Source organism: Pleurodeles waltl, chromosome 3_2 (assembly GCF_031143425.1).
Source record: "Pleurodeles waltl isolate 20211129_DDA chromosome 3_2, aPleWal1.hap1.20221129, whole genome shotgun sequence".
NCBI lineage: Eukaryota > Metazoa > Chordata > Amphibia > Caudata > Salamandridae > Pleurodeles > Pleurodeles waltl.
Window position 1 is genome coordinate 92696401 of NC_090441.1, and position 232571 is coordinate 92928971.

General features: G+C 44.9%; 1 protein-coding gene across 1 annotated transcript; it reads left to right on the plus strand.

Moving 5' to 3' along the window:
- Positions 1 to 11699: 11699 nt before the first annotated feature.
- GUSB (glucuronidase beta) lies at positions 11700 to 170824 on the plus strand. Its single transcript, XM_069226881.1, has 12 exons — positions 11700 to 12128; positions 41872 to 42057; positions 65719 to 65900; positions 79511 to 79653; positions 82997 to 83184; positions 104164 to 104316; positions 116077 to 116255; positions 118754 to 118900; positions 151703 to 151787; positions 155460 to 155636; positions 163064 to 163199; positions 170168 to 170824. Exons 1-12 carry the CDS (start codon positions 11916 to 11918, stop codon positions 170314 to 170316), a joined length of 1938 nt encoding a protein of 645 aa, XP_069082982.1. The 5' UTR covers positions 11700 to 11915; the 3' UTR covers positions 170317 to 170824.
- The last annotated feature ends 61747 nt before the right edge of the window (positions 170825 to 232571 follow it).

The following is a 232571-nucleotide window of genomic DNA, read 5'->3' on the forward strand; positions in this document are numbered from 1 at the left end:
TTGGCTTAGGAGCTGTACTCACTCAACCTTATCATGGAATAGAAAGCACAATAGCTTCCAGTTCGAGGTCTTTAAGCACATCAGAATCTTATTATAGAACCATCGAGAGAGAGAGGCCTTAGCCTGTACATGGGCTGTAGAAAAATGTAAATCTTATGTCTGGGGTCATGCATTTGATTTACTTACTGATCATAAGCCATTGATTTAGCTCATGAATGAAAATGCAGGCTTGTAAGGTTTTTATCCAAACTCCAAGAATATAATTTGTCAAATGGATTCCAGGTGGAAAGAATTACAGGGCAGATTGACTGTCTTGAATACCACTCATGAACACAGAAGATAGTGAATTACACTAAGATCAGGAATGTGTGGTGTCTGCTATAGATGTATCAGTTCACTCTGATGGTAGTATCACTGAGGATGAAAGGGTACGTCTTTCAGACAGACACATTATTCTATCTGAAGTAAATGAAAATATGTGCTTGATGGATGTCCACCGGATAGGAAATTAAATAAGAGTTTAGTTACTTATGAACAAGTGTATGCTGAATTATCAGTAGAAAATGGTTTGGTAACTAGACAAGGTCTATTCATACCACCAGAAAGTTTATGGCAAAAGTTACTGAACCTTGCACATGAAGGGCATCCTGGCATGTCTGGAACAAAGACATTGCTAAGGAAATATTATCGGTGGCCTGGGATGGACAAGTGTGTGGAGCAATTTGTGAATAAAGGTCCAGAGCGTCTGTTATCAGAGAAACATTGGACACTTCAGAAATACAAAGCATGTACCTATCCTTTACCTGAAGGACCATGGCTTTGGTTTTTGAGGACTTTTTCATAAACGTCCTAATAATATGGAGTTTTTAATTGTCTTCTCAGATTATTACTCTAATTGGGAGGTACATGATTTTGTATCAATGCCTACTACCGATAATGTAATTGAATTTCTGGTAAAGGTTGTGCTAATGAGGGAAGTCCTAAAATTCTGGTTTCTAACAATGGCTCATTTTGTTTCACAAAAAATGACTGAGTTTTTACGTAAGCATAATATCAAACATGAAAAACACCACTATACCTTCCTGCAGCTAATGGTATGGTTGAAAGGTACAATATATTCTTCAAAGAATACAAACAAATGTGGTTGCTAGTCTGGATGAGTGCACATTTTTGTGTGAAAAAGTTTTGAGCTACCTAAATACACCTCATTCTGTCACAGGGTTTTCATCTTTCTTTTTACTCAAATGTAGAGATGCTAGGACCACTCTTGCTCCATGTTGGAATGATTATAAACATAATTCATTCCAAAATAAGTTAAAAAAAACATTCCAGTGTAGATGAATTTATAAGGGAGAATTTTGCAAATAGATACAAAAATGAGTCATTGACAAACAAATTTTAGGATTTTGCCTCTGAAACATTTGAAGTAGGGGAATGGGTGTTACTTATGAAAATTAAAAGAGCAGCTAAAGGTGATTTGAATTTCTCTCATCATGCGCAAATTGTGAGTCACATGTGTGTGAAATTGTGAGTCACATGTGTTGCTCCAAAAATTGTGGGTGATGAAAAAAAGGAGCAGTTGTGAGCATTACACCTTTTCAAAAAGAGATTATGGAGAAGAAGAAGCAAGATACTGGAAGTGAAAGAAATAATAGTGTGTATTTGGATTTTAGGCACTGAAGGCAATATTCGTAGTTCTGAATTTACTGACCCTGCCACTCACATAGAATCCTTGAAGACTGTGTCTACTGATATTACTTCTCAGATAGAGCCTTTAAGAGACTTGTGTGATGGACAAGGAATGTCCGGGACTTCTATGTCAAATAAGGATATGAATTAGTCTAGCAACACATCTAGTATGTCCAGTTGAAAATCTATGATTACCCATGTAAAAAGAAAAGCATTTTTACCTACCAAGTATAGAGATTATATAGTGTATTAAATTATAATATGATTTTAATTTTTCTTTTGTTTGTTGAATAAAGGGGAATGTTACATTCATGGTTTTAGTCCAAATTTACTTTATTCATTGTACTGTTTTGTATGTTCATTGGTATGTTTCTTTAACCACTTTTGTATTATTTTGACTGTAATGTGTCATGATTCTGTTTCCCTGATTTCTGATGTTGCCCTGTCGGGATTCCAGAATGGATCTCTGACTTGGACGGTAGCAAGCCAAGCCAAGGGCCCCTGCCTACTTTTTGTGGACTTTTGTATACGCTTATTTCTTTTCTCGAATAAACCTTCTTTTGGAGCATCTCTTTGGATCTGTGCCCTTTATTGCCTGGCATACCATAGAGGAATTGTAAGGGTGTTACCAGCTGAGCTGTGGAGTGTGTACTTTTAATGGACAGGAATACAAAATATTTGCACGCAGTTCAGCCTGTGTATTACTAAAATCTATATTTTGGAAGCACTTTTTATCCTAAACCTTTTGCACATTTGGGTGTCAGCCTACCTTATACTATGTTTAATGCAACTTTAAAATAATGACTGTCAAAACTCCGCTCAGAGGACCACAGGCAGAGCCGGTCTGGCAATCCAAAGCAGCCCTGGCACATTTTGTCAGAACCACCCCCATAGGGGTATATAGCGAGCCAGCCTGACCAATACAATGGGGCTTGGAGGTTCTTCTGTCACCCCCCCCACCCCCAAAAATGGAAAATGTTTGCAAAAATGGCCAAAAAAATGGCATTCTAAAACACATTTTTAATTATATATTCAATTAAATTCGTTTTTTAAAGCACAGTAATCGATGACCTTGCGGTGCACCAGCTTACTCAAGTTCTTCAATAATTCCCTCACTATCACCCTCTAACAGTCCCTCTCTTACCAGAGTAGGGTGTTGGAGCACTTTACATCACACACACATGCAATACATCATACATGTGTAAATCAGTGTATAGAAGCTGTTGACATAGTGTAGGATTCACATGTCGTCCATATTGGTAGGCATTTGTTTTGCTAGAATTCATTTTTATTGAAAACAATTCTATCACAAAGCAAGGAGAGCACGGAGTACAGTGTGTTGATAGCATACAAAAACATCCAACACATCATAGCACAGTGTAATTGTACAACAGATTAAACGAGCAAGGACTGTGCAAGTTCGATATCTAATACAGTAATGCAAGAAGAGGCCCAACAAGGGGGCCCAGCCAGGTTGGAGTTTACATATATAGTTGCTCGGAATAACCAACAAAGTACACAGAAAGATTTGTAAAAAGATGGTCAGATAAATGCCTCTGAAGTCTGATAGAGCACCAGGGAGAAAAGGAGTCCGGTGGAAGGGGGACGAGGGAGGGAGTGAAGGGAGCTAGAAGAGGGAAGGGATATAGGATAGTCGCGGGTTACCACCCCATTGAGGATGGATATTACGGCTATTTGGTGGCCCACTGAAATAGTTGGAGCACTCAGAGCCTAGGTGGTGTAAAGCAAGAGTATTTCAAACAAGCAAAAAAGTCTAGCAGAGGTTGCCAGATACGAGTAAGCCTGACATCAGTGTGTGTTATTTTGTGGGATAGATGCTCCATAACCATGACATGCCAAAGACGTGTGAACCATTGGGCCATGGGCGGGGTGGTGGGTTTCTTCCACTGTAAGGTGATAAGCTGTTTGGCTGCTGTGAGCTTGTGACTTATTATTCAGCAGTCTGTGTGAGTCGTTGCCTCTTCTATGGGGCGAATGCCTAGAACTGCTGTTATAAGAGTCTGGAAGAGGATAGCCCATTACACCTTTGATGTGACTAAGGATCTTCTTCCAGTAAGTAGATAGGAAAGGACAGGGCCACTATATATGATGAAAGTCCCCAGGCGTTGTATTGCAGCACCAGCAAAGCACTAAGGTAGTGGGATTGATAGTGCGAAGACGCGTCGGGTGTAGTACCAACATTTCGTTAGATTGTAAGTTGTCTCTTGTTGTGATATGCTTCTATAAATCGTGGGTATATCGCACCATAGCATGTCCCACTGTTTCTTGGAAATGCCCTCGGTGGTATCGGACTGCAATTGTGATTGATATAGGTGTAGTCGCACAGGCGTGGAATGTTGGAGCACCTGGTAGGTAACCAATATCAAGCCTCGCGTTCCATTAAAAGCCCTAACTGAAGTCTTGAAAGTGGCATATTGTCGTATTGCCACTTGTATATTAGCAGGCTGGAGCGCCCAGTGGTGCAGCTGATAATATTGTATGTAATATTGGAATCCTCCCACCCTCCCTCCCCATATGAAGGTACATTTATCTTGTTGAAGGTGAGCTACATCATCTTGAGGAATGGGGTAGGCAGGGATTGAAATAAATAAAGGAGTTTCAGGAGGATAGATATTTTAACTATGTTAAGTCGGCCCAGCCAGGACACATGGAGTGGGTCCACCGACATATGTCCTCCAGGACAGATCTAAGATATTCCGGCCATTTGGCCTGTGTCCAAGTGGATAGAGGGGGTTAAGTTGAGTCCCAGGTATCTAATAAATTATGCGGCCTACTGGAAGAGGGCGAGAGACTGTAGAATATGAAGATCCGAGGTGGGATGGGTGAGGTTCAAGGCTTGGGATTTGGCCATATTGATCTTGAAACCCGAGACCCGCTCGAAAGCCTGCATTGGTGTACAACAGCAGGGAGCGAGGTGGCAGTTTGAGTGAGGGTAAGTAGAAGATAATCAGTGAATAAGGCAGGTTTATAGGAGTGGCCGTCGAATGAGATACCCACAATAGCGTCAGTCTGCTGAATGGTGATTGGCAACGGTTCAACCACTAAGGCTAAGACTAAAGGCGAAAACGGACATCCCTGTTTAGTGTCTCTCATTAAATGGATTGGCTGAGTAGGTCGGCCAGTGACGTAAATTGTAGCCATAAGGAAAACACAGGAGGCCATAATTCTAGATAATCATGTTCGGGTCCAAACCAATCTTTAAGAGGACAGATCTCAGGAATGGCCAACAAACCCTATCTAAGTTCTTCTGTGCACCGAGCGAGACGAGTCAGGAAGGGGCGTTATGTTGGTGGGATTTCTCTACCAGATGGGCAACTCGGCAAAAGTCTGCCCCTTGCAATGGCGGATAAACCCTACTTGGTCTGGATCGATCAGACCAGGGAGGTGTGGTTCCAGTCAATTCGCCAAAATCTTAGTGTAGATCTAGGCATCTGTATTTAGTGAAGCACTGGAGTGGTATGAAGCGCAGAGGAAATGGTCCTTACTAGATTTGGGGAAAAGAGCAATCTCTGCTGCAGCCATTGTGGGTGTAAGGCCTGTGTCCATAGTGAATGAATTAAATAGTGTCAGGAGATGGGCTTTGAAAAAAGGGAGGAACGCTCAGTAGAAAGCTACTAGGAGCCCATCTGGTCTGGGTGTTTTGCCCAGAGGTAAATCTTGCAGTGCCCGGTGTAGCTCAACAAGTGTAATAGGTGTCTCTAAAAGCTCCAGGTGTTGCGAGTCAAGAGGGTACCAGGTGCAGATGCTAAGATAAGACGGCCTATGAATCACCCAGGGAGATAAGTGAGGAGATCGAGGTGGCAAGGGTCATATAGAATAGCGAGGAGGGTCAATGTACCCTGGCTATATATTAGCGTCCTGGATGGAGGCGGAGCCGGGATGAGGCAGGATGGATTGGTTGGGAAGTAGACCTGGGCAGTAAGTGTGAAAGCAAGGTAGAGTAATGGTGCATTGCATATAACATCAGGGTGAGAAAAGTGACTTCCTGGGGCATGTGTTGCTCTAGAAGAAGAGAATAGGTTAAAAACAAAAACAAGAATAGGCCAACAGGGTCTAACTGCTCCATTCCAACCCAATGGTGGACCAACACAAGGGTGTGCAGGTCCTACTGGGGATGTCACTCCCCTAGTCTGAAGTCCTTGCAGCGGTGCAAAGTAACAGGTGTTAGATCTTGAAAGAGCTGGATAGTATGGCCTCGGAAGATAAGATCGGCTTTGTTCCAAGCCGCCTTCAGGATAGCCTCCTTTTCAGTAAAAAGTGTACGCATGTTAGGATATCCGGTAGAGAGTCTGTACGCCCTGGTGCAGATGCCACTCTATGTACTCTGCCCAGCACAGGGGGCGATGCATCATCGTCTCCGCGGATCATGTTCAGTAGTTCAGCAGTGAAAAACATTATGTTGGTGCCGTCTGTTCCCTTGGGTACCCCACAGATGTGGCTGTTGTTTCTCAGACTTCTATCTTCAAGATCTTCTTGCTTAAGCTGGTAGTCAATTTGATGTTCTTCCAGTGTTATAACCTTGCACGATAATGCTACCTGTTCCTCTGATCGAGCATTAACAGTGTGTTCGAGACCGTATACTCTGCCCCCACTGGGTGACATCCTGTTTAATGTCCTGAATGCAGGATTTGAAGTCAGTTTTAAGCAAGCTGATCTCTGACTGGAGTTCTTGCAGAAAATGGTCCATATAGGCCTGAGATACAGGCACAAGACCTCATTGGCAGGCTGGGTATCAGAGGAGACCATAGGTGCTGGGGATGCTTGTGCCACAATGAGGTAACTGGGTTCTCCTCGGGTGGCCCACTTACTGTGCCTTTGGCGGATTTGCCATGTGGCATGGCAGGTGGTTGTGGAAATCCTTGGGGGGGTGGGGAGGATCAAGGGCGCTCAACCAGTATAACTGTGTGGTGTGACAGTTGGTGGCCGTGTCCAGCATGCAGGAGGCTAACGTAAGGTGATGTCTGATGCTATGGGAACCTGAGGTTGAAAAATGTCTGGGATTTTGACAGGGTGAAGTAGGCCTTGTCGTTTGTAGCTGGTCTGGGCCAAGACTAAGGGCAAAGCGTTACGACAAGTTCATGTGCACAGGCTGAGGTCTCCGGGCCCCCTCAACAATCACGATTTTGTCCGATTCAGTCCAGGGGGACCAGCATCCTTCCAGGGATGAAGTGGCGTCCAATGTACAACTAGCTAGGGAGCCAGAGATAATGCTAATGGCTTGTTCTACCACAAGATAGCCCACTGGAAAGTTCACTAATAGTCAATGAGGGCTGAAGGGGCACCATAAAGGCAAAGCTAGATGTCGTGAGATGTGCAACTGATCAACACGTTTGCAGTAAATCGCCAGTAGCACGCACGGGCTCACCACTCTGATAGATTGATGTGCAGGGTGGCGCTTGAAGGCACAAAGCTCACACAGGAAAGGGTAAGCATAGTAGGAGGCCGTGCAAGAAGAGGACAGACCACAGCACCTTTTGTTGTGTTTCTGAGTTCAAGATCTGTGCTTGCAGGCAGGGCCAGTGTGAGCAAATGTGATCACTGGTATTGGCAGCAAGCAGGTACAACAGGATCCCAAACAACGCCAGGCCCCTCCTTATGCCGGGGGAGGGTGGGGAGAGGGGAGAGGGGAGGAAGAGATAGCTGCAGTGCTTATGCTTTGCTCATACAGATGGTTTTGGAGGGCCCTTTCAATGTGCAATGGGATGAGTGGGAGTGCCAAATGGGTACAGCGTGCCCCACCGTCCAGAGATATCCAGTAGAGGAGAAATTAGGGCATTGCAGCCAAAGTGTCTAAAAATGGCCGTTCCCTACGCAGAAGGTGCTGCTGAAATGTTCAAGTGGGAGGAGGTGCGTGCCACAGGTCACAGTCTGCAGAAGGGGGAGCAGGAGGCAACACCCAGGAGAGCTGAGGGGGAGAGCTAAAGTGGCCAAAGTTCCACTTTATGCGTTGTCTGCAGTTCAGGGGCCAGTAGAGGTGTCGGCCAACAGGGCCTGCTCCAGCACAGCCAAGCTGCTGCGCCCTCCACCAGGCTCTGGCTCGCCAGGGAAGACCGTGCCCATAGCAGTCATCTGTAATCCATGGCCCCAATAACAGAGAGCAATTGTGTGATCTGCTGTAGTCTACTGAAGCCTCAGCAGTCAGTACTGGTGTCCCAGGTGGGCTACAGGGCCGTCAGTCAATGAGGTGAGTCCGGGTCGCCCGTGCCACCACTGTGTACAGCCCCCGTGCAGTGCGTCCCATCCCAGCAGGCTGCTGCAGTGCCCCCGGGAGGTAGGCTGCTGAAGTTTCCTCAGGTGGCAAGGGGTTTAGGGGTTAAAGGCTGGAGGGGCCCCTGCTGTTAAGTGCAGCCCTGAAGAGAGTCCGATCTGAGGGCCTCAAGGTCGCGCTCTGAAGTGCTGTTAGTCTAAGGAACTGCACGGGGCATCTGCCCGATGCAGGAGCGTTGAGTGCAGTGCTTAGGCTCCTCAGCAGGTAGCTCCCCCGGAGCAGGAGTAGATTGGGGGCTCCAAACAGGATCACCACCACTCTGGCATGGTCAGAGAGCCAAGCAGACCACGCCCGGGTACTTCCGCCTCTCGGCCAGGTGATGAAGACCGCGAGTAGGATGGGTGTCCAGGTCGCAGGTGAGACATTCATTTGGGGCTACCAGTGCTCCTCCACGGTGCAGTGGGAGCGTCTCACGGTGATTCGGTTGTGCGGTGAATTCCCGGTGCCATGGATGGTGCTAAAAGGCCAGCGAGGGTCCAGAGCAGAGACGAAACACGTCTCACTCCATGCTCCGCGAGGCCACGTCCCCTGTAGGCATGTTTTTAAGAGTGATTGGTCAGGAAGCATAAACTCAGGATTCAGAACATAATACAGTGGTTAAGGTTGATTTTACTAATAATTTATTTCTATCCAAACTGTTTTTCATCAAAATTAGAATAATCAAAGACTGGGAAAAAAACATAATTTTCTAACCTGTACCATTGAGTTTGCATGCAGCTTTTCGATGACCGTTCATAATTCTCTGTGCTAGATTATGATTGTAATTTATGAACTGCACAGTAACAGAAGGATCTTTGTGACAAAAGCAGTATCCCACTGAGCTGTGCACATAAAATATGTACTTTGCAGCTGGCATATTACCCCTCTGCGCTATCTTAGATGAGTCAAAACTGCCACTAGACAAAACCCCATCTCTCTCCAGCAGGTACATCAATCAGCAGAGTTATCTTGGCACTTTTATTGTTGTCTGAAAATTGTTGGATACACAAGGAAATCTGCAGTGCTTCCAAAATTGCTGCACTGCTACAAAACTGGCCCTCCAATAACAAAAGCGGCCCTCACCCTTCCACCCTCCTGGGGAAACACCTGATGCCTGGTACGGCCTTGGTCACGGGGCAAGCAGGAGTTACTGAGCCCAGGGCTGAGGCCTGAAGCCTTTTACTCCTGATTTCCCAGGTCCCGGCCTACTACGGGTCCTGTGCACCTCGGCCAAATACCTCTTCAGCACTTGGCTATCAGTAGTAGTGTGGGTCAAACAGTCCAAGCCTTCTCGGGCGAGGTAGATACAGGGGCTGAACACAAGCTGACATCTCAAAATATGTGCAGCAATAAATGATTGTCCAGTAAAATATTTGCTTTATGAAAAAAGAAGTATTAGTCAAAAGTGTTCCTGTGCTGCAGCACTATCTGGCAAGCAAGTTCCCCTGGCCCGAATCAGTCTTACTCACACCTACAGGATTGGAGTGACTGGCGTTCCTTAGAGCGCCCCTTCCCTGGGTGCTGAAGCTGCGGGAAGTGTGAAAATCCTAATGCTGATCCTCTGTTATGGTGCAGGCCCATAGGTGTCACCATGGGAGCCTCTCTCCTCCGGTGACAATCCACACCAGGTCATACTTCTTGCTTGATCCTGGTGGCCCAGTCTGGCAAGCGGAGTCACCATCTCTCCACTGCACACAGGCCCCAACCCGATTGGCTCAGCAGATTTCTTCACGGCGGCCCCTCCTGGTATACGGGGTCGCTGGTTCACCACCGGGCACAGATTGTGGTCACTCAACACAGCAATTTCTTCATAGTGGACCCTCCTGGTATACGGGGGCTGCTGGCTTTCCACTGTGCATGGGCCACGGACCACTCAGTGTGGCCATTTCCTCACATCAGCCGCTCTTGGCTTTCAGGGTCGGCGGTTTGTCAATGCACACGGGCAATGACCTGTTTGGCACAGTAAAGGCTATCCTCCTCGGGTATACGAGGGCACTGACATTTCCTGCACATGGGCAACAAATTGATTGGTGCTACAGCTTTCTCCTCGCACCCCACTATGGGAATCCACTTGATAGGATTCCCCAGTGGACCTTGCTCCCTCCAGCGCTCTCCGAACAGGACACACTGGTCTTGGGAAGCAAGCAGGCGCTGGTGGTCCAGGCTCTAGGGCAGGTGTTCTTGGGTTTGCTGGGTGATGTCCCCTCGCCCAGATGGAAGTCTAGCAGGCCTTGGCCCCCAGTCCTGGTCACAGGCAGAAGTCTTGCAGAGCTTCTCCTCCTTGCACAGCCTGGCAGTTGACAATTTTGGGGTCTCAACCTCCCCTTCTTAAAGTCCCTTTCCAGACACCAGTTGTGATTTAGTGTCTGAGTACTAGAAGTTTATATTGGAGGTCGGCTTACTTTTTAAGTGCCCACTCCTCTGTCCTGTCTTCCTCCAGAAAGCAATCTGTCACAGCAGAAGCGCCTCCAAAGCTGATAGCCCCACAGCACAGGCCATTGGAGTGACTTGGAGCTCACACCTGGATGTCAGCCACAGTGATATGTATAGCAAAGCATTAGCCATGGCTTCAGCCCTACACAGTATGATTGTCTAATCAGCTCGATCTCCTTCCCAAGATGCATCCAGCCCACTCCTTATGACCTGTCTCTGAATCAAAGAGCACCGTTTGAAGTGTATCTCTCTCTCCAGTGTGTCCCTTCGAGCCTAAAGGAATGAGGCAATACCTAAATCTATCTGGGGGAGATTCCTCTACTTTCTCTTTTTATGTTCCACCATGCAGCCCTGGGTTTCCAAAAATTGAACCCAGGATCAGCTGTGTATGGTACCACTCGCAGGCACACACACACACCCAAACACATGCATATATAGCATACATGTACTGCACAGCACTACATCCGTTAGGTATTGTACCACTCACAAACGTGCATACACGCAGCACATTCGTACAACTTTCAAGCACTGCACAGTACTGTCTTTTCCCTTCATTGTACCATTCACACGCACACATACACCCAGCACATGTACATCATGCATGCACTGCTCCGCACTACACAACAAACCAATGTAGGACAAAAGTGAGTTAAACACACAATAGCAGAACTTTAAATGATTGAGCCTGTAGGCCTCACTACAGGGACACAAGTTCAAAGGACCAATTCTCTCCTGCTGATCACTACGCACACAGCAGCAGAATTATACATGAATGATCCTTTAGGCCTCACTACAGTGAGAGGTTGCAAAGGACCAGTTCACTCCTGCTGATCAGTGCATGTTATGTTGGCACAACTGTGTTTGTGCTTCTTAATGTCTGGCGAAGGCAGTATCCTTCCACCACAATGAGGGTTGCACTTTGGCATTACTCCCAGATCAGCAGCACAGCTATCCAGGAGACAGGCCTATGTCATGACACACAAGCATGATCTGTATTTTCCTATGACAATAAAAATCAGCATTATGGATCCAGATGTCTGTACAGTTGGGACACTCAGGGCAGGTGTGCACATCCATTAACCAACAGAAGTTCCATAAGGTATAATAATGGATTTCCCACTTATTATTTTAATTTGCATTTAAAGTGTGCCTTGCTTTATATGCAGTCACTTATAAGTAAAAGACCAACAAAACAGGTACAGAATATTTTGGTTTTTTATAGCCACGCCTTTGACCCCGCCCCCAGGACCCGCCCCTATTCCTCACAGATCTGATACTTGTTGGAATGCGCTTCCTCAGGTACTGTCCGTACCTCGTGCATGTTCTCATCTGTGGCGGGTCATGTGCCGCCCTCGTCCGTCAGCTGACTCCTCCCGGGCTGCGAGAGGAAGCAGAAGTCACACAGTGGGTCCTCTGCCCGGGGCAGGACGTTGTGCTGCTTCTCCCCACATCCTTTCTGTGCTTCCACCAACCCTTCCCTCCGCCCACCTCACCCCAGCCTGCCCTTGCCATCCTCCCGCGCACCATGCCGGGCGCCGCCGGGCTGTGGCTCGCCGTGCTGGGCTGCTTCCTCCTCGGAGCCCCGAGCCGGGCCCTCCAGGGCGGGCTCCTGAGCCCCCGGGAGAGCCCGAGCCGGGAGGTGAAGGAGCTCGGAGGGGTCTGGAGCTTCCGGGCTGACGCCTCCGCGAGCCGCAACCGGGGCTTCGAGGAGCGCTGGTACCGGAGCCCGCTGCGAGAGGTACGTGGGGGCTGCGGGCACGAGGGAGGCTTACACAAGCCGGAGGTGACGGGCGGTGCGAGGGGGTGCACTGTGGGTGGACACTGGACAGTGTGTGATGAAGGAGGCACAGACGGGAACTACCCGCGGGGCTTTCTGAAACTTACCAGCAGGGGCACTTACTTAAAGTCTGGACCAGTGACTAAAGCGCCCTGGACAAAATAGTAATTTTGCACATAGGCGTTCAAAAGAATGTGCTACGAGATCATGAGAATTGTAGTTGGCGCTACAATAATGTGAACGTCGAAAGTGCCAAAGTGACAGATACCTGTCAACTCACCCGTATTTGGTGGATCATGCACATTTAAAGCAAAAGATTTCCGTCATCGTTAGACCATCCTCTCTGCTAGCTTAACTTTGAAGCGAGTGCCGCGTAAACAAAAATAACACGGGTGATCAGGTCAGCAGTCTTGAAGCCAAGCAGTGCAATTTCAAGCACGTTTTTTTCCAATTAACTAATGTTAAAAGCCGTACGCTTCGCAGGGGCCTGCCACAGTGCCCTAAGCCTTAGACGTAATAAGGTCTATAAGCGCACTTCAGAAAACTAGCCCTATTCTACCTAACTCCTACGGGCCAGCGTGCACTTACCCCTAGCTACCAACACTTTTTACCCCTGTAGCCCCACCTCTATTAATCCTTCGGCTAACCCCTGCCCAGCAGACGTCTGGCCTGCACCACTCGCCTGAAACTCAGGGGGAGGGGTGGGGCTTGCAGCACCCCAAGAAGCCCCAGTATTATCGCAGTATTCAAAGTAGACCAATATTTCTCCAGCATCACTAAAGCAGTGTCGAGACCTGGTGCGATTACTGCATCTGTACTAATGGCATTCTTTCCCAGGTGCTTGACGACAAATTAAGCTGGTCTTAAATTCCGTACCAGGTGATGTAATGTGCATTGTTGTGTCTGTTCCATTGTGTATACAATCTAAATCAATGTGCCAAGAAATACAGTACCATCTGAATTGGTATTTAATGTCCGAGTGTGCCATGTCTCTGTAAGGTACTCCAATTCCAAAGGATATCGAAGTTTTGCATTAAATTTCCAGTGTGTGCCTGTCATTTCTGAGTGGGGCTCAGCATACTGCTGCCAATGCTGTTATGAGTTCCACCTGCCTGTGGAGGTTTTCACATAGGGAGGGGTATTCTTAATGGACAGCATGCAATTACCACATTGGCAAAGATAAGTTCACCTTGTCATGCCAAGTTGATAATGACACAAGTAAGAACACATTGCACTGCCAGTACCACGATGTCCAATTTAATTACACATTGCTGTACTAGGTGCATAGTGTCTCACTTGTATGCACACTGCCATACCAGTATCTTGATTTGGTTTCTTTAGAGTGCTCGGGCTTCTGAAGGTTTCGTGGTGCTACGGGACAAAACCAGGCAGAGAAGAACACAAAATGACAAAATCTAGGAGAATCCGCCCACAAGGGAGCAAGAAAATATGTCTGTGTTGACATAAAAAAGTAGGTCCCTAAATGTAAGCTAAGCGGCATAAGAATCAATCCAATCAAACAGCCTAAGCATTCGTCCAATCAAAAGGACGTTAAAGAAGGTATGCTCCGGGGGAAGGACAAACGCAGGGAAAAGAAGTCAAGTCATTAAACAAGAAGCAAGGAAATGAGATCGCTAAGAACGCCAAATAATAGTAAGCAAAGATAAGACCCAGAACTGAATGTAAGCACTGGTACTGTCCACAATAGGTCTTTCACAACAGACAGCGCTGTTAGTAGCAAGACCTAATGAATCTCCATTTATTTCACTGCTGCTGCTTCAATCCTTCCCAAAGTTTGTGACTACCTGTCTGAGTGGGTCTGACACCCAAACAAGCTATTTTCTCTGTGGACTAGTAACAAAAGTTTGCTATTCGAATAGAGAAGATAACCAGGAACAATGGAGCACAGCCAAGAAGTCAGACCAGATGATTCCAGATAGTTCTGTGAATATGTTGATGTGCCACAAGCTAGAGAAGAACTTGACGTGCCTGTTGAACAATTTTTCCTTCCTGCTAAATGAATAGTGTGACAATTTTAAAATATCTGTAGTTTTTCAAAGTCACAGGCTGTTCATCCCACATACACACTGTCAGACCCGGTTTGGGAGCCATGGGGCAAGCGTAGTTTACTGGATCTCAGCTGTGATGGTTTGGGCCTTTTACCACAGCTGTGATGGGGCTTGACATATTGTGGTACAACAAACTAAACATCAAGTACACCCTCCAGCACCTGGCCCTCCGGGTAGAGGGGCAAGCAGTCGCAGCCCTCTCAGGAAGATAGAGTGGGGGAAACTGTCGTCTTAATGGTTTTGAGGGCCCTCGGGAAGACCTATTTAAGTGGCCCTTGTTTGGTGCAACTTTAAATAGTATTGCGCGTTTTCAGCTATATTAAAGACTTATGTTACGTAAAAATACTAAATTATATATTGAAAGTTGAGATACATAAAGACACAGACATGAGCTGGGGAAAAAGTTAACTTTCCCAGGAGGGCGCTTGAATACTAGAGGCCCTCGCCCATTGCACACTTTGGCTATGCCTTTACATGTCTCTGGTGGGAGGGAGAGGGTAAAGGCTTACCAGTTCCCAACTAGCATGCAGTATTGATTGTGCAATCAAGTGCTTATCCTTTATAAAAGAGAAGTACTTTATTATTACACAACAAAATGCTACCCAAACGAATATGTCCCTGGGAAAAGGGTTGCATAAAAGGTACCTCAGGGAAAATATTCAAAAAAGTATCAGACCTGGTGCAGTCTTAGTGGTGCAGGTTCACTGTGAATAGCATTAGCACACTTCAGTAATGGCCCATAATTCAGTCCTTCAATGCCCCAGTCACTGGTGACCCCACCATAACTTGCCATCACTCAGGTCGGCTCCTGGTCGCTTCTTCTCCTGGGTGCAGCGGCTGCATAATGCAAGTAAGGGGAATGGAGGGGCAGGGGAGGGGTTTCGGAGATGAGGTAAATTATAATTTTTTTTTTAAAAGAGCTTACCTTGCCTCTGTCCCTGCAGCCTCGCATTCCTCTTCTTCTGGTCTCCCAGCATTCACTGGGACACCAGCACAGGCTTCCCAGCAATCCTGGCGCTGCTTTCATGCAATACCTTGCATGAAGGCAGCACCAGGATTGGTCTGAGCAGCAGTTACCTCAGCTCAGACAAAGCTCTGGGGCCTGTGCAGTTTCTCCAGCCCGGCTGGTGAAACCTAAGTGCGCATGTGTGTTTGGTCGGCCTCAGACGGCTGGCCAAACACACATGCACTCTCTCCTCCTCCTCCCCCCACCCGCCTCCTGTGGCCAACCCTCCCCACCCCCCCTCCCTGCACTGCTGGCTGTGCCAGAATCAGAGAAATATAACTATACATCATTTTATTTGTCTGCTTCTGGCACAGCCGGTGGGGCGATGCTCCTTCGCATAGCCACCCCTGCCTAGGTGCAGTGGGACAATGGTGTTTTATCAGTAGTCAAGGAGGCAGGGAGACCCACTCCAGCATTCAGATCGGCTCCAGCATCGCTCCGTGTTCTTTGTTGCAACATGCTGATGGTGATTTAACAGCGATCAGCAGCAGAAGGCAGATTACTAGATATCCAGTCTGAGAGCATTTTAAAGCTCTCAGCCGTTCCATTGTCTATTTATTGAGCATCTCTTGTGAACAGTTCCAATACTTGGAGTGAACTTTGGTTCAGCCCATTTCTTATTATTGGATACCCTATCTGGTCAATATAATTTTTTTTGTTTCTTATTTAATGGCTTTCCTTTTTCTTCTTGTATTTGTCCCATCCCCTTAAGCATAGACTCTTTACCTTCTCTTTGATTGGATGGCTTGTATCTTTCCATGGCTCACAACTGGGAATTACTTATTTCTTTTTCTTTGAGCGCTAGCTGGGGAGTGCATGTGTTTTCTCACTCTTTCTCCCATGTGCTGCCTCCTCCGCTGGATGTCCCTTCCGCTTCTCCGTGAAAGCACAGTTCCACGCATATTTTGCTAGGGTTTGACTAAAGAGCAGAAGTTATCAAGCTGGTTTTGTTTCTTCTCCTGAATTCCACATGTTGCAAGAAAGTCCCTACCTTGGCACATAAAGACTCAGGGCCTGATTACAACTTTGGAGGAGGTGTTAATCCGTCCCAAATGTGACGGATATACCACCAGCCGTATTACGAGTTCCATAGGATATAATGGACTCGTAATACGGCTGGTGGTATATCCGTCACTTTTGGGACGGACTAACACCTCCTCCAAAGTTGTAATCAGGCCTCAGTCTTTAGTGCAGGGGGTGGGCTGCTGTACTTGCTCAGCTGGCATTTGAGACATGTGGTGTAACTTGCACGACTGAAGGGAGATGTCTCTTCTTACAATCTGCTCCAGGTGCTGGTGCAGAACATCAGATAACCAGAGCATTTCTTTCAGTTCCAAGTCTTGTGGAAAATAAATTAAGCCTTTGCAACTGTTTTTATTTAAATTCTGGCATATCCCTGTATATGGACTCAGACGACTGTTATCTCCTTTAAGTATCTGCAACTAGCCCTCTGTGTTATTTTTAAGCTGGATCACTTTTTAAATTGTGTTCAGAGTGAAAAATATTTTTAAAATAAGCCATACAGTTTACAGTTGAACATAGTGTACAGTTCAAGATATCTTAAGATATGTTTGTGCTATTCCTTTTAGTATTTTGAATTTATTTTTTATTTTATTTAACACTGCTAAAAAAAAATTGCAAAACTGAAAACTTGTCTCTCACGTTATAAAGATGAGTCACGCTGGGTATCCCAATGCTCTTTAATTTTAAATCTGTTTATTGATCATCGTCACTTCAAGCATTCTTAACATTGCATAAAAAGGAAAGCAACCATCCACTTGTTACCATGCACTCCCCAGGACAAAGCACGAAGGGTATAAGCTAAAGGCATCTAAAACCTGTATATTATTTGGGCCTGGTTAATACAGCACAGTGGCATTTTTAAAGGTAGATGAAATGAGTAGGGGCAAAGGAATGGATCATGTCAAGTAATCGCCAAGAGGAACTTCTCAATTTCTCTGAGCCCCAGGTAGAGAATTTCTCCCCTTGCCACGCAGACTTGCACATAACACCCACTTTAAGTACTCGGCCTACGCTGCCCTCAAAGACAGACCACATATTACACAGGAATCATCTCTCGGATTTCAGTCCATCCAGAAAAGATCTGGCAGCCTTATGTTGAGAGAAGATGTATAGTCTACCACGGCAGTCAACCCAGAGCACCACTGTCAATCCCACCGAGGCCACAATTCCTCCTGCAATCTTTTATTTTGTAGGCTGTGGCAGCATCCTTTTTTTGAATGCGTATGTCAGGACTTCGGTCTTGGCAATGAGGAGGTTGTCGTTCCCGAACTCCAGTTTCTTACATTTTGTTACCCGTTGAGTTACTGCTGATGCCGAAATCACCGTCACCATGCCACTTGACGTTGTGTCCCTACTCTGGCTTTTCAAGGGTATTGGAAAGGCCCTCCTCATTCACCGTGCGCACCAAGTCTGCTGCTGCCGCCTTCTACCAGGCCCTGGTTTGTAATTTGTAGGTTCTCCATTTGGGTCCCCCAGTACCATCTTGTGGTCACACTTTCCCAGACTGTCCACAGCGGGCCACAGCACCTGTGAGAGGTTGTTTTGTCTTTCTTTGGAGGTGTGGGCGCGCGCAGGGAGGCGCGGCAGTGGCGAGGGTCTGGAGAGCCGTCACCAGGGCGCCTGACGGGCTACTGGTCAGACAGCAACCAGAGGGAAGTGGGCCGCGCTCCCGGGACCAAGGGACGGGTCCAGGCCCTAGCCCAGACCGGCACTCGGCTGGCAGGGCCAGGCGGGGCAGGACAGAGCCCCGTCTAAGCTAGGAGGCCCAGTTAGCCGCGTCAGATGGAGTGCGGCTACTCTTGGACAGTGAGTGCTTTGTGTTTTGTTCTCCTTGCACTCTAAGCGCTGGAGCAATCTCTGAAATAGCGGGCTGGCGGACCGGTGCTGACCTGCCGGTGAGGGACACTGGGTCTCCTGTTTGCAGCCGAAGCCGAGTTTTGGAATCGGTCCTTTCTGGCAGTGGCGCGGAAGCTACTAGGCCGGTGCAGTTTGCTCCACACCCAGAGGCCGGTGCATTTGTACATCTGCATCCCTTCGGGCTAATATTTGCTCCACCCTCGCACTCCCCTTCACCATTAGATCAGCGGTGGCAGCAAAGGCGCGCTCTCCAGCTGTGCTTGTACCTGAGATTTGACATTTAACATCTGGTATGCTCGTGCCCCTGCAGCTTGACCCGGAAGCCTGAAGGCTTATGCAAGCAGGTGGCACCAGTCTAACAAAGTACACATCTTGGGAAACCCTACTGGCACGAGTTCCGGTGTGGTGCGAGACCAAGGACCAGGGGGATCAGGAGGTGCAAAAGCTTCACCGAAGGGAGCACGATCAGCGCCAGTGTGCTTGTTCCCTCCTCTGTGTCTAGTGTACTTGGGCTTTGCAAGAGTGTGAGGCGGCGGCACCGGGGCTTAAACATCTGTTGACTCGCTATCCATATTACCGTACTATTGGGCTTACTTGGACAGCCTCTCCTACATAGGAATACATGTTAACTAAAATGTACGTGAAATAATGGAAGAACAAAGAAAAAAGCTCCGAGACACAGACGATTGCGAACCAGGGAAAAGCACCATCCTCTAGTCGAAACTGGGTGGTCCGAGAGGAACAAAGGAGAAATATTGAGCTCTGGGAAAGCTAGGAGGCTGGTAGCAACACAAAACCGGCGGAAAAGAGGTTTTAAACAAATCCGAAGTATCACCAATGTCGCCAAAAACTCAGAGGAGAAACCAGGTAAATTCTGCCGAACCCCTGCTACCTAACATTGACCCTAGCCCAGCACAGCCAAAAGTATACCTGAGTGACGCCGGGGCTTCCCTATACTCCAGCAGCAGTAACATCACGGGACTTCCCCAGCCTCCCAGTCCTACTGCACTAATCAGACAGCCCAAAAAAAACAATGGAAATACCAACCTGCTCCTCTGGGTTAGGGAGGGAGGAGCCCCAGTAAGAGTTTGTTATAATTGAAGAGGCAGGAATGAGAGAATCAAAGGAGGTTCAAAGTATCCCGAAGGAGTCGAGAATAACCAAACCAACAATAATCCCATATATTTCTCCCAGAAGCATAGCGCAAAATCGCCAAGAAGGAGTCCTTCAATGAAGAATAGAAAATGAATGTGACCAATCTATGAAGCAGCATGAAAATACCAGCCACAGAGTATAGCAAAGTCTGAAAAGGATACCATGGGGGCTCTTTGAGCTCCTCTCTGGGGGTGGAGAAACAAACCCCTAATAAACCTCTTGGAAGAGGAAGAAATCGAGCGCCAGATACAGAAACGGATGGAAGGACCACTGCAGGGTAATGAATTGATTCAGGATAGAAACCGGAATGGGGACAAAAAATGCTCAAGATACACATGAGAAATCACTGCAAACTACCTCCCCAAGTAGAGGAAACAACCAGTGGACACCAGACTTGGACAAAGACCTCTCTTATCTTGCTATCAGAGAATGGGGCAACATGTTCAAATCGTATGCAAGAGATGCGCCTCCAAACACCAGTACAGGCCAAACGGTAATTGGAGGATATTGGGCAATACGTCTTAGAACATTACAAAGGTCCATAGAGGCCCTGAACTAAGAGGCCAAAAAAATGGATATTTAGATATTGTCTTCTGAACACTTAGGCAATGTACACCGCAGGGATGGATGAGAAAATTCCCAACTTGAACAGTTTGATCAAAAGAGCGCAAGCCAACTAAAAAAAGAGAAAAGGACGAAACAAAAAACTACTATTCTTTTTGCATTTGTCGCCCGAGTGGTAATGGTATTCCCAGATGTGGGTCTCGTGCTCACCATGCCACCAGATTCAAGCTAGCCTGGCTGAAGAGGGGTGGTACCCTGAAACCGGTCCCAGGATGCTTGTTTCATGTCCAGGGAGGACCTGGCCTGGCAGTTCGGGCTGGACTGTTCCCATAGGGAACAGGGTCAAGACTGATTTGCATATGGCTGGGCCCAAACTGGAATGGCATGGTGAGCAAAAAAACTGTTGGATTAAACCCAGATCTGTGACCGGGGGTGAATGTTTTATTTGGTCTACATTCCATCCATCAACGGTTCTTTTTGCACTTTCTAAAAGTGGCATTTCTAAAATAGTAATATAACATCCAATCTCACCAATAAGCAGGATTTTCTATTATCATTCTGGCCGCACTAATTATCACCGGGTTACCCCTTTTGGATCAGAATCTACCACTCAAACAGTATGAGTGCAGTCCTAATGCTAGTCTGTGAAAGGAGCAGCCCTTACAGTAGTGTAAAACAAATTTAGGAGTTTTCCACTACCAGGACATATAAAACACATATGTACATGTCCTGCCTTTTATCTCCATAGCATCCTGCCCTATGAGTTACCTAGGGCCTACCTTAGGGGTGAGTTTAAGGCTTTGCAAGTACTTTTAAATGCCAAGTCAAAGTGGCAGTGAAACTGCACACACAGGCCTTGCACTGGCAGGCCTGAGACACGGTTAAGGGGCTACTTAGGCAGGTGGCACAATCAGTGCTGCAGACCCACTAGTAGCATTTAATTTACAGGCCCTGGGTACATGTAGTGCACTTTACTAGGGACTTATAAGGAAATCAGATATGCCATTTGGGGATGAACCAATGTTACCAAGTTTAAGGGAGAGAGCATATACACTTCAGTACTGGTTAGCAGTGGTAAAGTGCACAGAGTCCTAAACCAACAAAGAGGACGGAGCCAGGCAGAACTTTGGGGGATGACCACCCTAAGGCTCCCAGGTGTAACAAGAATACATTACATTGCATTGATTTTTATTAATTAAGCATATAAACTTGAAAAACTCAGACTGTCTAGTACTTTAAGCCTCACAACCCGCTTTACTATCTTAGTCTCTGCACAGTCTCTGAAGATCTTCATATGTGCAGTGCATTCGTCGTTCCATCTTCATATTAAATATAATGATTAAGGAAAATGCACATAATAGCATGTGAACATGTGTTATCAGCCTATAAGCACTGGGAAAGAAGAGGACATTATACCTCCCGGCACAGGATTGCAGTCCGTTGGCTCAAGTTATTGTCTCATGAAATTTGTATTAATCTTCTAGAAAGTTTCATGATAACCTCCACTTCGGTATGAACTTCCTGTGGTCACTCAATTTGTCAGGTTTGATGCATGATAGCACATATTTTTCTACACAAAGCATACACTGCTGGTCAAAATCCCAGGACAAACTGAAGGTGTGACAAATGGCACAGGAACCTGGAAGCTATGCAGGAGTGTCTGAATTGAACTGCTTGTATTTTCTTGTGTTTTATCAGTGTACAAGGATGGTATACTACCTCCATGTTTTAGTGTTTGTGACTCCCTGTTCTGCTGGCTCATTTATTGCAGGATCTGGTAGCATGCTCACAGTATATAGGCACTTCTGCTTTATTTGGAGCAGCTGCTGACCCCCCCCAAGCATTCTGGCACCTGTAATTTTCAATAACATGCATTGTGCATTATAATAATTTCTGCAGTCCCATTACTGTTCAATAAATAATATGGAAATATGTGATATTTTACGAGTATTTCATGCATAGTAGCATCTCATTCATGTCACTTTGATTACAAAGAATGCAGACAAGCTACCCCTAAAGAGTCTTGGGTAAGAAACCTTAGGAGCTTTCATACAAATGCCATTCTTCATGCTTTCGTAGATAAGTCTTCTCTCTTTGTATGAACCGTTTTGGATATAGAGCCATCATACACAAAAAATATAAATCTAAAGATGATCATAAAATGTGATGCTCTTAAAAGCTCTGACTTCTCAAACAGAGACGTAGATGTGCAATAAGTGACACCTTCTTAGAAAAACATCCTGATTGCTGATGAAAATAAGCAACCAGACAAAGAGTAAAGAAGGCCAATTTCCACCCTCGCATTGCAGAGCTCAGTATTTCTTCTAAAGATCACTGAGTTCATCACGTAGTGAGGACCATCCCGTTATCCCTGTCAGTGGTAACTTTGCAATTTTCTGTGTAGCTTGGGCATACCACTACCCGAAAGATTTCATTATACAGGCACTCAAGAAACCCCCCTTGAATCATTTCATCTCGTCTCTGAGAACACCATAAACAGATTCAGGGATAAACTAAAATGTATTGCTTCACGAGTAGACCTCTATAATTTTAAAACTATAAATGTTGGTTCTTCTTCCTTTTTAAGAATCCACGGTCTTCATCATTGCCTCCTTAATATCTGTGGGTATCCGCTTCAAGCTTAGACATGCTATTAGAACTTGGGCCCCGATGTATGACCAGTATTGAATTTTGAGAACCAACATATGGACTTGTAGGTCAGTTCATAAAATTCCAAGTCTGAGCGGGTCAGCATCTAACCTTCCAGCTTAACATTCATGGGGTAGGTCGCTAATTGTGACTCGCACCAATTTGACAAAATCAGGGGAATGGTGGCCTGGTTGTCAGCAGACCACAATGCCTGTGACTGACTATTCATTTGAAATAAAGATTTCAAAAAAGTGGTTTGTTTTTCTTATGAGAAACAAGGCTGCTTTAAACAATGTATATAGTTTATGTTTTAAAATTTTGCTGAGAGTTGGCAGTGATTCCCTGTTACCCTGAAACTTTTCCAAAGTCACAAGTGGAAGAGTCCAAGGGGCTCCCCTCTGTCTTTGCGAATCAGTTACAACCCCATCTTGGAGTTGGTAACCCACTTTTTAATGGTTTGGGACTAGAATTACAGTCACAAACCATTGATACATTAAATACTGATACAGTATTTGGGAGCAACGTCTACAACAAGCCCATCCTGAATGTCAAATTAGAATCAAGTCGCAATCGCGTTTCAGGAGTCAGTAAAACTTTAAAGACATCTAAAATGGTATTAATACATATGAAAAATCAGTTTTGCACTCAGACCGCTAAACAATGTCCTCCAACTCATAATCAGCTGGAAAAGATGTTCCCTCCCTCCTCACCCTTGCTCTAGGGGATACATGTTCGGTGTCGCAAGTCCATGTTTGATTGTCTGTTCTGGATGGCTTAGTGTCCTTGAGTTTGACCTCGGTTAGTCCTGCCACATGTCAGGCTCTCCATGCCTGATACCCCTTTCCCTCTAACTCTGTGTCTCTAGCACCCTAAGCACCATTCCCCCACATATTGTATCATATTTCTTGGGGCATCCTCAACCCTTGTATATCATTTTTCCCCTGGATTAGGAGACATTCATCTCCCACTAACACCTTTTAGGTTTGTTCTGGTACCCTAATTCAGTGCAATTTCTGATTTTGCCAGTAGAAAGCCTAGATTTATCGGGAATTTCTTATGATGTTGAGCCTGGTTCTCTCCATAAATCCAGTATTACTAGTGGTGCCTGTGCCACTATATGTGCTCCTGTGGCACCCTCCAATCTTTTTGTTACTCCCTCCCAGAATGTTTGGAGTTTTGGGTACCCCCATAAAGTATGGAGAAAGGTACCCTTATAGACACGTGTGAAGACACATGTCATCCCTGGTTCTGCCTATTCTATGCAAGAGGACTGTGGCGTGGTATACACTGTGTGCTATTGTCAATTGGATCAGGCGGTAGCATGCTTTTATTACCACTTTTCTTGGGAATTGCAACGCCTCTCTCCAGTTGTCATCATCTAGTTCTCCTATATCTCTTTGCCAGTGTACCCTCAGGTGTTCTAGTCCACCTTGAGTGTTTCTCGTCGGTGTGTAGTAGGTGAGGGAGATGACCTGTGTAGTCATGTGGCCTTCCAGTAATCTGTTTTCCAGGGGGGAGCTTTCCTTAGTCTCCTCTCCCATTGGAATCGCTGCTTGCAACGAATGATGTAGTTGGAGATATTTAAATATTTGTGAGGGCACTATTTCATATTCAGTCTTGAGGTAATCCAATGGCTCGATACCATTTGCGTCCTAAACATCATCCTGTGTGGAGAGGGCTATATCGTCCCAATTTTTTTAAACCTGGTAACTCCGTCACCAGGCCATGTTTCGTGCCCAGCCGCAGTAGGGCCTTTGTCAGCCTATTTCCCCATTCCATTTCTCTGTTTAGCTTGTGCCAGGTGGATATCGCCGTTGTGTTCGCTGGCAGGGTGACAGTCGCCACCTTGCCTCTGTATAGTATATGAAGTTAGAGCGATGCATACGTCCATTTGTTCACTATGCTGACCTGTGCAGCTTCGTAGTATATGCAGATGTTCGATAATGTTATGTCTTCTAATATGCAAAGCATTGGAGGATAGATAGTGCTTTCCATGGTGGGCGAGCTAGCCATAGTAGGGCTCTTAACAATCGCCAGGAAGAAAGTCTTTGACAGAACGGATGGGCCGTACTGCAGTATGTAGGAGAATTGGGGTAGTTCAGTCATTTTGAAGATCGCCGCCCTTACTAGGGGCGAGAGTGGTTGCACCCTTCAGTATTTCACACCCAGCTCTAGCCTCTGGAGTAGCAGGACCAGGTATTCTCCGTAGTGTGTCCTTTTGTCTCTAGTTATCATTAGTCCCAAGTATTTGTAATGTCAGTTTGCAGCATTTAACGGCCTCGGACAGCGTCCATTGGGAATATCGAAATTTCTCCCAGTTGACTCTGCCCATACACTGCAAGGGTCTCGGCCATTCTTGCCAGAGCTATCTATGGATCTGCCAGATATAGTAGGATATCATCTGCATAAGGGAGACATCCGTTCTGATTTCCTACAGCTAGGCCCATATCAGGGCATCTACAAGTATCCATTCTGGCAGGGTCTCTGTCTCCAGGGCGAACGGCATCGGTGAAAGGGGGCAGCCTTGTCTCGTGCCTCTTTTTATAGAAACTCCCTGGGAGAGAATCCCATTCACTTTGGTTTGTGCCCTACGGTTTGCATTTAGCAATTTGTTCCAGGCTGGAAATCTAGGCTCAAATCCCATTTTACCCCCTAATTACAATTTGAAGGGCCTTTACACTGAGTCAGACTTTGTAGGCGTCTAATGAGACTACAGCTAATAACAATGTCATCCCCTCTGCCGCGGCAATATTATTGGATTGGCAGCTAAGATTACATTTAATTGATCTGTAGAGCACAAACCTGTTCTGGTCCAGGTGTACTAGATCCAAAATCGCTCCCTGCAGCCGGTTTGTTAGGAATTTGGATAATATTATGGTGTCTGAGTTAAGAAGAGATAGTGGTCGGTAGGAGTCCCATTTATATGCAGGTTTCCCTGCTTTGGAAATAGGTAATTGGAAATAGGTGTGGTTCTAGGTTTCTGTTTCTTCCTAACTTTCTGCGTGGGCAATCCTGAACGAAATCTTGTAACTTTGGCTCGTGGAGGAGCCTTTTGCCTCCATAAAACTCCTGTATGTAAGCTGCTGTCATCGCCGGTACTCCATCACTGTCCGTGACTTTCATTCCAGTCGGGGCTATAATCTCTCTTATATGGTTCCTGCCTAATTTCCTAGTATTTAGCCACGCTGGGAGCTTCTCTGGCTTGCCTCTGCTTCGTAGATGCACCCTTGTTGGGCCAAGTAGATCTGTTTGACTTCATTAGCTGCCATAGAGTGGTATTCCTCCATTTTGAAAATTATCCTTGTTTTGATCCTTATTTTGGTTGTCTCTGCAGGCTGCTGGGTATCTTCTGCCTCTAGATCTGCAATGTCTCTGCTTCTGAGTAATGTTTCTCTCTCTTTTGTCCCCCACTGCTCCCGATAGTATCACCCCAGGTATCGTTATAGGCCTCCCACAGAGTGGGTGCCTCCTTTACTGTACCGGAGTTGTCTTTAATGTTCTGTGGCTTTGTTTACGTGCTCTACTTCCAAGTGGTTTGTTAAACACCATGCGGCCAATTTCCACTCCCCTCTCCCTCTTGGATTTGGAGTTTGTAGCATAATGCTTAGTTGTGAATGGCCTGATATTCCCCTTACTTTGTGCTCCACCTCTGGAAATCTGGGAAGTGTGGAAACCGGGGTGAAGAAGTAATCCATGCAGGAGTGGGTTTTGTGCGCCCTGCGGTAATAGGAATAGCGTTTGTGTGTGCCATGTAGCATTCTCCGCGTATCCCCCATTCTCACTGCAAGTATGACATTTTCTAATTTCCCGGCGAAGGGTTGGTGTATCTGTCTATTCTAGGTGCTGTTTTGCTGTGCATGTAGTGCCATATTAATGTCTCCGCTCAATATAGTCGTAACCTGCAGTAATCCCATAAGCACTCATGCCAGGCTTTGTAGTGTATCGTTACAACCATGGTGGGACGTAGAAGTTGATGGCCATTATTGTTTCCCCGTCCCGTCTCCCAGCACCACTGTGTACCTTCCCAGTCTGTCTGTCCATACACTGGTTTCATAGCAAGCTGTCACCTTCTTGACAAGTATTGCTATCCATCTGGAGCCTGTGTTGTATCCTGAGTGGCCAACTAGTGTGTATTTCCCCTCTAGCCAACATGGCACCATTGGTACCTTTCATGTGCATTTCCTGAAGATACCACATCTGCTGCATAGCTTGCAATGCTTTAGCCACCAGACCCCGTTTAATCTTGGTTCCTTGTCCGTTGAAATTCCATGTTAGTAACTTAAGTATGTGCTGCCATTGTCATTGTTCCTATATATTCCCACCTTTCCAGGGTTGTACATTCCCATCTTTTCCCGCGTGCTTCATGATATCATTGCCAACTTCCAGACTTTATCCCAGCTCCAATCCCATCCCACCCTACCTTACTGTGTCAGTGTTTGAGCTGGCCGCCACTATATGCATTGCATTTTCATCGTCCAACTGTAAAGCGTTTTGAGAATACAAACAGTTGTGTACAATGCTGTGCCGCTTTAGTGTGCAGGGTGTGACCCATTGGCAATGTGTCAGATGTTGCAGACTGCTTCCACAGTGTTAATCTGGAGTGCCCGGGTCCCTAGGTTATCCAATAAGTTCTCATGAACTATATATGATGGTGCCTCAGTTAATCGATAATCTCCTCCTATGTAATTGGTGTGACCACTGGCAGGGCATTTCCTCCCGGCTCGATTCCTCCTCCCTGGAGTCTTACATCTCTGCTGTCAGGGCTTCCCATCTGTTGGCAGTCTCCAGGGTCTGATCCAGTTGAATTGCTGCCACCACTCTCCCTCCTTCGAATTCTGCCTGATGTTTTGCAGGAGCCACTTTGACTTTTGGTGTCTCTTATGCCCTTCTCATCCCAGTGCTCGGGTTGTTTCCCTGTCTTGGGATAGGGGGCATCTGTGTCTTTCCAGCCAATCCAATACCTCCTCCACCGTTGTGAAAAAGTGGGATGTTCCCTGTGCAGTTATTCTGAGTTTGGCAGGGAAGAATAGACCATATCTGAGGTCTAGGTGTTTTAGATGTCTTTGCAGCCCTATAAAGGCCTCTTTGTCACTATATCAGTGTGGTGTAGTCCAGATAGATGTTATCATTCATCCCATCTATAAGCCGGGATCCCTGTGTCCACACCATTTACAATATTGCATCCTTGTTGCGAACGTTTGAGTCTGGCCATGATGGAGCAAGGTGGGGCACCCGATACCGGTGGTCACCCCGGGACTCTGTGGGCACTTTCCACAGTAAACTATTTTGAGATTTTGACCCCCATCACCACCAGTGACAACCAGCCCTCCAGGAACAGCTCCATGCTGGGTTCTTCCCCTCTCCGTTCGGCTCTTCTACCCCCTTTTGCTGTAGTGTCTCTAGTAGTGGGTGGCGTTTGGAGGGGGTGGCGTTCAGAACCGGTGGGGAGAATCTAGATGGGGAGGGCAGATCGGCCTCTGCTACCCTCTCATGTGTTTCCTCTATTTGCAGCCTCTAGACCGCTCGCGCAGCATCTCTTGTCATCTACTGGGCGGGCCTCACCTCCATTTCCTCCCAATAGTGGAGGGGGGGATGGTGGGGCAGCTGCGTAGTCTCTCCCAGCCACCCCATGTCTTCTGAAGGGTAGCTGGTGTTGCGCGGGTCGCAGGCGTCAGACGTCGGCTCACAGCCGACTCCATGCATCACTGGCTACCGCCCTCCCGTGCCCTGGATTTTTGACAAACAGCTGTGGTGGCTCTTCCTATCTTATGGGCAGATATTAAAGTGACAAACCCCCTAGGGTTTCGTGTGGGATGACACCCTCTTCACCCAAAGTATGTACAGTAAAATGTCAGTTACTACGAAGGCTAATTGCCAGATTTTGTTAAGGCAAATTTAATGTGAATGTAGCTATTCCAAGCACTATATTTAGTGTCCCCTAGACACTACAATCACAAATTCAGTATTCTCTGTGTTTCGATTTAAAAGGTCTTTCTCTGCCCTTCAACCAGATTTCTTATCTTATTTGTATATCTGCTAATTTTGTGCATGTCATTCCTTGCACTAGTTCAAATGACTGGTCTGCATGCTGTGCTGCCAGTCTATTTATTCTGTGTTTCTATGCGCTATTCAGTTATAGAGGAATCTGTCTTCCTTTATGGTTATTAAATCTGTATATCTGTTGGTTAACAAGCACAAAGCTGCTGGTGTTTTTATCGAAAAAAATATTGTTTAAAATGTATAAAGTTTCATTGCTACTGGTTAACAGGCAACCAATTGCACTGTAAACCTAAAAACTGTGTATATTATTAAACTCAAAATATATTAGTTCCCTGGCAAGAGGCAGCTTGCCTACACTTTGAAACAGGCATTGACAAAGCCAATTGGTCGGTATTGGCTACCAGACTTTTGGCATTGTCCCTGTTTATTTTGCCATTTATTGTTTTATAAAACTTTGTGGCAGAGGTTTTGGGCCCTCACCACAATTAAAAACAAGGATTGGCAAAGCCTTTAAGTCTGCCATTGGCTGTAGAGCTATTGGCTTTGGTAATTAGTTCAATATAGCTTTACCATTCCAAGATAGTTGGTGCATTTGAAAGCAGTGTGGCATCGTCTTGGAACGGTAAGAAATGATAAAATATGGCAAAAGATTTCCAAGATGGCTGCATGTGTGTGCTCATGCCTGTGGAGGCTCAAGCTGCCATCTTGGAAAAGCTTTTGTTAGAGTTAGTCACCACAGATCTGCTTAGCCTTTCATCGCCCTGGGGTTGATAAAATGAATGTTATTAATTTGGATAGCTATAAATAGCAGTTGTGGATGCCTGTGATTTTATTCTTTAGCACAGTGGTTCCAAACCTTTTGACTTCTGTGGCCCCCTACTTTATCGTTACTGGAACCCGGGGACCCCCACTGAGTCATTACTGGAAGGCAGGTGCCTCGGCCTAAACATTGTTGATGATTCGAAATGCAAAACAATACACATAAGAATACAGAAATAAGCATTCACCAAACACATACACAAATGATAACATTTTATTTAATTTGCAATTTTTTTTATTAAAAACAATAATTTTAATAGGGAGGTTGGAGCTTTTCTAAATTCAGCAGAAGCCACACATCATTCATTCTATATTTTGTTTGATGCACCTGCACTTCTCGCAGGAATCAATCTGAGGGGTACTAATTTAATTTTTAGCCTCCAATTTATAATTCCTTGACATTTACAGTGTGCTTTAAAATGTAATTGTACGTTTAGCCACTTTATATACACGTTATTAATCTGTTAATATTATTTAATTTTCTACGCAGTCGCGCGCCCCCCAGGGGTCCTTGGAGCACAGGTTGAGAACCACTACTTTAGCACATTAAAGCCAGATCTATTGGCTTTGCTAGCAGTACTTTTCAAACCATAAAAATTCAACGGTGAAGCTCTATTTCACATTTGTGATTGTTCACAGCTTGGGGTATTTTGGTGCTTAATAAAAACATGTCCTTTTATCCTGCATATTCCTACTTATTATATTGATTTCAGAAGGATTAAAGGCAGAGTGGACCTCCAGAGATTCAAACCTGTGATCATGAGGTCAGACAGATATTCCTTGTGTGTATACAGTGGTCCCCTGATTTACCAAACATGGTTCTCAGTGTGCTTACTGTGTCATCTTAGTAGTATGGAGTAGTGAACTTCAACAATAACATTAATAAGCCAACCAAAAATAAAGAGAAACTCAAAAGCCATATTACAGCCTGCTTAAATAATCTGCCACGTGATTCCAACAAATACTGAACAAGGAATGGCACTGAAAGGACACAAAAAACAGAAAGGGAATTTCCTGCTTCTAGGTGTAGCCTTTCTAAAATAGTCTGATTAACTTAATTTTAGGGATAAACATACAATCAAACAATATAGTGCTAAGAGAGAGAGTCCTAGTCAAAAATACATTTCATATGATATAAATATTTAAATGGAACCTTATTTGCCTTTAAGTAGGTAGAAGACTTGGTAATAAGCTATATTTTATTTTACAGAGACATATTGTTTTCTGTATTTAATGTCCACTTGAAAATAAGGGAAACCTCTCCCAGCAATCAGTGGGCAACTTTAATAACTTCCTTTTACTTTATATCATAGCAAATGCTAGTATTGTGAACAGGAGAGTGAAGACAGATGTCACATTTATGTCAAAAGTCTCTGTGACTGTAATGTTAGGGAGCATCACATTCCAACAAAGTGAGAAATATTGACCTCTCTGATATGCATCACACCCGTTAGGGCTGGCTTTGAGGTACTTGGTATTACATTCAAACAATGGCAGGTCTCCAGCAGGAAGTGAATCTAAACACGGATTCTTTTAGCTGTAAGTGTAGCTAAGGTGAGCGTGTGCTGCATATAGTGTGTTTGCAGACAGCATTCTCTTACACATAAACTTGAAATACTTTTGCGTTTAGTGCTGATTTAGTAACACATTAAAAAATAAGTTAATCATAAATCCAAGATTTTAAAAGAAATGTCTTAGTTGTGAAAACTTCAGGTATGTGTTTGTATGCCCAAACTATATTATCTTACACCTAAACTTGCTTTATTTTTGCTTTTACTATGTAGTCCATAAATGATAAAAAGTAAAGCATTACTAAATGGAAGCTTTTAAAAGAAATGCCTTCATTTTGAGAAGTTCATGTAAGTGCGTGTATGGACAAACACGTTTCAGGAGAATCATTAATTATACTCCTTTATAGCATCTAGTTGACAAGGTGCATTGTCTGCACTATTTGCAAAGTTATTTGATGTTAACTCATAAATGTCAGCTACAAAAAAAACACAATGGCTTGGCCCACCAGTCCTTTGACAACAATATTTGTGAACAGAATAAAGTGGTTTGAAACACAATGCCGGACGACAATATGTACAAATTCAAACAAACGTTTACAGTTACAATATGAGAAATTCTATATTTCTTGATAGCAAATCAAGTCTGGTAAACAACATTTTCGTTTTGAGTTAACATCTGAACAGCATCGAGAACAAACAAGTGCAAATGGCGACCAAGTGCCATTAAATTGTTTGCCCTATATTAGTCATGGACTTAAATTCCCAGAATTCAGTACAGCTATAAAACACTGCAAAGAAAACTAACATTAATTGTGTGACAAAGTAGTAAGTGTGATATGAAATGTAGAACTTATTGATTCACTTTATCTTCCAATGAACTCAAATGAGAAGATGACCGCACCAGTTGCATTTAAACTGAAATGTGAATAGGAATGCTTGTCCGAGGATCATATATTAACTCTCAGGCCTTGAATAAGCGTGCGCGTGCTATTTATCGGACATGATAATGATATGGGGTACATTACTTATCTGGTACAATAAATAACACCTATTTGTGGGGAATAAGATGCGGATTTGGTGTTTAATGTACCAAAATCTGCATGATTCGGTAAATACTGTACAATTTCTCTTGTTTAATTTCAGCAGGTTTGACCCACTCGGCTCATAATTCCTGCATCAATCCCTGTCTACACGGAAATGAACGACCCACTTGTAATCGGGCCCTAAATTTACAATTTAGTAAGGAACTCAGCTCAACTTCCGGATTGTTTTTTTTAAAGTATTTTACGTAAACGTACAGCTAGGCCTGGATGGGACCTAGGAGGGACAACTAAGGCTGAGCACAGCCCAGGCGTCGTCACTCCCCCATCCTGAAAAAAATCACACAGACCACTCTTGTTAATGGTTGTAGTAGGTACACAGCACTGTTAGCCCTTTGTTAATGGGTTGTGCATTACTGTATGCATTTGACAATTTACGAAGTTCTGTATGCCCTTGCCCCCGTGGTTCTCTGCTGTATTATGTTAGCCTGCGTTTCTGATGCGGGTTGTGTATGAGCAATGACAATCTTAATAAAGAACTGTTTCATAATTCAGTGCTTAAGAAATACAGTTAAAGAAAGCTCAGATAAACTACAAATATCATGTGCAGGAAGAAACAACCAGAGTAGTTGAGATGCTGGCTTGGAGGAGTTTGTTTTAAGGACATTTGGAGTATGGACTTAAAGTCGCAGAAGTCTGCACTATGGTACCATAAACTAAAGATAACAGGAATTCAGGTTTCTGATATTTGTACTTGTCCAAAGAATTATCCATAGCTGTTGGACTGTTGGTTACAATACAAACATTTAAAGCACACCAAAAGTGAGTTTAATGCTGCATTGCCACAGGTACTATTTGCAAGAAGAGGGGGAGCAGAACCTACCACTAACACAAGGATTGTGTGGGAAAATGCAGCTTTATTGAAATAGGTGCTCATCGCATTCTACAATCCTGGGCCTGTCGCCTTACAAAACTACAAACGTGACTATGCAAAAAGTTAACTTATGTTGGACCTCCACCCCTAACAGTCCTTTCCCCGCAACACTGCAATACTCAATTTCCTCCAGTGCTGATTTTTGCAACTGCTACTTTTAAATTCCCCTCCAGTTTTAGTGCAACTATTAACCTCTAACTAACTTCCTAATGAACCTAACTTCCTCCAGTGCGGATTTCTGCAACTGCTACCTTTAACTTCCTGGCAGATCCAGGCGTGATCTTCTATAACTGTTCCCTTTCAGCCTGGATGGCCGCTGTCAGCAACCATAAATGTCTGTAAACCATGCAAACTTCACTGCCAAACAATCATGCACCTGCCTCAAAGCAACAGCCATACATGCATAACTATCCCCTGCACCCCTGTTCCATACAGCTATCCAAACCTACATTGTGAAAAAATAACCCTAAAACCACTGACTAAAGGTGTGGGATGGCTGGAAGAAACGCTACTGCACCTAATATCAGCACCTGTGTCACCCAGACAAAATGGTGGCTGGTCATCCAAAATGGCAGGTTATATACCTGTGGGATATGAAATAGCCCATCACAGCCCAAGCCCCTAGCAGTCATCAGACTTATCCATTTCACCTAATCATCTGGGGCGGGGGGTGAGGGGGCACATCCCACTGGTTGGCTTGGCCAACCCCCTCCACTCCCCATTGAGGAAGAGGGGGAGCAGTACTGACCACTAACACCAGGTTTGTGTTGAAAAGGCCACCTTATTGAAAGAGATGCTCATCACATAAAACAATCCTGGGCCTTTCACCTTACAAAGGTAGTCCTCACTATACAGAAAGTTCACCTATGTTAAGTACCCCCCCACCCGTAAGAGACCCTCCCCGCCACAACACTGTTATACTGCATTACTCCCATTTCCTCCAGTGCTGATTTCTGCAACTGCTGCCTTTAAACTCCTCTCCAGTTTTAGTGCAACTATTAACCTCTAACTAACTTAACTCACTATTGGAACTTTAACTTCCTTGCTCAGCCAGGCGTGATCTTGTCTACCCGTTCCCTCTCAGCCTGGATTGCCACTGTCAACAACCATAAAGTTCTGTAAACTATGCCAACTTCACGGCCAACCGCCACCCAGAGAAAGGCCCTGACAAGACTGTTTCTGACTCATCCTCCCCCCTCTTTCCCATCCAACCCCCTTAACCCTCGATTGGACATTGAACACCTTGGCTAGCATCTCCTTTAAGTCCTCCTTCATTGATTTCATTAAAGCCAAACCTTTTTCTGCAACTAAGACATTCTCCCTTAGATGTACCTGCAAAACATCTGGACACTGGCCCCTCACTAACAGCCTGTTTAAACATGGTAAAAGCTCTGTCCAAACCATGCCCCCTTTGCCATGCCAGCTCACTTGGTACACGTTAGGGGCCGAGACCCAAGTTTGTACTATGCCTGCTCTGTCTTTCTGCCCACCTAACGTGAGAATGCCTCTTGATCCAATGTAACAAGCCAGCAGCCTCCGGGCCAGGAACCAACCCTGAAAAACACTAACAAACAGTGACAACTAGCAATAGTTAAACAGTCATTCACTCCCCTCCAACATAACGTAGAAAGCAGTCCAAAGACCATCTGCCCATACCCATGATGTTTGCCCTGCTCCGACCTCTCCTGCTTGTTTAATTTGCCATCCCTACGCTGAAGGAGTGTGTACCATATCCTTAGACATCCAAACCTAATAACATCAGTGAAGGAAGCTGGCTTGGTGTGTGGTGAGCACTTATGGTGTTAGAACATTATACTAGCTCCGGGTATCCCCTATTAGTGAGGTGTAGGCAGTGTCTAGGAAGCCAGGGCTCTCTAGAGGTAGCTGTAGATAAACAGCCAAGACTTATCTAGGAGACATGCAAAGCTTATGCAATAACACTAAAGCCACACAGTATCACACATGAAAGAACCACAGAGTGTTACAAAAATAAAGGTACTTTATTATGGTAACACAAATACTAGAATACTTATAGGCAGTCCCCCCAACTGGAGGTAAGTAAATACACTAATTATATACACAATAGCAATCAGTAAGGAGCATAAAAGCAACAAGCATTGGCAAAAGAATTAGAAAATAGTGCGTGCCCTAGGGGAGGGCCAAACCGTGTACTAAAAAAGAGGAATGCGAGATACAGTCCCCCACCCAAGGATGTGGAGTTGTTAGAGAGGAGCTGGAGGAACTAGAAACTCCTAGAGGTGAGTACCAAAGTGACCAGGAGAGCAGAGGTAAATACCAGGTTTTCCCCAAAACTAACACGAGGACTTAGCAAAAGGATTATGCAAGACCCAGACCAGGCTGGAAGAACCCAAATGTGGATTCTGGCAGAAGAGGACCTGCAAAGGAATGGGACCAAGTCCAGTTCGTGATGGAATGTCCGGTTGTGGCAGGAGCCACTACTCACCCTTCTGTGGATGCAGGAGCAGGTCGATGGGGGATGATGAAGACTAACTGTGCAGCACAATCGATGAAGAGGAGTCCCTGAAGTCATGCAGTTGGTGTCCTGCATCTGTTGGCCAGTGGTGCAGGAAAACCACCAACAAGCCTTGGCAAATGCAGAACAAGAAAAAAAAGTGTTGCAAGGCTGAAGAGGACCAGCAAGGCCCAGGGGACTCGACCCTTGGAAGGGAGTCCGAGGTGACAGTCAGGAGAGACAACAGAAGAGGATGCAGCCCCCACAGGTAACCCACTGGCAGCAGGCACAGCAAGTCGAAGTGAGGCCCACTCAGCACACCTGAAGAGGAGTCCCACATCACTGGAGCAGTAGAGAGGAGACTGTGCTTGGCAGGAAGAAGTGGGGGTGGGGGGATGCTGGGGCTTTGTGCAGCCTAAAGATTCCTTGGAGCAGGAGCAAACAAGCCTTGGGAGCTGCATGAGTCACGGTGCACAGGGGCACTGTCGTGCAAGGAGAGGCAAGGGCTTAGCATCTCCCAAGTTGGACAGCTGACAAAGAGGACCAAGGGAACCACTCCAGACCACCACCTGTCAATCAATCAATATGTTTGTAAAGTGCGGCTAGTCACTCGCTAGGGTCTCAAGGGAATTGGGGGGGGGGGGGAATGTGGAGGGGGTTTGGGGATGGGGGAATGGGGGGGCAGTAAGTGAGTGGTTGTCAATGAACAGAGGGGATCAGGTGAAGAGCCAAGTTTTGAGGTCTTTTCTGAATTGCAATAGAGTGGGAGATCTTCTGAGGTGGATGGGAAGGGAGTTCCAGGTCTTGGCAGCGTGATGGGAGAAGGACCTTCCTCCGGCTGTGGCCTTCCGGACTCGTGGGACGGTGGTAAGGACGAAGTCGGCGGAGCGGAGCTGCCTGGTGGACATGTAGAAGTGGAGTCTCTGGTTGAGGTATTCTGGTCCGGCGTTGTGGAGGGCTTTGTATGCATGTGTGAGAAGTTTGAATGTGATTCTCTTGTCTACTGGGGGCCAGTGCAGGTCTCTCAGTAGGGTGGAGATGTGGCTGTGTTTGGGGGCGTTTCTTGATGAGAATGGGGGGAGGCGTTCTGGATGCATTGCAGTCTTTTCTGTACCTTGGTGGTGGTTCCGGCGTAGAGTGCGTTGCCGTAGCCCAAGCGGCTGCTGATGAGGGCCTGGGTGGCTGTTCTTTTGGATTCGGTTGGAATCCATTTAAGATCTTCCAGAGCATGTGCACGGTGTTGATACAGGCGGAGGAGACTGCGCTGACTTGATGGTTCATTGAGAGTGCTGGGTCCAGTATAATTTCGAGGTTGCGGGCGTGGTCAGTGGGGGCTGGGACGCTTCCGAGGGCAGTGGGCCACCAGGAGATGTCTCAGGCTGAGGGGTTGTTGCAGATGACAAGGACTTCTGTTTTTTCGGTATTTACCTTGAGGCAGCTCTCCTTCATCCAGGCTGCGACTGCCCTCATTCCCTTGTGGAAGTTGGCTTTGGCTGTGTTCGGGTCGTTGGTGAGGGAGATGATTAGCTGAGAGTCTACGGCATATGAGACGATGTTGAGTGCGTGGTGTCTGGCGATGGTGGCTAGGGGTGCCATTTAGAGGTTGACGAGAGTGGGGCTCAGAGAGGAGCCTTGCGGGATGCCGCAGATGATCTTGGTGGCCACTGAGTAGAAGAGTGGGGAGGAATTGGACTTTGAGTCCTGTTGGAGAGGAAGGAGGTGATCCATTCTAGTGCCGTGTCTTGGATGCTGGCGTCGTGGAGATGACTCTGTAGAATGCGGTGGGAGATGGTGTCGAAGGCGGCGGACAGATCAAGGCGAATGAGAGCCGCAGTCTCACCCCTGTCTAGGAGGATGCGAATGTCTGTGGTGGCGAGGAGGGCGGTCTCAGTGCTGTGGCTGCTCTGGAAGCCTGACTGTGAAGGGTCAAGGATGTTTTTGAGTTCAATGTCTTTGGTGAGTTGTCTGTTGACAGCCTTTTCGATGACTTTGGCTGGGAAGGGGAGTAGAGAGATGGGCCGGAAGTTCTTGAGGTCGTCTGGGTCTGCGGTTGGTGTCTTCAGTAAGGGCTCGATTTCGGCGTGTTTCCAGATTTCTGGGAAGATGGCGGTTTCGGAGGAGCGGTTGATAATGTGCCGGGGTTTGGGTGCGATGGTGCTGCTTGCTTTGTTGAAGATGTGGTGGGAGCAGGGATCGGAGGGAGAGCCGTAGTGGATGGAGTTCATGATGTTGAGGGTTTCCTCTGAGATGTTGGCCCAGCAGATTAGGTGGTGGGGGTTTGGAGGAGCTTCAGTAGTGGATATGACAATATTGGGCGTGGGATGGTCCTGGGTCTGGAAGCTGTCGTAGATGTCTATCCTGCGGTGGAAGTAGGTGGAGAGGTTGCTGCAGAGTTCTTGTGAGGGGAGGATGTCCGTGGAGTTCGCTCTGGGTTTGGTCAGTTCACTGATGATCGTGAAGAGTTCTTTGCTGTTGTGTGCATTGTTGTTGATGCGTTCCTGGGCGGCGTTTCTCTTGGTGGTCCTGATGAGCTGGTGTTGTGTGTTTATGGCCCTTTTTGAAGGCTTCGTTGTTGGTGGGGGTCTTGTCGGTGTGCCATTTCCTTTTAAGGCGTTCATTGATGTGCGTCTGTTGGAGGGTTTGTTGATGGGGGACTTAGGTGTTGACGCAGTCTAAGATCCAGTTGATGAGGTCCCGGGCAACTGTGTTGGTGTTGAGGTCGTCTGGGGGGTGAATTGTTGAGGCTCGTGAGTAGCTGGTCCTTGATGATCTTGTTCCATCTCCTGCGGGGTTGTAGGTGAGCAAAGTGTTGGTCGGGGGATTTGCCAAAGGTAAAGTGGATACAGTGGTGGTCGGTCCATTGGAGTTCAGTGATGTGGTGAATGGAGATGTGGTTGCTGGCGGTGAAGATGGGGTTGTGTGAGTGACCGGCGGAGTGGGTGGGCGAGGTGATGAGTTGCCTGAGCCAAAGGTTGGCGAGGCTTTTGAGCAGCGTGGTGGAGTTGTCATTGGGGTTCTTCGGGTGGAAGTTGAGGTCCTCGAGGAGTATGTAGTCCTTGGAAGCAAGTGCATGGGTGTTGGCAAGGTCAGCGATGGTGTCACAGACGCAGGATCCACGCAATCCTGGAGGAGAGCAGATCCATGCAGTTGGTGCCTGCAGATGCAGGGGAGTGACTCCTTTACTCCAAGGGAGATTCCTTCTTACTTGGTTTAGGCTGGAGTCTTGTCGACCTCGGAGGATGCACAGCCAGGGAAATGTTGCAGTTGCTGGAAGGAGCCAGAGAAACAATGTTGCAAAGTGGATCTGTTGCTGGAGTTGCAGATTGTTGGTTCCTGAAGAGCCCAGTCATGGTTCTAGTGGCCAGAAGATAAAGTAAACAATGCAGAGGAGTCCTGGTGGAATCTTGCATGTCGAATCTGAGGACCCACCCAAGAGGGAGGCCCTAAATAGCCCAGTAAGGGGGATTGGTCACCTAGCAGGGTACCCACTATCAGGAGGGGGCTTTGACGTCTCCTCCCTGACCTGGCCACTCAAATGCTCCCAGAGGCCTCTGCACATCTTGAATTCAAGATGGCAGAACCAAGGGGCTAACTGAAGGAGCTCTGGGCACCACCCCTGGGGTGGTGATTAATAGGGGAGTGGTCACTCCCTTTTCCTTTGTCCAGTTTCACGCCCGAACAGGGACCGAGGGTCCCTGGACTGGTGCAAATCGGTTTACGCAAGGAGGGCACCAAATGTGTCCTTCAAAGCATACCAGTGGCTTGGGGAGGCTACTCCTCCCAAGCTCTGTAACCCCTATTTCCAGGGGGAGAGGGTTTTGCCTCCTTCTCCCACAGGAAATCCTTTGTTCTGCCATCCCCTGCTTGAGCTTGTCAAGCAGCAGGAGGGCAGAAACCTGTCTGTGGAGTGGCAGCAGCACAGGCTGGCCGGAAAACCCTCGAAGACTGGTAAGAGCAATACTGGTTTCCTCTAAGGAGCCCCCAAAGTGCTCTGACATGTTTGATACCAATCATGCCCCGGTTCGGAGTTATCATTATGTAGCTGGACACAGGTGACCTGTGTCCAGTTCTTGGGTAAAATGGCTTCCCCGCACTTGCGAAGTCCACTGCAATGGAACTAGAGTTCGTAGGGGCACATCTGCTCATGCAGGGGTGCCCTCATACACAGGGACCTGCACACTGCTCTCTGGACTAGGAGGGCCTACCATAGGGGTGACTTAGTGACCTGGTGCGGTAACCTGTGATGAAAGGGTACATGCACTTTTTCACACAGGCTGCAATGACAGGCCTGCAGATGCATTTTGTATCGGCTTCCATGGCTGGCATAATACATGCTGCAGCCCATGGGGAACTCCTGGTGCCCCAATGCTTTGGCTACCTAAGTACCATATACTAGGGACTTATATGCGGCACCATATGCCAATTGTGGGGTGTGCAAAATCCTAAGCAACCAAATTTGGGAGAGAGCACAATCACTGGGATCCTAGTTAATACTGTCCAAGCATACTGACAGCAGCCAAAAAGTGGAGGTAACCATGCCAAAAAGAGGGTACTTTCCTACAATGAGTGCCTTGCACAGGATGGCCAACAGCTGAAGTGCAGGAATTGGCCTGCCATCACGATGCTGGAAGACCCTTCCCTTCCCTGCTACATTTCGAGCCCATAGAGATGACCCCCATTTTACTGAACAATTCCTTGCCACAGGGTAAGCCCGGAGCCAGACAGCCTTAAACTTGTCCCCTCTGATCTGTCTTTGAGCAGTATAACTAAACCTGTACCCCATCTGCACTTCTGTATATTTATTCCCAGAAAAGTCCTCAACACCCTTTTTCCCCTTAGAGCTCCGATACCCGAAAAGCCCCAAAAAACACTCAGGAAATCAGGGTGCTAAACAGCAACATTTCATCTTCTCCCCGGCAAACCCCGGGCAAAACCTAAAGCACGTCACCCAACCGGTCCAACTGTAAGGTCTACTTTTTGTTCCTACCCCTCCAGCATTCTTCTCCCCAGTTCTCCCTCCAGTGGGGCATTTCCCCATAGTAGTTTGGCTATACCAACCAGTTTCCCCGAAATAGTTACTCTCGACTGTCCTCTGTCAATGAACAGCAATAAAAATTGAACCATGTCTTCTGTCCTGGCCCACTCCTCTTGCCGCCTTTGCGTGCCACTATCAAAAATTCTGACCAGGCCTGGACATAAACCTTCCTTGTGGAAACTACCAACGAGACTACCACCAACTGTAGCTTCCTTTTTTGCCTACTTTCCAAAATTCCTGAGGCACCAGATTCCTGTCTCTGTCTGCCTTCGTGGCCAGCCCATGGAATCTCTCCCACTGTGAACGAGACAAAGCATCAGCAATGTCATTGTCCACAACTGGCACATGTCTAGCTCTAAAGACAATGTCATGCCACAGGCACCCCAGCACAAAGATCTGCAGCAACGTCAACACTTCTGAATCTCTGGCGGACTATCTGTTTACCACCTACACCACTGACATATTATCAGTCCTAAACAATACTCTACTGGATGCTAACTGGCGTCTTCCCGCAGCTCATACTGTGACAGCCAAAACTCCAGCCTGTCCAGTTTATTTGGAGTATGAGCTTTTACCCCAGGTCCCTGAGTGCCTCTTCCTGGCCGGAAACCTGTTGAATGACTATGCTGCTGCACACCTGTGCTCTGCAGCTGTGCTTGCCACTGTCCAGCCAATTTGGTCGAGTGACCCCCCCTGCCCTGTAGCAGTTGACAAGGGCATTACTGCCGGCACATTTTGAGCATTCATGCTGGAATTTGCAATACTGGTGCAGAGGCCCTTATTGAAATCCCAGCACACTCCTGGCAGACTGTTTTGTTCCACCGCTTGACTGTTCTGACCCTTGCCTGTGCCCCCAAGTGTGGGATGCTCCTGAAAGGGGCGATACACTGTTGGTAGGCGGCTTGCTGTAAAAATTGTTTTGCCGAACATGGCCGGCCCCATCGTGTACTGCCACAGGTTTGTCAGTCTCCAAACCCCTCCCCAATTGCACCTCAGGATCTAGGGCTATACTCACGAAACTCCTCATCATACTGTACCCAGGCATAACCCCCATAGTTTATTTGTGCTTTTCTGATGACATGCCTATATTGTGACAATAGATCTCAACCACCTAGCTTTTATGTTAATGATGCAGGACTTGTTAAAGGAACTGTTCTTTTCGCTTCATTGGATGACCCCCTTAACTTAAGAGAATTTCTCACAAATAAGGAGGGCCTGATGTAGGACCAGTCGATTGATCACTGGAGGAAGTTAACAATTTTTTTTTGTTTGGAGATGATTGTTTTTGTTTTTGCCATTTTGTATTGGGGATTTGCAAAAGTAACTAAGATGCAGTGCATATTGGCAGAGCCCCTTTTGGTTTCAGGCTATACTGCCAATTGATGTTAATTGTACATAATTGTTCATAGGATTTTATCCTGGTACAGAAAGTGCACAATTTAATGAGTGGTGTTTCACATATCTTTATTTTGAGTTTAACACTTTTAGAAAACGTATTGTCTTGTAGGGAATTTACCAAATGTATTTCTTGTGATGGTACTTAGGTTTCTCTGCTCATTGACTTTTTAGACTGGGCCTGTGATTGACATGCCAGTTCCCGCTAGCTTCAACGACATCACTCAGGATCCAGGTTTGAAAAATTTCATTGGCTGGGTGTGGTACGAGAAGGAGGTGTGGCTGCCCAGTCGCTGGGTTGAAGATGATACAATAAGAGTGGTACTTCGTGTTGGCAGCGCACACTATTTTGCAGTAGTGGTGAGTATTACATGTTTTGTAAAGTACCACTTGTATGTGGCACTAAATTAGATAAGCCACTTGTACCACAGAGTCTGGAAACGAACATTAGGTGATGTGCTGTCATTCACTCACCGTGATACTGTCTGTAAAAAAGAAAATATACATAAATGATTATGCTATTAAATGAATGGGGAAAAATGTATTAATGTCGCCAAAATAGACTAAGCTGAAGACTTGATTAATTAAATATAGTGCAAAACCCATGAGTGTGTCCTCACTGGAGAGAAGTTTTGGTCTTACGTTAAGTGGAAAAAGATGTGTAAAGTGACAATTTATGCTACATTCACATGCTATCGATCAGTCAGTGGGTACTATTAAATACTTCTGTCATGCAGATCACTGGTTCATGCAGCACTTATTCTATTAGTAGTTGTCACTTTTATGTACAAGGCATTTCAAGTTTCAGAAATCATCACAAAATATATATTTTTTTCTTCTTCAAAAAGACAGTGCATTTCTAGTGGGCTCTCTCTCACGTTGCACGTTTGCTGCAGCTTGCACCATTTGTGGTCCTAGCTGGGCCCATACTAAGTGCTTCCACCTTTATACTCTTTATATCACAGTTACTCTATACATGGCATTTGGGGTAATTAGGTTTTTACGCTAGTGTGTAAGACACCAAACACCCATTAGTGTTACTTATTATAACAAGAACAGCTTATTTGTTCTGGGTGTCACAAAACTCTGTTAACGATGACCGATGGAGTTCTGGTCCTCATACCAATGTTAGGCTAAGTAGTCCATAGGACTCTATATGAAGGTGTAAGGAAATTTCCACCATTCTGCATTTCCTGCCTCTATAGGAAATACGTTTTACCCGTCTGACTTGGATGGCAATCATTCCATTTGTAATATCATTGTAAACACAGACAAGCCAATTCATGTATGTTCTGTTCTATGTGGTCCATGATCTGAAGATGATAATCATAGCAAAAACAAGTGTATCTCGAAATCTTTTCTAAAAGGGGATAATAGGTGGGGAGTTCATCCCAAAGTTTAGGAGGTAGTTTAAGAATACTTGTAGAGGTCCTACTTGTTTGGTCTCTCAGTCCCTGAGCATGAGTGGTGTAGCTGTGTATTGACCTTTGACAACTGAAGATTGATAGTTTTCTAGCTGAATGGGTTGTCTTTCTGGATTGAATTGCCTTGCAGAGGAAACAATAAATATTTTACCTAATACAGGCCCAAACTGGGTGCTAGTGTAATACTTAGGTTAATGTGATTGAATATCATTTGAGTAGGTGGGCATCTGTATTGAACCTAGAGTTCCCTAGAGTGAGACTCTTGTAGGCTGATTAAGTGTCTCATTCACTCAAGCTAAGCACATCGTCAACCAGTAATGAGATTAAAGTTTGAAAGTTTTTCCCATGTTGATAGATAGTAGGCTATCCTGTGAGAATCTCTGAGAAGTGGTGGAGGGAGCTACACGTTTCTTTTCATCCCTCTTCTATAAGTGCAGAAATATTTTAGAGTAAACTATCTTTGTTTCATTGCTAGGAGGTCTCAAGGCAGAAACAGGAAGTGCATAGATAGAATGAGAGAGGTTAGTGATAAAATCTGCCTTTAATGAAGATAAAAAGGAATGAAGCATGGACGTGTCTGTGTGATGGAGCTCTGGTCTTCAAACTGACAGAGACCATCACTAGAATGAGCACACCTGCTCGAATACATACAGTCGAGCTCAGCACATGAAAGCCCTCATGTTTGTGGCTTACAGTGACACATCAATTATGTACACAATCAATGAACGATCTATCATCATTAAACTCCCAACACAACACTACTGCTCCCCTCAAACAAACTGAATAAAAGAACTAAAAATAAGAAACAGACAAAATTACTCAGATGTCTTGATGTCCCTCTTAATCTGGTTTGTCTTCTCTCCAAAGAGCACTTTCATTGCTCGCAGCTGAAACACCACAATCAAAGTTTTAGAACATGTTTAAACTAATATCTGAGTCTACGACTACATCTCAACATGGTGAACTAGTATCTAAATTATGAATATTACGAGATTGAACCGCATATTGTAAACTCTGCACACAGCATATGTCTGACATGTTAATTTTATCTAAAACTTGAAAAGAGGCATTCAGAACACAAGCAGGAGAACTGACATGACCCATACTTCTGTGAGAATCAATCTTATGCAAGAGGAACTCTCACCTCCTTCTCCCACATTTACATGGCTAGGCTTTTTACTAAAACCACATTTCTCTACTAACATCCATCCTTCGTTTGGGCTGAACTCTTGGAACCCTTAACAACCATTGTTGAGGAGTACAATTAGACAAACCTTTCCTCACTTTATCCAGACACTTACAGTAGCTTCCATTTCAATTGCTTAGTACACATTTCGGAATCATAATATTCCTGGCGTTGTCTCTAGTTGTCCAATACAATCCTCTTGATCACCTTAATGTTTACATTTTTTCAAGGTAACTTCTCACTGATCAACCCTGGCCTAATTAAAGACTGAGCTCCCCTTGCTCTCAGGAGTTTAAATGACATCACTGTAGCAGTTGAATGTGGAGCTACATGATGACTCCAAAATCTCTCGTGAATTGCAAGCTGCAGACTCTCCTTGAACAACCTGTTTGCCCTTTCTACCAAACCATTAGCTTGGGCATTGTAAAGAGAAAGGGTGATGTGTGAAATATCTGACATCTCTAAGAATATCTTTTATTCTAAAGATGAAAATTGCACATCATTGTCAGACACTAAACATTTTGGAAATCCTTCAATGCTGAAAATGGTTTTCAAGAACTCAGTCACAGATTTTGTTTCCGCCCCATCAACAAATTTATAAAAGATGCATTTTGAGTGGTAATCAATAAGAACTCTAAATATGTTTGTGCCATCTGGGAATGCAGAGATCAGGCCCATGATTACAGCCTTTTTCCAAAGAATAGAAGGAAACTCGACAGAAGACAAAGGTGTATTCCTTATCAGAAAGTGCCTGTCAACATACTGACATGGTAAACACAAGTCAAAATGTATGTCCATGTAATCACCTAAGATATTTACAAATAAAACAGCTTTAACTTCTTTGTGAACGTCAGTCCAAAGTGTCCCTAATGACCTAGCAATGCCAACGTTTCTCTTAGTCGACTGAGGGACAACCTTGTCTCTCTTCAGTAACAGACCCCCCTCATCTCTAAATGTACTCCACACACAATATTCAACAAGTACTTTTTTGTCTTCTGGCTAACCTAAAAGGTAAGTGATAAAATCCTTCATTATTGCAGATAAAGAGGAACAGAGCCTGACAAGATCTGTATTATGGACCAGTGGTCTTCAAACTGACTGGCACTGCCATTCGAATGAGCGTGCCAGGTTGAACGCGTAGATTTGAGCACAGCCTGTGAAACTTGCATACTGTGATACATCAATCATTTACACAATAATGATTGAACTATTATAAAAATGTAACTTCCAAGACAACTGGAAGGCTTCTATAAGTGCAGCAACAATGCTGTGATCACATTATGATTTACTTGATGTGACTGTTGTTACCAAAGCAAATTTGCTTGCTTATGTCTCCTCTCATTTGTAGAGTTGTTTAAGCAAACTCTGGAAGCAGAAAGGGTTAATTTAATGATCAACCTATGGTGTTTCTTTTAATCTGTAACCTTGTAGAGCAATAGAAACATAGAATTTAAATGTTGCAGAGTTAATGCATTAACTGAGTATATCTTAGAGACATTTGCTAAGATGAAGAGTCTATCTATAGTGTAGAAACGTACTTGAAATATGTATTATGTGTATAGCGTATACGCAAAATCAGCCAATAAGCTACACCATTAAGGTAGCCAAAATTTTAGTACTGTCCCTCATATCACAGTGATCATCTAGATGTGATAGTTTATGCCTTATGTTAATCAAAGTACTAATATTTTGATTGTAATGTGATGCACTGAGAAGTCGTGTTAGCGTGCATTCACCATAGACTAGTCATCTAAACCGAAGTGGTACTGGGATTAAATTACATGTATAAATAATGAATCTGTCATTATGTTATATTTGAGAGTCTAAACTAATAGTCTGCATTAAAAAGATATTAGATTTTTGATGAATTGTTTTGAATTCATATGCAATAATAAAGAAAAGTAGTTCTGCGCCATACTGATTGAAATGTATCAGTCACTTGCGCCATACTGATTGAAATGTATTAAACGAGTCACTTCATTTAAAGTTACTGTAGCATGAATGCTAATGAAAGTTATTAATGCTGAATTTATAGTTTGTGTATTAAAATGTATGTTATTTGAACGTATTAATGTGCTGTTTTTATTGACTTTTGTTAGCTTAGGTGAGGTCTGCTAGGCCCTGTATTCGTGACTGTTCAGAAAATGTCAAGTCATCTTGCTAACGTGTACCTTTCTTCCAGATTTCATTTTCATGAGAATGCTAGCTTGGCAATAGATGTTTATTGTTCTACACAGAGAGAGTATGGGGAAATGTCCTTGAGTGAGGAACATTTAGGACTGTAGACTGACAGTATATACATTTAGTTTCAATCTTGCATTGAAGAGTACAGGTGGACACTGTTCTCGTGACAAACCTGGGAAATCATACCAGTGTTTCAAGTTGGAGTCGCATGATCGACTTCTATTGGATGTTACCCTTTCAACGTCAGGTGAACTGATGCATCATCTTGCCCTATAAACTTTAATATAACAATCCTCAGCTGGACTTTGGTCAGAATAATCCTGCAAAAGAAGAAGCCAAATCTTTTCTCCCTTTATCCTGCTTGCTTAACCCCTTAGACTCTGAGAGGTATTGCCCTCTCTGCCCTTGTCCCTTTGAAATGCCTTGCTGAGACTTGGAGATTTTCCCTGACCCATAGAAGAAGACTCTTAACTGAGCTTCTGTGATTCTGACGCCTACCCTTTTACTTACCCTTTTTCCCACTTTAGCTAGAAACTTGTTGCCCAAGATGACCTTTTTTGTCTCTTGAGTTGCTTTTGTTTTGCCTACATGTGTTCCACCCCACACATTATTAACTGATTGGCTAATCTGTAGGGGTTTCCGTTGTTCAAAGTAGATGAACTTGGATACTTTTAACTGCTTTAATGCTTATCAAAACTGAGCAGAACTTGTATTCTGTTCATCAGATAATTCTGCTGATGTTTTGTATCGTATTTGTAGAGTTCCTAGTTTTCTTAATGTTAGTTTGCCTAAATCTGTTTTGTCGCCTTGGTCAACCCTTGGTGATATTGTATCTTTATAACTTTGTCTTAATAATTGTCTACATGACTTTGAGATTGTTTGTAATAAAACCCCTTTAACTTTATTTTCTACTGGAGTTTTCCTTGTATGCTCACAAATCGGTCATACTGTGTAATTGAATTGGCCTATATTGAAATCTGTTGTTTGGTTTTTCCACACCTTTATGCTGGGTCCAAAGATCCATTGACCTCTGACATTGATTCCTGTTAATGAATAAAATACTCCACCACCATTGAACTCCTAAAATACCCCATTTTACAAAATATAAACAATGCCCTACAGAGATCTCGATGTTCCCTGAAAGCACATACATTAATTTACAGGAAATATTTTGTTCTCTCTCGCTCCCTTTCTCTCTCACTTTTTGAATAACTGAGTTTTACTCAAGATTGTAAATAGTCTTATCGAGTAGGGCTCCATTCTTTTTTTTCTATTTTTCTGTAAACTCTGAGGAGGGATCACAAAAAATCCTGTGTTTACCTGACATGGATACAAGTTTCTCTTGGTGCAGCTCTTGGTGTAGGAATACTTAAGACTCGACGTCGGATGCCAGAGCCACTATGGAAGATGATCCTTTTGCTCAAGTCAGAGCTTTAGGACATTTATGTTCTTTGTTCCTCAAAGAAATAGGATTTTATAGGTAAAACACTTTAAAATCCCACCACCCGGCTCCTTGTGAAGCAGTGATTGTGCCTGAAATCCTGTTTGATACTAGAACTCGCTGATGTAAAGCCTTGATTTTGGGACATCATATTGTGGAGACTTATTTGTGATCGAAAATCACCCATCTGAAGCCTTCTTTGTGAGTAGGATTCGCCCTTGTGAAGCCTTGCTTGTTGCTGGTAGTTTCCCATGTGGTGCCTTGTCACTGGGGCAAGTTATTGTCAGACCTTGTTTGTGATTTGGGCTTGCCACTTGTGAAACCTTGTTTTTTTTCCCTGGGACTTACACAGATGAAGCCTTGTTTATTCCTTGGTCTCACCCTTGTGAAGCCTTATTTGTGACTGGGAGTCATCCTTGTGAAGCCTTGTTTTTGAGTGAGTCTCCTCTTTGTGCAGCGTTGTCTCTAGAACTTGCCCTTACGAAGCCTTGTTTGTGACTGGTGCTCCTTCTAATGAAGTCTCGTTTATGACTAGGACTTGCCCTTGTGCAGCCTTGTTTCTAGGACTTATCCTTGTGATGCTTTGCTTGTGATTGAAGGGTTGTCACTGGGACTTAACCTTACAAAGCCTTGTTTATTTTGAGGACTCAACCTTGTGAAGCCTTATTTGTGCCTGGGTCTCTCCTGGTATGTGCCTGGGATTCAGTCTTGCGAAGCCTTGTTGGTGACTGGCACATGCCCTTGTGAAGGCTTACTTATAACTAGGACTCACCTCTGTGAAGCCTTGTTTTAGACTGTGACTCTCCCAAGTAAAGCCTTGATATTAGAAGGCATGTTGGTAAACCCTTATTTGTGTTTGGGTCTCTGTTGTGAATGTTTGTTTGACGCTGCCACCTTCCCTTGCAAAACATTGTTTGCAAACTAATGTGAGCCCCCGGGACCACTGGCTTACTTACCAAGCATCACCTGCTCTCCATTGGCCTGGCGATTAATGTGCTGAAGGCACCATCCTGTTTTGTTGGCTGTCACGGTTTGGTTTTTGTACCTCGGGTACCTGCATCCTCATTTAGGCTAGCCCTGTCCATTCCTACATACCATGGTTGCCTAGTTGCATCAGCTGTCACTGGTTGTCCTTTTTCTTGGACACCCATGATCCTTTCTTCCCTCATCTGTTGCCTAGGCTGTCCCTTCTTCTTCCTGCACACTGCAGCCGCCATGCTTTGTTGATTGTCAGGTGATGTGTTTTTATTTTATTTGGGATGCCAATCATTCTCTAGTTATTTGACTTTGTTCACAGCCACTGTATCTTCAGTGCTTCGGCTGCCTGGATATCTATCTCACTGCTGCTGACTTAATAGGCGACCAATTTCTGGGCTGCTGTGTTACTGAGGAGTTTCTGGTCCATCGTAACACAATGATAGTAATTCATCCTATCGTGTTAGCTTGCTGCATTTGTTCATTCTTTGACCTCCGCACCCACTGTCTCTTTCCATTTTTCTACTGCCTGTGCTTTTTTTTTTTATCATTTCCCTTCTGTCTTTCTGCAGTCGCTTAGGCATGCTGCAGGGCACAGAAGGTGGTGTGATTATATGCATGTTCTCACCCAAAAACCTGTCTATATCTGGACCTTCAGGCGTACCTGACTCCTCCCACTCCATAAGTAAATTCTTTGCCACCTGGACCTCAGGCATTGCATCAGCTGAGGACTTGATAGCAGGGGAGAGACCATTGACTAGTCTCTGAGAGTGAAGCAACCAGTGTGTGAGACAGAGCTCCTAGGAGTGAGAGACAACCCAGTGATTGAGGCTTTTCTGCAAAAAATAAGTCTTATTCTCACTGAGTGACGTTTTACTCCAAAAAACAAAGCGCACAACCAGTGAATGCGCGAAGGCGCAAACTAAGTGAATTAGACTATGGTGCTAGGTGTGAGACAGGTGTCTGGTGAAAGTGGCTGTGACCACAGTGTGGGTCATGATGTGGTCCGAGAAATCAAACGTGCACCCAGTGTATGAAGCTTTACTTTCAGACGTCAGTCACACCCAACTAGTCAAGCTGATCTACTTCACCTCTTTTGTGTCTGTTCTTTTTGACCTGTTGGTCACATTTCTCTTAAGGAACCTTATTTTGCTGTTGAAAAACTTAACATTTTTAGGTCTTGTTTAGAAAGCGAGAGACCTATTCTTTTCAATATACTTATAGTGTAATTTGAGCCCGCCCCTTACAGCCATTGGCTTTTTTTTTTTACCAGCCCCTTACAGCCATTGGCTTTCTTTTTTTTTGTTTTTTTTTTTGTTTGTTTTTTTTTAACCAGCCCCTTTCAGCCACTGGCTTGACTTTGTCCATCACAGCGCCTCCAAAGCAGTGCAGGCACTGGCCACACTGCGTGTTTTGCTATTTTACATCTACCTGCCTCTCCCTTTCGGCTCCTCAGCAAACATTTTCCAACCAGTTACATTTTTCACAAACCAGGTTTGTGATTTACAGCACAATTTATTCACTGCGAGAATGCGTTTGTAAGGAATGGAACCTGTTTTTCCTGCCCTTTGTTTAGGGCCTTGTTCACTTCACCCATTTAGGAGTGACTGGTTTTAAAACTACAGTTACATGATGGACATTTTAATAGCAGTTATATAACTCATTGTTTGTATCGCGCTCTTTTATAAATTACTTTATCAGTATATTTCTGCATATATACATGCTTGAGAAAAATGCTTTTTATAAAAAATAAGTGGATGCAAGCTACTTACACCATCCTTAATATAGCGAGAGATGTGATGTGATGCGCATCTTTGTTTTTTCACTTACATTCACTGTTGAAGTGTGCAGTATCATTTTATATATTAGTTTGTTTAAATTTCTGACTTTCTTTCCTAGGCTATTTAAATTTGATTCCTTAAGCCATGCCAGGGTGGGTGATAGATAATGCCAGCTATTATGAACATGTCACCACTTCCTAAACCAGCTGAAAAAAACGAACTCATGTAGCAGAAAGGACCAAGACACCCATCAATCGAACTTTTGGAGCACCCAGTCCCCCATACAAAACTTGTTTTCATTAACAAGTTGGGGCTCAAAATGTTGCGAACCAGGACGTTGATGAGCAGCGACTCTCACTACTGCCCACCTGCAGAGATGAACCACCTGGAAACTATTATTGACAATGCTGGGGTGCATGATTCTCTGTTCAGTGGACTGTCAGTGTGGTTCGTGGAATGAGAAATGAACCACACTGGTGACGGAACCCTGCTCAGGTCGCAATGTATGTATTTGGCAACAGTGGGGAGAGGAGACGAGCCAGTGATCATCCCCTTTTGGGCCCTTTTTGAATGAGTTTCACCTGCTAGAGACATAATATGATTCTAACGTGTAGTTGTGTGTTGGTACTTTACTTATCGGGGTTACAGTGGTCTGTGGCTCTTATGTTTTCCCTCATGTGCGACTCAGAGGTCACATGATGATGTGACCCTCCCTCAGAGGGTAGAATAGCATCTTCAGGTTGGTTGGGTCTTGTTCCCTGATGCACCTATTGGGGTCAGTGTGAGGAACTGAAAGGAGGATGACTGGACAGTTGATCTGGTTGGGGGGCCCTGCAGATTCCGTAATTCAAGAGACTAAGGGCCATATGTACAAACCCATTTTCCCATAGACACAGAATGGGCAAAACTGCTTGCTACATCTGGCCCTAAGTCCCAATGTAAAACTTAATTCTAAAGCACTACAAAGAGTCCTCTAATGATCAGCCTGAAACTGGGCCCAGGCTCCTCCGTTGGGGACGTGAGTCACTGTTCCACGCAGGCCATTTATAGGTACCTTTACGATTCAGCAATTTAACACTTTGCTACCCATTACTTATGATTTATTCTTCTTCTGTGGGAGTAACGCATCCATGTTGAATATAGGCCAACTGAGAGCCTACCATACTAGTTGTCTTGCCACCTGAGGCCTGCCTCATTCCACCAGCAGGTAGAGGCCCAATCAACGGAGCAGCAAGTAAGACGATTTATCAGAACAGGAAAGCCTGAAGAAATAAGCCTTGAGGAATTGGGTGAGAACACCACCTGGGATACCACCCGCGAAAATCAATCCACGCATTCTACCACATTGAAAGGGAAACACTGTTAGAGGAGTTGCAGCACAGTACGTTCACTGCACGGCATCCATTCAGAAATAGCCTTACCTCTTGAAGGATTGTTTCTATGATGACCTCAATTTGCCTTGTCTGAGGCCCTAGAGTCTTGGACCGGTCCACTAGCCCACAGAAGCCATCAAGGTACAGTCCACACAAAACCTACCTACAAAAGAATGTGATTGCTTTGAATGCACACAATGGTGGAAATACATTAATGCCTGATGCACCACGTTGCAGGGCTCCTGAACACAGTACTGCCATCATAACAAAATCACTATTCCCGACTCCAGTGAAACAAATACGTTCAGACCTCTGCTCCCACTCGGATGAAACCCATTTCCTGGTGGTCATTGATAAACACTTGAAATATCTACAAATTGCAGGTTGAATTGCTATGAACTACTACATCCAACATTGCAATGGCAAACTGAAAAGAATACTTGTTACTCACTGACTTCCTAGGAACTCTAGAGGGCTCCCCATTTCAAGGACAGGACAGCCAGCTATTTTCCTCAAACCAGTAAACTGGCACAGCCACATACCTCAGAGATGGTCTCAAGCCAAGACAGAGTTGGAGCGGTTCATGAGATTGCTTAAACATGTGCCCAGGGTTTCTGCTGTATTACAAAACAACATAGATCCAATCAGAAAGAACCCGATCTATGTCTAATCCAATTCAAACAACTCACACAGCATAAATACAACAACCACAAATACAAAAAACAGCATAGCAATTTATATTCATTACTCCATAAAACATTATTCAATAATTTATTAAAGATGAAATACACTTCCTACCATATCAAAAACCAGAAAGAAGGACAGAGCAAAGTGCAAAAATAAATAAAAAGCTGCCTGTAATTTAAAGATGAAAATCGACAACAAATCAGCACACATCAAATAACACATTAAATTTAAAAAGCCTGTTCGTTGACCATTCCTCCAGATTGATTCAATGTTTTTTTTCGTGTCGGGTTCAAATCCCCAATTTAGTCCTCCACTCAATTTCAAAACCAATCCAGGCTGCAGTATTAGCGTCAACGTTTCGATCCAACAAAAGTTCTAGGGCCAATTCCGGGCTCCAAATAGGGTCTTCCTCAGGACTAATAGGTAGGAAACATCTAAATGAATACAAAAATCCAATCTAAATATTGTATTGTGGTGTTACTTAAAATTCCATGCTGTATGGAATCCATATAATTGCTCACCTAAAATCCAATACTCCTTCCAACCAAATTGTTCTTTGTTATATCCCCGGATTTCATAGACCTAGGAAAATATATAATAATAAACCCAACCAATCAGATACTCTTCAATTAGGACATCACTCCCTAAATGACCGCTCAAAGGATCTCTTACCATCATGTACACAAATCCATTAACCCGATCCACTTCCTCAACTGGGTAAGGCAAAGTATCCTTCCACGTCATTATTAATTCGGCCTCAGGGTCCTTTTAAATAGACATATATTATTCTTTTTAGATATCATGCCTAAAAAATATTGTCAAATACATCCAATCATATAGCTTTTACAATCACCAGTAGTTTTATTTTATATTATTCTGTTGTTAATTATTTTATAAAGATCTTAATTCCTAGACAGAATGTCCAAAACTTCCCCTTATACCATATTCAAACCACAATTAAACTCATAAACTCTCTTATATTAAGTAGCCATCTCAACTAATTAACAAATGGCTCTGTTTTGATTACCGCCATATCACTCGAACATCATTTTCACCCTGCTGAAAATCTCATCAATATTAATACGCACACATCTTGTCCCTAACACCAAACCTTATTCAGAAACAAACCCGGAGTTCAGCTGCCACATTACCTTATCTTAACAAACCTCGAAGAACTCCCCAACAGCGCGGCTCCCGCTCTTTGAAGCTCAGAAATGCGCGGAAGTGAACCCACATTTAAATAGCCGTCGTCAGCATCCACGCGCTCAACGCTTGAAAATATGTAAGGAATGCGGATGTACAAAGCGTCCTGCTGCCGCGAGTGATAGAGCGGTCCGTAGTAATAATTTTACCTGTATTCGGACGCTCTTTAGGCCGATGAATCTTTTGACTTAGTGGGAACTCTCTGTACTCTTAATCGATCGATTTCATCAAAATCAATAATCAATAACGAACATAAGCAACACCTTGAACAACATAACACTTTACAATTAATCCAGAATACATTTCGGCGAACCCTGACCTTTCAGTCAGGAATAACCACACCAGTTTATTGCGAAGTTAGTGAATTTATTTCCCTATATTAACAAAGCTAGCACAATATAAATGTGTCTCAACACCAAATGATAAACATATATGAACATTAATAGCTGTCCATAACGTCGAAACAGGTGCAATCTATGAAGCATTTGAATCACAAGGCATTCGATAATGGCAATGCAAAGCACTAATACGATAATCTGTAATGAACTAATTGCGTACATTTAGTCAGCATAACAAGATCTCAAATTGCATTGTGCAACATATGGAAACCTCGTCTAACCTCAAATTAGCATCGGCATGTGAGATTTCATGCAAAAACAATTTAGCAACATTAATTTAAAAAAAACTCCTAACTAGGGCTCTTACCAAAATCAGCAGTTGGTTACCTAAAAGGAACACAATGCAATTTTACAATTTCCTTTCATATTTACCAATTACGATCAGCATACAAGGAAGTCTTCGTCTCACAGGTACCGTTCTTCGGTCAGCATGGGTACCGTTTCTCGATCAGCATGGGACGGGACAAAGGGGCAGGGGTGAACGGGGCAATTGCCTCACGGCGGCAAGGTAAAACTATTACTTCATGCAAAGGAATCAAATCAAAGTTACAGTCTCTAGGGCAAGAATCATTTAAAGTCTCTTTCTCTCGATTAGAGAAAGAATCAAAGTCTCTCAAAATGGCGTCGCAGCAAAGTGGGCCATAATAGCTACGAAGTCAAAATGGCGTAGTGTCCGGGTAATGGCCGATAATAGCTACCTTCTTCTCGTGCACCTGGTTTTTATAGACAACAGTTCAAGTCCTGTAGGGTCTCCATTGGAGGGTTCATAGGTTAGCTTCAAATTGACCAATCAAAAACGACAGTTCTCAAGCTTTTACTTAAGCATACATTATCCTTGGAGATGGGTACGCAAGTTGCAACATTGTCTCCCAATTAGCTCACTTTCAGAGCCTCCATTGTCCGCACCTGCAAGTCGACCTTGAATTAAAGAGAAAATATGCCAGGCTGGCACTAACTTTAAGATAAGCATGTGAACAGTTTCTGTGGAAAAGTACAGCTTCAAGCTAAAATGCACGTTTATTAGCACAGTGGAAAAATACGAGCATCTAAACCGTGAGACCAGGCAACTAGGCCAAAGCCTCCGCTAAAGTAATGCCAAGCCAAAACATTTCAAACAAGCAAATCGTAGCACACGTTTATGATTACGTCGGATTAGTGCAATTCTAATTCACCACGTTATATAAAGCACGCGTATAAATGATGGCAAACTACTCTGAGGGCACATTTTGTCCCCGTACAATCTTTATTAGTTCGGTTAATATCACCCATGATTATTTCAGCACGACGTTTAAGCGTTAATAAATCAAAACCTTCATTTTCTGCTTCATCACGAGCCCAGAGCTCATGTCTGAGTTCCTCCATGTTGTCATGGCATCATATTAATCGTAACTGTAGCCCCACAACTATCATTCCACAACTACACAAAATTCTTAAATTGCACATCTTATTTTAGCCATCAATTGTAATATTTAAGGATGAGGACTTGCAAGACATCCTGCTGCCGCAAACCCAGTGCTCATGTCCGAGTTCGCCATGTTGCTGAGCAACACCTAAACATCAACCTAGTCATACTTGTCTTGCAGCTAGAATACTGAAACCCTCCTCTCTCCACCACTCAAATCAGCCGAGCTGCCTTCCTACTGGTTGCAATTAGACAACAGTCTCAGGGCGCTGGCAGTGACCGCCAAAGCTTCAATACAGAAGCGTGGAATTTCACCAATGAAAGACCAGACGCCTGAAAAGCTGCAAACGGAGATCCCAGGAGTTGCTAATTAAGGTAGACCATTGAGTAAACATTTGGAAAAGTTGCTGTTGGAGGGAAATTCCAGATACCTTTGCAGACTCACCCCTTGAAAACTGAGGCCATGTGGGTAACTCTGGCATGTGTCAGTAGAAACTCCGGCTGTTTCCAGAAATATTTTGTTGTAAAAGACACCTTGGACACCATGTTGGATAATAACAATACATTATCCAAAAAGGGCCCTTCAGCCCCAAGTACTCCCAGTTCAAAGTTGGAGCCGGGAGGTCACCGGGATCTTAGAGACAGCATATGACCAGGCATTGGCAAACGTCATCCAGCAGGATTCTGACAGTGACAACAATACTACAATCACTCCAACTTGGGCAAAACCACAATAAGCCTGTCCAATACCTGTTGACTAGCAACCTAACCCCATTGACCAGAGTACGAGGCTCTGCTACTTCATAATTTCCACTCCAACTCTCATTCTTCCATTTACCCTAATTCCTCTATTTACCCTACGGGCCATCTGTCCAACAGAATGTGCCACAGGGATGTGTTCACAAGATTTTATGGGAGGTAAGGTACGGTGCCTGTAGGAAGCTGGCTCTGTATGTACTATACCAAAATGAGGTGCACAGAGTCCAGGGGTTCACCAGAGGCTTAACAGAGGCTAAAGTAAATAATACTAATGCTCTCTTCTTAGGGTCGAGCCTGCGTCGTATGGGCTTGAACATGCGTTTCGCTAGCGCGATGCTTTAGGAATTAAAAAGGACTCGGAGCCTGGTCCACGTCACGTCAGTGTCTTTCATTGGTTTGTGGGCTTGCCTGTTAGAATCTGCTTGATTTCATTAGTGGAAGGCACGCATACGTCATGCCTCCTCGAGTGCATCGGGCAAGTTCAGAAAACATACGAGGCTCGCTGTTTTCCGTCCGGTTCGTGGACTACTTTTTCTCAATTTTCGCAGCGCGATCTCGTTGGCAGAGGTCCAGCGCTTTGCATAATATCGACCTTGTTACACAGTTAATTGTACTTTTTATGGTTACGTACATGGTTTATGTGGCAAGAAAAGTCTGGTTAGGAGTTTACAACGCTATTAGCTCTAACACAAGCATACGCGAGACCCGTGCATTGCAAATGTTTGTTTAGTAGTGTGGTTGAGTAGTTAGGCTTATCAGAGGGTAGTGCAAAGCATTTGTTGTACACACACAGACAATAGAAGAAGCACACACTCAACTAACTCCAGGCCAATGTTTTTATATAGCAAAAATATATTTTGTTACTTTATTACTAGAACCAAAAGATCTTTGTGGCAGGTCAGTTCAGTTATACGTAGGTATCAAGTATATGTATCAAATGTACTTTGTTTAGGTTTTGCAGATAAAGCAGTTTACAAGTAAGTAACACTTCCATTTTAAAAACTGAGAGTGCAATACAGGAACCAATACAGTCCTAGGGGAGGGAAGGTTTGAACGCATTTAACAGGTAAGTACTTGACTTACAATCCCAGTCTATGGGGGTTAGGATGTCTAAAGGTCAAAGTTCAAGTTGACCCCAATAGTACACCACCAGCAACACTGGGCCGGCTGGGTGCAGAGGCCAAAGTTGGCGTCGGATTTTCAGATGAATCTTATAAGGACTGGGGGTGCTCAGCAGATTGCAGGTAAGTACCTGCGGTTTCAGGACACACGCCTAGGAGTTTAAATCATCATTGGGGGAGTGGGTGCACCACAGGTCAACACCAAACACAAACCCTCAGTGACACAGGGCCGGCCGGGTGCAGAGTGCACAAACAGCGTAGGGCGCCCAGTGCTTTTCAATTGGGGGACCCCAGGTGTCACAAAGGTGCTGCAGGCTGGGTCCTGGGGGGTTGGTTCCGGAAAACCAAAGGCTAAACAAATAGAAGAGGTGCCCGCAGGACATTCCTGAACAGTCGGTCGGAGTCCCCAAGGCCAGGGGGCTGCGGATGCAGGGGTACCTTTGGGCATTAGGAATCCTCATCGGATCCGGTTGTGGTTAGAGGGGTCCGCTGGATTTAGGATGCAGACGTCATTGTGGTGGCTAGGCGGGGTCAAGTAAGGGTGGACTTGAGGTCAGAATCGCCAGAATTCTCTGGACTGGTGGGCCATCTGGACTCTGGCGCAGAGTAGGCAGGGCTTGCGGTTCTGGAGTCGAGTCTTTTGAAAGGTTTCTTCTGGACAGGGCCCCTGTCCTCTGCTGGGCAGGCAATTCTCTCGGGGTTTGTAGAGGTCGCTGGTCACGCAGGATGCGTCACATTTTTGTAGCAGGAGTCTTGAAGCTGCTGACAGGCCGGTAGGGCTTTGGTCAAATCAGTTGTCCTCTGGGTCTTCACAGCTGGGGTCAGCTTTGCAGTCCTCCTTCTTTCTTGAGGTCTCCAGGAATCTGGTGAGTAAGGTTCAGGGGTGCGCCTAAATGCTTGGTTTAGCGGCGTTTCAGGGGTCAGAGGACAGTAGCCAATGACTATTGTCCCTGACGGTGGCTGCACCCTTCCTGTGCCCACTCCCTTTGGGGAAGGGGGCACATCCCTATCCCTACTGGTCACTCTACTCCAAACCAAGATGGAAGATTTTGCAAGGAGGGGGTCACTTCATCTCTGGACACCTTAGGGGTGGTCCTAGCTGCAGTGGTCACTCCTCTTTGTTTTACCTAATTTGCCCGCCGGACCTGCCGCCAAAAGTGGGGCTTGGTCCGGGGAGCTTTCATCTCCACTAGCTGGAGTGCCCTGGGGCACTGTAACAGGAGGCCTGAGCCTTTGATGGGGGTCAGAAACCGGTTTGTTAGTGGCAGGCTGGCACTGTAGGCACTGTACTTAGGCACTGTAGGGGCATATTGCTTATGCAGCTATCCCCTCACCTGTGGTATAGTGCACCCTGCCATAGGGCTGTAAGGTCTGCGAGAGGGGCTACTTACCTATTTCACAGGCAGTGGTTTGTGGGAATGGCACCCTGGGAGGGATGTCATGTTGACTTTACCTTTTTTCTCCCCACCAGCACATACAATCTGCAATGGCAGTGTGCATGTTTTTGGTGAGGAGTCCCTTAGTGTGGTACAATAAATGCTGCAGCCCTTAGGGACCCTCCCTGGCCACAGGGCCATTGGTACCACTGGTACCTTTTACAAAGGACTTAGCTGTGTGCAGGGGTGTGCCAATTGTGGAAACAATGGTACACTTTAGGGAAAGAACACCGGATTCTGGGGCCTTGTTAGCAGGATCCCAGCATACAGTCAGTCAAGATAGCATCAATACCAGGCAAAAAAATGGGAAGGTAACTAGGCCAAAAGGGGCACTTTCCTACAGTGCTAACCCATCCTCACATGATACCCACTAGCTTTATCTCTGTCTCTCATGCATGCCTATGCAGAGGACTCAAGGCATTTCGATCTGCGATAAATATTCTGAGCTGCTCAAAGGTGGACAGATAAAACCACATTATCAGCATGTGCTTTAATGTGTTGCGAGCCAATTTATGCAGACCTATCCCGCTTTCACAAAACCCAGGGACGCTCCAACAATCCAGCTTGAAGAAGCAGTGAAGTTGAATAAGGTAGTGGAGGCTACGTAAGACTAAACTTAGCCCTGAGAATCCAGGTTACCATGACTGGCTGTCTTGCACGCCACACAAGGTCTATCCCTCTCACTCTTGGGATGGCCCAAATTCATCTAGCATAAGTAAGCGCCTGCAGTGAGCATGTTTCTAGGTTTGCAGGGAGAAGAAGTGGTTTACAGGTCTTCTCGGGTGATGCCGCAGTGGCAGTGCCCCATTGCTACATGGGGAAAAATATCCTCTGTGCCCCTGGAGTTGCTCTGATGGAATAGCACACAGATTTTTTGGGTTTTTTTTTTGGTGTGGACGACGCGGGTAGGGTAGAGTGAGAGAAGAAGGGAGATTGGCTTCCGTGCTTTTGGCAATTATCAATCGTAGACGTTTTCCTGAGCACCCCTTAAGCATGATCTAATTTAGCTGATGTTTGCAGTGCTTTCGAGTGTGGTGCACGTATGAATCCCTTCACTCTCGCATGTATTTAGCTGGGTGTTGGCTATAGGGCCACGTTGCTGCTATTACTGGGTCCCAGGATACACATCTGTATGGCTATTTAAGCCTGTTGTTGGTTTCCGACTGTGGCCTTTGCTCTGCCTGGTTCATTTACCACCACAAAAGAAAACAAAATGTTCACCTCTCATCAGGGTCATTGGCCAGAGTTACTGCACATGACTGCTTACCGTAGACCGCTTGTAGACTGGTCTTGCGACACAGGATTGCTCAATGTATCAAACAGTGCTTTGCTCATGTATTTATTTATCAATTGTGTTACTTCTGGCTGATCCATAAGCCCTTTGAAGGTGAGTTCATTGACGCCGTCTTTGGGGCCCAAACAGCATAAGGGTTGATGTTTGTCAGTCATTTGGCACCTATTTAGAAGAGCATTGAACTGTTTTTCGTTGCCAACAGAAGACAAGCATCTTGTGAAGGAGCACATTAAAAGTGTTTTCATTTGTCAGAGTGAGATGCAGGCAGGAATGCTGCATCCAGGGCAACATGGGATGGCCTAGGTGGATGAGAACGAAGGAGACTACCATCTTGCCAAGCCTTGAGACCCTTGGGACAGAGCTTTAAGCATATGAGTTGAGCAGGTGGGCTGTTTGTGGATTCCTCCTTTGATACCACTTAGACCTAACCCACAATTCCCCATTTCTAAACTTACACACAATCATTCCCTGCCAGAGCGTGTTAACAACCAGCCTATTCCGAGAATGCTGTATCACTACTGAAATCGGTATTTCAGCACCGATTGGTTATTCATCATGTTTGGTTATTTCTCCCAGCATATTTCAGTCCAGTAAAGAAATCATCGAGGATGATTTGGAATTCCAATTGTGACCGATGACTCCTGTTGCTGTTCGAATAAGGGTTGACAGCCATTTTGGAGTCTGTCTTTTAATATCAAAACATCCCTTTCACTTCACTTGATTCACAGCCCAATCCGTCTGGCATAATAATGGCTTTCTGCCTTTCACTAATGGATTGTGCTGTCCCAGAAGATTGTACAACACGTCTCAAGGATTTTCGTCATTTCCCTCTCAAAATAGTTGATGTCCACCTCTGTGCAGGTCATTTGAACACGGTCTCCTGAGTCTTTCACCCGCAAACCACTGATTTCAGGTGTGTCAATTGAATTCGTTAAATGGGATCAAAATAAGTGTGTAACGCCCAGCGTGCATTGAGTTATCACACAAAAGTCTAGGCCAGGGAACCGTGACCATAATGACTTTGCGGTCGCCTTATTGAAAGGGTCCCACCTCCCTTCATGTCATCGCAGGCACGGTTTCCAGTCCTGGGACTTGAAGCTACAGATAATTGCCCTCAGGTGTGCTAATCAAAGTAAATCACTTAAAGCGATCCAAGACTACAATTCCCAGAATGCACTAAGTTAGCACATGACCAGCCTAGGATTGGAAACTGGCCCACCATGACATGGAATCAGAAACTGGGCTCAAAATATTGGTTACTATGTTGTCCCTGGGCACTTCCTGGAAACTATGCTGGCTTTAAGAGCCTCTTTTGAGTTGTCTGAATTATCACTCACAGGGTATTCTGCGTTTCTCTCACACTTTCTTCACCACCAAGACTGTATTAGCCACTAACTGTTGTCTTTTTTGTGGTCTGGTGCAAAGTGATACGTTGCCAGGTGAGGTAGTGGATGAGGTAGCGACTATGGGCCAGATGTAGGTAGGTCCGAGATTGCGAGTCTGTCCGACTCGCAATTTCCGAGTCGCAATCTCGAATGCAGAACAGTGTCTCAGACACCGTCTGCGACTCGCTATGGGGTCGCAAAGACCCACCTCATCAATATTCATGAGGTGGGTCACATTTTGTGACCCCATAGCGGGTCACGGCACTCACAGGGATGGTGGCCTGCTGAAGTCAGCAGACCTCCATGTCTGTGACTGCTTTTTAAATAAAGCAGGTTTTTTTTTCATTTTGCAGCCCGTTTTCCTTAAAGGAAAACGAGTTACAAAATGAAAAAAAATACCGAAACCATTTGGTTTCGTTTTTTCAGAGCAGGCAGTGGTCCATATGACCACTGCCTGCTCTGAAAAAATATTTTTGTCGAAATTCACAAAGGGGAAGGGGTCCCATAGGGACCCCTTCCCTTTTGCGACTGAGTTACCACCAGTGTGACACTGGTGGTAACTGCGAGTTGCTTTGCGACCGTATTCGCGGTCACAAAGCAATTCTGAATTGCGATGCGAGTCGCAAATAGGAAGGGATCACCCCTTCCTATTTGCGAGTCGCATTCCCAAATTGCGAGTCGGTACCGACTCGCAATTTGGGAATGAGCATCACGTTAGGCTGTTTGCATGGCGCAAACTGCGATTTTCACAGTTTGCACCATGCAAACGGCTACCTACATCTGGCCCTATGTGCATTGGACCGCACCGTTTTTGTGGTGTTGATGGTTATAGGATAAGACAATGTAATTGGGAGTGGCCTGATGATGATTTGTCATGTATTGCAGTGGAGCAATATGGGATGTGCGAGGTTAGCATGTGGATGATGTATGTTGTGTTACTATTGTGACTTGCCATTTTTTATGCACAGTAACTCTTTCGGAGTCTGTGTGCACTTCCCAGTGTTGAGAGCTTTGGTGAACAGAGTGATTGATGGTGGTCTGTTGCCCTTGTGTTTGGTGAGAGATGAGTTGTCTGTCTGGATAATGTACTGGAATACCTATACATCTTAACTCGTATTTCCAGGTGTTAATGTAGGGCACAAAAGTGCTGTGGTAGGTCAGTCTGTAGCAGAATTTGTGGTTTAGGCTTTCTTGATTTGTTAGTTCTGTTTTAGTGTATTCCATGAATTTGCACATTGGGCAGATGTTGCATTTGAATTAACTATTTGGTCTGAGGAGAGGTTGGTGTGTTATTTGTTGTCTGCTATCTTTAAATTTCGATTTGCATAGGAGGTCCTTGAGATGGTCCCTTTTCTCAAGGTGTTTTAGAAATAGTTTGAGTCAGAGTAATGCTGTTAATGAGAAGATACCAGCGTCTGTAAACATTTTCAAATTAAGAAATGTCTTTCTTGGTAACGTGGTGATAAAAGCATGTAGTTTTGTCTCCAGAGTACTTCTGCTTTTAGGTCAAAATTGTGTGTCTGTTTAACTGGCTGCTGTTTGTAATACTTTCTTTTGTGTATCATTGTTCTGCTGCTTCCAAGTGCTTTGTTCCAACAGCTCATCTTCATTACAATTATGTCTGATAAGTAATTTTCCTTTTTGAAATATTATTATTGATAATGTGTTTCTGGTGACTGCCATCTCCATGTACTGCAGCATTCATGTCTGTGTCCTTTCTGTGCGATTTGGTATGGAGTTTTTTTTTATTTGATGTAAATGGGAAAATCCAGGTGTCCTATCTGTGTAGTGGAGGTGTGATTTGTCAGTTCAATGCTGAAGCCATTGTTGTTCATCCTTTGGATGTATTCTTGAAGTTTCTCCTTTTCTACTTGCCAGTTGACTAGTGTATCATCAATATATCCGTCCTAGTGTATCACATGCTTTGTGTATTGAATGAAGTTTTAATTTCAAAGCCAATGTCTTTCCACGAACCCCATGAAGAGCCGTGCCTGAGGTGGAAATACCTGTCTCCCATGATTGTTCGTTAGAGTTGTAGATAGATGTCCTGATTGAAGGTGATGAAGTTTTCATGTAAAATGAAATCTAACGTATCTAGAATTATCTTGGTGCTTGCTTGTTCATAGCGTTTCCTCGATTGCTGTAATACCATCTGAATTCCTAATAGATGTATAAAGACTCACTACATTAATTACTGCAAGGATGTAATCTGGTTACCATTCAAGATCTTGAAGCTTGCTAAGAACATCCTTCGGATCCTTTTCATAAGAGGGGCGTCCCTCATATACGGCTGAAATTGCAGACCAGAGTCTTCTCCTATCCTGGAGCACATTTAATCTATTTCATGCTTAATTTGATGGCCTGCTGGCAGGAACCCACCTTTTATGGATTTTAGGGAATAGGTAAAGTATTGCCATTGCACATGTTCTGTGTGGAAGTAGTTCTCTCCTCTGTTGAGTACCTTGTTTAAAATTCTGGTTTGTGTCCTCTGAGTTAGAGCAGTTGCGTTGTGTTCATGTTGTTGTAGCATGTTTCATCTGATAGTTGTGTCATGACTTTATGAATGTAGTCTTCAATATGGCGGATCACTATATTGCCCCTTTGTCCATTTCCTTGATTAGCATGTCTGGGTGTCTTTCCAGGTTATTGATTACCTGCCATTCTTGACTGATCATATTCTCACAGAGGAACTGTTTTTTTCTTGGTGTATATTTGGAAAATATCTGAACCAGGACTTTTGAGGCAGAAATTTAAAGAAATCTATGGAGGTGCCCGGGAAGTATAGGTGTAAAGGTCTTGGGTCTGATTTTGTTGGTGTGAAAGATGCCTACTCTGCAATCTTAGACAAAGTTCTCTAAGCAGTATTCAATCATTTGGTTGGGATCCAATAGACTTAAAAGGACTTTATGCCTTCCAAATCATGGTTGGTGATATTTGTCGTTTTTGGTTGCCATAGGTTTGTGCTGGTAGTCTCTGTCTGTTGATGAAGAAAGAGTGTACTTGAATTTTGCAGAAAAAACATACACATCTGTTTTTTTTTTATTGATTTCCCCTTCAGCTGTAGAGCGGAAGAGTAATCCGATATTAAACATATCTTCTTCTTCCGTGTAAGGATTGTTGTTGGGAGATTTGCAGTTAGTGTAGTTTCAGGGTACCTGTTCTTGGTCTTTGTTTTGCTGTCATTTGACTTCTGGCATTCACTTCTGTATTTTTGCTCGTAGTGTCTGGATGATTTTTTTCTTGTAGCGTCTGGATTTTCTTTGGTTATGATACTGCCTCTCCTCGTCTCTGTTGTTGTAGTCTCAATATTGCCCTTGCGATATCTTTTTACATCTTATAAAAAATAATTTGGATTCTACTACTTGAAACTTCTATCTCACTTTATACTGATTAAGTGTCAGATAATCAGATATTCTAAGTTGTTGTGTTCATAAGTGTCCTGTCCTGTGCTTGCATTTTTCACAAATGTGTAAAATCGCCCTACCGGGTAATCAACTTGGTTGCATCTGATTTTTCTGTATTCTCTATTCGATTCTCAAATTCTTGGATTGGTTTATTAAGACGGACATTGTTCTTGCCTGCACTCTCCTCCCAATTACTTGTGCCAGTTTTCTCAGGTACCATGTCACTTCCTGTTTATTCTTTGCATCTTTGCATCTAGCTCTGTCAATTATTTGACATATGAATATTATGAATAGATGCAGATCAGTTGTTTTGATTGGTGGAAAGATGTTAGTCCTTAAAGCCCTTGGGATTCAATCTGCTTCCAACAATTTATTTTTTAATTGTAGTGAATTTCCACCATATTGAGGTTTCTTTTTTTACTGCTTTTTCAAGTGCTTCGACGGTTTTAGTGACTAAAGCTTTGCTGTATTGGTCTCTTGTCTTGTGTTTAAGTTGTGGGCTGGCTCTTTTTGACTTTGCAAACCTGCCAACCCTACCTTATGTAAGGTTCATTTTTTTATTTCTTAGTGGGTCAATGGAAATGAGGTCACCAGACACGAAGGAGGCCACCTCCCATTTGAAGCTGATGTGACAAGCGTCCTGCCAACATCGCCGGGGGAACCGTGCCGCATCACGATTGCGGTGAACAATACCCTGAATTTAAACAGTCTGCCACCAGGATCAATCCAGTACATGACAGACTTCACAAGGTATGCTAGTTGGGCTGCTAAGCAGGCCACCAACATATAGAAGAGGCTTTTGTACAATTTTATTGAATGCCCTCTGTACATGGACTGCAAAATTACTGTGTTGGTTCTCATCACTACATACAGTGCTGCCCTGCACATTTGATCTTGCAATGTATTCTCAACACTAGTCAAAATAACTTCAGATTCTGATAGCATTTGGCTGGTTGTTACCGCCACACCTTCTGTTTCTCTCTACAACCATTACCTGAGTTCATTGCCTAAGACATGGAGTCTAACAAGGCAAACTGATGCACTCCCTAGCAATCAGCGAGCCCCTCCTAGCCTAAAGTGAAATATAGTTGGAAACAAGACTGCACCTGCTATATCTATTTTGAAAACAATGATGCCCATAGATGAGGGGCACACAATACTCAACCTGAATGGTTAAAGAAAAGGCGAATATTAATTGTTTTCTTTCTTTTTTTCTCCTTATTGTAAATAAGGTGGCAGTTCTCTTCTAGCTCCCACAAACAGGAAACTGACTCTGAGAATTGTGGTATTTAAGACTGAGTCCCAGAGGTCTCCTCAGTGGGACTATGGCAGGTTTGTGCATTTTTTCAGTGGGTTACAGGCATTGAACTGGACAGAGGGCAGACATCTTCAGAACGAAGTCGAGTAGAATGACTAGGTAGAACTTTAATTTATAAATGGCAGACAGTTACCGCTAAGCAATTGTGAAACACAGTAGAACAATATATTTTACAATTGTGAATATTCTAAGGAATATATCAGCCTGTAGAAAATCTTCCTTACTCTGTGAACTATTTAGGCGATTCTACAGAAATGCCCATTTTCAGATTAGTTTTTTTTTTGTTGCAAAAGTGCCCAAATCCTTCCTTTTCGACAGGAGCATTCCATGCATGACAAGTGTACACCTCCATGTGTGTCATTCTTGATGTATTAAACGCGTGAACTTCCCGGTAATGTGCAACACGCAATGCATTCCAGGTGTCCCCCACTAGACTGGATGCATTGTGGACAGCCAGTTTAAGAGTAAAGTTGAGAACTCATTCTACTTAGTGACTTTCATCCTCTGGTGACAAATATCCTTGGACCGTATGGAAAGCATATATTTTCAAACACCATACACCCTAAATATTGGTGTCTGGCAATCCTTTGTTCCCGTGATTGGCTAGCATTGTGCGACAAAAACAGTTTTTTATGTTTTTGCAAAAAATCACAAAAAATAGTTTTCTTAGACCACCATTACTCAAATGTGTTCTCCTTGTGGATGTGGCCGATAGCTAATGGAATGCAATGCACTCCCCAGAGCTCCTGCCCAGCCACCTTGAATCAACCTGAAATTCTGCCATAGATGCCCTTCAATAGAACTGCTGCAGTTCCACTGGCAGTGTGAAATCCCCTGCACACAGAGACTGCCCTGGAGGTTGCAAAGAAGCACTGATCCGGTGAAAATGAAGTGGAACCAGTAGCGATGTTGGATGATGGGCTTAAGTACATACTTTGTAGTGGCCAACAAAGCGCCCTTGGTGAAAACGGGGCAGGTCCTCTCTAAGGCCACAACTGAGGGAAACTGCAGCATGTCTCTCAACAGGATGCTTTCATATGAAAATGAAATGACTTGAGCCTCTGAAGACTCCTGGTGCAGCATGTGAGAGGTAATGGAACCCATACAGACTGTGTGGCTTCCTGCTTTGAACGGCTACCCGCTTTGAATATTAATTGCTATAAACAAATACTCTATCCTGATATACAATTGCCTTGTGACCCTATAAAGAGAGAGCCCCGTGGTAGCCGGCCACCTGCCCAAGAACTCGCACCACGAGTTTACAAGCACTGGATCAGTACGCAGACACAGTGGGCCAAATTTACAAAAGTAAACTCTGAACCCTGAAGTCTATAAGTGTAGACCTGAAGTCTATAAGTGTAGACCTGAAGTCTATAAGTGTAGACCTGAAGTCTATAAGTGTAGACCTGAAGGCTATAAGTGTAGACCTGAAGGCTATAAGTGTAGACCTGAAGGCTATAAGTGTAGACCTGAAGGCTATAAGTGTAGACCTGAAGTCTAAGTTTGGACTTCGACTAAGTTTGGACTTCGACTAAGTTTGGACTTCGACTAAGTTTGGACTTCGACTAAGTTTGGACTTCGACTAAGTTTGGACTTCGACTAAGTTTGGACTTCGACTAAGTTTAGACTTCGACTAAGTTTAGACTTCGACTAAGTTTAGACTTCGACTAAGTTTAGACTTCGACTAAGTTTAGACTTCGACTAAGTTTAGACTTCAGGTCTAAACTTAGATTTCAGGTCTAAACTTAGATTTCAGGTCTAAACTTAGATTTCAGGTCTGAGTTTACCTTTGTGAATCGGGCCCTTCGACTTCAGATCTAAACTCAGACTTCAGGTCTAAGTTTACCTTTGTCAATTGGACCCATTGACTGCATATAATATCCATGTCGACATGTTGAGATGATGGATGCTTCCTCAGTGGTATCCTAGTGGCAGGAGACCCAGTGGTTAATTTTAGTGAGTCCCTCTCACAATGGAACCCACTCACATTCGCTAAGAGATCTGGGGTCAGAATGAAATACAGGCAGGAATGCTGCGTGCAGGGCAACATGTGAGGGTCTAGGTGGATGAGACAAAGCCCTATGCAACACAGGACTAGAACACCAGAACAGCGGCATACACTTTTGCCAACCCACCAGACTCCTACACTCTGCCTCACTATCACTTGAACACTCTCCTTACATAAGCAAAACTGGAGGTCGCTCATTCTCATTATCCAGAGGAAATGCAATAAAAACTCATCTGGTGCCCACCTGGCCTGGGTCAAACTCTGAACAGGGGGCATGTCCACAGTGAACTTGGGAGATGCATCATTATTACTGCTTCAGTGGCCAAGAGACCCCATTTAAATGATGAACTGACATATATCATGAGACCTCAGTCCCAGGAGGAGAGACCCCATATATATGATGAACCAACATTTATCATGAGACCTCAGTCCCAGAAGATGATGACAATATCCCCTATGAATGAACCAGACCTAGACGGCGCTGGTCCACATCCAGACATCACACAAGCGAATAAAGAGACGGGCTTCTCATCGCCATCACTAACGCCAGTGAGTCTCTGTAAGCCAAGTTAGATACAGTGCAGACTGGCCTAAATCTCCTGAGAGGCGATCAGAGGAAATCGTTGAACAGGGTTAGCTTGTGTGAACAACATCCATGCATGGATGATATACAAAAAAAATCTGGAATTTACTAAAAAAGTGCGCTTCCCGAAGTACAGAGCAGAGGACTCTGAAGAGCGCTGCAGATGAAACTTCCGAATGGCTGGCCTGTATGAGGGAGTTGAAGGTAACAACAATGCACTACAGAGAGGCCTGGTTGGTAACAAAAATAGCAACAAAGGGGCTGTCCAAATTCTACTGTCTGTAGGGGGCTCACAGGGTCCCATCACGCTGCCAACCAAACTTTGCAGGATTTTGCAATTTTGCGATTTGTAAAACAAAAATTGCTAAATTGGGACTTTTGCAATAATAACGCAATTTTTTTTTTGTTTTTGTTTTTTACAAAGACCCTGCAAAATCTTTAACAAAACGTAACTAAACCCTTCTTTTAGTGACCCTGTGCTGCTGCGCTAGATCAGTAAAAGTTTGGTGGGCAGGAGAGAGGTGTTTTTATTCTCCTGCTGTGCGTGTGACAACAATACAAGCTTCCTAGATTCAGACCCAGCCTCCAAGTAGCTCAAAATTAACCCCCCACTCATCTGCACTATGCCCCGTCCAACACCTCTGTATTGTAAATGTGGGTCTCCCCTACCCGTCACCTTTTTGCAGCCAGCCTCTCCTGGTGCTGTTTACAATTCCCTACCATCGCATAACCTAGTCTAGCCCCCTGACCTCTCCTCCCCTCCACCAACCTCTGGCTCCGAGAGCAGCGTGAAATACATGCTGCTGCTGGGAGCTGTTAAGGAGCCCGGTCCACCCTCCTCTAAATTTAAAATAATGGGAGGATGATACATTTACAGCCACATTATCAGCTTTCTCCAGGAAAATGTATTTCATGCTGGGAAGAGACCTATCAGGGTGGTGCTAGAGAGAGTGCCATTTTTTAATTGAAATATGCACTCTCTCTGGCATCAGACATCTCTTTTCAGCTCAGGCTTACTGTGGGGTGCTGGTTTGCTGGTTGTGTCACAGTATTTTTGTGACAGTTGCAAAAATTTCACAAATATAGCTTTTTTTGGCCGCAATTTAATTGTTTTGTGACCCAAAATTTTGGCAAACCAGTCAGCGATGTCTTGGTGGTCTGGCCAACCACCTGGTTTGCCTAGACCATGGTAGTGAAGCTACTCCACTACCGGGAAAGAGATTTGCTGCTGCAGACAGCTCGTACCATGGGATAACAAAACAGTGGAAAACAGCAAGTCCTCCATTGTCCTGGACTATACAGCAGCAGTTCAGCAGAAGGAGCCATCCTTCATAGAGGTGAAGCAGTGCCTCTGCCAACTGTCATGCAATATGTGCTTCTTTTTCCAGCTAAATCGTGGGTGATAGTGGAAAGCATGACTTCTTACTTCATGGAACTCACTATAGCATGGGACATGCTGGGTCAATACAAGCCGGCAACAACTGCTTGAGCAGCACCCAACCTCCAAAATGACAAAGGAGAAGGAAATCCAGACACCGGACCACAAAACAACTATTTAGGAGCCATGTGAGTGCTGAGAGAGCAGTGATGATGGAGACGGTAATCGTGATGGCCACTGGTTGGACACCAGCCTCCTCACATGGAGACCCTTGAATATTGGAGCTCCAGATGGAACGCACACCAGCCCAACCCCAAAGAACTCCTCATTAATCTACCCGTCACTAACCAATATGGCCACCTGACTAAATGGACACCCATCACCAGAAACGACAGGGACACAGCAGCAGTCATGCTGACCATCCACTCAGGGGCCTCAACGGACCTATGCCCCCACCACATCTACAACCTGTGAACATCACCAGTCAGCACCACCCTGACCCACATCTGCAACACCTCAATTATGTTTGCCATTTTCCCGGGTGAATGGGAACTTTCAGAGCTCGATGTCCTCAAGAAGCCCTCAGCCAACCCGAATCAGCTGAGCAAATGCCGATCCATCTGCCTGCTTCCCTGTCCAGCCAAAGTGATTGAGAAGGTCATCAACAAGAAACTCACACACCATGTCAAACTTCACTATCTTCTAGACAACACTCAGGATTCAGAAAGAACCACAACATTGAAACCAATGACATTCTAAACATCCTGGACCAAGGAGAAACGGAGGCCCTCATCCTGCTTGACCTCTCCATGGGCTTTGGCACGGTCTCCCACAACACCCTCCTCAGAAGACTCCATGAGATTGGTGTGCAAGGATCCTTTCTCAAACGGATCTGTTCCTTCCTCACAGAAACAACCTAAAGGGTCAGGCTACCACCCTTCTAATTAGAGCCTAAGAAACTGATATGCAAAGTCATACCTCCACGCCACCTTTTTAAACATATACATGACACCGCTTGCCAACATAATCTGATCACAAGACATCACTGTCATCTGCTACGCCAACTCGTCCTCTCCCTGATGGACAAGACAAACTCCACAAGAACTAACTTCACCAACTCTATGACCATAATAGCAGACTGGATGTGAACCAACTGCCTGAAGCTTCACTCCATCAGAAACAAGACCTTCTCATGGGGCTCCACTGGGGGCCATCGGAGCTAAGATCAACACATATACCCAGAGATCATGCAAGAAATCTAGGGATCATCCTAGACAACAAGCTCAACATGATGGCTCAAGTTAACATAGTGTGCACTCCTGCTTCCACATCCTACACATGCTGCGAAAGATCTTTAAATGGTTGCCTCAGTACACCAGATGGATGACACGTAAGCACTTGCCACCAGCAGGCTGGACAATGGCAACACTCTCTATGCTGGAATCTCCAAACAGCTCCTACACAGACCATCCAGAACACCGCCGCAACATTCATACTCCACTTTCCACACCGCACCCACATCATACTACACCTCAGGAAGCTTCACTGGCTCACCATTCACAAACGCAGCCAATTCAAACTTCTCACTCATATATAAAAAGCCCAATGCAACACAGGACTAGAACACCAGAACACCCGCATACTTCCACCAACCCACCAGACACCTACGATCTGCCTCAATCACACTTGCACACTCTCCTTGCACCTGCAAAAACAAAACTGGAGGTTGCTCATTCTTCTACATCGCACCAAAGACATGACACAACCTCCCTCAACACATCAGAGCCCTCTCCTCACTTCTTGAGTTCTGCAAGAAGCTGCAAACCTAGCTCTTGATTAAAAAAAAAAATTAAAGCTCATTGGGACCACACACCTGCCAAAGAGCCAGGATACAATCTTTGTTGATTTAGTGCTGAAGCATTTACACACATACTCTACATGACATTTAAATTCAAAGTCTGGGTTAGCCTCATTAACATGTAGTACATTTAAATGACTAAATAGAATGTAATCATTTTGTTCACTAAGAGTTGACACATAGGCATATTAGGTTAATAAACATATGATGCCATATTCAGTATGTATTTACATTTGATAGCGATTGATTGCTTTTCACTGATTCATAATATTGTAGCCTGATTCTCAAATTATTTTAGCCTGAAATTAGGCCCTAGCTAAAATCCTTTGCTTTAATTCTGCCAAGTATGCTGTCCGCTGCAGGTGCAATATTGTGCTTTTTGTTAGCTAGAGTAAGGCTTACTGCTATTTATTAAACTGCTGATAATGAGGCTTGAGATAGAAAAGTTGGCAACAAGCATTGAGCCATGGTAGTGAGAGAAAGCTTCCTGTTCCTGGTGTACCAAGAGGATGCAACAATAAAGGTCAACAGATGTGTACCTCATTGTTTGGAGATGGGAACATAGGGATTATGTCTACTCCCCTCAAATGCAGTTAGGGATTGGCTCCCAGTGGTGGGAAAGAAATATGGATGTTCTGGAAACTGTTGGTTGTACTTTATTTAAATTGGTGATTCAGAGTTAGGCCGACTTCATCTTGACTCTGAGCAGGAGTAGATCTCTCTGCTGGGTCTTTCCCTGAGTGTAAGGTTTCATGATGAATACTAATTTTTTCCTCCAAACTCCTACTGAAGATCGAACCATGCTGACGCCTTCTATGCTTCCCCTCTAGACTTCCTTTTTTTGCTTCTTCGTCCTAGCTTAGATTTAGACTAGAAAAGGAAGGTTTCTTTATGGAACACCTGATCGCATCAATCTGTTTCCTCTGCATAAAAGTGTCTGTTACTATTTTGTATCTAATTCTGTTACAACACAACTTACTGGACCCTTTTGGTCTCCAGACCGTTTTGTTATATCTTGTAAATTGGTTCCTGCTTTGCATGTGTAGTGGTTGGATTCGGGTTTTCAAATTAACCTTCGTGGTTAAAATACTTATTCTCGGTTTTAGTTGCGGAGCTTCATTGGTTTCACAGAGATAGAAATGTTTTACTGGTAGCTCCCTCACAGCGCTTCAAATCGACCTTCAAAGGGCCATATGACCAGTGGGGGAATTTGTTTTATTATTTCAATAAGAGATTAAGGTTCAGATATCTGCACTCTGTCAGTGCGCTGCACAAATCAACATAGCATAGCTCTAATCATCTCATGCATGGTGCACTTGAGTTACCAGAAATGACCCTCAGAACTGCAGACACATTGTGAGGCCTCTGTTCTTTAATAGATATTTCCCCAACCTGGACAACTTCCAGTAACATGTACATGCTGGGAGAAGAGGGTGGGGGGCGACAGTTTTTGGTAAAACCCCCACACTGCTAGATTCTTCTGCCTCCTAGCAAGTGGGAAGGTACATAGTTAGTGTGCTCACTTAGTTGGTGGTCTGTCTCGGTAATGGGAGTTGGGGGTAGTTTAAAACAGTTCAGGTTACGTCCACCCTTGAAGGGTGGCATTCAGAAGGGACGGGTCCTCTGGGTGGTCTGGTGGGGGATGGGCACCACAGGTGACAACCGCTATGTGGCATTTTAGGTCCTGCTGTGTTTTACTACATACTAAGGGGTACCTGTATAAGAAACATCTATATGTGCCTCTGTCAGGACTCAGCAGTGGTCAGATTGTTCACTATTGGACTGACCATTATTTCGAGGATGGAACTTAATTTGCATGTATTCGATTGGTAACAGTATCCCCTGCTTCTGCTTATTTGTACAGCATATTTATGACACTACATGAATATACATACACATAACTTAATATAGGCACATTTTGAGTGTCTTCCAAAAGAGTCCTTTTTAATTATTTGTTAATGTGACCTATAAAATGTTAATGGGAAAGAGTCCACCAAGTTGATGCCCTAAAATAAGAGGTGACCTATAACCCGAACATAAAGAGAGGCTGCAAGTATGCTGTGCTTCTAGAGAGTACGGTGTCCTAATTACACTGATAATGTGGTGCAAACCCATTGGTTGTTTCAACCAGAACTGAGTGTCCTGCCTCTATCCAGGAGTAGGCAGGGGCACTATTGTACATACACAGAACACAATCAATGTGGCCTTCATAGTGTACTTTACCGACATATGCAGCGACAGGGATGCAGAATCAGCAGAAAGGATCAAGACCTACCTGGTCGGAGAGACAGTCACACCTTCCTCCCGATCAGTGATACTCACAGCACGCGGCCCTCCTGACCTGGACGTGCGGCCATTTTGTCAACAGCAGCCCTGCTGCGGTTTCATCCGCTCAGCACTAACATTCAGAAAGAAGTTAAACAAGCCTTTGCAATGCACCAGGTCTCGCGTTTGCTCATGTTAGAGCTGATAGCGTTGTAAACTCCTAACCCGACTTTTCACCTATCGGCAAAAGTGCATTTATGTACGTAACCCGAAAAAGTGCAATTAACTATGTAAAGCGCTCGACTTTTGCCAAGCCAAATCGCGCTAGTAAATTTGAGAAAAAGTAGTCCACGAGCCGGACAGAAAACAGCGAGCCTCGCATGTTTTCTGTACTTGGTCGATGCGCCACCGGAAAAGGCATGACGTATCCATGCCTTCGACTAATTAAAACAAGCAGATTTTATTAGGCAGGCCCACGAACCAATGAAAAACACTGACGTGACGTCGACAGGGCTCCGAGCCCTTTTCACTAAAGCGTCTTGCTGTGAAACGCATGCGCAAGCGCATGCAACGCAGGCTCGACCCTAAAAAGCAGGCAAGTCTTTATTCAAAGATTAATCGAAGTGAAAGAAAGGAGGTAACTAGGTTATCCTGCGCCACCTGTCTTTACAAACACCTTTATTTGTAAAGACATCTTGGAGCGAAAGTGTAAATGTCTGATAAGGTCTCTTCAAAGTTCAAAAAGTGTATTTCATTAACATGCAGATCCGTTTCACCGTAACACATCACATTATATCAATGCATTGAGAAATACTTTTTCAAAAGCCATAGTTTTAAAACATGAATTTATAAACGTTCATTCTTCCTCCATCCTGACCATGTCAATGGTAAACTAAGATGCAAGTCTGTTAGGTGCACTTTTTGGGCTGTTTTCGTATTATACATTAAAACATTAAAGTTTATTAAATGAAACACAGGAAAAGGATTTGTATAAAGCACATCCGGAATCAGTTACTTCCACGTCCTTTTATATATGATAATAATGAATTAAAAGGAGGTAAAGTGAAATTGTACATTTACCTAGGATCACACAGTTTGGTAAAGTGGGAAAGCCAGGATTAGTCCCAGGTTTTCTGGTTTCACATTGTGCAATAGGTGTATAGGCTTTGCTTCCCCTACACCCACTTACAGGCACAGTCCCCGGAAAACACCCACCACCGATTGCCACCCTTCTGGCATCAACGCCGCCCTCGGTCACATCACAGACAAAACCTTTCGGCCCCTGAGAAAAAGTTTGTGAGTACCTGTGCTCCAGATAGTCGAGAACAATTGAATCTCCCAGTTACTGATTGAGAAGTGAAAGAAGCCAAAAGAAGAAATGCTCAAAGGGAAAGTACAGGGTTGCGATCGTGACGATCCCCTGATGCTGTAATCCAACTGCATCCTTTGGTTTCCTTCTAGCTTCTTGTGACTATTGGCATCAATTATTGCTTATGCTCTAAAAATTCTGGTCCTGATGGAGACGCCCTAAGTGACTATGGGTCAGAACACCCTCAATGCTTTGGGCAATTGGACTCTATTTGAATGAACTTCAGAGACCTTTTGTTTCGACCTTTATGATCTACTCTGTACAAACAGTAATAACACAATTCATTATATTGTCTACTGACCCTTCTTTGTATTGTACACACCTTTGTATCCTTAAATTCTTTTGCACTGTGTGATCACTTGAGCACGGACATGAAACATGTAATGTCATATACTTACGTTTGCTCTACGGCTCTTCCCACTTATTATTTTGTTTGAATTATGATTGGTAATCCATAGAAATGTTTATCTTGGTGTATTTATTGACCGTTGAATTGAATTATTCAACATGTATCCTAATTCGATTATTCCACAAGGAACCACTTTAAGTTCTTTAATTCCAGTATTTCAGTCCAACAACACTTACTTTTGTTACACAAACATTCTGATATTCAACATCCCGGGTCAGGAGTGGCAGCACAATGTTTCTAATGGGCATTTTAATTTGTTTCATCTGCATCTTCTGTACTGTGGTGAATTGGGAAGTATTAGGTCAGTTCACCAGGTAGTCACATTTTGTCTATAATCGAGAGCAGATGTATGATTGAGATGACACATTATCAAAAATAAGTATTTGGAAACTATCAAAAGTGCCATTTGAGTGGATATGTGTATTATTAAGAGCTTAATGATGGAAAGGTTTTGGTGTACTCCGGAACTTAGTACTTCAGCTCCGAGTGACTCTAGCGGATAGAACCGAGCAGTGCTTAATTTGTAAATAAAAAGGTGCCGGTGCCCAAAGCCCTCCTCTTAAACACACAGCTGCTGTATTTAAATGTGCCAGCACAGAATACTGAGGCGGCGTAATCCTGAAGCCATCTCTGGCCTCTTCAATCCATTTACAGCCACTCCCTGCCCCTTCAACTCACTCTGGCAGCTTTCTGCTCTCTCCCTTTGTGACGCTTTTTCATTTTTCCCTTCCTCCGTGTTTCCCATATGTCTCTTTTGCTCGGCAGCAAATGCCCGAGGCTGAAGAATAAGCCCCGGCCCTCAAAAATAAGTGCCGCTGCTCAGCACCGGAAACAACAAGCACAAATTAAGCACTGAAACCGAGTGAGTCTCGGTATGGTGAGTGCATCCAATGTTTGCACAAAACATTCCCTCCATCATACTTGTTGTTGCAGATGTCAGATGAGTCACTTGTATTTTTAAAAACCAAGCAGTAAATGTCGATAAAGTGACCAAGATCTGATTCTTATGAATTTTAGTTTGCTTTCCTGTTATTGCTTTCTTTATGTCCCAGCATGAATGAGAGGGCACTCTCTAAATATCAGCAAATCGTACCAGTTTGCATTAATTTCTTGTGGAAAATGTGCTTTAAAATACACCACTGTACCCCATATTCTAATACATGGATGTATACGTGTTGGAGGGCCACTGGCAAGGAAATCACCCACTTGTAGTGTTTGGCTGTTTCTCCTGCCTCTTTTTGATGTACCTTGATTGGCAGGATTTTAGTGACAGGGAGCCATTGGCCACTATGGAAGTAGTTCCTTCCTGCATTGCTGCCTGGGGGCTTCTATGTGTAGAGATACCTGGTTTGCATAGTAGCGGATAAAGGTTGTGAATCCCACCTACACCATACATGCTTTTTCTAATACTGCCTACCGCAGTGAATGCACTCATGGGTGGGGGGTGGGGTGTGCATGTTTAAATCTGGGTTCTTTTAAAGACACCTGATCGGATATAGGTGAACATCTTGAGATTCGTGTCTGTTTATTTTTTGGTCCTTGTGAAGTGAAAAGAGTGTCGTATGTGTAATGTTCTATGTGCTTCGTATGTGTAATGTTCTATGTGCTTGTGGAGACCTCTGTTGGATAGGTGCTCACTGTGTGTTGGAGCCTGTGTCTGAGTATTTAAATTGACATTGCATTTATATAGCACATACTACCCCCGGCGAGGTGTTGGTGTCTTACGATGAGTAGCCTGTGACCCAGGAGCCTAGAGTTTGTGGTTAGTCAATCAGTTACTGAGGGTTAGGTTTGCATGTCCATTCCATGCATTCACTTCAGTTTCTTTGTGGTACATCGTTGACATAGATGTTATCACTAGAGGGTGCTATGTGAGAAGAAATTGCTTGCTGGAATTAATATATATAATTATGGTTTCCAAAAGAGCTTGTTACAGGCTTCAGATTTAGAGTAATTCAATTAGAGCAATGTATAAATAGAAGAGGCAGATCTAAAGTAGAAGAGAATCAGAGGAGCATTTGAAAAAATAAGTGATAGAAGTAAATAAAAGTTTCACTGAAGGTCAATTTTTCATGCAAGATTTTTAGGAAAATAGTAGGTTGAGAATTTTTGCTTGCAATTCGTGGATGAAAGAAACAGTTTTAAAATCTGCACCTATGGAATGTAGCTCACACAATCTTTCCAGAGGCACTTAAAAGGTCACAAAGATACTTCCCACAGTGAAAAAGGAAGCCCTGTGCTTGTTGAGACCCCTTTCCTTCAAACAGTGCGACAAATAAGCACATTACATTACCCATAATAAAAATTTGAGAACACCCCAAAGAGACCCCTTTTATATACCTACTACTGCAGTATATTCAGTATTATAAAGTAAGTTACAGTTTATGCTAATTATATGCACCATATGTAACCTATTCATATAACATAAAACATATGTTATGTAAACACCCAGCAACTTAAAGATATAACAAGGCAATTCCTACACATTGTAGCAGTTAGTAGTATATTCAGAGCATGTTTGTGACCAATTCAAAACCTGCTTCCAAAGGTGCTGTCCCTTGCGGCCACCTGAAGAGCATCCCCACAGAAGACACCATGTCCAGCAGAGTGAATGTGTCTTAAGTCACCTCCACCTTCCAGCATCCGCCTTGTCTCATAGTATAATAGGAGGGTTTCTGTCAGTGATCCAAGTTTTAAGACTCCTGCAAAGGCAACACATAGAGGGACGCAGATAGCAGAGATGTGGGTACCTATGCATTCATGCACGCACAGCTGTGTTGGTCATGCTTGAGTGTGTGTTAGATGATCAGTGAATACGTGAGTGTGAGTAACTGCATGGATGTTTCGGTGAATACATCAGTGTGGGTGGAACAATAGATGCTTAGATGGATACAGTAGAGGTACACATGGATGTATGAGTGTGTAGGTGGGGGGTGCATACATGTGAACGAGCAGGTTTCAAGATAAATGCCTAAGTGCTGATAGATGGATAGCACACTGATTCATACATACACTCACTCATCAACTATTCATGCACACACTCATCCATACAGACATTAAATAACTCCTTGCTTTGAAAAATAGATTGGTCACAGTTTACCCCCAAATCATTTTTGACTAATTGTTCAGTGTACTGTGGTGACATTTTTTTCTTTTTTAAACACATATTCAGGTACCCAAAAGGCTATTTTATTCAAAATATCAATTTCGACTTTTTCAACTATGCTGGCATTCATCGGCCTGTTATTCTCTACACAACCCCGTCTGTGTACATAGATGATATCAGCGTTGTAGGAGATTTCATTGATGATGTTGGTAAGTTCTTGCATTTTCATTTTTTTCTTTTTCTTTTTAATATTTCTTCCATACAAATATTGTTGTGGCAACACTGAAAAACGAGCATTGGCAAAGTCAATGGGTCTTTTGTTGACTGCTATCCTTTTGACTTGCCCATGCATTTTTTTTGTTTTGTCATGCTTTTTAGTAAAACTTTGTTTTTGGAGGAAAAACGGGAAAGCAAAATTATTTGTTTGAAATGAAAGAGCACACATTGCCACTGTCGGTTTTACACTGAAAGAGATGCGTTCCTTGGAAAGGGCAGCACTGCATTACTCACAGTGATGTTAGCCAATAGGCGGTGTGGGCTGACCTGCTGCCTTGTGTTGTATGCTGTAGTGGGTGGAAGGAAAATGCGAATGACACAGTCGTAGGCCAATTGATGAAGAGGGCTTGGTGAAACACCCTATAAGTAAGTATTTTATGTGCAAATGTAGGTGTGTGTGTGTGTGTGTGAATACATATGTATATATATTTGTTTATATACAGATGCACATACAATACACGCATATACACACACACACACACACACACATTAGCTTAAAATTTAAATCTGGCTTCGTATGTGATGTGTGTATATGTCTGTATATTTAGATATAGATATATACACATACCTTCAAAGTTAGGTTTAAACATTTTAAATAAACAACAGTGCTTTACAAAGAAAGTTAGTTTGTGGGTGTCCAAATGTTCTGCTTTTGCTTTATTTCACCCGCCTTGGACTGTGCTTCTATAGTGAGAAGGGCAACTTTCCATGTAGAGAACCTATGTCTCTCTGAGGACGTAAAATTCAAAAATGAAAGAAAAGTCCATTATAGCTTTGCCCCCTCAACACAATTTTTTTATTAGAAACAATAGCTTTTGGGTGAATTAAATATTAATTAGGCCGTGTTACATATGGTACATAATTATTTCACTTTTGCAGTCAAATAAAAAACTGGAAACAATTTAAATGAAATGTTCATATATATTTCATGAAATGTCTACGCTTCATTAAACTACTGATAAATTCATTTCTCGATCAAGTCGGTGACCTTGCACTTGATTCTGCTGCTATAAAACTACGAAGAGTGCACGAACAAAGCAAGCAATTCTAGAACAAAATTAACAATTTAAGAAGCCTACCTTTGTATTGCTGGTGATGTCATGGCTAGTAACAGAGCTTTGCAGAAAAGTGGTGAACTTGAAAACTTGATGGTTGCTAATTCACATCCCAGCAGAGTCTATTAGCCCCTTTATTCTTCTGAAGGTGGCAAAGCAAGTAACAATAAAGTAAATTAAAGTAATACCTGCTAATGTCAACACTACAAATGGGAAAGACTGAGGTTTTCAATGGTATTGGCAAGTTTTTGTTTATTTATCATTGTTGTCACAGTACATTTTTATGTGATATATTAGAGCCCTTTTATATTTGATGGGGATTTAATTGGGTCTTTAAGTAAAATCTCCAATAAATTCGGTCAGTCATCATGAATAGAGTAGTAAAAAATGGCTTAATTACAGATGCTAAGATCTCTTAATTGCAAACTGGATTTCTAAGAGAATTTATGTGGCAGGAGGCCACCACAGTTGGGATTCACTAAGTGTTGCAAACCCTCATACGATGGTGTGCTTGGCAAGGTGGACCCAATATCCTAGTAATGAGTGGGACACAACTCCCAATCAGTGACTTGATTTTTGGGTCCACATTAGACTCCGTATATAGATCTTAACTGTGAATACTGGATGATAAATCACTGTGCATTATATATACTCTTTTGTATTCTTCCTAGTAACACCCCTCGACGATCAGAGTAGTTATTGATCCATGGACTGCATCTCTGAAACAAATACCCAGCATGGTAAACCCAGTTATCATTGGGCACACAATTTTGACTGGTGACCGCACTTAGAGCAGTTAAGACATGAGACTACTTGTGAATTTGAGCTCAAGGTGACCTAATCACTTGAAAGACTATTAAGTCATTTGAGGCGCTAAATGGAATTTGGCCTTGGTAACTCCCAGTTCTTTCACTATATACAACTGCACCATGCAGTTCATCCGCACGTGACACTCATGTTGGAGGTCCCAGAGTTCATGTCTTTAGAGAACAAACTTGCTATATCTCAAATGCCTCCCCGAGGCCGAATATTGGTGATGTATAGATCTCTCATCATTAATACACCTGGCATGCTTCTAAAACTGAGGGCAGAGTGGAAGAACCACTTGGGCTCATTGGTCCTGGAGGAATGGCCCTTCTCTATAATGGTTTACAAGCAATCTTCAATTTCCCCCAATACCATTTAATACTAATCAGATACCTGCACAGAATTTCTGACCCAGCATTGTCTTTGACATATGCAGAGAAGCTCAAATCCATCCTGTCTTAGATGCACTAAAGAAATAAGGTACTGTCTCCATACTATCATGCCATGCAGGAAACATTGTCCCTTCTGGAAAGCTGTGGGCAATACATTAGTTAGTCATTAGCTGCCCCATAGATCTAACTCTGAACTTGGTTGAAGATGAGGTCTTTACATATGCTGAAAACATCCTGATATGTTTGTACCAGGCATTGCCCAGAACAGGAGGAACCCTGATCTCCCCAGTGACTCCATATGGAAGACCAACTTTGATAGATGCATTATCTGGGAGAAACCAATATATGAGGCATGTGGATGCCCCCAACAGCATGATTAGATATGGGCTAAGTGGCGTGCATACAGAGAGGAACATTCTCATAAATGCGGGGATCATTGACCCTCTTTTAGGCTAGACTACCAAAGGCAATGTGTGGTGATATGGCCAATGTCAATGCTATTAAGTATAACGGATGTATTAAGTGTATTTGAGTAGAGTTGTGAAACCCACAATTTGATTGTAATATTGTCATGATAAATTGACCATACCTATAAATTAAACTTCTTACAAAATATGCTAACACCTATTAATAGCAAACAATGAGGTCTGTGGTTCTGGGGGAAGGAAAGATCCTTGGTATAATGCCTTATGAGATGACCTTGTGGTAAAGTCAACCAAAGAAGCATAACTTTGAGGATTGGAAGACGACAATATTCGGCATTTGGCCATTTTTGGCGTGCATCATTTTTCTTTTGTATGCAAGACAAGGTTCTGCTATGCTCACTGTAGTTATGGAAGCTCCCATGTGATTACATTGCTGTTTCTCGTCACTCTACACGACGAAAGTGGTATGGAGCCTTGTCCCATAAACTGAGTGTCTGTTCCCTCCAGACACACACACGTGTGTATTTCCAAACATTCTTTTAGTATACTTTATTTATTCTGACTTCAGCTAATATCTTTGTACACCTTTTCCTTTAGGTATAGTGAACTACCAAATATCCGTGATTGGTGCAAAAGACTATTCTTTGTTTTTGAAGCTGTATGACCGAGAAGGAAAAGTCGCTGCAACAGGATCAGCCCTTGCTGGTCAGCTGAAGGTTGCGGACCCAAAACTTTGGTGGCCATATTTAATGCATGAAAACCCCGGTTACCTTTACTCATTGGAGGTAATATATAGAATTTATTGCATAAACAATGTGTATACTAAAAGGCAGAAAATACACTTATATGTTTAATTTTATGAATGTCTACTGCAGAGATTTGTGTACAGTTTCCTTGTCAAGGATTTGAATCATAATGTGTGCTTATTAAACTTTTAAGATAAAGAGGTTCATTGAGTTGGGCAATAATATTAAATAAGGTTCGAGAGAGATTTCAGGTTGCAGTGTGTGCTGTGTTGTTCAGTTTTACTAGTCATCATTATGTGGGGAGTTTTTTGTTTCCAAAAACATTTGAAAACTGAAAGCACTAACAAAGGAGGGGAGAGATCAGACACCTTAACTTGAGTTAGTGGGTTGGACATTTACTAGGTGCCTTTGAAAACCTGATTTCCTCTTAGGTGTAATCTAAAGATTTTTGCGCAAAAGATAAGCCTTTCCTTTTAGCACGTTTTATTGCTTTTCAAACAAAAAGAAAACGAACCTACAGGCATCATTCCCTTAAGAGAACCAAGCAAATATTATCAACTAATCACAACAGACTTTATGTCACAAGTGTACTTTTGTTCTTTTAATGGACCACCGGTATGGCGCTCACGTCTGATCATCGATTGTTCCTCTTGCTATAGCATACATATGTAAGTTAGACAGTGTTCCTTTCTCCTGGAATTAACTTCATCACTTGTCATATCTCACAACAGTTCCTTCCATGGGCCCCAGATTGTTTTGAATTTCCCTGGGCATCCTCTTGCCTAAGGCACCATGCACTAGGCCATATTATTGCACCCATTGATTTAGTGTGGGAGTGGAGTGACTTGCCCACAGCCTATGTCCTTTCTTGCCATCACCATTACACCTGTCAGAAAACATTGTGTGTATTTGGGCAGTGTTATTCCACCCCAACTTCCCAGTAAAGAGAGGCCTTTTGTGAGAAAAGATGATATAACCATTATTTGAATGGTGTTAGATTTGAGATTGTGCAAATGGAAAATAGAAGAACATTCCATAACTTTAGAAACAAGAAGTAAAATCTCCCTTTTCTTGTGGCCTTTCATTGGTCTTGAACCAATACCAAATGTAAGTAGAAAAAATTTAACTTTATATTTCTATCTAAGTTATCACAGAACTGTGTTGGCTTTTACTTTGTGAGTGAAATCTCAGTGCTAACCATTGCATTTAACTTACAGTTTCTTCATATTAGAAGGGATCAAAACTTTCAAATTTCCTTGACATGAGAACCATTGCATGCCACTATGTTTTCAACACGAACATTTTTGGTACCAAAATTTTACGCGAATTGAGTTAACATTTCTTCATAAATCGATCACATCTGCACATTGAACTTGTTGAGTGACTAGTGCATCATAGATTAACAGAGCAACGAGTTGAAGTCCAGCCAGAACAGCTATTGCAACAAAATGTTTTGCTTTCTGGTTACTGACACTTGTATTCATTTCCAGCAGCTGATCTATTGACTTTTATAGTTGATTGTTGGACTGGTGATCTCAGAAATGTTTAGTCTGCCATAAAGGATTATTCGCCTCAGATGGGGTTATCCGAAACCAGTGAATCTTCGCTCTGCCCATTTGTGGTGTGGGCAGATGGATTTGTCTTTGAGTCCCACTTATTCCTGCCCACAGGGCCAAAACGCTGATCATAGAAATACAAATACCAAGCGTGTTTCAGAACTGTGTAGGTAAAGAGCGCTGAGGATTTTATGGACTCGCATTGTTCATCCATTAACGTTGGATTATAAACATTCTCTTACTCACATTGTACTGACAACTGCCATCTGCAGTACATTGCTTTTTACCTAGACGTGAGAAAACCCCATCAGTTTTTCTTTTAGAATATATATTTATTGTTTTTATGTATAGAATAACATTTACAATACAGTAACAAACATAATGCATCATTACTGTGCTCCCGGAATGCCTTGAATCTGTCACAGAACAAATGTAGAGTTAATAATCACCTCGTCCTCAACCTCCCTCGCCAACCCCCACCGGTCCATCCAAAGGTCACACCTGCACATATTGCAGCTTTTGCAGGCTGGTCATGTATTCCCATGCCTGAATACAAATGTTTGCACCCTGTCCCATTCTTCCCTACATAGGTGTCCCAGCCTCTCCATATTTTCTCTACTTTCTTCTGGCACCCTCATCCCATGTAGATTTCCTTCTACATGGTTTTATGATATTCCATTCCAATCTCTCAGTCCGTATCGAAGAATTACCTCAGTGCCTCCTTTCTGAGCAATCTCTCGTATTGCCACCATTCATCTAAAATTTGCCAATAACCTTTGCTATCAGAAGTGATCTTTCTGTCCCCAGACTCCCAGCAGCGCCACTCAACGTTGTAACTCGAGGGGTAGCCCCGTCGCCCCCTCCAATGAGCCCTTGACTGCCTCCCAAAACTCCCTTATGCATGGGCAGCTCCAGAGCACGTGGAAACGATTGCCTTCCATCCCTCAATTCCTGAAACAATTTGCATCTTCCGCCCTGCCTATCTTCTGCATCAAGGTATGGGTGTAATGGGCTCGGTATAAGACTTTGAGCTGGATCAGGTGAAAACTCCCCTTTATGGCCCCTTCTGCTGGAAATTCCAGTGCCTCCTGCCAGTCATCCTCATCTAGTTCCCCTAGGTCATGTTCCCATGTATCCCGTAATCTTGTCAGCCGAGGTTGTGTATTTCTCATGATTGTGCTATATTTCATCGAGATCAACATCTTGTCAACCCACTCATCACGTAATCTACCCTGTAGAGGAGAATCTTCTTGTGTCTCCTCCGGAGACGCACATTCCCTGAGGGCATTCCTCAATTGACCGTAGTGTAGCCACTGTGTCTGTGGCATTCAATATTCCTTCATCATGAAGGAGAAGGGAACTACTCTATGTGCATCCCACAGGCCCACTAGCTTGGATATGCCTGTGCTATCCCAATCCTGAAAACCTGTAGTGCCACCACAGGGCATAGCATGGAGCCCCTCCCACAACAGCACCATTGAGGTCAGTCTTCAGTCCCACCCCAGCTCGCTGGTCAAACCTTTTCAAACCACTGACACCATCTTTGACCCTGGGCATCCTGCCCCCCTGTAGTGCATGCAGGTAGCTCTTATTCCCCATTCCAATCCTGTCCAGATGAAGCACCGGGTCCACCCAGTCTGCCTAGGCCCAATCATTTACTATGCCCACCTGTGCCGCCTGATAGTATTTCTGGATATTTGGCAGGATCTTATAAGGACAGTTCTTGAGGACATGCAAGAACTGAGGGAGCGCCACCATTTTAAACCTCGCTGCCTTTCCATGAAGTGACATCAGCAGCCACTGCCGGTGTTTCACATCTTGCTCCAGTCTTTTAACTTGGGGAGGTAAATTTGCTTCGTTAGTGTGGGTCATTAGTGATCCAGATTCCCAAATACTTTTTTTTTTAATCTGTTTATTAAACGGGGTGCAGAAACAGCAGTATATTTCACTTAATTAACAAAAGAATAAGAATTTTACCTTCTTGTATTTGTTGACTTTGTACAATACGGTTACAATTTAGCGTACTGGCATGCAACCTAATACTGTGCAACTTGTAATTATAGTCACTTTGATTATTACAATTATATATATATATATATATATATATATATATATATATATATATATATATATATATGTTGGCATCACAAATAATGGGGGTAACATTAGACTGGAGCAGATTCCCAAATACTTAAACTTATCTGTCTCTGCTCATAATGGCAGAGCAAGTATTTCCCCCTTGTTCCAGTCGTCCAATGGGAACTGTAACGATTTACCCCAATTTCAGGCAAACCCGGAATGAATTCCAAAGATCTGTAAATTGTCTTGCAGTCTGTCCAAGGTCTGGCCTATATTCATCAGATATAGCAAGATATCACCAGCGTACAGTGATTTTTCGCTTGTCTTTTCCGTTGCCCCCTGGCCATCCCTAGACCTTCACATCTATTCGTACCCACTCTGCCAGGACTTCTATTGCCAATGCAAACAGCATCAGCTGAGAGTGGACACCCCTGGCGCGTTTCACTCTGTACTCTGAATTCTCAAAAGGTGTGGCCATTCACCACCCGGGCCATGGCCACCAGTCTACCATATAGCAGTGTGATCCATCTAATGTACTTGGGTCTGAATCCCATCTTAGCCTGCCCCTCAAACAGATACTCCCATTTCCCGGAGTCAAAGGCCTTACTTGCGTCTAGCGAGGCAATCACCCGCCCTAGGAATGAGTCCCTCCCTGCCGCCAAGTTGTTATGTAGTCTCCTCAGATTTTGCCTGGTCGAGCATCCAAGCATGATGCTATTCTGGTCCGGGTATAGTAGCTCCGTCACCACCGTCCACAGGCGGCTTGGTATGAGCTTGGCCAGGATCTTAATATCTGGGTTGAGTAGCGATAATGGTCGGTATGAGTCGCACCTGTCTCAGGGCTTTCCTGCTTTTGGAATGAGGACCACTATTGCGTGAAATGTCTGTACGAAAGACGCATGGACAGGGGCCACCGTCCACTGGACCAGTGTCCGGAACACCACAGCTGGGAAGCCATTCAGTCCTGGAGTTTTGCCTGTTTGCAGCTGTCTCAGAACTGAGGACACTTCCTCATCCGTAATATCTTCCTCCAAGACTCCTTTCTGGTGTGCGTCCAATCGCCACATGGAGCATAGCACCTCCTGCTCTGGGACCTGTAGCTGTGTGTCATTGAAAGTCTCTAGGTAGCTTGCAAATTCCTCTGCTATTTCTGTACTACCTCTTAACCAGGTCTCTGTGTCTCCCACTAGTTCTCGAATGAACATGCCTTCCTTTTCTCTGCTTCCTATCCATCCCAGCAGTTTACCAGCTTAATTACCTCCTTCAAAGATCAGTTTCTGTTTTGCCAAGTGGGTTGTTTTGATCTCTTGAGTGGCAACTGTCTGATATTCACCCTTTAAGGTCCATTGTTATCTTCCCATGGGAGATGGGGTTCCCCGCAAATTCCCATTGTGATGGAGTCGGCTCCCCTTCCAACTTTGTCAGTCTACCACACCTCTTCTTCCTGTCCCTAATTTCACCAGTGATTGACTCCTCTAATCGTGGTCTTGTATGCCTCCCAAAAAATAACAGAGCTCTGTACTGTGTTTGGACTTTACATCGAGGAAAATGCAGAGTCGACCTTCCTCGATGTAAAGTCCAAACACAGTAACTTGACCACCTGCTTGTTTGTTAAATGCCATGTGTCCATTTTCCACATCCTCCTCAGGTCAGTGGACAGCGTTACTTAGTGGGGGGGGGGGGGGGGAGTGATCGCTAGTTCTCCATGCCAGGTAGTTAGTTTCACCAAGTCTAGGGAGTGAGCGGCCTGTAGTGAAAAAAATAGTCGTGTCTCGAGTGCATGTCATGTGTCCCAGAGTAGAATCGTCATAGAGGACCCTCCAGATGTCACACAATACCATGGCCAGCATGAAGCTCTCTAATTTCCTTTGGTCGTCTCTCTCTACTCTCGAGCTCGTTTTAGCCATGTGGGAGTCCATTACTGAATTAAAGTCTTCGCCCAATTCCAACAATGTCCGGACAGGGGGGTGGGGCGGTGCGGCTACCAGAAAAACTGTCCCTATTTTTTTTAAAAGTGTGGCTGACTGGATCCCGGGTGGGTGGGGGGGGATATTGAGCAACAACATAGCCCCCCCCCCCCCCCCCTTCACATCTTTTCCAAGGGTCGAATATTTCTTTGTGAGATCGGTAGCTGCCTCAAGGCAGCACCTATTTGGTCCTCTGATTCTTTAAAATGATCAGCTGGTTTCCGGTAATCATCCCGCAGCAGGCTCGCCTCCTCCCCCACCATGGCAATCTGGGTTTTCAGAGATGACTTAGGGCCATATGTACGAACACTTTTTCCCATAGACACAGAATGGGTAAAAACCTTTGCTACATCTGGCCCTTAGTGTCTTTGATGGCTGGCAGAAAGGTTGCCGTGTGTGCTGCCAGGGAGTCCTCTCCAGCAGTCTGTTCAGGCTGACTGGTCCCTCGGGTTGGGTCTTGTGTCACTGGGGGCCCTTTCAGTGTGCACGGTTCAACCATTTCCCCCCTCAGTATGCACTTACTAAAATCCTTGGGCTGCATGTGCAAAGTAGGCCAGCAGCCAGAAATAATTCAGCACCCGGACCGCCCTTGATTTTGCGACTCTTGAGTTCAGCCCAGTGTTGTATGAGCTAGCCTGGCACTCTTGCCCTCTAGGTTCCTGTTATCCCGCCTTCCAGCTTCGCAGCAGTGGTTCTCCCCTGGCCCCCTCTCCTGCTCAGCCTCACTCCTGTCCAGGTACTTTCTCCTGAATGCCCAGGCCTCTTGTCTCACTCTTGCCGGCTGTTGCTATTGCCCTTGCGGTGGGATGCGTGCTTCTAGAAGTAGGCAGTTCGCAATCCCTCTACCTCCCCAACTCTATACATCGGGGGCGAGCAAGGGACAGCATCAGTCGGTCTCCAACTTCTCCGTTCGGACCCTCTGCCGCCCCACTAGCCGGGCATGGTCAGCCTTCTCCCATCACCAAGGAAATGTATTGGGCCCGCCAGTTCTCAAGAGATTGGTGCTCATGCGGCTGCAGGCAAGCAGCACCATTCCCCGAGGGCGGGCTGTGGATCCCCCGCCCGCAACATTGAATTTTGCGGGGAAAGAGAGGGAGTGGTTGAAGAGCCCCCGTTGCTCTGCGGCCCCACTCCTGGCCATCCCTGACGCTGGAGTCCTCTTGTCCTGCAGCAGTGGCCCCAGTCTTTGCCGCTGCATATCCCAGCCTGCCACTTGGAGGGGCCTATCTGTTTCCCACTGCTGGGAGCACATTCCTACTGTCTCCAGAATTGGGCCCCAAATTCAGTGCACCGCTTCCCAGGGGCATAGGAGACAATACAGGGAGTGCAGAATTATTAGGCAAGTTGTATTTTTGAGGATTAATTTTATTATTGAACAACAACCATGTTCTCAATGAACCCAAAAAACTCATTAATATCAAAACTGAATATTTGTGGAAGTAGTTTTTAGTTTGTTTTTAGTTTTAGCTATGTTAGGGGGATATCTGTGTGTGCAGGTGACTATCACTGTGCATAATTATTAGGCAACTTAACAAAAAAATATATATACCCATTTCAATTATTTTTCATTACCAGTGAAACCAATATAACATCTCAACATTCACAAATATACATTTCTGACATTCAAAAACAAAACAAAAACAAATCAGTGACCAATATAGCCACCTTTCTTTGCAAGGACACTCAAAAGCCTGCCATCCATGGATTCTGTCAGTGTTTTGATCTGTTCACCATCACCATTGCGTGCAGCAGCAACCACAGCCTCCCAGACACTGTTCAGAGAGGTGTACTGTTTTCCCTCCTTGTAAATCTCACATTTGATGATGGACCACAGGTTCTCAATGGGGTTCAGATCAGGTGAACAAGGAGGCCATGTCATTAGATTTCCTTCTTTTATACCCTTTCTTGCCAGCCACGCTGTGGAGTACTTGGACGCGTGTGATGGAGCATTGTCCTGCATGAAAATCATGTTTTTCTTGAAGGATGCAGACTTCTTCCTGTACCACTGCTTGAAGAAGGTGTCTTCCAGGAACTGGCAGTAGGACTGGGAGTTGAGCTTGACTCCATCCTCAACCCGAAAAGGCCCCACAAGCTCATCTTTGATGATACCAGCCCAAACCAGTACTCCACCTCCACCTTGCTGGCGTCTGAGTCGGACTGGAGCTCTCTGCCCTTTACCAATCCAGCCACGGGCCCATCCATCTGGCCCATCAAGACTCACTCTCATTTCATCAGTCCATAAAACCTTAGAAAAATCAGTCTTGAGATATTTCTTGGCCCAGTCTTGACGTTTCAGCTTGTGTGTCTTGTTCAGTGGTGGTCGTCTTTCAGCCTTTCTTACCTTGGCCATGTCTCTGAGTATTGCACACCTTGTGCTTTTGGGCACTCCAGTGATGTTGCAGCTCTGAAATATGGCCAAACTGGTGGCAAGTGGCATCGTGGCAGCTGCACGCTTGACTTTTCTCAGTTCATGGGCAGTTATTTTGCGCCTTGGTTTTTCCACACGCTTCTTGCGACCCTGTTGACTATTTTGAATGAAACGCTTGATTGTTCGATGATCACGCTTCAGAAGCTTTGCAATTTTAAGAGTGCTGCATCCCTCTGCAAGATATCTCACTATTTTTGACTTTTCTGAGCCTGTCAAGTCCTTCTTTTGACCCATTTTGCCAAAGGAAAGGAAGTTGCCTAATAATTATGCACACCTGATATAGGGTGTTGATGTCATTAGACCACACCCCTTCTCATTACAGAGATGCACATCACATAATATGCTTAATTGGTAGTAGGCTTTCGAGCCTATACAGCTTGGAGTAAGACAACATGCATAAAGAGGATGATGTGGTCAAAATACTCATTTGCCTAATAATTCTGCACTCCCTGTACATTTCTGTTCTGGGGGGGGACAGGGACAGCCTTGGGGACTTTCAATCAACCCTATACAAATCGCTTGTTGTTTGTGAACTGCAGGCTCCGATAAATATACACAATCATATATATTGGAAGTGAAATAGGGAGAAAGGAAGGCATGTTTTCACAGTCTGAAAATATATTTTATTGTTATTTACATTCACAAAGTAATTAGCTCAAATGTGAAAATAACATGTTGATTAACCTTGCATCTTCATGCACCAAGCAAATAAAGGTAGGAGGGTAAAAAGGAAGAACATACCCTTTGTGCCCCACACCCATCATGCCCTTCGCCTCATGCCAATTAGAACTGCACTGGAGATATCAAAAGCGATTAGGTACAACAGTTGTAAACTGTGCTCGGAAACCATAGTTCTAATAACACTTCTACTCCTGTGTGTGAACTTGGGAAGCTCAGCTCCACATCAGTCATAACTAGGAGCATTTCAACTGAAGAAGCTCTTGGAGTTACTGGCTATATAAACATGGATTCTTTAATCCCTGTATAAACTGCAGTCACTAATTTCTTTAGAATCGGCTGTTTGTGAGGCACCAAGTCGCTGCGTATAAAGAAAAGACATTCACTGATTATAAAGAAAAGACATCAGAAAATGACTGATAGGGTTATTACAGTCGAGTTCTGACATTACAATTCCTTCTGCCAGAGCTAGCAGCCAAGGTGAAAGGCAGATCAGGTCACAGAGCATAATTAATGCAGCTGTTTAAAGCAAAAAATTGAATGTTGCTTTTCTTTCTTCTGCTCTACTTTAATAGCTTGGAATGACAGAAGCTATGTACTAAGGTTTTGAGTGGTTTGTGGGAAAGTTGGTGGTGTGACCATGTATTATATTGGGTAAAATACCCCCTGCATACATAAGGATATTGCAAGTCACCTTGAAGTTCATACCTTATAAATAAGCATTGGCAAAGCCAATAGGTCTCGCCTATGCAAGTTCTATTGCCTTCGCCAATGTGTTTTAGGCATGCTGTACACTAGTAAGACTACTATTCAGCATGGCTCAAAGTTAATGGCATAAAGGAGAATGATGTGTCATCGAATGGTGTGGCGTAGTGTCAGAGCAGTGGTTCCCAACCTGTGGTCCGGGGACCCCTGGAGGTCCGCGCGAGCCTAGAAAATTAAAAAATATTGACAAAGTAGGTCCCCAGCTTCCAGTAATGACTCAGGCGGGGTCCCCGGATTCCCATGATGATTCAGTGGGGGTCCCTGGGTTCCATTAATGTTAAAATGGGGGTCCACAGAAATCAAAAGGTTGGGAACCACTGTAGTAAGTAGAGTGTCCTAGAATGGAGCAGTAAACTAACCTTAAAGGAACCGGGGTCCCTTGAATAAAATGCAACACCACTCCCATTAACGATTATATTAAAGTGCCTTGCAAATGGAATGTTTCATGTATGTATTCAATCAAAATATAAAAGATCAAATGTAGTGGGAAAACATCAACAGGGGAAATCGAGAAAGACTGGTATTAGGGCATTACACAAGTTATCTGGATGACCCAATGTCACCAATTACAAGAAAAATTTAAAAAGTAACCTATGTAGTACAGTGGTTTGGAGGAGGCTGGCCTGGTTTGTAGTGGGTACCTATGGTACTTACACCTTATACCAGGTCCAGTTATCCCTTATTAGTGAAATGTAGGCAGTGTCTAGAAGCCAGTCTCTCTAGGGGTAGCCGTAGCCAAGGCTTATCTAGGAGACATGCAAAGCTCAGGCAATACCACTGTAGTCACACAGTACTCACACACATGAAAGAAAATACTCAGTGATACAAAAATAAAGGTACTTTATTTTAGTGACACAAATGTCAAAAATACCATAGAGACTATACTCCCTTAGGAGGTAAGTAATACACCAATTATATACACTAGTATGCAGCAATAGCAATAAAAACAGTTAGAAAACAGTGCAATTAGTGAAAATCACAATGGTTAGAAATGGGCCTAGGGGAAACACAAACTATATACTAAGAAAGTGGAATGCAAATGTCTGTTTCCCACCTAGTCAAGTGGGGTATTTAGAGGGGCGCTGGGATTATTAGAAGACACCAAAGGTAAGTAATAAAACCCACCTCAGAGCCCAAGAAAGCAGGAGTAAATCACAGTAACTTTCCTAGAACACACAAGAACACGAGAAAGAAAATAATGCAAGAACCAGAAGAGACTTTAAGACACAAAGGGTGGATTCCTGGATCTAAAGACTTGTGGAAGAATGGGACTAGGTCCAAGATGCACAGAAGAGTCCAGGGAGGACAGTAGCCCCTGCTAACCCGAATCAAGGCGCAAAAGAAGAACCACTGGTGAAGAACAACAGTCAGAACTGCACCCAAGAAGATGGATGCGGGTTCCTGGTTGGTGCAGATGATATCCCACACCGGATGGATGATTGCAGTCTGGTTTGTGTCGCTAGATTCCACCAACAAGCCTTGGCACACGCAAAGCTCACGGTTTGCGGAAAATGGCACTGCCCGGGACCAGGAGGGACCTGGTGGACTCTACCCAGGAGGGGGAGTCAGGGAGGGCACTCAGCAAGTCAGAGAGCCCACAGAAGACCAGGCAGCGCACACAGGAGTCCCCCAGCATGAACACAAAGGAGTTGCAAAAGGAGGCCCACGCAGCACAAAAACAAAGGATCCCACACCCCCAGAGAACCACTCAGGAAGCTGTGCATCGCAGGAAGGAGTGCTGGGGGCCAGAGCTACATTGTGCACAAAGAATTTCGTAGAAGGATGCCAACAAGCTTTGGCAACTGAAAAACATGTAGTGACCAGGGGTACTGTCTTGCGTGGGAAGGCAAGCTCTTACCTCCACCAAAGTTGAACAGTAGGACGTCGGGAACATCGGGACCACTTCAGATGCAGGATCCATGCAACTCGTCAGGAGAGGGGACCCACGCAGATGGTCGTCGTTGCAGAGAGGCGCCTGCTGAAGCAGGGGAGTGACTCCTTCACTCCAATGGAGATTCCTTCATTCTTCTGGTGCAGGCTGTCCTCTGAGGATGCACGACCGGGAAACAGTTGCATTTGCTGGCAAGAGCTGAAGATACAATGTTGCAGAAGTCGTATTTGCTTCTTTGTTGCAGTTTGTGGAGTTCCTGGCGGGCCCAGCTGCAGTTTCTTCTTTGAGAAGGTGAAGTAAAGGATGCAGAGGATTCCTGTAGGAGTCTTGCAATCCAAATCTGAAGAACCTCCCAAAGGAGAGACCCTAAATAGCCCTGAAAGGGGGATTGGTCAGCTAAACAAGTAAGCACCTATCAGGGGACGGCTCGACACCACCTGCTGGCACTGGCCACTCAGATGCTCCCAGAGTTCGCTACCATCTTGGAATCCAAGATGACAAAACCCAGAGACCCTCTGGAGGAGCTCTGAGCACCACACCTGCAGTGTTGGTGGACAGGGGAGTGGTCACTCCCCTTTCCTTTGTCCAGTTTCGTGTCAGAGCAGGGACTGGGGTACCTGAACCAGTGTAGACTGGATTGTGCAAGGAGGGCACCAAATGTGCCATTCAAAGCACTTCCAGTGGCCTGGGGAAGGAAGCTACCACTCCCAAGCCTGTAACACCTATTTCCAAAGGGAGAGGGTGTAACACCCCTCTCCCAAAGGAAATCCTTTGTTCTGCCTTCCTGAGCTTGAGCTTCTCAAGCAACAGAAGGACAGAAACCTGTCTGAGAGGTGGCAGCAGCTGGGGCTGCCTGGAAAACCTCAGAAGGCTGGAATGGCAAAACTGGGGGTCCTCTAAGGAGCCCCCAGAGTGCATGAAATCATACAACCAATGCTTGCAAAAGCCCTAGGGTATGATTCCAACATGTTTGATACCAAACATACCTATGTTCGGAGTTACCATTATGTAGCTGGACATAGGTAGTGACCTATTTCCAGTACACGTGTAAAATGGCATCCCCTCACTCACGAAGTCTGGGAAAATGGTTCTGGAGGTTGTGGGGGCACCTCTGCTAGTGCAGGGGTGCCCTCACACACAGGTACTCTGCACCCTGCCCTCAGGGCTGGAGGACCTGCTATAGGGGTGACTTATAAGTGACCTAGTGCAGTGTAACTGGCAGTGAAAGGGTGCATGCACCTTTTCACGCAGGCTGCAATGGCAGTCCTGCAGAAGCCTTTGCATGGGCTCCCTATGGGTGGCAAATGAAATGCTGCAGCCCATAGGTGTTGGAAAATGGGTTATTGGTAAGGGCAGGTAGGTACCTACACTTAGCAATAGGCCACTAACCTCCACTAAGGTCCAGTTAGGTCTCAGTAAATTAAACCCAGCTCAACCCTTGGTAGCTTGGCAACGAGCGTCAAGGCTTAACTTAGGAGACAGAGTGTAAAGCATTCAAATATCACAAAACAGTAATTAAATAAAACACAGGAAACAGTTTAAAAATTCAAAACCAATTTATAAAAATAGATTATATTTTTATCTTTAAAATGACACCAAAACGAATAAAATCGGATAAGGGGAACCGGAGATATGAATTTTTAAAGATTTATTATTTTTTAGCGCCTAGAAACAAAAAGCGCCAATCGGGTCATCTGGTTGCACCTCGACCGGGGCAAAGTCAAAGTTTCAGGCCGACCGCGATGGAGCCCTGCTCAGCTACAGGCCGCGGGAGGCCTTGGTTAAAAGTTTACCTTCACACTTAGTCTTTTTTTCGAAGATTTTCTTCAGCGGGACGAACCTGCCAGTCAAATCCGACCTCCTGGAGCCCTTCTCCGGATACGCGATGCTGGAATCCTCGGTGGAGATTTTTACCTTCGGACTTAGTCTCTTTTTCAGAGATTTTTCTTTACCGGGACGAACCAGCAAATCAGGCCGGGTCGCGGTTGAGGCAAGCCGGCTAGAGTTGCCGCGGCGGGTCGGTCCCTCTATGGAGCTTTTTTTCCAAAAGTTGTCCAAACTTCTCCAAACTTCTGGGGCTTCTCCCAGATGTCCTTTTAAGGTTCTTTTGGGGTCCACAGCTCACCCCAAGGGTCCAGAAGTTCTGAGATGGTCCTTGGGGGGTGCGGACTACAACTCCCAGAATGCACCTGGCGCAAACTCCTTTTGGGCCACTGGACAGTGGTCAGCTGGTCGCTTTCTTCAGGAGTTGGTGCAGGGGACTCTGGATAGCAATTTTTCACCTGTAGCAAACAGGGAGTCCCTCCTTGAACCAGTTGAAGCCAGGCAAAGTCCTTCTTGTGGTGAAGCCCAAGTGTGCAGCTGGTGCAGTCCTTCTGAGTGCAGGTTCCAGGTGCAGGCCAGGGGTCCAGCAGGGCAGTCCTTCTTCTTCTGTTGTTCTTCCTTGTTGGATGTGGTAGGGAACGGAGGTGTGGGTGCAGGTCTGCCAGTTTTATCCTTGCTCCTGGGTGAAAAGCAGGGGGGTCCTGGTTCTCCAATCAGGTGCAGGGTCCTTCCCCCTGTGATGACCACTTCCTGGGAAGTGTGGCAAAAATCAATCCCAGGAGGCAACATTCTCTAAAAATCCATCATGGCTGAATCTGATTTTTGGAGGTTACATCTGGCTGAGCCCACCCACTGGTGTGGCTAAAAATCATAAACACACCCCTCTCCTGCCCTCTCCTAATCTAATCAAGGGGGCACCTAGTTGTCTGGGGTTGCAGGATGTGGGGGTGTTGCTGGTTGCTCCAAATGTCCTTCTCTGCCATTGAAGACCAGTTTGGCAGCCCTCCCCGCCTCACCATCTGCTGAGGGGAGATTCCCTCCCACAGGCACATTCCTTTGTGTGAAGCCAGGCCACTTCACACCTCATCAAGGCAGCTTGGTCAAGCTGCTCAAGGCTGGCCAATCAGAGCACAGCAGCAAAAACAATGCAGGGCTGAAATTGGCAACTTTTCAGGTAAAGTTTAAAACTCTTTACCTGAACAAGTTATATTAAATCCAACAACTGGAAGTTGTGGGATTTATTACAACAATTAATTTGATACCAAACTCTTGGTATGCATCATTTAAGGAGACTTTAAAAATTAAAATAAAGTCTCCCCATTCTAGCCTATGAAGGCCATTTACTACAATGAGGGAAAACGAATTTGGCTGTTTTTACCTCACCAGGGCTTATAAAACTATTTTTATAAGGTCCCTGCTTATAGTTACATGGCACCCAGCCCTAGGGGCACATAGGGCACACCTTAGGGGTGACTTATATGTAAAAATAAGGTAGTTTAAGACTTTGGAACTACTTTTAATTCCAAAGTCGAATTTGCATATAACTTTAATTTAAAAGCAGCCAGCAAGGCAGGCCTGCCTTTAAAATGACACTGGGCACCTCAGCAGTGCACTACCTATGCTGTGGTCCCTAAACCTACATGCCCTACCATATACTAGGGACTTATATGTAGGTTAACTTAGCCAATTATAATTAGCCTAATTTGCATATTGATTTTACACAGAGCACAGGCCCTGGGACTGGTTAGCAGTACCCAGGGCACCATCAGAGTCAGGAAAACACCAGCAAAAAGTGGAAAATGGGGGCAAAATGTTAGGGGGCCTCTGCAATCAGCCCTGTTTTCTCACAATAGGGATCTCCTGGAACCCCAATGCCCTGCGTACCGAAGTACCATATACTAGGGACTTATAAGGGGGCACCAGTATGGCAATTTGGGGTAAAATACTGGGTTATCAGTATGCAACAACCATAATTTAAGGGAGAGAGCATAACTACTGGGGTCCTGATTAGCAGTATCCCAGTAGACACACTCAAACACACTGGCAAACAGGCCAAAAGTGGGGGTAACCAAGCTAGAAAGAGGATACTTTCCTACAAGGTTAGCATCCACAATAATGATTTACAAGCTTTTATACACCGACTTTTACATGAATGACTCAAATAGTGAGTCAAGAAGTCATTAGCTCGTAGTACCTATGCTTATGCCAACTTAAGTACAATATCACAAATTCAAGTCAAGGTACTTTGGCCGATGATATTTCGATCCCCTAGACAAGTATCAGGATCATCCTAAGCCTTCGTTGCGCTTGAGTTAAAAGGGTTACAGAGTGCTTGTAACCAAAACGGCTAAGATAAATCTGACTCACGTCTCATATGAATGAGAAGGCAATCAATGGAGATCTGAATCTCTAATCAAGCGCCAATGCCATAAAGTAGTAGTAGAGTGGAGTAGTGTCACAATGTAATAGAGTGTCATAGAGTGGAGTGGCAGAGTGTCGTAGAGTGGAAAGGCATAAAGAAGTGTGAACTGGAGTAGAGTAAAGTAACGTGAAGTGGCATAGAGAAAGTTGGATAAAGTGTTGTTGAGAATAGTACATTGTTGTATAGTGGAGTGGCATAGAGGGTTGTGCAGTGGCGTTGAGCAGAGTATCGCATATTGAAGTGGCATAGGGTGGGGTGGAGTGGCATAGAGTGGGGTGGAGTGGCATAGAGTGGTGTAAAGTGGAACGGAGTGGCGTATAGGGAGTTGTGTAGGGAGTTACAGAGTGGAGAAAGTGTTAGAGTTTAATGGAATAGAGTGTCAGAGTCTAGTATCATGAGTGTAATGTCAGAGTGAAGTGTCATAGAGTGGAGTTGGGTGGTCTAGAGTGAAGTGGCATAGAGTACAGTGGTGCAAAGTAGATTGGTGTAGAGTGTAGTGGTATAGAGTGCATTGGTTTTGAGTAAAGTGGTGTAGAGTGCATTGGTGAAGACTGCACTGGTTTAGCGTACAGTACAGTAGCTTAGAGTGGAAGAGTAGAGGGGAGCAGAGTGGAGTGGCACATCATAGATTGCAGTGGTTCAGAGTGCTGTGTCATAGAGTGAGGCGGTGCATCGTAGAGTGGAGTGGTGCAAGGTAGAGTGGCATAGAGTGTAGTGGCATATAGGGCATTGGTGTCGAGTGCAGTAGAGTGGCATATAGTTGAGCGGTGCAGAGTAGAGTGCCGTGGTGCAGAGTATAGTTCAGTGGCAGAATGCAGTGTTGCAGAGCAGAGTGTCATAAAGGACAGTGGTGTAGAGTAGAGTGGCATAGAATGCATTGGTGTAGAGTGCAGTGATGTAGAGTGATGCAGAGTAGAGAAGAGTGGCTTAGAGTACAGAGGTGCAGAGTAGATTAGAGTTGCATAGAGTAGATTGCTGCAGAGTACAGTATAGTGGTGAAGAGTAGATTGTTGCAGAGTGGAGCATAGTGATGTAGAGTGTAGTAGCATAGAGCGGTGCAGAGCAGATTGGAGTGGCGCAGGGTACATTGGAGTGGTGCAGGGTAGATTGGACTTGCATAGCATAGAGTGGAGTTGCGTAGATTGCAGTGGCATAGAGGAGATGATTTCAAAGTAGAGTGAAGTACCCTACAGTGGAGTGGTGTAGAGTAGATTAGAGTGCAATGGTGCAGAAAAGAGTGCAGTGGGACCGAGTACAGTGGCATTGAGTGCATTGGTGCAGAGTAGAGTGCATTGGTTTTGAGTAAAGTGGTGAAGAATGCACTGGCAGAGTGCAGGGGTGTAGTGTACAATGGTTAGAGTAGAATAGCATAGATTGCAGTGGCATAGTGTAGAGTGCTGCAGAGTAGAGTGGTGTAGAGTGGAGTGGTACAGCATAGATTGCAGTGGCGTAGAGTAGCACAGAGTGGAGAAAAGTGGTGTAGGGTGCAGTAGCATAGGTAGAAATTGTTTCAGAGTAGAGTGAAGAAAAGATAATATACTTCAATATGCTTAAGTATGTAACGATAACAACAACATAAATAATAATGCTAGGCATAATAGCCCAAAATGAAGTATGACTTCTCCCTGTTAGTCACGCTGTAATCAAGCCCTTCATTACCTAGATAACAAAACATTAAACATAAATATTAGAAAAATATACCCTTCTAATAGCTAGATGCTTGTGTGAATAGGTAAAATCTGGGCTCAATCTCGACCTCACTGTTTCACCAACTGGTGTGATCTTAGTCAAATGCAAATATTGTGTTTCACAGTCTCCTTTCTAGCCTGCAGGCGTCAGGGTGAGTGGGACTGTGTTTCCTCTTTAGATCTTCCTCATTGTCTTGCAGCTCCTCTTGAAGGCGTCCTGCAGTGCTCCTCTTCAAGGCGGCAGGTGAGGGTAATCATCAAGAACTCTTTTCTCCTCCTCGTGCCCTTTGTTCTTATGAGCACCCTTAATGCCCACAGCTGTGAACAGGGCAAACAAAAGGGCAGAGGGCTAGGGGGCCTCTAGACTCACCTTCATTCTGTTACCATCAGCTTGGAGGATGGTCGGTACAGGGCTGTTATAAGTAGCGCTTTTGTGCGCTAATGGCCCTCTGAATAATAGATGTGAGAGGGGAAATTATTTTGTCCCCTTGTCCCCCCCCACCTTCGACCCCGTGCCCGCCACCCTACAAAATCTTGGAGGGGATACATCCCCGCGTCCCCCACACTTCCTACGCCCATGCCGCTTCCCTTGTCCATCCCCTCCTGACGCACTAGGGCCACCACTGCTTCGCCGCAGCTGTCCATGTATCCCAGCCGCGCGATCTGTGCCTGATCGGTGCCATCTTGGTTTTGCGACAGCCGACTCTGCCCCAGTCTTGGTCGTTCGCCACTTGGCTTGGGACACAGGGGCTCCCCACAGCTCTGTTAAAGTAGTCCCCTTATTCTGTGTGGACAGCGGGCAGTTGTTGTCAGGATCTCTGCTCCCGTTTCTTTGGTAGGAGGTAGAGCTCCATAGGTTGCGGCCTACACCATGGCTGGCTAAGGCCATGCCCTCCACAATTAGTTGTTTTTGATATCGAAATATTTAAATTGATGGTACAAATGAAATCGTGGAAGGAATAGATAAAACTAGTGCTTTCTAAATAAATCCTTCGGAACCAATGTGCCCCATACAATATACACCCAACTTCATTTGAAGTGTATGGCTCATCCTTCTTCTTCTTTTTTTTTTTTTTTTTTTTTTTTTTTTAAATCTATCTTTAAGGGTTTTCAACACGTCTTTAAGATTAAGCATTAGTGTGCAATAAAGACGTTAGCATATGCAGACTGCATTCAAATAATGCTTTGTTGTACTGTTTCAGGGTAATTATATGAGATGCCCCCCTTTCCTTTAGCTCTCCTCCCCACCAACTTGAATAGATCACATGACCTTACTTTCAAGTCATGAGGTCTGTGTGATCTTGTGCAGTTTTAACCTTTGTTTCCCTCTGCATCCTATGTAATCGCCACATTTACAGGGTTCAACTCGAACAGGAGCATTCATTTGAGTACCTGTTGGCTACTACTTGCAAATCTAGCAGGGCACTGATTAGTGTGCACCGTCCTGCTAACTGTGATTAAAAATTAAAAACATCCCAAATTTTCAATTCAGTTTCAGCTGTGCTTTAGAAATTAAATCAGCACAAGTTTAACTGGAGTTGAAGTGTGAAGCTATACCAAATACTTTATTTTCCCTGTAGTAGTAGAAACCCAACAAACTACTTTCTAGATATATATATATTTTTTTTAAGCTACTGCTGAGGGGCAGTCCTCTAAGCTGGACACAAACACACCACATATGGCTTGTGATAACCCAAGGACACAGCTTGATCGATACACCTCCTTGCCTCACTGAAGAGCAGCACAGATTTCTATACTTTGAGTCTTTATTTTCACACCAGCATCATTTTTAGATGGTGGCAAACTTTATGAATACCACGTTTTCTGTTGAATATGTGTTATATGAAGTTTCGACTATATGGGCGCATGTGTAGTCCACCGGCATTGTGACCCCTTCAACTGTCTATCAATGGTTACTTCTGCCAAAAAACGTTTAGGAGGAGTTGTGGGACACAAAGTGTTAACTGAGCTGCATTGATTGGGATGAAGGGAATTAAATGTGTGTTAAATAAGGAAAGTCTGTGGACCTTATATTTTACAAGAATATATTTATGAATGGTGGAGGCAAGTTCTAACAATACTTGTCCCTTTCTAGGTCTCGCCTGCCAGATACCACAAGCTGTCTGGTTGCAAAAGACCTATTGTGAACTTACAGTGGGCTTACAGCTGCCAATTACTTACTATTAGTTGGCTTTATTGCCACTCTTTTGTGCTTGCTTCTTACTTGATGGCTTCCCTTCTTTATCTTGTGTTTGCTATTCCCCCTCCCCGAGCATAACCACTTTGCAATCCCACAGATTAACTGACTTGCACTGCTCACATTTTGGGAACCATTCTTATTCATTTCATTTCAAACTTCACGAGAGCCGTCTCCCGCGTCACCCCTACAAATGCTCACCCACCCCCTTTGTGCTGTGTTTCTCCCCATCCCTTCCATCCTGTCTGTAAAAGCACAGCAACGAGGATATTTATCGCTGAAGAGTACACTTTACGGGCTTTTGTCTTATTGCCTGCATTCCACATTTTACATGGAACCACAGGCTTTGGCACACAAAGACATTCATTGCGCAGAGGGGAAAGGCCTCTTAGCACTCAGCTTTCATCTGAGGCAGAAGGTGTACTTAGCATGACACTTCTAATGGAGGTGCATAAATCTACTTCCTGGACTACTGTAGAAGACCAAATGGTTGAATCCTGTGAATAAGCATGTCACTTTCCATTCTGACACTTCCTTATTCGTTGTGTTTGAAAAGTAAACTCTGATATTTATAAAGATTGAAAACACTGAATTCATTGTACAGTTTTGAGATACAATGAGCTATGTGTTTTTCCTTTACTACTTTGATTTTTTTTCTTTCACTTTTTTAAATAATACTTTACGAACATTGTCAAATGCAACAGGTCGGCACTCGCATTATAAAGGCAAGAACTATTGGTTTTGCTAATGCTTGTCTTAATATACTTGAGAATGAGGCAAGCAAGTTTTTCATATAGTCAGAATCTCATCGTTTTTCTCTGTTTGTTCCTAGCTGAGAGCAGATTGCAAACTAAGATCCTGAAATAACAGTCTGCGTTAGCACAGAGGTAGGATCGAAAGAAGAGTGTTGCACTGTCCTGTTAGATGATTGATTCCATGCCAAGGCACCTCCACGTCGCGATTGCACTGGGTTGTCTCCATCATGTCTCTTTATTTGTATAAGTAATGGAGCTGTGCTGACACTGGGTACGGTGTCACTCTAAAGCACTGTCCCCCTGCCATGGAGCAAGTGGAGGGAAGAGCGAGAAACAGGGAGCGCACTGGGTGGGGGGGGGTATTTTGCAGGGTGGAGCACATGAGGGAGAGAGCTGGAAATACATCCACTCTCATGTAGTGCTTAAGCACAAAGTGGTTCCCAAAATGTGAGCAGTGGAAGTATACACGAAGCAAGCAATTGAGAGAGACAGTAAAGCCAACCAATAGTAAGCAGTGGGTGGGCTCTAAGCCCATGGTAAGTTTTTGGTATGGTCCATAAAAGGCTTTTGCCTACAGACAACTAAAGCAGTTGTCTGTTGTTAATTGTTTTAAGAATAAAATATCTAAAAATGCTTTACAATCCATGAGATGCCAGTCATATGTGACTGTTTTACCATTTGTGTGTGTGTTTTTTGTTTTTTTCTTCACAATTGCCTTTAAATACATTGCACTCTGGATTGAATATGTCTCTTTTGTTTGTGGTTCAGGTTAGAGCAACAGCCCAAGCCGGCAGCAAAGTATATGAGGATGTGTATGTGCTTCCAGTGGGGATCCGCACAGTAAAGGTCTCTGGGAACCAGTTCCTCATCAACGGAAAACCGTTTTACTTCCACGGTGTCAACAAGCATGAGGATGCAGACGTAAGTGAGGGATGTGTGCAAAGCTCTGGTCTCTCTGCGTCAAAGCTTGGAGCGATAGGATGTGTTGGTTGGTGTGTGGCCCAAGGTTCAGCGCTCTGGGTGTAAAGCATTGAGGTTGTCTGTGAGTGTGACGAGTTCGGCCCTCAGCGTCTCGCTTGAAAGAGAAGCTTTGGGAGTGATGTGCGCAGCTTGTGTCAGTGGATGTGTGCGTGCAACTTTCGCAGTGTGTCAGTTAGACGCTTGTGTTATTCTGTTGGGTGGGTTTGAGAGATGCTTGAAAAGTGTACTAGAAAATAGGGCCGAAACTACAGTGTACATTTCTGTGGACAAAGCTTGCGGAGTGTGTATGTGTTGGAGGTTGAAGCCTGGAGGCATCTGGACTGCAACCTTAGGTTCACCCATTTACAAAGGCAGTGAACCCCTTCCCCCCCCCCCCCCAAATTAAATTACAACCCTCCTGCCGTGCACTGCAACTTCTATGTCCCAATTCATGCTTGTGCATAGCTATGTGACTAATAGTCCACATTTGCTGGAGGTTCTATATCAACAAGTAATGAGGTCATTTAATGAATACATAACTGGTGTGTTCTACAGGTTGGGAAATAATTCTTGTAACCCTCGTCATTGGTCTTGCCGGTCGCATAAGTGATCTGATACCACAAAGTGCACTGTGATCATCGGTCCTCTCAGTTCCTTCCTTTATTAAAGATATATTACAAATAAGGAAGGGGCTGACTGGGGAGACCCTGTCAATTGAAGTTTAGTTTGAAGACCATGAATCGGTCAATCTGCTGTTTCATTTTTTCATAGATTCTCTACCATGCTATACAGTTTCCGTGAGTCCAGCCATGCATCTACTCAGACCTCCTGTCTGAGGACACTACCCAAACAGGTCTGAGGGACTGCTACATCAGGGCTATGACAGCCCCTTATTCATGTCGGCTAAAACACCTCCAGAGAAAGGATACATAATGCAATAATATGCTGTGTGCATCAGTTCTATGCAAACAATAAAAATAATTGCAACAATACTTTAATAGGTAGGTGACTAGAGCAGAGCGATTACCACCATGTCTGTCTTTTTCATTGCAAATCTTACTCTTATGTGGTAAGGCATCTCCATTCCCCCTATTTAAGAGAAAAACAATGTTCCTGTAAAATCCCTGATTTTATCTTCCAGGGATTATTAATTGTGCTCACCCCTTCCACTTCATGTAAATGCCCTCCTGACTCTCAGAGATTTTGGCAGTTTCAGTAGTAGGTACATCTGTATGCCCACTTCTCAAGTGTGCTTAGATGTAACTATCTACCGGAAAGTATTCTTGTCCCTGCTGTTTTCCCAACTAGTGGAGGTCTTTAATTTATAAATGCCCCTACATCCTGGAATTTGACATTTCCGGGTCCACAGTCATAGGGGTGGATCTATTCCAAAACAGTACTCACTTCAATTGTCTCCATGTTATGTCATGTTATAGCGATTTATAAAGCAGTAAAGCACATGGCTGACTTAACAGGGATTCCCAGCGATAAAGATATGACTACTCAAGAATGGTGCACAGACAAGAACAACTTTTAGAGACAGGCTTTAAGTTGTTTGAGGAAAATATTTTCAGCTGGGCTGAGACGCAGACGCCACTGTTTAATGTACCGTTGAAAACAATTTCCTCATTATATAGTGAGTCACTCCCAAGAGTAAAGTGCGTGAAACAGTAGCTCCCTAAAGAAGAGTGCATAAAACAATAAAGTGCAGTGCCATCAGGAGTAGTTGACTTCAAGTGTGATTTCAAGCATAGGCCTAATTTTTTATAGTTGGTTGGAGTTGTAGGTATGAGCATTCACCGGACAACTAGACTGCACAGACCTAAGCACCTAGGCAGGTTTCAGCAATTGAAGAGAAGACCACATGCCACTCACTACCAGATGTCTCAAGTTACCAGCAGTCAAGTGAGGTTGTGGGTTCATATTTGCTTTGTAGTTCAGTCTGGCTCCAGCGGGATGGATGGTTGCTCACTGGTGAGAATTGGTGAGGTGGCTTAATGCACATGCATACATACAACTAAAGAAGAGAGAGTCCTCCTCCTCGCACCACACAGGTCACCTGCGAGTACCCATTCTATATCAAACTGACTCCTTGACAGGCACTGTCCAATTCTGGGATAACACCTTGTTTGTTAGGGATTAGTTAAAATGAAGCCTTTATTTAGGTCCGGGTGGCCATTTGATTTCTGATTTAGGTTTTCTTCCTAGTTGCTTTTGGTTTTGTGCCCATTGAAGCAGTAATTCTTTCACTTGCGGCTCCTTCTGTTGGTTCATCTCTACCTGTGCAATTTGGTTTAAGCATTATTTTATGCAGAATGTTGCTGGGAGGAATGGTGCTTCTTGGTGCTCTTGTTCATCACTTCAGCTCTAGGTTATAAATTGTCATAGCCAGGGTTCGCGGCAGGCCTTCTGGCCTATTCAGTCTGGGGTGAGTTACAGTGGTGTTAGCTTTTCAGTGAACTCATTGTCCGCTTGTAGGCCATCATCGTATGCTTATCACTGTAGGATCTGGTTTCCTGGTCAACTAACCAGTCATTTTTAGGTCGAGCACTCCAGCGCTTTGACCTGTTGTAAGTATGGGGGCTTTTAACCACGTCCACCTCACGCCCATCACTTTCACTCATTTGTGGGCTTGCCTTTCACAAATCACTTGATGTCAGTGGTAATTGCTTTACTTTTGTCCCATCTTGGGGCGGTTTTGTTAATGCCTTGCAGACTGACCCTGTTACATGGATAATTGCACGATTGCCGTCGTGGATGAACTATTTTTTTCTTTTGTCTTTTGTCTCCCCTCTTCGTGCTCCCTGTTAGCAATGGCCCTCTCAGCGCTCACAGCGCCAACTCAATTGGCGGTATTGGAGCGCAGGTCACATTGTTCACACTTTACCTAACCAGAGTCATTTCTTTTGGCTCTCCCCGTCATGCTGCATAGCTTTCCCAAAAACACTTATAATTTATAAATGCTTTACTTAAAAGCACAGAAATCTGCAACAAGGCTCTCCCAGCACAATGGGAGAGCAGCTACTACAATATTCACTGCACTCGGAAAAAGTCGCCCCATAATGCTTTGCAAGGATTCTTTTTCAAAACGTTTTTGCCCACAACTCAGCCTGTGGTGGCCCTAGGGCAATGGGACCACGACCAAAACATTCTGCATGGCACACTCTTTCCGTTTAGGTCATCTATGAGCCCCCACACTAGGTTAGTGAGGACTCCAAAATGATAACCCCTCCCAAAATACAGTCTCTTTTGAAGCTCTCTTATGGCTGGGAGCTTTTGTTTTACAGCTTGTAGTATTTTGTGCTGTAAGGGTCTTAGTGTTGCAGTAGGCCTGTTAGGCCTGAAATGCCATCTAGGGGTTAAATATATGGATGCACAACATTGCTTTGTGCCTTTCTATTTTCATGTGGTTAAGCCCTCTGGGGGCTAATTATATGGTTACATGACCATGTTTCTTACAAATTATATTTTTATTGTGGTGTTCTCTAGGGGCTGTTCTGAGCATTACAGTCAATATACTACAATATTTGCAGCACTCGGTCGTCCTATAGTGCTTTGCAGGGCATTCTTTTACAAAACATTTTTGCTTATAACTCAGCCTGTGGTGGTCCTAGGACAATGAGTCCACCTCCAAAATGTTCACCACAACCAGCCCTGTTGAGATCCTATCTGGTACCCCACACTAGGCTAGTGGGGACCCCAGAATAATAACCCCTCACTCCATCCAGTGTCTTTTTAATCTCTCTCATGGCTGGCACTTTTGTTTTACAACTATAAGTACTTTGTGTTTTAAGAGTCTTGCTTGTAATCTCATTGCCACAGGCCTGCTAGCCCTAAAAATCTGTAATCACTACGCCCTCAAGGATCTAAATATATGGTTATACTGCAATACTTTCAGTCATTCTCCTTTCATGTGGTTATGCCCTTTAGAGGCAAACTATTTGTTAACATAACCATGTTTCGTACAAATGCTTTTTTCATTGTGGTGTCCTCTAGAGGCTGTTCTGAGCCTTATAGTCTACTGCCAAACGTTTATTTTTGATAAAGGTTTTTATTGGATTTATATGATAATTGTATATGTTTTATTAATCTCTCGTTATTGCTGTTACAACCATGATTCAGGCCAACTTAACATCCTTAATACAATATTACTGTTTTAACATCCTTGATATGTTTGGGTGGCTCTTCTAGTTTATCTCTCTCATTACTCCTCTGTGGCTTTCTTGTTTTGGGAATTGTTAGCCAGCCGGCAACTCTAATGCTGCTTTTCTATTGGAATTAGCATGGCAGGTTTAAATTAGGAGGCTAAATGGTAAAATTTTCGGTTTTGGCCACAGGCAGAGGAAGAAGGTAAACGGAAGTGCTTTAGTTACATGCACGGCCACTGGAAGTGCATGGCAGGAAAAGAGCAAATTATGAGGTGGGGTTGACCAATTTGTGTTCTGCGAAAAGTCCAGTTATGAATTTACAGTGCCAATAGCGCTAGCTCCAGCAAATGTAAGACCCATTGCATTGCAAATGCTTGTAATCCTTAGTTTCAAGTTTGCCTAGATCCTTTCAGGGCAGACATTAATTTTGCATATTACAGAGTTAGGGTTAAGGTTTTTATTTCCTGCACTATAAATGTGTGTTTTTAATGTGGGTCTTCAACATTCTTGTGAAAACTGGAAAGGGAGAATTTAATTTAAAAAATAAAAAATCTCAAACTTTAAACCTGCCTTTTCTCTATATTGTCGTCAAGTTAGTTGCCTGTTGAAATGAGAAAGGGAAAAATATAAAAAGTAAAGCAATTCATTAGTTACAGAAAATAAATTGCATTTAAAAAGAAATCTATAGTAAAATAAAGGTAAAATCTGTGTATTTTTTAACATGGCCTTTCCTATGACTCAACTCCCAAAGGGGTTGCCCCGGCTGGTCGAGGTGGCATTATGCTCTCTAGTCAGACTCCGAACTCTCACTATCTGTGAGACTCCTTATGCCGCCAATATCCCACTACTTGGCCTAACCAATCAATACTCTTATCTGTGGTTCCCAAACTGTGGTCTGGGGACCTCTGGGAGTCCGTGAAGCCTCCTCAGGAGGTCCACAATGCTTAGAACATTAAATAAAATGAACAGATTAGGTCCCCAGCTTTCAGTAATGATTTGGGGGTGAGGAGGTCCCCAGATTCCAATAATGATTCAGTGGGTGTCCCTGGGTCCCAGTAATGATAAAGTGGGGGTCCATAGAAGTTAAAAGGTTGGGAACCACTGATCTAGACCAGGGGTCTTCAAACTGGGGGGCAACAGATAACAGTGTTTTGTTTTAAGCAGACACATGTTCTTGCATTTTTAAAACCGTACTTAACTGCAGTTTTTAAATACGTCTAGGCATATTTAAACATTGCCATATTTATAATATGTTTGTGAAAACCTGAGGGGGGGCCCAGTGATTTTTATTTTTCAACTGGAGGCGGCACAGCATTAAAAGGTTTGGAGACCACTGATCTAGACCATAGGCTGGAGACCTGGTTGATGGTCAGGCTCCACACTATAAAAGATTTATCCAATAATGTCTTCAACCATTCCAGGATCTCAGAGGCAACCATATTTATAATATGTTTGTGAAAACCTGAGGGGGGGCCCAGTGATTTTTATTTTTCAACTGGAGGCGGCACAGCATTAAAAGGTTTGGAGACCACTGATCTAGACCATAGGCTGGAGACCTGGTTGATGGTCAGGCTCCACACTATAAAAGATTTATCCAATAATTTCTTCAACCATTCCAGGATCTCAGAGGCAACCACTCTCTGTATGAAGGACATTTATTGACTTATGGCCTACACACATGCTCTGAGCCACTTGGGCGGTTGTGGATGAGGAACCAACTGTCCTTCAGCCAACTCACACCCTTTACTTGATGTTAGTAGCCACTGTGTGACTTGGCTATACCTATACAATGCTCCTATCTGTATAGGCCCTGTAGTGTCTTCTGGAGACATGAGAGCCTGAATTCCAGCCAATTTTGCATGACCAGGAATGGACCAGATCCATTGAATACCCATACACAATCTTGTGCAATGCCCATTTCCAACTAATTCACTTTTTTATTCTGCACCTGGCCTATCTTTCCTCAGCCCAAATGAACAAAAAATGTCCCCGGGACCTCTGCCTCTTGTCTACGCTGTCATCGCACCCTGGTAGACCTCTGTCACTTTATGTGGGATTGCCCAACCTTGATGAACTATTGGTTTACAGGTATTTCAAGACCTGGCCAACTGCATGGGCCTATCCATCCGACCTATGTGTGAATGCTGTGCACTGGGAGTTTTTTTGAACCATCCCTTCCCCCGCCCCCAAGACATAGATTGATGTTGTGATATCTGGCTCTTCTTTTAGCTGAATGAGAAATCACATTCCGATGAATGTCTACAGGAGCTTCTTCTGTGCCATACTGGTGCACAACAACAATACAATGGTTACAAGCGGAAGGCAAGTACTCCATAGAGAAGAGAGTAGAGGCCTGCATAAATATTCAATTGGAGAGGAATGCAACAAGCTTTGGGAGGCATTGGGTGAAAGGATGCCACCTTGCCCCCATGATGAGAGGATCGCTCCATTTATTTTACCTGGCTATACGCTGGCCCTTGCAATGACACCCTATATTCCAGACAACTATATTGAGTTGAACACATGCCAAATCACAGCTCTCATTTCTCATCCTGACCAGTCACTATAGACTACACTTCACAAAGGGGTTCCTTCCTATAATTCTTCCTCCAACCTCCCTCAGAGAGGCAAGCCCAACACCTTTCTGGTGGTGAGTGTAGTTTTGTGTGAGTTATTAATGATGGAACCCTTTTGGCTCTGTACAACTGTGAAATAATTGTTAAAGCATGGTGAAGTAAATGCAAGTTTAGAATGTTAAGTGTGCGATTACACTCAGATAAATAAAGACATGCAGTACTTGCTGGGGAGGACACTACAGGGGGCATGCAACCTTCCACACGGCTGATGGGACTGATCTCAATGAAATACAACATGAATACTCACCATGAAATAGTAAGTCATCCTGTTGCTCAAAAACACCAATGAATTGCATTTCATTCACAATAAGCTGGTGAAAAGGAACTTGAATCCTCATTTAAACATGGTGTAATTTAGCATTCTACTGGTCCAACACCATGGGTTTCTCCCATAGTGGTAGTACCAAAAAAGAAAAGTGAAGGAGCTGTATGATTCTGTGTGGATATGTGTCAAGCGAAGAAAACAATTGAAAGAGAACAACATCCAGATTTGCACATTGCTAACATAACACAATTGAATGGTGCGAAGGTCTTCTCTGGCTTTGATTTAAATAAAGGATATTCTCAGTTGGAACTGAAAATTGCAGGTACATTGCAACCTTTTCTACACGTATTCGTCTATTTCGATATAAAAGACTAAGGCCCTGATTTCGAGTTTGGCGGAGTGGGTTACTTCGTCACAAATGTGGCGGATATCCCGTCCGCCGTATACAATCCCATAATAGCCTATGGAGATCGTAAAACGGCGGGCGGTATATCCATCACATTTGGGATGGACTAAACCATCCCGCAAACTCTAAATCGGGACCCTACATTTTGATGTGCCATCAGCTGCAGGGATTTTTCAGGATGTAATTCAACATATCATACACCCTGTCATGAATACTTTCAACTTTAGTAATGACATTAGTTTTCATGGCTACTTAGAAGGAGCATGGTAAAGCTCACAAGCGAGTGTCATTTACTTGTTGATGCAGACTTTACTTTGGATGCTGAGAGATGTGAATTCAGTAAGTTGAAGCTAAAGTTCTTTAGCCACATCTTTTCTGATGGAGGTATGACCCCTTATCCAGCCAAAGTGCAAGAGTTGTCAATTGACAGTCCCCCACAAGATGTTTCGATGTTGTGTTCATTCCTTGGCATGGCCATTTACTGTTCCAGATACAGATAAGACTTTGCCACTGTGAATTCTCCCTGGAGAAATGTGGCGAAAAAGAACTTTCATTTAATTGGTTGCATGAAGAGCTTTAAGAGAATCAAGCAAGCTATTGAGAACGCTACTGAAAAGGCATATTTTAATTCAAAGCTTCATATAGAAGTTGTTGTTGACGCTAGTCCAGTTGGGTTAGGTGCAATCCTTGTACAGCATAGCAGACATCCAAATGCTCAAAGACATATTGTGGCATATGCAAGCCAAAGTTTGTCTCAAACTGAACGTGGTAATTCACAACTTGAGAAATAAGTTTTAGTAGCTGTGTGGGCTTGTGAACATTTTCACATGTTGTTATATGGAAAGCCGTTTACGCTTGTTGCAGATCATCAAGCATTATTGGCCATCTTTGGCAATCCAAAGGCCAAGATGCCTCCTCGCATTGAACGTTGGTCTGCGATTACAATAATACAACTACACAGCTGTGTGTTATCCAGGGAAAGATCAAAACCCTGCGGACTACTTCCCTAGAGTACCTATCCAGTGCTATGGTGCCCCTTCCAAGACGGCTGCAGCCTACATAAATTTCATGGTGAAATCAAACACACCAGCTGCCATTTCATTGGAGCAGATTGTCACTGCCATGAGTCAAGATAGTGACCAGTTAAAACTCAAAGACCGTATTACACATTGGTCTTAGAACCAGCACACTCGACCACTTGCCAGTGACTGTGAGTACCAGAAATGTAAAAATGTCAAAGATAAACTGTGCGTGACTCAAGAAGGCCTTATCTAGAGGGGGCTGAGAATTGTTATTCTGCGTGGACAAATAATTGAAGTGGCCTATGAAGGACATCATGGGATGGTTCCACAAAATGAGCTCTCCAGGACAGAGTTTGTTTTCTTCATCTTGATGAGACTTGAAAGAAAGTTGAAGGCCTGCCATCTATGCAACTGTCTGTCATCGAAAAACCAGTTAGCACATCTAAAGTATGTCAGAGTTGCCAAAGCATGTATGGGAAAGAATTGCTGTTGACTTTTTTTCCTCCTCTTGATAGTGGACATCACCTGATGGTGATTGGTGATGGATACTCCTGTTTTCCATTGATAGAAGATCTCTCATCTATCACTCAAGCAAGATTAGATAATATCTTTGCAACATGGGCTGTTCCTGCAATCTTAAAACCTGACAATGGCCCACCTTTCAACAGTGAAGAATTCGAAGATTTTCTCAGTCATCTTAATGTGAAGCATCAGAAGAGCACTCCTCTTTGGCCAGAAACCAATAGCCTTGTCGAACGTTTCATGAGTACACTGAAGAAAGCTGTTCAGCATGCTGTATTAGAAACACTTGACCTTAAAACTGTCCTAAACTCTACCCTGCAAGCTTACCTTTCGACTCTTCACTCGACCGCAGGTGAAAGCAATGCAACTTTGATGTTCAGGAGAGCCATATCGACCAAGTTACCTCAATGGACCAATGAAAGATCACATACTGAGGAAGAAACCCATACCAAGACTTGGATCGGAAGAGGAAAATGAAGGCTTATGACCTTGCAAGCGAGAACATGCATAAGACATTGTTTTCACTATAGGAGATCAAGTGCTTGTCAGTCAGTCGAAAAAACGTAAGTCTGATGCTCCATTCGATGCTGAGCCAATCAATGCCATAACCTGCAAAGGACACATGGTGACTGCCCAAAGTCCTGGGAAATCTATTGCATGAGATTCCTCGCATTTCTGACATGTAGCTTACCACTCGTCAGATGCTGATGTCATTGTAGAGACTGGTTCTGAAACAGCAAGTGAAAAATCCATGACTGCTGTGGCTTCTACATCGTCAATGCAGATCATGGACACTTCAATTGCTGGTTCCCAGTTTCCGAAGACAAGATCGGGACGAGTGATAACAGCACCATGACGACTCATTGAAGAACTATGATTCTATGTATGTTTGTAAAAAATTGTAATTTTGTTATTTAACAGAGGGGAAGATGTAGTGTTGTGTGTTATGAATGACTGGAACTCTTTTGGCTCCTGATGGACTTCGCAGAACTGTGACGTAAGTGTTAGAGCATGGTGAAGTAAATGAAGGTTTAGAATGTTGAGTCGAGACGAATAAAGGCGTGTAATACATATCTCCATGTGTGGCATAGTCATTGGCCGGTACCCAGGCTGGTGAGGATGCTACAGGGCATATACAACCTTCCAAAAGCTGGGCTTGCAGCCCAGTCCCCTCCTCCACTCCCTCATTGACATTGAACACAAATATTGACAAGACCCTCCTTTGGCGTCTCTCAATGGGTCTTCACTTCCCTCCCTTCAGGCTCTGGTAGGTTTTACTCCCTACACTTCTTAGTTTCATAAGATACATACTCCACTCACCTATTAGTGATTCTGCACAGTATCTCAATTGTGTTATGACTGGCTCATGACTACCACTACGACTGTTTTTCATTATGACTGCCTCTTGTAATCCTCAAATGCAGTACAACTATTATACTGTAAAATCTCTGTGCCTTTGACTGCTCCAATTGTAACTGTGATTACAGAAACCTCTACTGTCCTATGTCAATGTTTATTATGCCAAGACATCAATAAAAATGTTTTGTGTTTTTTTTTTTTTTTTTTTAAGTGTGTATTTTTAAGGTTCTTCATTTGTGTCATAAGTTCCTTTACTGGGCACACCTGGGATATCATTACAAAGCTTTGAAAGAGAGCACTCTGGAGCCTTGGAGAAAGGATCTGTGTCAAAATGTTTCAGTTAAGGTGAAACAGTTCAAACTAAAAGTTAAAAAATTAAATCTAAATAAAAACACATAAAATAAATAATGAAAAGCTAAGGAATTGCTAATCCCGAACAAATATGGAATTAAAAAAGTACCTAAAATGAAAACCACTTTAAAGTGAAACACAGATTTAAGAAAAATCTTTCTATTTCAATCAACTGTCAGGAAATTAAAACATTAGTACTGTTATCATCTGACACTTCCTTCCATTTGCACCCAGATCTCCATAACAAATGTCATTTGACCATGGTTTTAAAGTTAACCTCCTGGGACACATGTGGGACCCAAGACGTTCTAACACATGCAACATTAACCCTTTCCCATCCTAATGGCTATTAAACAATAGGTCGCTTTGGGTCACTTCTGTTCACCAGTTATTTCCTATTACATTTCTTCACCCCCTTCATTCTAAGACACAGTCTGTTGCCCCTTGCTCTAATTTCACCTCTTTTTAAAAAATGGTCTTAAAAAATGACTGTTTTAAAAAATCCTTTTATGACATTCGTTATTAGCCTGTTTGCCTTTTAGAACATGTGTTTTGTGCCTCATTATTTATTCCTAAGAGTGGGTAAGCTGACGGTGCCAGAGTGGTCTCACACACCATTTGATACCCCAAATTTAAATTAAAAGTGTGCGCGCAGGGCTGCAACTGAAAATATTGCCCATCACTGATAATGTGCTGATTTTCCTGAGATGCACCACTGCCTTTCAGTAGTGGAGCTTTGTGGTGCCTCCCCTCCAGCATACCTGTCTGCAAAGTGATCTTCTTGCATGGTGGCACCCATGAAGACATGACCGGACACAAACATAAATGCATGTGTTGCCATTGCAGAGGTAGTGTTTAATTCAAGAGGGACAATCTCTTCAAATTCCAAAAGTATAATCATGTCTAGAAATGCACCTGTGATAAAATATTGATGGGGGCGATCCAAGTTTGCTGGATAGTAGGTGAGGGGGCTGAACATTACAAATAACCATGTTAAATGCTTTCTCTTTAGATCCGTGGCAAAGGCTTGGACTGGCCTTTAATCATGAAGGACTTCAACTTGCTCAGGTGGCTTGGTGCCAATTCTTTCCGTACGAGTCACTATCCATATGCGGAAGAGATCATGGACCTTTGTGACAAATATGGCATTGTTGTGATTGATGAATGCCCGGGAGTGGGCATTAAAAATCCGTAAGCCAACTTCATGTTTTTTTAAATCTATCTGCATTTTATCTTATTTGTCCATCGTTTAATCTGTGGCAATGGCCTGGATAATACCAAGGTATTATTGGTCTCTGATCTCCCTGCTTAGGTGGGTAAATCAACTGGCCTAATATATTCTGCCTCATTTAGCTTGGTGATATGTATTCAGTCTGTGTTCCCACTTTACACACTTTGACTACAGAGGTTTTCATACTGTTTCTTCAAACAAGGCCTGGCTGGTCTTCCAGATCCACGTCCACGTCAGAGATTCATGGATGAGCACTAGGAATTCAGGGAACCTTTAGAATGGACTAATAGTAGTAGCAGAATGTGCAGGTTTGATTTCAGTTCTGCTCCAGTTCTTTGCAGAGCAATTCCACAATTGAAATCATGTCTGATCATTTGACTTTGTGCTTATTCTGTCACCAAATCATTGGTGTGCTTTTTTAAAAACTATGTATTGCAGTAAGAGAACATCAAAGTGCATGCCTGCTCCGGAAGCTGAAGAGCAGAGCATCACAGGATCATTGCTCAGAAGTCAGTCATCCTATGCATAAGTGCACAGTGGAGTATAGGTACCTGTGGAATGAATGTTGGTACAATATGCATGATCGTAAAAGCATGACACAATCATTACTACATTCCAGAACAGATATAATGCCACTATATATAGCTGCCAAGTGGCCCAGTGGCCCCTTTTGCCAGTCCTGGCTTTTAGGTAACAGCAATTTGCATGCTGAGATTTTTGAGCGCATACTGAAAATATTAAATTGAACTGTAAGTCCCAGAATGCAACTTGATATTAAACAGTGAAGACTGGCTAAACTGCATTACAGTCTTGAATCGTACCCTTGGCCTCTCACCCACTTTTCAGTGCCCAGTTACTTTCCTCCTTGCTTCCCACCATAGAAGTACTGTTACATAGACACAATCACAGAGCCAGTGAATGGAAGAGAGAGGTTGTGAGTGCAGTGGCGGCTGCCGCATATATCAAGTGATGGATTAAAAAAAAAAAACTGCCACCTTCTTCGTCGTCCTTTCCTGTTCTGGTGTCCCAGCATTCGTTGCAACACCAGAAGAGGCTTCCTAGCAATCCTTGAGCTGCTTACATGCTAAACGTAGCATGTAAGCAGCATCCGGATTGGTCTGAGCTCTCAGATACAACCTTGGGGCCTATGCAGTTTCTCCAGCCTGGCTGTGTATAACTAAGCGCATGTGTGTTTGGGTGCTCTTAGGCTGTCCAAACACACATGCGCACTTAGTAAACACAATCCGTCATCTCACCTCCTGTGTCCCAGCCCCGCCCCTTCCTGCAGAAAAATAAAACAATATTAAAATAAAGTTTTATTTTTCTGCGGCTGGCATTTAGCCAGTGGGGCGACGCTCCTCTGCCATTGCGGAAGAGCTGCCCTTGTGTGAGTGAATAATAGATAAAAAATGAGGCAGCTCTATCCAAACATACAGTGCTTTGAAAAGCCTACCAGAAGTCCACTATACAAAAAGGCAACAAGGAGAACAGAAGACAATCCACAGTATGCTTACTTTAAAGGAAATGATATGCAAGCAATGTAACTAGACAATGCACGTTTCTAAAATATTGGAACAATCCAGGTTTTGTGTAGATCTTGGGGTATAAGCTATGGCTGCATGAGCAGTGCTGTGACATTTACTTTTGAGTGCCTTTCCTAGGTTTTCTGACTGTATCATCCAGCCAGGCATTTGTCAAAACAGATGTGGGAGGTTTGGATGGAGATCCCTACATGTTCAAGGGTCTCTTCTGATTGCACACCTGAGACTCAAGTGTGATATCTTTATATTTCAAAGGTAATTGAAGACCAGCTTTTTTGCTTATTTAGCATTAGGAAAGGGTTCAGACTTTCTGTCCCTTAACTAAAACGTGACCCAGTCCTACTATTAAACTGAGGCTCATTCCAGTAGGGGGTCGTCATAGTTCCATAATGTATCAATAATAAAACATACTGCCTGCTGCTGTCCGATCTGAAGTACCTGTCTTTTGTAGGTTCTATGACTTGATGCTGTTAAGCCTGCGACAAATCTCAAGTCTGTCACAGAGCCATTGCATATCTCTCAACAGCCCCAAAGTTCATATTCAAATTCCCAACCACAAGAATCATGCATTGAAGAACATGACTGTAGGGACAAAGTGAAAGGACAGTTTGTTTTTAAGACACTAGCAGAGCACATTGTTGTTGAGTATAAAGTGTCCATGGGTGTATTGTTAGTACAACACTATTCTTGGGATGCATTGCTGGCAGAAGCAATCTATACGTTATGTGAGTGTAGAATTGATATTGTAATGCTTGAATGAGAAGAACAGGGCAACTTGCAATTTCCTACAAATGTGGCTTTCTGAATGGTTGAATCTTCATAGGTTTATTACTCTGTTTGAGATCTACACATATTTAATACAGAAAATGAAAAAATACTTCTACCTCCTGTTTAACATGTTTTGTTTTTTCTTTTAGTGAAAGTTTTGGAAACAAATCCCTTTCTCACCATCTAGTTGTGATGGAAGAACTGGTCCGCAGAGACAAAAACAGGCCTTCAGTTGTGATGTGGTCTGTAGCCAATGAGCCAGCTTCTGAACTTCCGCAAGCTGAGCACTATTTTAAGTGAGTGGTATGTGTTTTCTTACTGGCACTTTGTGGCGTGGTCAGGACTGAAGGACATCAATGATGTGGCAGGGTATTTCCTGGGTGTAGATTTCACCTCTTACGTTGGACAACATTTATACTAAGGTTTAAGAAATTAAGGTTTGGAAAATGCCTTCATTCTCTGCGTTGTCCACTGGAGAAGGGCACGCCGAGATTACTAATAAATGGAGTCTTGTTTCATCATACACTAATATTTATGTTAAAAAACAGGTGCACAGGAATGTTGGGTGATTTACCACTGGTATTATATATTGACATCCCTAGCCCCAACTACATATAGACATAAGCCTAACAAGGTGCTTGGAAGTAGTGCATACTAGTACACCGAGGTTGATGAACACATCTACAAGCATGTCTTGTAATGTGACTGCAGGGCAGACTTTTTACTTAAAAACAAATCTGCCCTGTTGGTGTATGAGTGAGTTGATCTTTCAGACTATCTTGGAGTAGGCATTTCAATCACACTGCAGTGAGAAGCAGAGCCCTGGTATCCTAGTCAGGCATTCACTTTTCTCCACTGTACATCTGAAGGCTGCTGCTGAATAAGATGATGTCTTACAAGGGGTCGACCACTAAACAAAAAGCTATCCGGTCTAGGTTACTTACCCTATCTTGTTAGAAATGTATCCACTGGTAAAGTGGAATGAGCAGTCTAATCTTTCAAAGGTGTAATTTTCAGAAAATGGCAAGCTGATGTTTTGGGACATAACAAGAGTATTCATTTTAATTCATGCTTATATGAAGACACTTCTGGCTGATTATATAACATTGTTTCACGAAGTGCTACTACAGAGGTTATTTCATGACTTCTACATTTTGGAATATTTCATGGATGCCACTTCAGAACTACATAGCCCATCTCCTTCAGTAGGGCAGGCTAGAGAGGTGATAGGTGCCTTGCCCCTAAGTCTAAGAAAGAGGATTGGGGTCACTGGCCAATTATGCAGTGAGCGTAATGCGCTGGAGGCACGACAGTGGTATCCTTCAGCGGCCCCTGCGGCTCTAGTGCGGCTGTGTGTTATGAACTCCATGAAGAAGCAGGTCAACACAGTCTCATCCGCTTGCTTCTACACCCTGCGCATGCTCCGCAAGAGCTTCAGGTGGCTCCCAGTCAACACCGGAAGGACTGTCGTGCAGGCCATGGTCACCAGCAAACTGAGCTATGGAAACATGCTCCACGTAGGAATCACTGCACACCTCTTGAAGAGGCTTAAGACAGTACAAAACTAAGCAGCCAGACTCATGCTCGACTTTCCCCGACGAACCCACACCATCCCTCACCTCAATAAGCTTCACTGGCTCCTGATCCAGAAGAGATGCCAGTTTAGGTTACTGACCCACGTATACAAAGCCCTGCACAACGAAGGGCCAGCATACATCAACAAATGCTTTACCTTCCACCACTCGGCCAGACACCTGTGATCCGCCTCCCCTTTCCTTGCAGACACTCTCCCAGATCCGCATAAGCAAGAGCAGAGGATGCTCCTTTTCTCACCTAGCGGCCAAAGCTTAGAATGACCTCCCCCTGCATCTCCGGTCTGCTCCATTGCTCCAGCAATTCAGGAAAAAACTCAAGACCTGGTTGTTGAACAGTCCACCTCAAAGCAGCTAGCACATTCCAGCACTTTGAAACCCTCACAGGAGTTTTTCCACGCTTTACAAATCTGTTATTGATTGTTAAGGCATCTTTGTAGCCTGGACAGAGGTGTTGCCTATGCAGTTGTGGTGCTGCTTACTTGCTGGGCTTTGCTTTCACTGGTGTGGGAGCAGGTAGAACTGGTGTGTAATGACTGGGAGTGCACCTCCATCTTTTTACTGGGCTTCAGGTGCATGTCACCTCCTGTGGACCAGAGAGAGAAAGAGGTATGTTTAAAAAACAAAAAAACAAAAAAAACAAAAAAAAAAAAAGTGGTGTCAAGGCTACTGCGGCTATCGGCTATTAATGTGGTTACAAATAGTTACCTTTTCTTCCTGCGTTGGAGTCAGCGGAAGCCATTCCTTCTCATGCTGCTTCTGTGCCCTATTGTTGCGATTTTGTATTGTATTGTATTGAGTATTTATAAAGCGCCTTCCGGCCCAAAGGGCATCGAAGCGCTAACTGGGTGAGGCGGAGGAACTAGGCCGGAGAACTCCCGAACTTATTGGGGAAACAGCCAGGTCTTGACCAGTTTCCTAAATGTTAAATAATTATGTTCTTGCCTTATGTTCAGTGGTAGGGAGTTCCAGATTTTAGCAGCTGCAATAGTAAATGCTCTGTCTCCCCATTTTACTTTCTTAGTGCGGGCTGTTTGAATTTGATAGGCACTAGCAGAGCGCAACAGCCGATTAGGCCTATGCCATTGCAACTTGGTGGTAAGTATTGCAGGCCCAATCCCATGGACAGCCTTGTGAGTAATGCAAAGAGCCTTAAAAGAAAGCCGATGAATAACCGGAAGCCAGTGTAGGTCTTTAAGGCACCTCTTAACAGAGGCCCCACAAGGCAATTTTAATAACAGCCTGGCAGCAGTATTCTGCATCAACTGGAGTCTGTGCAGAGAATCTTTGTCCAAATTGAGTAAGAGCGCATTTCCATAATCCAATCTGGAAATGACTAGGGCCAAAATGACGGTAGCTCTGCAGGTCTGTGGAATAAAAGGAAGTATTTTTTTTAATTTCTTCATAGTCCACAGACAGGACTTGATTGTCAGATTGACCTGAGGTTTGAATGACAATTGCTCATCAAATACTACTCCCAAATTTCTTGAGGTAGACCGTGGAACAGGAAGCGTCCCACACTCTTCAGGCCACCAGCTAGAAGACCAATGAACCCTTTCAATTCCAAAGCACAGAATCTCAGTTTTTTCACAGTTGAGTTTCAACCAGTTGGACTTCATCCAGTGATTGACTGCTGTCATACAGGCGTTGAAACGAATAGCCACTTCTTCAAGATCTTTATCAATAGGGATAATGATTTGAGTGTCATCAGCATATGAAGTGGGAAAAAAGCCAAAAGAACGAACCAGCTCTGCCAGTGGTGCCACGTACACATTAAATAGCGTCGGGCTTAAAGAGGAGCCCTGAGGGACCCCACACGGCAAAAGGTAGGAAAAAGATCTGAAATCACCACTGCTAACTGTGGCCCACCTGTCAGATAAAAAAGATTCGATCAATTTGAGAGCCTGGTCTCTAATGCCAGCCTGATATAGGCGGTCTAGCAGAATATGGGGAGCAATGGTGTCAAAAGCTGCCGACAAGTCCAATAACACCAAAAAGACCCCCTGCCCCTTATCCACCAATCTACGTATGGTGTCTGATGAAGCAATGAGAGCTGATTCCGTACTGTGGGATTTCCGAAAACCATGTTGCGAGCTGTCCAAGCCTTTGGAGGCAGACAGGAAATCAACCACTTCCTTATTAAGATGTTTTTCTAGAATTTTAGCCGCAAAAGGAAGAAGGGCTATTGGACGTAAGTTCGTCAAATCATCCGGGTTACCAGCTACCTTCTTTTTTAGTGGAATAATAGTCGATTCTTTCCAGACCCTAGGATAAGAGCCCGATGCTAGCACTTCCTGAAAAATGGGGGCCAGCATAGAAGCCACTAGCTCTGGTACTAAATGAAGAATAGCCGGGGGGCAAGGATCCATAGGGGAGCCGGATTTGCCTTCCAGGAGCATTTTTCACAGGGCCTCAAAAGATTTTTGTCACAGCGAAATGTCATTTGAACCAGGTATGGTGCTTCTCCGTGGCACTGACTTGTAACAGACATGAGACAGACATCTGCTCAGTTCCATGCACCATTGAACAGTTTGCTTTGCTATTTGAGTCTGGGCTTAGAAGATTGCAACCTGGGCCCAAATGTGTTGCCCCCAATGACCAGTCACTCTGGTTAAACTCTGGTGGTGTTGTGATGAGGACGTCACTGATAGTTGTGGAGATCAGTTCGGACTAGGGAACAGTATGAGTTTGTTGTTTGTCTCTTTCTACTACAAGGTAGATTGGGTGGACAGATGACAGGAGTAGGTATTATCGGATCACTGACACAGTGACATGGCAAACAATATTTTTGACAAAAATATTGTCCAAAATATTGCTTACCACAGTATATTGTTCCTATACCTACAATGGTAAAAACAAAAATATTGGGAAAAATATAATTGACACTTTCTTCTGAACACTAACAAAAATATTGATATATATCCACACTTGCCTCTAATAATGAATCAGAGGGACAGCACTCCAGATCGTGTATTCTTGAATTTTATTGTGCAAGCACAACAGGAACGCGTTTCGGCATAACTGCCTTCATCGGCCTGCTGGGCGCCATCTTTATTCACTATTTATACAATTTGATACAATCGTATATTTTCATATCCATTTAACCACAATCTATTTCTTCAAATAAGTGCAGTGAAAATACATAATTTCTCACAATGTGTATATACCAAATCATACAGTAAAAACTAATATATCGGTTATTTCCAATACTTCTGTGAAATCGCACAAACATACATCACAATGATGACGATTGCTACACAATATTATGCCTGATCACTACGGCAAAAAATTAATCACAGGTGGATATTCTCACCAAATCTATTTCACCTCAAATACTAACTATTTTAAACAATCCTATGTGCTTTTATCAAAACTGAAAAACTGTTTTATCGATTATTGGCAATACTTCAGTGAAACCGCCAAACATAAATCACAATAATGACAATTATTACACAATATTATACCTAATCATACTGAAGGTATAGCGTAAATTCATTACAAATGAATATTCACATCAGATCATTTCGGGCAATAATTTGTGCTTATCTGTATAAGGCTACTACAAATAAAAAATAATAAGTGAGAATAGAAATAAACAAGTGTATATGTTGTATAAAAACATGTGAAGATACTCAATTTTCATTAAATTTCCTTGAATTGTTTAGCGGAAATAGTGAAAACAACTTCCTCACCAATTTCAACATGATCAGTCACATCCTTGCCCCCCATGCTGTGTTACATTTTAATTCACAGGTCACTTCAATCTTTTAGTTAAAATAAAATTATCACATTTTATTAAATCAAACCAAATTGCTTCAATTACAGAGAATTGTCATATTCAATGATTACCCATGAAGTGATTTAAGTCTTTAAATGTATGTGTAATTCTTCACTCCTATTTAATCCATTGAGTGCTTTTGTGTCAAACGCTAATATATACCTTGAGTTCTTAACTTCTTTTCTCTATCTCCACCTCTGGGGTCCTTAAGTATCCCATCTATCACACTGTATTTTAGATTTGTTGTATCTCCTCCATGTATTTCCCGAATGTGCCTAGCTGCCGGATAAGAATCATCTTTGTTATGAACTGCTCCGAGATTTGGAACCGGAAAACCTTATAAAACGTATTTAATCGTTGGTATTGTTTTAATTGTGTTTTGCATCTAGCCTCAAACCGATACTACTGTCAGAATCTAGATTTTGCCTTTCTGGGCGCAGGCGCCCCACTCAGGCCTGTTCGAGCCTACCACGTGGACGCCTGATGGATCAGACTCCATTTCGATTCTGCCCTCGGTGCCACACAAAGTTTCTCCATACAGACTAACACCTAGTTTGTAATTTGTGCCTTTCTCCGGACCACCGAGAAGAGATTTCGATCCAAGAAGACATTGAGAGATCAGAGAGCCCGAAGATTAGAAATGGTGTCGAAAAGTACAGAGCATCTCGACGTCATGGAAGAAGAACAGGCGCAGTCAGCAGTCTCCATCCGAGATACCGACTCCGAGCAGGAATTGGAAGAAGATAGGCCTACCACTGCTGGCCAGAGCGTGAGTACGTCTGTCTCTACGCCCACATATAAAAAAGTACCAAAGGCCTTGGGTACACCACTGCCGGAAGGCCATGGTTTGGCACGAAAAAAGACTGTTGTCGACTGACCTTTGGGTTCAGTGCCGAAAAAGGCCACTCCTCCATCCACTTCGGAGTCGAGTAAGTCGGTTAAAAGTTTTGCCACGAACCCTCACTCCTCGGAGTCGAAGATTCGACGCCCTGCTTCAGAGCCGAAACAGCCGACTTAATTTTCGGGACCGAAAAAGATTCAAACTTCGGACCCGAAAAAAAGCCTCTTACACAGAGGAACAAGGACTTTCGAGCCGACTCAAACAAACCTCGAAGCCCATGAAAGAATCTTACATGCCTTCTGATGGGGACACTGAGATTCAACCTATATTGGAGGTTATGGATGAAAGACAATCCAGGATCCATATACAAAAAGAGACTGGCAGAATTATGACTGCACCTCCTTTGAAAACTAAAAGAAAGCTGGCTTTTTAACAGGAATTAGACTCTGTTCAACCACCAGCAAAAGTCCAAAAGCAAAAGGAGAAACCAGCACCTGCCCCTACTTCTCCTCCTCATTCTCCACAGCTTTCTTGTTTCACCTCCACACAATAGTCCAACACCATTGCCTTCTCCAACACACTCACAATACTCCCATGGAGATACAGTGGATCCTTGGGATCTATATGACCCGGATCCTATTCCAGATAATGATCCTGACCTATACCCCTCCAAGCCTTCTCCACCAGAGGACACTACTGCCTACACTCAGGTCGTTTCTAGGGAAGCAGCTTATCATGGGGTGCTTATGCATAGTGTGCCCCTAGATGAGGATTTCTTGTTCAATACTCGGTCTTCACTCACTCTAGATACCAGTGCCTTCCCATGTTGCCTGGAATGGTCAAACATGCAGACTGAATTTTTTGCGAGCCGGTCAAAGCTAGAGTAATTACTTCCAGAATTGACAAAAAATACAAACCTGCGCCTACAGACCCAGACTACATCACACACCAAGTTCCTCCAGACTCAGTAGTGGTGAGTGCAGCTAGGAAAAGAGCTAACAGCCAATCCTCAGGGGATGCTCATCCACCTGATAAGGAGAGTAGGAAGTTTGATGCTGCTGGCAATAGAGTAGCCACAAAAGCGGCCAACCAATGGTGAATTGCAAATTTGCAAGCACTTCTAGCCAGACATGATAGAGCCCACTAGGATGAGATGCAAGAACTCGCACAGCAGCTCCCAAAAAAGCATCAAAAGAGAGCACAACAGGTCGTAGAAGAGGGACAGGCCATAAGTAACAACTAGATAAGGTCTGCCCTCGATGCTGCAGATACAGCCGCAAGGAGTGTAAATACTGCCATTACAATAAGAAGACATGCATGATTACGCTCTTCTGGTTTTAAACCACATATTCATCAGGCAGTACTTAACATGCCTTTTGATGAAAAACACTTATTTGGGCCTGAGGTCGATACGACCATAGAAAAGCTGAAGAAAGACTCTGATACTGCCAAAGCAATGGGAGCATTATACACAACACCGTATGGAGGCTCTTTTCGCAGGTCACAGTTTAGGGGAGGATTCAAATCACAATCCTCTGAAGCTTCTACCTCCCAGGCAAAGCAAGGACAACAGCATCAACAATATCAAAGAGGGGGGTTTAGAGGGTCCTATAGTGGACAATATTATAGAAACAGAGGCAAGTTTCATGCCTCAAAACAAGCCACCACACCATCCAAACAGTAACTTCTTTCCCACCTGTTTTGCTTTCCTTATCTTATGACCGAGCAGACAAAACTTCTCTGGAATGCACTTCTAGTTTAAAGAAGACTATTATTATTATTATTACTTCACCACGAGGTTCCTGAAAGACAAGATTAGTAGGTTGGAAGCACACGTTTAAAAGAAGTCCCAGCAATGAAAGCAAAATATATCAAAGTACTTCTCAATTGCAATATACACAGCAAATACATGTGATTATATTATAGCATAACTTCAAAGCAAAGAATAAAAGTCAAAATTCATCACGGTAGGGCCTATCACTGGTCGTCATCTTTCTCATGCCTGCAAGTTGATGACTCCTGTTAAACTGCGAGAAAGATTTTCCACCCAAACGGGAGGTCAGGCAGCTGACGTCCGCTCCTGACTGAAGTCCTGGAAAATTCCCCCTTGCTGCTGCCCAGGGACACTGTAAAAAGCCTGCTAACAGGCCCTTTCCTCCAATCACAGCAGGAAAAGAACAACCTGGAGAGTGGCCAAGTCTCCAAGCTCGCTCGTTCCCAGGGCTGAGCAGAGAGGAAAACACAAAATATACGCTCTCTTATCACGCTAGGGTCCGGTGTGAACACAATACGAAAAACACAGCTTGGTCTACCATGTGGAAAAACACAGCTCATCTGCAATGTGTCAACTGCAATGTCTAACTCCACGATAAAGCCAATTGGCAGCTAACCTAAATACAAAATGTAATGTCTAATGCCACGTTAAAGCCAATAGGCAGCTAAACTGAATACAGAATGTAATGTCTAATGCCATGTTAAAGCCAATAGGCAGCTAAACTGAATACATCATGTAATGTGCTACTGGTGAACATTGAACAACTGATATGTGCAGTGGTGAAACACAAAGTCATTGGTCAAACACAATTAATGACATAACACCACCCCTCCACCACACACATCTCCTATGGGTGGAAGACTACAGCAATTCCACTCTCATTGGCAAAATATCACCACAGACAATTGAGTGTTATCAATTATCCGCAATGGCTATTGCCTCGAATTAATCTCCACCCCTCCAAATATTCCACCACGTTACCACAAGTTATCCCCAGAACACAAAGTTCTGTTGCAACAGGAGGTACAATCTCTACTACTAAAACAAGCAACAGAATTAGTCCCACATTCTCAGCAAGGAACAGGGGTATACTCACTATACTTCCTCAATCCCCAAAAAGATAGCACTCTAAGACCTATCCTAGACCTCAGGCCTCTCAATCTATATATCCTGTCAGAACATTTTCACATGGTAACTCTGCAGGATGTCATTCCTCTACTACAGTAACAAGATTACAGGACTGCTTTAGACCTCAAAGATGCATATTTCCATATACCCATCCATCCAGCTCACAGAAAATACCTCCGGTTTGTCATAGCAGGAAAACATTACCATTCGGCATAACCGCTCCAAGAGTGTTCACAAAATGTCTATCAGTAGTTGGAGCCTACTTAAGAAGGAAACACATTCACGTCTTTCCATATCTAGACGATTGGCTAATAAAATGAAGCAATTTCACACAATGCCAACAACACACTCAGTATGTAATACAAACCCTACATACACTAGGGTTCACTCTAAATTACCAGAAATCTCACCTTCAACCAGCACAAGTACAACCTTACCTAGGTGCCATTCTAAATACTCAAAAAGCCCTATCATATCCAAATACACAAAGGATACAGGCTTTCCAAAATCTCATACCACACATACAGCCAAATCAACAATACATTAAGATGTATCATGAAAATTCTAGGTATGATGTCATCTTGCATAGCCATAGTTCCACATGCAAGACTAAACATGAGGCCTTTACAACAATGCCTCTCACAACAATGGTCTCAGGCACACGGTCAGCTTCAAGATCTAGTGTTGATGGACTGCCAAACGCACACGTCCCTTCACTGGTGGAATCCCAGCAATCTAATGAAGGGGCAGTCATTTCAAGACCCTGTGCCTCAGACCATAACAACAACAGACGCATCAGTGATAGGTTGGGGAGCTCATCTCAACAATCATACCATTGAAGGGGAATGGGATCCCAAACAGAAACAATTTCACATACACCATCTAGACTTATTGGCTGTGTTTCTTGCCCTAAAAGCGTTTCAACTCCTTCTCAAACACAAGACTGTTCTGATAAAAACAGACAACATGACGACCATGTATTACTTCAAAAAACAGGGTGGGACACATTCATCTCAACTGTCCCTGCTAGCCCAGACAATATGGAAATGGGCAATTCACAATCACATTCCTCTGTTAGCAAAATACATTCCAGGAATACACTATCAGCTAGCGGATCTCCTAAGCAGGAATCGCCAACAAACTCCCGAATGGGAGATTCACTCCCAAGTACTTCAAAAGTGGGGAACACCAGAAATAGACCTATTTGCAACAAGCAAAAATGCAAAATGCCACAACTTCGCATCCAGACACCCACATCCCCTATCCAAGGGCAATGCTCCATGGATCAATTGGTCAGGGATATTTGCTTACGCTTTTCCCACTCCCCCACTCCTTTCCTTTCTGGTCAACAAACTACGTCAGACATCTCTGACCATGATACTCATAGCCCCAACATGGGCGCATCAACATTGGTACACAACACTCCTAGACCTGTCTGTAGTACCTCATTCCAACCTCCAAAACAAACCATATTTGTTAACACAAAACAAAGGTCAAATCAGGCACCCAAACCCCAATGCTCACAATTTAGCGATTTGGCTCCTGAAGTCATAGAATTTGGTTACATAACATTTTCATCAGAATGTATGGAAGTCCTTAACAAGGTACTTAAACCTACTACTAGACAATGTTATGCTTACAAATGGAAAATATTTGTTTACTACTGTCAGTCTAAAAACACTGATCCACTTACAGCATCTATACAAGATATTGTATGCTACCTACTTCATTTGCAAAAATCAAATTTAGCTTTCTCATCCATCAAAATCCACCTTACTGCAATATCTGCATACTTACAAACTATTCAACACACTTCTCTATTCAGAGTTCCTGTTATTAAAGCCTTCATGGAAGGATTAAGATGCATAATTCCACCTAGAACACCAAGTGTTCCTTCTTGGAATCTAAATATCGTACTTACCAGACTAATGGATCCACCTTTTGAACCCATGCACTCTTGTCAAATTCAATTTTTAACATGGAAGGTTGCCTTCCTTGTAGCTATTACTTCATTACGAAGAGTTAGTGAAATACAAGCACTTACTCTTGAGGAACCTGTTTTCCAAGTACACAAACATAAAGTTGTATTGGGACAAATCCCACATTTCTACCAAAAGTAGTATCTCCTTTTCATATCAACCAAACAGTGGAATCTTCTTTCCATAGCCAGACTAATTTGCAGAAAGAGCTCTTCATACTCTAGATCTCAAAAGAGCTCTTATGTACCATGTAGATAGAACTAAAGATTTTAGGAAAACAAAACAACTTTTCTTTGCTTTTCAACAACCACATAAAGGCAATCCTATCTCTAAACAAGGCTTAGCAAGATGGATTGTTAGATGCATACAAACATAATACATCAAAGCAAAGAGAGAACTTTTAATCACTCCTAGAGCACATTCTACAAGGAAGAAAGTTGCGTAAATGGCATTTTTAGGAAACATACGAATGGCTGATATATGTAAAGCTGCCACATGGTCTACTCCTCATACAGTTACAACACACTATTGTGTTGATGTTTTCTCACAGCAACAGGCCACTGTAGGCCAGGCTGTCTTAAGAACACTATTTCAAACAACTTCAACTCACAGGCTAGCCACCGCTATTTTTTGGGAGGACTAACTGCTTTGTAGTCTATGAATAACATGTGTATCTGCAGCTACACATGCCATCGAACGGAAAATGCCACTTACCCAGTGTACATTTGTTTGTGGCATGTAATGCTGCAGATTCACATGCACCCTCCCCTCCTCCCCGGAAGCCTGTAGTAGTTTATCATTTGTACATATGTAGATACATTTACATTTGCATGGACATCTCTTTATATTCTTATACTCTATCATTCCTTCCTTCACCCTTTGCGGGAAAACAATATAACAATGGAGTCAGTGCCCATATGCACTTTAACTGAGAGTAGGAGTCACTCTATCCTGTGACTCTGAAAAGACTTCTTCAAAGAAAAACAAATTGTAACACTCCGAGCCCAACACTAGATGTCGGAAGAGCTATGCATAGCATGTGAATCTGCAGCACTACATGCCACGAACAGATGTACACTGGGTAAGTGACATTTTCCATATATTTTATATATATATATATGTTCGATGGCATGTGTAGCTGCAGATACACATGCTGTGCATATCCCGCCATCTAGTTTTGGGCTCGGAGTGTTACGAGTTGTTTTTCTTCGAAGAAGTCTTTTCGAGTCACGAGACCGAGGGACTCCTCCTATTTCGGCTCCATTGCGCATGGGCGTCGACTCCATCTTAGATTGTTTTCTTTCCGCCATCGGGTTCGGACGTGTTCCTCTTCGCTCCGTGTTTCGGTTCGGAAAGTTAGTTAAATTTCGGAAAATTCGACGGTATTGTTTGCGTTCGGTATCGGGTTAGTTAACGCAGATCGACACCGATTTCAAGAAGAGCTCCGGTAGCCCTTCGGGGCTTCTACCCCCGACGGGGCCTGGTCGGCCCGACCGCGTGCGTCTTCAAGGCTCATGGAACGGACCCCATTCCGCTTCTGCCCCGAATGCTATAACAAGTATCCATACACAGATCAACACCTGGTCTGTAATTTGTGTTTGTCCCCCGAACACAAAGAGGATACTTGCGAGGCCTGTCGGGCATTTCGGTAGAAGAAAATACTACGGGACGGGAGAGCACGAAGGCTTCAAATGGCGTCGGCGCCGTCAGGACACCACAACATCGAGGAAGAAGAGACTTTCTCCATCGCTGACTCGGACGAGCCCGAAACAGAACAGATGCCGAAAACCGTGAGTAAATCAGCCCCGGCCAAAACTCACGCAAAAATCATGAAGGCCCAGGGGACGCCACCGCCGGCAGGCCATGGCTTAACCCGTAAAATCGGTGACCGCCCATCAGTACCGAAAAAGGGCACACACGTGTCGAAGTCATCCGACTCCGGTCGAGATACCAGCACAGAACATGCTCGACACCGAGACCCTGGTTCCGACTGTGAGAAAGTAGCCTCTTTCTAGCCTTGTTACCCCCACTTTTGGCCTGTTTGTGAGTGTATGTCAGGGTGTTTTCACTGTCTCACTGGGATCCTGCTAGCCAGGGCCCAGTGCTCATAGTGAAAACCCTATGTTTTCAGTATGTTTGTTATGTGTCACTGGGACCCTGCTAGTCAGGACCCCAGTGCTCATAAGGTTGTGGCCTATATGTATGTGTTCCCTGTGTGGTGCCTAACTGTCTCACTGAGGCTCTGCTAACCAGAACCTCAGTGGTTATGCTCTCTCATTTCTTTCAAATTGTCACTAACAGGCTAGTGACCAATTTTACCAATTTACATTGGCTTACTGGAACACCCTTATAATTCCCTAGTATATGGTACTGAGGTACCCAGGGTATTGGGGTTCCAGGAGATCCCTATGGGCTGCAGCATTTCTTTTGCCACCCATAGGGAGCTCTGACAATTCTTACACAGGCCTGCCACTGCAGCCTGAGTGAAATAACGTCCACGTTATTTCACAGCCATTTTACACTCCACTTAAGTAACTTATAAGTCACCTATATGTCTAACCTTTACCTGGTAAAGGTTAGGTGCAAAGTTACTTAGTGTGAGGGCACCCTGGCACTAGCCAAGGTGCCCCCACATTGTTCAGGGCCAATTCCCCGGACTTTGTGAGTGCGGGGACACCATTACACGCGTGCACTACATATAGGTCACTACCTATATGTGGCTTCACAATGGTAACTCCGAATATGGCCATGTAACATGTCTATGATCATGGAATTGCCCCCTCTATGCCATCCTGGCATAGTTGGCACAATCCCATGATCCCAGTGGTCTGTAGCACAGACCCTGGTACTGCCAAACTGCCCTTCCTGGGGTTTCACTGCAGCTGCTGCTGCTGCCAACCCCTCAGACAGGCATCTGCCCTCCTGGGGTCCAGCCAGGCCTGGCCCAGGATGGCAGAACAAAGGACTTCCTCTGAGAGAGGGTGTTACACCCTCTCCCTTTGGAAAATGGTGTGAAGGCAGGGGAGGAGTAGCCTCCCCCAGCCTCTGGAAATGCTTTCTTGGGCACAGATGTGCCCAATTCTGCATAAGCCAGTCTACACCGGTTCAGGGGACCCCTTAGCCCTGCTCTGGTGCGAAACTGGACAAAGGAAAGGGGAGTGACCACTCCCCTGACCTGCACCTCCCCTGGGAGGTGTCCAGAGCTCCTCCAGTGTGCTCCAGACCTCTGCCATCTTGGAAACAGAGGTGCTGCTGGCACACTGGACTGCTCTGAGTGGCCAGTGCCACCAGGTGACGTCAGAGACTCCTTCTGATAGGCTCCTTCAGGTGTTGCTAGCCTGTCCTCTCTCCTAGGTAGCCAAACCCTCTTTTCTGGCTATTTAGGGTCTCTGTCTCTGGGGAAACTTTAGATAACGAATGCAAGAGCTCAGCCGAGTTCCTCTGCATCTCTCTCTTCACCTTCTGCCAAGGAATCGACTGCTGACCGCGCTGGAAGCCTGCAAACCTGCAACATAGTAGCAAAGACGACTACTGCAACTCTGTAACGCTGATCCTGCCGCCTTCTCGACTGTTTTCCTGGTGGTGCATGCTGTGGGGGTAGTCTGCCTCCTCACTGCACTAGAAGCTCCGAAGAAATCTCCCGTGGGTCGACGGAATCTTCCCCCTGCAACCGCAGGCACCAAAAAGCTGCATTACCGGTCCCTTGGGTCTCCTCTCAGCACGACGAACGAGGTCCCTCGAATCCAGCAACTCTGTCCAAGTGACTCCCCCAGTCCAGTGACTCTTCAGTCCAAGTTTGGTGGAGGTAAGTCCTTGCCTCACCTCGCTAGACTGCATTGCTGGGAACCGCGACTTTTGCAGCTACTCCGGCCCCTGTGCACTTCTGGCGGAAATCCTTCGTGCACAGCCAAGCCTGGGTCCACGGCACTCTAACCTGCATTGCACGACTTTCTAAGTTGGTCTCCGGCGACGTGGGACTCCTTTGTGTAACTTCGGGTGAGCACCGTTTCACGCATCCTCGTAGTGTCTGTTTCTGGCACTTCTCCGGGTGCTACCTGCTGCTAAGAGGGCTCCTTGTCTTGCTTGACGTCCCCTCTACCTCCTGGTCCAATTTGCGACCTCCTGGTCCCTCCTGGGCCACAGCAGCGTCCAAAAACGCTAACCGCACGATTTGCAGCTAGCCAGGCTTGTTGGCGTTCTTTCGGCGGGAAAACACTTCTGCACGACTTTCCACGGCGAGAGGGATCCGTCCACCAAAGGGGAAGTCTCTAGCCCTTTTCGTTCCTGCAGAAACCTCAGCTTCTTCTGTCCAGTAGAAGCTTCTTTGCACCCACAGCTGGCATTTCCTGGGCATCTGCCCATCTCCGACTTGCTTGTGACTTTTGGACTTGGTCCCCTTGTTCCACAGGTACCCTAGATTGGAAATCCATCGTTGTTGCATTGTTGGTTTGTGTCTTTCCTGCATTATTCCTCTAACACGACTTCTTTGTCCTTAGGGGAACTTTAGTGCACTTTGCACTCACTTTTCAGGGTCTTGGGGAGGGTTATTTTTCTAACGCTCACTATTTTCTAATAGTCCCAGCGACCCTCTACAAGGTCACATAGGTTTGGGGTCCATTCGTGGTTCACATTCCACTTTTGGAGTATATGGTTTGTGTTGCCCCTATCCATATGTGTCCCCATTGCATCCTATTGTAACTATACATTGTTTGCACTGTTTTCTAAGACTATACTGCATATTTTTGGTATTGTGTACATATATCTTGTGTATATTTCCTATCCTCTCACTGAGGGTACACTCTAAGATACTTTGGCATATTGTCATAAAAATAAAGTACCTTTATTTTTAGTATAACTGTGTATTGTGTTTTCTTATGATATTGTGCATATGACACTAAGTGGTACTGTAGTAGCTTCACACGTCTCCTAGTTCAGCCTAAGCTGCTCTGCTAAGCTACCATTATCTATCAGCCTAAGCTGCTAGACACCCTATACACTAATAAGGGATAACTGGGCCTGGTGCAAGGTGCAAGTACCCCTTGGTACTCACTACAAGCCAGTCCAGCCTCTTACATTGGTTGTGCAGCGGTGGGATAAGTGCTTTGAGACTACTTACCACTCTTGTCATTGTACTTTTCATAAGAGAAAAATATACAAAACAAGTTCAGTGTGTGTACACATAGCTAAAAAGTTTTGCATTTCCTCTTTTCACTCTTTTCTAAAGTGCTGAAAAGTACTTCTAAACTTTCAAAAAGTTCTTAAAAGTTTAAAAAGTTTTTTTTCTGTCTTTCTAAAAAGTTCTGAAAACTTTTTTCTCTTTTTCTATCACTTTAACTCTCTCTAAAAATGTCTGGCACAGGCCAAAATGTTGATCTGTCCAAACTTGCATATGATCACCTTAGCTGGAAAGGAGCAAGGAGTCTCTGCATAGAGAGAGGTTTGAGTGTAGGGAAGAATCCTTCCTTGGAATTATTGCTTTATATGCTTAGAGAACAAGATAAGGCCAAAGGGGCCACATCTGTTGAAAAAGTAGCAAATGGTTCCCAATCTGATCCAGGGACTCCCCCAGGAAAAGATTCAGGAAAGAAAGTTCCTAGCCTGCCCATTACTAGACAGTCTAGCATAGTTGGTAATGATGGAGAGCCACACCATACAAATAGTTTTGTCTCACATCATAGCAAAAGCATTTATTCACACCACAGTGGTACTGATGTTTCTGTTAGCCAAGCTGTTAGGGTGGCTTCTGTAAGGGACAGGTCTCCTTCTGTTCATTCACATCATTCTTCAGTGTCTAAGAATGTCCCTCCCACCAACCCTGATGACAGAATGTTAGAAAGGGAACTCAACAAGTTGAGAGTGGAACAAACCAGACTGAAGCTTAAAAAGCAACAGCTGGATTTGGATAGACAGTCTTTTGAACTAGAGAAAGAAAGACAGAAGTTGGGTTTAGATACCCATGGTGGCAGCAGCAGTATTCCCCATAGTCATCCTGTAAAAGAGCATGATTCCAGGAATCTGCACAAGATAGTTCCCCCTTATAAGGAGGAGGATGACATTAACAAGTGGTTTGCTGCACTTGAGAGGGCCTGTGTTGTACAGGATGTCCCTCAAAGGCAGTGGGCTGCTATCCTATGGCTATCATTTAGTGGAAAAGGTAGGGATAGGCTCCTTACTGTGAAAGAAAGTGATGCCAATAATTTTACAGTACTTAAGAATGCACTCCTGGATGGTTATGGCTTAACCAATGAACAATACAGGATAAAGTTCAGAGAAACCAAAAATGAGTCTTCACAAGACTGGGTTGATTTCATTGACCATTCAGTGAAGGCCTTGGAGGGGTGGTTAAATGGCAGTAAAGTTACTGATTTTGAAAGCCTGTATAACTTGATCCTGAGAGAGCATATTCTTAATAATTGTGTGTCTGATTTGTTGCACCAGTACTTGGTGGACTCTGATCTGACCTCTCCCCAAGAATTGGGAAAGAAGGCAGACAAATGGGTCAGAACAAGGGTGAACAGAAAAGTTCATACAGGGGGTGACAAAGAGAACAATAAGAAGAAAGATGGTGAAAAATCTCAAGATAAGCATGGGGATAAGGGTAAAACCAAAGATCCCACTTCAAATCTTAAACACTCTTCAGGGGGTGGGGATAAAACAAATTCTTCCTCTTCTTCTCAACCTACACAATTTAAAAAGCCTTGGTGCTTTGTGTGTAAAAATAGAGGCCATAGGCCAGGGGATAAGTCCTGTCCAGGTAAACCCCCTGAGCCTACCACCACTAATACATCAAGCTCTAGTGCCCCTAGCAGTAGTGGTACTAGTGGTGGGACTGCTGGCAACAGTCAAGTTAAGGGTGTAGTTGGGTTCACTTATGGGTCCATAGTAGAAACTGGGGTAGTCAGTCCCAAGACAGTTTCTGTCACACCTAGTGGCATTGGCCTTGCCACACTGGCTGCTTGTCCCCTTACAATGGATAAGTACAGGCAGACAGTTTCAATAAATGGTGTTGAGGCCTTCGCCTACAGGGACACAGGTGCCAGTATCACTTTGGTGACTGAAAACCTAGTGCATCCTGAACAACACATCATTGGACAACAGTATAAGATTATTGATGTCCATAACTCCACTAAGTTTCTTCCCTTAGCTATAATTCAGTTTAGTTGGGGTGGAGTTACTGGCCCTAAGCAGGTGGTGGTATCACCTAGCTTACCTGTAGATTGTCTCTTAGGTAATGACCTAGAGGCCTCAGGTTGGGCTGATGTAGAGTTTTATGCCCATGCAGCCATGCTGGGCATCCCTGAGGAATTGTTCCCTCTCATTTCTACTGAAATGAAAAAGCAAAGGAGAGAAGGCCTGAAAACTCAGGATCCCTCTCCATCAACAGGTAAAAAGGGTATCACAGTATCCCCTAACCACCCTACCATTCAGGATACCATTCCTGTGGTGGGAGAAACCTCTCCTGGGGTGGCACCTGTTCCAAGGGAATCATCAGCTGGCATAGCTGTACTCCCTGAGGTGGAAGTACCTCTCTGTGGGATAACTAACATTGGTGACAAAAAGAGCACCATTTTAGTTAACATGGAGCATCCCTCCAACCCTCCCAGAGAAACTTTAGTGCAGAAACCCTGCACTGCCTCAAAACACTTAGGACAGCATCCCTGCCCTAGTGTGGAGCTCATAGGACAGCATCCCTGCCCTGCTCCAACTCAAGAGAAACAGCATCCCTGTTCTCTCTTCCAGCCATATGGACAAAGTTTTTGCCCAGCTATGGCTTTTCTGAGACAGCATCCCTGTCTGGCATTTCCATCACTACAAATAGGATCAGTGGACAATTCCCACTGCTCTAAACTAAAACTTACTGATAGAAACTCTGAAAATACATCTTCACATTGTTGCTTAGCTAAAAAACTTCAAACAGGGTGGTTTACATCCCCACAGGGAAGTAACCATATAGTGGATGATAAAGGGAGTAACCAGTCTATTGCAGAGCTACTCTCTACTTATCACCACTTAGACAATAAAGTCTCAACTGGCCAAGGTTAGCCTTATTGTCCTTCGTTTGGGGGGGGGGGGGTTGTGTGAGAAAGTAGCCTCTTTCTAGCCTTGTTACCCCCACTTTTGGCCTGTTTGTGAGTGTATGTCAGGGTGTTTTCACTGTCTCACTGGGATCCTGCTAGCCAGGGCCCAGTGCTCATAGTGAAAACCCTATGTTTTCAGTATGTTTGTTATGTGTCACTGGGACCCTGCTAGTCAGGACCCCAGTGCTCATAAGGTTGTGGCCTATATGTATGTGTTCCCTGTGTGGTGCCTAACTGTCTCACTGAGGCTCTGCTAACCAGAACCTCAGTGGTTATGCTCTCTCATTTCTTTCAAATTGTCACTAACAGGCTAGTGACCAATTTTACCAATTTACATTGGCTTACTGGAACACCCTTATAATTCCCTAGTATATGGTACTGAGGTACCCAGGGTATTGGGGTTCCAGGAGATCCCTATGGGCTGCAGCATTTCTTTTGCCACCCATAGGGAGCTCTGACAATTCTTACACAGGCCTGCCACTGCAGCCTGAGTGAAATAACGTCCACGTTATTTCACAGCCATTTTACACTGCACTTAAGTAACTTATAAGTCACCTATATGTCTAACCTTTACCTGGTAAAGGTTAGGTGCAAAGTTACTTAGTGTGAGGGCACCCTGGCACTAGCCAAGGTGCCCCCACATTGTTCAGGGCCAATTCCCCGGACTTTGTGAGTGCGGGGACACCATTACACGCGTGCACTACATATAGGTCACTACCTATATGTGGCTTCACAATGGTAACTCCGAATATGGCCATGTAACATGTCTATGATCATGGAATTGCCCCCTCTATGCCATCCTGGCATAGTTGGCACAATCCCATGATCCCAGTGGTCTGTAGCACAGACCCAGGTACTGCCAAACTGCCATTCCTGGGGTTTCACTGCAGCTGCTGCTGCTGCCAACCCCTCAGACAGGCATCTGCCCTCCTGGGGTCCAGCCAGGCCTGGCCCAGGATGGCAGAACAAAGGACTTCCTCTGAGAGAGGGTGTTACACCCTCTCCCTTTGGAAAATGGTGTGAAGGCAGGGGAGGAGTAGCCTCCCCCCAGCCTCTGGAAATGCTTTCTTGGGCACAGATGTGCCCAATTCTGCATAAGCCAGTCTACACCGGTTCAGGGGACCCCTTAGCCCTGCTCTGGTGCGAAACTGGACAAAGGAAAGGGGAGTGACCACTCCCCTGACCTGCACCTCCCCTGGGAGGTGTCCAGAGCTCCTCCAGTGTGCTCCAGACCTCTGCCATCTTGGAAACAGAGGTGCTGCTGGCACACTGGACTGCTCTGAGTGGCCAGTGCCACCAGGTGATGTCAGAGACTCCTTCTGATAAGCTCCTTCAGGTGTTGCTAGCCTATCCTCTCTCCTAGGTAACCAAACCCTCTTTTCTGGCTATTTAGGGTCTCTGTCTCTGGGGAAACTTTAGATAACGAATGCAAGAGCTCAGCCGAGTTCCTCTGCATCTCTCTCTTCACCTTCTGCCAAGGAATCGACTGCTGACCGCGCTGGAAGCCTGCAAACCTGCAACATAGTAGCAAAGACGACTACTGCAACTCTGTAACGCTGATCCTGCCGCCTTCTCGACTGTTTTCCTGGTGGTGCATGCTGTGGGGGTAGTCTGCCTCCTCTCTGCACTAGAAGCTCCGAAGAAATCTCCCGTGGGTCGACGGAATCTTCCCCCTGCAACCGCAGGCACCAAAAAGCTGCATTACCGGTCCCTTGGGTCTCCTCTCAGCACGACGAGCGAGGTCCCTCGAATCCAGCAACTCTGTCCAAGTGACTCCCCAAGTCCAGTGACTCTTCAGTCCAAGTTTGGTGGAGGTAAGTCCTTGCCTCACCTCGCTACACTGCATTGCTGGGAACCGCGACTTTTGCAGCTACTCCGGCCCCTGTGCACTTCCAGCGGAAATCCTTCGTGCACAGCCAAGCCTGGGTCCACGGCACTCTAACCTGCATTGCACGACTTTCTAAGTTGGTCTCCGGCGACGTGGGACTCCTTTGTGTAACTTCGGGTGAGCACTGTTTCACGCATCCTCGTAGTGCCTGTTTCTGGCACTTGTCCGAGGGCTCCTTGTCTTGCTCGACGTCCCCTCTACCTCCTGGTCCAATTTGCGACCTCCTGGTCCCTCCTGGGCCACAGCAGCGTCCAAAAACGCTAACTGCACGATTTGCAGCTAGCAAGGCTTGTTGGCGTTCTTTCGGCGGGAAAACACTTCTGCACGACTCTCCACGGCGAGAGGGATCCGTCCACCAAAGGGGAAGTCTCTAGCCCTTTTCGTTCCTGCAGAAACCTCAGCTTCTTCTGTCCAGTAGAAGCTTCTTTGCACCCACAGCTGGCATTTCCTGGGCATCTGCCCATCTCCGACTTGCTTGTGACTTTTGGACTTGGTCCCCTTGTTCCACAGGTACCCTAGATTGGAAATCCATCATTGTTGCATTGTTGGTTTGTGTCTTTCCTGCATTATTCCTCTAACACGACTTCTTTGTCCTTAGGGGAACTTTAGTGGACTTTGCACTCCCTTTTCAGGGTCTTGGGGAGGGTTATTTTTCTAACGCTCACTATTTTCTAATAGTCCCAGCGACCCTCTACAAGGTCACATAGGTTTGGGGTCCATTCGTGGTTCACATTCCACTTTTGGAGTATATGGTTTGTGTTGCCCCTATCCCTATGTGTCCCCATTGCATCCTATTGTAACTATACATTGTTTGCACTGTTTTCTAAGACTATACTGCATATTTTTGGTATTGTGTACATATATCTTGTGTATATTTCCTATCCTCTCACTGAGGGTACACTCTAAGATACTTTGGCATATTGTCATAAAAATAAAGTACCTTTATTTTTAGTATAACTGTGTATTGTGTTTTCTTATGATATTGTGCATATGACACTAAGTGGTACTGTAGTAGCTTCACACGTCTCCTAGTTCAGCCTAAGCTGCTCTGCTAAGCTACCATTATCTATCAGCCTGAGCTGCTAGCTGCTAGACACCCTATACACTAATAAGGGATAACTGGGCCTGGTGCAAGGTGCAAGTACCCCTTGGTACTCACTACAAGCCAGTCCAGCCTCCTACACCAACCAAACTCGACATCGAGATACCCGCACCGAGATAAGTCGGCACCGAGAGATCGGAACACCGAAACCTAAAAAAGTGGCTTCGGAGCCGAAAAAGACTGTAGAAAAGGTTTCGATACCGAAACATCCAGCTTCGGAGCCGAAAACAAGCTCCTACTCCGAGGAACAAGGCCTTTCACCACAACTGCAAGGCCATAAATTTGGACAAGAGCTAGAAGCAAGGGAGCCAGATTATACACAAAGAAGGCTCCATATTCAAAAAGATACAGGGAAGATAGAACTCTTCCTCCTATAAGAATGAAAAGGAAACTTGCTTTCCAAGACAAAGAAAAACAACCACAAGCAAAAGTGACAAAAGCAGTAACTCCACCTCAATCTTCGCCACAACCATCGCCACACCACTCACTGCAACTGTCACCAACTGCAACACCCCCAATGATGCAATCTCCAACACACACAGGGATGAGCCAGGATGACCCAGATGCATGGGATCTCTATGATGCGCCTGTATCAGACAATAGTCCTGACTGCTACCCAGCAAGGCCATCACCACCTGAAGACAGTACGGCCTACACGCAGGTGGTGTCCAGAGCAGCGGCTTTTCACAATGTGGCACTGCACGCTGAACCCATTGAAGATGACTTTTTATTTAATACTTTGTCGTCGACACACAGTCAGTACCAAAGTCTCCCAATGTTACCAGGGATGCTCAAACACGCAAAACAAGTATTTCAGGAACCCGTCAAAGGCAGAGCCATCACACCTAGAGTGGAGAAAAAGAACAAGCCTCCCCCTACAGACCCCGTGTACATCACACAACTGACACCTGACTCAGTAGTAGTGGGCGCAGCACGAAAAAGGGCTAATTCACACACCTCTGGAGAGGCACCACCACCCGACAAAGAAAGTCGAAAGTTTGATGCAGCGGGAAAGAGAGTGGCAGCACAAGCGGCCAATCAATGGCGCATTGCTAATTCACAAGCTTTATTGTCAAGATATGACAGAGCTCATTGGGATGAAATGCAGCACTTCATAGAACATCTGCCCAAGGAGTTCCAAAAGCGTGCACAACAAGTGGTGGAAGAGGGCCAAAGTATCTCAAACAACCAGATACGATCGGCAATGGATGCAGTGGACACAGCCGCAAGAACTGTGAATACTAGCGGTCACTATTCGGAGACACGCATGGCTACGCACCTCCGGGTTTAAACCAGAGATCCAACAGGCTGTGCTTAATAAGCCTTTTAATGGACAGCAGTTGTTTGGGCCGGAGGTGGACACAGCTATAGAAAAGCTGAAGAAGGACACTGATACGGCCAAGGCCATGGGTGCGCTCTACTCCCCACAGAGCAGAGGCACATTTAGGAAGACACAATTCAGAGGGGGGTTTCGGGCCCAAAGCACAGAACCCACAACCTCACAAACCAGACCCACATACCAGGCCCAGTATCAAAGAGGAGGATTTCGGGGACAATACAGAGGCGGACAGTTCCCTAAAACTAGGGGAAAGTTCCAAAGACCCCTCAAACTAAACAGTGACTTCACTGTCACAAATCCCCAACACATAACACCAGTGGGGGGGAGACTCACAGATTATTACCAGAATTGGGAGGAAATAACAACAGACTTGTGGGTCCTAGCCATTATCCAAAATGGTTATTGCATAGAATTCCAACAATTACCACCAAATGTGCCTCCAAGAACACACAACATGTCCAAACAGCACTTAGATCTATTACAAATAGAAATTCAAGCGTTGTTACAAAAAGACGCAATAGAACTTGTACCCAACCATCAAAAAGGAACAGGTGTTTATTCCCTGTATTTTCTAATACCCAAAAAAAGGACAAAACTCTGAGACCCATCTTAGATCTCAGAACACTAAATCTTTACATCAAATCAGATCACTTTCACATGGTGACACTTCAAGACGTAATCCCCTTGCTCAAACAACAAGACTAGATGTCAACTTTAGATCTCAAGGATGCGTACTTCCATATACCCATTCATCCTTCACACAGGAAATACTTCAGGTTTGTAATCCAAGAAGTACATTACCAGTTCAACGTGTTACCATTCGGGATAACAACAGCACCAAGGGTATTTACAAAATGCCTTGCAGTAGTAGCGGCACATATCAGAAGACAGCACATACACGTACTACCGTATCTGGACGATTGGTTAATCAAAACCAACACACAAGAACAGTGTTTTCAACACACAAAATACGTCATAGAAACCCTTCACAAACTGGGTTTCTCACTAAACTACCAAAAATCACACCTACAACTGTGTCAAATACAACAATACTTAGGAGCAACAATCAACACAAAAAAAGGGATTGCCACTCCAAGTCCACAAAGGGTACAAGCATTCCAAAACGTAATACAAAGCATGCACCCAAACCAGAAGTATCAGGTAAAATTAGTGATGAAACTACTAGGCATGATGTCCTCATGCATAGCCATTGTCCCAAACGCAAGATTACACATGCGGCCCTTGCAACAGTGCCTAGCAACACAATAGACACAAGCACAGGGTGAACTACAAGATCTAGTGTTGATAGACCGCCAAACACACACCTCGCTACAATGGTGGAATCATGTAAATTTAAATCAAGGGCGGCCTTTCCAGGACCCAGAGCCTCAATACGTGATCACAACAGATGCTTCCATGGTAGGGTGGGCAGCACACCACAACCAACACAGCATCGAGGGACAATTGGACACTCAGCAGAAACAACTTCACATAAATCAGCTAGAACTACTAGCATTGTTTCTAGCGTTGAAAGCATTTCAACCGCTAATAGCCCACAAACACATTATTGTCAAAACAGACAATATGACAACAATGTATTACTTAAACAGGGAGGCACACACTCATCACAACTGCGTCTCTTAGCACAAAAGATTTGGCATTGGGCGATTCACAATCACATTCGCCTAATAGCGCAATACATCCCAGGAATTCAAAACCAGTTGCCCGACAATCTCAGTCGAGATCAGCAACAGATCCACGAATGGGAGATTCATCCACAGATACTACAAACCTACTTCCAAAACTGGGGAACGCCGCAAATAGACCTATTCGCAACAAAAGAAAACGCAAAATGCCAAAACTTCGCATCCAGATTACCCACAGCCTCACTCCAAGGGCAATGCGTTATGGATGAGTTGGTCAGGGATATTTGCTTACGCTTTTCCCCCTCTCCTTCCATATCTAGTAAACAAATTGAGTCAAAACAAACTCAAACTAATACTAATAGCACCAACTTGAGCACAACAACCTTGGTACACAACACTATTAGACCTGTCAGTAGTGCCTCATATCAAACTACCAAACAGACCAGATCTGTTAACTCAACACAAACAGCAGATCAGACACCCGAATCCAGCATCGCTCAATCTAGCGATCTGGCTCCTGAAGTCTTAGAATTCGGACACCTAGACCTTACACAAGAATGTATGGAGGTCATCAAACAGGCTAGAAAACCTACTACAAGACATTGCTACGCAAATAAATGGAAACGATTTGTTTATTACTGTCATAATAATCAAATTCAACCATTACACGCGTCCGCTAAAGACATTGTAAGCTACTTACTACACTTACAAAAATCTAGCTTCGCTTTTTCGTCCATTAAAATACATCTCACAGCAATTTCTGCTTATCTGCAAATTACACATTCAACTTCACTATTTAGAATCCCAGTCATAAAAGCATTTATGGAGGGTCTAAAAAGGATCATTCCACCAAGAACACCACCAGTTCCTTCGTGGAACCTCAATATTGTATTAACACGACTCATGGGTCCACCATTCGAACCCATGCACTCTTGTGAAATGCAATACTTAACTTGGAAAGTAGCCTTCCTAATAGCTATCACATCTCTCAGAAGAGTAAGTGAAATACAAGCCTTTACCATACAGGAACCCTTTATACAAATACACAAACATAAAGTGGTTCTACGCACAAATCCCAATTTTTGCCAAAAGTTATATCACCGTTCCACTTAAACCAAACTGTGGAACTCCCAGTGTTTTTTCCACAACCAGACTCTGTAGCTGAAAGAACATTACATACATTATTAGACATAAAAAGAGCTCTAATGTACTACATTGATAGAACTAAACAGTTTCGCAAAACAAAACAATTGTTTGTAGCTTACCAAAAACCTCATACAGGGAATCCAATATCCAAACAAGGCATTGCCAGATGGATAGTTAAATGCATTCAAACCTGTTATGCTAAAGCTAAAAGAGAACTGCCTATTACACCAAAGGCACACTCCACTAGAAAGAAAGGCGCCACAATGGCCTTTCTAGGAAATATACCAATGTCAGAAATCTGTAAGGCAACCACATGGTCTACGCCTCATACATTCACTAAACATTACTGCGTGGATGTATTAACAACACAACAAGCCACAGTAGGACAAGCAGTACTAAGAACATTATTTCAAACAACTTCAACTCCTACAGGCTAAACCACCGCTTTTGGGGAGATAACTGCTTACTAGTCTATGCACAGCATGTGTATCTGCAGCTACACATGCCACCGAACGGAAAATGTCACTTACCCAGTGTACATCTGTTCGTGGCATGAGACGCTGCAGATTCACATGCGCCCTCCCACCTCCACGGGAGCCTATAGCCGTTATAAGTTGATTAAAGTTAAACTTGTACATTTGTAAATTTGTAAATATAACACTTTTAGTCACATTATGTACATACATACTTACTCCATTGCATGGGCACTATTACTATATACACAACTCCTACCTCACCCTCTGCGGGAAAACAATCTAAGATGGAGTCAACGCCCATGCGCAATGGAGCCGAAATGGGAGGAGTCCCTCGGTCTCGTGACTCGAAAAGACTTCTTCGAAGAAAAACAACTCGTAACACTCCAAGCCCAACACTAGATGGCGGGATATGCACAGCATGTGAATCTGCAGCGTCTCATGCCACGAACAGATGTACACTCGGTAAGTGACATTTTCCATATATATATATATAACATACACAATGACACCATAAAAATAAACAAAGGACAAAGAAAAATATAATAATTAATGTAGACAATAATGAAATATGAAAATTAGAAAAATCCCAAAATACATTTACAAAAAATATTATAAACATTCAAATCGTAATATAAAAAACAAAAAATAGGTGTCTAAGAATATTAAAAAAATATTATTCCCACTCTAGTTTACTCAACAGTAGAGCGTTAGATTTACTATTCCTACTTCAGTCATTGTAATAATTTAGAAAATGTTGGACTTTGGAGGAGTTTTATTTACTATTCACTCCAAACAATGCAACAGTAGGGAAACCACACATTTTGGAGGGGTAAAAATTACTATTCCCACTCCAAGTAGCACAACACTAGGGAAAGTGTTGGACTTCGGAGGTCAAGTAGTTCTTGAAGATCAAAGTCCTGCACTCCAGTGAGGAACTTGAATTTGGATCTATTTGGTAAATATATCAAACTAGATGTTTGAGGAGGCTAAGAGGCTGGGCAGGTTTTTCAATCAGTCTTTCACTTGCAACGTCGTGGAGAAACAGTAGAACTTGAGGGATGTAGTGGTTGACAACCATTGCGTTCTCAATTCTTTCATTTAGTTCTACGTTGAGCTGTACATGGTCGAAATCTACACCTACAACTATGCAGATTGCTCATTACTTGTGTGGCATGATACTTGCTTGGACAGACGACATGTGCAGACAGTCATCAGAACCCATAGCAACTGCTAAAGTTAAAACAGCCAGTAAGTTCCTGGCACCAGACTGAGTCACAACAGAGTTCTATAAAAATAAATATGGAGTTACTTGTTCCACTCCTCTTGACTTTGAATTAATAGACACTTATCACCCACTGGCAGGGAAGTGATCATCATAATCCAGTTAAAAGCAGACAAAGACCAAATGCACTGTTCTTTACATAGATTGCTGTTAGTCATCGGTGTAGAAAGCAAGATACTATTTCGCATTACCAGCAAGAGGCTTCATCACTTGAGGACAGAACTAGCCCTCCCCAACCAAGTAGGATTCATACCGCCCGGGTAACATACTTAATTTACGTAATGTATTCACTGTAATGCACCTGCTGGACCTCAGCTTCAGGTGGCAGCAGTTATTGAAGATGCTGAGAAGATCTTAGATTCACTTGAATGGAACTTTCCTACTGGAGTTATTGCACAGAAAGATGTAGGGGACTACACGCTTCAATTTATAACCTTGCTGTGTGCACATCTCTCGGCCAGTGTTAGGATTAATGGGTACTTATCTGAGTAATTTGCCATCACTTGCCGGACCAGATAGACATGCCCTCTGTCCAGCTTAGTGTTTTCCATTGCCATGGGGTCACCCTTTCTATACTTTATGCCCATCGAGGTGGAAAGTACACCACGTTCAGGGGTTATTTTACTTTTACACAGATTACAAACTGCTCTTTATATTGCCTAATTTGTAATAAAATAAGTGCCAAGGCCCTCATCAAGAGTCCACTGCAGCTTAAACCACCCATTAGCCCTACCAGCACTGCCAACGATAGTACACAGCTACTAATCATTTACTACTAATACTTACCATCACACTGCTCCAAGTGTGCCAGTTCAGACTATTCCAGGCCCCCAAAGCTATAACAATGGCTTTGGTGGCAGATATTAGTCGTTTTTAATGTATATCGAATAAACAACTGCTGTTCTGCTCCTCTCTAAATTATAAGTGTCAGAATGTCATGAGTGCCTGCGTTCATAATTAAGTGATGGTGCTGAGCTCTGGAAATCACCGGCTCAAATTAAACACTGGCTCTTTGTGAAATATTCAGAGGTTATCCTTTCCCTAATTACTCATGTAAATCCAGATGTTAGCTTTTCCCCATTTACTCATACCATTATCAGATTTGGTCACTTTTCAGGAGCCCACGTGCATTCACGAAAGTCCACGATAATCCCTCCTACATCCTCCACCAGAGACACAAAGCTCGAACTGTCCTTGCGCTGGCAAGTAAACAGGGATTTTGAGGTGATTATTGTAGGAGGCTGGCCTGGTTTGTAGTGGGTACCAAGGGGTACTTACACTCTGCACCAGGTCCAGTTATCCCTTATTAGTGTAGAAGAGGTGTCTAGCAGCTTAGGCTGGTAGAAAAGGGTAGCTTAGCAGAGCAGCTTAGGCTGAACTAGGAGACATGCAAAGCTCCCACTATACCACTGGTGTCATATGCACAATATCATAAGAAAACACAATACACAGATATACTGAAAATAAAGGCACTTTATTTTTATGACAATATGCCAAAGTTATCTCAGTGAGTACCCTCAGTATGAGGATAGCAAATGTACACAAGATATATGTACACAATACCAAAAATATGCAGTAATAGCAATAGAAAGTAATGCAAGCAATGTACAGTCACAATAGATTGCAATGAGAGCACATAGGTATAGGGGCAACACAAACCATATACTCCAAAAGTGGAATGCGAACCATGAATGGACCCCAAACCTATGTGAGCTTGTAGAGGGTCGCTGGGACTGTAAGAAAACAGTGAGGGTTAGGAAAATAGCCCACCCAAAGACCCTGAAAAGTAGGTGTAAAGTGCACCTAAGTTCCCCAGAGAGCACATAAGTCGTGATAGGGGAATTCTGCAAGGAAGACCAACACCAGCAATGCAACAACGATGGATTTCCAGACGAGAGTACCTATGAAACAAGGGGACCAAGTCCAAGAGTCGCGACAAAGTCGAGATTGGGCAGATGCCCAGGAAATGCCAGCTGAGGGTGCAAAGAAGCTGCCACCAGATGGTAGAAGCTGTGGATTCTGCAAGAACGAAGAGGACTAGGAACTTCCCCCTTTGGAGGATGGATGTCCCACATCGTGAAGAAGCTTGCAGAGGTGTTCCCACGCAGAAAGACCGCAAACAAGCCTTGCTAGCTGCAAGGGTCGTGTTAGGGTTTTTGGATGCTGCTGTGGCCCAGGAGGGACCAGGATGTCGCCAATTGTGTGAGGAGACAGAGGGGGCGCCCAGCAAGACACAGAGCCCTCTCAGAAGCAGGCAGCACCCGCAGAAGTGCCGGAACAGGCACTACAAAGAGGAGTGAACCGGAGCTCACCCGAAGTCACAAAAGAAGGTCCCACGACGCCGGAGGACAACTCAGGAGGTTGTGCACTGCAGGTTAGAGTGTCGGGGACCCAGGCTTGGCTGTGCACAAAGGAAATCCTGGAAGAGTGCACAGGAGCCGGAGCAGCTGCAAATCACGCGGTACCCAGCAATGCAGTCTAGCGTGGTGAGGCAAGGACTTACCTCCACCAAACTTGGACTGAAGAGTCACTGGACTGTGGGAGTCACTTGGACAGAGTTGCTGAGTTCCAGGGACAACGCTTGTCGTGCTGAGAGGGGACCCAGAGGACCGGTGATGCAGTCTTTTGGTGCCTGCGGTTGCAGGGGGAAGATTCCGTCGACCCACGGGAGATTTCTTCGGAGCTTCTAGTGCAGAGAGGAGGCAGACTACCCCCACAGCATGCACCACCAGGAAAACAGTCGAGAAGGCGGCCGGATCAGCGATACAAGGTTGCAGTAGTCGTCTTTGCTATTTTGTTGCGGTTTTGCAGGCGTCCAGAGCAGTCAGCGGTCGATTCCTTGGCAGAAGGTGAAGAGAGAGATGCAGAGGAACTCTGATGAGCTCTTGCATTCGTTATCTAAAGAATTCCCCAAAGCAGAGACCCTAAATAGCCAGACAAGGAGGTTTGGCTACTTAGGAAAAAGGATAGGCTAGCAACACAGGTAAGAGCCTATCAGAAGGAGTCTCTGACGTCACCTGCTGGCACTGGCCACTCAGAGCAGTCCAGTGTGCCAGCAGCACCTCTGTTTCCAAGATGGCAGAGGTCTGGAGCACACTGGAGGAGCTCTGGGCACCTCCCAGGGGAGGTGCAGGTCAGGGGAGTGGTCACTCCCCTTTCCTTTGTCCAGTTTCTCGCCAGAGCAGGGCTGGGGGATCCCTGAACCGTTGTAGACTGGCTTATGCAGAGATGGGCACCATCTGTGCCCATCAAAGCATTTCCAGAGGCTGGGGGAGGCTACTCCTCTCCAGCCCTGACACCTTTTTCCAAAGGGAGAGGGTGTAACACCCTCTCTCTGAGGACGTTCTTTGTTCTGCCTTCCTGGGCCAAGCCTGGCTGGACCCCAGGAGGGCAGAAACCTGTCTGAGGGGTTGGCAGCAGCTGCAGTGAAACCCCGGGAAAGGTAGTTTGGCAGTACCCGGGTCTGTGCTAGAGACTCGGGTGGGGTGACAATTCCATGATCTTAGACATGTTACATGGCCATGTTCAGAGTTACTATTGTGACGCTGTACAAAGGTAGTGACCTATGTACAGTGCACGCGTGTAATGGTGTCCCCGCACTCACAAAGTCCGGGGAATTTGCCCTGAACAATGTGGGGGCACCTTGGCTAGTGCCAGGGTGCCCACACACTAAGTAACTTAGCACCCAACCTTTACCAGGTAAAGGTTAGACATATAGGTGACTTATAAGTTACTTAAGTGCAGTGGTAAATGGCTGTGAAATAACGTGGACGTTATTTCAATCAGGCTGCAGTGGCAGGCCTGTGTAAGAATTGTCAGAGCTCCCTATGGGTGGTAAAAGGAATGCTGCAGCCCATAGGGATCTCCTGGAACCCCAAAACCCTGGTACCAATACCTTAGTACCATATACTAGGGAATTATAAGGGTGTTACAGTATGCCAATGTGAATTGGTGAAATTGGTCACTAGCCTGTTAGTGACAATTTGGAATGAGAGAGAGAATAACCACTGAGGTTCTGGTTAGCAGAGCCTCAGTGAGACAGTTAGGCATCACACAGGGAACACATACATATAGGTCACAAACTTATGAGCACTGGGGTCCTGACTAGCAGGGTCCCAGTGACACAAAACAAACATACTGAAAACATAGGGTTTTCACTATGAGCACCGGGCCCTGGCTAGCAGGATCCCAGTGAGACAGTGAAAACACACTGACATATACTCACAAACAGCCCAAAAGTGGGGGTAACAAGGCTAGAAAGAGGCTACTTTCTCACAATTATAGAGAATTGTTATCTTGCCGTCAACAAACTCCTTACTTTTGCTTACCTCTACCTATGGTAATAACTGAATTAAGTTTTTTATTTTATGTATTTGAGAGTTTAGTAAAGCACTAAGTGTAGTAGTTTTTGGGTTACTTTAGTGAAATGAAGAAAAAGTGATGGAGTCTGCTATGGTCGCCGGAAGTCTTGTTCAATGTTCTCCTGTTGCGACCCAAGTCTGTGCAGTGCTCCATTGAAGGAAATACAGTTTATTTCTTGTCTCACAAGGTTCCTGAATGGCCTGAGATTTGGTTCACATATCAGATTGTGGACAAGTACACATTATTCACCATTGTTGGTCCTTGTGTTCCCAGAGATGCCTCTAAGTTTCTTTCTCTTGAAGGTCCATTGATTGGTCAGATGAGCAGACACTGAACGAGGTTTCTTGAAGGTGCATAAGAAGTTTATCAAACTTGTAAACTATTTCAGTTTCATCCAGAGAATAAGTAGAATGTCAGTCTATTAAAGATGGCAAGCCGTAAACCTGGTGTTACAGGTAAGTAACTTTTTGTTTCGGAGTATTACAATAGAATCTTCTTGTTTGTTCTATGTTCCTCTTTGTCTAGTCACGTTGATGGGCATTTACTACTCAACAGGGCTGTAGTAGCTCATGCAAAGGTTAGCAAACCCAGCAGACGTGACTTTTGTATCAAACACAAGTTAAGCACGTGACAAGGATGTAAGATTCTTTTCTTATGTGTTTTTTTCCCTTTTGTCTTTTACAATAGAACTGTGATCACCCATACAAAAAACATTGATCCCACCAGACCAGTAACATATGTGACTTGCTCAAATTATGCACGTGACAAAGGTGTAAGTATTCTTCCAACGTGCAAATAAATTTTGTTTTTTCTTGTGTTTCATTGTTTAATCGACCTGTGATTGCTTGTATATAATTGAGTGGCTGCAGCAGATCAGCAACTCTTGGGACAGGGTAAACACTTTGAAGGCACTTTTTAGCTTTTTAGTTTTTGGCAACGGCAGTTTCAAAGCATGGGAATTAAGTGATGCCTGTGCTAGAAATGTGAAAATAGGGGCGTTTTAAAATTTTAAAAAATAACATACTATGCAAATTTAACAAACTCTTGTTTGTACTAAAGTTTCCAGGGTCTATTCATGAGAACCTCATCCTTGCATTCTGGTGTTTATCATCCAGGTAATCCATTGATAAATTCAGGACTGCAAGCACGAGGAGGAAAAGAAAACAAACATTTGCAATGCAATAGGTTTCACATTTGTTTGACTTAGAGCTATTAGCATTGTAAAGTCCTAACCGGACATTTCCTGCCACATAAATTGAAAATGAAAAGTAAAACAGTTTTACATAAGTGAGCCGATTTAAAGCGCCATGCAATGTGCGTGAAGGAGCACACAAAAGGAAACAGAAGTTTGCTCGCAGTCAAGAGTATCGGCAGTTATGCAATTATCTATGTAACAAGGTTGATGTCATGCAGTGCGCTCAACTACTGCCCAGCGAGATCGTGCTGCATAGGAGATAAAAATAAAAAGTAGTCCATAAGCCAGGCGGAAAACATGGAGCATCCTATGTTTTCAGTAGTTTACCGGTGCTCTTGAGGAGGGCTAAACAACGGAAAAGGCGTGACGTATGCATGCCTTTCCCAAATGAAATCAAGCGAATTTTAAAAGGCAAGCCCACCAACCAACTAAACTGAAGGGCCGTAGTTTGAAGCCCACAGAGAGATTACAGCAGGGGCCAGAGCACCTGCGCACTCGACCCTAAAAATGTGAATGTAACTGGGCAAATTGAGGACTCGGCACTAATGACACTAAATATGATTGCACTTGTGATCCAGCGGACCTCTCAACATCTCTGCACGTACCTCAAGTAGAATGCACCAATACCTTACTAATAGCCCTAATTACACTGAGTCCTACTCTTCCTTGTCCCAGAAAACACAAGTAAAAAACAGAAAAAGTGAAAAAAATAACTTTACTCATTCTCTTAAGGGAGTGTAGGAGAGGCAACTCTGTTATCATAGTCCTCTCTATACCAAGTACAACTCCATGACCACTACGGAGGGAGGCAAGGAAGGAAGCAGGATTGACACGAGAGAGTGGGACTCAGTGTAATGAAGATTACCGGTAAGTAATCCAAGCATTACCACTCTGTCCTTCCTCGGCACCCCGTCCTGGTCTATGAGGAGATAAAATAAAAATAGTGCAGAGGGCATGGAAATGGGATACAGACCAGAGAATGTAATGGAGCACAAATGAGAATTTAATTTTAAAAATTGATTACCCAGCAAGAGCACTGAAAACAGCCTTCCCAGAGTCAGCCCCAAGCTTCTAATGACTGTCCAAGAACTCAGGTGAAACACATGGGGCAGGTTGGCGCGCAGGGAAGAGAGAAACCCCTGAGCCAGGAAGCTGCCATTCCCCTAGTGGAGTGGCCTTGAATTGGATGCAGGGTAAAAGGCCCAGGATGGAGAAGAGGCCAACGAGGTAGACAAATGAAGCCTTGCAAGTTGTATGACCTCAGTGACCAAATCTAAAAGTGAAAAAGAGAACATCAGAAGGTCACAAAGAAGCAGGATCCAGATACAAACAACACCTCCTGCATCTTTGGAATGGTGACCCAGCTCATCTGCTGAAGAAGGGAGATGTCTTCGTGGCAGATTGCAGAAGCCAAAGATGGACCAGACAAAACTGCCCCTCCAGGCAGCGCCTATTAGCAAATAGGCAAGAAAGGTTTGGAAAATACAGGACACCAAAACAATGCACTGAAACGTGTCCTACATAAGTAATTTGCTGAAGTTGCACTGAAGATGTACTTTACACCTGCTCAAAGGCTTTGACCATCAGGCCCAAAATAGAATATTAAGAAGGTAAATTGCAAGTGCAGGTGAATTGGCTTGGCCTCAAAATGGCCACTTGCCCTTATGGAGGTAAGTGGGCTTGACCCCACTATGTTTATCGCTTCAGGTTCTATGCTTAGAGGACTGCAATATCTTTGTATTTAGATGGGCGCCGCAACCATTTATGTTCAGACACAGAGGCCCTCATTCTGACCTTGGCGGGCGGCGGAGGCCGCCCGCCAAAGTCCCGCCGTCAGATTACCGTTCCGCGGTCGAAAGACCGCGGCGGTAATTCTGACTTTCCCGCTGGGCTGGCGGGCGGTCGCCTTCAGACCGCCCGCCAGCCCAGCGGGAAAGAGGCTTCCACGATGAAGCTGGCTCGGAATCGAGCCGGCGGAGTGGAAGCTGTGCGACGGGTGCAGTTGCACCCGTCGCGTATTTCACTGTCTGTGCAGCAGACAGTGAAATACATGTAGGGGCCCTCTTACGGGGGCCCCTGCAATGCCCATGCCAGTGGCATGGGCACTGCAGGGGCCCCCAGGGGCCCCGCGACCCCCCCACCGCCATCCGGATCCCGGCGGTCCGACCGCCGGGATCTGGATGGCGGTAGGGGGGGTCAGAATCCCCGCGGCGGTGCAGCAAGCTGCGCCGCCGCGGAGGATTCAATGGGGCGGCGGTACACTGGCGGGACCCCGCCAGTGGTGCCGGTCCGACCGCGGCTTTACCGCCGCGGTCGGAATACCCATTGGAGCACCGCCGGCCTGTCGGCGGTGCTCCCGCGGTCCTCCGCCCTGGCGGTCAAAGACCGCCAGGGTCAGAATGACCACCAGAGTCTCCTGATGGACAGCCCTACTGGTGGCAACCGGGGGGGCGGCTGTCTGCAGTGCCATTTCCCTCATACACCTGTGTAGTGGGGTACCATGGTTTAGTCAGAGGAGGAGCGTGTCCACAGGTATGTGCTTTAAAAAGGAAGAGATGCTGCACCAGCAGTCATCCTCCAGGGTCCCCAGGAAGGCACCCGTGGGCCACGATTCTCCACCGCAGACTTCTCATATGCTGTGACTCTGGTGTAGCCTGACTCCTCAGTGTTAACTGCTTCCCAGGCCCACAGTATCTTCTCACTGAACCGAACAGTCCTTGGGTGGGGTAGGAAGTGGTACCAATGCCCCCAGCTCGCTCTCTTCAACAGGACATTTCCAGAACCCTGAGTGGGTTTGTACCTTTTAGTTGCTGGCCGGGCAGACGCTTTGGCCGAGGACTCTTCTTGCCAGCCGTGCCCCCATGCTCTCCAGCCTCCACAGTTATATATTTTTTTCTTATGTTGATTCTTACCTTGATGATGGTTGCCCTTGTTTGACCCACAGGCCATGCAGCGAATACATTCGTGCACTAGTGAATTTGCCAGGCCTGGCTCCTCCGACGTTGTTTTCTACACTCTAATGAATTACATTGTAGTCAGTCTGCCACAACAAAGTGAAAATTTAGCGTGTGCTCTTTTCGAAGTTCCATGAAGCCTCACTTCTGGTTGGAGAAGGCTTTCAGGCCCTTCCTGTCTCTTGTTACCCACATTCTGCCCTTCACCAGCATAGCTCCCTATTGCAAATGGGTGTCTGAACACTTTTATGTCAAATGATTGCTGTATAAACACGTGCACGTGTGTGTTTTGCAGGCTCCTTATGTGGACGTGGTGTGCGTGAACAGTTACTTCTCCTGGTATCATGACCCCGGTCACCTGGAAGTTATCCAACTGCAGGTTGATGCAGAGTTCGAGAACTGGTACAGCACGTACCAGAAACCTATAATCCAGAGTGAATATGGAGCAGACACAATCCCGGGCTTCCACAGCGTGAGTAGGATCTTAACCAGTTTTTTTGTGGGTTATATTGTGTCGGGAATCTTACACTGACTCTTGTCGATGAGAAATGGAGACGGTGGGTCTCAATAAATAATCTCTAGTGCATTGTGTATTTTTGTCTCTAAATGTTTACTTTATCTATGATTTTGAGTCATGTAATATTCAGATGGCATAAATGAACTCTTGTTGCCAGAATGAAATCCATGGCTGCCTGGAGTGTGTGGAAGGGGTTTGAGTGCCTGGATGCTTTTGTATGCTAGAAGTGCCCATGTTTTAGGGCTCAGTTGTTGCTATGTACGTTTCCGTGTTTAATTTGCTGTGCTTTAAACTGTTATAATAACGTGGAGGTGCTCTGGCCTACATGTACCTTCTTGGCATCAGCTTCCAGCCTGGGAAAAACTAGAACACCAATGTCCAGGCCTTTGAAGAAATTAATTAAAAAACTTCCTTTCAGGCAAGAAAGTGTCCCCCTTTCAACCTTCATCTCTGAACGTGCTTTGTACAGCTTCTTGTTAAACTACAGCTTGTTGGTGGTAAAGGGGAAACTTTAGATTCCTGATTCTGCAGGTGCACGACCCTAAGTCAGTAAATTCAGAAATAGTCGAGAGTGGGGGTCTGGCTTGGCTGTAATAGCCAAAGCAGGAACCGAGCTTTCAAAAGATTCAGGATGTAAATAAAACATTTGTCACAACAAAATATAATACGGAGCTTTAAAAAGGCGTTTTTACAGAATTTGGAATGTCTTAAGTACATACATGTGACAGTGCATTGAGTGACATTCAAGAATACGCTAATGTCCTGACAGCATTACCAATGGTTACCCAAAGCGTGTCAGTTGTTTTCATGTGCTCCGTATATATGGCCTAATAATGTTGTTAAATGCGAAGCAAGTTTATTTTATATTAACCAAGCAGATCACTTTATATTACAACGCTGGAATGTTGAGAGCTCCATTGAAGACAAGGGATCAGCGCCGGGCTTATAATGGTTGGTATAAGCCAGAAGCTCCAACTTTCCAATGTTTGTCTTCATGTTTCTTCTTTTTTGATTTAGAACATTCAATCCTACGTTATAGGCCCTTGCCTGCTACTCGGGCCTATACTCTGGTTCAGGGTCTGTAACATCGGTATAGCCCTTGGCAGCAGGCAAGATTTTTGTATAGCGCAGACCCTGAGCTTAATTATTTCAGTGGGTTCTCAAATTGGTTGTTAATGAAATTGATAGACTAAAGTAAAGCTTTTTGCCTTGGATCACACAGTTTAATCAAGTGGGAAGTTGGGATTTGAGCTCAGTTGTGCAGTTAAGCCACTGTAGGGGCGTACCATTCTCTCTTCTGTTTAACAACAAAGGCAGATGCTTTGAGTTCAGTTATTCCCAGAATTAGTATCACTGCATGGAATTCAATAAATAAAATTATCAGACCTGAAATAAAACTGACAAGATGCATACATATGGGGAAGTAATACGTTTTAAAAGTGGTTTTCTGTTTTGAATTTTTCCACTGTAGCTTAAGATCAAACCACTGGCGTAGTTAAATCCCCCCCCCCCGCAAAGTATATGGAGGCCCCCCCTCTGGACTCACTCAGGAGCTCTCAGGCCAGGGTACTGTGCCGAGGGGGCACCCAGAAGCCCCCCCACACACACACGCAGCGGGGGCATTTGTTAACGCCACTGGATCAAACACAGTGACCGAACATGCCTGTCTGAAGCCCTGCTGCATATTGCATGCGTCTTCCTGAAAAGCTGTACCCCGGGGCTCAAACCCTCTGGGGCTCCTTTGGCTTTGCAGATGTATTAATTACAGCCATTTGGCATGTCAGGAGTGTTGTAAAATGTGAGGTCTTAAGCAGTGCATTACAAAAGTGCAATTTACAGCTAGTTCACAAACTTAGAACTGGCAAATTTCAGTGGGTTTTTTATGTTTTTTGAACGTTTCTTCTTATCTAATTTCAAGACCTAACTATAAAATTACCTACTTTAAAATCTGTTTTTTCTCAGTGAGCTTTTGGTGTTTTTGGTCTTATTCAAAGTTGAGCATATGCCCAAACCTCTCCGGCAACCTGTGTCAATAGTCCCCGCTGCGCACAGCTTGTGCACAGCCGGGATGGCTGCATGGCCTGGCCCTGCACCAACCCCTCCACGGGCACTGCGCCCATCGCTGCACACCTAAAGACGTGCGCAGTGAGATGGGCCACATGGCCCGGCCCTGCATCCAAACCCCCCTGATAGCCAACCTCCCCCTGCACAGGGCTGAAAGGCATGTGCAGCATTGGGTTGGCCCGGTGCCAATGTACTGCAGGTAGCTAATCTCCACTGCACCCAACCTAGGTGCTACAAAAGTGTAGTGGGCCACAGGGTTTGATCTATGGCTATACCCTTCCCATTTTTCTTTTTATAAACACATTTTTCATTACTGTGGCTCCTCACTGGGTGCCTCGTTGGATACCAGAGTTCTAGGTGCTCGTGTTGTGGTTCTGGAGTTGGCCACAGATGCTGACCAGCCCCTGAATCCAAACGACTCTGGGTTCCGAACTGCACGCGACTGCACGTGGACTGTGGCCTGCACAGTGGCAGTCGGCTGCAGGGTTGGGTCTTTGACCAGACCCTTATCTCACTTGTAAACATGTTTTTTCAGTGCAGCAGAACTAATACTGGTGCCACGGTACTTCACTGGGGGCCTTGCTGAGTACCGGAGTTCTGGGGTTGGCTACAGAGCCTGACCTCTCACCTGGCCAGATACCCAGCTCCCAGTGGGCAACCAGCCAATCCCCCCTCCACCCCTTGACCCCCCCCATTCATGGGGCACACAGTCTTCAACAGGGCACCCAACCCCCGCTGCACATGGCTTACAGCCTGCACAATGGTGGTTGGCAGCAGGGTCTGATCTGTGACCAGACTTTTTTTTTTTTTTAATACTTTTTTGAAGCACTGTGGTACTACAGCGGGTATTGTAATACAAGGCACTGGTACTGCAGTACCCGTGACCCACATTTTTTTTTTGACTTTACAAATGACCACATGGCCCTGGAGATCAGGGTGTGCACACTTTGCCCCGTTGTGTGGCTTGCTCCATTGTGAGCATATTAATTCTGTATCAGTGAACCCCACTGCCCCAGATCTTTTAATTCAGTGCTTCTACATAACTCGACTTAGTGCTGATTGCATGGAGGGAGATGTGAAACATAGGTCGAAGAGGGATAGGCCCATGCCAGGTTTTGAGGCTATCCATGCGGGATACATTTACATAAAGAAAAGCTGGAAGTAAGCCAATACAAAGTTCGACATTACCCCGAAAAGTTCTCACTAATCTGGTCCTGCTGGAACCACGCCTGTGGTGTATTCTTCCAGGGTGGCATTTATCCACCAGTTTTGCTTTGATGGATTACCAGTCAATATCATTTAAGAAACTAACAGACTGAAAGGAAATATGCTTTACAGATCCCACAGAATTATTTATCTATTTTTTAAGAAGTTTAAATCACATGGCACTTTCTGATCAGGTAACTCGCAGTACTTTTTGCCAATCTCATCTTGAACCTTGATAAAGTGGAGATGGCATCCAGTAGAGCAATACATGCACACATGGTATGCTGAGAAACAGGAGTACAGACTGTAAAGAAAGCTTCTGGAGTCTGCACTACTTCAGGAAGGAGGTGGGATGCTTTAAATGTAGGCAACAGTTTCATACTCAAAAAGCCACAAGTACCACACAAGCTTTTTCAAATAGTTCACATTTAATTTTGTGTTATATATACAAACGCACTGGACCTCATTCCACTAGAGAGCTACAACCTTGTTGACATTCTTAATGCATGTTACTAGTTATGAGATGTATTCTACAATAGACGTCATCTCATGTAGACAAGAACTTCTATCTTTGATAGGTGTTGTTATGTTAAGTGCAATATCAACCAAGTACTGGTTTTATGTCGGTAATGCTTGAGGCCAGTGGTTTTTAACCTTTTGACTTCTGTGAACCCTCCTCCCCCAAGCATCACTGAAATCTGGGGGACCCCCACCCCGAATGATTATTGGAATCCAGGGACCCCCTTACTGAGTCATCATTTGGAATCAGGGGACCACAGCTAAAGCACTTTCTAAGATTTGAACAGCAAAACAACACACGAAAATACAGAAACAAGCATTAATCAAACAAATATGTGAATTATCTAAATTTAACTTTTAATGGTACGATTGGAGCTTTTCTAAGTTAATTTTAGGTCACTCATCGGACATACCATATTCTGTCTGATGCACTTGTACTGCTCCCACAAACCAATCAGAGGTTACTAACTTAATTTTTTTGCCTCCGATTTCAAATTCGTTCACATTTACAAAATGTCTTAACATTTTACACTTTGCTTCTTTATTCATATAAATTTATCAATCTGTAAATATTCAATTTTCTAAGCAGTCGCTGGCCCCCTGAATAGGTGCAGTGGACCCCAAGGGTCACCAGAATGACAGGTTAAGAATCACTGCTTTATGCCACAGAAGTGTACTGTCCTCATTGTATCAGAGACTGAATAGGTATGCCTTTCATGGGGTTTCAGAACGAAAATTATCTGAAATCAGAAGCAGGTATAAGGACTGGTGAACTCCCTCTGTTAATGAATAGGACTTAGATTCTGGAGCTCATGTCCCTCTAAAAATTACACAGAAACCTCTGTAGACCGGGACATATATTACCTGAGGTGTGCTCAAAAGGCACAGTTACAACTCCAGAACTTAAAAGGGGTCTGTCTCTTAAAATAAGAAATCTAGTAACAGAAGTCAGCACCAGTTTTGCAAATCCAAACTCGTTACTACGACTCGAAACAGAGTCTGTATTGGAAGAAATGTTAGATCCAGAAGCACAGGTAGAAACATCTCTTCCCCAACCCCCACCCCCGGCCCCCGAGCTCTATGGTGTTTCATACTTCCAGGAAAAGTTTTTTTCTCATTTGATGGTCCTCAATCAAACAGGGAAATCAAGAGATTAGATGCTGCACAACTAAAGTGACTCTACACTGGGAAACTGGCACTTCACAGGCTTTACTCAATAAATGTGACATCACCAGCGGAGGCCACAAGGGGAGGGACAGGCGGGGGGCTGGAGGCGGGGGGGATTTCTCTTATGGTGCCCCAGCATTCACTGGGACACCAGCACAGGCTCGCCAGCAATCCTGGAGAGCATGAGAGCACCACAAGGATTGGTCTGAGCAGCTTGGCCTGCTTGGCCTGCCACTCAGACATTGCATGGGAGTCTGTGCAGATTCTCCAACCTGGCTCTGTACACAGCCGGGTTGGAGAAACCTAAGTGCGCATGTGTGTTTGACTGGCCCTCCCTGCACTTGCTGGTGGCTGAGCCAGCAGCTGTAAGATAAAACGATAACTAAATATTGGAGTGACAAACTCTTGAATTCGCATTTCACTACTGCAAGGCCTACTTCTCCAGTAGGATGACACAGAGTGACTTATTACATTTATTGTGATGATTTTTATCTGGAGTAGGTAAGAATATCAAGTTTGGTTTCTTAAGAAGAATTTTAATTTAAAATCCTCTTTAATGGTAAAGTCGGATATTAAGTCCCAATTCCGAAAATGTCACTTTTAGAAAGTTTACATTTTGTTGTCCCAACTATTTGGTGCTGGCAGCCTGCTCCTGGGACACATGACTAAGAGTAAATGGCAGTTGGCTTTTGTGTATGCGTCCCAGACGGCCACACAATAGTGGGATTGAGTGGTGGCAGGATAGAGCATCTAGGTAGGATGGGGGTGGCTGTCTTCTACCATACTTGTACTTCAAAGGGGTTGCCTCCGCACACTCACAAAGGACTTCACAATAGGTCGTTGTCCCCCCCAGACAACCTGGTTCCAGGGCAGGGGGGCAGGAAATTCAGGCACTTATGTTGGGGCGCTCCAGAAGCTTCTCACAGTTCATTGGGACCACTGGATATAAAATAGGCCCCTCAGACCAACTCTTCAGTTTATTTCTGGATCTGCAGAAGGACTCACTGAGGACTACCCTGCTGTCTGTGGCCTACTGTGTATTTCAGAGGACTGCCCTGCTGCACCAAGAGGGCTGCGCTGCTGGCAGAAGCCTGCCTTGTACTCTGAGGGCTGCCCTACTGCTTGAGACCTCCTTTTGTATTTGCGCCCAGGACCACCAAAGTGACTCCAAGGGCTGGTTGACTGTCCTCCTGATCAGAGCCTCTGGGGCAGAGAAGGATCCAGCCATCTTGAACCTGTGCCTGGACCCAGCCCGAATGAGTCTTGACACTCCAAGTGGTGCCCCTCCAGTCCAAGACCCTTGGAAGTGGAGTTAAAGGTGCTCTATCAGTGTAACTGTAGGTTCTACCAAATTTAGAGCAGGACCCCGCAAAGCCAGGTCACTCAGAACGTCACCAAGGACATAAGATAACTATCCTTAGTGGTTCGAATGTGGTCCTGTGCCCTTTGCTCTTTTTTTAAAATGTATTTTTCATTTTGTAGAACAACAAACAAAAATAAAGCATTTAGGCATTCGGGACGACGCAATGTACAAGAAATTTATACAATCTAGATATAAAGGCAACAACTTTTAGAACATTTATGTCGCATGTGGGTATAGCGGGGGATCAGCTAATACCCCAGCAGAGAGCTATCTGACGCTTTGCTAATAGCGCAATGGTAGTGAAGCATCAGGAGCAAGGCGGAAGTGGTTAGACATATCAGAGTAGGAACATGAGGGGATAGTGTTCAACAGTGACCTCCATCATTACAGACATCCTAGCAAGAATCTGAAGCCAATAGGCATAAGTAATAAGGGAGGTCCACACAAGATGTATAAAGTCTTAGTCAGACCCACCTTTCCGGCACTTATGTGAGCATGTGGGATCAATTTTAGCTAAGCTTTGCGGTGTGGTTTATGCTTAGTGTAGGAATTTGTAATGTAATCGTTTATGCCGATGGTTGGGGAGATGAGTTTTGTTTGCATTAAACAATAACGCCATATCTTATCCAGAAGAGGGTGCCCTATGTCTTGTTCCCATGGAGCTCTGGCCCTCTCACCACCCTACGGGTCTAAGGGCTAAGCAAGACTGATAAAGCCTGGAAACCAATTATGTCCCTTCGGTGGCTGTAATCACCAATGTGAAAAGGGGCAGGGGGAGTTCTCAGGTTCAACGGGAATGAGGTTAAAGTCACAAAGGGTATTATGCAGGCGCCAGATAATAAAGTGGTCCATATGTGAAGAGATCCCAGTGTGAGTGCATCATGTGAATAACTGCGCTTTGCTCCTTTTTCCACTACTTTCATCTAAATCTATAAAATTGCGTGTCTCCAGTTCTACTAATTTCTACTGTTTAATGGTTTCCTTATAGACTTAAATGAAAAGTTGAGTGAGCGCAAAACAATAATTAAAGATGGATTTTCCTTTTTTTTCACCTGGATTACAGGACCCTCCCGTAATGTTCACTGAGGAGTACCAGAACCTTGTGCTTAAGCATTATCATTCCATATTTGACAAGAAAAGAAAACTATATGTGATTGGGGAACTCATCTGGAACTTTGCAGATTTCATGACAATTCAACGTAAGTAGCATCTGGAAATCAATCTGGAAATCCAGAAGTAGTGACTTAAATGTCTATGGCAGGAAAACCAGTCATGATCATGAACACCCACTGAAAAGCAGCATTGAATTCTACCTGAGGAGATCCCGGTCCTGAGTGTGAAGCCATGTCCTCAGCTTAGTGCACCCCTTGTGGGCTGGCACCACATAGTACATGTCCTTTAAGTGTTCTCTAAATCCCATATATACTCCATAAGTCTTGATTAAGAATTTATGGAAGGGTGAGAATTGCTTCACTGGGGAATCGAGGTGGTAATTTGGGAGCTTCATTTGCCAGACTCAGTGCGGCCTCACCAAATTGGGCAGATGTACTTTCATCGCCGTTAGCTGTGTATCTGCAAAATGTAGGGGTATAGTTCCCAGTAACAGCTTTATGTTTGCAATATGAACATCTGTAAACATTTCCATGTGTGAGGAATACATGTTTGAATTAGTAACAGCACCCTAGAAAATTGAAAATGTTTTGCTTGCTGTGTGCTAGACCATATGTCGTGTAACAGTGCACTGCTTACCTTCTCTGGTAAGCTTTGTAACCTTATCTGCTGTGTAATCGGCAAGTACAAGAGTTTTCCAGCGATATTTAATCTCTAGTCTTATTTGGAATGGATCTTTCTGTCTAAAAGTTAGTATGTTTGGGGATAGTCTTCTTGGTTACAGTATCCTAACCCCCAAAAACCACCATTAATAGCTTTGTGAGCTCTGGGTATCCTACCAGTAGCTACTGTGCAGTGCTAAGATCAGCCACCTTTTACCTTAATGCTGACAGTGCTTCTTCAAAACGTGATACAAGTCCATCTCGAAATGTAATGGGTCAAAATCTAGGTGATGCTTTGTGAATGTCTTGACTCCCTCAAAGCTGAAGACGTACAATGGAGTTTGGCCTTTTGAGGATTTAACTATCACATAGTTGTGAGGTGTTAATAAGGCATCCCATTAAATGTTATGCACCCTAAGTGTCAGCTTTGTATACTGAAAAGTTTTTATTGCTTTTGTGAAAAACTCAATAATAGTGTAGATGAAAAGACAGCATAGGAGGAACGATCCAGTGCTTTGGGTTAGAGGAGCTGCAAGACGGGCCTGGAAGAAGAAACATTTACCAGGCTGCATATGAAGGTGAAGCACAAACCGTATTCACACATGGAAGTAGCAGGTGACTCAAACCAACTTGAGCTCCTATATGTTCCACCTCATACGTGTGAGCAATTTGACAGACATATGAATAAAAAAAGCACTTTCCGATGTATACTTCTAACCATAGATTTCTCACCTCAGAATATTCACCAGGTGCAAGACTGGACTGGAATCAAAACATTTCTTCAGCAGTGCTCTCGCGGACATCTATGTTGCATTATGAGGCTCCCCCTTGGCTCTTCCCTGCTCAGGAAGTAAAGCAACAGAGGTGCATATATTCATCACAACTACTGGTTTCAAGACATGCCATGACTGCAGAAAATAAATGTGGGCAACAAACCTGCACAGGGTGTGCATCTGGTTTCTATACTGTGGCCACAGGTTGGAAGTTGTGCTCTCATGCACCCATTGGCAATTTGGGTCCAGGAAGCAAAGTTGTGTGTCACCGAACACAAGAAGTCATGGCCTTCACACACGTCATGCTTAAAGTCGCAGACACTCAGTCCCAAGGCCATTCCTGCAAGTGCTAAACCTCACGCTTGAATCTGATGAAGCCCAAGTGTCACCATAAAAAAAAGCTGGACTCAACCACCACTCTAAACCTAAAGAGAAAGTGTGTGGGCATTATGATGTGATCTGTTCATCCATGAGGTTTCCAGTCATGGAGTCAGTTCCTCAGATGATCCTGATGTGCTCCAAATTATCTTGGCCATCGGCAATGCCACCTTAGATTGAAGCCTTTAAAGAGGTCTCTCTGCAGATGGTTGGTATGCCTCTGGCATGCCTTCAGGCTCCAGAGAATTGAAGGGGCTACCAGTCAGTAGCTGCCACTGGATCCTTGCTTGGCACTGTCTGATTCCTTGGGACCTCTTTCGGCCCGATACCAACATTGATAAAAGCTTCCACTCCTGCTCAATGATCTACACTGGGTGCTTTCACATTGATGTTGTTGGTACAGACATTCCAGCGTTGGTAATGACGTTGGAAGAAGATCCAGTGCTGATTCAGATGTTAGACACTGAATTGACTTTGGTCCTATCTCAACTGAAGTTGCAGTATGAGATTACTAATGTGCAACCAGCCGTCATACATCCTGACTCTGACCTGGTGCCTTTACCAGGGTAACTGGGCCAGCAGAGGCTCCATAATATTTTTTGGCTCTGATACTGAACAAGGGACCCCCTAGGATATGGGGTGATGATGATGGTGATGGAGATGATATTTTGCTCCTCAAAACACAGAGGATCATTTTCAAATGGATTTAGAAGAGACCAATGGGCTTAACACCGCCCATGAGGCAAGGTTTGATTCACCACTTGAGCCACAAATGGAGGAAAGTGCCTCCTTTGCAGTGGTAGCCCAGCAGGCATTTGAGGTTCTAGATTAACAGCTGCCCTCACTTTAGACCAAAGCAAATGTCCTTATATAAATTGTGTAGCCTGGGCAGGACATGTCAGAGCCTTTGCTCCCTTTTAATGAAGCCCTCACTGAACTGAACTCACCATGATGGTTATTTGGTCAAAACCCTGTTGCTGCCCACTGATGAATCGACAGCTGGCCAGGCATCACAGATCTGCTCCTGGCAGCATTGATTTCCTCACTAAACATCCTAAACATCCTACTCCACAGAGCCTTAAGGTTTAGGTTTCAACCAGTAAAGTGAATCCCAGTAAATTCTCTATAACTCCTCCAGATAGGTAGTCCAAGATGACTGAGGCCTTTGGCATGCATATGTTTTTGTGCGCTAGTTTAGCACTGCTGTAAGTTAATGCTGTATGCCAGTTGGGCTGCTACACGCATGTCCTTTGGACAGGATCAGAAAGACTTTGCTGGCCGTCCCTAGATCCCCCTCTGATTCAGGCAATTCATGATGCACAAGATGCGGCCAAATATGTTATCCACGCTGGCCTAAATATTGCGGTTTGCCTGGGGATGGTAGTTGGCGGCTTGTGCTTCCTCTGAACATGTGAATGCACTCCACACAATTTGCTGATGATGTACAAGCTTTTCACATGAATATGCCTTGAGATGGCTCACACCTTTTTGGTGAAAAGACAGATTCTGCATTGGAGTGCTTTAAAGGAAAGTAAAGCCACTGTGTTCTCCCTGGGTCTGTTTATACCGGTCAAGCCATTTTAACGCCATTTCATAAGCTATTCCAGAAAGCTGGTATATAGACCAAGACAATCTCCCCAACGAGTACAGCATTCACCCCAGTCCTTTCAAGCCAATAGACATGTGCCAGGCAAGCAACGCATAGATCAGCAGGGTTATCAATCCTCCCATTTCCCCTCCCCTGCTGCAAAAGCCACTACGTTACCTTAGTTTGCTGTTATTGGAACATGCCCATCCAGTGGGGGAACAGGATCCAGCCCCTCCTACCACAGGGATGATCTGTCACGACCGACAAATGGGTCTTACAGACTGTTCCTTTTTGAGCCACCAAATGTTCCCGTACCATCAGAACAAATTTGAAACTCACACTTGCCCATTCTACTTCAAGAGGTGCCAGTGTTGCATGTCAATGGTGCTATTGAGAGGGTACCAGATTCTGGAAGAGGAAAGTGCTGTTACTCTCACTATTTCCTTGTTTCAAAGAAGGATGTATTTCAGGCCTATTTTGAACCTTTGGCCTGTAAATGCCTTTCTGCGGAAGGAGGAATTCAAAATGCTCAGATTCTGACTGCCCTTAACCCAGACAGCTGAATAGTGTCCTTGAACCTGGAGGATACTTATTTTCATGTATCTATCCTGCAGTCCCACCAATCTGTGGTTCAAGGTAGGCCAGGAGCCTTTTCGGTTTGCTTTGCCTCACCAGCTCCTTTTGGATGTTCATAAATGTTGTGGTGGTCGCTGCCCACCATGATAGGCCTGAGATAGCAATCTGCCCCATCTTCTTTGACTCGCTGTTGAAAAAGAGCTTGCTACGGTCTGTTGTAAACTGCCTCCAGATAGTGGCAAACCTACATACATCATTTGCATTCATTATCATTTGGCCAAAGTCGCACCTGACATATCTGCAGAGGGATCTTCCGCTTCGATGAATCCAGGACATTTGGGCTATGATCCCAGTGTTTGAGCCTTGGTCCTAGAACATGGAGAGAACGACTCTGAGGCTACTTAACCACCTACAACCTTCTTGTCAGCTATACTGGTGCAATAAGCGGGTTCTGCAATGGAATCTGAAATGTCAGTTGACCCAGTATCAACGAAATCTGACTGATGCCATCCAGATTTCAGAGGAGACGGCTCATGATCTGTAGCGGTAGCTGCGCGAAGTAAATCTGTCCAGTGGTGAGCCCCTTTCTGTTCCTTACCCAGAGCTGACACTGGTGACTGACACGCCCTTGCTGGACTGGGACACCCATCTGGGAGAGATGGATATCAGAAGACCTTGGTCTTCAACAGACGCTCCACTCGGTATCAGTCTGTTGCAGACATTTGTCTGGCTGTGAATGCCTTCCTGCTGTCCATCAATTTGGAGGGTGGTCCGGGTTCTCACAGACCAAACCAATGCCATGTGGTTTTACAGCAAACAGGGTGGAGAGGGGTAAGTCATAGGTGCTGGATCAAGAGCCTCGGCACTGATGGAAATGGTTGAAGTGCATGGCATTTCCCTGTTTCTGAACAACTTGGGAGGGTCCTGGAATGCCAGAGTGGACAAGTTGAGCAGGTAGTGTCTAGCAGACTACAAGTGGCATCTGCATTCTGAGGTGGTGCAGTGCATCTTCCAACAGTGGGGAAAACCCTGGCTAGATATTTTTGCCCCTATCAAGAAAGTGCAATGTTGAACGATTTGCGTATTGACGTTTCTGCAAAAACACTCATTAGGAGATGCATTCCAGATGGAATGGAACGCAGAACTCCTGTATGCCCTAAAGCCACTGCCTCCAATTCTGAAAAAGAACACGTACAGCTGGGATCAAGTCATCCAAGTGGCTGTAGGTTGAGTCAGGTGAGTGTGGTACCCGGAACTTTGGGCATGAGCATTTATCCTCCAACAGAGCTACTTCTTCGGGAGGATCTTCTGTTGCTGCAACAGGACAGGGTCCTCCATCCAAACCTGCCCCATCTACATGTGTGGACATTGAGTGGTGGCCACTGATTTTTTTTTTTTTTGATCTGCCGCTTAAGGTGGTTGAGGTCAACCTTTCTACCAGACACCCTTCCACGAAGACCATTTATGCCTGGCATTTGGACAAATTTGTTGCCTGGCATGGTACTTGTTCGATTGATGATCCCTTTGAAGCAGAGCCATCAGACGTCCTTTTTTTGGTTTTAACTTTATCGCAGCCAGCCCTTGTACTGGCACTATTGAAGGTTATTTTGCCATCCCATTTGGTCTTTGTGTTTACGAGACCAATCTTTCTTGTTTAAATCACTTGTTGAGATGCATTTTCTTAGCAGTTTGACCCACATGCTACATTCTAAGCCATTTGTGATGCCACAGTGAGACCTTAAGTTGTTCTTGACATTTCTCATGCATACTCTCATCAAGCTAAGTCTTGTGCTCGCTGCATCTCCTGACTTTGGAGACTGCCTTCCTCATCAATATTACGTCAGCTTGTCATGTGAATGAACTTCAGGCACCTTCAGTGCAACCTCCATACACCAACCTTTTCCCAGAAAAGATGGTGCTGAAGGCTCGGGCAGCATGACTGCTTTTCATGTAGGGCATCCTGCCTACTTTCTTTGACCCCCCTCGCCCCTCAAAATAGCAAAAAGAACAGATGATGGATGGAATGCTGAACACCCTAAGTGGGAGGAGTTTGCCCAGACGTGGGTTTCATGCTCACTGTGCCACTGGATTCAAGCTAGTTTAGCTGATGAAGGGTGATCCCCTGAAACTGTTCCCAGGATGCTTATTTTCGGTCCAGGGAGGACATAGTTTGGCAGTTTGGGCTGGACTGTTCCAATGGGGAACAGGGTCAATACTTATTTGCACGTGGCTGGGTCCAAACTGTGGTGGCGTGGTGGGCATTGTTTGCATTGTCAGCAATTTGTCCATCATCTGTTCTTTATGCCCGCAAAATAGGAGATGCTCCAGTGGCTGAACCCCAAAAGGGCTTTAAGCTTTTACTTTGCTTATATCAATGAACGCCGTGTGGATGATCAGCTGTTAGTGAGATTCTCTGAGACCCTATTCCACCAGGGCTAAGGCTGCTACCGATGCATTGGCTCGTGGAAGGCTTGCTCTTGACATCTGCCAGGCTGTGACATCTGCATCAGTTCATGAAGGACTACTGCACTGATGACCATGTCTGGCAGAAAGGACACTTCACCAGCTTGGTCCTGCAAGACTTTTTAGTATGAGTCCACTCCACATACCCCACACCTGGGTAACCCTCTTCCTGGTGGATACTCTATCTAATCACAGATTCCTTACCATGCTCCTACCTCCCTATTCTGTGGCGTGGTCTGCTTAAAATCGAAAAGGCTGCCAAGTGAGAGATTAGTACACTGTAGCAACAATTGTTCATACTCCTCGTATCAGCGAGCGGAAAGGGAAATAGGCTGAAGTCTTCATGCCCGGGTGGCGCTTATGAAAATACAGAGCCAATGCGGAGCCACAGGCCACCACCCAGTAGCCTGTGGGAGCACTGCTAAAGAAATGTTTCCGACTCCAGTCTGGCATCTGGGCAGTATTTTAAGGTACGAAATCTGAGGTTAGATAGAGCATCTACCAGAAAGAGGAGTACCAAAAGTAAACTTGTTCTTCGGTATTCCCACTTATTCTTGTGAAATTAAATGGCATTGTATAGATTTCCTGCTTGACTCTGAAATCTCTTGCTCTTGCAGAAACTACTCGTGTGGTTGGGAACAAGAAAGGGATCTTCACACGCCAGCGGCAACCAAAATCAGCAGCTTTTGTTCTTCGGGATCGGTACTGGAACATTGCCAATGAAACTGGATGCTTTGCCCGACCGGTCTGCGGTCTCTGGTCCTAATAAAGATTAGCTTTTGGGGTATCGCCATGAATGTTTGTGAACAAGGATAGAGCTGTTGAAGGGAACCCAGGTTCAAGTTTACTTGTAGGTGGGATTGGAAGTAAGGCTTACAGATGGTGGACTTCTCTGAGACAGGGAATGCCCGCAAGCACATGCATTTTAAAAATGCCAATATACAAAGGGAATTCAGCGTCATGTTGTACGGCCAAAAGACATGTTTATTTTTTTAGAGAGGCATACTTTTTATATGATGTTTGCTCTGATATGTGGTAGTGTGGTCTCACTAACATGGGAAGCAAAGAACATTTTACTATGATAATTCGTTCTGACCTTGCTCTTTTCTGACTGTAAAAGGTTTTTAATCTGTATGTTGACGTAGTTCATTGGTTGAGTACCCACTTCAGAGATCCATGTGCAAGTTACTAATTGCTGGTTTGACTATTGGTAGGGCTGACTTGGGTAGCAGTTCAGTTTGCGGGTTGTGCTATTAAAATAGTCCCTATCAAAATGAGGTCCCATCATTAGTGTGCACTTCTGATATATTTTGTTGCAGTAATGGAATGTTCTTGTTCAGGTTATGAATATGCTCCATTAGATAACATTTAATTAACCGGTGCACAACCTAGCTGGATTGTTTTACCATGCTACTGTCTTTTTATGGTTTCTATAGGCAATCGTATTTAGAGACCCAACCCAGATGGGGAAAACTGCCACAGAAAAAAGTTTTTTTTGTTAGAAAAACCCTCACCCACCAGGGTTACCCCTTAGTGGCATGCTTCATCATTGGCTTTCTTCCTGTTCTGCTGCAGAACGAGACGTGCCGCGACCGCCAGAATACGTAGGAGCATTGTGGATGCTAGAAAAGCAACTAATGCAACATTGATTACTGTTCCCCCCCCACTTGAGCAAGACACCTAGATGTCCAACACCATATGTGGACTTAACTCTTTTGGATTCCTCGATTACCATCAAGCCCCTTTTTTCCAGCCGTAACTAATGACATTTTTTCTTGTATTGCGTAAACCTCCCTCTCTCTTTCTCCCTTTCCCCCTCCCTTTCTTCCTATTTTTCCTTTACTTCCTACTCTTTTTCTTTCTATAATTTAGATTTTTTTCTTTCAATTTTCTCTTTCCATTAGACCCTCTCCCTCTCTGTGTATCTCCCTTTCCCTACCTTTTTCCTCATCCCCTTTTTGTCTACCCTTTTATTTTTATTTTTCGTTCTTTCTTTCCCTCTGTAATTTCGAATTTTTCTTTCATTTTTCTTTTTTCTCATACCCCCTTCTGTACTCCCTTCTCCCCTTTTCCACCCCCTTCCAACCCCCCCCCCCAGCACCCCCCTCCTTACTGTGACACTTCTCTGTGTGCAGTTTCTCTACTTCAGTGATGCCACATTAATACAGGCATCTCGAGGGGCATCCAAAATTCAGGACCCTCGTAGTCCATTGGGCCAGCGATGACCGCCATCTGGAAGGTCGTCGGTCTAGTCTTTTCACGCGCGGGCAAGTCAGGATGTGTGAGCATTTCTCCATTACAAATACCAGATCCCAACAAGGATCGCTGTGTTATTCGGGCCACGGTGAGGTGAGGAGTAGGTTGTTGGCGGGAGTGTCACTTTGAGGAAGTAAGTACTCTGTATGCCCTAGACCTCCTGCAGTGGTCAGAATGCGCTTGTTGAGCTTGACCTTCACCGCATTTTCATTTGTATATATTTTACAGCGTGTGACTATAAGCACACACCCCTCCCGGAGGACCTATGATGCAATTAGCATAAACACTGAAAGTAGGCCAGGCATGCACCACATGATTAAGATATTCCAGTATGGGGCTTCACAGTTTATGAAATATTCTTTCTAAGGCTTGTGTGCAGTACACCAGTTTTTCATGTCCAACAAGTGACCTATTTCTGTGAATCCATAATTGCTCAATTGGTAGCTGAATGATGGAATGTTTGGCTGCCAATAACAAATGGAATATTGCCTTCTCCCTAACAGAGTGCAAATGGTAGAAGCACTGTGATGGAAAAACCAGGATGATTTTTTCTAGGTATTTATCCAAGTCAGATCCTCCAGCTTGTTGTATCCCATCTAGGACATCGGCTCAGAATTCTTCCTGTTGTGGACAATGCCACATGATGTGGAGCAGGGTCTTTTTATCCCCACACTCCCTGCACCACTTCCCATCTTTAGTGGGGTCAATCTTTTGTAATCTAGGGAGCCTCTTTCTCCCTAGCCTGTCTTGTGAAGTTATTAGCTGTAATACAAATGTCACTCCATTGGTCCTCATCTGATTCAAATCCCAGCCCGTTTTCCAGTTTTTTTCTGATAAGGTAACTAAGGGACCACGCAACGTGTATTGGCAATAGAAAATAGTTTGAATGCTAGATGCCGGGGAGGGGACAAGTTTTGGAGTAACTTCTTGAAAGGAGTTGGCCCCCTTATTGTGAGGACAACAAGGGAACCAACCCCTGCCTGTGAGGACCAGTTTTTCATCTGTACGTAGTGATCCCTTTCTGAGTCATACAGGGAATATTTCCTCTTTAGGTCCTTGTAACACATGATTTCACACCATGAAAACAGCTTATGGCACCCCCTTTCATGGGGTATCTAGTGTTATGTAGCCATCGACGTCTAAGCCTTCCTTGAATCAAAATAAAGGAGTTATCAATTTCTTGCAGCTGTGATATAGCTCTGTGTTTATTGGAAGGGGATGTGCCTGATACAGGTGCAAGATTTTTAACAAAGTACTCATTTCCCATGCTGCAGTATGTCCCACCCATGACATAATGTAGTTGTTCCAGGATCTTAGAGCTTCTTTAATATCACTCACTAATATGGAGAGGTTCTCCTTAATGCACTCTTCCCAATCAGCTTCACCCCCTGGATAGTGAATCCACATTATTGGCCACTGAACTGGAGAGTTAGTCTGAAGTTTGCTAAGCAAATCAGGGTCCCCGTTTATAAGCAGACCTTCAGATTTGTGAAAGTTGATGCAGAAGCATATTAATTCCTGGAATTTGCAGTGTTCTACAAGTAGCTCTTAAATTGAGCAACAAGGGACTTCCAAAGAAATGAGTAGGTCTTTTAGTGAAAGCCTTTCCTTTAAGCTGCCACGCCTGAAGGAGATCTCCCAAATGAGCTGATTATTATTCTCTGCAAGAGATAGTGCAGATGAAAGAGGTCATCTCTGCCTAGTTGCTTCCTTTCTGAATCTCAAGCATCTCTAATAGCTCTTATTTCATTTGACTCTAGCTCGGTGGATTGCAGAGCTTGCTAAGGACTATTCCCTAAGTCGCAGTCCAGATTTCAGTTTCTGAAGCGTGTCTGCCAGCATTCCCCAGTCCATCCGATCAACACCTATTTGATGTGCAGCAAAAGGAAAACCATGTCTGTTCCCCTTTTCCTCACCAGAACAATGATGTTGAGTACATTTGTTGGGGTTATTATGTTCCATTGTCAAACTTGACTGATCAGGATGGTTTAAGGATGTTAGTATTCTCTCCAGTCATTTGACCAAGACCTTCGTAAAGACCTTGGTGCCAAGATTCAGTAACAAAATCAGACTAAAATTAGCAGAGTCCCTTATCTGGCTTCAACATTAGGGATATTTTGGCTTCCTACTTAGAGAGTGATACGCATACTGCTCCTCCGAGGCTATCGAACAAGCTTACCAGAAAGGGCGATAAAAGCTTTGTAAAAGGCTGCCAGGAATCTATCTGGGCCTAGAGCTTTGGATGCTGCCAGGCCCGCTAGTGCTAAGGAAATCTCGTATATAATTATTGGACCTCAAAGGCATCTTTTGAGGTTGCTTATATCAGGCAGTTGAATCAAGGATAAATAGTCTTGCTGTAGCAAGGTTGGATATTCATGTTAAACTGTGTCGCTAAGTGCTTTTTCATCAAACTTAAACAAGCAATTAGCATGCTCGGGATAAACTGAATCAATCAGACTACGTGTACACTTATCTCAATGGCCACGCCAGATGCACAATATGGAAACATTATCCTACAAACTGATTAATCTCCATACTCTATTACAAAGGTACTCATGGAAGCAAACTTGAACAGTTGCTATAAATACTCAAACTAGCCCAGTATGAGTTAATTGTACCTCCTACCATTGCCTTGTTACTACTGAATTTTGGTACTCATTACTGAAATTACCTTGCTCAAATATTTTAAGTGTCATCTGGAGCATTTTCTCATGTTTTACTGGGAAGTGCTGTGTCGGTGTGTTGTTAATAGATTAATTCAGAGTTAACATTATGGTCACTTCTGTGCTCACTCCATTGCTAACTAGTGAGACTGGCAAGTGCATCTTAACCTGTGAAAAGCCACACACCACTGGGGTGACGGACATGTACTGTTTTAAGTGTCTGCACACCCTTCAGCCATATCTTAATATCGTTCAGATGGGTATTGGTAACGGATGTCAAGAAGTGCTGGAGTCTTCATAAAGGCAATTTTACCTTACTCCCATTCCTACCAGCAGAACAGATACTTTCATTGAGTTTAGATGACTCTTCACCAATAAATGAAATACATACTTTAATTAGAATTAACAGGTTTTAGTATGAATACAGTGTCTGCCCAGCAGGTTGTACTCCAGAACTTCCATGCTACACTGAACATTACCTCCAGAAGCTCCATCCAAGGAATGATTTCTGAAAGCATCTATCATTGCCTACTAATATATTCAATCATAGATTACATGTTATGGTTTGAATCATCATTCACTCACACTGGCATTTTGAACTCACACATTATATACATGTAGTGTTTTGTCAAAAACATATCAAACTTACAGGATGACGTTCGCACAGTGCCAGTGGGTTGCCGGTGGTGCCTAACGGTACTCATTTTTGGGGATCAGTACTTATTTTTCCTCATCAGATATTGACTGTGAGCAAGAGGGAAAAAACACGTAAACGGGAAAGGAAGAGAAAGAGAAATGTAGGAAAAGGGGCTAAAAGGGAGAAAGCAGAGACTAGCAAGAGTGAGGTGAAGGGACAGGAGTGTCTGGTAGTGGATTAAAGAGATCTTAGGTGAAATCAACACTACACCGCCTTGGTATTCGTTGTGCTGATTTTTAAGAGCAATGCCGGAGCAGACCTTTGCGCACCAGCAATCATTTTTTTTTAATTATTTTTTTTAACAAATTAAGCATTGCATTCTCACACCTTCATATTCAAATGCATCTACTTCTACATGTAATTCGAACATGTCTTTTCATTTATATTCTGCATAACCCTAGAAAGACTTTCTAAATCACAGGCATGGGTTCCCCTTTTGTTCATCTCTATCTGTTTATTCTGCCTAAGTTTTTAATTTCTCTGCTTCTGCAATGTAGGCTGGTCCTCAGGGTGGAGTTCTCTGCCTACTGCAACAAACATTAAATGAGATACGGAAGAAGGAAGTAGGCCATTCCATAGCCTTCCAAGGACCACCAAACTAATCTTCTCCAGCCTGCTGCTTTTTCACTTCAGCAATCCACCTAATGGCTGAGTGTCATGATGAGATGTCCGCCAGTTCCTCCCAGGACGAATTGAAAATCATCTAGGAGGGGTTCTTCCTAAAGTATCCTCAGCTGTACTGGGAATGCAGCGTGGACTGTGGTATGGCAAAAGACTGGAGGCCAACATCCGCCCAATTGGATTTGCTAATGCTTGTAGACCTGCTTCCATTCCGTTTTGCCATCATAAGTGCATGTAAGAGCATCCCATATGCTTTGGAGACATTTTTGATTGTAAATCATATCAAAAAAATTTTTTAACAAGTGTTAAAAATATATTTTATATCCTTGATCTTTGGTCACTATAATCATCGACTGTTAAGTGACAGCCTCATTTTAGAACCTTGTGTGTCAAAGGACAGTAAGGTCTGTCATTGTTATTTTTTGTAACATTTACTATTATTGTAATGCATCCCACTGGGAACACTAAGCATCCTACCTGAATTGTGTATCACATGTGAATTGGTCAGTTTTTAATACGTGTGTGTCCGGATTCCACAAATGCATGGCGTACGATATGACCTGAATACAGGTAACAGCACTAAATGATCAACCAGAATCAGGAGACTAATTTGTTGACAAGAACCCTCCCACAGGGCCTCCTACAAGAAGCGCTGATGATTGGAAGTGGCACCCTGAGAAACTACTCGTATGTAATTCTGCAGGTTGCGATTGCGTGGGAAAAGAAAATACTAGGTAGGTGTAATGCTATGCGTATTTGACCACAGACTCCATCTTGACTACGGACACCATTTTGTGCTTGGCTTCAAATGCCATCACAGCAGCAGTGCAGGGTTTTTTTCACACCAAGCTTGTTTTCCACACAGAATGTGTTTGCTCTTTTCTCACCAGCACAGGGTTACACCGTGTTGGAACACAACATAGGTGATGTGGAAGTTAGACATCATAAGAGAGTCTCAGCCTGGTAATGTTTTCATCAAGGAAAGGTACAGCTCCTCTGTCTCCGGAATGTGCATTGGGGCAGGGCCTGTTCCTTTGTGTGTTTTCGACACAGCCAATGCTTGCATTTCATAACCGAAAGGAGGGGGAGAGTGCTAGAATCTTCATCTTGAGTTTAAGGTATATAAGGTGGGGAAACTTGGCACTGAAGTAGAAGGAGCTCGCCTGAACGTGGACACACAGTTAGGGAAAAAATCCTGTGTTGGGTAGACCTGCCTCAGACTTTCAGGGTTCCTCAGCTTGATGCTGGAAAGAATGAAGGATTCAACCCCCATGTTGATGCATACGAAGACGAAGAGTACTGCATTCATTGGCATCGTTTCCTCTTAGTTTAAAGTAGAGCAGCACAGTAGGTCACTATTTTCGCTCAATACTCTTATATGGGGTGATTAACCTTTTTAAAAAAGTGTTATGGTAGAATAGAAATGAGATCGATGTGAAAAAGTGGGTGATCTATATTTAAAAAATGGATGTAGAGTGCAATTGTGACGACATACCAAACTAGCGCACACAGTGAGATGTGTGTGGACAGCTTTTTCTGACACAATGGAGATTATTCTGAAATTACCAGAAGTGAGAAAATTAATAGCAAAACCTTTTTCAGAATTAAAAAAAGGTGGATGGGGAGGCTTCAGAAAATACTGAAAAAAGGGCAGCTGAATGTCCTGACTAATTAACAGGGAGTGGAAGAAAGCATTTACTCAGGTGAAGCTGATCTCCACCAATCCCATGTTTAAACTGCTCAAGTTCAATTACTTACTCAAAATCTATTGCACACCACAAACAGCTGCTACAGTATAACCAGTTACATTCTCTGCATGCACCAGATGTGTCAAAATAGGATCAGTTTTTTTTCTTCCATATGATCTGGGAATGCCCTGGAATACGAGGCTTCTAGGACCAAGTAGTAAAGACCTTGAGTTTATCAACAGTTACACAACTAGAGAAAAGCAGAAAACAATGTCTGTTTCAGCCTGCCTGTTTTCGTCGGATAAAGCATTCTTGTATAAATCACCTGAAGTGATGAGGCTTATAAAAGGTTTGACACATTTCCTCCTAAACTGCTTGTGATTCCACAGTGGGACTTTAATATGGTCTTGACATTTGTCAAGTGTACGTCCGTAAAGCTGATGCATAGCTGCTTGCTGTGTCTTCTGACTTCAGAGCCTGTCTTACTGATTGCAACTACTTCAGCTTGTCACGTGAGTGAACTTCAGTCACTGTCTGTGCAACTACACTACACCATCTTTTTCCTGAATAAACTGGTGCAAAGGACTCAGGCGTCCTTTTACCTAAATTCTTGACTCTTCCACATTGCGCAATCCACCAATCTGAAGGCGTTCTGTGCACCTTCTCTTTTTCAAAAGAGAGGAAGACTCTAACATCATTCTGCCAAGATACTACTCCTTTAAGATAGAGGTGATCAGCATTTGGGCACAGTGAATCAAGACCAGCCGGACATGGAAGTCCTGAACATGTGAAAAAGATTATTCACTACCCTCAGGGCAGCATACTTGCTAAATATTAAACAGTCCCCATCTGGTAGCCCATTCTGTCAGTGCTTCAGCCCTCTTATGTACTTGCAATGTAGTTAAGCGAGGGTGGCATCTGTCTAGGATCACATCACTTATGCTGTTAAAGTGTCTCAGAAAAAACATGGGTTTTTGGGCAACTTTTTCAATCCTCCCTGATAATTCTGTTCAAAACATAATTTGATAAACGTTGGCTGCATATCAAGTAGCCAGCATCACTGGTTTACCATTCCGTCTACTGAGAACCAGAACAAAACTTCCCTCTGAGCCCACTTTAACTGCCGTGGCCTTGAAAGAAACCCCACATCTTACTTATATAATATTTTATTTTCATGATCTGCCTTACCAATAACTACCATATAGATACACAACTAGGACAGGACCCTTTGTTCACTAAAATCAAACAAATCCAAACTGAATGCCCCGCGCCCAGGTTTGCTAATACACTGGTCTCCCATATGAAAAAAACAAGCAGGAGTTGGAACATACTCCTTTGTTGATGTGCACGATAATAAGGTATCTTTGTATATAAACCATACATTTTCATACTCAAAAGAAATCGCATCGCCGCTGTAAGATTCCCTCATCGTAAACTCTGCCTACCCCAGCATGGAAATATTTGGTCAGGCAGGCTCTGTGGCCCAGGCCTGAAAGTTAATAACTGGCAGGTCACAGGTGGAATAACATTTAGTCAGCAGGCAAACATGCACACAGGACAAGCTGGATTAAGATCCCACAGATAAACAGCTACACTACAATAGTCCCAGGAGATTGGCCCCAATAAAGCACACGTGGACAGAGGGACACGGACATTCCAAAATGCCATAAAGTTAGATGCCACATGTAGTTAGGTACACCTAGCAAATTGGGACGGAACACACACAGCACACAAGATAACCACGAACCCCTCAGGCCGGACATCCAGACAAGAGGTCATTGGCCAACATTGTGTCCATGCCAGGTCGGGGCCCACCTGCATTCCCTCTCTGGAATTTATATTCATGACTCTGTAAAGACATCTCTGCCAGGTTATTCATCCAAAATGTATTTATTGGTGTAAATAACATCATAACAACGAGGAAGACGCACAGTACAGCCCCGTACAACTGCCACCTCTCCGTCTCTCTCACCGCTCTGAAATTCCACTGCGTCAAACAGGACGGCACTGACATTCCAGGGCGGAGAACAACAAATAACGCTACACATCTTCCCCCTTTATAACTAAGAGGGTAAAAAAACAGATGAACCAGAATCTCAAAACATATCACTTAAATTATACTACGATACATTCCCTACTGACACAGTGAAGAAAAAAACAAATCCATCATGCATTGCTAATAATAATCTTCAAACCTTTTTCGTTTAATAATTTTCCTACCAGATCTACTCCATTTTTCCCCACTTCTCGAAGGCAACATTTCCATTCTCATCGTAGAAAAACCATCATTTCTATGGTTCATATCGTTGGCGTCGGATTCCTCAACTCGTTTCATTGGTATCAACAATTTCTCGGCACTCAGATAGACAACTCTCTTTTCCACCACCCTCCGACCAAAATCTATTTTTTATGTCCAACTTTATTCTCTATTTTGCTTTTGCATCTTGGCAACGCAGACATGTGCCACACTTTACCATCACTCAATTTTGCAGAATTATTGAAAACGTCTTCGACCCTCCTAGATTGAGAAAATGTGTCCTGACACTTTCCCACACGCTTGCTACTTTTAACTCTCACTGCATCACCTACACTTAGTCTGACCTCCTTACCTTTATGTATAGCATCATAATATTTATTTTGTGCTCTTTCAATGTTTTCTCTGATTTCTTTTGGGGGCCATTGAACTTTCTTGGCATTTTTAAGTCAACCCACATGGTCTTTGGACAATGGTGTTCTACCCCTCATCAGTTCAAATGGACTAGAACCAGTACTAGCACACAGACACTCTAAATGCCCACCAAACAAATTTCCAAATCTCTTTCCCATACCAACTGATTGCAACTGGCTAATTGAATAATGCCTTTGAGCACAATCAATCAATCAATCAATAAATGTATAAAGCGCGCTATGTACCCGTTAGGGTTTCAAGGCACTAGGGAGGGGGTTGGGGGTATAGCTGCTATCGGTCGAAGAGCCATGTTTCGAGGAGTCTCCTGAAGGTGAGGAGGTCCTGGGTCTGGCGTAGGGAGGTCGGGAGTGAGTTCCAGGTCTTGGCAGCGAGGTAGGAGAAGGATCTGCCGCCTGAGGTCTTGCGCTGGATTCTGGGAACGAAGGCGAGGGAAAGGTTGGCAGAGCGGAGTTGGCGGGAGGGGGCGTAGAATTGGAGTCGGTTGTTCAGGTATGCCGGTCTGGCGTTGTGTAGTGCTTTGTGTGCGTGGGTGAGAAGTTTAAAGGTGATCCTCTTGTCCACGGGGAGCCAGTGGAGGTACCTCAGGTGGTGGGAGATGTGGCATCGGCGGGGTATGTCGAGGATCAAGCGGGCGGATGCGTTCTGGATGCGTTGGAGTCGTTGGATGTCTTTTGTTGGGATGCCTGTGTAGAGTGCTTTGCCGTAGTCAAGTCTGCTACTGATGAGGGCTTGAGTCACCGTCTTTCTAGTTTCCGTCGGGATTCTGCGGAGCATGCAGAGGGTGTTGAAACAGGAGGAGGAGACTGCGTTGACCTGTTTGGACATGGTGAGAGCAGAGTCGAGGATGAAGCCGAGGTTGCGTGCGTGGTTGGCTGGAGTGGGTGGGGGGCCCAGTGTGGTGGGCCACCAGGAGTCGACCCAGGCCGAGGGGGAACGACCGAGGATGAGGACTAACGTCTTGTCGGAGTTTAGCTTCAGGTGGCTGTTTCTCATCCATTCGTCGATGGACTTTAGTCCCTCGTGGAGGTTGGCTTTGGCGGTGTGAGGATCTTTAGTGAGGGAGAGGACGAGCTGGGTGTCGTCGGCGTATGAGAGGATGCTGAGGCTGTGCTGACGGGCTAGGTGTGCGAGGGGTGCCATGTATACGTTGAACAGCGTTGGGCTTAGCGAGGAGCCTTGGGGGACGCCGCAGATGAGGTTGGTGGCTTCGGAGCGGAAGGGTGAGAGTCGGACTCTCTGGGTTCTACCGGAGAGAAAAGAGGAGATCCAGTTGAGGGCTTTGTCTTGAATTCCGGCTTCATGGAGACGAGTTAGTAGGGTGCGGTGGCAGACTGTATTGAAGGCGGCGGATAGGTCTAAGAGGATCAGGGCTGAAGTTTCGCCGTTGTCCATTTGTTGTCTGATGTCGGGTGTGGCGGCGAGGAGTGCAGTCTCGGTGCTGTGATTGCGTCTGAATCCGGATTGGGAGGGGTCTAGGATGGCGTTGTCTTCGAGGTAGTGGGAGAGCTGTGCGTTTACGATCTTCTCAATGACCTTCGCTGGGAAGGGGAGGAGGGAGATCGGTCGGAAGTTTTTTAGGTCGTTGAGGTCAGCTTTGGGTTTCTTGAGGAGGGGTTGGATATCGGCGTGTTTCCAGCTGTCCGGGAAGGTAGCGGTGTCGAAGGAAAGGTTGATGATCTTGCGGAGTTGGGGGGCGATGGTGGCGTCAGCTTTGTTGAAGACGTGATGTGGGCAGGGGTCAGAGGGAGATCCTGAGTGAATGGAGTTCATGGTCTTTAGGGTTTCGGCGTCGTCTATGTGGGTCCATGTGGTGAGGCAGTCGGTGTGGGAGGAGAAGTTGGGGGTGGGGTCTGGCGGAGGTATGGTGTTGAAGCTGTCGTGGATGGCGGCGATTTTCTAGTAGAAGAATGTGGAGAGAGCGTCGCAGAGTTTCTGGGATGATGGGACGTCGTTGGCGTTGGGGTTGGAGAGCTCCTTCACGATGCAGAAGAGTTCCTTGCTGTCGTGTGCGTTGTTGTTTAGGCGTTCTGTGAAGTGGGAGCGTTTGGTGAGTCGGATCAGTTGGTGGTGTATGCGGTTGGCTTCCTTGTGGGTTGCTAGGCTGTCGGTGTGCGCTCGAGGATCCATTTTTTCTTGAGCTTCTGGCAGTTGCGTTTGGAGGTGATCAGTTTGTCTGTGAACCAGGCTGCTTTTTTCTTTCCTTGGTTGATAGTGGGTCTTTTGAGTGGTGCTAGGATGTTGGCGCAGTTGAGGATCCACTGTTGGAGGTTGATGGCGGCGGAGTCCGGGTCGGTGGGGTCGGACGGTGGGTTCTTGGCGAGGGTGCTGGTTAGTTGGTCTTCGGTGACTTTTCCCCAGCGGCGGTGAGGAGGTAGTGGGGTGCGGTGGTCTTCGGTGTTTTTCTTGAAAGTGAAATGGACGCAGTAGTGGTCGGTCCAGTGGAGTTCAGAGGTGTGGCTGAAGGAGATATGGTTGCTTGCAGTGAAGAGCGGGTCAAGGGTGTGACCGGCGATGTGGGTGGGTGTGTTGACCAGTTGCCTGAGTCCGAGGTTGGAGAGGTTGGTGGTCAGAGATGCGGTGTTGGTGTCGTTGTTGTTCTCCAGGTGGAAGTTGAGGTCTCCTAGGAGGATGTAGTCCGTGGAGGCGAGGGCGTGGGTGCTTGCGAGGTCGGAAATGGTGTCACTGAAGGGGGCTCTTGGCCCTGGAGGTCGGTATATGAGGGTTCCTTTGAGGGTAGTGTTGGGGTCCGTGTGGATCTGGAAGTGGAGGTGTTCGGCTGTCTTGAGGGTTTCATCCGTGTGGGTGTGAATCTTGAGGGTGGATTTGTGGACGATGGCTATTCCACCACCGATTCCGTTGGTGCGATCTCTTCTGGTGATTTTGTAGCCGTCAGGGATGGCGATGTCTGGGGCCGAGGAGTCGTTCCACCAGGTTTCTGTCAGGAAGGCTACGTCTGGGGTGGTGGTGTCGAGCAGGTCCCAGAGCTCGATGGCATGTTTTCGTGCGGAGCGTGTGTTGAGGAGAATGCAGTGCAGGTGGTTGGTGTTGGTTGTTGCAGGCTTTGTTGTTCTGTTGCAGGTGAAGTTGCAGTTGCGGCAGGAGAAGGGTCCTTTGGTGTGTTTCGGGGTGGCTTGGCAGCAGGCAGTCGGGGAGCCGGGGTTGAGTGCGTGGAGTTCGCTGGCTGAGTAGCGAAGGCTGGTGGCGCGGGGGGCGTGAGGACCAGGGGGGGTGGCGCTGGGCGCGGTCAAGGCGCGGACGGGCGCAGACGGGCTTGCCTCTGGCGCACCTCCGGCGCGCCAGCGGCGCGGACGCGCAGCGCCAGCCATTAAGAAGGGAGTGGGGAGGGAGGAGCAGCTGGGAGGTGGGAGGGAGCGGCGAATGGGGGCGCGAGGGGAGCGGGGCCGCAGGGAGGCAGCGGCAAGGGGGGGATCGGCAAGGGGGAGCGCCCAAGGGGCGAAAAACCAGGGAAAAAGCAAGGCACAAAACAGTAAGGAAAAGTTTAAAAACAGGCACAAAATACAATTATGGCACAAGTTACAATCGGGGTACAGCAATCAGAGGGGCACAACGGGGGCAGAAGCGCAAGGAGGCAAGGCGCTGAAAAAATAGAAATGCACTTACAGGACGGCGAAAAGCGGCACAATCAGAAGGGGCACAACGGGGGCAGAAGCGCAAGGAGGCAAGGCGCTGAAAATTTTGAAAAACACTTACAGGACGGCGAAAAGCGGCACACGGGTCAAGTGAAGCTTACTAGAGCCCACTAGACACCAGGGATGAGGCGCAGGAGGATGCCTGCGGGTCGAGGAGGCCCTCAAACACGCTAGCAGCAGCGTGGGTGGGGGTCAGGGGCAGGAGACAGCAGGGTGGTGCTGTGGACGTGGGGGCGAGCTCTAGACCTAAGGCAGGTCAGAGGTCGCTCACTCGCGATGCGCAGTGCCAGCCATTAAGAAGGGAGGGGGGAGGGAGGAGCAGCTGGGAGGCAGGAGGGAGCGGCGAATGGGGGCGCGAGGGGGGCGGGGCCGCAGGGAGGCAGCAGCAAGGGGAGATCGGCAAGGGGGAGCGCCCAAGGGGCGAAAAACCAGGGACTAAGCAAGGCACTAAACAGTAAGGAAAAGTTTAAAAACAGGCACAAAATACAATTAAACCTCTCAACCATTACCCGCGGATAATATACAGAAGTGGTCTGACGCTTAATCCCATTCCTTTTCAAGCACTCCTTGAATTCTAATGATAGAAATTGGGGTCCATTATCAGATACAATACTTTTAGGTAGATCCTCTCTTACCAAAATCTTGTCCAGAAATTTTATAATACTACTTGAATTAACCTTCTTTACAATTTCTAATTCAGCCCATTTTGTAAAATGGTCTACCAGTACAAACATTTGTCTGTCTCCATCACCCATCGGTCCCATCACATCAATACCTACCCTTTCCCATGCCAGTAATGGGATGTAAAGGCGGATTAAGAGTAACTTGCGATTTGTCAGATGTGTCACACAACATACATTCCCTAACTTTCCTTTCTACTTCTTCATCTATCCCAGGCCACCAATGCCAATGCTTCACTCTACTTTTAGTCTTTCCAATACCTAAAAAGCCTTCATGACAAATTTCAAGAATCTTATTTCTTAACTTTGTAGGGGAACCACTCTACCACCCCTGACGATCAAATTATTCTTAAAGGATAATTCCTCTTTAACCTCCCACAGGGTAACAGAGCCTTTTCCACAAACTTCTTCTGAGGCCAGCCGTGCATGATCTTGTTCTGCACATTCCTTAACTTCTCATCTTGTTCCGGGTCAGTCTTCCATTCCTCACGCATTATACCCTGACAAGCACTCTCTTCCATCACAGCCACTCATAAGTCCTCACTTATATCTGCTTCCGTGTTCTCAGTAGGCAAAGGCATTCGATTCAAGAAATCCGCTACAACATTTTTCACTCCAGGCAAATACTGCACATTATAATTATATTCAAAGAAACGTACCGACGGAGAAGCTCTGTATAACCCCTTGGTTGTCAACACTTTCACCAGAGGTTTATGATCACTTATCATGATCTCATTACCCCATACATACTGTGGAAAATGTTCCAAAGCCCATACACATGCTAGTGCTTCACGCTCAATAACTGAATATATTTCTTCAGATACAGTCAAAGCAATGGTATCTCGAGTTTTGTTCTTCTGTGTTAGAACAGCGCCATTACCTTTACAACTGGCCTCTGTAGTAATGATACAATGAAGGTTCGGGTCAGATCTTGTAAAGGAGGTGCCTCACAAATGTCTTTTTGCTTCTTAATTTAAGTAACTGCCTCAGATCCTAAGTTTTCCATGAAACATTCTTAACAAATTTGGCATAGAATTCCACCAAACCCATAAATGCACGGTCAATAATCTCCCCTGTGAATGTCCTAATAGTAATATCCAATATACATAACTCACAACCCAAGTTTTGATTAAATTTCCTTTTTGCACACATCCTTATTAACAATCGTATAAGGTGAACCTGAATCACCCACAATAGAAATATTCACCCCACCCAAGGTTATCTCACACATGAGTTTTTTTCCTTCTTCCTTCTTTTATCTTCTTCCACGATGTGCAACACAGCGTTATCAATTTCTCTATCTACACACAATACACGCTTACTCAATTCATCCTCCGACGAAGTGCTATTATCATCTGACTAGCACATTACCACCTCCACTAGTTTTCTTCTGACGTACTCTCTGAAAATGCCCAATTACACCTCACCGTGCATACTTGTTTCCTAGCTGGGCACCATTTATCATTAGCAAGATGCTCACAACTCCCACACCTATAACATCTCCTTCTATTATCATTACTAAGACCTTTCCGGTCTACTTCTATTTTCCCTATATTATTTTCTTTTGATTCTTAGAAAATCTCTTTGCTTTAACTCTTGCAACTATAGCATCTTCACTTTTACTCTCCACTAAAACAGCCTTGGAACAGCTTCCTGTTAATTCTCCTCTTTTAACAATTTCAATAACTTCTTGCAAGGAACTCTCTCCTTTAGCCCATAAATTGTCTTGAATACTTGAATTCGATGACTGCATGACAGTCTGATCCCGAATGAGTTCATCATGCAGAGTGCCAAATCTACAGTTAATTGCCAAACTCTTTAATGCAAATCTTCAAAACATGACGCAAATGCGGCGCTAAAAAAGTATAAATATGGGTTTCGGTTTTTTCTTTGCATTCTGGGAGGTGTAGTCCCATTTACAATGGAAAAACCAGAACTACAAGTCCCAAAATCCAAAGAAAAATTGTGGAATGGCGCAGCGCATCAGATATGTACCTGGGAAACTTGACAGGGCTGCCTCTGAAAGGCACCATCCTAGCTATGGAGACGCAGGTAGCAAGATGCCTTGATTGCGCCATTTATCCTGCATTTCTGAGGCCTGTTGAAGGGGAAATGGCTCCATCGTGGCTTAACCACTTCCGTTATGTGCACTCTGTGTTAGACATGTAGGGGGTCATTACAACCCTGGCGGACAGTGTTAAAGGTGCGGTAATACAGCAAACAGGCCGGCGGACAAAAAAAGGGAATTATGACCGTGGCGGAAGCCACCAACATAGACAGCCACTTTAACACACCGCCCGCCACGGCGGTACAGACAAGCAGCGCGGCGGTCACTGCCAACAGACAGGCGGAAGACAATGTACCGCCCACAGTATCACAACCCGCCAATCCGCCATCTTTTCCTGGGCGGATTCACCGTGGATAAAAACATGGCGGAAACAGCTTTTCCAATGGAGAAAACCCTCACCTCAACACACTCCATGAGGAAGGAGGACACCATGGAGCCGGAATTACAAATACTCCCTGCCCTTGTCTTCCTGCTCATGTACGAACACCAGCAACGGCGGCGCCGAAGACAACGCTGAGTACTGCACCTACGACATAGGGGAGGGGAGAGGCAAAAGACAGGGAGACACACACGCAACACCCCCACCCTCGCACATTACAACACACACCAGTGCATTTCCAAACATCACAGTAACAACCCACAACCCCCCCGGAAGAATGCAAAGACAAAAGGAAATCAGTCCAAACATTGTAATGTATCAAAATACAGTTCCAAATATATACAGATATATATACACAATCAAAATTATATACATTACGAGAAGTAGTGCAGGTATGCACATATCAATGTCCGTGCACCACTGGTCCAAAAATGCATGGGCGAGGCCCACACTAGATACCTGTCCACAAACGGAGAGAACACTGCAGGGGAATCAGATAGAAATACAACAGGCACCTCAGGGGGAAGTGAAGGGGGGGCACCTCAGCCGGATTACAGCACCACGCCAGATCCACGACGGGGCTCCATGCCCATTGATGTATCCTGGGGAGTGCAAAGCCACAGTCTCGCAAGTCTCTACAGTGGGTGGTTTGCCCACTGTTACATCCTGGGGAGTGCAAAGCCACAGTCTCTCAAGTCTCTACAGTGGGTGGTTTGCCCACTGTAACATCCTGGGGAGTGCAAAGCCACAGTCTCTCAAGTGGGTGGGTTGCCCACTGTACCATCCTGGGGAGTGCAAAGCCACAGTCTCAAGTCTCTACAGTGGGTGGGTTGCCCACTGTTCATTCCTGGGGAGTGCAAAGCTACAGTCTCTCAAGTCTCTACAGTGGGTTGGTTGCCCACTGTTACATCCTGGGGAGTGCAAAGCCACAGTCTCTCAAGTGGATAACAGTCTCCACTGGTTCTGGAGGGGGACTGGTGCCCAGAGTGCTTCATCCTGTTAAGGGCAGACGGAGCGGATGCATGTCTCCACTGGTTCTGGAGGGGGAATGGTGCCCAGAGTGCTTCATCCTGTTAAGGACAGACTGAGTGGATGCATGTGTCCACTGGTGCTGGAGGGTGAATGGTGCCCAGACTGCATCAGGCTCTCTGTGACGGTTCCTGTTCCGTCACTGTCCCAGCTGCACATGAGATAACGATGCTTGATGTGGCGGTGCTTTTCCTTGTGCAGCGGTGCTTTGCCATGGCGGTCTCTGACCTGTTCAGCGGTGCTTTGCCCTGTTCAGCGGTGCTTTGCCATGGCGGTCTCTGACCTGTTCAGCAGTGCTTTGCCCTGTTCAGCGGTGCTTTGCCATGGCGGTCTCTGACCTGTTCAGTGGTGCTTTGCTCTGTTCAGCGGTCTTCACCATGGCGGTCTTTTCCTTGTGCAGCGGTGCTTTGCCATGGCGGTCTCTGACCTGTGCATTGGTGTGTGGCATGACGCTCCCGCATTGCCCTGCGGGGCTGTGGCTGCCAGGGCCCTCCTGGCCACTGACTCCGGCGGTGGTCTCCTGACCAGTGACAATACTGCTGCCCTCCTGGGCACTGACTCCGGCGGTGGTCTCCTGACCAGTGACGATACTGCTGCCCTCCTGGGCACTGACTCTGGCGGTGGTCTCCTGACCAGTGACGACGGTGCTGGCGGTGGCGTCTCGGCCGCCGGTGAGGATGGCGCCCTTCTCCGCCGTGCTGCTCTTACCAGACTTCTTCTGGCCCCTCACCACCTTTGGAGGAGTCACAGCTGACTCTGCAATCCCCCTGGGACCCTTGTGTGCAGTTTTGCCTCCAGGAGTCTTCACCCTGTCCCGTCGGCCACTTTCCAATTTGATGTGCTTCACAGGGGGTGGACTGGCAGTGCTTTGGCTCCGTGTCACACTGGCTGCCCTGGTGGCCGGTGCACTCCACACACCTTGAACACGCACCACAGGTCCTGGTGTTTTTTGGCTGAGGTGGTACTACGGGACTTATGAATTGGAGGGGTGGGGGTGGGGGTGGTGGCAAAGAGGTCAACGTTGCTGAGGAAGAGTTGCTGACGAAGACTGGGATGGGTAGCTGGAGGGGGTCTGGGAGTGGAGGAAGAGGAGGTGGTTGTAGGAGGTGTAACTTTAGGTGTTTTGGGTGCAGGTGCTGGTACTGGAGGCTGTTGTGAGGTGGATGGATGTTGGGTGTGTGGGTGCCCGCGTTTGTGTACTTTGGGCTGGGGCGTCACAGACACACTGGGAGTGGACACAGGGGACGTGTAAATGGTAGTGGGGGTAGTGAGTGCAGGTGAGCGGGGTGTGGTGCTGGGTGTTCTGGTGCGAGTCCTAGTGCCTGTAGATGTAGTGCATGCAGGTGAGAGTGTAGACGACACTGGGAGGGAGGAGGGAGACGAGGAGGGAGGCACTGGATGTTGCTGTGTCTGTATGTGGGTGATGATTTGCGTGAGTGCCTGTGGGTTGTGTGGTGCCTATGTTTGCCTGAGCTACTTGTGTGTGTTGAGGTGTATGCATGCTTGTTTGATGGTGTGCTTGGGATAGGCTGGGGTACAGGGGATTGGGTCTGGGTGGAGGAAGTTGGAGGGGGGAGGCTAGACACAGGGACAATGGCTGCCATCAGTGCTGAGGCCAGAGATTGCAGGGTTCGATGATGGGCAGCCTGACCAGAATGAATGCCCTCCAGGAATGCATTAGTGTGTTGCAACTCCCTTTCTACACCCTGGATGGCATTCACAATAGTAGACTGCCCAACAGTGAGTGACCTGAGGAGGTCAATGGCCTCCTCACTGAGGGCAGCAGGGGTGACAAGGGCAAGGGCTGAGGTGCCTGGGGCGAAGGTGATGCCCACCCTCCTGGGTGAGCGGGCACGGGGCGAACGCTGAGGGGCTGCTGGGAGGGCGGTGCTGGTAGGGGAGGTGGCGGCTGTACCTGTAGAAGTGGGGGGCACAGATGGTGCCGCCACCACAAGGGAGCTCCCATCAGCGGACGAGTCTGTGTCGCTGGTTGGTGATCCTGTGCCCGACATGAAGTTCCCCTCGCCCTCCGTCCCACTGGTGTATTCAGAGTCTGTGGTGTGGCCCTCCATGGCCATGTGGGATGCAGCTCCCTCGTGCTCCAGTGCCACTGTACCTCCGCCTGATGATGCTGATGCACAAAAGAACAGGGAGAGCAGAAAAAGGGGGGGTGGGGAGGAACGACAGAAGAAAGACAGGTTGAGTGCATGGCTTACCGCTACCGTTGGTGGACAATACAGACACAGCAGCCCCCTGCACTACACCGTGCTCTTGGCCACTACAGATGCAATTCCTGGGATCTGGCCTACATGGCTATGGTGGACATCTGCACACATGGATGCCACAGGGGCATGTATATCTGTACTTGGCCCTCTACTGAGGTGGGGTGGAATGGCACATGGCCTGCATTACAGAGGGGCCTAGCCTACGAAAGTCGCCCTGGCCTAGGGAAACCCACAGCCCTCCTCCCCCACCCAGACCCCTCCACTGCGCGCAAAGTCCCCAGAATGCGAGTGTACTCACCCCCTTGTGTCTGCTGTGATGCCCTCAAGCGCCCATCCAACTCCGGGTAGGCCACCGCCAGGATCCTGAACATCAGGGGGGTCATGGGGCGACGGGCACCCCTCCCACGTTGGGAGGCCATCCCCAGCTGAGCCTCCGCCGTCTTCTTGCTCCAGCGGCGAATGTCCTCCCATCTTTTCCGGCAGTGGGTGCCCCGTCTCTGGTGGACACCCAGGGTCCGGACGTCCTTGGCGATGGCATGCCAAATGTCCTTTTTCTGGTGGGCGCTGACCTACATGACATGCACAGGGGAAGAAGAGAAGTCATTACCAACTGCCCCGTCGATGTGAGTGGCCCCCATCCCTACCCTTGCCATGTGGCACATGCATTCACAGTCCTTCATGTTCCCTGAACTGTGCCCCCTTCCTTCTTACAACCAGCCCTCTCCACCCAGGCATAGCCCATACAACGTGCTCCCTGTGTACTTACCTATTGGTCTGTAGGACCGTAGAGTAGCGTGTACTGGGTAGGACCCCGTCCACGAGCTTCTCCAACTCCTGAGCAGTGAAGGCAGGGGCCCTTTCCCCAGACGCAGCAGCCATTGTCTCTTCCAGACCGAGGTCACAGCAGCACTTGCAGTGTAGGTCCTCTCCTGTCGAAGATCAGGTATCGAGTGATTGAACAGATAGAAAATGGCGGTGACGTCCACGGCGGTGCGTATCATCACCGCCAGCGCACTTCATCATTGGCTCCTGGGACCTATAGGGTCCAATGTTAACCAATGCAGCATTGCGCCGCGGCCTATGACCGCCTACCGCGACGGTGTACAACGCCAGCGCAGATACCTCACATCCCATTGTCCCAGTTTAGAGGTCAGGCAGCCGCCATTTCAGGGGCCCACATGGCTTCATTAACTACTGCGTCACACATACCTAGGCCTACACTAAACACATACAGGAAGAGTTTTATGTTTGGTGTCGTGTTCTGTGTATCTGTGGGTACATACCTGGAAATTTGTTGACTCTTTGGTCGCTGTTGTCCTTCCTAGGCACCGTCAGCTTGGACATGTGAGAAGATGGCGGAATCCTCCGGTGTACCGACCGCTGGTGGACCTGTTGACAATGGAGGAGCGACATTTAATCATCACCTACAGGTTTGACCGTGCCACTATCAGGAACTATGTACCCAGTTGGAGCCAGACCAGATGTCACCAATCCGCCATCCAACTGGAATCCCCCCTGACGAGCAGGTGCTGTCAGTGCTCCATTTCCTTGCAAGTGGGTCTTTTCAGACAACAGTGGCCATTGCATCAGGGATGTCCCAGCCTATGTTTTCCATCGTGTTGTCCAGAGTGTTGTCTGGCCTGCTGAAACACGTAAGGAGCTACATCATTTTCCCTCAGGTGGAGGATTTGGCTACAGTTAAAGGTGACTTCTATGCCCTTGGACATATCCCCAACATCATAGGTGCTATTGATGGGACACATGTAGCCCTGTTCCCTCCCCACAGGAGTGAACAGGTGTACAGGAACCGGAAGAGTTATCATTCGATGAATGTACAGATGGTATGTTTGGCAGACCAGTACATCTCCCAGGTAAATGCTATGTTCCCTGGCTCTGTGCATGACGCCTACATCCTGCGGAATAGCAGTATCCCGTATGTGATGGGTCAACTCCAGAGGCACCGTGTGTGGCTATTAGGGGACTCTGGTTACCCCAACCTGTCCTGGCTATTGACCCCAGTGAGGAATCCCAGGACCAGGGCAGAGGAATGCTACAATGAGGCCCATGGGCGGACTAGGAGGGTGATCGAACGCACCTTCGGCCTACTGAAGGCCAGGTACAGGTGCCTCCATATGACAGGTGGTTCCCTATTCTACTCACCAAGGAAGGTGTGCCAGATCATCATCGCCTGCTCGATGCTTCACAATCTTGCTTTGCGACGCCAGGTGCCTTTTCTGCAGGAGGATGGTCCAGATGGCGGTGTTGTGGCAGCTGTGGAGCCTGTGGACAGTGATGAGGAGGAAGCTGAGGAAGAAGACATAGACAACAGGGAGTCAGTCATACAGCAATATTTCCAGTGACACACAGGTGAGAACATTTCTTTCTTACCATTACATTCACTTTCACACTTCTACCTCTATCATGTCTGTCATTCCATAGCACTATTTGGTCACTGAGTTGTACCTTTCCATTACGGTTTCACAGGTGTGGTTACCAACGTGTGTCATCTGCTTGCATCCTTCAAGGACTTGTGATGTGTGACATAGGTATGTTGGCTTTACAATAGAAAATGCATTTTGACACTGTCATTGATAATACAAATTTACCAAATCACAGACTGACTCCAGATTGTTTTGTGGTTCAAGGGTGTTTATTTAAGTGCTCAAAAATGGTGGGGGGTTGTAAAATGGTGATGGGGGACGGTGGAGGAATGTCCATGGTAGAGTCCAGTCTATTGGTCACACAAGTGCACTGCCCATATGGGCATAGGAAGTGGAGCTGGGGCAGTTAAAGTATGGACAGGGTAACAAAGTGAGACAGTGGGATGACAATCAGGGTGGTCTCATTTCCTGGCGGGGGTCTTGCCATCTTGCTCTGTCCTGTTCCTGGATCTCAGGGACCGCTTGCATGGTGTTTGTCCGTCTGCAGTGGGTGGGGTGCTGGTGTGGTGGTCAGGGGCCCCTTGCAGTGCCACGGTGTCCCGCATGATGTTTTGTATGTCCTTCAGCACCCCTACGATGGTGCCCAGGGCGGAGCTGATGGTTCTGAGTTCCTCCCTGAACCGCAAATACTGTTCCTCCTGCAGGCGCTGGGTCTCCTGAAACTTGGCCAGGACCGTCGCCATCGTCTCCTGGGAGTGGTGGTATGCTCCCATGATGGAGGAGAGGGCCTAGTGGAGAGTGGGTTCCCTTGGCCTGTCTGTCCCCTGTCGCACAGCAGCCCTCCCAGTTCCCCTGTGTTCCTGTGCCTCTGTCCCCTGGACCGTGTGCCCACTACCACTGCCCCCAGGTCCCTGTTGTTGGGGTGGTGGGTTATCCTGGGTTCCCTGTAGTGGTGGACACACCGCTGATTGACGTGTCCTGGGTACGGAGGTATGGGCCCACTGGGTGGGTGCTGTGCTGGTGTTACCAGAGGGTGGAAGGTCAGTGTTGGGCTGTGCCTGTGCAAGGGGGACCAACTGTCCCGAGGCCCACGATGGTCCGGGCTGGTCATCAGGATCCAGTAGGGCAGAGCTGCTGTCGTCACTGTGGGCCTCTTCTGTGGGTGGAGTGGAGATGTCTGGACCCTCCGGTGTGGTGATGTTCCTTAGTGGTCCTGCAGGGATATGAGAGCATGATTATTGCATGTGTGTGTGTGTAATGGTGTGCAATGGGTGGGTGTGCATGTACCCCAGTGCAAGCATTCCTGTGTGTGGGTTTGTGTGATGATGGTTAGGGGGTTGTTCTGGGTATGTGCAGTGAGCATGCTTTGGTGAGGGGTGACCATGCTTAGTTGTGTCATGCAGGTCTTGGTGTTGGGATGAGTGGTTTGTGTTATTAGTACATTAGTGAGGATTTGGGGTGATAGGGGAGGGTGTGAGGGTGGGGGGGTGTGATCGCATGCAGGTAGGGTGGGAGATATGATAGTTAAGATTTGACTTACCAGTGTCCATTCCTCCTTCGACTCCGAGGCCCTCTGGATGCATGATGGTCAAGACTTGCTCCTCCCATGTTGTTAGTTGTGGGGGAGGAGGTGGGGGTCCGCCGCCAGTCCGCTGTACCGCGATATTGTGCCTGGAGACCACAGAACGCACCTTCCCCCGTAGGTCGTTCCACCTCTTCCTGATGTCCTCCTGATTTCTTGGATGCTGTCCCACAGCGTTGACCCTGTCCACAATTCTGCGCCATAGCTCCATCTTCCTGGCTATGGAGGTGTGCTGCACCTGTGAGCCAAGTAGCTGTGGCTCTACCCGCAGGATTCCCTCCACCATGACCCTGAGCTCCTCCTCGGAAAACCGGGGGTGTCTTTGGCGTGACATGGGGTGGTGTGGGTGATGTGTGGGGTGGTGTAAGTGTTGATGTGTGTGGTGATGTGTAGTGGTGTGTGGTGTTTTGTGCGTGGAATGTTGTATGGGTGATGGTGTTGTGTGCCTCTGAGTGGTGGGGTTGTCTATTGCTGTAGTCTGTCTGTCGCCTTCGTCTTCAGTTTTTGGTCGTAGGGGTTTGTGGGTGATGTGGGTGTGTGTTTTATATTGTGTTGGGTGTGTGGGAGTGGTGTTTGTATGTGTCTCAGGTGTGTGTATTTGGAATTGTCCAATGTGGCGGTGTTTTGGAGATGTGTGTGTATTTTGAGCGCGGCGGTGGGACCCCCAATGGAATACCGCGGTTGAAAGACCGCTGCGTGGATTCGTGTGTCATGATAGCATTGGCGTGTTTCTGTTGGCGTGACGGTGGAGGAATTGTTTTCGCCAGTTTAACACTGACCTTTGGTGTGGCGGAGTTGTGTGGGTGTCTGGATTTTGGCGGATTCCGAGATGTGTGTCATAATAGCTGTGGCGGTATGCTGCGGCGGTATTTTGGCAGTCTTCTGCACGGCGGTAAGCGGCTTTTACCGCCGATGTTGTAATAAGGGCCGTAGTCTCCTTTTTGTCTTTATATCGATTACATCTGCAAATATCTCACCTCTTTCCTCTTCAGCACCTTTTCACTCTCCTTTGAATGCACAGCCACTGGTATAAACGGACGTTCTATGCGCTCTGCGGAGAGGCCTAGGATTGGATGGCCATGTATTCTGTACACTTTTTGACTCGCTGAAGACAGTGAGAGTTCCTCACAGAGCCTGTCAATCTCAACTCTAGAACTGTCATGGCCCAATAATAACACACTGGAGGGGCTCTCTTTAAAGTATGCGCAAATCAAGAGTAATGTGATGCAAAAAAAATACAGGAACAGGACATCCTGGAAATAGAAATAGATAACAAACTTACATGAATTATGAAGTACAACATGTGAAATATAAATAGGAACTAACTCGATGACCTAGATTGCATTAAAGGTTTTTTTCATCCATAAATCGACCAGATTTTCTGGCAGTAAATATAAGGACACCAATAAAGGGCCCGCTAGGAGGATGCAACCATTCCATTTAAAGCCCGGACTTTTCCTAAAAGTATTGGCACATCCTGGCACGCGCGATGTGTCCTGACTGAGGGGAGGCTAGCAGCAGCTCTGAGCCGTACGGCGAACCGGCTTTGACATTTTAATGCATTTGTAGCCCTGTGCTGCTGGAGAGCGAGAGTTGCAAGACCAGCCAAAGCCTCCTGAGCTAGTCTCAGCAGTACGCGAAAAAACACGTCACTGCAAAACTTAGGGGGTTATTCTAACTTTGGAGGAGGTGTTAATCCGTCCCAAAAGTGACGGAAAAGTGACGGATTTACCACCAGCCGTATTACGAGTCCATTATATCCTATGGAACTCGTAATACGGCTGGTGGTATATCCGTCACTTTTGGGACGGATTAACACTCCTCCAAAGTTAGAATAACCCCCTTAGTGTGTAGGCTGTGAAGGTGGAGACACATTTCGAACATCTTAAACCTAGAACTGTGCCTTTCGTGGCCCAGATGCATTCTGGTATTTGGAGTCTGTCAACATTTTTTTTTCTTCCAACAGTCAGGTTCCATTCTGTATCTAAATTCAAAATGCAATTTTTCTCTAATCTTATTTACTTAAGAGATAGTCATCCTTGTGATACCCTATCAGCGTCGTGTTTCAAACTCGGTAAAATAAAACCTGGCAGAAGCACGCGTCTAGCACCGGAAGACCAACTGTCCAATATCTGAAAAGGGGAAGGAAGCGAGTTTCTGCAGAGCAGCGCGCAGGGCTGAGACTAACCGCGACCATGACATGCACCTGTCTGCAGCCTCGTTTGAACGACGTCCTTCCCCATGTTGTCACAGGGAGTGCGGGCTCAGTGAATCCCGCGGATCACACTCTGCCCTGTGACGAGATGGGAATGCGTGGTGTGCCTCCGCCCTGATGCTACACAGTTTCACATGGAGACATCCCCCTGTAAACTCACTCAGGAGCTCTCAGGCCAGGGTACTGTTAATTTGTAAATAAAAACGTGCCGGTGCCCCAAGCCCTCCTCTGAAACACGTGGCTGCTTCATTTAAATGTGCCAGCAGTGAATGATGAGGCAGCATAATCCTGAAGCCTTCTTGGGCCTCTTTAATCCATTTACAGCCACTCCCTGCCACTTCAGCTCACATTTGCGCTTTTTGCTTTCTGTCTTTGTGACGCTTTTTCGTTTTTCTCTTCCTCAGTGTTAATGTTAGTGTCTTTTGCTCGCTGTAAATGCCCGATATAGAAAACTGAGGCCCTGATTTGTACTTTTTGACGCAACCCTGCGTTAACGCAGGTTTGCATCAAAAAGCATAGCGCCGGCTATCACCATTCCTGGATGCAAGCCAGGCGTCATATTTAAGGAACTACGCAAGCCGGCGTTAAGGCCCGGTTACCGGCAAAATAAATGATGCTAACCGGGTAGGGGAGACGTAGGGAAGACAGGAGGTTGTGCGTGAAAGAATGGCGCTAGTCAGGTTAGAGTAAAAAAAATGACTCTAACCTGAGTAGCGTCATTTTTTGACGCACAACCCACATGGACCAGACACAAGGTAGTTTTCCGTAGGCACAAAATGACGCTAACTCCATAACTTTGGCGCTAGGCTGTTTTAGCACCGAAGTATAAATATGGAGTTAGGTTTGTGCAGGATATGCATAAAAAAAAAACGATGCAAATCCAGCGCAAACAGAGTATAAATATGCCCCTAAGCGCCGGCCCTCAAAAATAAGTGCCCGTGCTCCGCACAGGAAACCACAGCGCAAATTAAGGACTGGCTTCAGGGGGCATTTGTTACCCCACTGCTTAGGGCCCGGACTGAAGAAAGGTAACCCTGACAAAAAATTGTGATATTAGACACTAGCAAATGTGTTTGCAAAGCAATGCCTGACCTCTACAATGTTGCTAGAATTTCAGGAGGAATATAACTAATTAAAAAAATAAAACACTGCAGGAAATCAAAAAGCACCAGCAAAGCCAATAGGTCTCACCTATGCAAGAGCTATTAGCTTTACCAAAGTGTTTTAGGCATGTTGTACACCAGTCTGGCTAAAAGTGGCATTGAGTGTCAGAGTGGAATGGCAAAGAGTAAAGTTTTGTTGGAAAGGGCCCTTTTTGCAGGATTTCCCACTACTTTTCCATTCTGACCTTCTGTTTTTGATCTTGTTCTGAATTTTGTTTTTGCTGGTTTTTGGACTCGGGCACTTTATCCCCGCCGACCAGTCCTCATGTGCCAGTGCTCTCTGTGTAAATGGTATTGGTGATTGGTTTATCCATGATTGGCATGTTTGATTTACCAGTACGTCCCTAGTATAATGCACTAGGTGTGCACAGGGCCTGTAAATCAATTGCTACTAGTGGGCCTGTAGCACTGATTGTGCCACCCACGTGACTAGCTCTGCAAACATGTCCCAGTTTTAAACTGCCATTTCGACCTGGCAAGAGCATCCACCTGCCAGGCCCAAGCTTTTCCTTTTGCTACATGTAAGTCACCCCGAAGGTATGCCCAAGACTGCCCCTTGGGCAAGGTACAGTGTATGTAAAAGGTAGGACATGTACAGATGTGTGTTTTACATAACCTGATAGTGAAATACTGCTAAATTCGGTTTTCACTATTTTAAGGACTATCTCTCCCATAGAGTAACATGGGAATTTCCATGAAATATCTTTTAGGTGTAATTTTCCCATTGGGAGCATATAGAGATGTGGAGTTTGGGGTCTCTGAACTCACAATTTAAAAAATGCATCTTTTGGTGAAATTGCTTTTTAAGCTGTATGTTTGAAAATGCCACTTTTAGAAAGTGGCCATTTTTTTGCTGAACCATTCTGTGCCTCTGTCTGTGGAATACACACAGATGACAGTTGGGCTGTTTGTGAATTCACTCTAGACAGTCACACAAAGGGAGCTGAGGTGGACCCCTTATAGCCTAATGGGTGTTCCTGAGGTAGCCTGGTGGGAGGAGCTGATACTTGCACCTGAATAGGTCTTGTGCACTACAAAGACTTTTCTTTGTGGTTGTGCCCACTTCAAAGGCAGAATTGGATAAAAGTACTGGACCTCTGACCCACAAAGTTGTAATCCTTCTAGACTGAGGACATTCTGCCAGGAAGAAGAGCTGGATTCTGTAGGAAGGACTGACTCTCTGCCTGTTGCTTTGCTGTGCTGGCCTGCTGCTTGCTGCTTCTGTCCTGGAAATGAAAGGATTGGACTTTGCTCTACACATTCTGCTTCAAGAGTTTCTCCAAGGGCTTGGACTGAGCTTGCCTCCTGTTAAGCAGTCTCAGGGACATCAAAGGCTTAGGCCCATATTTATACTTTTTTAGCGCTGCATTTGCGCCGCTTTTTGACGCAAAAACGGTGGAAACTTACAAAATACAATTGTATTTTGCAAGTTTGCGCCGTTTTTGCGTAAATAAATTACGCACATGTGGCGCTAAAAAACTATAAATACGAGCCTTAATCTTCCAGCACCTGGGTTCTCTTGCTGAGAGTCCTGACTTGTCAAGTGGTGCCAAATCCAGTTCCTGGCCCTTGGGAGTGAGTTCTGTTGTAGCCAAGAAGAAACCAGCATATCAACTCCAGAGCGACTTCGAATCCAGCGCCACTGCTTCCACTGGAGCTGTGGTCCCTGCTGAGTGCGGTTCGCCCAACTGACATCGCAGGCCCGATGCCCCCTGCAGCACTTCTGAAGTCCAACTACACCATGAGTCCTGAGGGCTTTGTCACCAATACCCATGACACCCAACTCCCCTGCAAGACATGTGGCCATGTGGTGTGATTGGGACACCGCAAAGTCAACGCCTTGCGTCTTCACTTGCTGGATTTATCGACCCTGCCTTGCCGTAAGGAACCAACGCCTCACCACCGATGCCGCATCACCTACCCTGCAACTGCAAGGAACTAATGCCTCACCGCCACCACCTAGCAGAAGCGAACCTCTGCCTCACCTCCCTGGGAGCAGTAAGAAACTACCGCTGCACAAGCTCCAGCGACACCTCACCTCCTCAACTCCGTGCAACATCTTGGTTTCCTAATTTTCCAGGTACTGTACCTGTGGTCCGTGCGACTCTGTGACTGGCCCACACTCCCTCACAAGTGGCGACAGACTGTTGGGAACAATTCTGTCAAGACATTGTGAAAGCCCCAGTTGGAGCTATTGTGTTGCTAAGCGCTATACTAAGATTAATCTTATTTTACTCAGATCAATATTGGCTATTTTTCTAAAATGGTGTGGAGCACTTTCATGGTGTTTCCATTGCGTTACTGTGTGTGGGACCAGCTCTTCATCATACGGCCCCAAGAGGGAGAATCTATGCAGTAGCAGTCAGCAAAAGTATGTACCATTGTCAAGGTTGCTGCTTTATAAACATCGGGAATAGGGACACTCGGCACGAGAGCATCAGTAGCTGCACTGTCGCAAGTAGAATGAACCTCAAGCTTACACCCAAGGGGCCTGTTTGCCTGATGGTCCCAAGAACTTAGGCAAGTAAATACTCATCTAGCTAAACTTTGTTCTGATGAAGCCAATCCCATGCAAACTACACCATATTTTACAAATAACTGGGAAGTATACAGGATTTGGTTGTATCCAAATAATTATTCAGGGCCCTTTTAATAGCTACAGTATGAAGTGATTTCTCTGTCTGAGAAGAATGGATTAAGAAATAATGTTGGTGACGAATTTTCTGATTTGTATAAAATTCTAAAATCACTTTGAGTAGCACAGAAGATGGGTTCCTAAAAGAAACTTTGTTACAGTAGGAAATCAGATACAGCTCCTCCAAATATAGAGCTTAAAGCCCAATCACCCTACTTGGGTTGTGTCTGCTGCCAGAAAATAATAAAAAGCCTCCTACTCTACTTTCTCAGCACACCCCAAAACAGAGAGGAAGAGGATGGCTGCTGTTGGAAATAAGCATTAGATCGATTTTTTTTCTCCCCTCAGTGGTAGTCAACCAATTTCATATAGGATGGAGTCAAGACGATATGCATCATGGGTTCTAGAAGGCCCAGAGCTAGCATAAGCCTCACTTGAGGTTTTGGAAGAACAGGCTTGATATTCAGGCCCATATTTATACTTTTTTAGCACCGCACAAAATACAATTGTATTTTGTCAGTTTGCACTGCTTTTGCGTCAAAAAGCGGCCTAAAAAAGTATAAATATGGGCCTCAGTTTCTGAGCTGTCCAGTTTGTAATATAATAAACCGAGACCACAACATACATAGAGGATACTCTAAGATGTGGAGAGTCTGGAGATCTCTTGTCTGAACCTCATGAAGATGTGGTCCTTCTCCAAGGGCTATGAGATCTGGAACTGCGGACTTGTTGACGCTTCTCTCACTAGTTATGGTCCTTTTTCCTGTTTTACTTAGCTGAGTCATCTTCTTATGCCTGAGCTAGTCCTGTTGCTGTTTGCTTTTGCAGAATTGATTGAAGTGGCATTAGAAGATTACAGTTCACAGGAGACAATACCGATTGCACTGATGGGCCCTCTTAGCATCTATGAAGCACTGAGTCATCATCTAACAATGTTTCTGGTGATAACTCATATGTAGAGTGCTGTGGCGCTGGTGAAAATGGAGCATCTACCATGCACCTCTAGGTTCCCAGCTTCTCAATGGAAGTTGGCATGTGGCCTCTAAGGTCCAAAGACCTGACAAGAGGATCCTTTGTGGCTTTTGACGCAGAGAGTAATCTCTCTGAAGAACCACCAGGTGCTGATGGTGGAGGCTCTTGCCTGATATTGCAACTATGAACAAATCCACCTTCGACTTAAAGAGCAGTCAAGGGTTCCAAATGGGAATCAGACATGGTCACGCCAGGGCCTTAGGAGGTAGAATGCTCTCTTTCCCCTCTAGAGCCAGTGGAGTGAAAGGATGAACGACCAACTTCCCATGCTTCACCCTGAAGTGAATCCCATCCACATCTCTAGGCAGATATTACATCATGTAATGGTGTGAAAATCTGGAAGATATATAACAGAAACATAATGTTAACCCTTTCACGATTTGCCTCCACATGCAGGACATCTGTCATGAAGAGCCAACCTTGTACTCAAAGAGGAAATACCCCAGAAAAAATGACAAGAAACACATGTAAAGAAAATTGCAGTAATCCAAAAACACTGGCAAAAACCTTTAAATGAAGCTGTAAAAAACTTCAAGAAAAACATAGGTTTTTACCTATGAACAGCCTTAGAAAAGCAACAGTGTTTGGGAGATCCTTTCCCGGTTAGGTAGAAAAAAAAAACAACTGCCTCAATGATCCTGCACTGCATTGTAAGAAGGCTGGCAGCCTATAAGCATTTAAAGGCGCAGTGTCTAATTAACATATTGTGTGTTCAGTTTATTATAAGCTATGGTCTTTCATTTCTGTTTTTTTTACAGAGGTGTTTTTTCAGCCAAATGTATTGTACTGTTAGTTTGGCTAACTGGGTAGATGTTTTAAAAAAACAAACACAAAAGAATATGTAGTACGAAAATGTTTCTCATCTTTGGTAGTAATCTTTCTGAAAGATATTCTACCTGCAGATTCCTCACCTCTAGAACAATCCCCAGCCGTCAGACTGGATCTGGAAAACTTCAAAGCAATTATGTCGCTGATCGAGGGCAGTGGACTCTGTTGGCACTGAAAGCAGCAGAGATGGCAACCAAAAACACAGTTCTGAAGATCAGTATATAAAGGGTACAGCTGTACAGGGGCCTAAACAAAATCCCCATAATAAAAACTAAGTACCATTAAGAGACCACAAAGGGAGTTGGAGGGAAAGGGTTGGTCAGGCCTTTAAGAAGACACATAACATTACCAGCACACTTAGTGGAGGTGCGACATGCAGGCAAGATGATGTCCACCACCTCTGATGGCAGCTGAAAGGTGCTCTGTCGTCCCCGCTAGATCCCCAAGCATGTAGGTGAAGGTCACGAAGACTAGAGTGCAGAACCATTCCCAAATGGGGGAGCAAGTCTTACCTAAATGCAAGGCAAAGTGGGGGACATGTGGAGAATTCTAAAGATCTGAATACCACACCCCTCTAGGTCAGTCGGGGGCAATAAGAATGACTTTGGCCAGGTCTTAGTAAATCTTCCAAAAAACCTAAGGAACCTGGAAGTATATTTAAGAGCCCCTAGCGCCACCAGAGCTTCACTTTCCGTAACATTCTGGTGGCACTATGCCCTGCACCATATTGACAAAGTGGAAATAAGCCACTTTTTGTGGCTTAACGCCACCTTGTAAATACTGCCCATTCACACACAGCACTTTGTGTGGAAGGTGCATGCAATGGGTGTTGCTGTGGGTGTGCCACAGCAACACCCATTGCATTTTGACGCTGCCCCAGATTTACGAGTTTTCGAGAAGGAGCCAGTGGTCCGAAGTAATGGCCTTAAAGGCCGGAAGAAGACGAGACACCTGCCCTTCCACAGGATCTGTGCAGGCTTGAAGGAGCAAATTAGGCCTGCTTTCCTGGTGGTGCAGGAGGGTTGCAAGGCATATCGAAAGCCTTTACCGCTAACACAGCCTCTGTATTGGCGGAAGATAGGCTTCTGTGGCTAATGGAGTCTATGGGCACCACCAGGAGTGAAAGGAGGAGTCCCGCCTGCTGCAAAAGTAACAAAAGGATCAGAAGTCCGTGGTCAGGCTGGAAGCTGAAGACCAAATACCTGGCCCTAGCTTTACATGCCTTGAACCACTCCAGTGCTGAGTCGGCCTTGTCTCCAAAGAAGCAGACACCGTCAAAGGGGAGATCCATGATAGCCTGGACACCTGTTTGGACGTCCTCAGCCAAGCGTGGCGCCTTAGTAGCCATGGCTCAGGCAATGGAGTACACAGGGCCATATTTATACTTTTTGGCGCAAAACTGTGCCGGCGCAGTTTTGCGTCAAAAATATTACCGCCGGCTAACGCCATTTCGGTGCGCCGTGTGGGCGTCAAATTTATACTTCGACGCACGGCAGCGCAAACCACAGCTGTAAGTCATTTTTTTTTACACACACTGCAGCGTCAGGTTACAAAGCAAAACAACGTTCACACGGCGGAAATGACTGTGGGTCGATTTATGACACCGCACACCGGTTATGTGGCATTTTCTGACACAATAGCGTAAAAATTCCCTGCGAACACAGCCATTTCAGCAGACGAGAGCCAAAATGGATCCCAGATGCCTGTACAAACCCCAGGAAGATGACAACAGACCAGGAACCAGTCAGGAGGACCCACACAAGAACCAGGACACTTTTAAGAAGAAAAGAAAGTGTTGCTTCAGTGCAGAGGAGCAGGAAATTCTGGTTAAAGAGGTGACGGAACACCAGCACCAACTGTTTGTCACCTCAAAGTTGCCAATCAGTAGGAGAGAGGCAATATGGCAACACATTTTTGACAATGTTAACCGTGTGGCAAAAGTACGCAGAACAGTCATCGAGTGCAAGAAACGCTGGCATGACTGTAAGCGCAGGACCAAGCAAAAGATGGCCAGGAACAGGAAGGCAGCAGGGCAGACTGGAGGTGGGAGTCCAGCACACCAGGAGGCCCTGGACCACATGGAGGAGATGGTCGCAGCCGTCATCCCTGAGGAGATTGTCACAGGGATTCAAGGACAGGACAGTGCAGACTACCAGGAGACAACACACATGCACGGTAAGTCGCATGGGGAATTATAATGCACTAATGTCAACTGTAAGCGGGGGGATACGGACCACAAAATGCATGGAAGTCATCATACACATGGGTATGGCATGGGGGCATGGCCTGCACAGAGAGAAGCTGGGGCACACCATAACACTACACCAACAACAGTTCCATGGGGGCATGCTGCCATGCCAACGATGGAGCAAAGGTAAAGCCACGCCAGGAGGGAAGGGCACAACGTCAAACTGACATCCTGGCACACGTCAGCCACTATACCCCCTACAATAACTAGGGCCCAATTAACAACCTCTAGTCATACCGACAACTGGAATGTAACAGTGACAACAGTTGCCACTACCACCTCCGCTCTGTGTGCAGCTCAAGTAGCCAATAGCAGTAACATCCCCATGGATCATACACACCTAAATTAGAGGGTTGAGGATGACAACTTCAATAATCCCCTGAAAAAGTCAAAGGCTCCAGTCCTGTCAAATGTGAATGCCCACAGTTGTCTCAAACATCAGCCAATGTCATCCACATTAGGAGCAACACAGCACTTAGGTCACACCCATGCTGCATATGTCAGGGTCCATCCTGTGCCTGGGTCACAATGCAACATACCAAATGTCATACTGCTCAAACAACAGCATTGAGGGGGAGGACACGTGTAACTGGTCACTGACATACACCTGCACAGTCAGAGGAGGAAATAGGACACTGCTACGACTATCAGGGCAATCCAATGTACCACACATTCCCTAACATCAGCTGTACACATTACCAATGCCAACATCCATATCGTGCCATAACAATGCTATGCATAGGATACGCTACATGTCAACTACATATAAGTGGATGACAAAGATCAGAGACTGGGATAGGTCCAGATTGTTAAGTGTGGTGCCAGTGCCATCAGAGCACCCACAGCCAGTAAAAGGTCTCACCATGAGAATTGATGTAGACGGAGGCCTGAGTAGGACAAGACGGTCAAAATAGTGGCAATTCACTATTTGGCCTAAAACAACACTAGAGGAGATGATGCTGACAAGTCCAATAAGTTAATACTATACATGTGACATGCAGGTGGGCCATAGGCCTGGGAGAATGCCCATCTGAAAGACTGGAGCAATGAACAGGAAACAAGATCACAATGTGAAATCATCACAAGGCAGGCATGTCACATCACAAATGCCACAACTCACACACACACTAAATGTACCCCATTTAATTTCAGAGGACGATGGATCTCCTGCGGATATGCCTGTCCCGGAATACCCTGATGACATGGATGACGAGCTGACAAACATTCCCCAGCAGACCATCCAAGATGTCCTTGGAACCCTCCAGACCCCACCTTGTCACAAGGAGGAGCACAGAACAAGCAGCCATCGCAGAGGATCCACCCACCACCCCAATTGTAAGACCTGCCAGCTCCAATACAGCTGAAGACTCAGACAACACAGGCACCAGCTTTGAGAGAACTGTAGTTGGAGTACAGCGGGAGCTGGCCAAGTAGGTGCGGGTGGGGATGCAAACCATGGCAGCCAGCCTAGAGGGGGTGCGTTCGCGCATGATGTCATCTGCAGATCAGGCAGCAGCTATGCAAGCCCTAACATCCATCCTGCAAGCACTACAAGAAACTGTCAAAGAATTCACCACTGCAGTTAGGGAGTTGCCACAACACCTCGCACCCCAAACCTTCCATTGCATGCACAAATGCAATCATGACCCCCTCAGGGCCGACCTGGCTGCCTACCATCGTGATGTGGTTGCTATTCTTAAGAAATAGCAGATCCTCCTTGCAGCAGTACTGCCCTTAAGACCGTCACAGGTAGCAGTGACCGGGATGTCTGACTCCACGTCTTCTAACACTGAGGTGTGTGTTGCCCCTTCACAACCACCACCACCAAGGACAGAGGAGGCAACACACACATCAGAAGAAGAAGACATGGAACAGATCACCTTCACACGGAAAAATACCCGGAAGCACTAGTCCCTGCCACATGGCTAACTATTACCAAGGTCCAGCGCATTGTAATATGCCTGTCTTACAACAACTGTACTCAATGACTGTTCTGCAAACCACTGTTAATCTTGTCATCCTGCCCAGTGATTGTCTCTCACTTACTCATTGGCAAATCCTGTCCCTCTGCACTGTCTGACACATCACCCCAGCATGTCAAAAGCATTTTCCTTTACCACTTGTGTAGGATAACAATGGAATATGCCACTATAATGGACTCACAATCGTGGACAATGTAGATATAGCACTACAGCACTTTCAATAAATAGCACTTACACAACAACTTTGTCTCTGTGTAATGTGACACATCAACTGTGCAGTAGATAACTGAAATGTGACTCCTGTCAAATTACATAGCTTGACAATACAACTGTCCTGAAATTATGTAGTCAGATACATTTGCACACTGGCCAGGATTGCATCATACTCTGCCCTTCCTGAGGGTAATATCTGATGAAGTGAGAAACCATACACCATCATGCTGTGTTGGACAGAATAATGCTTCCTCAAGGGATATCTAAGTCATCAAATAGTGGCAGCAAAATGTTGTCACCATGCAATACTAACACATATAACAGTGCCCACAAATCTAAGCAAACACTCCAAAAACTGCATGAATGAATGTGTCTGAGTTTACATCCAAATAAGTAATCATGCTGAACAGTGTCACAAATTATGTCCGTGAGTCATGAAGACGATACTACAAGAGTGCTTACGACAACTCACCTTATAAGGGTCTCCTTGAACATCACACTGCAGTCACACCTAAAACAGTTCCCCCAATACAAAATCTGGAAGCACTGTTTGTGACTTTGAAAACATACTTATTGACAAAAACACTTTGGGATCCATATTAACTTGTGATTGGTGGTTGCAATGAATGGTGGAATCTTTGCAAGGTAGCTCTGGGGTAGCTGCCAATTTTACAGCTCAGTTGGGATTTGTTCGTAGCATAGGACACAAATGTAATAGAACAAAATTAATGTACACTAATGCCAAGGCCCTGATCAACAAGCATTTAACACATACTGTAAAGGGTTCAATATATATTTTTAAACGGTAATCACAGAAGAGGAAAATCGGGGAAAAGTCTTACCTACCCTAATCTACCCTAACTACTCATTACCCACAACTGTCCCTAACTAACCTAAGCTAAACTTACTTATCACATGTAACGAAAAGGTCTAAACCTCAATCCCCCACCCCCCTTATGAGACGGGACACATGGAGGACAACAGATACTAACCTAAACCCATACTATACTATCCTAAACAAATATATATTTTTTAGATTGTTTTTGTAAACACATAAGAACCCCAACATAGCCCCCCACCCACCTACCCAGAATCATGTCCATATCAAAAGTCTAGAGGTTGGCCTTCCGGAGGGTCCGCTTTATGGACCGCACATGCCTGTTCATATGTCGAACATCCCGCTGCAGGTGACTGATTTTCCGTAGCACACGGTCCATTTTTCTTTCCGTTGCCTGAAAAGCTGCAGGGTCAACTGTAGCAGCTGGGGCAGTCTGGGTACCAACAGAGGATGTGTGTGGGTGTGTAGAGTCAATGCCTGTGGGCTGCCCTGAAGGTGTTGCACTGCTGGGGCCTGGAGCAACTGCAGACGTTGGGACAACAGTCCCAGCTGTGGGTGGTGCCACTTGGGTGGCTGTGGTGGGCAAAGTAGGGCCACACCCAGTGGGAAAGCCCTCCATGCTCCGGAGGCCCGTTCATTCCGGTATCTACGGGCCATCCGTCTGAACCCCGACTCTACCAGCAGGATATGTTGATATCTCATGGCCCGCCTCTGGAACTCACGGGCCTGGATGGGTGTCATGTTCGCAGCGGTGAAGACAAAGGCAAGCAATTTACATTAGGAACTGCATTGTGTGAAATGGAACAAGAAGTAAATCTGACAGTACATCTACTGTACTTGTAACAGCTCATATCATCATACAGATCATTGAATGTCCCTGAGGAAGTACATGGCAGGGCAGCCTACAAAGGTCATATCACATATAGCACATCCAAACCCTACAAGATGGGTAACAACTGGCATTAATTTGGCATCTGAGTTCTGCCAGTTATTAGCTAACAATCATGCTGCACATCCTCCGCCAATGCCAGGCATACAGATGTCAGTGTACGGGATGGAAATCTAAAACCACATGATCTGCAAGTTGTAATTGGACTTCCTAGTATAGTACTCATGTGCCATACCTGAGTGTTTATACTAGGTTCCAACCAAGCATTCACTTATTCACATGTCTGTGTAACATACTGGTAGCATCAGTCCTAGGTTCCCTATGGTTTGAGGGTGGGGGGGTGGAGAAACAAAGAACAATTCCAAACAACATGGACACCCAGGAGTCTATAGAAAGCTGGACATGTGTTTGGCTGTACACACACACCACAGGTAAGGTCTATCAACAAATAGGAGACAGCAAACCCTTGACCAATCCTAGCGCCACACATGTCAGGAAATGCAGACCTTTGTCCACATCATATACTTCCATTAAGGCATGACTTACAACAGACACAGAGTTGCAAGAACACCCATGATCTTGATTTGCATGCACACCTAGGCCATTGCACTCAATTGCCACATACTTGTAGCACTACATGTGGAACTACATGCTGCTAGGAAGTTCTACCTACATTTTAATAAGTACTTTGGTGAATAGAGAAGCAGAAGTCTGTTGGAAAGCGATCTGGGAGAATATGGGTCTGACAGGCAGACTAAATCTGAGATGAGTTCCAGTGCGACTCTTGTTGATACAAGTGTTATCCACATGACTCACCCCAGCTCTCATTGCGGGGCCTACAGGAATGACCTACAATCCCTAGATAATACAATAGGATAAGCATTGGCCAACTCAAAAATGGTGAGAAACTGAAATCCCACTCATGGAACAAGACAAATGATTGGCCAGCACATCACACCTTGCTATGTGTTCAACACACAGGAGTCCATCAAACATCACCAGCAAACTCAACACATAACAGACATATCAACACTTACTGGAGTGGTCAGGGTCCTCAAATGTAGCCACCTCTCCCACAGTGTAGAGTGTCGGTCCACCTATAAGGCATTGAAGGAAGAAATGTGCTCAAAATCTGTGCACTGACCAACAATTCCAAAGACAAAAACAATGTGTAAGATGACATAAGTAATGAAAGCCATTCAGCCATGATGATACTGCATCTGATATATCACGGCTAACATGTACATAGCATTGGTCTCCTGTGACAATTACACACGTATCTGCACACATGCAGTGGCCCTAACTATCATGTAGTGGCAAACATGCTCCTTCATTAGTGAGCAGAAATAATAATGGTGTGTAATCGTTTCATCATGTGCATCCAAGAGAGACATCCAAAGCCTGGTTACTTGAGGACTGCATTACCAGTCAAACAGCCTATGTGGCCATGACATATTTATGATACATAGGTACAATGTACAGAGGGGCAGGGACTCTTTTAAGCCCTCATGTTGTTACAGTTTCTTCATTTGATGTGGCCCAGCAATGGTGATTTGCACCAAACATAGAGATAAGAACCCATGTGCATACCTTTGGACTGCCATCCCTAATTGGATTGTGGCACAACAAACTCCAAATACCAGGGCACCTTACACCTTTTCCCGAAGTTTTCAAATCCTGATCTGCCATGTATCCAAAAAGATGAAGGACCACAATAATCCCTAACATTCATAGAACTTCCAAAAACGCTTTCCTTACACACTCACCAGACACACATGAGACATATGTCTGGGCCACATTGCTATCATTAATTGACATGAAGCCAGCACTCATTTTGTGTATCATGTAGTGTTTCTAAAGTCAGTCTAGCTATTGCGTCAACAAAGGTTGCCAATATTTTAGTAAATCTATGCTTCACTGGCAAATGTGACCTATATAGACATGATTGGCTCCTATTTTGTGTTGCTGTCTGACACAAAGGTGGCACCAAATTACATTAAGCAAAAGTATTCTGTAAGTTTGCAGAGCATGTGCCTCCTGACAGCTAGCAATTGTGATCCTTCACATAGTCCATCAATGACCCTGTATGTTTCCGTAGCATTCCACACAGTCAGCAACTTAGCCGGCAGATATTGTACAAATCATCTGATGCCACTATAGAGCTTTTAATTGTGCAGATTTACATTATTTGTACTCACCAACAGTGCCACCAATCACTATTCCCAGGTGGTCCAGCAGATCTTTTTCCCTGGTGATGAGGTCAGCCCAGCGGTGCTTAAGCTGGTGGTCATTCCTCTGGCTCCCATACACATGCTGCAAATGATGCAGCACCTTTCCCCACCGGATTCGTCGCGCCTCAGTGTGATACCCCTGTATCACCCTGCCCCCTGCCTCGATCATGAGTGGGAGGAAATGGCACACCAGCCATATAAACCCCTTAAGCTCCTCCTCACCCATCCTGCCAAGACGTGGCCTACCCAACATCTCAGCACCGAAAAGCGGAATAGAGGATAAAGAAGAAGAAGAAAGGAGAAAAGGGGGAAAGTAGAAATACAAAAAAAAAGTAAACTTAACAACTAAAAGAGCCCAACTATCCCCAAACTAGCACTACCCACAACAGACTCCCACAAACAACAAATACAATACAATACCGGACAATTGTAAACAAAACACACTCAGACAGTATACAACAACAATATTTATTTCACAAAGTAACAAGTAAGATAGCACACAGGACACAAAAGCACAAAAACACTCTGAACACAGCCACACAGTCTAGAAGATTCACAGACTGCAAAGTGAAAGTGAAAGTACACCCACTGTCCATATTCTGTAAACAGGATATCCTATTACATCACTTCCTACATAAAATGGCCCCCGTTTTTATCGCTATGCGTCATATTTTTTCACGCATATAGATTGTGCGGCATATTTTTCGACGCATATGAGTGAAAATTAGGCTGCATCCAAATAATAGTAAATAGTCATTACAATTATTTGGATGCGGCCTAATTTTCACTCATGTGCGTCGAAAAATATGACGCACAATCTGTATGTGTGAAAAAATATGACGCATAACGATAAAAATGTTGAAATTTCAGGGCATGAACTGGTTTTGGGGATTTTTTCCATTTTTATGTTATGTTACATTTCGGACACAACTGAGATAGGCTGATTGCACCCACTTTTGTGTTGATGGTGTATGTTCACTTGTAAGACATCATACTGCAGCGGACCATGACCCGCTACTTCATTAACAGGATTTTGATGCTTGGTTGACGCACTAGATGGCCATATGTGTGACCTACATATATGTATTGCACAATTTGGGCATGTTTGGCATCAGGGCAGGATAGCAAGGTGACGCACATGAGTACAATACCTCAATGCCTATGGCTCAATGTGTGTGCAGTGGCTACTAATGTATTAGTCGACCCAGTGTGTGTGCATCACAAGATGCATTATTGCAAAAATACTTGTATGAATGTGAAGTCAATGTGTCCAAACCTTAGATGCGAGTCATTGTGGAAATGAGAGAGGACATGTGTTAGTCATACATGTAGCAACATCGGTTGTGTGCACTTCCAAGATTTTGGGTAACGTAGACACCACAAATGATAAAGCATGCACCAGATAGATGGCAGACGCTTGTTCATGTCAATGGTCCACAATTTGGCCATCCCATGTCCTAGCTTTTTGGTAACTGTTTCCTAGGCACTTGTTGGTGAATCCCACAGTGAGTCAGGCACATGCATAGACGAAGTGGGTACCATGTAATTGGCCCAGACAGCCAAAGGTGAACCACAAATGTAATATGATGCCACAGTTGAGGTCATATAACTGTGCCACAACTCTCCAGTGGCTTTGGTGGACCAGCAGACGAGGCAGCATGTGTCCACATTTTTCCAGTGATCAATTGCACAGAGGTGTCTTGTTCATGTGTGTGGTCCAATGTTGATCCTGTATATTTTTAGGGGTGTATGTTGTCACAGTTACGTCCAGGTATCATCAGGAGTCAGTGGCAGCTATTCCTGTATCTACTAAGTGTCCTTCAGAGATCAATGTGAGTAAAGTCAATGAGGACATGAGAACCTACATGGGGATGGTCCCACCCTGTCACTGAAGACGTGTTATGAGACTGTCAACAGGGCAACCTTGGTGTGCTGAGTGAGATAATGTCTCAGGTGTCATGTTCCAGCAGGTGTCATTACAACATTTGTACACAGGTTGGCCTCTAAAATTCTGGGAACATCATAGCCTCTGTGCTGATTATTCTCGCAGCTTTTCACCACGCACGGCCCATCAATATGTTGTGAGCAATATGATTCAGCGTGTGAACTGTCAGGGTCCTAACATGTGTGGACTTTTCATGGACATTATCAGAGGTAGCTGGTTCTGCTGAAGGCACTGTACCCAATCCCTGCATACAGCCCTGGGACACTGTCACACTTTGTCATTCATGCATACATGAGACCCAGACAAGGGATGGGCCATGATTTTGGTATTCAAAGACAATTTAACAAATATGGTACATTTAAAAGGCAGATGATGCTATACAATGTATTTGGATATGCATTGATGAAGCACATGACAAAATACCCTCTGAGGAATGAGAGGTTTGGTAAAGCAAGTGGGGTACATATGTAGCCACAAGGAATCTTTAGGGTAACGCACAGACAGGCGCCAGTCAGGCTGACAGGATGCAAGGTCAATCAGGATCCAGCAATTTCACAAGTTACATAATCAGTGGTCTGACTAAGACTGGTCGGAGGAAGAACAAGACAGTTGACATGTAAAACTGTGTATATCCTGTGTTTTTGAAGGTGACACATGAACCCAAGGGCTGTGTTACACAGCTTAATTACTAGCAATGCATAACGGTGTATTTGACAAAATGGCAACTTCTATGCTGTTCCAGGTATCAGCAGGGGCAGTGCATGTTCAGATGGGTGGTGTGCATGGAGGTGATCACATGTGTGTGCTGCATCTGTTTCTTACAAGTCCTGTATGTGAGATTTGCATTCAAATGGCCAACAGTACCTTTCACATGGGAAGCAATCTACAGGTGCTAACAGGGCTTAGTAACTACAAGCCAGTGTATTCATTGACCTGACGTCCATGCAGTCAGATGTACTGTGACAATGGTATACCACAGGAAAGGGTGTAGCACACTGGATTACTATTGTTTGTCTGTGTGTGTAGAGGAGGGAATATTGGGGTACACATTACTATTCCAGGGACCTCTTCAGACAGGTGGGTTGTGACCAGGAGCATGGGTATGTCAGGAGTTAGGAAATGGGCTGACATGTACATGGAATGTCCTGTGCACAATGCTTGTCATATGTGTGGCACTTGTGCTGTCTATGTTCTGCTTATATGGAACTCTAGTCACAGATAGTCCTTGCAAAGATTGGATGCAGTTGGACTTACTGCTGTTAAGGGTCTGGTCATACATTCCTGTTTCCAATGCAATAGCACATCAACTGCCTCATGTATGAGGCTTGTTTTCCCCTTATTGAGTGATGGTGTCTTAGTTGTATGCTATATGCTGCGATGAACCATGTTTCCAACATGTATGTGTGAAATAGGTGTGGTCCTCTGCTATTGCCCTTCAAAGGTGAAATGTACAGGATTTATGTCATTTACAGTGTTTGTGTATGTGACCGTTGTATGATACGCATCACATTTGCTCTGGGATTTTGAGTGTCCTAATCGGTATATCAGCAATGCTCCATGAGGCTACACTCTTATTCTGATAGTTAGAGATAAAGGTGAGCAAAAATGATTAGCCAGACCATGCTATGGTGATTATTATCAGTGTTTATTTACATCAGTTCATACAGTGGTGATGCAGATTATTTTGTAATGAAATTGTTCATGATATGTTGGCCCCTACGCAATCCAGCAGCTGTGTATTGTTGTTCCCCCTCATGTTGCAGGCCACCATCTTCCTCTTCCTCCTCTTCAGGCATGTGTGGCTCTGGTTCCAAGAGGGGAATGTTCCTTCTTATGCAAATGTTGTGCAGGATGGCACATGTTAGAATGATCTTACAGACCATTTCAGGGGAATATAGGAGGCTACCACCAGTGATGTCGAGGCACCTGAATCGCGACTTGAGGATGCCGAAGGTCCTCTAGACTATGCTGCGTGTCCTCCTATGTGCGTCATTGTATGCACACTCTGCTGCAGTGCTTGGGTTGCCAAATGGTGTCATTATCCATGGCTGGATCCCATACCCCTGATCAGCTGAAAGAGAAAATGAATGGGATCATGTTGATGTAGCTTGCCCCATTGATATCACCTTGCATGGCAGTAGGTGTCTTGTGTTGTCTGTGACTCTTTTGTGTTATTGTGTTGCATCCTAGGCTTGTAGGATGTACCATCTGCATTGTGGTGTTTCCTTGGCTGAACGAGTATTTGGCTGCTGACCGGTTGTCAGCGGTATGTTTTGGGATTTGCAGTACAGTGTGCACTCCCTAGCATTGTGACTTGTGATACAGGTGTCACTGTGTCTTCACTGGGGGTGAGATGATAGTTCCATACACAGGTTCAGTTTGACAGTGTTCCTAAACTTGTGATTTAAAAGCACCTGCTAAAAAGTTCCTTGTGCGTCCAGACTTCAGGAAACAATTAAAATGTGATTAATGTTCCTGCTAGGTAGAGAGATGGGAGTTTTGTCTAGTTGCAGCTTTGACTCAACATAAAGTAACAGAGGGTTAATATGCCTGCTGCAAAAAACAGAACTATGGAGCATATTTAAGAAAAGTGGGGCTGCACACAGTGCAGCCCCACTTTTCTTTCACCCCTGAGTGCCCACCTAACACCACCATGTGTGCGTCATATTTAAAATACGGCCCACCATGGTGTTAGTTAGGAGACTAGCATCAGAATATTTTACTCTAGTTTGGCTCTTTGCAGGATTACCGTAAAAAATGTTGATGCTAATCTTGCAAGGCACCCAGAGGGCCCTTTGTAACCAATGGAAGCACCCTTTTAATGCCTGCTCCGAGCAGTTGTTAAAAGTCCCAGAAAAAAATGACGCATAGAAATCTGACAGATTTCTTTGCGTCATTTTTTTGGCCGCCCTTAATGGAGGTGCACCCTTTGCATACATTTTGTCTTGTGCAGGCATAATGTAGCGCAAAGGGTTACAAAGTGACGAAATGTATGCATTGCGTCACTTTGTAAATATGGCACAGCCTTTTTGGGCTTCTAACGCCACATTAGCGTGAAAAAAATGACACTAATGTGACGTTAGAATGGCACTAGGGGCTCCTAAATATGCCCCGGTGGGGCATATTTGAAAAAAGTGGCTCTCCACACAGTGCTGCACCACTTTTCTTGCACCCCTTAGCGCCCCCCTGACGCCATCATGTGTTCGCTTGGTATTTAAAATATGGCACACCATGGCGGTAGTTAGGGGACTAGCTTCAGAATTTTTAATACTAGTCCAGCGCTTTGCAGGATTAGCGTTGAAAATGTTGAGGCTAATCCTGCAAAGCACCCAGAGGCCCATTGTAACCAATGGAAGCCTCCAGCGTTAATTGCAGGGAAAAAATGATGCAAAGAAATCTGTAATATTTCTTTGCGCCATTTTTTTGGCTCCCCTAACGGTGGGGATGACCCCTTTGGATATATTATGCCTGGTGCAGGCATAATGGAGCGTAAAGGGTTACAAAGTGGCGCAATGCATGCATTGCACCACTTTGTAAATATGGCGCAGTGTTATTGGCCTTCTAACGCCACATTAGCTTAAATAAAATGACACTAATGTGGCGTTAGAATGGAACTAGGGGCTTGCATATTTGAAAAAACTGGTGCTGCACATAGTGATGCGCCACTTTTCTTGCACCCCTTAGCGCCCCCCTAACGCCACCATGTGTGCGCTGTATTGGAAAAATACGGCACACCATGGTGGTAGTTAGGGGCCTAATGTCAGAATTTTTTATGCTAGTCCGGCGCTTTGCAGGATTAGCATACATTTATTTGATGCTAATCCTGCAAAAGCACCCAGAGGCCCATTGTAACCAATGGAAGCCTCTTAACAGTTCCGGAAAAAATGATGCAAAGAAATCTTTCAGATTTCTTTGCGCCATTTGTTTGCCCCTCCTAATGGGAGAATGCTACCTTTGCATACATTATGCCTGGTGCAGGCATAATGTGACGCAAAGGGATACAAAGTGACACAATGCATGCATTGCGCCACTTTGTAAATATGGTATTGCATTTTTGGCCTTCGAACGCCTCATTAACGTAAAAACAAATTATGCTAATATGGTGTTAGAATGGCGCTAGGGGCTCTTAAATATGCCCCTATATTTTATGTGTCTAGCTGAGTGGATTAGTAAAGCCAGCATTTACAAGTGCATTAAAACACATGAATATATGTGAAAGGTGAGCGATGGAGAGATGAGGGGCACATTTGCCGGGTGGTAGTGAGTGAAACCGAGGAGGTGGTCATGGGGTGGGGGTGCCACAATAAACTGTTGCACAGGGCACCACCAGTCCTAATGCCGGCCCTGGACAGAGCTCCTGATGGGAAGCAGTTACCACCTGCTTTGTAGAGGACTGGGGCAGGAGAGAGGTCCTGAGAGTTGAGTGGTTGGGGTTGGTGAGAGTCAGAGGGAACTCTGCAGTTGATTTCTGTCCCCTCCAATCCATGGAATAGGGTGGGATAAATTAGTCTCTGCTATTCTTCTTTGCTTGCCCCATATCCGTTCCTGCAGTCAACGGGGAGAGGTTGCGGCCTTAGCGGACTTTGAAACTGGGGAACCATTTTTAAGTCCCAGCATCAGCTCAGCATCCTGTGATCCTGGGCAAATCACATAATTCACCTGAGCCTCCAAAGGAATTAATCTGACCTTCTGAATTGTTATCTGGTGCCCTTGTAAAGCTCTCCAACACTCCTCTATCAAGTTTATGCTATATAAAACTGCATGTATGTGAGGAAAGTGACACTATGTAAATTTATGTTTGCATTTACACACTAGCATCATTCCATTTATTGGAATTTACACATGATGCTACCTGCAAGTAAAACAAAAACAACGATGCGCCTCTCGCCAGTCTCTGAACACACAGGACCTCTCTTAAGTAGTGTAAAAGTACATATCTAAAAAGCCATGGTTGAGTGTGAAAGGCCTATTGATGAAGACGGCTGCCAGGGGATCTTAGGGTGAGAAATATTCCAAGAGCACCCAAGAGAATAATGTGGAATAATTTTGTTTTCAGTCTTGACAAAAGTTACTGGCCCTATAAGGTTTAAAATACTTTTAGCACTGCAAATGTTTACCAGCATTAGGTCCATGCTCCTAACTAAACAGTGTCTTGTGATCTGCGAATGTTTGACCCTTTTTTTTTTGACTGCCCGGGCCTAATTGTGGTCCCAATCCAACCCCGGCCATGACAGTTTGTATTAGTACATCATTGAATGGGCAATGGGTCAGAGAAATAATTCTAAGGGTCATAATGCGTGCCAAAGATGTTACGGAGCCGTAATCTATAATCTTCCTCTTCAAGTAACCTCTTGAGAGTAAAACTGAGGCATGACACTGGGCTACAGCGGTGTGTGTGGAGCCAGAAGAGGCAGCGATAGCGGTGGTGATAATGGAGACGGCACTGTCCACGGCATCGGCTGCAGCACCGAGGAGAGGAGTGCCAGGTCAAAGCAATGAGATGTAGACATTGAAGCTGGTGGCGGGGTGCCAAAAGACATCAACTGGAAAGGCATGAGGAGTGGCAGATGTGATGGGGCCCCAAAGGTGCGCTGGATGGCATAGAGGTCTTTGCGAACATTGAGTACATCGCATTGAGACATGCTGGCGAGTCTTATCCTGGAGTTAGGAACTTGGGAAAGGTTGAAGTCAGCGACTCAACAGATGGGTGTGTCAGCGCCGAAGGCTTTGGTAATAGAGGTCTGTCTGCAGCTGGGTCCACAGAAGGAGCGGGGCTGCACAAAGGATCCACTGGCATCAAGTCGATCACCTCAGGTTCCAAGGGTGAAGGTCCTGTGGAAAACTGAGAGCGACGAGGAGACTTATCTTTTAAGCATGTTTCTCCTTCCTTCTGTGCTTTCCTTTCTTCTTGGCCGAAGATGACGATGTGGAGTACAAACAGCATTGATGGCCGACCTTCGCTCAAGCCCTGAAAAGCTGGCCTCCCGCTCCTTGATGGCAGTGGGGTGCATGCTGAGGCACAAGGAGCAGGTCTTCAAGTCGTGGTTGGACTCCAAGCACCACAGACAGACAGCATAAGGGTCTGTAATGGACATCTATAAGATTTCAGCCAAGACTTCTTAGAAGGAGAGATGGTTCTGCACACTAATTTGAATTTTTTGAAGGCACAGAAAAAAGGGAACTTTTTATGCTCTAAGGTGGGTGGCTTTATGGCCTTGGTGACATCACGTGATGTCACTTCCAGCGCCAACTCAGCATTCTTTACTGATGACATTGTTGCTTTGAACTTTTCATGATCCAGTCCAATGCCTGTAGTACAGGCAAGGAATCTGCAGGTAGAAGTATCCATCAGAAATGTTGCTTCCTATAGGCATGTATTCAATGTACCAATTCTTTATACAAACTGGTGTTCTGGTTGCCCACATGTTCGGGGAGATATTCTAGTGTTTATGGATATAAGAGAAACTGCCAAGAGAGAGAACTACTGGTACCAAATTCTGAATGGATTCCTTCCACTTCTTTGACCACGTTCTCTGTTCTTGAACTATCCCTACCAATAGTGATTTCACTCCATACCACATAAACACTGGTTAAACCTTTGCCATCTTTTTTTTTTCTTTTTTAGCGCTGAAGTCTTATACACACTTTCTCGTGGATACTCTAACTGCAGATTCTAACTTTATAGACCCAAGGCACCATACTATATCCAAAGAACTTTGTAGCAGTGTTCCAGAGCACCACTAAGTGGCTCTGGTCAGCTCTGTCTTGGCTCCATACCATCTCTGCCAGTGACAGAGCAGATCCCCAGATGAGTGCCACCAGTGCACACAGATGTCACTTTCATATCTTTTCTATTTCTGAGCCCTCAGACAGGAAGCATGAACAGTTGTTGGTTAAATTGCGCTGAGTACTAACGTAGGACCTTTTATGTTAAAAAGTGATCATTACACAGATCAGGGAGCTCAGTGAGGAGTCTGTACTAAAACATAGGGGCTTATTTACAAGCCCCTTGCACTGCATGGGAAAAAGTAATGCATTGGCGACATCAGGGGCTCGTAAATAAGCCCTATAGTATCTTCCAGAAAGAGCATTCCCCAAGGTAAGTAAAATGTTTTTTTACTATGGACACTTCTAACCACAGATTTCTCACCTTAGTAAAGATACCAAAGCAGTACTCCCACCACATGTAAGGTCTGTGGCCTGGAATCAGACCAAGGTATCTTGTAGAACCCAGCAGGTGAAATGTCCTTCTTGCCAGATGTGGCTGTCAAGGCACTAATCCTTTATGATGAAAAGTCAAAGCCTGTCGATATTTAGAGCAGGTCCTCCTTACGCCAATGCAGTGTTAGCGGTTATAGCCCGGGTGGAATAGGCTGTTGAACCTTCCGTGGGCTGATTCTTGGCCAGTGTATAATTGATCTTAATGCAGAGGACTATCCACCTCAACGTAGTCAACTTTTACACAGCCTTCCCTTTCTTTTCTCTAGAGAATCCTACAAAACATTGACCATCCACTTAATGATCCTTGGTAGCATCTAAGTAAAAGAGTGAAGCCCTTTTGGAGGCCAATCAGTGGAGCCTCTCCTCTTTCAAGGTGTGAGGATGAGCAACGTACGCTGGTAGAGTGATTGCCCAACATGGAAGGGAGCCATGACTTTTAGCAAGAAAGACACCTACGACCTTAGCACCAAGCTGTCCAGAAAAAATGGTAAAGGACAGTTGCATCAACAGTACCTGCAGTTCTCTCACGTGAAGAGCTGACGTACTCTCAATGAGAAAAACAGTCTTCAAAGTCTGGAGACCCGACAAACAACTATGTATAGGGTTGAAGGTGATATACAGAGGAGCAATGTCAAGACCAAGTGAAGGTCCTGCTGTGACATCACAAACGGCTTAGTGACTCCCCACTCCAAGGCCTTGCTGTGCTGACAAAAAAACAAACAAAAGGACATCCCACAGAATGGTGTGTAATGGGTAAGTGTCCCAGGCCACATCTATGACAGTTTTGTTCAAATGCATGGCATAAATGGATTTTGTGGAGGGACATCAACCACTTCAGGTGGCAAATCGAACAAAGTAGATTATCCCAGCTCAAGCCCCATACATAGAGGTGTAGATTCGGGTGGAATACACTGCCCTGTTGCTGAGACATGAGATCCTTAAGAAATTATAGCTAGATCAGATGCAGATGCTTAGGCCCAGGAGCTCTGGGTAACACACACTTCTGGCTCTATCGAGGACCACTAGGATGAGGTGAGCCCAGTTGTTTGTGACTTTCATTAGAACTCAAGGCAGGAGAAGTACTGGAGGAGAGGGCGCAGGAGTCCTTTGTTCCATTACAGCCCTTATGTATCCTTTAGCAAGTGTTATTTTGGATAGACCAATGCACACATCTTTTGACACTGCACATTCTCAATAGTTGTAAAAAGAGCTAGCCAGCCCCCCCTCCAACTCATTAAAGACACCCTGCACTGCCTCAGAATGTAGGCACTACGCCTGATCTGAAAGATGATAACTGCACAATCAGTCTGCTCTGGCATTCAGGGATCCCATCAGGTAGTTGCGGAGCTCCAGACACCCAAAGCCTTCTGGCATAGGACACCAATTTGCCTCTCTACTCTGCAGTACCATATGGCAGTGATATCTGTGAAAACCTGAACTATCCTCCTCTTGATGGAAGGCTGGTGCAGGTTAACACAGACAACACCAATGATGCACAGTAGACTGAAGGGGAGTCATCCCTCCACTGAAAACTAGAGTCTCTGATCTCCACCTCCCCCAGGTGGCCTCCCCCAACCCAGCACTGATGCTTCCATCACCACTCTCCACTGGGGACAGGAGTGTGGCCTGTTGCAAGACAAACTGGTCGGTGAGCCCTACAACAGATCTCAAGAGCTGTCTCCTCCAAGACCTGGCACGTATAAGAAAGGCACCCTTGAGGCTGCGCCCAATGAGACTTCAGGTTCCACTGAAGATGTAATATGCACCACCTGGCATAGTTGACAGCACTGGGACTTCTGGTTCCACTGCAGGTCTCTTATGCACCACCTGGCATAGTTGACAATGAGGCTGCACAAGGGGAAGAGGCCAAGATGCCTCAGAGCCACCACTCTCTGCGTCCATGATAAAGTCTGAAATATCATGATTACAGCCCAATGTTCTAGCATTGTTACTACAGACGAAAAACCCTGAACTCCAGCAAGTTCAGGAACATCCCCACCTTCCAATGAATAAAAGCCTTAGTAAGGGAATCAGGTGGGACTTCGGCTCATTTATGGTGAAACCCAATGATTTTATAAATTCTGCTGCTGTCTCGAGGTTGTCGAGCTGTCTCCTCCAAGACCTGGCACGTATAAGAAAGGCACCCTTGAGGCTGCGCCCAATGAGACTTCAGGTTCCACTGAAGATGTCATATGCACCACCTGGCATAGTTGACAGCACTGGGACTTCTGGTTCCACTGCAGGTCTCTTATGCACCACCTGGCATAGTTGACAATGAGGCTGCACAAGGGGAAGAGGCCAAGATGCCTCAGAGCCACCACTCTCTGCGTCCATGATAAAGTCTGAAATATCATGATTACAGCCCAATGTTCTAGCATTGTTACTACAGACGAAAAACCCTGAACTCCAGCAAGTTCAGGAACATCCCCACCTTCCAATGAATAAAAGCCTTAGTAAGGGAATCAGGTGGGACTTCGGCTCATTTATGGTGAAACCCAATGATTTTATAAATTCTGCTGCTGTCTCGAGGTTGTCCACGACTGACTTCAGCAGCCACTCATTGAGATACCAACGTACAGTACCTCCCGCCCTCTGAAGATGGGCAATGACCACAGCCATCACTTTTGTAAAAGCTCAAGAGGCATCAGTCAGAACAAGGGGAGCTCAACAAACTGAAAACACGCCTGGCCTACCTTGAATTGCAAGTAACGTGTGGGACTGCAGAACTGACATTTGAAAACATGATTTCTGCAAGTCCATGTAGGCCATCCAGTCTCATTTGCGCACAGCAGTTAGGATTCAAATTTGTCCTTTCACAAGAAGGCATGGAGTTGGAGGTCCACGTTAGACCTGTCTTTTTTTTAGGACGTGGAAATAGAGGGATTAGCAACCCCCATCTTTTTCAGAGTCCAGCACCCTTTTTATAGCACCCTTGAAGAGCAACAGGTGTACCTCCTGTAACAGGATAGACCGATGCTCTACAGAATTCTGTTCTCATGTTGAAGGGATATTGGGTGAGGAGGAGATGAAAGGTACGGCCTAGCCTGTTTGAACAATTTACATGACTCAGTTGTCAAATATAGAGGATTACCAGCCTGAGAGGAAGTACTGTATCTCACCTTCAAGCTCAGCACCACAGTCAACTTTATCCTGTGCAGCACCATGATCTACAGACCAACATCATCACAGACCTCATCGAACCGATAATCATGGACTCCAGCACCTTTATCCTTTTAGAAGACTTCAAACTTCGAGAGGACCTCACTAACACATCATTCAACAAAATCATGATCAACAAACCCACACCAATCACCTGCAAACACCCTGCCCTTACCTTCAAAATCAATATCCCACACCACAGAAGAGTAACCACTGCAGCCACACTTGCTGATGTTGAAAAAATATAAAGAAGGCCTGGACTTCCGCCCTGTACCAGAACTCCTCAAAGCACACCAGTAACCTACCAAACAACATCAATAACTGAATTGATAGGGCCTCTGCATATGCCAACACATCGGTCCCATGCAAACGGAGCAGACTGGCAAGAACATGTACCAAGGCCAGTTGGTATACAGAAGTGCTTAAAATGTCCAAACAACATTGCAAATAGCATGCAACCCTCAAACTCTTAATAGAGAGACATGCACAAAGTACCCTAGGAGTAGGGCCACAAATAACAGTTTGATCTGTAACACACAGTAGGTGTGGCTGTCACTGCCAAATCATAAGTGAACTCCCACTTATAAGGATGTGCACGAGGCAAAACTGCCCACTGGCGCCACACAACGGTTTGTGTCACCCTGATCCTCAATGGAATAGTGGTCGGCAGTATAAGACTCAGTATTGATATGTGGCAACAGTAGCTGTGGCAAACAAGCCACAGGAGCACCATAGGACATATTTATGAGAGGCTTGCACCGACAGAGCGTCGCTTTTGGTTGAGAGGCAGCGCCAGCCTCTCAACCATAACTGTGATGCCACGTATATATGGAAAGCAGCGCAAGTCACTGCATTGCCTTATTCTGCGCCAGGGAGGCCTTCCACGGGCATAGCAATGGATTTTCCCAAGCAACACCCATGGGTTTTGACTCTACCCCATATTTACTTAATCACCTAAACCTGGGGCAGCACCAATACCTTATGCCTCCCCAGAGCAGGCGTAACAAGGAGACATATTTTCATTTCTAATTTTTCCTCTTTCCAGGTGGGTTCCATTCTGCAGTACACCTGGAAAGAGGAAAACACCTCTCAGGATTGTTTCTGTACAGGAAGGTGTTCCTTCCTGCACAAAAACAATCTTGCACCAACGCAAACATCCATGCGCCGTGGTACAAGGGTGTCTGTGTTAGCCAATTGTGCACCAGTGCAAGGGGAAAGGACAGGGATGCACCATATTTAATAAATATGGTGCGTTCTTGCCCTTTCACATTGGTGTAGAGCAACACAGCAAGAAAAGTTGTGGTGCTGCACTACTCCAATTCCCCATAAATATGGGCTCCCATATATGTACGGTAATGCAGGAGTATTATGGCCCTACACCCTTATTTAGGTCAACATGTTTCGGCGCTTGTTAGCGAAAGGCCCACCAGAGTCCGGGCTTTCATCAGGACTATGAAAGTGCCACATTGATGGCCTATTGTTTATCAGTCATTGTAATTGATTCAGTCTGGACATAATACATAAAACATTCAACATGCAAACAGGGCTACTGTTGAGTCTGCCACTCTGGATTCCTGTGGAGAACAAATGACTGTGGATAGATGGATATCACACCTTTTACGAATTATCGGCATAAGACCAAACTTGGCTGTGATTCATTGTAAGCAAGCATAATCTCATGCAACACCATACGGAAACCATGCACCGTGATATGTTGACCTATCATAATTTCAAATAAACACCTAAGACCTTGGCAGTTGAGACACTGCCTGGGCACCTACGGTGTCTCAACTGCCAATGTATTAAGTCAGTCAAGACATACAAAGAATGAATACACCTATATGTTATTTACATTTTTATTGTTGTTCATTGCAAGACAAAAAGTTGTCCGTAGTCAGGCCCATATTTATACTTTTTTAGTGCCGCATTTGCATAATTTTTTTACACAAAAGGAGCGCAAACTTACAAATTGTACCAATTTTGCGTTAAAAAACGACGCAAATGTGGCGCTAAAAAAGTATAAATATGGGCCACAGTGTTACCCTATGAGAAATCTACCTCGTGCAATCTAGTAAAGGGGGACAGGGTGGAGGAGGGAGGGAAATGCCACTGTAGTCACACTGCAGTGTATAGGATCACACAGAAGTGGTTTTTGAGGTAGGTAGAGATAACAGGAAGAACGCTCAGACTTACTTGAAAAAAAGCTGTAAAATGCCCATTGCTCACTCACGATTCTGCGTATGTGATTACTCACGTTGTCAAGGGTGTCATGTTGCCTTTCGATACCGGAAGTTAGCCCCGTCTCTTCCTGACTGACTGCATCATCATTTAGGTCACCACATTTACACAAGCATTTGCAATGCACAAGGTCTCGCATTTGCTTGATTTAGAGGTATTGGCATTGTAAATTCATAACTGGACTTTTCTTTTCACATAAATTGGTCAACCCTGCCTCAAAATTTCGTCTTTCCTGTCATATAATTCCAGTGTCCCTGCATATGATAAAGCACTTCCATTTACCTTCTTCCTCTATCTGCAGCAACAAAAAATCTAAATGTTGCCATTTAGCATCCTAATTTAAATCTGCTGTGCTAATTCCAATAGAATACCTCTTTCACCACCCCACCATCAGAGTTGCTGGCTGGTTAACACAATTCCCCCCCAAAAAAGACACAAGACAGCCACAGAGGAGAAATAAACTGGAAGAGTCAAACAAACATATCTAGAGTGTTCAGACAGTCATAGTGTAATAAGGATGTTAAATTGGCCTGAATTATGGTCATAATTGTAATAAGGAGAGATTATTAAAACATATGCAACTATCATATAAACCTTTATCATAAATACACTTTTAATATTAGACTGCTATGCTCAACACAACCCCTAGAGGGCATCATAACAAAAATATAATTTGGAAGAAACATGGTCAAGTAACAATATTGTTAGCCCCTGTAGGGGGTAACCCCATAAAAAACAAGGAGCAAGTAAGGCAGTTTCACCATATACTTAGCCCATAGAGGGCGTTTTTAGGGCTAGTATGCCTACAGCAATGATATAACAAACAGGAAGTATTTCCAGTTTGCATGGAAACACTGCATGAGCATGTGAGTTTATGAAACTCTGAACCAGAGGTTGGCTGATAATCCTGATAAAAGTGAGACCTCGATCAAGTACAAAATAACTTTACACTTGCCTGGTTCTAACATCAGAACTCATTAATAATAATAAAAATAATAATAATGCCACTAGATTGCCTGCGATGATTTTTACAGGTGTCCTCTGACACCATAATGTCCTCAAAGGCACTGCTGGAATAGGTCCCCCACCTGTACTCTCACTAATGGATCAAGAAATAGCACACACGGCAAGTGTCTGAAACTCTGCATTTACCTTCATTTTTCAGAGACTGTGAAACAATTATTAAAGCTGATGCAGATCCAAAAAACCAAGACAAGCAGGCAGCACTGAAACATTGTCTGAAATAACACGATTTCATTTGAGAAGCTATACTGGAAACCCTCACACAATGACGAAAAGCCTTTATCCATCACTCCTGTGTTTCCTGAGCAATTTCTAGATAAACCCTTTCAGCCTTTTGGTGTAAAACGCTTACACATTTTCTAGTTCTAGCTTTAGCCTAGACCTTTTGATTTTACTACAATTACATATTTAGGTCTGGTTTTAGCAAGACATTTTCATTTTAACAAAATTATATACAGATATGTCATACTTATAGGGTTTTTTGGCAGCTTTCTCCATACATCGGCCTGTCAATGTTTCATTCACAATATTGCTGCCCTCACCACAGCATGTAACATGGGGCACAGGATCAGTCCGCCGTAACCATTGGTGTAGAAGTCTGTGAGTGACGGGGAGTCCCCTTGCAGTTTTACAAAAAACATTCACAAACATTGACAAAGCCAAAAGTAGGCATCCAATGCCAAACCTATTGGCTTTGTCAATGCTTGTACTACGAGGTTTCGCTACAAGGGTTATCACATAGGTACCCAGCACCAAGTGTGAAGCAGAATTCCAAGTGTCCTTCATTCAAGCCTGTTTAGGCGAATGGTAGAACCACATGTTCCAAAATGCATTGCGGTATGACTGTGAAACACAGACTGGAAGGGGTAATGGTTCGTAAAAGATGCAAGTCGTCTTCTTCCTACCTCCAGGGAAAGACGAAGTACGGCTGCAACATGGCAGAGGACACGTTTTACTCCACTATGCTGTAATTGGCCAGGATTGCAGCCTTTCGGATGGAAAACAGCTGCATCCCATCACCATCGCTCAGGAGACCTGTGAACACAATGGAGGCCACAAGTGGACTGTTTCACAGTGTGTGCCACTTGGCAATACATGCCATGAAACACAGTTTCACACTGTTAAGCAAGCACCACTTTAAATGTAGAGGTGCAAAACTTCCATAGTAAAAACCTTAAAACTCCCAGATTGTAAAGTGCTGTTAGAGCGCCAAACCCGGTTTGAAGGGGTCATTCCTGGTGTGGGGTCGCTTGGCGGCACTGCATAACACAGCGTATACATAATCCCTCTGCCTGGGAGGTTTCGAGGTGCTCTGGAACTGTACGGAGTTGTGCCATAGCTGCCAAGTTTCTCGGGTTCACGTATAACTAGTTAGGTCATGCATGATGGGTTTTTTTTTTTTAGGTCATGCATGATGGGTTTTTTTTCTTCTTAGAATTCTGGAACTTGTAGTCTTATTTAAACGAGTATAAACCGAGAATTCTAAGCTACAAAAAGGAACTAGATTAAATAGCCACACATTGACCTGGGAACATTGGTAGCTATGTTGTGAACAAATTACAGTTAACATTTGCTCAAACTGACAACTCGGTGTTTGTGAAATGTAAATATGAATGTCAAGATGAGGTTCTTATTAATCAGATTTTGACTTTTTTTTTTTTTTACCCCACACTTACAATATCAAAAACAAAACTACAGGTCTGATCAAGTTCATGCTGTTGTGTCTGTTCCCGACGTGAGCGCAATGGCCGCCATGCAGCACAAAGGGGAGAGACAAAAGAAAAATAATCATTTGCCCACGCTGAAGTATATTGGCAATCGTGCAATAATCCATGTAACAGGGGTAGTCTGCAAGGCATGACAAAAACAGCCTCAAGACGGGACAAACGTAAAGCATTTACCAATGATAAAGTAGTTTTTGAAAGGCAAGCCCACGAACTAATGAAAGTGGTGAGCGTGGTTAAAAGCCCATAATACTGACAACAGGTCAAAGCACTTGCACGCTCAACCTAAAAAGGATTCTGCTGAACGGGAACCAGGAAGCTGCATCCCCCTTGCAGTGGTGTTATACACATGATGTCACTCCCTCATCATTGCGTAACACATGTGGGGGCGTAGGGATGCAGAGGAGCTGGGAAACGTATTCCCACTGGCTTGACATCTTTTTAATGCTGACACAGAACTACCTAAAAATGGGTTACTTCTTTATTATTGGTCCTGCATATCAGGAGCCCCTGAGCACTGTCCAATATTGTGGGTAGAATCATCCATCCAAAATAGTGTGTGATAAATAGTTATCTAAATTCTCAGTCATGCCCTGCAATCAAGTATTCCTTCCTATAACTTCAAATACTGAGTACACTGTTGCATTTTAGGAAATTCAGCAGCCAAATATAGCAAAACAATACACCCACAAGTAATTATTAGTAGTTTACTACAAATATGCCTGTGTTTAAAGATACATTAATCTGTATTTTAGCTCCCGATGCTGGATATCTGCTCATATGTTGTCTTGGAATTCACAACAATCAGCATTGAAAGTCGCACATTACAAGCACAATTTTCAGTATTTTTCAGCTTTTAAAAATGAATACAGACAGGGAACACATTGTTTTCAGTCTGTATCTTTAAAAAAATCAGTAAAAATGGAAAACTGGGAGCCTTAATTAAAATGTATCTCACAAGATTAGAGGAGATATGCTGGCTGTCAATTTATAGGTCTTGCTTGCTCTTACTTACAAGGATATTTTATACAAGGGGCTTGCAGCGCACCCATTGGCTTCCTTGTCATTCTTTTGTGCTGCCTTTTAATTAGCCAGCATGTGCTGGCTTCATTTCCTCTGATTTCTTCTGAAGCATAGACCAACTACTGATTGCTTCAGCTTGTTTGCTGTTCTACCGATCGCAGTACTACTTTTTTTTTCTTTCTTTCCCTGTCCTCCTGGTTAAATCTCCTATAATTTGTAGCTAGTTTTTCTAACACACACATTTCAAAAGCCCTTTTCTCTTTTGAAATTGAAGTTTGTGTCAACAGACGTTATCTGCTTCCAACTATATTTTCACTAAGACATGGGCGCTATTGTTTTCTTTATGTGATAGGATTATATATATATATAAATATATATATATATTATTTTTTACAAATGTCATTTTTTTCTCTCATGGGGCAGTTTACTGGTTTGCTCAGTCACAGGTGTGTTGTGCAAAGACCTAACAGGCATCGACAAAGTCAGTAGTTTGCGCCTTTGAGACTATTGGCTATGCCAGTGCCTTTTGCATAGCATGGGTATTGCAGACTTTGGCAATGTTTTATAGCCATGCTGCACAGCCGCATGCTGCATAGCCCTGTGGCTGCTCTGTAGTGTGGATAAAAAATAATAATAAAAAAAGGACTATGATGTATTAGGTGGTAATGCACTTAAAGAAATAGTACATTAGCCTTGGCCGTTTGAGTAGTTTTCAAAAAGCCAATAGCTATCACAGGCAAGACAAATTGGCAGTGGACCACCAAGCTTGCCTCTTCCCCCAAGGTGGAGAGCAGTAGAGGGCACATTTTTCAAATGGTTCTGTCGCTTTGCACCACACAACAGGGTGCAAAAGCAACACAACCCTTAGAATGTGAGTTAACAAACCACGCAAGGCCACCTTGTGTGGACCTGAACAGCTTGATAAATCCAAAATAATGCAACACAGCGCAAATCGATGCACTGTGTTAGTGTGCTCTTGGGAGCCATTTCATGGGTGGTGTTTGCCAGCTCCCACACAACACCCATGGATTTTGATGCATTCCCATGTTTACCATAAATAGTAGAACTGGGAACGAGCCAAAATTGTTACACCTCCCCAGCTGAGGCGTAACAAGGAGACATATATTTATTTCCCCTCGTTTTTACCTCTGCATATCAAGTGGAAAATGCCTCAGGGGATATATATATATATATATATATATATATATATTTTTTGTTTTTTTACAGAAAAGTCACCCCTTTCTACACAAACACGATCCTGCTTACAACAGAGGCACTCTTGCACATCGTGTGCAAGCGCTGGGGAAAGCCAGGAACGCGCTGTATACTGATAGGGCGTGCCCCAGCTTGCTAAATTTGGCCCTTGATCGGTTTAATTGACGAGCAGAGAAGCTCTTTTTCAGTGCAACAGTGGCGCAGCCCAGGTGTACACTTCTGAAGTTGGGGGCAGCAGAAGTTATTTGGGTGGGGGGGGGAGGTTTATAGACTTGTTACTAATAGGAGAGAACCAATTGGCGAGGGTCCAATGTGTGATCGGTTGAACGTGCTCTCTGTAATCCTTTATTAAGGGATTGCACCTGTTTGCTGGACTCTTGCTTTGTGACCTTGAGATTCTGTCTTGTAACACACACACAGACACACCTTTTGAAACTTAATAAAAATGTTTGAAAATATGGGGAATTTTATACTCCGTACCCAAATCTATAGTTTTATCTCCCCGCGCAGAACGGTTTATTTTCATGCTGTGCAAAAACCACTTCTTTAAACGTCCTTTGGGGCGGTCTCACACAAACACATGAACAATGGAGCACAGATCATCACAATGTCAAGTTCCAAACAAGGTGCTTAACACATTAACAACTCTCAACTGTAAAACAAAGTTCCAGCCGTAAGAGTGCTTAAAAAAGACACTGAATGGTAGGTGGGGTTATTATTTGGGGTCTCCACTAACCTAGTGTGGGCACATAAAGATGACCTAGACAGAAAGAGGGTGTCTTGCTAAAGGTTTTGGTGGTTGTCACATTGTCTTAGGACCACCAAGGATGAGTTATGGGCAAAAAGGTTTTGTAAAAGAATGCTTGCAAAGCATTATGAAGCAAGTTTCCCAGAGTGCAATTAATATTGTAGGATTGGCTCTCCTGCTGTGTCAGGAGGTCCGCTTTGAGGTTTTTTGTGTTTCTTTTTTTAACATTTTTTTTTTTTTTTTTTTACATAAAGCATTTTATCAATTACAAGTGTATTTGTGAAAGCTATGGAGCATGAAGGGGAGAGCCAAAAGAAATGACTGATTAGGAAACAGTGTGAACAATGTGACCAGCGCTTCAATACTGCCGATGGAATTCACCTTGCTGTTCTGCACTGTTCGTGCCATGCCTCCATGGAACAAAGGGGAGAGACAAAAGGAAAAAAAATAATAATAGTTTGCCCACGCTGAAATATATCGCCAATCATGCAATAATCCATGTAACAGGGTCAGTCTGTAAGGCGGTAACAAAACCAACCCAAGGCGGGACATATGTAAAGCATTTAGCAATGAGATCAAGGGATTGTTAAAAGGCAAGCCCACGAATGAGTAAAAGTGAGTGGCATGGTTAAAAGCCCACAGAATACTTACAAGTCAAAAAGTGCTTGCACACTCAACCTAAAAACTGGAAGGGCAGTAATAAGTACAGCAGTATACAGCCCAAACCACAAACTGCAGTGTTCTTTGATACTGTAATCTCCTCCATCTCCTGACAGCATCTGTCAGACTCAAGAACATACTACCAAGAGTCCTCCCCACAATGCAGATAACATGGAGACACTGGAGTTACAAACCAAGCCACACTATCTGAGCCTCAGCTCCCATTCAATTAAATTGACCCATAAAGCAGGATCAATGCACCATACTCACGCTGCTACACAAAATGTACAGCACACTTCACCCAGTTAGCCAACACTGCTTCTCATGGTGTCACGTCACCAAAACTAAAACAGGATGACGCCATGAATACGCTGTAAAACGTCAGTGCAGCCAGAGAACACAATCTCACACACAGGAATAAAGTAACTAATGTGATAGACCTAATGAACAAGTTACTTACCTTCGGTAACAAATTATCTGGTAGAGATTCTATCCAGCTGCAGATTCCTTACCTTAGAATTCCCTGGCGTTAGCTTCAAATCTGGATTTTTTCTGCTGAGCAGTACCCTGCGCACGCCCTCGGGTTGCGTGGTATCATCAGCGTAGTTGGAGCCGTCTGTGACGTCACGGTTGTCTATAGAGACATCACCTCAGCGCGCATACGTCAGTTTTTTTCCCACACCAGAAGCGCAGAGTAATGGAAGAATCAACTTTTTCTTTTTTTTTTTTTTTTACACTTGATTGAGGGAAAAAAAAAAGACATGCCTTTAAGAAAGGCAAAAATATAAAAACATGAGATAGGTACGTGTGTGTGTGTGTGTATATATATATATATATATATATATATGTACCTATCTCTATCTATCTATCTATCTCTGCAGAGCGGGGAGGCTTGGGTGATTGTAAGGAATCGTCAGCTAGATAGTCTCTACCAGATAATTTGTTACCGAAGTAACTTGTTCATCCGATAGAAACTTCTAGCTGCAGATTCCTTACCTTAGAATAGATACCCAAGCTATAACTCCTGGTAGTGAGTCTTGAGGATATATTTCACACCAGAAAGTCCTGTAGGACCAAGTGGGCAAAATGCCCCTCTCTCCTCACCTGGCTATCCAGGCAGTAGTGTCTTGCAAACGTGTGCAAGGAAGCCCACGTTGCTGCTTGGCAGATGTCAAATACCAGC

What these genes read in the sequence shown, in the direction of transcription:
- GUSB (XM_069226881.1), top strand. Translation starts at nt 11,916, where the DNA reads ATGCCGGGCGCCGCCGGGCTGTGGCTCGCCGTGCTGGGCTGCTTCCTC. An exon ending in GTTACCTTTACTCATTGGAG is followed by an intron (nt 83,185 to 104,163) that starts GTAATATATAGA and finishes TTTGTGGTTCAG; the next exon opens with GTTAGAGCAACAGCCCAAGC. An exon ending in AGATTTCATGACAATTCAAC is followed by an intron (nt 163,200 to 170,167) that starts GTAAGTAGCATC and finishes TTGCTCTTGCAG; the next exon opens with AAACTACTCGTGTGGTTGGG.